The sequence below is a fragment of the Aquarana catesbeiana genome, linkage group LG02, assembly GCF_042186555.1.
Source record: "Aquarana catesbeiana isolate 2022-GZ linkage group LG02, ASM4218655v1, whole genome shotgun sequence".
In the NCBI taxonomy this organism is placed as follows: Eukaryota; Metazoa; Chordata; class Amphibia; order Anura; family Ranidae; genus Aquarana; species Aquarana catesbeiana.
The window spans coordinates 64,361,566-64,649,923 of NC_133325.1; the positions used below are offsets into that span (position 1 = coordinate 64,361,566).

Sequence of the window (288,358 nt, forward strand, 5' to 3'; positions counted from 1 at the left end):
TATGCAGCTTCTGTGCCCACCATGTACAGCTTCTGTGCCCATCATATGCAGCCACTGTGCCCATCGTATGCAGCCATTGTGCCCATCATATGCAACCTCTGTGCCCATCATATGCAGCCTCTGTGCCCATCATATGCAGCTTCTGTGCTCACCATATGCAGCTTCTGTGCCCACCATATGCAGCTTCTGTGCCCATTATATGCAGCTTCTGTGCCCACCATGTACAGCTTCTGTGCCCATCATATGCAGCTTCTGTGCCCATCATATGCAGCTTCTGTGCCCACCATATGCAGCTTCTGTGCCCACCATATGCAGCTTCTGTGCCAATCATATGCAGCCACTGTGACCCCCCTGCTCGCCCGCCATCAGACTGGCACTTACCCCATCCGGGGGACGACAGCGAGATGTGGGATGGGCAGGTGACGGCTCCTGCATCCTCCATGGTTCCCGTGCATCTCCTCCTCCATGGTGCGGGGCACGCACACTGGCAGTACCTAGCGGGAGGATGTCCGGCACTCACCGGACTGTTGGGTTCTCTCCGCTCCTGTGTCAGCAGCGGCGGCGGAGGAGTCCGATCCTCCAGCTTCCTCTCCTGTGTGTCTCTTCCGCCAAAGTGCCAGCATCCAATAGGATGCCAGCGCTTTGGCCAATTGAAAAACAGGTCTTACTGACCCGCCTTGGTGGGGAGGCACTGTGGTTTAAAAATAGTGAAAATTAATTTGCTATGGTCAAACAGCAGGGTGGGATCAGGGCGCACTCTCTGCGCCCCGAGCCCACCTTTTTTTGAAGCCTATTAGAGCCTCAGGCTCTAATCAGGTGCTTAAAAAAAAAAAAACCCCTCCCACGCTGCCATAGGAGTCCATGCATCCGGCGTCCTGAAAGAGGCCGGGCTCATGGATAGGGAGGTGGCAGCAAGGATGGGGGGGGGCGGCGCCCGTGCGCCCACAATGCACGGACCACCCCTGTCCAGAAGGTAATCAATGCAACAACCCTAAAAGGCCTTATCTCGAGCTTATATCTGCTTATAACCAAGGGGCACCTGGAAGGGATAGGGGCCCCACCAGGTAGGAGCAGATGGGAACAAGACGTAGGAACTATAACTGAAGAACAGTGGAGTAGAGTCCTTGAATTGAGCCCCTTGGTCTCACTTTCCCCCTCCCAAAGGATTTCACATCTGTTTTTGCAATATAGAGCCCATTATACCCCCCCCCCAGGCTTTATTTGTTTGGCTGCAGAGTGGACGCAAGCTGTCCAAGGTGCGGGAAAGGTGATTTAATCCACATGTTTTGGAGGTGCCCGAAGTTATTTCGGTATTGGAGGTAGGTAGCTGGAGTTATAAGTCAGGTATTTGGAGGACCCCCAAACCTGGATGTTAGGCTCTGTGTATTGGGGCTTGTAGAGGGGGAGGAAAACCCCGGATGCACCCAGATAGCAATCCTTAGGTGCCTATTTCAGACAAGGAAATTGATAGCACAAAGGTGGCAATCGGTCTTATCTCCATCTTGTACAGAATGGGAGCGAGGCATGAATCAGACAATTTGGAAGGAAAAATCTATATATATGTCAGACAAGGTTGTATAAAGAAATATGAAGAGTTCTGGAAACCCTGGTGGGAGGCAGAATGAGGTGGAAGATATTAGTAGCCAGGAACCATTTGTACAGAGGGAGAAGGAAAAGAAGGCTTGGAAGAGAGGATAGGTATAAATGATATTCATGGCAAAGGAAAAAGAAAAGGGACAGAGAACAAGCGCAACAAAGACAAGTGGTAACATATTGTAATGAGAGGGAATGGTGTCTGAGGGCGAAAGATGTGGAATTAGGAAAAGAGGATGGTTGAGAGTGGGTACTGGGATTGTGAGGTAGGGGATGGAAGGGAAGGGGATTGAATGGTTTGAGAGTGGGTGACGGGAGGGTAGGTATGGAGGAACCGAATGGAATGTGAAAGGGAGGTAGATGGACACGATATAGAATAAACAACTGAGAAACTTATTGTGAATATGATATACAATCATTATTTTGTATCTTTGCATATAAAGGGATGTTGTGGGGGGGGGGGGATAATGGTTCTATGTATGTTAATATGTTTAATGAAAACATTTCTCAATAAAGATTATAAAGTTTTGGAATTGTTATGAAACCTCTAAAGGGATTTTTAAGGCAATGAAATATAGATTAAGAATAAAAAATCTATTTTATTGAAATTAATCAAGGTTAAAAAATACAATTGTTACAACAATAACACATAAGTAAATATTGACAATTCGGAATTTTCAAGAAAAGAATTTTCTGTAATCAAGATAAATAGTTATACCAAGTAACAATTATTACATAAAAAGAGTATGGGTGATGTATCTCACTACCCAATGAAGTCACCACAGATGACAGCCGTGGCGTGGAGTAGTGGAATTCCATTTGCCTATAATGTAGTGGAAGTGCTCATTTGCCTATAATGTCTTTGCATATTGTAACATTAAAGTATAACTAAAGGCAACACAGTTTTGGATAAAGTGGTGAGGAGCTAGAATCCCATTAGGCTTTTTATTGCTGGCTGTGTCCCTGCTGGGGAGATTCACCCTCTCTATTTGTCATGGTGATCATTATCACTGAGACTGAAAATGAGGGAGAATCTAAAATATTGAATTCCCTCCAGATCAAAAATAGAGGTGAAATCTTCCAATGGTGATACTTGTTCCAGTGGCAACTGTTTAAGAGAAGATTTACCTCACTTTGCTAGAGATTTCCTCACTTCCTATTGTGTCTACAGTACAGGAAGCAAAGGGAAATGTCTTGAATGTGACACTGATGGGGCGGGTCAAGGTGACAGGGTGCTAGTCACATTCTCCATGTTTCCCTCCTCGTTGGGTGCCAAGCAAGTGTCACATGAGAGGTCTACCTCTCTTCTGGCTACGCTAGGCACCTTGTACAGGGTAACTTTGTTACACAATGGCTACTTTTGCTTTAAGCCATTTTCATCAATGCCCTAGAACAAGGCTGAGGTTGCCGTGAGGGAATGCTCGACCATAAGGCGGGCCTCTACTTTCAGAGATGAACGTACACCGTGTACACCTGCACTGTAATGGTTCTCCAGTTAACTCTCGGGTCCCCATGACATTGTACACCTTTATAGTAACTTGCATTTAAGAGGGACATGCTAAGCTTTGTCCACATCCACTTGTCCATCGTTTACACTATCATTCCCCAGTAGCGGAGTGGGCCCTCCGTGCACTTTGCGCGGGTTCCACATGTGCACTTAACTCTTAAACTCCTGTACCTCTGTACAGGATGTGGACCTCTGTGACTTCTGAAAGAGACCAGTGTCAACAATATCTCTCTCGCTACTAGAGGTCATTACACCTATAACAGGTACAAGCTACCGACAGGCTGCTCACCTTGGGTAACCACTTGTGTCTTTACACTCACCACTCCACACCAATGTCTGTGTACCCCAATGTATTTAAGACCCACTTGGTAGACTATATGTGCCAGTTACTTGCATTCAGGGGCGGATCCAGAGTCTAGTTTCGGGAGGAGCACTGCCAGAAAGTACTTTTTTTGGAGGCAAATTTTCGGGGAAATGGGTGTTGGTGCTTCAATCATCCCTTGCACCATGGTTGTTATGGTGTCAGGATGATTGTAGCAAATTATTTCTATTATTACATTGTTATATAAAATGAAATAGTTCAACTCACCATAATGCAGAATCAGTGGGAGCCCTGAATGTGTCACTTGCCACGTCGCCTGCCACCAGATGCGGATTGTCACTTTCCACGTCGCCTGCCACTAGATGCAGATTGTCACTTGCCACATCGCCTGCCACCAGATGCAGATTGTCACTTGCCACGTTGCCTGCCACCAGATGTGAATTGTCATTTGCCACGTCGCCTGCCACATGTTGCAGATTGTCACTTGCCACGTCACCTGCCACCAGATGCAGATTGTCACTTGCCACGTCACCTGCCACCAGATTCAGATTGTCACTTGCCACGTCGCCTGCCACATGTTGCGGATTGTCACTTGCCACGTCACCTGCCACCAGATGCAGATTGTCACTTGCCACGTCGCCTGCCACACGTTGCAGATTGTCACTTGCCACGTCGCCTGCCACCAGATGCAGATTGTCACTTGCCACGTCATCTGCCACATGTTGCGAATTGTCACTTGCCACGTCGCCTGCCACCAGATGCGGATTGTCACTTGCCACGTCACCTGCCACACGTTGTGGATTGTCACCTGACACACGTTGCGGATTGTCACTTGCTGTGTCACTTTCCTGCTAAGGTGGCCCCAGAGTCAGGCAGCAAATTACCAGTCAAGCAGCAGAGAGATGATGTAATCTCTCTGCTCCCCGCGGCTGCCTGCACAGTGAGGGTGGAACTGCAGGGATGCAGGGCGGGCAGTGAGAGATGATGTCATCTCTCTGCCCCCCCGCCCGCCGACTCCCTGATTGGCCAGCAGCCCGCAAACACTGAGCCACCCAGGCTGCTCGCCCGCTCTCTCACCCGCCCGCTCACCGACCAAGCCGCCTGGCCCGCCCACTCTCTCACCCATGCTCTCACCTGTGGAGCTGCCCACCTGCTCTCATTCGCCCTCTCCCTCACCCGCATTCTCGGTGGGGGCAATTGCCCCGTTGCCCCCTCTGGATCCGCCCCTGCTTGCATTACATCCCTTTCAGTAACTTCAGACCAAGTAAGGACAATGTTTCAAAAGCTTTACTTAGAAAAGGGCAAAAGGGCAATTTAAGAGTCCAAAATTCAAAGGCATAATCTTTACCTAATTTACCTAACCCTAAATACAGGCTCAAAAGGTAGAAATCTTGCGAGCCACAATAATCCAATGCTCAGTGTATAAACAGTTAAAAAAATAATAGTAGAGGTAAATATCTAGCAGCAAACACAGTTCACGTAAGCATAACCGTGCAAAGAATATAAATAAAAAATTGCGCTGCGCTTGATTATATACCATAAAAGGTAATACCCAAAATCACTTGAAAAATAAAAAATAAAACATCAAAAACATATTTATATGCACTCCTTCTCACGTGCAATGTGCATACAATATACATATATATGAACAATTTTAAGTGCAATGTGCATACATGTAACTATAACAGTGTTAAAACATATATACTTGTGCATATACTATCTTAATCCAGTGACAAACTGAAAACATGCAATAACTCATATAAAGTGCAACATGCAAGTATCTGTTTAAATATTAAACCAAATTGTATATTAGTGCACAGTGCGTCTTAAAAACACAATTGATGAGATCTCTATTGGTGAAATCCTTATAGTAGTGTCCAAAATATCCAAATTAAATGTGCATCCGTATCCGTAGAAACCAATAAATGTCCAAATCCTCCAGTGTGCTAAATTCCAGTGTCACAGACAACCGTGATGTGCCTCAGTGCCCCCCCAAAGTGATTGCGCTCACCTGAGAGCGTGTGACACAGTGATTAACTTGTGTCAAATCACGCTGTATAGCCACCCCCTGGGCTCTGCATGGTAAGCTAGATACGATCTCCACTCTAGGTTAATATGGCTCCATAGGCATCCACATTTTTAGAGGCCCCAGAGCAACAGGACAGTTGAAACACCTTCGTTAGGCAGGTGCTGGCACTCTCTCCTTCTGTGTTTTTGTGTGTTCAGGCTCGCTAGGACTTGTAGTTCACTGCCTCCACATGAGGAGATCGTATCTAGCTTACCATGCAGAGCCCAGGGGGTGGCTACACAGCATGATTTGACACAAGTTAATCACTGTGTCACACGCTCTAAGGTGAGCGCAATCACTTTGGGGGGGCACTGAGGCACATCACGGTTGTCTGTGACACCAGCTGATAGTGGGCAATAGACCTCTATAAGCTGACTCTGGGTCACAGGAGTGCAAAAGTAAGTGCATTCCTGTGACCCAGAAAAAAGTATGGTCAAAAATAGTTTAAAAAAAATAAATACCATCATTCTGCACAACAATACTAACATTTCATTTTATCGGCAGTGAAACTAGCGATCCCAAATCTATGCCTGCTTCTAAGAAAGCTACTGAGTTACTTGCAGAGAGCAAATCTCAACCCTAGTTATTTCTATCTTTAATGGAACTGTACCTAACTACTGCAAAACAACAACATGACCTTCATTCGCAAAATCCATAAAAGAACTCTAACAACTTTGACTCTTTAGTTTTAAGGTCTTCCTTATAAGGAAGTAATGACCTTACCTGAAACTCAGGTACAGATTTGTCTCTCAAGATCCAACTTGACAGAGCTGACAGCTCAAGCAACACTCCAGGATTCTTGTTAGCAATAAGCAACTTAAGAAACTCATCATAGCCTTCTACACCGGAGATTGTGTTCTTTTCTTCACAAGTTGGAAGCAAAGCCTGAGAATAGACTTGTCATAAAGTTCTTTGGACTGACCAGAGAGATTATTTTACTTCCACCTCGAAAGGACTTTGCAAGTTTTGCAACTGTCGAAGAAGTGGCATGATATCATCAGGAATTGTATCAGCTGTGTTCAAGTTACATAAAATGCAGTTTGTCACAAGGCATGATGCCACACATATGCAATTTGAAATGTCATACAATCTGTAGACTGTTACAGGTCATATCATTCCACCCCTGATATAACATTATCAATTAAGCAGAGTCCATTGATGGAAAGTAATTTTCATCATGTGAATAATGCATCTTCATTAAAGAGCAGCAATGCTTAATAATGTTATAAATTAACTTCATTATTAGGAAGTCAACAAAATTGTTATTAAACCTGCTGGTGACCTATGGAATGTTTCTCCGCAAACACAGTTCATAATAATGTAATTCAAGGAGAGGCGGTGAATATGACAAACATGGTAAGTGCTCATTAGCGTCGGGTTTGCATCACATTATCTGTAAGGTCTTCCATCGTACTACAGTATATTAATTATGTGATATTAAGTTTATTCAGCTTCATGATTAATGAAGAGAAGGTTTGCAGAAACTTGACACCCAGTGATCTTAAAATCAATAATATTCTCAGTCAACCCATAATTCCCTCTTTGGGAAATATACTGCTAAGTGAGCAATACCCTGCTGGGTTTACCAACAGAATTTATTGTAGAAAAGCAATAGAGTGGAGTAGGAGTGCTTTAGTTAAAAAGGAGCAATAAGCCTTGAAATTCAAAGCACAGCAACATACCTGCTGCTTAGGAATGAGTGGTGGTATTTTGGCAAAATGAATTTTGCCATTAAATTATTGATTTAGTGATCAGTAATATTTCATTGAAATTCCCAATTTCCCTTAATGAGCTGCTTAGGTAATATATGCTTAATCAACAATTTTTACTTTGTTTAAATTTTTTTTTTTTTTGTGAGGGGAAGGAACAGGGAGGTTTTATTTTTTTTTCTTTGTACTTGTTTTCATGGATTTGATCCTTATTTGTGTATTGTCAGTTTAATTTTTTTATTTTATTTTTTCCACTCTCTTTTCTGCATTAAAAACCCCACAAAAAACCTTAAAATTTTGAGGTTATTGAGGGACTAATAAAATAGGCCCAGAATTGTTAAGAGCATTGCATCCTTAAAGGAAAATTCCACTTTTGTTAAAAAAAAAATAGTATGGGATAAAAAAATGACTACATAACCCATTTGGTAATTTAATGTTAATAAAAATAAACTTTATTTCATTTTGCAGCATTGTAATTTGATCAAATTAAAAAAAAAAAAAAAACGCAATGCAATATGGCACCCTAGAGGCAAAGAGGTGTCTGGAATAACCCTAGAAATGTATTACTTTGGTGATAAACTCACTACTTTTCTAAAGTCTGAACTAAGAAACAAGTAAAAGTTTTAGCAGAAAATTGTGATGTTATCAGCCCCTTCTCTCCACTTCGTCCAAGTGGAATATGCCTTAAAATCACTGAGAAAAATACTTGACATTCTCTGAAGGTGCCAAGTAAACAACTCCCTGTGTTCACTATATAGATGGCAAGTTGGTCGAGCAGCACCCAGAAGAGACTAGCACTGACTATATGTAGCACAGGCTATTACAGTGAATTTCTGTGTCCCCAGCAGCTCCCTGGGTGTGAGATATAAAGAATTAGATGTAACCAAGCTGGACCAATGAAATGGTATTATTGTTGGATGGAGCGGTTGACCTGTCCCTGCTGGAGGAAGTGAATACTGACAGGTAGGTGTGCCATATTGGTCAAGTGTAAGGTAGAACTTTGAGCAGGCCAATTTTTTATCATCCCTACTGCTAAATAATGCAATTTTTTACCCTGCCATAACTGCAGTACCCAAGATCGTGCTAAGCATTAAAATGTTATTCTTACTGGTACTCTGGTGTTCCAGGAACCCAGTTTCTCAGAGATGAGAAATAAAAGGCCAGGTGTTCTCGACTATATATTTTGCATAAAACAGGACCATGTAACCTGATGCCGCATACATACAAGCAGACTTCTCGTCGGACTGAACTCCGACAGTCTTTCCGACGGAGTTCCAACGGAGTTCCAACAAACTGACTTGCCTACACACAATCACACCAAAGTCCGATTGTTTCGAACGTGATGACATACGATTGGACTAGAATAAGGAAGTTCATAGCCAGTAGCCAATAGCTGCCCTTGCGTCGTTTTTGGTCCATCGGACTAGCATACAGACGAACGGATTTTTCGATAGGAATCAAGTCCGTCGGAAAGATTTGAAACTTGTTCTATTTCTAAGGTCCGTCAGATTTTTAGACAGAAAAGGTCCAATGAAGCCCACACATGATCCGTAGGACCTTTGATGCCGAAAAGTCCGGTCGTGTGTACACGGCATGAGAAGACAGGACCACCCAGAAGCACATGTGGTTGCATCCCAGAATCTAGCTTGGGTTAAATAAAACTCAAATGAAAGCTGAAATATTTCTGACTGTAGCACAGTAGAAGTGTTCCTGGATAGCAATCTACTTTCTGCCAGAAGCAGCTTTTTAAACAAGGTAATATAAATATCCATAAATATTTGATGAAGTTTTCACACTGAAATCGGATGAATAACCTAGTCAACAGAACATATGACTGAGCTGAAGCTTTTATAATTCAATGTTTCTTAAAGGAAACCTTTACTAAAACAAAAATAGGGCTGCCAGGGCTGAATTCTTTCTCTTAATGCTCCTTTCCTTGCTTCCTTCGGAATCAAAACCTCCTGGGTCACTACTCTGAAAAAAACATGCAGCTAGTGAAGTCAAAGGAAAGTCAGAACAAGCATTTTCTTTTTGTGAGGGACAAAGATTTTGCCTCAGTATACTGTTGACCCTTTTTTATCGAATGCTTAATGATTGGGGGCTTTGTCCTTTTCCAGTAAGCTGGCATCGGGCTTTTAGCTTTAAGTAGGTAGGGCAATATACTATTTTTGTAAGATTTTATAGGTTGGGTGGTGATGAAAAAAAATGGAAGGATCATCCATCCAGTAAAGGAGAATCACTCAAGGTGCCTATTGGCTTCTTAATGTCCTCCCAAAGGTGATCAAAATAGAAGTGTTGGTTTACAAAAAAAATTGAGCATTCATACTCACCTAGATGACTATAGCATTGGTCTAATGCTACAGCTGTCCCCTGCCAGCTGTGCACTGAGAACTGTGCAATCAAAGACAGTTGATTGGGTTCTGCCCCTCCAGCGGAGCAGTTGGCTCAGGCTCTCCATGGTGCTTTGAGAGGCTGAGCCAGATGCCAGTTAGGCATCTGGGCAGATCCTGACATTATTTTAGGGATCCCTGCAGAGTCTGGACCAGCTCTGTGATGTCAGCCGACAACGGGCTTTAGTCCGTTGTCAGCTAAATCTGGGTCAGACGAGTGCAGAACTAAGTGCACTCCTGTTACTCACAGGAAAAGTATCACCAAAAGAGCTTTGGTCCTACTTCTCCTTTAAAATTGGGACAATTCCACCAAATTTGTAGAAATCTGCTCCATATCCAAAATATCCAAGGCATGGTTACGGATTACTGGGTTGCAGCAACCTATTCTAAAGATTTTTATAGACTCTTGAGATGAGCTGTCCTCTCTGATGTTCCCAGATCTGTTATATGTATTATGAAAAGTCTCTCCTTCTGCAGCAAATGAAGGAGTATTATTTTTCCTGTTTTTTTTTTTTTAATCTTACATAATTGAAAAGACTAACAGAAAGTAGACACATGTAATTAGTTTCGGTCCGAATGTAAATTCGTACAAATTTTGGGTTATTCGGAGATTCAGATTTATCCGAATCTAGAATGAAAGGGTAACAAATTTCGTTGAAATTTGTTTAATTTATTTGTTTTATAACAAATTCCACATTTTCAGGAACTATTCAAATTTGAGTCGGTCGAAAAATGTTCGACCGAATCGAATTCTTTTTGAAGAATAGCTGGCTGTTAAGCAGTGGGCCGGGAAGCTGGCCGGCCCAACTCTTTAACAACCGATGACTTATCAGCTGTCAGTGGGCAAAGCAGAAATATTGGTTTTAGGTGGACTGACCCTTTAACAATACTATATACTATACTGGTAAAATGACGTGGAGATTTTTTTATTATTTTGGGAAATTAGAACGGTTTTTCCATAAGTTACCTTAACCACTTGCCGTCCAGCCATAGTACATATACTGCGGCAGGTCGGCTCTTTTGCTCAAAATGACATAATTGTACGTTATTTCATGCAATCAACAGTGGGGGTGCGCGCAGCTAGATTGGCCAGAAGGGGAGACAATTAGAGGGTCCCGCTGATCGGCCAGAGGGGGAGCCAATCAGAGGGTCCCGCCAATCGGTCAGAGGGTTCTGCCTCTCTGGGGACCCACCGATCGTTCCCCAGAGAGGCAAAATGGCGATCTGCCTATTTAAACAAGGCAGATCGCCATTCTGACAGGGGAAAATATGGAGATATTGTGTTCCTGCTAAGCAGGAACACGGATCTCTATGTTCTCCCAGTCAGTCCATCCCCCACACAGTCAGAAAGCATCCACTAGGGACACACTTAACCCTTTGGTTGCCCCTGGTGTTAACCCCTTCCCTGCCTGTGTCATTACCGTAACAGTGCCTATTTTTAGTACTGATCACTGTACTAATGTCACTGGTTCCCAAAAAAGTGTCAAAAATGTCAGTTAGTGTCCGCCACAATGTTGCAGTCCCCCTAAAAATCACTGATCATTGCCATTACTAGTAAAAAAAATGTAAATAAATAAAAATGCCATAAATATATTCCATAGTTTGTAGACACGATAACTTTTGTGCAGACCAATCACTACACGCTTATTGGGATTTTTTTTTTTACCAAAAATATGTAGCAGAATACATATTGGCTTAAATTGATGAAGAAATTTGATTTTCAAAATTTTTTTTTATTGAATATGTTTTATAGCAGAAAGAAAAAAAAATATTGTTTTTTTATTTAAATTGTCGGTCTTATTTTTTGTTTCTAGCACAAAAAATAAAAAATGCAGAGGTGATCAAATACCACCAAATGAAAGCTCTATTTGTGAGAAAAAAATATTATTATTATTTGTGTACAGTGCCGAACGACCGCGCAATCGTCAGTTAAAGTAGCGCAGTGTCGTATCGCAACAAATGGCCTTGTCATTAAGGAGGTAAAATCTTCCGGAGCTGAAGTGGTTAAAAAGTGTGGGGCACTCTCCCTGCATTTCAGTTTTCCCCATGTTCACACCTGTAAGCTTTTTTATTGATTTAGGTGCCTTGTGTGCTCTAACTGTGTGAACTACCTTAGAAAGGAACTCTAAGGCAAGCCATATATTATGCAACCTGTGGTTGATGAAAAGAAAATCGATTCCTTCCCTCTGCACTATTGTATTCTGACAATGGGAGGTTTCCCCACCATCAGAATACAATAATCACTGCTGGCAGCTTTAGCCTTGGGCAGTGATCGAATGAGAAAAAAAACTTTGCTGAACCAGCCGAATTTCAATCCATCTATGGCTGGCTTAAGGCTTGCGTTAATAAGAGAATTTTAGGCATATACAGAAGCATCTCTTAAAATTTGAATATCATCAGAAAGTTAATTTATTTCAGTAATTCAATTCAAAAAGTGAAACTCATATATTTTATATAGATGGGTTACACACAGAGTGAAATATTTCAAGCATTTCTTCCTTTTAATTTTGATGATTTTGGCTTACAGCTAGTAAAAAGCTGAAATTCAGTATCTCAGAAAATGTATATATTACATAAGACCAATTGTTATTAAAAGGATTTTTAATACAGAAATGTTGGCTTACTGAAAAGTATATCCCTGTACAGTATAGTATGCACTCAGTACTTGGTCGCAGCTCTTTTTGCATGAATTACTGCATCAATGCGGCATGGAATGGAGGCGATTAGCCTCTGGCACTGCTGAGGTGTTATGGAAGCCCAGGTTGCTTTGATAGCTGCCTTCAGCTCATCTGCATTGTTGGGTTTGGTGTCTCATCTTCCTCTTGACAATACCCAACAGATTCTCTATGGGGTTTGCTGACCAATCAAGCAAAGTGATACCATGATCATTAAACCAGGTATTGGTACTTTTGGCAGTGTGAGCAGGTTCCAAGTCCTGCTGGAAAATGAAATCAGCATCTCCATTAAGCTGGTCAGCAGTGGGAAGCATAAAGTGCTCTAGAATTTTCTGGTAGAGGGCTGCGCTGACTTTGGACTTGATAAAGCACAGTGGACCAACACCAGCAGATAACAAGGCTCTCCAAATCATCACGGACTATGGAAAATTGTGTATTTCATTTGGTAATCAAGGCTCCAGTGCCTGGAGGAAGAATGGTGAGTAGGGATGAGCTTTGAGTTCGAGTCAAACCCATGTTGAATTACGAACGATATGGGCCGTTCGCGCCAAATTCGAGTGGCGCGTCACGGTACATAATTCACTGCGGCATCGTAGTGCATTGCTGGCTGATGATTGGCCAAGCATGCACTATGACCCGCATGCTTGGTCAATCACAGCGCTGTCTGTACAGAGAGCCGTCATTTTGGCCAATTATGGCTCAGGGGGTTTAGTACACGCCCCACACTATATAATGCTGCTTGCATGTCGGCCCTGTGTAGTATGTTCCGGTATTGAGAGAGAGATAGAGAGAGAGAGAGACAGTGTCATTTGATTTAAGTTAGATAGTGTAGGCAGGCGAGCCAGTTAGCTGCGCTTACAATGTATTATGTATATATATATGTATCCTAGGTGTTGTATATAGCTAGATCGGTTCCTGTTATTCTCTTCCTACTGACAGGCAGGCAGGTGTTTTTACAGTATTTACAGCTACCTGAAGAAAATTGCTGGTGTTCTTCTGATCCTATTAGTCCTATTAGCTACAGTATTTACAGTTAGTGTAGTGCGTCCTATGCACAGTGTGCACCTAAAGCTACCTGAAGAAAATCGGTGGTGTTCTTCTGATCCTATTAGTACCGCAGGCAGCTGCAGTATTTACAAGTTAGTGTACTGCGTCCTCTGCACAGTGTGCACCTAAAGCTACCTGAAGAAAATTGGTGGTGTTCTTCTGATCCTATTAGAACCGCAGGCAGCTGCAGTATTTACAAGTTAGTGTACTGCGTCCTCTGCACAGTGTGCACCTAAAGCTACCTGAAGAAAATTGGTGGTGTTCTTCTGATCCTATTAGTACCGCGGGCAGCTTCAATATAGTTAGTGTAGTGCGTCTTCTGCACAGTGTGCACTCAAAGCTACCTGAAGAAAATTGGTGGTGTTCTTCTGATCCTATTAATACCACAGGCAGACAGCTACAGTATTTACAGTTAGTGTACTGTGTCCTCTGCACAGTGTGCACTTAAAGCTACCTGAAGACAATTGCTGTTGTTCTGCTCTTATTAATACCACAGGCAGGCAGCTACAGTATTTAGAGTTAGTGTACTGTGTCCTCTGCACAGTGTGCACCTAAAGCTCCCTGAATAAAATCGGCGGTGTTCTTCTGATCCTATTAGTACCGCAGGCAGCTTCAATATAGTTAGTGTAGTGCGTCTTCTGCACAGTGTGCACCTAAAGCTACCTGAAGAAAATTGGTGGTGTTCTTCTGATCCTATTAATACCACAGGCAGACAGCTACAGTATTTACAGTTAGTGTACTGTGTCCTCTGCACAGTGTGCACTTAAAGCTACCTGAAGACAATTGCTGTTGTTCTGCTCTTATTAATACCACAGGCAGGCAGCTACAGTATTTAGAGTTAGTGTACTGTGTCCTCTGCACAGTGTGCACCTAAAGCTCCCTGAATAAAATCGGCGGTGTTCTTCTGATCCTATTAGTACCGCAGGCAGCTGCAGTATAGTTAGTGTAGTGCGTCTTCTGCACAGTGTGCACCTAAAGCTACCTGAAGAAAATTGGTGGTGTTCTTCTGATCCTATTAATACCACAGGCAGACAGCTACAGTATTTACAGTTAGTGTACTGTGTCCTCTGCACAGTGTGCACCTAAAGCTGCCTGAAGACAATTGCTGGTGTTCTCATACTAATAATACTACAGGCAGGCAGTTGATTCTGCTAGCTGCAGTATCAGTGTATATATACATCCCAGCTTTGTGCAGCTACATCTCACTGCAGGCCATTAGTATGTCTGGAAGGCCAAAAAGGAGAGGCAGACAGTCACGAGACAATAAAAGAGGGCAAGCAGGTTCTGTGTCTAGAGGCAACAGTGCTGGTTGTGGAGATGGTGCATCCTCATCAGCATGTGGCCGTGGGACACGTTTGTCCTTTTTTTCGGCAGTTGGCCGTGTTGAGCCACAACATGCGGAAGACTTGGTAGAGTGGATGACCAAGCCGTCCTCATTCTCCTCATCCTCTCTCACCCAGGCTCAGAGTACTTTGGCAAAGCAGCTGCCAATGCGGCCTCTTCCCTCGGCTCAATGGCATCAGTCACTCCTTCCCTAGCCCCACCATGTCCTCCTGAGGAGTCCCCCGAACTGTTTGACCACTTTGTTGGGTACATGCTTCAGGAGGATGCCCAGCATTTTGAAGGCTCTGATGATGGTACCCAGCTAGAGGAAGGCAGTAACGTGAGCCCAGAGATAGGGGGTGCCCAAGAAGGACAGCAATCTGGCAGTCATGTTCCTCCAGCTGCAGCATCCTGCCAGGTTTGCTCCAGTGATGAGGAGGGAGGGGATGATGAGGTCACTGACTCCACGTGGGTGCCTGATAGGAGAGAGGAGGAGGAGGCACATCACCAACGAGGCAGGATGCCTTCCAGGGGCCAGCTTAAGGGCAGCACACCAACTGCATCACACCTCAGAGCTCCGCATGTGCTGGGCGCTGCTGTCTCTACGTGTTATTCCAAAAGTTCTTTGGTGTGGGCCTTTTTTGAGATGAGTGCATCAGATCCCACCGCTGCTATTTGCAACATATGTCTCAAGTGTATCTCGCGTGGCCAAAACATCACCCGCTTGGGCACCACATGCTTGACCAGACATATGTCGACCTGCCATGCAGTTCGTTGGCAAGCGTACCTAAAAGACCCACACCAAAGAACAAAGAGGACCTTTACTTGCGCCCCAATCAGCTGGGATCTCCAAACCCACTATACCTTCAGTCCTCTCTGAGACCCGCACTGAGAGGAATGAAGGTGTAGAATTAGGTGTGTCACAACCAAGTACTTGGGGGCAATCTGCTATCGGTACACCGACGTCAGATTGTACCAGGCAAATTTCCCTGCCCCAGCTGCTGCACCGCTGAAAGAAGTTCGCTCCCAGTCATCCACATGCCCAGTGGTTGAATGCTAGCTTGGCTAAATTGCTAGCACTTCAACTGCTGCCTTTTCAGTTGTTAGACTCTGCCCCCTTCCGTGAGTTTGTGGAATGTCCGGTTCCTCAGTGGCAGCTTCCCAAATGCCACTTTTTCTCACGGAAGGCGATTCCGGCTCTCTATGTGCATGTGGAAGGCAATGTCTTGGCCTCGCTGACTCATGGTCCAGCAGGCATGGACAGGGATGTTACCTATCTTTCGCCGCGAACTGGGTGACTCTTCTGGCAGCTGGGAAGGATGCAGGACAGGGTGCAGTAGTGTTGGAGGTTGTTCCGCCACCACGCCTCCAAAATTCTACTAGTGGTGATTCTGCCACACCTCTCTCCTCCACCCCCTCCTCTTCTTCTTCCTCCATGGCCTCTTCCTGTGCTGATTTGTCCTCGGAACCAGCAGTGCTCCGTAGGCGTTCAAGGGTCTACGCAAGCACGCAGGCAAAAAGATGCCATGCGGTGCTTGAGCTGGTGTGCTTGGGGGACAGGTGCCACACTGGGGAAGAGATTCTGTCAGCTCTGCAGGGGCAGGTTCAGAGGTGGTTGACGCCACGCCAGTTTAAGGCAGGTATGGTGGTTTGCGACAATGGCACTAACCTCCTCTCCGCCCTCCGACAGGGACAACTGACCCATGTGCCCTGTTTGGCTCACATCCTTAAAGCGGGGTTCCACTCAAATTTTTAACTTAATCTTACCTCCTTAAGTTAATTTCATAGATGTTCAAATGCCGCACGAAAATTTTTTTTATCGCTGTAATTACCTTTTTATTGTACTTTATTGTGGCACTTCCTGTCTCTCCTCTCATGGGAGTAGGCGTGTTTATTGCCTTTCCCCGGTGCCGCACTGTCTCCTGGGAGCTTAGTGTCAGGCTTCCCAAGATTCAGTGCGGAAACAATGATCATGCACGTGAACAAGCTGTGAATGAACAGGATTCACTGCATCCCGGAAATCAATGTTTGTGGGCTTCACATGCCCACAAGCAAGATGGAAACAGCCAGCATCACATTTTTAAAGTTATTCTTCAGTACGAAAACAGACAGAGGCGGAAATATTACACCCAAACTGTGAGTATTATTTTGGGATTAGCAAAGTGTCTCAATGACCTAAAAAAAAAAGATTGGTCGCCGGACTCCCGCTTTACCTTAGTGGTGCAGCGGTTCTTGGTCAGGCTTACAGGATGTCCTGAGTCAGGCCAGAAAAGTCTATGTGCATTTCCGCAGGTCATATAATGCCAGTGCTCAGGCGGCTGACCTCCAAAAGGAATTCAACCTGCCCAAGAACCGCCTAATCTGTGACATGCCCACCAGGTGGAACTCAACGTTGGCCATGCTGCAGTGGCTACACGTGCAGCAGAGGGCCATCAATGAGTACCTATGCAACTATGGCACCAGGACAGGGTCAGGGGACCTTGTTTTTTTTCCCCACGCCAGTGGGCTATGATCAGGGATGCATGCACTGTCCTGTCACCATTTGAGGAGGTCACGAGGATGGTGAGCAGTGACAGTGCATGCATCAGTGACACTGTACCTCTTGTCCACCTGTTGGAGCACACGCTGCGTGGAATAATGGACAGGGCACTTGAGTCAGAACAGAGGGAAGAAGAGGAGGACTTCCTTACCTCTCAAGGCCCCCTTTATCCAGACAGTGTTCCTGTGTGCCCACCGATCACACAGGAAGAGGAGGAGGAGGATTGTGTCAGCATGGAGGTGGAGCCTGGCACTCAGCATCAGCAGCAGTCTTCAAGGGATCATTTACAGTTCCAAGAAACCCATGGACTTGTACGTGGCTGGGAGGAGGTGGCTGCAGATCATGTCGTCCTTAGTGACCCAGAGGACTCCGGACTGAATGCCTCAGCAAACCTACGCTGCATGGCCTCCCTGATCCTGCAAAGCCTGCGGAAGGATCCTCGTATTTGTGGTATCAAGCAGAGGGATCAATACTGTCTGGCAACCCTCCTTGATCCACGTTACAAGGGTAAGGTTGCGGACCTTATCTTGCCGTCGCAGAGGGAGCAAAGGATGAAACATCTTCGGGAGGCCTTGCAGAAAGGTCTGTGCAACGCGTTCCCAGAGACTGGGAGGTTACAAACTCCTGTTCCTGGACAACGTGTTGTTGAGGCTTCGGTCAGTCAAAGAAGGAGCGGTGGAGAAGGTGGCCGTCTGACCGATGCGTTCAGACAATTTTTTAGTTCGCAGCCCCAAGGTATGATCTGTTCCAGCAACCATCGCCAGCATCTGTTTTACATGGTACAGGAATACCTAGGGCCAAGATCTGACTTGGACACCTTTCCCACTGAAAATCTTCTGGGTTACTGGGTCTTGAGGATGGATCACTGGCCAGAGCTTGCACAGTATGCAATTGAGCTACTGGCCTGTCCTGCATCCAGCGTTCTTTCGGAACGCACATTCAGTGCTGCTGGAGGCTTTGTAACCGATCACAGGGTGTGCCTGTCCACCGACTAGGTCGATCGACTGACCTTCATAAAAATGAATCAGTCTTGGATCACCACCAGCTACCAGGCACCTGATGCTGATGTAACCGAATAATTTTTTTTGAAATGTCAGATCCCTTCAAGACTGCCTATGCTGATGCTGAGTGATTATCCTGTTATGCTGAGTGATTATCCTCTTCCTCCTCAATGATCATGCTGATAGCTTGTAAGAACATTTTTGGTTCTGGGCGCCTCCACCAGTGGCTATGGCCCAATTTTTCAGACCCTGTTTAACAGGGGCATGTAATTACAATTTTTGAATATTTTTTCAGGAGAGTTCGTAGCTGTGCTCAACTAGAGTATCTGTGAGGGGTTGCAGTGTTGTGGCACCAGCACCAGTGTCTAATGCACTGTACACATGGTTGGATTTTCCTACGGAAAAAGTGTGATCGGATTGTGTTGTTGGAAATTCCGATCGTGTGTGGGCTCCATTGGACTTTTTCCATCTGAATTTTCGACACACAAAGTTTGAGAGCAGGCTATAAAATTTTTCAACAACAAAATCAGATCGGTTAAACTCCGATCGTGTGTACACAAATCCGGCGCACAAAGTGCCACGCATGCTCAGAATAAATTAAGAGACGAAAGCTATTGGCTACTGCCCCATTTGAAGTCCCGACGTACGTGTTTTACGTCACCGCGTTCAGACCGATCGGATTTTCTGACAACTTTGTGCGACTGTGTGTATGCAAGACAAGTTTAAGCCAACATCCGTCGGAAAAAATCCACCGGGGGTTGTTCGGCTCATCCCTAGTGGAGAGGCACAGAATCCAAGTTGGTCATGAAGTCCAGTGTGAAGTTTCCACAATCAGTGATGATGTGAGGAGCCATGTCATCTGCTGGTGTTGCTCCACTGTGTTTCAAAGTCAAAGTTCAAAGTCAGCGCAGCTCTCTACCAGGAAATTCTAGAGCACTTCATACTTCCCTCTGCTGACTAGCTGCCCACTCTGCAAAAAGTACCAATACCTGGTTTAATGATCATGGTATCACTGTGCTTGATTGGCCAGAACACTCACCTGACCTAAACCCCATAGATAATCTGTGGGGTATTATCAGGAGGAAAATGAGAGACACCAGACCAAACAAGGCAGATGAGCTGAAGGCAGCTATCAAAGCAACCTGGGCTTCCATAACACCTCAGCAGTGCCAGAGGCTGATCGCCTCCATGCCACGCCGCATTGATGCAGTAATTCATGCAAAAAGAGCCACGACCAAGTATTGAGTGCATACTATACTGTAAATCAGTGGCGACCCATCCATTAGGGGCGCCTGGGCGCCGCCCCCTTCCCTATACAGTGGATATATTTATGCATGGCAACGCATTGCCAATGTTCACATTGGGCTCATTTGACATGTCAAATTGCATGCTAAATTGGCTGCTATTGCTGCGCCACACCAATTCAAAAAGTAGCTCCTGTACTACTTTTGACGACTTGGGGGGGTGGTTTGAATAGACATCTTTGCATGAACCCACACAGATTTCTGTCAAACGCCCCCGAAGTCAGACTGCGCTGCCGGTTTGAAATCATGTGAGTTGAGCTGAACTCGCGTGATTTCAAGCCCGCATCATTGTGAACATGGGCGAACACTTGGAGTCAGCATTAGCTGTCAGAAATTACTCATGTGGATTGGAGAGCAGGAAGGCAGCAGACAGAAATCACACAAAGTGCTTTGAGTTGAGGCATGTACACGATATAGAGGGATATGTCTTGTTAATTTTCAATGTCAGCCGTTTGCAATCCCTTAAAGGGGGCACTGAACTCAAATTCATAATGGGGCACTTACACTTCACAAGTAGTTCTAGCTAAGCTAATCATAGCAATGTCTATGGCCCTATATTCTTCACATCAGATCATCAGATATCTTATAGTGTGATATTGGACATCTAATATCCTTAAATTATCTACTTTATTTTTTTTACTTAAAGTGATTGTAAAGTCAATTTTTTTCCCTAACAAACATGTTACCTGCTCTGCAGTGGATTTGCACAGGGCAGCCCGGATCCTCCTCTGCTCGGGTCCCTCTTCTGTGATCCTGGCTCCTCCCTCCTGTTGAGTTCCCCCATAGCAAGCAGCTTGCTATGGGGGCACCCGAGCTGAGTCACAGCTCTCTGTGCCCATTCAGACACGGAGTCCTAACCAGCCCTGCCCCCTCTCTCCCCAGATTGGCTAGCTGACTTTGACTGACAGCAGCAGGAGCCAATGGCACCACTACTGTGTCTCAGCCAATCATAAAAAAGAAGGAGAATCTTGGATGGCTGAGACACTTGTGGACATCGCTGGACTGTAGGGATGGGCTTTATGTTCGACTCGAACATTGGCTGTTCATCCGAATAGTGAACAATTTGGGGTGTTCGCGGCAAATTTGAAAGCCGCGGAACACCCTTTTAAAGGTTAATATGCAAGTTATTGTCATAAAAAGTGTTTGGGGACCTGGGTCCTTCCCCAGGGGACATGTATCAATGCAAAAGTTTTAAAAATGGCCATTTTTTCGGGAGCAGTGATTTTAATAATGCTTAAAGTGAAATAATAAAAGTGTAATATTTCTTTAAATTTCGTACCTGGGGGTTGTCTATACTATGCCTGTAAAGGGGCGCATGTTTCACATGTTTAGAACAGTCTGACAGCAAAATGACATTTCTAAAGGAAAAAATGTCATTTAAAACTACTCGCGGCTATAATGAATTGTCGGGCCGGCAATACTCATAAAAGTTAATTAACCCCGAACCAAATTTTAAAAAAATGGCGTGGGGGTCCCCCTCAAAATCCATACCAGACCCTTCAGGACAGGACGGCATACTCTAGGTGCGACCGGACCAGAGTCTTGTAGAGCAGGAGAATTATCGCTTTATCTCTGGAATTAATCTCCTTTTAATGCATGCCAACATTCTGTTTGCTTTGTTAGCAGCAGCTTGGCATTGCATGCCATTGCTGAGCCTATCATCTACTAGGACCTAAAGGTCCTTTTCCATCCTAGATTCCCCCAGAGGTTCTCCCCCCAGTGTATAGATTGCATTCAAATTTTTGCCACCCAAATGCATTATTTTACATTTTTCTACATTGAACCTCATTTGCCATGTAGTTGCCCACCCCATTAATTTGTTCAGATCTTTTTGCATGGTTTCCACATCCTGCGGAGAAGTTATTGCCCTGCTTAGCTTAGTATCGTCCGCAAATACAGAGATTGAACTGTTTACCCCATCCTCCAGGTCGTTTATGAACAAATTAAACAGGATTGGTCCCAGCACAGAACCCTGGGGGACCCCACTACCCACCCCTGACCATTCCAAATACTCCCCATTTATCACCACCCTCTGAACTCGCCCTTGCAGCCAGTTTTCAATCCAGGTACTCACTCTATGGTCCATGCCAATGGACCTTATTTTGTAAAGTAAACCTTTATGGTGAACTGTGTCAATTGCTTTTGCAAAATCCAGATACACCACGTCTATGGGCCTTCCTTTATCTAGATGGCAACTCACCTCCTCATAGAAGGTTAATAGATTGGTTTGGCAAGAACGATTCTTCATGAATCCATGCTGATTACTGCTAATGATACCATTGTCATTACTGAAATCTTGCATATAGTCCCTTATCATCCCCTCCAAGAGTTTACATACTATTGATGTTAGGCTAACTGCTCTGTAATTCCCATGGATATATTTTGGGCCCTTTTTAAATATTGTTGCTACATTGGCTTTGCTCAAATCAGCTGGTACCATTCCAGTCAGTAGACTATCAGTAAAAATTAGGAACAATGGTCTGGCAATTACTTGACTGAGTTCCCTAAGTACTCTCGGGCGCAAGCCATCTAGTTCCAGTTATTTATTAATGTTAAGTTTCCCAAGTCTAATTTGAATTCTGTCCTCTGTTAACCATGGAGGTGCTTCCTGTGATGTGTCATGAGGATAAACACTGCAGTTTTGGTTACTGAAGCCCCCCGAATCCTTCGTGAAGACTGAGGAAAATAATAAATTCAATACCTTTGTCATCTCCCCATCCTTTGTAACCAGATGTCCTTCCTCATTCTTTATGGGGCCAATATGGTCTGTCCTCCCTTTTTTATTGTTTACATACTTAAAGAATTTCTTGGGATTTTTTTTGCTCTCCTCCGCTATGTGTCTTTCATGTTCTATCTTAGCCATCCTTATTGCACCCTTACTTTTCTTGTTGCATTCTTTATAAAGTCTGAATGCCGATGATGATTCCAAAAGGCCAAGACCCCATTAGGCACTGGCATCTTCAATTTAAGTGGTACCCTTCTTACTACTGATGAGACATTAGTGTTAGATCGTGGTTTGAAGTTTGCCTCGATTTGTAATCTAAACAAATTTCAAGCATATATCAGCATACAAAAATATATTCGCAATTTGAATATCAAGAAATATTTTCTTTCCAATCCAGTTCAACGGACTATTCCTCAGGTTGATACTGTCTCCAGACATTCCAATCTTCGGAATCGATCCGTTTTTAATCCTCTCTGTGGTGATAATAAACATTTGGAGGTGTTTAAAAACATGGTCTGTCAAGATCTTGACAAACTTAAGATCAAGAAGGCCAGGGATTCTCAGGCCATTAAAAGAGGTATATCCTCCCTTGAGCAAAGGAAGGATATTGTGATTCGGCCAGCGGACAAAGGGGGTGGATTAGTGGTGCTTAGTAAAGCTTACTATCAGGCTGAGATGGAGAAATTATTGAATGACAGGAACACATACTTACCTTTAAGGGGAGACCCTATGCTAACTTTTAAGAATAATTTACATTCACTAGTAGAAAAAGGTAAAAGCAAGGGCATTTTGAATTCTAAGGAGGCGGCTTATTTAGATCCATTTTACTGTCGGACTCCCATTATATATATTCTGCCTAAATTGCATAAAAATGCCGAACATCCACCTGGTCGCCCGATCGTGAACGGAATCGATTCCATCACTTCAAGACTAGGCCAGTACCTTGATTTCTTCCTCCAGCCACTTGTCACCCAAACTAAAGCTTTTTTGCGTGATACTAAACAGATTTTGCAAATCCTGTCCACTCTCCCGTGTACTCCGTCTTGCTTTTTGATTACTGCAGATGTCGGGTCTTTATATACAATCATTGATCACAAACAGGCCTTGGATTCTGTGAGGTGGGCTCTGACCACCACTGAGCTCTCAAAAGACCATATTTCCTTTTTATTGGAAGGTTTGGAATTTTGTTTACTGAGTAATTATTTTTGGTTTAATGGTGACTACTTCCTGCAGGCACGAGGAGTTGCCATGGGGGCTAGGTTCGCTCCCAGTGTGGCTAACCTTTTTATGGCCCACTGGGAGGAAGATACCATTTTTTATGATCCCCCACCGGAATTACTGTGCTATAGAAGGTACATCGATGATGTAATCATGGTATGGGAAGGTGACCTAGCTAGTTTGCATATTTTCATGGATAAGCTGAATGAAAATAATAAAAACATTGAGCTGACATGGACCATAGACAAACAACAGATTACATTTCTAGACCTGGAAATATTCAAAGGATAGGGAGGTTTCCAAACTAGGAATCATTTTAAAGCTACGGACAGGAATGCGTACATTCCACTGACTAGTTGTCACCATAAATCGTGGCTCTGTAACATTCCACGAGGCCAATTCATCCGCTTACGTCGCAATTGCACCTCTGATGATGACTTCCTAACACAATCTCAAATCTTGGCAACTAGGTTTAAAGAAAAAGGTTACACACAGACCATGGTTGACTCCGAAATCTCTAAAGTACTTTCTACTGACAGGAATTCTATCGTGGCAGATAGGATAAAACCCCCCGTAAGTGAAGAGGCTATCACTAGCTACCGTATTATACTGGACTACAATATCCAGTATAAAAAACTCGAACAAATTATAGCTAAACACTGGCCTATCCTTAAAGGTGATCGCACCCTGGGGTCTGTACTTCCGGAGCGCCCACGGTTTATATATCGTAAAGCCCCCTCCTTACGTGACCGACTAGCTCCGGGAGTTATTGACCCACCTAAAATAGGAACCAATAGGCTGTTTGGTTTTCTGTCTGGCTTTTACGCTTGTGGTAAGTGTGCCACTTGCAGGAAAGCCAGCAAGAATATTAAAAGGCGCAAAGAGTTTGTTTCAAACAGCACGCATAGAAAATACCAAATTGAAGGTCTTATTACTTGTTCGTCGGTGGGGGTGGTCTACATGCTGGAGTGCGATTGTGGACTCCAGTATGTGGGCCGCACCTCAAGGGCTTTACACGTTAGGGTTGGCGAACATATTAGTAACATCAAACGGGGGGTAAAAACCCACAGTGTGTCCAGGCATTTTCGCCTCTGCCACAATAGAGACCCTAAATGTCTCAAATTCTGGGGGATTGAAAAGGTCCCTCGCCACTGGAGAGGTGGTCACTATATCCGACAACTTAGCCGTAGAGAATCCTTTTGGATCTATGAGACCAAGGTCTTATCTCCGGCAGGTATGAACGTTGATTTTGATTTAAATTGCTTTATTTCTAATAGATGATTTTTTATTACATTTAATTTGTGCATTTTTTGATTGTGTTTATGTTTTTAATGGGATATGTAAGTGTGATCGTATCCAGGTGATACCCGCGGTTTGATTGTCATATCTTTTATTAGTTGTTCTTTTTAATCTGTGTATGCGATTTCTAGCGACTTTGAGTAATCGAATTGCTTAACTTTTCCCTTTAAGTAAGGGATGTTTAACCAGCTCTGGTTCCCTCTCTAGTCTGTGGGGGGTTTTTCTTTCCAGAGATATCCTTAGGCTCTAATCCCTTCATAGCCATATGAGAGTTTTTTATCTGGGATGTGAAAAACTATTTGTTTTATTATTCATTGCCCCTTTATTCTTTGAGAGGTTGAGCGGTTTAATCCTTTTATTTTATTTAATTGTATCAGTCACTAGCAGTAGGTGTAGCTGGAGTGACGTGCGGGCTCGCGTCCTCTGGATAATTGTACCAGCGCTGTGATTGGGGCATTGGTCACCATGACACTACTTATGAACAATGCGGGCCGTCGTTGCGTATCCCGCCCCACGCTGATGAAGTCCCGCCCACAGGACGTAACGCGTACGGGGGCCAGGAGCGCATGACGTCACCCGCGGCTGTCAGCCTGCTTACGATCACACGCTATCCAGCCGGCACTCAGTTCTGAGTGCTCGGATTTGTGAGTGCAACAGTTTTATTCCTATTTTAGCAATAAAGTATATGCGGAGAGCACTATATTGTTTATGCTTTATTTACATATTACATCTATGCCATCTGATGAGAGTGGTAGTACTGAATGAGAAGTCACTATCGCCTGTTTCAGCTTACCCTGTTTATGGTTTATATGCTGTGTGACCTGTTTCAGGTCGAAGATTACAGGTGAGGGGCCATCCTTATATGGTGAAGGGATTATAGTCACCTCTGATCCTACCCTAGGCGTTTGACTATCCACTGGTGATCTCATCTCTTACCTTCATTTATTTAACGGACAATTCATTTGCGCAGCACTCTTTTATTATCCATATTACACTGTTTATTTATGTTTTTTTATAACAAATTTATTTGTGCACCTAGTGTGTTTTATTTATTATTTGTCACTTAATTTATTAATTGACAAATTAATAAATTTATTAATTTATTAATCAATTTCACATATGATTGTATATTGATTTTGTATCACATTCATTATTAACCGCACATTTTTTGGTTAGTTATTTATGGGTAGAGCGATTTTTTATTTTTTCCACTATATCTTTTGTATTGATGTTGTACATAATTATTGCGGCTCCCAATCTTGTGGATGGTTGGTAATTATCTTGCCACCACTTTTTTGGTTTCCCTAGCGCGGTTTCTATATATATTTTTCTAGGGATGGTCTTAGGCTGTCTGTAGACATTAGAAATTCATCACCAGAAATAGGCCAGTAACTTTTAAACCGGGAAATGACCATATGTATTTTGATTCATTGGTCTGCTCAGAACTGGACAGCATACTCTAGGTGCGGCCGGACCAGAGTCTTTTAGAGCGGGAGAATTAGTCCATGTACAACCTCTCCCATTGTCCCTGGTGTAGTCTTGCAATACTAGGCTGGTTGAACAATAAGCTCATCCATTAAATACATAGCATTACAATTTGGTGCCCATACAGCCATACATAGCCCAATTTTTAAGACTACGTTCCTATGTCATTTTGTGTGATTATCTCCTTTGATGCTGATCAATGCACTGTTTTTTATCTTTACTAAGTAAAAAAAAGACCAAACTTCAGAAATGCCATAACTGGTATTCACACAGCAAGAGCACTTCTTGTAATCTTGATACCAGCCTTTATGTTCTTCAGGACTGAGCAGATTCTTTGTGAGAGGAGCAACAAGTAGGACCCATTACAATGTTTCCTAACAATAAATCAACCATTCACATGGGATCTTAGGAAATTCTCTAGTATCTCACACACCAGTAATGACTTATTGAGTTTAGAAAAAAAATGAGTACTGTCTGTGATACTTTTTTATTTGTACTAACATACACTTTTTCAGGACGTGTTTTCGGGGTATTTTCCCTTCTTCAAAGTCCAAGCAGTAGGAATACACAAAGTTTTAGCTGAGTGTTAAAGTAGCACAATCTCTAAGGGGAAAAAAACAAAAAAAAACCCACACAATCATACACATCAATGATAATTAAACTAGGATAGTTAGTGGGATAAGACAGAGAGAGAGCTATAGACTGGAACTAAAAATGTTGGATAATGTTTAAAAAAAAACAGGTCTAAATTCAGCCCATTATTTTTGTGTCAAATAGAATTATCATTCTTAGTTCAAATGCTTTCCTTTCCTGAGTGGTTTTGAAATTCCCTTTAAGAACTAATACATTCATGTCTTCTATAGTGTGGTCTGGTTTTGAGAAATGATGTTCCACAGGTGTGCAGAAATCATCTTTCTCATGTTCCTTGATGGTGCAGGTTTACCCTTGTTTGTAACTTCTGTCCTGTTTCGCTAACATAAAATCCTTTGCTACATTTTTTGCATTGGATGAGGTATACAACATTACTGGATGTGCAGTTGTATGATCGTGTGATATTGAAGGTCCCTTTTGCGTGTGTGAAACTTTTTCATAGACTAATTTGGTTGCACAGTTTTTTTTTTGTAGGGCCTAGTTCCTTTTTCTGTGACGTCATAATCAGAATGAAGTTTCCTTATTGAGTTTAGAAAATGATAGGCTAGATTAGACCACATTTCTTCATAGGGATCTTTTGGAACTTGTTTACCGATGCAGCTGACTTCACCCAAATCTAAGGCAAGGGTCTTTCAGTCTTCTTTATACCCTTTTGTCTATCCTCCCTGGCAAATGTCTACTTGTAACCAGTAGGTATACATGGGCATTACCAGGAGAGAAATGAAACACAATTAAATTTTTTTTTTTTTTTTACAAGAAGCCTTTTATCAAAACAACGAAAACTGTGAAAAATATCCAGTATTATTCCAGCTTTGTATCTTTTAATAAAGGAGTTTAAGATTTTATTACCAGTTAAAGGAATAATTCATCAGTACACACTCAAGTTTTGAAATACCAGTGTTCAGAATCAAGGACAAAGGCTGATTCCATTAGGCTCCAAGTTCCTATAACTATCAATTTCTGTTCATTCTCAGTTTCCCTCTTACTACTTCCACCAATGTTACATTTTCACATAATGTTGGACTACGCCCAGAAGAAAGATCTTCCCAACAGACTGGACACCATGCAGATAGGCCATGGAAATACTTGGAATCTCCCGTCCCTCAGCCCATTATAGATGGGCCATTAACTATTTGATAAGCAACCGAACAACCACAACCACAACATACAGGGATGTACAATGTAATACTGACAGAAAATCCCACACATAGGTTGGACTTGATGGACTTGTGTCTTTTTTTCAACCTCTCCTACTATGTAACTGTCATGAAGATCCTGCCAGTAACCAGCGATCCAGGCACACGGGAACACGGCCACGGGTTCCACTGCGCATGCGCGCGCATTCTTGGGTGCGGCCACGCACGGGCACGCGCGCGCGCACTCCCGCTGTTGTCAGGCGGGCTATTTAAGCCAGTCTGTCACACTTCATCCCCGCTGTCTGCTCTACAGCGTTCTGTGTGTGTTACCTGATCTGACCTGTGTATCCTGTTATCTGACCCGGCTTCCTGTTTGACCATCCTGCTATCCGCCTGCACCAGACCCTCTTGGCTTGCCTGACCATTCCTCTGCATTTCCCTTGGTACCTCTGCTGTCCGACTGATACCGACCACCGGCTTGTTGACCCTCCGCTGTGTATACCAGCTTCCAGTCTGCTACCTACTGCTTGTTCCTGATTCCAGTCCAGCATTCCAGTCTGCTACTTACTGCTTGTTCCTGGTTCCAGTCCAGCGTTCCAGTCTGCTACCTACTGCTTGTTCCTGATTCCAGTCCAGCGTTCCAGTCTGCTACCTACTGCTTGTTCCTGGTTCCAGTTCAGCGTTCCAGTCTGCTACCTACTGCTTGTTCCTGGTTCCAGTTCAGCGTTCCAGTCTGTTACCTACTGCTTGTTCCTGGTTCCAGCCCAGCGTTCCAGGCTCCTACCTGCTGTTGTTCCTGGTTCCAGTCCAGTGTTCTAGGCTCCTACCTGCTGTTGTTCCTGCTTCCAGCCCAGCGTTCCAGGCTACTACCTGCTGTTGTTCCTGGTTCCAGTCCAGTGTTCCAGGCTCCTACCTGCTGTTGTTCCTGGTTCCAGCCCAGCGTTCCAGACTCCTACCTGCTGTTGTTCCTGGTTCCAGTCCAGTGCTCCACTATCCGGCTCGCTTACCTGTTGGGCTTCTAGTCCTACCTGCATTCCAGTCTCTGTCTTCAGTCTTCTCTTCAGGTTCCTGATTCCAGAGGGTGCCACCACTACTGAACTTTCAGCAACTGTTGATCCTGCCAGGCACCCATACCACTCTTCACTCCTGGCCCTCTGTTTCCATTCCAGGGGAACGGGAGTGGGAGCTGTAAGGGAGGCCTTTCCCTGCACTTCAGGCTCACAACCTACCAGGTACGTGACAGTAACTATGTAACTATGATGGGGCAGGATCATCTGCAGCACTTATCTTTTCCTGCTCAGTGTGGGTTTCTGTCCCTGACTAAATTTCCCACTTATGAACCCCCAGATGATGCAGATTGTGATATATATGACACACCTGCATCCAAAGATGGCTAATGAAATCTCTCAGGAACTCTGTGTTCCATCAGATCCAACCTTTCCCAAGGCCAGTGCCCAACACCCATTTAAATACATACACTTTAAAAACACAATGGAACTTTTGTAGAAAAATTGAAATGAAAAGGGGAAACCATAACACTTTAGTGCCGTGACTTGGTAAAAGTCTGTGTAGCCATGCCCCCGTAGGGGTTGCTGAATGTAGTGGCTCGGCTTTCACCCTGCCCAGCCAGACATCTGTCTCACTGACACTGAGAGACACAGAACAGTCAATAGCTTTGTTTTTTGTTTTTTTATTGAGGGGATTGAGCTTGGATGGGAAATAGAAAATTATGGGATGCCCAGGAAATTCAGTGCAACTTGCTTGGGACATCTATATACACTCCAGCATATACACTCCAGTCTTCTCTCTAGCACAAACTCTTGCTTAAGACCTCTTATCCTTCACACCTCCAGCACTTCACTTTCTGCAGACTGTTACTCCACCAGCACTTCCCTTGCAGCAGACTATTACTCCACCAGCACTTTCCTTGCTGCAGACTGTTACTTCTCCAGACTAGCTAGCACCGCATGGTTAGGCCTGACACTACTTCAGCCAGGCCTCAGTGAACTGCCTTTTGCGGGCAGGGAACTCGGGCCCCTGTGGTGTAGAAATAGTTCAAGTGCTAGCTGTCCTCTATTCAGCTACCACTCCCAGATAGCTCTCTTCAGGCCCTGCCAACCAGCCTGGCTGCAAAGACCTCTTACCATTGCCCTCCCCACAGTCCTCCCTTCTGGTTCTGCACCCCTATCAAACTGCAATCTCCCAGTTCTTTCAGGCATGCCTCCCCAGTCCCCCCGACTGTGCTCACTCACAAGCCCTGCTGGCTGCGACCAGTTGTCTTCCCTGGAGACTCTTGGCAGTGTTCTCTACCACTGTCCTCTGCTTGCTCTCTCAAGTGCCTCTCTTCCAGGATCTCCCGTCCCCTCCTGGATAAACTCGAGCCCCGGCCCAGGGTCACCCCACCCCCCCCAGACTGGGGAGCTCCCCGTGGGCCCCGACAACCTCCACACTCTCTCACTTCAGCTCTTCCTCCCAACAACTCCTCCTAGGCTGGGCTGACCCCAGGTATTTGAGGAGGGCTGCCCCCTGCCAGTCCAAGTTGGGGATTGGTCAAGGTTCCTCAAGGTACCCCAGGCAGTCCCACCCCTCCTCCCTTACTTCCAGCATCTTCTAGAAAGAAGAGGGAGGCGACAGTGATGCTACCTGTGAATCACCCAGCCCTGCGCTAGGCCACTCCCAGCCAGGAATGAAAACAACCAGGCCTAGCCACTAGCTAGGCCTGGCCAAATTTTCCTACTCTCCAGAAAAAAACCTCACTCTAGCACCTACCTAACTAGAGGGTAATGCATCTGATTTAGACCAAACCATCATGTGGTGGAATAGAAATCTAAAGAAAATTTTTGCTGCCCTTCCTTGCATACCTAGCAATTGAAGTCTGAGGTCTACGGTGCACTTTTTCTGAAGCACAACAATAACTTTGTTAGCATAGGTTTACAATTGTAAGGTTGGAGGAACTGGAAGCCAGTTGCAGCTTTGACCATCTTGGCCCTCAAGTAACCTATGCTACTGTATGATAAATATTATGAACTGACTATAACTGAAAGCAATTGTAGCGTCTGCTGATATTTTCAGAGTGATATAACGTTGTTCTCTTTTCAAATGACATTTACAATAATCTTTGTTTAGAGAAGTATTCTTGAATATGCTGGGAGAACAGTGCCTGACTTGAATACAGTAATTATGGAACCATTGATCACTTTTAACTACTAATTGCTTTGAACAATGGGTTTTTAAAGTGGATTTGTCTGCTGGAATGTGCATGCCATTCTGTTTTGCTCCCTATAAGCAGTTGGGTTTCATGAATTTATAAGGCAGTACAAAGCTGCATGTAGGCTATGTACTGTGCTAGTGCAGCACAGAGTACAATGAAAATAAATATACAGCTAAAGGTTACAAATACAAAGCACTGATAAAGTTTCAAGAGATACATGATCTAAATTCATATATCCCTTTTATTTTTTTAGGTCTACGTTTACCTAATGTAGGAAAAAAAAGTCAGCACAAGGAACATCACTTACCTTCAGTGATATCTGTTCTTTGTGCTGCTGTTTCCTCCTTTGGTCGAAATCTTCCTCCTCTGATGCCCCCATTTACTACCGCAGTAGTCTTGCGGTGTGACAGAAGTCAATAGAACTAAGGGGCTGTCACAGGCTCTCATCAGGAGAGCCCAACTATGCCACCCTTTTTGCCCAGCTCCTTCATTCATAGAATGATAAATAGAGAATGTGATGAATGGATGCTAAGAAATCAAATGATTTAAAGTTCCACATCCTCCATTCATAGATCATCCTTAAAGGAGTTGTAAAGGCAGAAGGTTTTTTTTATCTTAATGCATTCTATGCATTAGGATAAAAAAACCTTCTATGTGTAGAAGCCTCCCCAGCACCCCCTAATACTTACATGAGCCCCATCTCTCTCCAGCGATGTCAACAAATGTCTAAGCCATCCAGGACACCCTTTGAAAGGGTGTTCCGCGGCTTTTGAATTTGCAGCGAACACCCCAAATTGTTCGATATTCGGCGAACGGGCGAACACCCAATGTTCGAGTCGAACTCATGTTCGACCCGAACATAAAGCCCATCCCTACTGTCCAGCGATGTCCACAAGTGTCTCAGCCATCCGAGATTCTCCTTCTTTTTTGATTGGCTGAGACACAGCAGCGGTGCCATTGGCTCCCACAACTGTCAATCAAAGTCAGTCAGCCAATCAGGGGAGAGAAGGGGCGGGGCCTGGGTCAGGGCTCCGGGTCTGAATGGACACACGGAGCTCTGTCTTGGCTCCAGTGCCTCCATAGCAAGCAGCTGGCTTTGGGGGCACTCCATAGGAGGGAGGGGCCAGGAGCAACAAAGAGGGACCTAAGAAGAGAAGGATCCGGGCTGCTCTGTGCAAAATCAACCACACAGAGGAGGTAGGTATGACATGTTTCTTATTTAAAAAAAACAAAAAACACCTTTACAATCACTTTAATTAATAGAAGCTTTAGTACTGGCTTCTGTGAATGGAGCAAATGGGAGGAAAGTGCGGGCATAGTTGGGCACTCATGATGAGAGCCTGTGACAGCCCCCCTATTAGAAATTCTGTATATAGTCCTACAAAATAGACAGGCCGTGCACAGTCCACATGGGCTTTGCTGCTTAACTGCAAACAGGAACGGGAACTTTATTATACAGATAAAAAAAAGTTTTATCACAGAGATCAGCTATAAACTTATAAACACTGCCATCTACTGGCTAATGTAGTTGTTGCACAAAATACATGATCAATAAATTCCAACACCCCCACTGCACCAGAGGGGTGGAGCATTGGAGGAGGAAGATTTCAACAAAAAAAGGACACAGCAGCACAAGGGATAGGTCTCACTGTAGGTAAGTAATGTCCCTTGTGTTGTTTTCTTCTTTTTTTTTTTTAAGGTAAACCTTTAGCCACTCTTCATATGATGGCATCCTGTGATCACGCCCGCCGCTCCCACTGCAGGGTGCGAGCAGTGCACTCTGTGATTGCAGTGTCCTCTGGACACTGCTGATCACAGATTGAAGTAAAGAGCCAATCAGCAGGTCTTTACCAAGTGATCAGCTGTGTCCAATCACAGCTGATCACAGATGTAAACAGAAGCTGGTTATTGACAAACCTTTCCTCACGCTGACACGAGGAAGGAAGAAGAGAGCCAATAACCGGCTTCTGTTAAAGGGACATGTACACTGATAATCAGGGCACTGATTATTAGTGTCCTGATTATCAATGCAGTCCCAACAGTGCTGCCAATCAGTGCCCACCAGAGCGGTCAATCAGTGCTGCCTCCTCATCTGTATCACCTCTCAGTGCCACCTACCACTGCCCATCAGTGCTACCTATCAGTGCCCATAAGGGGCCAACTATCAGTGCGCATCAGTGCTGTCTATCAGTGTAGCCTCATCAGTGCCTCCTCATCAGTGCCCACTAGTGCCGCCTCCTCAGTGCAGCCATCAGTGCCCATCAGTGCAGCCTCATCAGCGCACATCAGTGAAGGAGAAAAATGACCTATTTACAAAATTTTATAACAAACTATGAAAACATATATATATTTTTAATTGTTGGTATTTATTTGTTTAGCAAAAAATAAAAAAAAGTAATGATTAAATACCACCAAAAAGAAAGCTCTATTTGTGTGAAAAAAGTGATACAAATTTAGTTTGGGTACAGTGTTGCATGACCGCGCAAATGTCATTCAAATTGTTACAGCGCTGAAAGCTGAAAATTGGCCTGGGCAAGAAGTGCCCAGTGGGCAAGTGGTTAATGAGCAGCTCTAGTGACTTTCTGTGCCCCTACTGAAGTCCACTGACTGTGAAGGCAGTACACATGCAGAAAGTAAGGCTATTGGATGTGAAGGAGCTTCTAACCTAGAGCCCTTCTCTAACATGCTCACATGCTGGGGCCAATTTAGACAGAAGTCAAAAAACCTACCAGCACGATTTTGGAGTTTAGGAAGAAACTTGAGTATTCAAAGGACAACAATGCAAGCAAAGGGAGAACATGCAAACTCCAGGCAGGTAGTGTGCTAATTGGGATTCAAACCAAGGACCCCAGTGCTGCACGGCAGAAGCGCTATTTGTTCAACAAGGGCAAAAAGAAAAGCTGTTGATCCTGTCAAAAATCTAATGAGATGATAACTTCCCATTCTCTCTCTGTGATGCAACTCACAGTTATAATGTTTCCAGCTCTCTATGTGAACTTCAGAATACCTTCCCCCTGTCAGGGCTGGCTCAGCCCTTCCTTCTCTGAGCTGGCCGCTCAGATGTCGGCTAATTGCCAGCTCTCATCTCTCTCCACAGTTAACCAACTGTTGTGGATCTGCTCGTCAGTCCCGCCTACTTAAAGATCTCCAGCTCACTTCATTCCTGCCCTCGCCTTGGTCACATCACAAGAAACCATCTCCTGCGTTCCTGTTTAAAGACTGGCTTTGCTGACATCCCTTCTGGCTCCTTATCCTGCTTGCTGTTCCTCTACTTGGATCCCTGACTTCTGGCCTGGCTGATTACCCGATCTGGTTACTGAACTCTGGCTTGGCTGACTACCCGATCCAGTTACTGGACTCTAAATTGGCTGACTACCCGATCCAGTTACTGGACTCTGGCTATGCTTTGACTACGCTTACTCTATTTACCTTTTTATTTTTATTAATAAACAAGTGTGATTTTACTGTACTTCTGTCTCGGTCTGGTTCATGGTTTCTGACACCCCCTATGGTATAGAGATGAGAAGAGGATGAGGAGGTGGGGTTGTTATGTGGTCCCAACACACTTCCTGTTCTAGCGTGATGCTGTTCTTCCATAGATAAAGTACAGTGAGTGAGTGTTGTCACCCAAGGACAGGAAGTGTGTTGCTGGCAGGACCATCAAGTAAAAATAAAAGAAACAAAAAAGCCTAAAAAAGAAGACTAATGAAGTCAGCCACATCTGAGGACTGAAGAGCTGCAATATATTACATTTTTGTTCTTAGGTTGAAGTCTGACTATACTGTATATATCAGGGACATGCGGTGAGGTCAGTAGCTGGTGAGGCACTGGCTAGTATCAGAGCCAGAAACACATAGGTTACATACGCCGTGATCTTTAGAGTGAGATCAATAATTTTAGCACTAGACCTCCTCTGTAACTCTAAACATGTAACCTGTAAAACATTTAAAGCGTCTCCTATGGAGATTTATAAGTACTGAAGTTTGGCAGCATTCCACAAGTGTGCGCAAATTTAAAGTGTGACATGTTAGGTATCTATTTACTCAGCGTAACATCATCTTTCACACTATACAAAAAATCTGGCTAATGTTAGTGTTGTTTTATTTTTTTCATGAAACAGTTTTTTTCCCCAAAAAATTGCTGCGCAAATACTGTGTGACATAAAAAGTTGCAATGACCACCATTTTATTCCATAGGGTGTCTGCTAAAACAATATATATAATGTTTGGGGGTTCTGAGTAATTTTCTAGCAAAAAATGATGATTTTTACATGTAGGAGAGAAGTGTCAGAATTGGCCTGCGTGGCAAGGAGTTACTTACCATAAGTAATATACAAATAATTATTATATATTGTTTTTAAGGTAATTTACTATATTTTCAAAATCTGTACTCAAGCAGGTGGCTTAATGGACAAATTACTGAAGTTCGAAGTTTTAACTTCCAACCAGTAATTTCACAGTAAATAGATAAATAATAAAAGTTATTATGTTATAACATATAGCATATAAATATATGATTTAGCTTGAATATAACAATACCTTTTCAGCAGGCAGCAGATTCTCATTCTCTCCTAACTGTGTGAGAAAAACATGGGATTGTGGGTAAATCTTATACACATAAACATATGTTTTTTCCTTGTAGTTAAGAGGGCTGGGCTGGAAGGGAGCCTTTGTCTTTTAGACACATTCCCCTTTCTATGACACTGCAGTGAGAGGCGTGCCTCCACTGCAGCATTTTTATTGGACAGCTAGGACCAATGGTACTTAACCATTGGTCCAAGACTCCAAGCTGTTTATTGAGCTCAGTGCCTCTGACAAGAAGTGAGGAGAGGCACTGTGAGCTCATCCTCTCAGTCTGCTGCAAACAGAGTGTGCCAACTTTAAAGTGGCCCTCTGTATTTCGTTTCTGATAGGCCGCGCAAGGAGCCCAGTATCTCTGGAACCATAGGCCGTAGGAGCCCCACATTTTTATCAGTGGTGGGGTAGGACTTAGGCTACATACCTCCCAAATTTGTCTCTTTAGTTTTCTATCTTGTTTTCTTTGAGTGTCCATGTTTGCATAGTCTCAAGCCATGTTATGTCAGCATGAGCTGGCTGTTACAAACTTTTATTATTAGTGCATCTATGAAATCATGCCGTGCACGCTGCTCATTGGAAACATCCTTGCTTGCTGTCTTTTAACTTGTTTCCTGTTGGTATTTGATGAATAATTCCAGCAACCTCTGTATTCCAATGAGATGGAGACTTGCGCTTCATTCTCACTTCTCAGTGCAATGGAAGATAGCTTCCTACCTTGTGTTCTGAATTCACTAATTAGAAGATTGTATTTTAAATTAACAGTGGGTGATGGATCCAAAATATTTCCTTTTGGGTTTTGAAATATTAATATTTGTTCTTTTTACTTATTCCATTTCCTGTGCGATTTGCTTTTTTTACTCAGTTTACGTTATTACACAGAACTTTAACATAATATTGCTTTAGGAATAATTATAAATGTACATACAGAGAAAACACATCTATGCAGAGTGGCAAATAATTGCATAATTAGAGCTGCATTTCACTTTCAACATGTTTATATTATTGGGCATATGGCACGGAGTCAATTGTGATTATTAATTTCAGTTCATTAAACGTTTATTGTAAAAGCACACAGACTAGATTATTTACTGCAAACAAGCGTATTACATTGTTAATTGAATCTAAGTCCTCCATGTGCAGGAATAATTTGTCCTTGGGGATTGTCTTTCTCTAAAGCGTAATTCATAAAAGGCATTCCCTTTTCACTCCTAATTGAGGATATTTTCTGCTGTTATTGCGGTTGTAGCTCTAAGGTGTGTCTGTCAGGCAGGCCATACATGGTCCAATTCCAAACAAATTTTCTTTTCAAAATCAGAAATTTTGTGCGTTTTTTGATCCAATGGTGCCACCCCTGATTTTAGAAATTCGACCAACCAAGCCTTCAATTTCACTTCATGTTGCCACTGAAAAGAATTTTCATGGGCAGGAATCTTTCTTTTCTTGCACTCATGTGCATCCCTTTTTCTATTACATTAGTTTTTCAAAAAATTTCCAACATGCCCGATTACTCAAATTTGATTGCCGCACAAAAATCAGCTGTTGCTGCAGCCCATTAATGGTGCGAAATTTGAACGAAAATTCTTAGATAAGATTTTGGAAAGAAAATTATTTCGAAATTCGACCCATGGATGGCCAGCCTAAGTTGTTGGAAAGTTCTGAAAAGAGTCCATCTATATTAATATAAAACCATCTCTTGTCTCATCTTCCCTTCGAGTCCTGAACTGAAAGCCAGTTTTTTTTTAAGTTTTCCATATTTATATAGTGTGAAAGTTTTACACAGTTATAAAGAAAATACTCACAATCCAATGGACCTACTAAACTATGAGTCCCTAACCAGGGGTAGACATAACTCTTGGGGGTATGAGAATTAAGTAATGAGGTATTACACTGAATTATAATAAAGTATAATTCTGTATAATTAATAATTCTTGTACTTGTAACCAGGTACAGGCTACCATAATATGAATGCAGTGGACATTACCTTCATTGCTGCAGACTGTACCAGTTTCCCCCTAGTGCTACACTCAGACTGTCTGCATCACATTTCTGAGCCGAGAAGCAAGGGAAGGTGGGACTTGTAGTCCTGTGTTCAGCCATATATCACAAAAAGGTACCCAGCAAAAGACACCGAGAAAGGGTTACATATGACAGCAGAAATCTGATCATACTAGAGTTATCTATGTTTAGCCATAACTGGACTCCTGAGTCTCACTTAGATTACATCTCCCAGCAAGCTTCTAATTTGAAAGGGGATTATGGGAAAGGCTATTTAAAGAGATATTTCAGCTGGCCCACGCTCTCTTCTCCCTGGGATCTATCAGTGAGCATCAGACTTGCTGACCGGCTGATAGGACCTTGGCCCACCAGAACCCTGTCAGTCATCATTGTCCCTGAATGAGAGGGGCTGCATCACCGTGGGACAGCAGAGGATCCTCTGTCCTTCCTGCTGGTGATTGGTGGACCACACTGCAGGTGCCAACCCAGACCACTGAGTTCACATCCAGCTGACCTATCGCATCTATCCTTACACTAGTTGGGGTACAGACCCTGGATCGCTTGCTGTGTGAGCTGACTACCTTCAGGATCTGGTGAGCGGGCTTATGCCTAAATCCCCTTCTTTTCAGTAACATTCAGCACATGGACACTGCATGCAGACATCATAACCTGGATTACAAAGGAACTTGCCACTTCTGCCATACCCATTATTTACTTGCCGACTGCTTGAACCTTCACTCTTCTTCTCTTACTGAGGATTTTCCCCTTTAAAATCTTTGAGCTCCAACATGGCAGCGAAGATTGTGTTCAAGCCTCACACTTGGACTACCCTTATCCCATCATCTACAGGGTGTAAGCTTACCCAAATACTGCTTAACCTCTTTCCCCAATAGGAGTAGAGTTTCCTGCAGTCCAGTCTCTTGATAGTCATGGTAACCCCCCCCCCCACCATTGAGTTATCTAGGCCCATTCAATTATTCATTGTCCGCTGTTTTTGCATATTCAAGTGTTATTATTCATTACAATCTGCTTTTGTCATTCTGAACATATCTAACTGCTGTGTGTCCAACTCCACCAGTCTTGGGTGTTGTCCCAGGGTTTGGCTGATTGACACACTTCTGCACACACTGTTTGTCTTGGTCAATACAGAAGCCTGATGATTTCAGTTTACATTGTGTCTGTGATTCATTTAAAGGGGTATACATCACGTCAGAACCTAGAGCGTCAGAAGGGCTGGGAAGTTCCCAGGGTCAGGGCAGCACAAGAGGGCAAGCAATATCCAGCGGCCCCTAAAGGGGTAGTGCTACATACTAAATAGATAATAATTAAAAATGAAACTATTGTTAGGGTAAAACCTAACTAATAATCCAATATTCCCGACTTATGGAACCTGAAATCATAGTGAAGAAATGTATTTGATATGTCAGAAGACTTGTTAGTAACAATGTTCATAACTGTTCTCAGTTCTTTTGGATTGCACAGCAACAAAAAAATCCCACTAGTTGTAGCTAGCTAGGTTGGCCACTGAGCTAAAAGTTCCTAGTCCTCCACTGGGGTGCATGGCCAATGATAAGGGTGCTCCTGAGAGTTCCCAATACGTGTGGTATAGGACCCCAGAGGGGACAGCAGGGCCCCCTGTCACTACAGCATGAAATAGAATCAAGGCAGATGTGATGGCCAACTTATGACAAAGACAGTGTGAACCCAGAAAAGCATCTCATTCAGATAGTAACCCACTTCTGACATCCCTTTTTTTAGTTCACAAACCTCCTAATGAACAATGAATGACTAATTATCTCCTAGCTAGATAATTTAGGACCCCGTCTCCAACCCCCAAAACTGATCATCCTGCAATCTGTAACCCCCCTCCCCTTTCCATACAGGACACCCTGTAGTCTACGACTCCACCACTCCCCATATGGTTTGGTTTGGTTCAGCCTTCAATCAGTGACACCCTTTCCATCCCCAAGACATGTTAATAACAATGTTCATAACTGTTCTCTGTTCTTTTGATTTTACAGCAACAACAAAGTCCCACTAGTTGTAGCTAGCTAGGTTGGCCACGTTCCTGTCCTCCACTGAAGTGCCTGGCCAATGATGAGGATGCTTCTGAAAGCTCTCCAATACATTTGGTATAGTACCCCAGAGGGGACAACAGGGCCTCCTGCTGTCATCACACCATGAAATGGGATCAAGGCAGATGTGATGGCCAACTCATGACAAGGACAGTGTGAACCCAGCAAAACACCTCATTCAGATAGTAACCCACCTCTTTCATCCCTTTTTTTAGTTCACAAATCTCCTAATGAACAATAAATGACTAATCCTCTCCTAGCTAGATAATTTAGGACTCCAAAGCCCTCCCCTCAAACTGATCATCCTGCAATCTGTAACCTCCCTCCCTTCTAGGACCCCTGGACTCCCTGTAGTCTAAGACTCTCCCTCTACGTCTCCCAATATGGTTCAGCCTTCAATCAGTGACACCCTTTCCATTCCCGTCATACCAGATAACCTCCAATCTGTGGCTTCTCTTCTGTCTTCCATTTAAACTGATTTCCCTGTAATCTGTTACTCATCTTCCACCATCCCATTCTTGACACCCTGCAATCTATGGCTCATTTAACAAGCCACACCAACTTTTATTAAACCACACTCACTTTTACCAAGACTTCTACATACAGTCCTTTGTTTTTGGAGTTTAGGAGTGTTTAGCTGTGCATCAAATTGTGCATAAAGGCCAGAGGGTAATGTAGTAAGAAGATTTCTCCTCACTTCTTGTCTTTGTGACAACAGAAGTACAAAGAGAAGGTCAGAGATGCAAAGATGGAAATGATTGCTTTACAAGCTAACATATTATTTATGAACTTCATTTGAAAATAAAGGCTGGATGAATGTCTGGTAAATACATTGGAAAGTTTTGATGAAGGTGTAAAATGTCCTTGAATGTATATGATCTATTGATATTGAAAAGACATATCTATATATTTTAACGATCTACACAAAACATTGTGATGGAAAAGTAAAGCTTGTCGTTAATGTGAAAGTTTCAAAGTTGCAATGATAAAGTCACCTAATTTATATTTCCAATATGTAAACATTGAAAGAAACATAATGGACCAAGGACAAAACAAGGTGAATAAATCCTACACAAACCATTGAGCATTAATAACATAGCCTCACTGCACAGCTAACATAACTCTTTATGGACTCCTATAATATACAATGAATTATTCAATTTTAATGAAATTGCAGAAGGTACAAGTACCTGCTACCAGGAATTATCATTTTATATACATGAATGTTGTATTCATTGTTGTAGTAAACACTTGGCAATAGTTGTCACTCAACAACTGATGTAAGGTGTTTTTATTATGTTCCATGTATTTTGTATAAAATAAATGTATACAATAGACTGTTCCCTGAAAAGAAGACATTCAATGCATATCTCTCCCTCTGCCCGTATGTTCAACAACTGCTGGAGTATAGAGAAGTGAGGATCCTTTGGATTTCTGATCTCTAGTCCCCCTCTGCATTCATGGGTGTGATCCACTGACCCCCTACATCACAACTGTGTCCTTTAGTTCAATGTGGTAAATGGCTATTGGTGTGCAAAGGGGATTGCAATGCAAAAACAAAACTTCTGCAGAACTTCTTGACACGACATACTGCTGCACAGGAAAAGGACCTTTAAGCCAGAACTGGCACTCCTGTTTTCTAGAAACTCCCAGGAGACCTTGTAGGCAGCATTAGTATTCTTCCCCAGGAGAGTCAACCAGCATCTCTGGTACTCCATTCTGTGTCCAGTCTTCTCCAGGAGAGTCAACCAGCCCTTGTGGGACTCCATCCTGTACCAAGACAAGGGCATCCACAGGCCTAATCTATAGGCCCAATTACATAAAGGCCTCCTCAGCCAGGCCTAAAAGAGACAGCTCAGCATCACATGCCCCTCCCCAAGCCGCAGCCTGGGGGGAAGAGACTTTGCTCCAACTCATTGGAATGTGAATCCTCCTTCTAATGCCTGAGGTGACATTGACACCTACTGGTAACAGAGAGAACTAACTGCCAGGCTAGACTTAGAGGAACAGAGCTAAAAAAAAGACTACAAATTAGTCCAGGCAGATTACTTTACAGCAGAACTAAATTTACTCATCACCTCTGCTTACTGCTGTGTGGCTACAAACACATAAGGTCCAGCTAATCGGTTCAGCTTTTATGACTTGTGGGTCTGAAAAAACATACTCCTTCTTACATTGCCGCCTCGGTCCCCAATCAAACTGCTTGCATGCTCTCCAGCTACTGTGTGAACATTTTTTGCTTTTGTCTCTAAAATTTTGCACTGTTATTTTTTTTTTCTTGTTCAGTATAACAACTGTCTCAGCTCTGCAATGTGAATTTGTGGTTTGTACACAATACAGTGTGTTACTGAATAGAATATAACAACAAGCTATGCTCTGTGAAGGATATATATATATATTTTTTTTTTTAATATATACCCTACAATAGTTTTTGTTATACTGCCTCTGCTGCTTCCAATACTCAATTGAAGCTGGCCCTAAATGGGTCAATTTTTTTTCGTCCTGCCGGGGCAAGCTAAAAAAAAAAAAAAGGAATCCCCCCACCCCTGATAAAACATTTTTTTCTGACAGCGGGGACCCTCAAGCAAAAGTTTGTCCTGAACGTTGCCTGTTCGCCCATTCGTGCATTCTACGGCCCTAATTGGATGAAGTCTTGCACCTGACCACTAGTCAGGTGCAAGGCTTTTCCAATTAGGACACAAAGCACAAAGTGATGATGACTTTGTCCAATCACGGCTTAGTACTTATAGTCCTACCACACACTATAAAAGGTTCCTTCCCATAGGAACTTTTTGAAGTGTTGTTGGAGTGGAGATGTATAGAGCAGGGTTCAGTTTGCTACTAGCGAGTTAGTGTGTGAACTTATTGTGACTGAGTGAAGAGTGTTAGTGTAGTGTGGGTATAGTGTGAGTATAGTGTGTCAGTATAGTGTAGTGTCAGTGTAGTGTGTTAGTGTAGTGCAGTGTTTAACACAGCATTACATAACATTTAGTGCTATATTCAGTGTCATATCCCCCCTTTTTTTTTGGTTGCTTCATGTTTTTTTTTTTTTGTCCCCTTTTTTAAAATGCCAGCTGCAGTTTTTCTGACTGCGATGCTGATGTTCCCCTTTTTTTGTTTTTTCATTTTTTTTTTTTTATATATTTTGCATTTCTGTTAGTGTCAGTCCTCAATTTAAAGCGCACCAAACACCACTTTTCATTAAATAAAGTGCATCCAACCACACATTTCTCAGTTTCTATTAAATTTGGATAATAATTCCCCCCCCCAACATCATGTCTGGGAGGCCAACATGGAGAGGCAGACGTTCCCATGCCACTATGAGGAGGCCAGCAGTGTATGTGTCCTCAGGCAAAAGTGGATGTGGTCCATCCTTAGGCAAGGCACATTTGTCTCTGTTTAGTGATGATGCTTGTGCTATCCAGCCACAACATGCAGAGGAGGTGGTGGACTGGCTTACTAAACCATCCTCATACTCTTCATCCTCTAAGACCCAAGCAGTCACTACTGCGCAGTCCACCGCAGCTGCCAGAGTGGCTTATTCTGCCTCCTTGTCCACAGCTACTCCTGCCATAGCCCCAGAATCATGCATGGAGGAGTCAGCTGATATATTTGAACACAGCACCAGCCACTTGCTTCTTGACAATGCACAGCCATTACTTGATTCTGATGTTGGTTTTGAGGTTGAGGAAGGGAGTAACATGAGCCTACAGAGGGGGAGAACACTGATAAACAACGAATTGGTATTCATGTTCCCCCAGAAGCAGCATATTGCCAAGTTGGCTCCTGTGATGATAAGAATGGAGGGGATGATGATGAGGTAACTGACTTTACCAAAAAAAAAATTGTTAATCTTGGCCTGAGTGTACTATAATTTGACTTCTTCACATAAGGCTTGCTCACTGTGGTGCAAACATTTGTTATTTCCATACAAAGTCTGTGAAAGAGACACCAGAGCCTGCCTTATTAAGCTGTTGTTTACAAAATAAAGAAAGCTTGCATGGAAAATCAATTTAAAATTTTAAATACATTGTTCTATAGTTTTGCTGCAGCAGGTTCTATACACAGTATAGACACGCCACTTTGCAGGCAGACAAAGGGCCCCCCCCCCCCCCAGGCACTGTACACTGTATTTAAAGGATTTTTTTATTTTAATTTGCATTGATAAATGTCCCCCAGTGCAGTATCTGGGCCTTTTAAGGCCAATAACTTGCATATAAGCCTTCAAAATGGGCACTTTTGATTTTACAAGTTCGGGTCCCATAGACTTCAATGGGCTTTGGATTTCAGGTCCAAACATTTGCAATGTTCGAGAGTTCTATCAAGAACCGAACCAGGGGGTGTTCGGCCCACCTCTAGCAGCTACTGATTGACAAAAGTTTTCCAACATTCCTGTTTGACAGACGTTGATCTAACAATTACTTCCTGTCCAATAGGGACAGCCACACCTGAATCAAAATTCGGCCAGTTCCTGCTGAAGCCAAATTTTGATCCACCTATGGCTAGCTTAAGATTTATTACTGCTATACAAATTTATTTTGAGGTGGAAATTAATCATATTGGGTTGCTGCTGCTGTATGTAAGCCAAGCAATTATGTAAACAGAAAGTAGATCTGCAATTTATGTGATACCACAATATATTTTGTCACTGACAGTTTCTGAGTGTCTTAACAGTCTGTAATTCCACGTACAGCTTTAAGGCATCCCCCAAGAATGTTATTTAAAGGATAAGTTCACCTTTTGTAACAAGTTACATGTTACACCATATTACAAGCATGTTCTCCCTCCCACTCGCTGCCACAATTTAAAAAATACCTGGTCGTGTAGAGCTCCGCCCACACGGCCGTGTCATTCATGGGGGAGGGAGATCAACCCACAGTAAAAAAGTTCACAAAAATATATCAAGCATGCTTGCTATCTCGAACCATTCCATTAATTGCTTGTTTTATAAAGCCTCATGGCTAGAAATGAGACAATTTTATTTGAGAGTTTTCCATCAGCGTTCAAGCAGAATTGCATGTAATAATAATAAAAAACAAAAACTCTTTCTAGCAGTTCTAGCTCAAATACATTGATCTGGTGATTTATTTTACAGATAGTCTTCTCCTCCAGTAGATGTTGGTCATCTTTCATGCTGAATGATGTCCAGCAAGCCCAAGCTGTCATGGACACAACATCATGCTGGTGTGGTCCTGCAATACTGCAGCACAAAATGGTACTAAGCCATTATGTTAGTGATGGACCCATCCTGTCACTGGACTGGTCAGAGGCCATAGTATATTTTTGGATAGAAAGGGGAAAGGCTTTGAAAAAAAAGGAAAGATCAGTTGAAACCCAATGGTCCAAATCAATCTGGCACACTCTTTTACAGTTTTTCTGTATAAACTGTTTCGCATACTGACTGAAACCACTATTGTGTCAGTCGAAAGACAATTTATTGTGTTTTTTCCCTAAGCGGAATGTTGAACATGATATGCGGATAACAAGCTTCCAGGTTTCAGAGTAGAGAGTCGTCAGAATGGAGCCACCAATTGTTACCAAAGAACCTTGTCAATTATAAGCTGGAGACTCTTTTGGCAGTCTTTTCATCTACAGATAACAATGAAGTGATTATGGATATATGATGTTGAAAAGACTGATTAGATATAGAAATAGAAAGACTAATGACAGTATTTTTATTTGAGACAATCCCCGGGTGAAAGTGTGTTGGTTAGAGAGATCTTAATTGTCCTTGATCGACAGAAATAAAAAGAAATTACTATTCTGGAGGAAAATCTATATTGGCAACTGGAAGACAATATTTTAAAAGCATATTACTTTCCTGTATTATCTAAGCTTCTAATTATATAATGTGCACAGTATTTGTAATATACAGTACATTCTGCAGGTATTCGTATTGAAGGTTAAATACCAGTGACAAATATAATAAAGCATGGTTACATTTGCTACAACTAAGAGTGCTGCGAGGTGCCATGGAACCCAAGGTAGAAATCATTCCTGTCCCCTCTTCTATCAAAAAAATCCACTTTTGGATAGCAAAGCATCTATAATTGCATGTGTGAGCAGTGCTGTGTCTTGGCCTAGGCCAACAAGGCCCAGGCCTAGGGCGGCACTGTGCGGGGGGGCGGCAAAAAGCCGCCCCCCCCCCCCCCGAAAATGGCAGCGGCGCCCTCTTCCCGCACAGCAGGGCCACCATCTGGGGAGTACAGCTTAGCAGTGCGGGTGCGGAGGGGGCTAGAAAGTAGTTAAAGTAAGAACTGTCAAGCCGCCCCTCCGTAAAGCTGTAAATCTGTCTCTGATTGGCCCTCTGCTGGGGCCAATCATGGGGAGGAAAACAGCGATCAGGAAGCTGGGCGGCGGCACAGCGAAATCAATTAGAGCCGTTCTCTCTCTCTTCTCCCTTCAGCTGACAGAAAGGGGAGGGGGGGCGAGCGGGGGGAGTTCTCTGGCAAATGGAGCAGCGCTGTGACAGGGAGAGGAGAGATGCGGGCTGTCTGTGTATCTCCCCCGCTCACCCCCCCTCCTCTTTCTGTCAGCTGAAGGGAGAAGAGAGAGAGAGCGGCTCTAATTGGTTTCACCATGCCGCCGCCCAGCGTCCTGACCGCTGTTTTCCTCCCCATGATTGGCCACAGCAGAGGGTCAATCAGAAGACTCTGGGGGGCATCATGGGAAAATAGTCCCTGAAGAATGGCAGCCCTGTGTGTCAACAGACATGCTACAGCCCCCAGCATGCATGCACTCTGCTGAGGGGGGGGTGTTAGAGGAGAAAAAGAGGGAGCCACGCTGTACCCGCACCACCAGAGAGCCACGCTGTACCCGCACCACCAGAGAGCCACGCTGTACCCGCACCACCAGAGAGCCACGCTGTACCCGCACCACCAGAGCCACGCTGTACCCGCACCACCAGAGAGCCACGCTGTACCCGCACCACCAGAGACACGCTGTACCCGCACCACCAGAGAGCCACGCTGTACCCGCACCACCAGAGCCACTCTGTACCCGCACCACCAGAGAGCCACGCTGTACCCGCACCACCAGAGACACGCTGTACTGAAGTAGGAACGGGGGTCAGTTTATATGGCCATGGTTATGTGTGCAGTAAGGCTGATTTAGAATTTCAGCTAAGAAGCCATTCCTGTATATACTATGCTAAGAACAGTTTATGAGCTCTGTAAAATATGTTACAGGCTGTGGTTAAAGACACTGAATTCACCCTCTCACCCCCCTTAACACAGACACCTGTGTTTAGCACACTGACGTACACTTTCCTATAAGTTAGCAAATGTCAAGCTGATTAGTAAGTAAGATAAGGAAACCGCAAGCACAAGAATCTGCAAACTGCAAGAGTACAAAAGGAATTTGCTTTGCTAACTGCTTTGCAACCATAAGAGTAGGTTAACTGCTTAGAAAGGTTAAGAGGTTAAAAATGTCTTATAACGGAAATGTATTGTCTGTACGCTTGTGACGTAATGTAATGGAAGTTATATGTACAACTGAATTTGTCTGTATGGGCACTTCTTGGCGTGATAGACACGAGTCGGGCCAGGAGTGTCCATTCTTACTAGCTAAAAGAATGGAATAAAAAAAATCTCGCATACCAGAAAGTTCATTGTCCAGCAGTCATTACCAATATCCATCCTACCTTACTTGCTACCTCATTTGGTGCATTGGCCGTAAGGGGGGAATATCGGTGTGACCTGTTGAGGCAGGTGGCACTGTTTTCCACCAGACCTACAAGGAATGGTCCGAGAGGCCAGCCCTGTGGGTTATATCGTAGTCTCAAAAGGCGCCTTCTAGAACTGTTATCTAGGAGACTGCGCTGTGTCCCATTTGGTGGCCTGCTGTGGACGACCTTCGTAGCGTCAAAAGGACCTGGGAATCCGAGCAGTAGATAGCTGGAGCTCCAACGGGAACAGGTGAGAGCTTTTTACTTTTGGTTTTGGGATAACTGTCAGACAGCCAGTCGGTCGGCCTCTCGACGGATCGAGAGAAGGGAAGCCTGATCACCTTCCGAGAAGAGACCTCCGTTTAGATGATTGTGCATCTTTCGGACGAATTCTCAGTCAGTCAGTAATTTTTGGGTGGGAGTGTCTGGTATGATTGCTGTGTGTATGAGACATCACTTTGTGGTGAAGTGACCGTGTCCTCTTTTAAGTGCGTTTTCTGGCTGGGAGACCACGTCCAGGCCACTGACCGAGGGAAGCGTTGTCTATTGTCCCTACCTGTGTCGAGGATTCAGACCCCTTACTGAATTCTCATCATTTACCCTACCCTCTGTGTCTGTCTTGGTGTCTGTTAGGTTATAAGAATGGGTGGGAAACATAGTGTTGAATCTCCCCTACAAACCATGATCTCCAACTTTAGGAAGGGATTTGCTAAGAACTGTAATTTAAAACTTAGCCCTGAGAAATTGATAACATTGTGTGAGAAAGATTGGCCCTGTTATGGAGCGCGGTGGCCCCCATAGGGAACCCTTGACTTAGAGACCATTGACTGATTATTTGAGAATATTATGTCAGACTCACAGAAACATGACCAAGACGCACCTACCAGGAGGACTGTTCGTTCGGGTGATTGTGCATCCCTCAAATAAATCCTCAGCCAGTCAGGAGGAATATCCGTCCAGATGATTGTGCATCTCTCGGATAACTCCTCAGCCAGTCAGTCAGGAGGAATGTTTGTCCAGATGATTGCGCATCTTTCGGACAAATCCTCAGCCAGTCAGTCAGTCAGTCAGCTAGGAGAAAACGTCCGTCTGGATGATTGTGCATCCTTTGGACAAATGGGAGATAAAGACCTGCAGTGGATAGAAGCCACAAAAAGAGGAACAGTGTAGAATTATGGTTATGACAAAGAGTAGTGCCACTGACAAAACAAACAAAACATATATATTCTCAACCAGAAGAGACAGATCAGCCTCCCCCGTATGTAGATGAACAGACCTCAGATAGAGATAGGTCAGAGCCATGTCCAAATGCCCCGTCCAGTGGACAAGAGGACTCAAGTTGTTGTCCACCTACATCAGATTCAGCAAGTTTGTCAATGCCAAATCTCAGTAAATATACTCCTGACCTTAACACTCTGGGTATAGGCAGGACAGAAATAGGGAACTCAGTAGTAGTCAATGGGCTCCCCAATCAAGTGTCCACTTCCACTCCGAGAAATCCTGATGCAAATAGCCGGACCCTTGCCCGTCTTTCAACATACCTCTGCAAATGCCCCTAAGAGAACAAGCGGTGGAGGAATATCAGACTCTAGTTTACACCCCTTTTTAACACAACAGATTTACTGAACTGGAAGATTCATAACCCTGCCTACTCTGAGAAGCCCCAAGCCATCACAGATTTGCTCTGGTCAATAACCCCACTTGGTCGGACTGCCAGCAACTTTTATTGACCCTTTTTAATACTGAAGAAAGACACAGAATTAACCAAGCAGTGCAGAAGTATAAAGGCAAAAGACCCTTCCTATTAGAAAGACTTTGTAGTTTTTGGGGGGGGCATCAAGTCCAACATCAGTTCCTGTACATGTCGGATTCCCCTTTTCCCTCGCTGGGCAGAGACTTACTTGCTAAACTCAGAGCACACATATACTTCCAATCTGACGGATAGGGATAGGCTATCCTAAAATTGCCCCATCCCTTTGAAGCCCGCATACTGCAAGACATCCCGGGACTATGGGCAGAAGACAACCTACCAGGATTAGCCAGACATGTTCCCCCAATCCTTATCGAATTAAAATCAGGAGCCACTCCAGTCAGCCTGAAACAGTACCCAGTCCCTCGAAAAGCCCTAGTAGGAATACAAAAGTACTTAAACAAATTCCTACACTATGGAATTCTAAAACCCTGTCAGTCTCCCTGGAATACACCTCTACTTCCAGCGCAGAAACCCGAAACAGCTCACTGTTGTCCTGTTCAAGACCTCAGAGCGGTCAATCAGGCTGTAATGACCATGCACCCAGCGGTCACTAATGAACTGTTACAATTACTGTGGGAGGCAGGTTATAAGGTGTCCCGGAGAAAGGTGCAATTTTGACAAGAGACTGTAAAGTACCTGGGATTCAGAGTATCACAAGGGCAGAGACAATTGGGAGAAGGCAGGAAAGAAGCTGTTTGTCAGATTTCCACCCTGACTACCAGACGGCAAGTACGTGAATTCCTGGGAGTGGCAGGATTCTGCTGAATCTGGATACCGGACTTTGCCATAAAAGCCAGACCCCTCTATGAATCCACAAAGGGGGGAGAAAAGGAACCCTTCCAATGGGGAGAACAGCAAAACAGAGCATTAGGACATTAAGGTCTCCCTAATGCAGACTCTTGCGCTAGGCTTGCCAGATAGCCAAAAAGGTCTTCTATTTGTATGCCAGTGAAAAACAAGGAATAGCAGTAAGAGTCCTGACACAATACTCTGGGTCTTGGCAGCGCCCTGTAGCATACCTCTCAAAACAACTGGACACCGTAGCTCAGGGATGGCCATCCTGCCTGCGGGCTATCGCAGCAACAGCCCTCCTTGTGGCGGAAGCTGACAAGTTGTCATTAGGTCAGGAGACTTATGTCCGAGTACCTCACCAGGTACAGGCACTAATGGATTACAAGGGAAATCACTGGTTCACGAACAGTCGAATGGTTAAATATCAAGCTATGCTGTGTGAAAATCCCCGTATCCACTTAGAGACTGTAAACACTTTAAACCCAGCCACTCTGCTCCCCACCTCACAGGAACCCCTAACTCATGACAGTCTCCGGGTAATGGATATGCAAGCCGACCAGACTTGAAAGACAGCCCCTTGGAAAATCCAAACGTTGCGTACTTTACTGACGGAAGCAGTTTTGTAAAAGATGTTTATCCCCAGATATAGGCCCAGACAATGGCCCTGACTTTGTCCACAAGTGCCTCCAGGAATTAGCAACAGCACTTAAGATTACTTGGAAATTACACACCGCATATAGGCCCCAAAGCTCTGGAAAAGTTGAACGAATGAACCGCACGCTCAAGTCACAACTGGCCAAGCTCTGTCAGGAAACCCGAATGAAATGGACCTTGATGTTGCCCATTGCTTTACTGAGAATTCGGAGTACCCCAACAAAGAGGACAAATCTGTCTCTTTTTGAGGTACTGTATGGTAGGCCCCCACCCATCATTAGAGGGATAAGAGGAGACTTGCATCAGATAGGAGGGGTAGCTAACTGTTAACTGATACAGAAACTTGGGGAAAGTATGCAGTGTTGTATAACATAGGGAAATGGGTTCAAGAGAAACTTCCCATAAGCTTGTCGAACCCAGTACACCCCTTTAAACCAGGAGATACAGTGTGGGTAAAGGAGTGGAACATAACCCCACTAGGGCCAAAATGGAGAGGTCCTTACACTGTTCTGCTATCTACCCCAACAGCCATTAGGGTAGCTGAGGTGACACCCTGGATACACCACTCCAGGGTAAAGCGAGCTGCTGACCTCACAGACTCCGGGCACAGTACATTAGACCCCCAAGATCCTTTGAGACTGAGATTGACCAGAGAAATCAGAAGGAAGAACTCCAGCCCTGTGTTCAGCACACCCCTGGAAGCTGCTGAATTTACGCACGGCAGAAGATAGACAGACTGCAGCCCTGCGGCCAACACACTCCTGGAAGCTGCTGGCTCAACGCACGGCGGAAGATAAAGGATATCTACTAAGCTCTGCTCCAACCACAGCCCGGACGCTGGTTGGTCTACGCACAAGCTGAAGCTTGAGGATATTCATCAGTGTAATGTTTACTAAAACCGTTATAATGAGACTGTTGATAGTCATAATAGTGATACTGACCGGGTTAAAAGAGGGGGAGAGTAATTCATGTGACCCTTGTATAAAGACTACCAGAGTAGGATCCGTAACTACCAAGATGTTACTGTGGCACTCCCATTATCAATGCAAGGGTACAGACACTGGTACCTGCATACATAATGGGACTACCTATTCAATGTGCTCTGTGGAAGATCAGATAACCTGCTATGATCCCACTTATGCACCTTACAAAACCTGGCTAACCGTCCGGAGCTTTAGTTCCACCGGGAAGCTTATAAACCGTACACTGATCACTGACCCCAGCACTGCAGCAAGCCTAATTTTTGATGCGTGTGCTGCGATCAACCTCAACCCCTTCCCAAGAGGAGGGTGTGGGGGACTGGAATGGGAGAGAGAGTATTTGAGAAATGATAGGTACATCTGTTCAGGGAAACTGGGACCTAGCTGTGCAAATGAGGAATGGAACTACTGCCCCACCTGGGGGTGTGCTGCTTGGGGAACATGGGGGATGAAAAATCAGGATGCAATCCTACAATCCTTAGCTAGTTCATCCAGCTGCACAGTGGGAAGTTGCACCCCTGTGAATTTTACCATACATAACCCTGTCCGGTTTTTAGCACAATGGGGAAATAAGTTTGGAGTTCATATTTATGGTAAAGGATCAGACCCCGGTACAATTGTGTATGTCTCACTAGAAACTGAACTAACAAAGAGTGTTAATCATCAGCTATTTCATTCCCTTTATGAAGAACTGGCCACTGGTATGGAGATGCCTCCTAGCACAAAGAACCTGTTCATTGAACTGGCAGAAAGTGTGGCTGACAATTTACAAGTGACAGATTGCTATGTGTGCGGAGGAACTACCATGGGAGACCAATGGCCTTGGGAAGCCAGGGAAAAAGATTATGATGTGCCATTCAGTGCCACCTCTGAGCAGCCTCCTGAACGAATAAGGTCAGAATGGCACCTGAAAACATCAATAATTGGGAAATATTGTATAGCCAGGTCGGGTCCCCAGTATAGAACACATGTAGGAGAAATGGCCTGTTTAGGACAACAGTTTTATAACAACACTTCTAAAAGTACATCCTGGTGGAGTGATACAAACATACCCCTGCCTGACCCACACCCCTTTAGGAAACTGGAAAGACAATGAATGGCCCCCAGAACGTATTGTCCAGTATTATGGTCCAGCTACTTGGGCCGAGGATGGCAGTTACGGTTATAGAACACCAATCTATATGCTTAATCGAATTATAAGGTTACAGGCTGTATTAGAAATAATTACTAACGAAACTGCTACTGCCTTAAATTTGCTTGCTAAACAAGGAACAAATTTACGTGCTCATGTGTATCAGAATAGACTTGCCTTAGACTATCTGTTAGCTACTGAGGGTGGTGTCTGTGGAAAATTTAATCTGAGTAATTGTTGTTTAGAAGTGGACAACACAGGAAAAGTAGTTGAGGAAATCACGGGTAGAATGAAAAAGTTAGCTCATGTGCCAGTCCAAACATGGAATGGTTTCAACGCTGGTAGCTGGTTCGGGGATTGGGGTTTCCCCAGTGCATATGGGGTGAAGGCTATATTGGGGATCGTTGTAGTAATACTTGTAGCATGTCTGCTGCTACCCTGTCTGATTCTCCTTGGGACTAGAATGATCCAGAGTTTCATTGAGGCCACCGTTGAAAGAAAGTCTGCAACCCATATTATGGCTATGTGGAAATACCAGCCATTAACCCCCCAAGACTAAAAAAATCTCAGTAACATTGGGCTCTGATCCATTAGAAAGCAGAACTGTATGCTATTTAATGATGCTTAATCTCGCTCATATTAATCGCTATGATTATGATCAAAGGGGGGAATGAAGTAGGAACGGGGGTCAGTTTATATGGCCATGGTTATGTGTGCAGTAAGGCTGATTTAGAATTTCAGCTAAGAAGCCATTCCTGTATATACTATGCTAAGAACAGTTTATGAGCTCTGTAAAATATGTTACAGGCTGTGGTTAAAGACACTGAATTCACCCTCTCACCCCCCTTAACACAGACACCTGTGTTTAGCACACTGACGTACACTTTCCTATAAGTTAGCAAATGTCAAGCTGATTAGTAAGTAAGATAAGGAAACCGCAAGCACAAGAATCTGCAAACTGCAAGAGTACAAAAGGAATTTGCTTTGCTAACTGCTTTGCAACCATAAGAGTAGGTTAACTGCTTAGAAAGGTTAAGAGGTTAAAAATGTCTTATAACGGAAATGTATTGTCTGTACGCTTGTGACGTAATGTAATGGAAGTTATATGTACAACTGAATTTGTCTGTATGGGCACTTCTTGGCGTGATAGACACGAGTCGGGCCAGGAGTGTCCATTCTTACTAGCTAAAAGAATGGAATAAAAAAAATCTCGCATACCAGAAAGTTCATTGTCCAGCAGTCATTACCAATATCCATCCTACCTTACTTGCTACCTCAGTACCCGCACCACCAGAGAGCCACGCTGTACCCGCACCACCAGAGCCACGCTGTACCCGCACCACCAGAGCCACGCTGTACCCGCACCACCAGAGAGCCACGCTGTACCCGGATCACCAGAGAGCCACGCTGTACCCGCACCACCAGAGCCACGCTGTACCCGCACCACCAGAGAGCCACGCTGTACCCGCACCACCAGAGAGCCACGCTGTACCCACACCACCAGAGAGCCACGCTGTACCCACACCACCAGAGAGCCACGCTGTACCTGCACCACCAGAGAGGGAGCCACACTGTTCCCGCACCACCAAAGAGAGAGCCACGCTGTACCCGCACCACCAGAGGGGGAGAAAGATAAAGCCACTGCCAGGGTACAGACATGCTACACTACTGACCAGAGTCCGCCTGGGCAACCCAGAGTGAGCGAACGTCCAGCTGGAGGGATCACTGTTGCGGTTTCATTGGGTCTGGTAAGAGAGCCTGTTGGCCATTATCCATTACTGTTCCCAGGGACTGAGCCATTAGGAAGTGCCTAACCTGATATCCTCTAGGCCTTGTTGACCGCCACAATGAGCTCCAACGCTGGGCCTCCAGTCCAAAAATTAAGGGGGGGGGGACACAATTTTTACAGCTCCAGGTGACACCAAACCTAGTGACGCCACTGTCCCGGAGCCCACAACAAGTTCCGGCACTGAGCTTCGGTAACTGGCAGCCAGAGTGTGCTAGCGTGGGCACCCAGGAAATCTGCCACCTGGGGTCCCACAAGCGGCGATCGGCTTTCCGTAGCAGCCGCCACCTCTCTCCCCACTGTCAGCCACACACACTCCTCGGCTCCTCCTCCTTCTCAGCTCCAATGTTCTAGTGTACACAGCCAGGAGGAGAAGGAGCCACAGAGGAGGGACACGACTTCAGTGCAAGAGCCGCGCTGCCGGTCTGTGTATAGTTTACAGTGGAGGGGGACACAGTAACCGGGAAGGGGGGCAGATAACAGATGCACACATGGATGAGGGGAAGGGGGGTAAGGGGATATGTGCTGGGTGCTTTGGGAGGGGAGAGGATATGTGCTAGTGAGGGGGGTCTGATCCTCCCCTCCCAAAGCAACTAGCACATATCCCCTTACCCCCCAAATGAAAAGATGCCACATGCCTCTCTGTCCTCTTCCCGTGGCGTCCCTCTGTCCTCCTCCAATGAAGATGACAGGGCGGATCTTTAAAAGAAAGGGGTGTGGCCTTGACAGGAAGGGGTGGGGCATATTTAAATTAGGGGGTGCGCAAGCTCAGTCAGGCCTAGGGCAGCACAAAACCTAAATACACCACTGTGTGTGAGACACCATTTTGGGGAAGTCTAAGGACAGCTGTCTGTGGAGCAGACTATACAAGACCTGAGCCTCAAGCTGGCCATATACTGAATTAATTTTGGACAGTTCTAATGAACTAGCCAAAATTTGATCACTAGGACCAGGGCATCCCAGGAGACAATGGGGGCACCACGTAATTCTCATCTAGGCGTGAAAGCTTGAAGTGCTGTGGTGCATCACAAGAAAGGTCCAAAAATTAGGAAACATTTCTCAATTTAGTAAAAGTAAGAAAGAAGGAACAAGGAGAGACAACATTAGTTTAATGGGTAAAGGTCTGCTATTTTTAACCTTTCCTTGTGGAACTACTGACTGTCATGCATTTTCTCGCAGTATTATGAAAAACTGGCCTCGAACACATCCACAGATAAAGAATTCTGAATGCTCTTTGACTTTACCAACTGCAGGCCTGTTCAAGATCAGTGTCTTTTAAGCTATTAAAGGCAGAAAATCAGAATGACCGCCAGGCAGCTAGCATATTTAGAATGAGAACATCATTCTTTGACCCTCCCTCCTAGATTGTAAGCTCTAACGAGCAGGGCCCTCTGATTCCTCCTGTATTGAATTATATTGTACTTGTACTGTCTGCCCTAATGTTGTAAAGCGCTGCGTAAACTGTCGGCGCTATATAAATCCTGTATAATAATAATAATAATAATTCTTTGATGACACATATCCTTTAAATATAACTTGGTTACCCTACTATGTGACAACACAAACAGTCCCTTTTTCAGACAGGTACAGTCAGGTCCACAAATATTGGGACATCGACACAATTCTAATCTTTTTGGCTCTATACACCACCACAATGGATTTGAAATGAAACAATAAGATGTGCTTTAACTGCAGACTTTCAGCTTTAATTTGAGGGTATTTACATCCAAATCAGGTGAACGGTGTAGGAATTACAACAGTTTGTATATGTGCCTCCCACTTTTTAAGGGACCAAAAGTAATGGGACAGATTAGCAATCATCCAAACTTTCACTTTTTAATACTTGGTTGCAAATCCTTTGCAGTCAATTACAGCCTGAAGTCTGGAATGCATTGACATCACCAGACGCTGGGTTTCATCCCTGGTGATGCTCTGCCAGGCCTCTACTGCAACTGTCTTCAGTTCCTGCTTGTTCTTGGGGCATTTTCCCTTCAGTTTTGTCTTCAGCAAGTGAAATGCATGCTTAATCGGATTCAGGTCAGGTGATTGACTTGGCCATTGCATAACATTGCATAACATTCCACTTCTTTCCCTTAAAAAAGTCTTTGGTTGCTTTCGCAGTATGCTTCGGGTCATTGTCCATCTGCACTGTGAAGCTCTGTCCAATGAGTTCTGAAGCATTTTGCTGAATATGAGCAGATAATATTGCCCGAAACACTTCCGAATTCATCCTGCTGCTTTTGTCAGCAGTCACATCATCAATAAATACAAGAGAACCAGTTCCATTGGCAGCCATACATGCCCACGCCATGACACTACCACCACCATGCTTCACTGATGAGGTGGTATGCTTTGGATCATGAGCAGTTCCTTTCCTTCTCCATACTCTTCTTCTCCCATCACTCTGGTACAAGTTGATCTTGGTCTCATCTGTCCATAGGATGTTATTCCAGAACTGTGAAGGCTTTTTTAGATGTTGTTTGGCAAACTCTAATCCGGCCTTCCTGTTTTTGAGGCTCACCAATGGTTTACATCTTGTGGTGAACCCTCTGTATTCACTCTGGTGAAGTTTTCTCATGATTGTTGACTTTGACACACATACACCTACCTTCTGGAGAGTGTTCTTGATCTGGCCAACTGTTGTGAAGGGTGTTATCTTCACCAGGGAAAGAATTCTTCGGTCATCCACCACAGTTATTTTCCGTGGTCTTCCGTCTTTTGGTGTTGCTGAGCTCATCAGTGCGTTCTTTCTTTTTAAGCATGTTCCAAACAGTTGTTTTGGCCACACCTAATGTTTTTGCTATCTTTCTGATGGGTTTGTTTTGTTTTTTTAGCCTGATGGCTTGCTTCACTGATAGTGACAGCTCTTTGGATCTCATATTGAGAGTTGACAGCAACAGATCCCAAATGCAAATAGCACACTTGAAATTAACTCTGGACCTTTTATCTGCTCCTTGTAAATGGGCTAATGAGGGAATAACACACACCTGGCCATGGAACAGCTGAGCAGCCAATTGTCCCATTACTTTTGGTCCATTAAAAAGTGGGAGGCACATATACAAACTGTTGTAATTCCTACACCGTTCACCTGATTTGAATGTAAATACCATCAAATTAAAGCTGAAAGTCTGCAGTTAAAGCACATCTTGTCCATTTCATTTCAGATCCATTGTGGTGGTGTATAGAGTCAAAAAGATTAGAATTGTGTCAATGTCCCAATATTTATGGACCTGACTGTAGATAGTTGACGGCCATTGTAAACAAATGGAAGCGTTATTTATGTATTTGTAACAAGGTCCCAGGCCTCCTTCGGTCTAATGAGAACCTCCGGGGCCAGAGGTAGATGACATCCTTCTATATATGGTGGGTTTTGAGTCATGGTGGGTGCAAGGTAGTTAACGTTATTGGGCGCCAGACACTTCTTGAATGCAAAATAGAGTTTATTTCTCTTAACAAACTTTTTGTGGGAGAGAGGGTTAGGTCCAGGACACTCTTAGGTAGTTGCAAGATCAATTGGCAGACTCTGAGACTTCAACAGGAGAGCAGCCATGCAGGGAAAGGCTTCCAGCCAGACGCCACAGCTGCATGTGCAGGAATGCTGTCTCCTATGGCAACAGTCTTTAACAGTTCCTAACACAAAGTGTAACAGTTCTTTCACTTCCACTACAATCACTCCTTGTAGTTCTTCAGCCCAATGAGCTCCCAGTCTCTCACTCTCTGCCACTGAATCCCTTGAGCTCCTCCAATCTTCATGGTGGTATCTTCCTCAAGCATCACCTCTCTGCTGGGTACCTAGCTTGGCACTCAGGATACCTCTCAAGCTTCACCCTACTGGCCTGCTCGGTCCCTGGCTTGACACACAAGGCTGCTCTGCAAGCTTCACCTCCGCTGGTTGGGTCCCTGGCTTGATACCCACTGCAGTTTCCCAATTCTTCACCATCTTCGGTTGGTGAGAATGCTGCTCCAGTACTTGCTTCAGTTACTCACTGTGGTCCCTGGTAAAAAGGTGGATGGTCCCTTACTGGCGACAGCTTCCCCTCTACCTCCAACCACGATAAGTTTTCCTACGGGCAGAACCGTCACTTCTGGTAGGACTGCAAGCCGCAATCCCAACCTTGCGCTGATCTCTCTTGCTTCTGGATAGGCCCTCAGACAGCCTAGCAGCCAGATGTGCCCGGGATAGGCCCAAACTCCGGCCTAGCAGCCCGGGCAATACAACACATGTCCATCCAGACAGCCGTTCAGGTGGCACAGAACACAGATCACCTGACTCAACCCAAATATATAGGCTCTCCCAGCAGGCCAAGGGATTTAAGAAAGCCCCTGCCCATTGTCTGGGATACCCCATATAGCCATAATCTGACATTGCATTGCCCTTCAGGTATCTAATACCACCAGGTACCTAGCCACCTAGCGGCAAAAGAGAGAAGTGCAACAATTACAGACTTATGCCCTGTACACACGGTCGGACATTGATCGGACATTCCGACAACAAAATCCTAGGATTTTTTCAGACTGATGTTGGCTCAAACTTGTCTTGCATACACATGGTCACACAAAGTTGTCGGAAAATCTGATCATTCTGAACCCGGTGACGTAAAACACGTACGTCGGGACTATAAACAGGGCAGTAGCCAATAGCTTTCATCTCTTTATTTATTCTGAGCATGCATGGCACTTTGTGCGTCGGATTTGTGTACACATGATCGGAAATTCCGACAATGGATTTTGTTGTCGGAAAATTTTATAGCAAGCTCTCAAACTTTGTGTGTCGGAAAATCCGATGGAAAATGTCCGATGGAGCCCACACACGGTCGGAATGTCCGATAAAACGCTCCGATCGGACATTTTCCATCGGAAAATCCGACCGTGTGTACGGGGCATTAGAGTGAAATCAATTGATCACTAACAATAGGCCAAGGTAGCTATACCTGGCAGGTAAATTTAGGAGCAACCCTGCCTAAACACCAGGGTGCTACATCATTATGTGTCATGAGACAAACTACTAAAAGGCTATATACACAGAAGTGATGTGTTGTGACATCTGAAATGAATATTACATCTTCAGAGCAGTCATAGAGGAGGCTGTGTGTGTCTTCCAAACAGCTGAGCCTGACAGTTACATATGCAGCTAATTAGCCTAATTAGGTAACGGCTCAGGGATGACTGGAAGCTCAAGATTAGCCTGCTTGCCAGAAAATCTGTAAAGCAAATGCATTTAGGCTTGCGCCACTCTCTTTGACCAGATGTCTGAAGAAAAAAGATTGTCCTACCGCTTCTGAATTTGACAAAACTTAAAAGGGAATTCCATCTCTAACTGTTTACAAATGAATGCAAAAACATTGAAAACAACTGCTTATATTCATGTACCAATACAAAAATTCCCAATCCAACTAGTCAGCACAAAAAGACAAATTAAACCGTTTGAACAGTTTGGTAAAAAAAAAACAGTTTTTTGGTTGCGTACATTTGCAAATACATGTGAAGGCACACTGCCGCATCAAGGCACCTTTGCACAGTCTAAAGTCTGTTCAAGTGGGTGTACTGCAGTGCACACCTGTGTGATGGCCATGTGTTGCCTGCATGGGATGAATAGTGTATCCATGTGCGGGCAGTCCCATTCATGTCAGTTGGAAACCAGCTTCTGCATGGACACAGCCACTGCTTCCAATTTGACATCTGTGTGGGTCCCCGAAAGCACACTGTCTGTGTTCGGAGACCCGCACCCATAAAGATGTCAAATTGGGAGCTGCGGCTTGAAAGGTATTTTCTGATGTATACGCTAACCTTAGTGTTCCTATGCAGCGTACACACGGTCGGACTTTTCGACCGGACTTGTCTGACGGACACCGACGGACCAAATCCAGCGAACAATCCGATCGTGTGGGGGCTTCACCGGACCTTCAGCGTACTTTTCCAGTCGCAACTGAAAAAGTTCTGACGGACTTTAGATTTGGAACTTGCTTCAAATCTTTACGTCGTAACTCCACTGGCCGCAAAAATCCGCTCGTCTGTATGCTAGTCTGACGGACAAAAACACACGCTAGGGCAGCTATTGGCTACTGGCTATCAACTTCCTTATTTTAGTCCGGTGTACGTCATCACGTACGAATCCGTCGGACTTTGGTGTGATCGTGTGTAGGCAAGTCCGGTCGTTAGAAAGTCCATTGAAAGTCCGGGAAAAGTCTGTCGAAAGTCTGTCGGACAGGCTGTCGGACTTTTGTAGCTGAAAAGTCCGACTGTGTGTACGCGGCATTACTCCTGTTTTTTTTTTTCTGCATAGAATGTCATAAGTATTGGCAGTTCAGGAATTCTGCCTCCTAGAAATGTGGATAGCTGAGAAACAGCAGACAAAAGAGTAAATTAGAGCTACGCAGATCAGGTCCCAAACCAGCAAATAGCAGCAATTAGCAGTTTATGGTATTTGATGTGAATTGGTACATCTTTGCTTAAACAGTGAATGCAATCATGAGGGGGCTTGAAGGACAGCAGAAGCTAGAGGAGGATGAGACATACAGTGGGGTGCTGGAGGGAGTCGCATAGATACAAACGAGGGATCCATACGAGGGATGAAAAAACACAGCTTCTTCTTTTACGAACACAGAAGCCCTTCATGTCATCTTACTTGACACTGTAGTAAATCAAACCCGTGATGCGTCTATACAATATTTCTTATTGTTTACATTAGGTAAATTCGAAGACAAAACAAACCTATGGTTTACAGACCCGTTTTATGTGGAATAATAAATATTTATGTGGTATTAGAACCTATAACATCTCTATATACTGTATATTGGGATGAAGTGCAGATTGTGTGTATTTATTTTCTGGTATATGCCGCATAGCTGGTATATTTTAATAGTATGAAGATGCAATTATTTGGTCAGATTATCACTCAGAATGTGTATACTGTCCCTAGAGACTATATTATTTTGTGGTTCTACAAAAAGGAATATTAAATAAAAAATAAAGATTGAGAAACTGGGGAAGTGGAAGTGCGGGGGCAGTTGCTGGTGCTGACCCACGCACGTCCACACCTGAGAAGTTTTATTATGGACTATCTCGGTACTCGGTAATAGATAACAATTGATTGGTCATAAAATAAAGTTTAATAGTGGAGGTGAAGGAAAGGACTACGCTATAATGGGGTAAGTGAGCAAGTCCTTCTCCTTTCCTCTGTTTTATATGATTACTTCCTGGAGCCCTCACGGAACAGCTTCGGAGACGGCTATCAGGCTGGGGAGCACTTGGAGTCTGCACGGTTCAGGAGCCGAGGATATTACCTTGAACCAGGTCTCATTCATCTGTGTCCAACACCCGAGCAACCTCGGATGAATACAGCACAAGATCCCAAGCTTGTTTGACCCCTCTGTCGTATGACGTTCGGGGTCCATCACAGCTGGTAAGAGTACCCATTTACTTTTCGAGTTTCGTTGTTATTGACTACAGACAAGCCTTACACCATTTTTCCAAGATTGGGACTACCTCCGTCAGAGGGACATACCATTCAACACTCTTGTGGACACTTTTTTCACCTACTTACTGGGCTATATTTAGTCTAGCCAATATGTTTTGGTTTTACATTTAGTTTTATTTATACTTTTTAATAGCACTACACTGTCACTGTATTATAAAATAAAGTTTAATGCATACAAAAATATATATATATACAAATTATATAAACAAACAGTGTATTTTCTTATAAAAACAATTTGTATACGCCACAGTTAACAAGCTACTGACAGGTTCACCCGTAGAGTTTCTGTTGAGAGGGGGTATACATAAAAATCTCCTCAACCAGTTTCTCAACAAGAGACCGCTTCTTCAGGAGGGATGGTCTATGAAAACAAATAAGGCATTTACACAAAGCATAATAAACACAGCAAAAGAATTTAACAAAGAGTTACATTCAATATTAAAATAAGAAGACCAGCTCACCCACTCAAACGGGACCAGCAAACGACAGGGCTCAGCAATTCCCCCCGCGGCGGACACGGGGGATTGTAATTGACAGAATCTAATTGAAAAGTAATGTTGGAATTAAGAATTTAAAAGCTAAAAAAAGCTTGGTACACACAAGGGTGTGATGAAGTGACGGGTAGACCGAACCAGTGATTGCGGGAAAAAAAGGGGATAAGTGCTGAATAGGGGGGGAAGGGGGGAAAAAGCTGGGGGGGGGGGAGGGAGAGAAAAGGAAGGGAGGAGGGGAGGGTGGAAAAGGGGGGGGTGGGGAGGAGGGAAGGGGGGATGGGGGGAGGAAAAAAAAAAGAGAGGCAGGAAGGAATGAGGGGGTTAGTGTATGGGGCAGGGAAAGAAAACCAGAGCCGGGGGGGAGAAAAGTGCACCGAGGGTAAACAGATAGCCACCCTGATCATCAATAGATATGCATATTTGAAAAATAATAATAAATAAATAATAAATAAAAAAACTTTGAATAAAAGAAAGTTTGTTTTTTTTTTTCCAAAAAAAAGAAAGTTGTATCTGAACAGCTTCCATCAGTATGCAGAGAACAATTAATTATTTCTTCTTCCACAAAGCAGGAAGCTGTATACAGATCCTGATAGAACCCAATAAGTATGTTTTACAACAATTGGTCCATTGTAACACAGCAGATCTCGGCTTAGAGCTCAAGCTTAAAGTCTAGGTTCACATCTATGCGGGCTGTGCTTGATACGTTTTTCAGCCACGTTTTGTGTTGCATTTTGCATTTTTAAACCCTCGTTTTTGATGCGTTTTTGCATGCAGTTTTCATGCATTTTATGTTTTTTTTTTTCCTTTAAACACGTTGTAAACACACTGTATATAGCAGGTTGCTAAGGAGCAGGCCGAGAAGCCAGCCGTTGCGTCTTTAACCACTTCCCGCCTGGCCCATAGCAGATGACGGCCGGGCGGTGGTTCCGTTATCCTGGCTGGGCGTCATATGATGTCAAGCAGGATAACATGCCGCCGCGCGCCCTCGGGGGCGCGCATCGCGACGATCGGTGGAGCGGTGTGTCAGCCTGACGCACCGCTACACCGATCTTGGTAAAGAGCCTCCAGCGGAGGCTCTTTACCACGTGATCAGCCGTGTCCAATCACGGCTGATCACGATGTCAATAGGAAGAGCCGTTGATCGGCTTTCCTCACTCGCGTCTGACAGACACAAGTAGAGGAGAGCCGATCGGCGGTTCTCCTGACAGGGGGGGTCTGTGCTGATTGTTTATCAGCACAGCCCCCCCTCAGATCACCACACTGGACCACTAGGGATCGCCACTAGGACCACCAGGGAATGGGCAACATGTGGATGGCCAGGTATGTACCCCATGGCCATCCACATGTGCCCAATCTGTGCCAATCAGTGCCCACAAATGGGCACTGATTGGCACCATTATGTTTCCGTTATGCCCAGCAATGCCACCAATAAGTTTTATCAGTGCCACCAATCAGTGTCATCAGTGCCACCTGTCATTGCCCATCGGTGCCACCTGTCAGTGCCCATCTGTGCCCATCAGTGCCCACCTATCAGTGCCCATCAGTGCCACCCATAAGTTCCCATCAGTGCCACCCATATGTACCAATCAATGCCACCTACGAGTGCCCATCAGTGCCACCTATGAGTGCCCATCAGTGCCACCTATGAGTGTCCATCAGTGCCGCATACCAGTGCCACCTATCAGTGCCCATCAGTGCCACCTATCAGTGCCCATCAGTGCCGCCTATCAGTGTCCATCATCAGTGCCCGTCATTGCCACCTCATCAGTGCCACCTCATCGGTGCCCATCAGTGCCGCCGTATCAGTGCCCGTCAGTGCAGCCATATAAGTGCCCGTCATTGAAGAAGAAAACGTACTTATTTACAAAAAATTTTAACAGAAACAAAGAAAAACTTGTTTTTCGGTCTTTTTTTATTTGTTGCACAAAAAATAAAAACCGCAGAGATGATCAAATACCACCAAAAGAAAGCTCTATTTGTGGGAACAAAATGATAAAAAATTTGTTTGGGTATAGTGTAGCATGACCGCGCAATTGTCATTCAAATTGCGACAGCGCTGAAAGCTGAAAATTGGCCTGGGCGGGAAGGTGTCTAAGTGCCTGGTATTGAAGTGGTTAACAACCGATGAGTTATCAGCTGTCAGCGGGGTTCTATCTCCTGACTGCACGTATGCCTCAAATGGCACCGTGGTCCGTAAGCAGGATCTGGAGTTTTTTTAAAGAGCTTTGCTAGAGACAAAAGAAAAAGCCCAAATGGATTAAGGAGAAGTTCTATAAATCTTCTATTTATGTTTTTTTTGGTATTGATGTTTTTGACAAACTGTCTGTTTGCTCCCTGGGGGCATTCTTAAGGGGGAACTGTCACGGTCCCTACTGTGCCAAGCAGACAGCCTGGCGGGGTCGCATCCCAGGTGGCCCTGGCTGGTCTTGAGCTCATGGCCTTTCATTTGGTGCTCCTGTTTGCCTCTGAGCCACGCCTGCTTTCCAACCATGCCTAGTTCAGCATGAGGTACTGAGGGCGATACTCTGATTGCACCTGTCCCTCTTGGATCAGCTGAGACAGGTTACCTAATTTGCTGGGTATAAAAGACTGCCTCATTCTGAGGGCCTTGTCAGTTCATCATCTCTTGGTTGCCAATTGTGCCTGTTTTCTGTTACAGTGTTCCAAGACTGACCCCGGCTTCTGACTCCGGCTTCTGACCCTGGCTCCGTTTATCGTTTATCCTGTCTTCCGGAATCCTTGACTACGGCTTTACTTCGACTATCCCTTGGCAATTTCCTGTTAAAGCCCCCGTGCACAGATTCACAGCTCAGGTAGCTTCTTACCGAGTGCTGTGTGTATTTGCAAGGGTGAGCATACTTTTCCACAATATGGACTCCAACCAAGGTAAGCCCTTACACTTGGTCCTCCACTCACTCAGTGGTTCCTCTCACCACCACTAGAGAACAAAGTAGGGATGTATGGGCTGAGGGATCGAACCACTAAGTGCAGTGAGGGACTAAGCATCCAACATACTTGGAAGAGAAAGCAATCCCCTTTCTGGTAAGACCCTTTTTAAAGGGGGCTTCCAGATTCCGATAAGCCCCCTGCCTGCAGACCCCCACAACCACCGCCCAGGGTTGTCAGGAAAAGGCCTGTGTTGAGGGCATGTGGCCTTGCATGGTTGGGGGGGGGTGCTCGCTTGTCCCCTCACTTTTCTGACCTGCCAAGCTGCATGCTCAGGTAAGGATCTGGTGTGGATTTTGGGGGGGGAACCCACTACGTCATTTTTCCAAATGTATACCAAACCCGAAGGTTTTTCATGATTTTTTTTTTTTTTTTTGCCGCAATTCTTTTTTTCACATTCAGCTGTCAGGCTGTCTGCACCAGGAATACATACTGCTGAAAGTTTTGAATTCTAAAGGTTCTTCAAGTGGCGGTTTCTCACCCGCAGAGATCAGTGTGGGCAACTTAACATAGAACTAGAGTAAAAACCCCAGTCATTTTTTGTTTTTTGGGGGGGGGGTTTTGCCCATCTGTGTCCAATTGGGGAGACTTCTGTTCACTTACCCCCCCATTGCCAAAAGAGGAAGTGAGAGGAAATTTTCCAAAGTGAGAGAAGCCTGGGGTGGCGCCAGGGTCACCAGAACTAGTGTCCTCATTGGAAGATTTCCCCAATACTACTGTCCCGGAGTCACCCAAAAATTGGGATTTTCTTTTACTTGTGCTTTTAATGATAAGGGTACAGGTAGACATGGGGACAAGTAGAGATGATAAATCTTCCTAACGGGGGAACAAACAGTAATAGAAACAGACAGGTATTCCTATCCCTCTCCAATCTATCCAAAAGTTAAAAAAAAAAAAGAAAAAAGTTTTGCCTTTAGTTATACTTTAAGGATGAACATTAGGCTAGCAGCTAGATACACCACTGAATTACATATATGGAATCCATTTAACCTACCTTAAGATATGTAAGTCTGTTCAGGCAGTCTTTGGGTCCAGGTGTCCTTGCTAGACAACACAACTAGGTCTTGACCTGCACTGAATTAGCAGTACATCCTGTTCAAAACACATCCCCTGTCTATGATTTGGAATAATGAAGGAGTAGCGGCAGACTGATGAATCATCATTCTACTTTCTCCTTCTGTCAATACTCTTCATTAGCACATGTTCATTGCAGCAGAGCCTGATTGGCTTTTTAGCTGGACACGTGCCTGCCCCCAAGCTCAGGTGGCACATTTACTTTATTGGTGGGTGTGGAAGACAGATCTGAGGTTGCATTTGACCAGCTTTGGATTCAGCAATTCATATTTGGATACATTTGCATTGTAGGCAAAGCAAATTAAACAAAATCTTTTACTTTATTTTGCATTCAAATGCATGTGTTTGAGCACACATGGATGTTTGTATCTTACCGCAGCATACTTTTAGCAAAACATTGGGGGTCATTTACTAAAGGCAAATCCACTTTGCACTACAAGTGCAAAGTGCACTTGAAATTGCACTGAAAGTGCACTTGGAAGTGCAGCCGCTGTAGATCCGAGGGGGACATGCCAGGATAATAAAAAACAGCATTTTAGCTTGCACATGATTTGATAATAAAATCAGCAGAGCTTCCCCTAATTTCAGATCTACCCCTCAGATTTACAGCGACTGCACTTCCAAATGCACTTTCAGTGCAATTTCAAGTGCACTTTGCACTTGTAGTTTGCACTTGTAGTGCAAAGTGGATTTGCCTTTCGTAAATAACCCCCACTAAGTCTTGTTTTACTTCTCCATCGGGGGACTGGTTGGGGTTCAGGACATCCTTGAGCTGACTCTGACATCACACATGGGTTTATACCAGGACTATAATCCATTGATTGTTGGCTGATACAGATCTGGGACACCTGCTCACACCAGTGTATTGTGTTAATCACAGCTACCACCCTGTCTGCACAAGTTCAGATCTCAGCAGGATTTGCATCATAGCGCACAAGGAGGAATCGCCAGACGGCAGTCACAGGACAGTGAGTACATGACAGTCTGTACCTTGGTCATATCGGCACCACCATGTCAGTACCCAGAGCATAGCTCCCAACTGTCCCTGACTTGGAGCAATGTCTCTCTTTCCTCCTCATTTGTCCCTCATTTTGGTCTGATCTATATAGTTGTATATAAAATGCACTTTTTATCTTTCAAAAAGTGTTTCTCAGTGCTAAACCTTTCATCCAAATTCTAAATTACTGCATTTGTACATTTTAAAAGCCAATATAAAGGAATACAAATTAAACATAGGATAGTTGCGCGCTATTATGCAGGAAAATAATTTTTTGAGACCTGAAATTGCTGCTGCTGTCACTTATGTGCTCCCTCAGAAAAAACGTAAATAAAATATACAGTATCTCACAAAAGGGAGTACACACCTCACATTTTTGTAAATATTTTATTATATCTTTTCATGTGACAACACTGACAAAATGACACTTTGCTACAATGCAGTGGCGTCCCGTCCATAGGGGGCACCCAGGCACCCCCCCCCCCCCCCTCCTATGTAGTCATAAAAAAAAACATTTTTAAAACTGCCCCTTTAGAGAAGAAAAAAAAAAGTCCTTTAACTAAGTGCACTGTGTTCGAGCACCGGACACAGTGCACTATGGGAAGCGCCACGTCAATGCAATCACGAGAATGCAGACGCGGCGCTTCATTTGCGGGCTTTTGTCCTGCCTTGCGGCGCTTTCTGAAGCGCCGAGTAGCTTCCGCCTGGCACTCATAGTATCTATTACTATGGCCGGGCGGTTTTATTGACATCTGAGTTTGATGCCACTTCCTGTTTTCTCTCTCCCATTGCACCCGAGAGAGAAAACCGGAAGTATGAGGAGCGGACTCCTCCATCGCCGCTGGAAGGAGACACTGCAGGAGAGGACAACACAGTCAGCAAGGTAAGTGTCGCTGCTGTGCTCCCATGGAGAAGGTGGGGGGGGGGAGTATCTGTAACATTTTTTAAACCTGCTGGAGTTTTTGTGGTTTTCTCTCTGAGCGCTTGAGCCCGCCCCTGCCTGTGTTGCAAAACATCCGGAGTGAACACATAGAGAGAGCTCTGCTGGTCTGATCTGCAGCTTTCCCGGGCAGCTACACACTGGCTGCTAACTTTGCTCTCCCTCCCGCACTAACTTTGGGCATAACAGCAAGTAGAAGAGCCGTGCCGGTGAGTACACTTGATATCACACGGATCCAGCCTGTCCCTGACAAAACTCTAGCCCTGCAGCCGCAGAACAGATGCCTGATCCTTCCCACACGCTCCCCCCTCCTCTCCCTGTGCTTGATAATGGAGGTTAAGTCCACTCCAGAAAGCTACTGTCTCTGATGTTCTTCCAACCACTGCACGGTGCCTCTCTGGTCCTCCCTCGTGCTCTCCCCCTCCTCTACTTGGGCTTGATAACAGAGGTCACTGCAATGGCTCCTTTTCAGCCTCATAGACTGCACACCTCCCGTCCCTGCTTTCTCTGCATGCCTGGTTGCTGTGAACCTCCCTGAGATCCCTCAAACACCACAGTAGAAGAGGAGGCACATTTAGGGCTGGTTCACACTGCTGCGATGTCAGACATCACATGTGATTTACACCGCACTGCTGTCCAAATCTTATGTGATGTCTGTGTGATGCACTATCTGTATGGCTGAAATCGCATTTGGACCAAACTCACACAGGACCCAACTTTTGGTCCTCACCAGAAGCGGATCACATGGGTGTTCACACCCATGCGATCCGATTCCTGTCCTAATTCACAGTTCGCAAACTGGAGGTGTCATTAACATTGTATTGACACCCCCAGCAATTTGCAAAGGGCACTGTGAACTGCCTGCGAGTTGTATGCGATGCAGGAACCCATACTGGATTCGCAGGGTTCCCGCATCGCTGCAATGTGAACCGAGCCTAAGATTACCTGTCTTGCTCAGCAGTAACCTGGCCTGTCATCACAAATTCTGGCCCTGCTACCCGCACTCTGCTGCACCTGCAATTTCTGCGGGGAAGCAAGCAGCGAGTACTTCTGGCTCCCTTGCCAGCCTGGCCAACCACAGCTCACAGATGGCTGTCAGTAAAACACTTTGGGAAAAAAAAAATGTCTGTGATTCTGAACTGTGCGTGCGCAGTCTGGAGCCAGCCGTTTAGAGAACTGAATGAATGAGTGACTTGTATAGCGCTACCTATGCGAACTGAATCGCCTCAGGGCGCTTTTTGCTGCCGGTATCCATCTGCGGTATAGCGTGGTCCTTTACTCCATAGGGTCCCGACACGCTTGCAACACATACACATGTTTTGGCCAATTTTTTTTGACAGGGTCTAATTAACCTACCAGCATGTCTTTGGAGTGTGGGAGGAAACCGGAGTACCCAGAGGAAACCTACACAGGCACAGGGAGAACATGCAAACTCCAGGCAAATGGTGTCGTGGTCAGGATTTGAACCAGCGACCCTGTTGCTGCTAGGTGAAAGTGCTAACCACTACACCACTGTGCTGGGCTCAGCCTCAGATTAGGCAAGTAGAGACCGAGCCCAGCAGTTCACTAATCGGCTGGCTCCAGACTGCGCATGCACAGTTCAGAATCACAGACAAGGATTTTTTTTCTAAAGTATTTTATTGCCAGCCGCTCATGAGTTGTGACCAGGCTAGAAGGTATTTAGCCACCTGCAAACCACACTATAGCCGAATGACAGCTACAGCACAGAAGGCCAGTTCTGGGAGGCTGTCATGACATCCTCTCGTGATTGCACCTGCCGCGCTCTGTGACTACAGTGTCCTCCGGACACTGCTGATCACAGATTGAGGTAAAGAGCCAATCAGCGGCTCACTACCACGTGATCAGCTGTGTCAAATCACAGCTGATCACAATGTAAATGGAAGGCAGTTATGGGCTTTCCTTTCCTCACGCTAACAGTGTGAGGAAGGAGGAAGAGAGCCAATAACCGGCTTACGTAAAAGGGACATCTACACTGATAATCAGGGCATTCCCAACAGTAAATGTTTTAACAAACTTTGAAATGTTTCTTTTTTTTTTTTTTTTTTTTTTAATTTTTGATCTTTTTTTGTTCATTTAGCAAAAATAAAAAACCCAGCGGTGATTAAATATCACCAAAAGAAATCTCTATTTGTATGAAAAAAATTATAAAAATGTCATATGGGTACAGCATTGCATGGCTTAGCAAATGTCATTCCAAGTGTGACAGCGCTGAAAGCTGAAAATTGGCCTGGGCAGGAAGGGGGTGAAAGTGCCCAGTAGGCAAGTGGTTAAATAAGGGCACTCTGGAGGAGCAGAACATGAGGAAGCACTAAGGAGTATTCTACAGGAGGATATAACTAACTTGGTACCTCCAGGGTGCCCCTTATTGCTTCTAGAGTACCCCCTTAGTATAGTAAGTATTACTAAGGGGGCACATAGGAGGATGTAAGAGGGCACTCTGGAGCACATAAGGAGGATTCTGTGGGTAATAGCCTCCAGAGTGCCCCCTACTTTTCTCTCCCGCTGGCAGCAGCTGCAGGTATATTTGTGTTTACTATGCTTTTGTTCATGAATGGGCAGGAGCCTCTGTCTCCTGTTCATTCATCTGCAGTGCAGCTAAGGCTACAGAGAGGTACTGGGGATGTTCAAAAATTAGACTTCAGAGGTCTATTTAGAACCCTGCTGGAGTTGATTCTTATTGTACTAGTTCATCTAAAAAGTTATTAACTTTCTGGGACTCAGTTTATTTATATTTAATTGCACAGGAGCACTTTGTTGGAATCTGTTTATTACACTTTAGTGTGGATTTCTCACAGTATCTGTTAAATTTATGTTTTATGAAGCCAGTTGGAATATTTTTATTTATTTGGAATACACAAGAGTACTTTATTTTTTTGTTTAATGGTGTTTTAATGTGAAACAATTTGCACTGTAGCACTTTGATAATTTGATCATTTATGTATGAATTTTGAAGTTATTGCAGTAGAGCACTTTTATTGAGTGCAGTATGCAGCTTTTTGGTGTATAATTCAGCCTTGCGTCCAGCAGCATTTGCCTGTAATAGAAGACATATTTGTAGCAACTTTCAAGCAATGAAATGTCTATTAATATCGCAAAGGTAAAGCTGCACTATTATAACAGTTTAGGTATTGAGGTTTGGATTACTACAGATGCCCTTTGGTGACAATGACAGGTTTAATTAATAACCACTTGGTTATTGATGGTGTAATTGACAATGTAATAATAGAAATAATGTGCTTCAATCATCCTGACACCATAACAACAATGGTGCCGGGATGATTGAAGTGCTAACACCAGGTGTTTGGAGTATCTTTGTCTGCTGATTGTTAAACTTTCTAGAATACACATATTTCTATAGTTGTGTAGGATCTGGGCCTGCTGTCCCTCCATCCCTCTCTCCCTCCATCCCTCGTTCATCTCAGACGCTAAGCACACCATCTTAGAGCCACGCCCACTACTTCACCAGCCGCCACTGCTACAATGTAAAATAGTGAGTGTACAGCTTGTCAAGAGTTTAAATTTGGTTTCCCCTCAAAATAACTCAAAACACAGCCATTAATGTCTAAACCGTTGGCAACAAAAGCGAGTACACCCCTAAGGGAAAATGTTCAAACTGGGCCCAAAGTGTCAATATTTTGTGTGGCCACCATATTTTCCAGCACTGCCTTAACCCTCTTGGGCATGGAGTTCACCAGAGCTTCACAGGTTGCTACTGGAGTCGTCTTCCACTCCTCCATGACAACATCACGGAGCTGGTGGATGTTAGAGACCTTGCGCTCCTCCACCTTCCGTTTGAGGATGCCCCACAGATGCTCAATAGGGTTTAGGTCTGGAGACCTTGGCTTGGCCAGTCCATCACCTTTACCCTCAGCTTCTTTAGCAAGGCAGTGGTCGTCTTGGAGGTGTGTTTGGGGTTGTTATCATGTTGGAATATTGCCCTGCGGCCCAGTCTCCAAAGGGAGGGGGATCATGTTCTGCAACAGTATCTCACAGTACATGTTGGCATTCATGGTTCCCTCAATGAACTGTAGCTCCCCAGTGCCGGCAGCACTCATGCAGCTCCAGACCATGACACTCCCACACTTGTCTTTGTACTCCTCACCTGGTTGCCGCGCTTGACATCATCTGAACCAAATAGGTTTATCTTGGTCTCATCAGACCACAGGACATGGTTCCAGTAATCCATGTCCTTAGTCTGCTTGTCTTCAGAAAACTGCTGTCTTGTGCATAGTCTTTAGAAGAGGCTTCCTTCTGGGATGACAGCCATGCAGACCAGTGTGATGCAGTGTGTAGCGTATGGTCTGAGCACTGACAGGCTGACCCCAGCCCCCCCACCCCTTAAACTTCTGCAGCAATGCTGGCAGCACTCATATGTCTATTTCCCAAAGACAACATCTGGATATGACGCTGAGTATGTGCACTCGACTTCTTTGGTCAACCATGGTGAGGCCTGTTCTGAGTGGAACCTGTCCTGTTAAACCGCTGTATGGTCTTTGCCATTGTGCTGCAGCTCAGTTTCAGGGTCTTGGCAATCTTCTTATAGCCTAGGACATCTTTATGTAGAGCAACAATTCTTTTTTGTCAGATCCTCAGAGAGTTCTTTACCATGAGGTGCCATGTTGAACTTCCAGTGACCAGTATGAGAGAGTGAAAGCGTTAACACCAAATTTAACACACCTGCTCCCCATTCACAGATGAGACCTTGTAACAATAATGAATCATGTGACACCAGGGAGGGAAAATGGCTAATTGGGCCCAATTTGCTAATTTTCACTTAGGGGTGTACTTACTTTTGTTGCCAGTGGTTTAGGCATTAATGGCTGTGTGTTGAGTAATTTTGAGGGGACAGCAAATTTACACTGTTATTCAAGCCATACACTTACTACTTTACATTGTAGCAAAGTTTTATTGTCTTTTCAGTGTTGTCACATGAAAAGATATAATAAAATATTTACAAAACTGCGAGGGGTGTACTCACTTTTGTAAGATACTGTAAATGAGACAGCGCTGGATCAGTAAAAATCATAAAAATATACAAAAAAACAAAACTAATGTGCAATATAAGTGTTCAAAACAAAAGTCCAATATCAAAGTGATTATTTCTTCCGCTGACATGCAGAGAAATGTGAAGTGTTTCTTTACTTCAAACAGCCTCTGTATGCATAGTGCTACCGCCACCACATGCAATGCTCGCTCACCTCCTTACAAGACCCTACTAGGGGTCAAACACGCCTTGCACATTCCCTTCCGGAAATCCTTGCTGGTCCTTGGTAACCTCTATTGGACTCTCAGGACACAGGTAATGGTCTATATCTGATAAGGGTTCCTTCCACTGTGCTACTTCAGACTTGGATCCAGTATAATCCACATTAACTGTAGCCCGGGCTGTCTCATTTATATATATATATTTTTTTTAAATTAAGGAATAGTGGTGGTAACAAAAAAGCCCTTGCGGATTTACCTAATCATTTTTTTTTGGGGGTTAATTCTCCTTCAAGGGGGCGTGGTAGGGGGCGTGTCCTATGAATACATACTTTTGCTAGTAGGTGTCCCTCATTCCCATCTCAAAATGTTGGGAGGTATGCCAAGAGAGTTGGGACCTAGTGAGAGTACTGGCCGAACCACATGTAATATGAAAGACTTTTCTGTCACTATATATCCTTGGCTCACATAGACCCTGTATGCCCGTCTTTACCAGATCCTTGCTGTATCTCTGGGACCTTTCAGGTGTGGAGTCACTAGCTGTATACACAGCCCGTGGTGCAGTCTATCTATCTACACATAGCATTGGCCTCATGGAGTTTCCCTCATTGGTCCTACCAGTTTTTGTAGAGTCTCATTTGAAATTCATCATATCCCATATACACAGACTGTCAGTTGTTCTCTGCCAGCTCACTCATACTGACTCAGCTGACAGCATTGTCCCCCCCACTGGCTTTCAGGTTTCCTGTCTCTGATCCCATTGCATTTGCCCATTGTGGCACTAAGGTGCAGTGTCACCACATTCAGGACTCGGGTTTGCCAGGTTTTCCATACGGATCACGGTCAAACTCACATGCAGGTGCTTGTTAGGGGATCCATCTTGCAAGGGGGGTTGTTGTTGCATTGTCCTAGCTCTCCAGGAGGGCTGCCCTGGGTTTTTAGGGGAGTCAGGGTTGCGGCTACCTATTTAGTGGAAGGGTGTAGGTTTGTGGGAGGGAAGCGTGTGGGTTGGTTGGGGGGTCGCGACATTTTGTTGGGCATGCCATGTCTGTTTGATGCAGTGATTTTTTTTTTTTTTTTTTTTCCAAATAATAAACCTATATTTTTGAAGCAATAGCCTTTGGGTGTTAACATTCCTTTTTTATTTTTTCATTCTTTTCATGGTTTAGTTTGCTGTATACACACCCAGCCCCCACAGTGGGTGGCATCTTCACCTAGTCTTTCATTGATCAGGCTCCCTTAGGGCCTTTTTTTAACACTTTAAGTCTAATGCCCTGTACACACGATAGGATTTTCCGATGGAAAATGTGTGATAGGACCTTGTTGTTGGAAATTCCGACCGTGTGTAGGCTCCATCACACATTTTCCATAGGAATTTCCGACACACAAAGTTTGAGAGCTTGCTATAAAATTTTTCGACAACAAAATCCATTGTCGGAAATTCTGATCGTGTGTACACAAATCCGACGCACAAAGTGCCACGCATGCTCAGAATAAATTAAGAAACGAAAGCTATTGGCTACTGACCCGTTTATAGTCCCGACGTACGTGTTTTACATCACCGCGTTCAGAACGATCGGATTTTCCGACAACTTTGTGTGACCGTGTGTATGCAAGACAAGTTTGAGCCAACATACATCGGAAAAAATACGTGGATTTTGTTGTCGGAATGTCCAATCAATGTCCGACCGTGTGTACGGGGCATTAGAGCACACCCCTTAAAAATGTCTGGTGCCAGGATGAAACCTCCTTATGCAATTCGACAGCTATCGTTTTCTTTTTTTCTTTGACACTTTTGTACATTGAAGATTTGCCTATGGCTGATTCAATCCATTGACATGTCCTCATCAGTGGTCTCTGATTGGGAATCCTACAAGATCTCTTCCAACCAATCCACCTAAACAATACTGACCACCGCGGAGCTAAGTGCACTGCAGTCTTATAATGATTCTCCTTATGTGATCAGAGTGTTTTAACCGCTAGGTTACTTCAGAGCAAATCTGTGTGTAAATAAATGTACAAGTCTTTATCAAGAAAATACAATAATTATTATTATTATTAATGTTAAAAAAGAATAATATATGTATATATTGCTGCTGGCACCAAATAAGTGTTCACATTTTCACCTATGTGTACGAATTTATATATAGAAAATAGTGCCGCTCAAAACAATTATTAATCTATTATTTTCCGTGCCTTAGTGTATGGTTTTAAAACAAATGGCAGTGCTTTAATTAATATATCTACCATTTAGTGCATACTCAAATGAATATCAAAGAAAAATAACTAATGTGTATACAGATAAAGTGCTATTCATGTGCCATTAAACCACTCAGAAAGAAAATCAAAAGTAAATTATTGAATAAATAGTAGTGCTTTAATACATTTTTCTACTATTCAATGCATACTCAGGTGAATACAAGAAACACCCAAAAAATCCATATATGTACAATCCATAAGGTATTATTTGTGTGCCATTATTTTCACCGTATTAACCCATTTATATTCTACATTAGTGACTTTTCTTTTTCATGCATTTATCTTGCATCTCAGATTTCCCATCAGGCTCACTGCTTTTTTCCCTTCACATGGATTGTCCCAGTGTTGCCAACCAACCAGATTGAAATTTACTGACACGACACCCAAAATCTACTGGCACCGCCAAGTTTTTACTGGCAGTTCCAAAAGTTACAAAATTACAGTTTTAAGTGCAAATTCCACTATTTAGGCTACAAATAACTACAATATGCAATTAGCAATGTGATTTAGGGTAGATGTTAAGGCAAAAAGCATATTTCTTATTTTATTTTTAATATAGTAAGTAGTTCAGGGACAGGAGTCAGGAGGGCAATACATTAGAATGGGTGATGCACACATGAAATTGACTCTCACAGTGATACTGACAGCAGTGTGCAGCAGCACAGATCACCGACATGACATGCCCCCTCCTGAGTCACAGTGACATTCTCTCTCCATGCCAGGTGGTCCCTTCAGTCCACTCCAGTCCAAACAGCACTGACAGTCCTGCTCCTTACTTGCCTTAATCCCATCCTGCAGACCCGAACACGAGGCTCCAGCCGCTCCGCTCAGCTCCCTTGCACCATGAAATCACACAACACACTCAGACACCACCTCCACGTGACCCGCCCCCCGCCGGCACCGCCCGATCACACTGTAGCAGGCACTTGGATAGTCTTGGTTGGCTCAAGGCCCGAGCTGCGCATGCGCAGTTCTGAGCCCAGCGTCACAGCCATATTTTTTATTGGCAACCTTTTCCTCTTACTGGCATTTACTGGCAGGAGAAAAGTGCCCATTTTTTACTGGCTGCCAGTAAAAATACTGACGGTTGGCAAAACTGGGTTGTCCATTCACACACACTGCCTAAGAACTGTCTGTACTTGCTGCTATCGCCCCTTTGGTGACTGCGGTGCCCGGAGATGAGACCTTGTGATTTTTTGGCAATTTTCGATGCCGAACTGCCGCTGCACAGATGCAGATGTAAGTTTAATATGCAACCTGGTAACAAATCTTCATATACAATTTTTTCTTTTATTTGCCTAACTAAAATCAATTATCCTTTTGACCATTTAGAACGAATTATTTTTTGTTTTTAGATATTTTCCATGGTTTATGCTTCTGATGAGCGGCTATAAGGCTGCGATACGCATCAAGCCTTACACTTTACTATCATTCTACCATGGACCAATTTATATTCTTTATGGTTTTATTCATGTTTATTTTCTTTTCTTTATTTTTTCTCCCGTCTTCTTATATATATAATTTTTTTTTTATATATTTAGTTTTGTTTTTAACTTACCTATGTTTATAATACGTATCCATTGTCTGTTCTACAACTGATTGCGGACTACTATGTAGCCTATGTTGTAAATGATCAAATGCTTTTGGAGGTTATATACTCATTTAGTGTGTGTGTTATATATATATATATATATATATGAGTTATATATACTCATTTACATCAACAGTATTTCCCAGTCACTTGACTTCCTTTTGTGTTGCTGTGTGTTTCATACACAGTCCCACCACTTGCTCTCATGTTAGAATGTCCAAGTACGTCCCATGCGCAGCTTCGTGGCTGATGAATGCAAATGTTCCTCCAGTATTTTTTGATAACATACTGCATTCATCTTGCCATCAATTTTGACCTAATTTCCTGTGCCTTTGTAGCTCACACATCCCCAAAACATCAGCGATCCACCTCCGTGTTTCACAGTAGGAATGGTGTACCTTTCATCATAGGCCTTGTTGGAAACAGATAGGGGATGAGTACAGCGCTGCTACAAAGATGTTGAAAAATAATATTTACACAATAAGCAGCTAACACACCTCTAAGACAAAGAAGTAAAAAATCAACAAGTATATATATAGTGTAGCGCTATGTGTATGAGTAAATAGGAATGAAATGTTAGAATCGAGCCATCTTGCAATGGCCAGAAAACAAACAAAAAATTTGTTTAGAAAAAGTGACTTAATGAAAAAATTAATAGCACTAATACAAAATCATATAAAGCATAATAGAAATGCACCAGTGAAAAAGTGAAAACAGGATCAAAATATAAATCAACCATAAATAAAGTCCATATGGATAAGATGTGTCCTTGATGAAAATCAAAAACCACCACCAACAGTCTCTGAGGATTAGCTGATGAGGACAACAGGGTGTCACTGGTGGGTGAGATGGAGAAACACCAAATCCAATGTGACGTCTATGTGTGTGTCAAAACCACCACCATAACATCTGAGGAGGCTTACCAGACGCAAAGGACTTGAAAAGACATACGTCTAACAAGTCACAAAAAGCTTGTTTAACCACGAGGCTAGCAGGATGAAAACATCGGGTATCCAAAACTTCAATTAGAGGGGAGGAAGGGTCTGTCGACAGCAATCCAACAGGCATTTACTCGTACCATTTAATTTGGCTGCATGATACAGTTTGATCGGGTATCGGCAGGATCTGTGTGGCTGCTGTGCACACACCGGCATCTTATGCCGGTGCCGTGCACAGCAGCCGCACAGATCCTGCCGATACCCGATCATAGGCCTTGTTGACTCCTCTCCAAATGTAGCATTTATGGTTGTGGCCAAAAAGCTAAATTTTGGTCTTATCACTCCAAATGACTTTGTGCCAGAAGGTTTCAGACTTGTCTCTGTGCTGTTTGGCGTATTAAGTAAGCAGGATACTTTGTGGCATTTGCGTAGTAATGGCTTTCTTTTGGCGACTCGACCATGCAGCCCATCTTTCTTCCTCCTTATTGTGCATCTTGAAACATCCACACCACATGTTTTCAGAGAGTCATGTATTTCACCTGAAGTTATTTGTGGGTTTTTCTTTGCAACCCAAACAATTTTCCTGGCAGTTGTGGCTAAAAATTTTTTTTTTTTTATTGTCTACCTGGTTTGGTTTCAACAGAACCCCTCATTTACCACTTCTTTATTAGAGTTTGAACACTGCTGATTGGCATTCTCAATTCCTTGGATATCTTTGTATATCCCTTTCCTGTTTTATACAGTTCAACTACCTTTTCCCGCAGATCCTTGACCTTTTATACACACACTAATTAGAAGCACACAGATCGCAGGGGAGGATGGTTACCTTTTTTAATAGCAATTCAAACCCCTTTGTGTCAACTTGTGTGCATGTTATCAGGCCAAAATCACCAGGGTATGTAAACTTTTGATCAGGGTCATTTGGGTAGTTTCTGTTGTGATTATGATTTAAAAAGAGTAAACACAGTTGATTAATAAATGGCTTCAGCCAAACACTATCCATGAGTGAAAGAAAAGCTCTTGTGTTATCATTCATATTCTCATAAATTCTGTGGGGGAAGATCTGTCCATGGACAGATCTTCCCCCACAGGCTAACAACACCGGGTAGACACCACTACTATTACAGCTACAGCTCATCTTTATCACATATAATACCTGTCGCTTATGGGCATCGTATACTGAGGTTGTGGGGAGACCATTATATTCCCTGTGCCGTTTATGACTGCCGTTATAGCAGTCATTGGGATTCGGTAAGCGCATCTGATATTACACCTTGGGTGTGAAGACTTATTGGAGGATTCCCTATCTGCACCTTTACCTTTACAATTTATTCTGGCACTTTTTTTCTTTTTCCATCACGGACTTTCCCCTTTTTTTTTTGGTTATATATATATTATAAATATTTTTTTGGGACTTTTTTAATACTTTAGGAATATTTTTCACTGAATATGTTACCTCACTCACTTTGGGTAATTAATCACTACTAAATTCAGATTACTGTATGAATTTGTTTTCACCAATGTTTTTCTACCCCCTTTTTTATTTGATTTTTGGATAGCAGTGTTTTCATTTTGCCTCTATCCTCATGTCTATCCACCATATTATTTATTTATTTAGTGGTTTTTTTTCGCCCTTTTGTATTCAATTATGAATGTTTTTGTTTCATTATTTTAGCGCCGCATCTCTTTTTATTACCTTCTATGATGAGATTTGGAGACTAGATCTTGGTGCAGGCTGCTTTTGTGTCACAAAATATTTTTTTGATTATTACCCTGAGCGCAGCTTTCACTTGTTTTTGTTCTCTCATAAATTCTGCCAGGATATGAAAACCTATGAGCACAACTATAGTATATAGCATAGTGTATAGGATTACATTATACTATACACTATGGGTGGAAGCAAGTGGTATACAGGGGAGAAAATGGGTGGGGTCTATGAGGGGTGGGGGCTTATGATAAGTGGGAGGGGTCAAAAAGGAAAGGCAGGGTCTTGCACCACACCATCTTAAAACTTCACCAGCTGCCACTGGGTGCATCACTAGAGGGATCACCAGCAGGGAAAAGTAGGCTTGGATTCCACTATATACTGTAGAGCTTTATTTGGACCCTATTTTGAATACTGTGTCCAGTTCTGGAGACATCAATTACAAAAAGACGTTAATGAGATGAAGTGAGTCCAACAACAAAAGTGGTTCATTGTCTAGGAAAAAAAAACATATTAGGGAAGGCTACATGAACTTAAAGTGGAGTTCCACCCACTTTTACAACTCTTCAGCACCCCTCACTAAACTGTGCACTGTAAACGAAATGGATATTTTTTTATTTATTTTCTCAGCACCTACTGTATATCTGCTGTATTCATTTTTCACTTCTTCCTCCCTGGTCACGGCCCATCGCATCATTTCCTGTTTGCAATGCCTTCTGGGAAGGGGCGGCAACTTTCTCTGAAACTGCCGTTGCTATGGAAAGCTGACCTGAAACCTATTACACTGTTTGTGCTGCACTGAGCATGTGCGAGATCTGCAAGGCTGAGATCCAGGAAGAAATACAGTCTGGCTTCAGATGCCCACACTTAAGATGGCCGCGGCCTGCTGTAAGTTTATAAAATAACAAACTACTGCTATAAACTAACAAAACAGACCTTAGTTTACAGACTAACTTTACTAGAATACATTAAGCTTGTGTATTATAGGGGTAATTTTATTTAAAAAGTATAATTTGGGCCGGAACAACATTTTAATATGTACGGCCTTGAGGAAAAGATGAAAAGGGGAAAAGACTGAAACCTTAAAACACTTTAAGGGTTTGCCTAGTATTTTTATTGAATTTTGGTGGCCCATTTTAAAGCGGTAGTGAACTCTGACAATGTAACTACAAATCAGCAATATATAACTTAATTTTAGTGTTTTCAATCAAAGTGCTGCATGTAGTATGCCAAATAAATCTTCTTACTTGTTAAAATAAAGTTTTTGTGAACGCTCCAGCTTGTATTTCGCTGCCACCATTACAACTTATGTCTTCTGCATTTGTACAGTAATTTATTTCTGCTCCTCACTATGCATCCATGGTCATAATCCCGCTTGTGTGCATTATTCCCCGAAGCCAAGCCTTGTTTAAGTTTACGGTTACTATGGAAACCGTGTCCAGCGAATAGGAGCCGATCCTGCTGCTGCCCAGCTTCTCAGTGGGGAACGAGTGTCACGGGATCTCGGGGCTGACGCTGACATTAGGAAATGACGCAGCCAAGGCATGTCCACAGCATTTTTTCCTGGCAGCATAAGCTTGCCAGAAAAATAGGGCTAACGGCGCATGCTCCAGTGACTTCTTTGAAGTATCCAAGCACACAATTCTGATATACTCTTCAAACTCATTAACCAGTCTAGAGGTATGCTTTTTTGATGCTTTAATGAGAACTTGGATAGGTAGTGGGTAATGGTAGGATACTCAATTAACCCTTGGTAATGATTTGAGGACACTGAACTTTTTCTTCAGAACTGTGAGTCAAGTTCTTACACAAGCTGTTAATGGATTGAGCTTTGTAGTAACACTTTAAGGAGATTAATCTTCCTCCTTGGACATCCAAGCAAAGTCCTTTCACTAGGAATTAAATATCTCTTCAGGATACCAGATACAATGCTCCCTTTAAACCTGCTGACTGTAGCATAAAAGGGAAGGCAACAGCACTAGTCTCCAGGATCTCTCTCACCAGTCTCTGCCCACTAACATCCTTGGAAAATTGGTTGCCTCCAGACACTTTCACCCCATGGTACCAGGCTAGACACTCAGTCAGCTTCAGCAATTCTCAGTGTATGAGGCCTTCAGCTATACTGAGGCCTTGATAACCCACAGGCACATGGCAGAATTGCCTAGGGACCCTCTAGGCTGTGATCTCCTTCTCAATGAAAAAGACCAGGATGCTCCAAGTATTTTACAGACTTTCAGTCACCATCTTGGCACCTCAACCCAAGGATTGGCCAGATCAGAACAATCAAACATAGCTACACTGATTACAGTAGGCCAGATCTAAGTTTGCCTAGCAATGAAATGCAGGTCCACTGGTTACAGTGAGCCAGAACTAAATTTACCTAATCCTAGCACTTATCTAGAAGGGTTCTGCATTCAGATACGCCAATCTGCCTATATTTGCTTCAGTCTTTGTCTTGCTGAGACTGTCATAAGGACCCTATTTCTTCTACGCGTTTCGCAGGATATCCCAGTTCTTTGGGAGGATGGGGGAGAACAAGAATCTGCGTAAGTATGACAGTCTCAGCAAGACAAATACATAGCTCCCAACTGTCCCTGATTTCGAGGGACTGTTCCTGATTTGGAGCAATGTCCCTCTGTCCCTCATTCCTCCTCATTTGTCCCTCATTTTGGTCTGATCTATATAGATGTATATAAAATGCACTTTTTATCTATAAAAAAGTGTTTTCCAGCGCTAAACCTTTCATCTGATTCCTAAATTGCTGCATTTGTACATTCCAAAAGCCAATATAAAGGTATATTAGTGGTAAAAAAAGCACTTGTGGGTTTAACCAATCTTGTTTTTTTGTACAATTCTCCTTTAAGGGGGCGTGGCAATGGGGTGTGCCCTATGCCTGCATACTTTTTGCTGATAGGTGTCCCTCATTCCCATCTCAAAAAGTTGGGAGGTATGCAAATATTAGTGCTAATATAGGTTGCTGGATCTGAATATATGCCTTAACCACTTGTATAATGTGAAAGATGCGTGAAAAAAAACCCAGTAAAGTTAGGCCAATTTTTTTTGTATAATGTGAAAGATGATGTTATGCCGAGTAAATAAATACCTAACATTTAATGCTTTAAAATTACCCACGCTGGTGGAATGGCGACAAACTACGGTACTTAAAAACCTCCATATGCGTCGCTTTAAAAATTGTTAACGTTTACCTGTTTAGAGTTACAGAGGAGGTCTTGCATGAGAATTATTGCTCTCGCTCTAACAATCGCAGCAATACCTCAACCTGTGTGGTTTGAGGTTTGAATATTGTTTACATTTGCGGGTGCAACTTACGTATGTGTTCGCTTCTGCGCGTGAGCACGAAGGTCTGGTGCGCTTTTAATTTTTTTTATTTTACTTTTTATTTTTACACTGTCCCTTTTAATTACTATTTTTTTTTGCCCCTTTTATTGCTGTCACAAGGAATGCAAACATCCCTTGTGACAGTAATAGGCAGTGACAATTACTCTTTATGTTGGGATCTGGGGTCTATAAGACCCCAAGTCCCTCCTCTGAGCTTAAAAGCATCCAAAATGAGAAGATCAGCGTTTTTTAATACTTTTGATTTTTGAAAACTGGCGCATTTGGTTCCCGAGTAAACCGGAAGTGATGTCATGATGTTTCTTTCGGGTTACCAAAGCCGGGACTCGATCAAAGCCGATTCCGGCTTTGTTCGGTCTCCAGCCATCCGGCGCACATGCGGTGGGACTGGAGAGCCTGGGTGAGCGGCAGAAGGTGGCGGGAGGGGGGGGGGGCATCCCATCCCACCCCACTGCTTGTAATAACAATCAATTGTTATTGCAAGAGAGCCGTCCGTCAGCTCTAAAAAAAAAAAACGGTACCAAGGTGATGCCTGCAGGCATCACTCCGGTACAACCACTTGAAGCCAAATCACATTCATGATTTTGCGGCAAGTGGTTAAGATATAGTATATAACAGGCATATGCAATTAGTGGACCTCCAGCTGTTGCAGAACTACAAGTCCCATGAGGATTAGCAAGACTCTGACAGCCACAAGCATGACACCCAGAGGCAGAGGCATGATGGGACTTGTAGTTTTGCAACAGCTGGAGGTCCACTGATTGCATATCCCTGGTGTATAAGATCCCCCTAAAGGGAGCTAAATTTATCATGGTGTTTTTAAAGAGTATATAAATTGTATGTCCTTCAGTGCTGTGTTTTGGCCTAGGCCGACAAGGCCCAGGCCTAGGGCGGCACTTTGCGGGGGGGGGCTGGGAAACACAAAAAAAAAACGCTGCACCCTCCTTCCTCCTCCCGCACGCAGGGGAGTACAGCTGAATCCCAGAGCAGTGGCGTCGCTATGGGGGTGCGGGGGGGGGCACGGATTGCATCAGGGTGACACCGGCCAGAGGGGTGACACCAGGAAGCAGTTTTAGTGGTTGCCATCCAGCCGCCCCTCTGCCACCATCGGTAAAGTGGCTCTCTCCATTTGCCAGAGAACTCGGCAGTGGCGCTGTGACAGGGGAGAGGAGAGCTGTGGACTGTCTGTGTATCTCCCTCGCTCTCCCCTTTCTCCTGTCAACCGAAGGGAGAAGAGAGAGCGGCTCTAATTGGGTTCGCTGCGACGACGCCCGCTCAGAGAAGAGTGCATGCTCTGACCTCCCTCCACTCTCCAGTTCCTGCTGTCACCCATCAGGGCTTGTATGTGTGTCAGCGGACTACCATGTCCTAGGAGGAGAGGTGAGTGATCCGTGGACACTGAGCCAAATCAACACTGTGTGCACAGCCACCCGACATCATTGTCACCCTCCTCCTCAGACTGGGCTCTCCACTACACTTTCCCTCACTTGAAGAGTTAACTGTTATCTGTGCCTGCCCCATGCAGAGTGTGTCAACTACCTGTGTGTGTGGGATGCCCCCACCCCCCCTCCACTGTGCTTACTTCTCCAACCCAGACCCTGCACAACCACCAAGGACCCCATACAGCCACCAGGGACCCCGCACAACCACCAGGGACCCCGCACAACCACCAGGGACCCCGCACAACCACCAGAGGCCCCACACAGCCTTCAGAGGCCCCACACAGCCTTCAGAGGCCCCACACAGCCTTCAGAGGCCCCACACAGCCACCAAAGGCCCCTGCACAGCCACCAGAGGCCCCTGCACAGCCACCAGGGGCCCGGAATAGCCACTTGAGAAGGAAGGGGTGGGACAAATTTAGACAGGGGGTGTGCCCAATTTTAGTGTTGCCTAGGGCAGCACAAAACCAAAATACACCACTGATGTCCTGTTAATATAATAAGTGTATATATACAGTATATATGTGGGTTTTTTTTAATAATCTTGTGTAGTCCTTGCGTATGAAGCCAAGATGAAGAACACAAAGACATGACCTCAAACTAGCAGAAAGAAAGTTCAAAATGAAAGTATTATTTTACTGAAAGAACATTGAATACTTGGAACAGAACTCCAGCAGAGGTAGTGCATCAGTCAACAGTAAGTGAATGTAAACATGCTTGGGATAGACATAGATCTATAATCAGACAAAAAGAAAAAGGAATAAAAAAAAAGTAGAAAACTCAATGGACCACTTTTTCTGCTGCCATTCTTCTGTGTTTCTATGGGGGATCAAATTGATCACCATAAAGTTACTTTATCAAAGAATAAAAAAGAAGTTTAGGCTTTAGCTGAGCATTACCTCTAACATCTTTTATGATTTAAATTTGGCTTTTAAAGGTCCTTTTTTTTTTATCATAGAGCCTTTTGAAGAGTTCATCAAATCAAACAGATTATGACCACTAGTTCATGTTGGCCACTATTTATTTTTCACTAGGGAGAGAATCAGCCATAATAACAACCAATTCACTTCATAGCTAAAAACAAGGTCACGCTGGGACAGGCCATGGTGGATTCATCATGATAACTTTTTACACATGAGATTCTGGATAAACCTAAAAAGACAGATGACTGGGTGTCTGTAAAATGTTTGAAGCTCATTTCTCTATTCTTCTGTGTGGTGAACCACAGAGCATTTCTCCACTGAAAGGAAGCCTTTTATGTTTATACACCAACAGTTGAATTATTGTAAGACAGATCAGTAATTTGGGGAACTTTACACCCCAGCATATCCTAATAGCTAGTAGCTAATTTCAACGAATATGCCCACCTAAAAGTAATTTTTAATTAGTGATGAAACAAGGTGGGTCAATCCAGGCTTCCTGGCTTCTTAGATGTGTTGGATACCCCAAAAATGAGATGTTTCTGCCTTCACTTTTGGCCTTGTTCCTGTCCAGCTTCTGCTTAAAATATCAGTTTAAGTGGACTGAGCAGTTCAGTGTATGATCCACCTCATTTGCTGTCACAATTGCACAATTGCTGCCCACATCACAGTTGCTAACGTGTAAGGATGAAGCTGTCATTCCCACCCACCGCCATGTAAACAACTGTGCCCTGCATCTGCATGTACTGTACACAAAGGTGAAATCAGGTCAGTGATGTCAGAAATATCCCTGCCCCTTTGTGTACACGCAGCTGCAGTGTGGGGAAAGCCCTGACTGCAGTTAATTGGGCGGGAGTGACAGCCTCCTTCCAGGTTTGGTCCCAACCCAAGTTCAAACCTGTGCTCCGAGGGCCGTTGTTTGGAGACCACTGATCTATATCCTGCACCCAGCACACATTCCTGACCTCTCAGTGTCAGCAACGAGATGATCCCTTGTCAGACTTGTACGTAGCAGACAGGTGAGCCCGATGTAGCAGGGGGAGGCCTCCCTTACGTATCTGGTTACTGGCCCCTGGTAGTATGGACAGGAGGCACGGGAGCACAGAGTGGTATGAGAGCCTGGCGGGTAGCTGCAGGAAGATCCCGGTTAAGATGGTTATGGAGAACACCAGTCAACTGGAGCACAGGCAGTGGGTGCAGAGCAGGAGTGGAGTGGGTTGGTCAGGTCACAGGCAGAGGTCGGCAGCAGGCGGGCAACGCAGTACAGAGGAGCAGGCAGATTCGTAGTCAGGACGGTCCGGGATCAGTGGCAGGCAGCAAACAAGGAGGAACAGAGACAGGCCGGTGGTCAGGAGATCGGAAACAACAGGAAACAGGAAGCAGGAAGCAGGAAGCAGGAACACAGGAAGCTGAAGATGGGACAGCACCGAGCCCCCTGTGCAGATGGCCTAAATAGGCAGGTTGGCGCCAAACACCGGGCGTGCGCCCCCTGCCGACGCGCGCCGACGCGCCGCGATGCCCACCAACAGCACATCTGCCCAAGGGAACTCTCTGACAGTGCCCCCCCTCAAGGGCAGCCTCCGGATGTCCAACTGTGCCAATTTGGAAGCGTGGGTACTCCTAAAAGACCTCAGAAGCTCTTCGGCATGTGAGTTGCCCTCTGGCTCCCAGGAGTTATCCTCTGGTCCGTACCCCCTCCATTTGATCAAGTACTGCAACTGGTTGCGTCTTTTCCTGCAATCCAAAATAGCCTCCACCTCGAATTCTTCCTTGCTATCAACAATTATGGGTTCTGGTGGGTCAGTACTTCGACCAGCAAAAGTGTTGGGTACAACAGGTTTCAACAATGAAATGTGAAAGACTGGATGAATCTTCAGAGTACTAGGTAGATTGAGTTCGTAGGCCACATTGTTAATCCTCTTCTTGACTGCGAACGGACCCAAGAATTTGGGGCCCAATTTCCTTGAAGGGCAGGCCATTCTTATATTGGTCGTGGATAACCAAACCTGGTTGCCAGGTTCCAGGATGAGCTCTCCCCGCCTCTTCCTGTCAAACATCTTTTTATTATACTCTTGGGTCTTAGCCATGGTGTCCTGCAAGAGTTTGTTGTTACAAAGAAAGAAGTCCATGGTCTCAGAGACCGCAGGGATCGCACATTCAGGTAAAGACCTGGGCAGAAAGGACGGGTGGAATTCGTAATTGGCAAAAAACGGTGTTTGCTTAATGGCCGAATGTAGAAAGTTGTTATAGGAGAACTCAGCGATTGGCAGCAGAGAGACCCAGTTGTCCTGAGAGAAAGATGAAAAACAACGGAGGTATTGCTCCAAAGTTTGATTAGTTCTCTCCGTCTGCCCATTAGTCTGGGGATGATAAGCGGAGGAGAGTGCCAGCTCGATTTCCAGGGAGTTACAGAGAGCCTTCCAGAACCGTGAGGTGAACTGAACACCACGATCAGATATGATGTTCGATGGGACTCCGTGCAACCTGACAATCTCTTTAATGAAGACCCTTGCTGTCTCCATGGCCGAAGGTGTGCCCTTCATCGGCAGGAAGTGAGCCATCTTGGTTAACCTGTCTACGACGACAAAGATGGTAGAGAAGCCCTCTGACTGGGGAAGCTCTACAATGAAATCCATTGATATCATCTTCCACGGTCTTTCCGGGACGGGTAATGGCTTTAACAGACCCCAGGCTCTAGTCTGGCTATTCTTGTTCCGGGCACAGGTGGTACAAGATTCTACATAGCTCTTGCAGTCGTTCACTAACAAAGGCCACCAAAATGTGCGCTGCACTAACTCCGTTGTCTTCAGCACACCGAAATGTCCAGCCATCTTATGATTATGGCAGAGCTCCAGCACTGCCACCCTCAAATCTTCAGGGACTACGATTTTACCCTTGTGCCAAAAAAGACCATCCTGGGCCCTCACCACCTCTCCGGAACTTGGGGTCCAATTTAAAGAAGCATGTTTTATGCGGGATAACAGATCCACTTGAAGCAAAAGAAAATTTCCGGATGAAAGAATGTTGTCCGGATGCTCAGGTTTGCCAGAATCAGGGAACATACGAGAAAGAGCATCCGGCTTGGTATTCTTGGAACCAGGTCTGTACGTTATATGAAACTGAAATCTGGAGAAGAATAGAGCCCATCTTGCTTGTCGAGGTTTCAGTCTTTTGGCAGTTCGGAGATACTCCAGATTTTTGTGGTCCGTATAGACCAGGATAGGGTGTGCTGCACCCTCCAGTAGATAACGCCACTCCTCCAAAGCGGATTTAATGGCCAGAAGCTCCCGATCCCCAACATCATAATTTCTCTCCGCTGAAGAGAGTTTGCGGGAGAAAAAGGCCACTGGGTAGAGAAGGGCCTTTGGGCCTTGCCGTTGGGACAGAACAGCTCCGACTGCGACCTCCGAAGCGTCCACTTCAAGGACGAATGGTAGAGCAGGATCCGGGTGTTTTAAGATTGAGGCGGAGGTGAACAGCTCCTTGAGTTTTTCGAAGGCAGATTGTGCCTCAGGGGACCACTGGAATCGATTCCCTTGTCTGGTTATTTCGGTGATGGGGGCAATTATTGTAGAGAAGCCCCTAATGAACTTCCTGTAAAAGTTCGAAAAGCCGATGAACCTTTGAACCCCTTTTTTATCGGAGGGAGCGGGCCACTCCAGAATGGCAGATACTGTCTGCGGATCCATTTTTATACCATCAACAGAAATGATTAGGCCTAAAAACTGGATGCTTTGAAGTTCGAATTGGCATTTTTCTGGTTTAGCATAAAGTCCATGCTGCCTGAGACGAGCTAACACATTTCTGACATGCCTGCGATGATCTGAGACTGAGGAGGAAAAGATCAGGATATCATCTAGGTAGACAATAACATAAAGATCCAGGAAGTCACGGAAGATGTCGTTGACAAAATGTTGGAACGTAGCAGGTGCGTTGCACAGACCGAAGGGCATGACAAGGTATTCATAATGTCCAAATCTGGTGCGAAAAGCTGTCTTCCACTCATCTCCTTCTCGAATGCGGATCAGGTTGTAGGCACCATGGAGATCTAGCTTGGTAAAGATTACTGCGGATCCTAATCTCTGGAAGAGTTCGGGCACTAAGGGTAGAGGGTAACGGTTCTTGATTGTTACTTTGTTCAATTCCCGATAATCGATACAAGGACGCAAGGAATGGTCCTTTTTCTCCACAAAGAATATGCCAGCCCCGGCCGGAGAGGTAGATGGGCGGATAAACCCTTTCTTCAGGTTCTCGTCGATGTATATTTTTAGAGTATCCAGCTCCTGCTCTGTCAGTGGGAAAATCCTTCCAAAGGGAACTTCTGCAGGTAATAGCTCGATTGGGCAATCGTAAGGCCTGTGAGGAGGTAAGGCCTCTGCTACTTTTTTGCTAAAGACGTCCAGAAAGTCCCAATAGGGTGCAGGGACCACCTGTTGAAGCTCGGATTCGGTGTCTAAACAGAGTAATTGGGTAGACTCAGCAGAATTTGTATGTAAGCAGTGTTGTCGGCAGTAATGAGAAAAGAACTTGACTTCTCCACTGGACCAGTCAATGCTGGGGTTATGGGCCTGTAACCATGGCATCCCCAATATGATGGGAAAAAGGGGAGAGGAGATGGCATCCAGGCGCAGAAGTTCTTGATGGTTAAGGCCCATGGTGGCCAACAAAGGAATGGTTTCCTGCGTGACAGGGCCGGAGCGAAGAGAGGAGCCATCTGCGAGATGTACCGAGAGTCCCCGGACTTTGGACTGGAGAGGAATGTGATGGTTGGCAGCGAAGGTCAGATCAATAAAACAGCTGCAGGCTCCTGAATCAATGATGACTGTAGCTGGAATAATCTTTCCTGGAAGTTGTAGGGTGATAGACAGAGCAAGATGATTAACAGGTTTAGAGAAAGCAGGTGCACAAATTGAAGAGATGGGCAGCGACTTAAGCGACTTACGTGTCTTATTTGGGCAAGACCTCACGTAGTGTCCAGGCTCCCCACAGTATATGCAGAGATTGTTAACTCTTCGGCGTTGGCGTTCTTCTGGATCGAGAGAAGGGCGGAATAGCCCGAGTTGCATTGGTTCGGAGGTGTCAGGAACTGATGTGGCCGGTGCCGGGAAGGACTGGCTGGGAGAGCTTGGAACCTTGGGTAGCATCCAGGTAGGGCGGAATTGGCTGGTAGACCTCTCGGAGCGACGCTCTCTGAGGCGTCGGTCGATCTGAATAGCCAGATTGATGAGTTCATCCAAGGTTTGGGGTACACCGACCCGTGCTAACTCATCCTTCAGGGGATCAGACAACCCCATGCGGAATTGATAACGTAAAGCCGCATCATTCCAACCAGTGTCGGAACTCCACCGCCTAAATTCCACCACATAGTCCTCTGCGGCTCTACGCCCCTGTTGAAGGGCGTGCAGGGCGGCTTCGGCAGTCGCTGTTACCTGAGGATCCTCATACAACTGGGACATGACGGTGAAAAAGGCATCAAGGTCGTCCAGTGCTCCAGACTTCTGTTCCAGGAGGCGGTGAGCCCAGGTCTGTGGTTCACCAGACAAGAGGGAGATCACAAAGCCCACCTTGGTCGCCTCCAAGGAAAAAGTGCGAGGTTGCAGGGCAAAGTATAGCTCGCAGGCATTGCGGAAGGCACGAAATTTACTGCGGTCCCCAGCAAATCTTTCGGGTACGGGTACCTTAGGCTCTGGAGGTAGCATAACTACTGAGGGCGCAGATGGCGCTCCGGCCGATGAAGCAGCTTGTGGACGGGTTGGAGCTGACAGGACCTGGACTTGTTCTTCCAGCCTTGTGTAGCCTTCCTGGAGGCTCTTCACAGCTTGCGTGAGACCCGCCAGGTGTCTACACAGTTCCTCCATGGGGGAGATTCCCTGCTCGGGCTCGGACATGGCTGTCCGATACTGTCAGACTTGTACGTAGCAGACAGGTGAGCCCGATGTAGCAGGGGGAGGCCTCCCTTACGTATCTGGTTACCGGCCCCTGGTAGTATGGACAGGAGGCACGGGAGCACAGAGTGGTATGAGAGCCTGGCGGGTAGCTGCAGGAAGATCCCGGTTAAGATGGTTATGGAGAACACCAGTCAACTGGAGCACAGGCAGTGGGTGCAAAGCAGGAGTGGAGTGGGTTGGTCAGGTCACAGGCAGAGGTCGGCAGCAGGCGGGCAACGCAGTACAGAGGAGCAGGCAGATTCGTAGTCAGGACGGTCCGGGATCAGTGGCAGGCAGCAAACAAGGAGGAACAGAGACAGGCCGGTGGTCAGGAGATCGGAAACAACAGGAAACAGGAAGCAGGAAGCAGGAACACAGGAAGCTGAAGATCGGACAGCACCGAGCCCCCTGTGCAGATGGCCTAAATAGGCAGGTTGGCGCCAAACACCGGGCGCGCGCGCCCGCCGACGCGTGCCGACGCGCCGCGATGCCCACCAACAGCGCATCTGCCCAAGGGAACTCTCTGACATCCCTACAGTGCACAGATCTATTCTATATCCTTAACCTGTCCTCCCGGTTTTGGAAAAAACAAAAGAACACTTAAGGCCTTCGTAAAAATGGGCTGTTGAGCTGTGGTTTTATTGTTCTCCAAAGGCCAAGCCACAAGTTAACACAGTCAGCATGTAGGCAGGTGCAGTCTACTTTCGCCATGGCAGGTGGTGCTCAACCACAACAGTGTTGCAGGGAAGAGGAAGTCAAGAGGAACATGGTTCCTCAATGGTTTCCAGGGTCACTAGGGAAGCTATCTGACTGGATGCTGCCACAACATGTGACTCTAGCAGCCATCTTGGGTCAGGCAGAGCCTATTTAAGGCCCTGGCTCCCAGGCTTGGCACACATTTTGTGTGTGGTTAGTGTAGGTAGAACAAAATATTACAGCACATACATGCAAAAAAGACATTTACCTCCTGCAAGGCTATTTAAAACACCTAAACATTTTCAAAAAAATATGGGGATTTGGTCACACCATATTGCTATATGGTGCTTAAGCTCACTTACTGCGACAAAGTACCCCATGATTTGCGGGTCCTACGCTATCCAAAGAATGGGAGATACTGCTTTTCTGATCCATGGGAGACATACACTCCTCTATATGGGAGAACTAAACGACTCCACCTATGGACACTAATGAGAGGCAATGATGAGGGAGTCTTATGGCTGCACGATCTTTAATGCATCTTTTAGGGTGTGCCCCCCAAATATCTTGTTTGGTTAGTATAGGTACACACCCGTCTGACAGGGACAGTGATTTGCATCAGGGAGAGGTTCCTGATGAGCAGGTAAAAGATAGGGACACGCCATCTTACCTAGTGACCTCCCTCTGACAGGGACAGTGATTTGCATCAGGGAGAGGTTCCTGATGAGCAGGTAAAAGATAGGGACACACCATCTTACCTAGTGACCTCCCCATTTGGGACCTGACTGGCCAGGCTGCATTCCGCCCTTCAAGACAGACACTGTTGGCATATCTGAGACCTGCTCTGCTATATGTTACTGTTAGTGAGTGTTCCTGGTCAGGTGCCGTCCCACCAAGTCAGTTGTGAAACTGGATTCTGCATTAATACAATTTATGTTATCTGCACCCGGAGTCTGTGCAATTACTGCCACCGCATCACGCTGCACCTCCCCACAAGCAGCCATGTTAGTACAAACTGCCATGGTTTCAGCATAGTGCATCACATTTATAAACTGGTCGCATAGGCATGCTGAATCAACTGTCCAGTGAAGGAGGCTGCAAATGCTTGGCTCATGGTTTAGGTGCAGTGTTTCAATAGGAAACCTCCCTTTAGTTGAAAAAAATGGCATTCAGAAGGCAGCAGTATCACATATACTTTCTGCCATCTTACCCTCTGCATTGCTCTTTTGCACATACTGCCCACTTTTAAAGCCTCCACACCGCTCTCCTGCACATACTGGCCACTGCTATACCACTTCTATGCGTCTATGGGAATGTTTGACTCTTCTTCCAGAAGCACATTTGTGAGGTCAGGCTCTGATGTTGGACGAGAAAGCCTGGCTTGCAGTCTCCGCTACAATTTATCCCAAAGGTGTTTTATCGGGTTGACGTCAGGACTCTGTGCAGGCCAGTCATGATCCTCCACCCCAAACTTGCTCATCCATTTATTTATGGACCTTGCTTTGTGCACTGGTGCGCAGTCATGTTGGAACAGGAGGAGGCCATCACCAAACTGTTCCCACAAAGTTGGGAGCATGAAAATTGTCCAAAACGTCTTGGTATGCTGATGCCTTAAGAGTTCCCTTCACTGGAACTAGGGGGCCAAGCCCAATCCCTGAAAACAACCCCACATCATAACCCCCCTATACCAAATGATTTGGACCAGTGCACAAAGACATGGATGAGCAAGTTTGGGGATGGAGAAATTTGACTGGCCTGCCAGTCCTGACCTCAAACCAATAGAACACCTCAGGGGTGAATTAGAGCGCAAACTGCAAGCCAGGCCTTCTTGTCCACATCAGTGCCTGACTTCACAAATGCACTTCTGGAAGAATGGGCAAACATTCCCATAGACACACTCCTAAACCTTGTGGACAGCCTTCCCAGAAGAGTTGAAGCTGTTACAGCTGCAAAGGGTGGGCCAACTTAATATTGAACCCTACGGACTAAGACTGGGATGTCAATACAGTTCATGTGTCGTGTAAAGGCAGGCGTCCCGATACTTTTGTTAAAATAGTGTGTGTGTGTGTAAAAATATATATATATATATATATATATATATACACATACACACAATGGATATAAAAAGTTCACACGCCCCTGTTAAAATGTCAGGTTTCTGTGATGTAAAAAAATGAGACAAAGATAAATCATTTCAGAACTTTTTCCACCTTTAACTGTAAAACTCAATTGAAAAACAAACTGAAATCTTTTTTTTTTTTGGGGGGGGGGGGGGGGGGTAAAGATAAAAAACTTAAATAATGTGGTTGCATAAGTGTGCACACATCTTATAACTGGGGATGTAGGTGTGTTCAGAATTAAGCAATCACATTCAAACTCATGTTAAATAGGAGTCAGTCCACACCTGCTATCATTTAAAGTGCTTCTAACCCCAAATAAAGTTCAGCTGTTCTAGTAGGTCTTTACTGACATTTTCTTAGTCACATCCTACAGCAAAAGCGATGGTCTCCATGGTTCCAAAGCATCAGAGGGATCTCGTTTGTTAAAAGGTATCAGGAGATATACCATGGAACACATTGAAGACAGTTATCACCAAGTGGAGAAAATATGGCACAACAGTGACATTACCAAGAACTGGACGTCCCTCCAAAATTGATGAAAAGGAGAGAAGAAAAATGGTCAGGGAGGCTGCCAAGAGGCCTACAGCAACATTAAAGGAGCAGCAGGAATATCTGTCAACTACTGGCTGTGTGTTACATGTGATAACAATCTCCCGTATTCTTCATATGTCTGAGCTATTGAGTAGAGTGGTAAGATGGAAGCCTTTACTTACAAAGAAAAACATCCAAGCCTGGCTAAATTTTGCAAAAAACACATCTGAAGTCTCCCAAAAGCACGTGGGAAAATGTGTTCTGGTCTGATGAAACCAAGGTTCAGCTTTTTGGCCATAATTCCAAAAGATATGTTTGGCACAAAAACAACACTGAGCTTCACCAAAAGAACACCATACCCACAGTGAAGCATGGTGATGGCAGCATCATGCATTGGGGCTGTTTTTCTTCAGCTGGAAGAGGGGCCTTAGTCAAGGTACAGTTCAAAATACCAGTCAATATTGGCACAAAACCTTCAGGCTTCTGCTAGAAAGCTGAACATGAAGAGGAACGTCATCTTTCAGCATGACAACGACCCAAAGCATACAGCCAAATCAACAAAGTAATGGCTTCACCAGAAGCAGATTAAAGTTTTGGAATGGCCCAGCCAGAACCCAGACCTGAATCTGATTGAAAATCTGTGGGGTGATCTGAAGAGGGCAGTGCACAGGAGATGCCCTCGCAATCTGACAGATTTGGAGTGTTTTTGCAAAGAAGAGTGGGCAAACATTTCCAAGTCAAGAAGTGCCATGCTGACTCATACCCAAAAAGACTGAGTGTTGTAATAAAATCAAAAGGTGCTTCAACAAAGTATTATGCCGCGTACACATGGGCGGACGTTTCGACCAGACTGGTCTGACGTACTTCCTGACGGACTTTCGACGGACTTTCGACGGACTTCTGACGGACTTTTGAACGAACGGACTTGCCTACACACGATCACGCCAAAGTCCGATGGATTCGTATGTGGTGACTAAAATAAGGAAGTTGATAGCTGGTAGCCAATAGCTCCCCTAGCGTGGGTTTTTGTCCATTGGACTAGCATACAGACAAGCAGATTTTTCGATCGGACTCGAGTCCGTTGGACATATTTGAAACATGTTCCAAATCTAAAGTCCGTCAGATTTCTGACCGAAAAAGTCAGCTGCAGGTCCGATGGAGCCCACACACGGTCGGATTGTCCGCCGGATTTGGTCCGTCGGACCAGTCCGGTTGAAAAGTCTGCCTTAGTTTGAGGTTGTGCACACTTATGCAACCATATTATTATTATTATTATTATTATTATTATTATTATTATTATTATTATTATTATTTTATTATTATTATTATTATTATTATTATTATTATTATTATTTTCTTCCCTCCACCTAAACAATTTCAGTTTGTTGTTCAATTGAGTTGTACAGTTTATAGGTCACATTAAAGGTGGAAAAAGTTCTGAAATGATTTATCTTTTTCTCATTTTTTTACATCACAGAAACCTGAAATTTGAACAGGGGTGTGTAGACTTTTTATATCCCCTGTGCATCTGTATGTATATATATATATATATATATATATATATATATATATATATATATATATATATATAGCTGTGTGTGTGTGTGTATGTGTATATATGTGTATATATGTATATATGTGTGTGTGTATATATATATATATATATATATATATATATATATATAATATATATATATAATATATACTGTGTGTATATATATTTAGTCAACCCTGGCTTTTAAATTTATGTTTCTTGTATTTGAGCACAAATTCATTTTTGCTCTAGTCTGCTCAGTAGTCTGATAATGCAGTAGACATATTCATATCAACTACAAATCTCTCTGTAGTGATTCGTGGATGGCTATGAAGTTGCTGTTGCAGCCTGATATATTTGTATGCAGCTACAAATTACTGGTGTGACTTGGGCATGAGCAGCTGCATTAGGTTATGTAAGTAATTACTGATGCACCTGGGCCTAATGTAAAAGTTCCAACATCACAGTCCAGACTTCATTACTGGTAAGTTTCTTGACACTGGTGAGCACTGATTGGAATCTTTCAAAGGCAGTCATACCAGTTGCCTGAATACAATATTGCAATATTAGCCCTTAGGACCTATAACTTATAATAAATTGCAAGAAAATCACCCTGTTTAATAGAAATTAGGCTTACTGGTTTATAGTTATTTGGTTCTAAAAATCTACCTTTGCGGCATCTCCCATTGTTCAGTGCTGTGCCCCTTGGCGTACTGTGCACACACCCAAAACTTGTTACCAACCTGCAGCATGAAAGATCACGTGCAGCTCCTCATTCCCCAGTGTTCATCTGGCAAATGGCCTGAGCAAGCAACCCACCATTTGTATGTGTTCCATCTTTTACATCATCTGTCTTGGACAACACAGAGCACAAGCATCACTGGTTGGCAAGGAAAAACTTTGCCAACCAACTTGTGCGTGTTCAGTAGAGAGAGTGTGTGTTTTAGCATCTCTGTCTCCTAGGCCACTTATGCAATAACTACTCCGAAGTACTTGAGTTGGATTCCTTTTTTGGAGGTTTTAAATGATATGCTTCATCCAATCTAAATTTGCTTGGTGCAGTATTTTATTAAAACCCAACATGGAACTTCATGACCACTAGCCATAAGCAAATGTTCATAGATGGCAGGACAAAACAATGCCTTAGTTGTGCATAACTGAAATATTGCTTTACTAGATGGCAACACTGCAGCACTACAAAGCAGACATGTTTATTCCAAAATCCTTATGGGAACTGAAAGCAAAACCACTATCCATAATCCCTCATGAAATCTTCTGAGAGTACTCTGAAGTACTTGGGTTAGATTTACTTTTTTGAGATTTTTAAATGATATGCTTCACCCAATCGATATCAGATGATGGACATGTGGTCTTGCCTTGAGCAGATTCATTAAATTCCTATACTTTCTGATCTTTTTCATGCTGAAATAACATGAGAGTTTCGCTTCTCCTGGGCAGTGCTGGCTATCATACTTATCTACCAGCTTAGTCACGTAGTTTGTAAACTTTTCACTGAAGTTGTCTTTTCCAAACGTATCCAATAATTGGATCTCCAATATGAATTGTGTATTGTTGTCAAGGCCAATATGAAACACAAAGCACAACGGTTGATAGTAAAATTACACTCCTGTGTGAAGAAATTATTTATAAAGAGCTGTTTCCAGTGTCTCAAAGTGAGCTGACTTCAGCCCTTGGAACATTTCTATATTTTAAATGTTGTTAGTTTTTTTGCATATCTACTGTAAATCTTCAAGGTGAACAATTATGAGTGTATGTAACAGAAGTTCGAAAGTCAGGACAGAAGCATTAAAACAGGTCCACCTGTTAGTAAAAAAAAGTTTAAATGAGTACCTGTCTAAATGCAAGTACCTTCAACATGTGTTCAAGGGTGAGTACCCCTTTTGGTAAAGGCCCTCCACTTGATGGGAATGGTGGGTAAAGTTAGCTTGTCATATACAATTTTTGGAAGAGCCTGGGGCAGAGGAGAGAAGGCAGAGGGTAATTGGAAAGGGCTACCCCTGGTGGTATACCAATATGTAAGCCTGTAGCCTGAGGAAGTGGACCCTTTGGAATAGGCCTGTGAGAGACTCTGTAGGAGAACCCACCTATGGGGGACCTGTATTTAGAGAGATGGAAGAGTTAGGAGGAAAAATAATATTGGATATGAACTGTGGTGAATTATTGCTGTTGATCCTGAAGCTATGGAGGTAGAGAGCATGATGTACAGAACTGTTATTATGTTTCTGCTGAAGCGCGACCCCTAAAGAAGCCGTTGGGTAAGATGGTCTTCTGTTTTTTGCCTCAACCTTCTCAAGGACTTCAGCCCGTCTGACACACTAGGTTAAAGTGGAACTGCACTGCATCTGAGCAACACAAACAAAAAATGCTATATAATTCATTCTTAATATTCAAAACAAACTCATCCATCCATTCATGCCTCCATGCTTTCTTTTGCTGAGAAATCATTTTGAAAGACACCCCCAGGCATTTCTGGCAATGGCCATCTTGAATAAGGGCAGATGATTCATGTAGCAGCTACTTCCTGGAATCCATCTGCCCTTAGCTCAGGCATTGGCTAAGCTGAGAACCCTCCCTCCCCTCCTGAAGACTCCTGAGATGTATGACATAATTTGCCTAGGCATGGAAACCAGGAAGTAAATAAAGAAATGCAAAAAAAAACAAAAAAAAACAACTTACTAATGCTAGCAGCAATGTGAGAGTGAAGTTCCACTTAAAGTGTACAAAGCCTGCAATATCACAAAAACCACTAAAAGCAATACCAGGTACACCATAATGATGCTGTATCAGAAAGCAGACAACACGACCTGGAAGTTGAGTTTTCAGCTGAACAAAGGTCGCACGTGTTTAGACTCACACACTCCAGCTCCATAGACTCCAAGACACAGGATACTAACTACAAACTTCTGACCCATTGGTACCGGGTACCTGCGGCCCTATCACGTATCTACTCCTCAGTTACGGACCATTGCTGGTGTGGCTGTGGCCAGAAAGGCACACTCCTCCCCATCTGGTGAGATTGCCCAGTGATCAGCCCATTTTGGCTACAAGTCCGCACCCGCATAAAGGATGCCTTTCAGATCGATATCCCGCTTGCCCCAGCTCGCTTTCTCCTGCATCTCCCTGCCCTCCCACTAAGCCATTATAAGAAAAGCACACTTCCTCATCTCTTAAATGCTGCTAAAAGGCTTATACCTCTCTATTGGAAACACCCACAGGTTCCTACTATAACGGAGTGGCTTAAGAAGGTGGACGAAATTAGAGAGGCAGAGGAGTGGGTAGCAAGGTGCAAGGACAAAAGTGAACAGTTTACCAGTATCTGGGCACAGTGGCAGAAATATACTGCTGTGTCATCTAGCCTGGAAGTTGCACTGTTGGAGTTAGAAGAGCCATCACTGAAAGTGCCTGTTAATGGTGATGTGCATGCCTGAACCTGACCTTCAACAATCCTTCCTGAAGTTGAGACTCTTATTCCCATCCTTCCCCCTCTCTGTTTTATATAGTAGAGAATGGAGATCAAATCTAAAGTTCGCCATATCCTATGCAATTTCTTGTTATGCTTTTTCCTAGCTAATGCTCTTACAGTACTTTGATGGTTGCACCTGATGGAAAAATTTACGTGACAACCCTGGTACCTTGGTGGGACCCGCACCTGGGAAGGCTGCCCGGAGGGGGCCCGGGGGGTATTTCCCTTAGATGGAGGCATGATGGAGGCTTTTTAGCCCCTCTCCTCTGGGGACGATGCCCCCGGTGGCCGCTGGGCTGAGATACGTCCCAGAGTATAAAACGAGATCTATAAAATGGACGGTGCTCCCGCCGAGATTAGCAAGATAAAACCCCGCTTATGCACTGCAATGATGCAACTTCCTAACCCCCTACCCCCCAGTTTTTATACTCAGATGTTGTGCAACGTTATGCTCCACGACTAAACCTGTCACCCTATACATCCTCAATAATGAGACGTTGTTGATTTTGTTGTATTTTTGTGTTTAATAAAAATAAAGATTATAAAAAAAAAGAACGCAGACAACAAACAGATTTACGACTTCCCACCAGGAGGCCATCATTTGACGTATTTTTAAGTGGAGATATCTGAATGATGTCTGCAGCTGCAGGCATCATTTAGATATCTTTTTTTTCCCCTGCAAAGTAAAAGCCCTCATAGCGGCTGTTCAGCTACTTGATTGCTTTTACAGGCGGCGGGAAGGGATGTCCCCCCCGCCACCCTCCGGTGCTTCTTCGGCTTGCCCGTGCAAACGGCGAGCCGAAGAATGAAACCACCGATGGCGGCAATTTACCATAGAGCTGATTGTGGACCAGGTGGTCCCCGGCCATCTCTATGAGCATCGGAGCGAAGCGACGTCCGCGCCAGCAGATGTAAACACTGACATTTTTGTTTTGCTAGGAAGCTTGAGATCTTTTTTTTTTTTTGGATCTCAAGCTTTCCAGCATAGAGGAGAGATCTGGGGACTTAAGCTGGGTACACACTACAGTTTTTTTTCGTGCAAACCATGCAAGGTTACAAAAAACAGGAAATCGCCCCGGGACTTTAAATGAGGTGAATGCGGTTAGCCAAAAATTGACAGAGTAAATGCAGTCTCAAAATTTATTAAAATTGTCATGCAAACATAAACATGAATTTGGTTCAATAATGGTATGGGCTTAGAATCTAGGGGACAACAGAACCAGATTGGTTCATGCACATACATACTTATATCATATACGACTTTACTTCTATGCTGTTATGACAGCATCTATTGATACATATGCATTTATGTTTCAGTTGACATTATTATTGGATACTGGGAGATCTTTGGTGATACACACCCCCATCCCCCCAGTATACGTATCAAGTGAAAGTGGAACTGCACTGCATCTCAAAGGGGGGGCTTCCAGATTTCGATCACCCCCCCCGCCCGCAGACCCCGACAACCACCAGCCAGGATTGTTGGGAAGAGGCTCTTGTCCCCATTAACATGGGGGAAAGGTGCTTGGGGGGGGGCGGAGCCCCCCAAGCACCCATCCCCCCATGTTGAGGGCATGCGGCCTGGTATGGTTCGGGAGTGGGGCGCTCGCTTGTCCTCTCCCTTTCCTGACCTGCTGGGCTGCATGCTCGGATAAGGGTTTGGTATGGATTTTGCGGGGGGCCCCACAGCATTTAAAAAAAAAAATTGGCGTGAGGAGATCCCCTCCGAATCCATACTAGACCCGAAGGGCCTGGTATGGACTGGGGGGGGGGGGGCACCCCCACGCCATTTTTTTCATGATTTTTTTTTTTTTTTGTTTTGGCCCGGCAATTTTTTTGTTTACATTCAGCTGTCAGCTGTTGACTCATCGGTTGTTAACGACACGGCAGCTGGCTTCCTAGCCCCCTGCTTAGCAACCAGCTATATACAGTGTGTTTACAATGTGTTTAAAGGGAAAAAAAACGTAAAATGTATGAAAACTGCATGCAAAAACGCATAGAAGACGAGGGTTTAAAAACACAAAATTCACTGCAAAATGTGCCTAAAAACGCATCAAGCACAGCTGCATAGATGTGAACCTAGACTTACATCAGAGTCAACTTTGCATTAGAGTCTTTTTACATTAGGTTCCCCCCTTACATCAGATTGCACCCTTACATTGGGGTCAGCATCAGAGACTCCCTTACATCAGGGCCCTTATCAGATTTTTATTTTTGTTTCCTGGAGTTCTACTTCAAATAGTACATTTTTAAAAAGAGGGACAACTGAGAGGTGTGTCTTCTTGAAATAGGATCACAAAAACATTGGATGAAAAACACACAGAAATCACATAAAAATATACTTTATAGAAAACTTTATGTTATATATCTAAATAAATATTCAGTGGAAAGACATGACCATTCTTCTTTAATGAACTAAAGTGACTAAAGTTTGATGGTCCTTTTTGTACTACTAATGACTGTACTGATGAAATTACAGTACAGTTAGGAACATCGTGTTATGATATCTAAAAGGTTAACCCATATCCTAATGTATCTTATTTCCTTTAATGGTGTTACATAAAGTACTTTAATTTCAAGTCATAAGCACACTGCAGCCTAATTGGTTCAAAATGCAGCTTTTTTTTGTTGGCTAATTGACATCAAGTAAAGAGTTTTGAGCTTGCCTAGAAAAATCTTCCCACAGTTCAGCAATGATCTGAAATTCTATTGTTGGGCTTTGAAGAATTAAAAATGCAATTAGTGAAGGGGAATTTGGGTTGCTACCAAAAAAATACATAAAGTAGCAACAAATCCACATGACCAGGGCTGCTACACATAATTGTGGCTGCTAGTTCCCAGTCAGGGGGATTTGGGGCCTAGTCACATCTTCACATTTTAGTAAAGTTTAGTAAAACATGTGTTTTCTGCACAGTACAGTACAACAATGCGCAATATTGCAGAAAATGTGTTGTGGTGATATTCATTTTCAATGGTACCCTTAAGTACTATTACAGTAGCAGGCAAGGTGCCCACACTAGGCTGGACACTTCACCTGTGCCTCCTGGGCACACCAAAACCTCGGGATTGGAACCACATGGGCTAAACACCTAGTGTGCAGGTAGGATTAAAGTGAACCTGTGCTTTGCCCATAATGGGCATCAGTGCTTTTTTCTCAGAGAATAGGTGCATAAACTCCAGTGGTGGCTGGTGCTCCAGCCGGGGGGGGGGGGGTGTCAAACAAGCCAAAAGACCCACCCCCCCCACCCCTAGGTGGGTGGTACTTACCAGAGGTGGGGGACTCGAGTCACATGACTTGACTCGAGTCAGACTCGAGTCACCTGTTTGAGGACTTGCGACTTGCTTGACAAAACTAAATAAATGACTCGACTTGACTTTGACTTGTCACTAATGACTTGTGACTTGACTTTGACTTGGGCTATTTGACTTGCAATGACTTGGCACCACCAGTGCTGTGTCTTGGCCTAGGCAAAAGCCGCCCCCCCCACCACAAAAGAAAGCTCCCCCCGAGTCCTGGCTTCGGGGTAGATCAGTATTTTGACTTAATTTGTGACTTGACCAAAATAAATGACTTGACTTGACTTGCTTGACTTCTAGCAGGGACTCGACTTGACTTGCTTTCTTTTCGCCACAGTAACTTGGGACTTGCTTGTGACTTGAAGGTTAAGACTTGAGACTTGCTTGTGACTTGCACATGTGTGACCTACTCCCATCACTGGTACTTACGTGGTTGGGCAGCGATGCAGAACAAAGAGATCGCTCCGGGTGGCGATGCAGAACAGAGAGATGACGGCGGCCATCTTCCGGATCTCCCCGCCATCCAATGGCCAATATGGTCGCTTCTACTCTTAGCCAATCGCGCTCCTCCCGCTTCCGAGGAGAAGCAGAAAGACAATAGTGAATATTAATTCTCTATTGTCACACAACTGGGTGGGCTCGGGGCGCAGTGATCTGCACCCGAGCCCATCCTTTTTTTAAGCCAATTAGAGCCTCAGGCTCTAATCATGTGCTTTAAAAAAAAATCCCATTGGAATCCATGTGTCTGGCGCCCTGCATGTAGATTAGGGGCAGGGCGGAAAGAACCTCATATGGAGCGACCGCCACTGATAAACTCCCCTCTTCTGAGTCACCCCTTGTCTCTGCCCCCTACCCATCTCCCAGTACCATCCCTTTTAAAGAATACAGAACCAAGTACAATTTTGTGGTGCTAAATAATTTGCATGGAATTTAGTAATGATAAAAAGAAAAGTAGTCAAATAGATTCCCTGCAGCCAGCAACAATAGATCCCCCACACAACAATAGATTCCCCTAGCAACAATGGACTCCACTCCAGCAACAATAGATCCCACCCTGGCAACAATAGACCCCACCCCAGCAACATTAGACTCCAAAGAACAATAGACCCCACACCACCAAAAATAGCTCCACCACACAACAATAGACCCCTATATAGAAACAAATTGAGACCCCCAGCAGCAATAACAGATCTCACAGCAGCCAGGATCAATAGATCCTCTATCAGCCAGGAACAATAGACCTCTCCCTCAACAGTAGATCCCTACCAGCAACATAAGACTCCCCAGCAACAATAGATCTCCCACCAGCAACAATTGACCCTCAAACAAAAACATATCCCCACCAGGGAGAATAGATTCCTCAGAAGCCAAGATCAATAGACAATCCAGCGCACCCCACACCCATTGCTATAACATACATTCAGTGCTGGTGGTGCCGGAACTGCATTTCCCCCACGTTCCCACGGAAAAAAAGCCTTGCTGGGCATAGAAGAAGGTCATGTTACTGTAAGGACTATAAGTAACATGTTATTATCATCCCCATGCACTGTTCACTCCTCCCCTTCTCCAATGTAACAGTACTCGACTGGCTGCCAGGTACCACATGTTAGACCTTTTGAGAAGAAGAAATAATATCTTTTAAAAATTTTATATCATGAGCTCCAAGAGTGGAAGGTGAAGTAAGGGTCACCATGACTTCATCTGTTTCCCAACTTTTAATGAATCACCTATGCTTAAATACTATAAACAAACTAATTGCAAAGCAGAAACCAAAGATATTTACAGGTTCTGGGCTGATTAAATAGAAGGACCTGATACCGCAAGATGAGTCAACTATACAAACACTTGACTGATTATTCTCCAGATGAGACCCCTGTCTGTGGACAGAGACCTTTGTGAAGACTTCAAGACTTGTTTATCCAGCTGCACTGACTAACTAGTTAGTTAGCCTGGCCAAATGTCCATGTTTTACAACTCAAAGAAATATCAGATTTTTTTTTCCCTTACTCAGAAATATTATAAAAGTATACCAATCATGGTTGTGAATGGCATATATATATATATATATATATATATATATATATAAAATCATGACCACTAATATATACATATAGCAGTTTTCACTAAGTACTCATAGTGGGGTTATTTACTAAAGGAAAATCCACTTTGCACTGCAAGTGCACTTGAAAGTAAAGTCGCTGTAGATCCGAGGTGGACATGCAAGGAAAATAAAAAACAGCATTTTAGCTCGCACATGATTGGATGATAAAATCAGCAGAGCTTCCACTCATTTCAGATCGACCCCTTAGATTTAGAGCAACTTTGCAGTGCAAAGTGGATTTTCCTTTCGTAAATAACCCCCATTGCATCTAAAAGAATAAAACATTTATCCATATTTAAAAATTGTATGTGATATTGATGAGTAAAATTATACCCTCACATTGTATTGGTTACCAGAATTCCCAAATATTATATATATATATATATATATATATATATATATATATATATATATATATATATATATATATATATATATATAAAATCAGCACTACTATATAAGCAGATATACATTATGAAAATTTAATATATTACTATTAATATTTCAATATTAATATTATTAATATTTCAGAACAAATATTTCTACCTTTGGACACACCTGATGTTTGAAAGAGATATTGCCTCAATCTACAATAAGGTACTCAATAGATCTTTCAACCATTGGAAAAAAGCTACATCTTCTGGGTTAGGCTTATTATAATTTTTATGAGCCTATTGTCCAGATTGGTATATAGGATCAAGATAGATGCCATGGAAGGCACTCAATCAGACATGCAGACACACACACATTCATCAATTCATATCTCCGCATTCATTAAGATTCCTTGATACCTTATTCTTTGAAACTTTGAAAGCTTGCAAGAAGTAATTCCTCTTCAATCACATCAATATAAGGCACTTACACCCCACTTCCTGCCCAGGCCTTTTTTCAGCTTTCAGCGCTGTCACACTTTGAATGACAATTGCGCGGTCATGCTACACTGTAACCATGTGAAATTGTTATCATTTTCTTCACACAAATAGAGCTTTCTGTTGGTGGTATTTAATCACTCCTAGGTTTTTTATTTTTTCCTAAAAAAAAACAAAAAAACAAAAAAAAAAAGACCAAAAAAAAAAGTTTTTCTTAGTTTCTGTCAGTAAATTTTGTAAATAAGTAATTTTTCTCCTTCACTGATGGGCGCTGATGAGGCAGCACTGATGGGCACTGATGAGGTGGCACTGATGAGGCATGAATGTGCCGCACTTATGGGCACTGATAGGTGGCACTGATATGTGGCACTGATGAGCACTGATAGGCGGCACTGATGGGTGGCACTGGTGGGCACTTGAAGGGCACAGATAGGCGGCACTGGAGGGCACAGATAGGTGGCACTGGTCGGCACAGATAGGCTGCTCTGGTGGGCACAGATAGGCGGCACGGATAGGCGGCACTTATGGGCGGCACTGATGCGCACTGATGGGCATTGATGGGTGGCATTGATGGGCAGCATTGATGGGCAGCACTAATAGCCAGCACTGGCTGGCATCACTGATGGCCACTGATTGCTGGCACTTGTGGGCACTGATTGCTGGCACTTGTGGGCACTGATTGGTGGCAATTGTGGGCACTGATTGGCACTGATTGCTGGCACTGGTGGGCACTAAATTGTAATCAGGGCACTGAAGATCAGTGCCCTGATTTCATCCCTGGATGTCCTCTGTGAGGAGATGCCGCTGATCGGCTCTCCTCTCCTCACACTCTGTCAGTGTGGGGCTAGGAGCGCCGATTACCGGCATCTCCATGTTTACATGTGATCAGCTGTGATTGGACACAGCCAATCACATGGTTAAAAAGCAGCGGCTATTTACACAGATCGGGGTCGCGCCATGTCCTAGCAAGCGGTCGTTCTGGGAGGCCGCATATGACGTCCACCCAGAACGAGAGCCACACCGCCCAGGGTGGGCAGCAAGTGGTTAAGCAGAAGCCATCTTGAAAGCCACGCCAGTCATTTTAAAAACTCTGGTAACCAGCATTTCTGACAAGTAGCCATTTTGGAAAGGATAATTATGTCGTCTTGATTTTTTACCTTATATTAATTTGGGCCAGGTACATTGACGACATCCTCCTCCTATGGAGGGGCACCATGGAATCGCTTAATAGTTTCATGTCGGTCCTCAATGAGAATGAAGTGGGCATCCATTTATCATATGAAGCCAGTACTTCCACGATACATTTCCTGGACCTGGAAATCACAGCTGCTAACGGTCAATTGGAGACGAAAACCTTTTTCAAGGTCACCGACCGTAACGGCTACATCCCGATTGACAGCTGCCACCATACAGCTTGGCTGAAATCAGTCCCTCTGAGCCAACTGATGAGAATCAGACGCAACTGCTCTCTTGTATCTGATTATTATGCGCAGGCGGAGACCATCAAATCCAGGTTCAGAGAAAAAGGATATGATGGAGGACAAATTGACCATGAAATCCAAAAAGTGGCCCATATCGACCGGTTATCGCTGTTAGTAGAACAACCCAAGAGATCTCCTGATAATAGACACAGATGGGCTTTCCTTACTAACTATTCCATCCAACATAAACAGATAAAGAGTATTATCTCTAGGCACTGGAAAGTACTAAAAAGCGATCGAATATTGGGTCCACTTCTCCCCGAACAAGCTGGAGTGATATATAAAGGAGCACCAGCAATAGGAGGACAGATTGCACCAGGTGTAATAGACCCTCCAAAAACACCATCTTTTTTTCATGATCTGAAAGGTTTCTACCCCTGTAGGAAATGTACAGTATGTAAACTTAATGCCTGCAAATCTCGTAAAATTTGTAAACTTTCACGTCATCCTCAACTGGGAGGGAATATAGGATGAAACATTTTGACACATGTACTACGAAGTTCATCGTATACCTTATCACCTGTCCCTGTGGAAAACAATACATAGGACGCACTATACGCAACTTCTCCATACGAGTGAACGAACACATTACAGCTATAATTAAAGGACGCACAAACCATAGTGTACCTAAACACTATCTACATCATCATAACCAAAATCCATCCGGAACAAAATTCCAAATCATAAACAAATTCGTTCCACATTGGAGGGGGGAACCGAATGTGAGGGGCGTGTCCAAACTAGAAACTTTTTGGATACACCTTATGAAATGCTATGTACCATACGGACTCAATGTAATTGGGATAGCAATGCTTTTATCAACCAGTCTTAGGGGTGGGTATCCCTCTCATGGTTGGCCCGAGATTGTTTGGACCACATAGATTTATGTTTTTTGCTTTTTTCAAATCCCTTTTTTTTTACATTTTTAATGATATTTCTACTATATTTGTTGTTACTCTTTTCTGTGAATTCCCTTGATTCCACCCTGATTGGGGCCTTTGAGCGTTTTTTATCAAGCCTCTGGCGAGGTCTTGTTGATATCCTATTCTAGCTCCGAGGAGTTAATTACTTTTTCAGAATATCCCCTAATATAATTTTCTTCTCCATACAGTAGTACAATACTAGTCACTGAGCTTTATATATAAAGATAAACAAATCTCTGCATTTTTCTCCAATATATACATTTTCCTTACATAATATTATTACAACTTCCTTTTCTTTTTCTTTTTTTTTCTTTACTTATACTATTTTTTCAATATTTTTCAGTGGTCCCATCTTGGCTGTGATATAGATTTATATATCTCCGCTCCTTCCACTCTCTTTAAGGGCTGCATTGAATTTTACCCGGTTATCCAACTTTTTCCATGAATGGCTCATATATGTTTCATGAATACAGCCCTACACAGGCTGTGTGTTATGGCTTTTTTCATGAATACACATGCTGTGTATTATGGTCTGTTTTTATAAACTTTTAACGTTTTGATTTCTTATTTTCTATCCATCATTTTTTTGGCATGTGCTAATTATTGTTTGATAGGAGTGTCGGATCAGGATCTATTTATATATGCCCCTGTATGAGTAGATTATTTACAGACCATTTTTGATTACAAATCATTTTTGTCACATGTATTTTATATAAATCTGTAATAGAACACTGTTTAATGATTTGACTTCCGTGATGCGGACTGGGTCACATATATTTAGATGCTAATAGACTTCTTTGTCCCGGACCGCCGCAACATTTGCGCTCCAGGTCTCGGACTGGCAAGCCCCCACTTCTTATCTCTTGTGATACGCAAGCTACGAGCGGCCCTCCGTCACTCCATACAGAACAAGATCACATGATCGGCATGTAACTACAGGGGCGAATAGGAATGATGCATTGTTGATTGGAGAACAGAAGTGAGGTCTGGTTCTTGACCAGCTCCGTGGGGTTATGATTGGCCATTGAAACACCACATGACTGTTTGTCATCTGTGGCGCCGCCAGACCCAGAAGTCACGCCGCAATAGCGCTAATCAGCTGTTCCACTTGATTTGAGTTTAGAATATATAAAGCGCAGTGGATGGGGGGTCAATCCATACCCCAGCAGAAGTATTTGAGGACGAAACGCGTTGGGTTCTTATGGTTATACCCTACCATCACACACTGCGCTGAATTTTATATTTTTATATTGTTTTGCCGTTTTTGAGCTGAGTTTTTACTGCCCATTTTTGTAAATCTTTGGAAAATAATTTTGATACCAATAAAACGCTACAACGTTTTTTAAAAAAAGGATTCACACTATGTGGAAGTCTTTTTTCCCTTTGTTTGCTTGTCTATGTGATGGGTCGTTGAGGAAGTGATTGCCTGATGACCGAAGCGGAACATTGGAGGCACCGGATTCTGGTTTGGCACCCCCAGAGATATACCATCTGACAACATCTGACGAGACTCTGCACAAGACCACCACACGGATTGCCGTACCATACCGCTTGACGGTACAAGCAAGTTTGACTCACCGCCAAGGGCCTGTGAGTCCACCTTGTCTGGTATCGGCATTTTTTTGCTTATCCCTTTGGGTTGATACCATCGTAATGAGTGAAGAATCCATCTCCATTTAAGGATCCCTTCAAACGGCTCATATTTACCCTATATAAAGACTGCTTGTTTTTAGACTGTCATGGGGTTAATTGTGAGCACCCCAATTACTTATTAATGGATTTCCAGTATTCACATATACTCACCTTTTTATGGACTTACGTGCCCACATCCTGGCTTTGCCCTGATGAACACAATTTGTGTTAAGTCATACACACAGTACACTTTGATATTTTGTATATCTATTATATTGTACTTTTGAGTCACTCCAGAATGTGTTATCCTATATATACTATTCATACCTAATTGATACATAGGTTCAGGATATACCATTCATCACCTACACATGTTTTTGTACACCTACTCTTCATTGTTTTTAGAGCTTTCATATTTTATTTATTTCTGTGTTTTGTTTTTTGATGGTGCTTTACAAAGATAGTATATCTTCCCACAAAATCTATCACTAACACAATAGGTACACACTTCAGGACGTGATACCTCCCTTTTAGATATCACGGTTATTTGACCAATAACACGTATTCTGTCACTTGTTAGCGCCACACTTTATTATCACCTCTATACACTTACAACAGTCAGATTGTTGTGTTGGCTGCTTCACTACACATATTTTTGAGTTGGCGCAATTTCTACACTTTATATTAATTTGCGTTATTTTAAATAATTTACTTATTGATTATTATACAGTTGGATAATTATTTCCCCCGAATCAGTAACCACCTTGTAGATTTTTCTCTAAGCTTCAATTTTATTTTTTTCCATAATATTGTTATAGTTCCCATTCTATTTGACATAGCAATCGTCTAATTTTATTTCACGTTATTAATCACTTACTTATCCGCAGTATAGTAACGGTTGAATTAGTGAAATACAGACGTTCTGTTTAATTGTCATATTTGCATTGTTAATGATTCTACATGAAGTTTTATCATTTCTTTGCCATTTAAAAAGTACAACACTTCCATTAGCGGTAGCACAATCAGTATTTTTAATTTTATGTAACATTTGTTTCTGTCAACCAATATATATATATATATATATATATATATATATATATATATATATATATATATATATATATATATATATATATATATATATATATATATGTATATGTATATATATATATATATATATATATATATATATATATGTATATGTATGTATATGTATATGTATGTATATATATATATTGTTTGAATACATTTCTGGTAAATAAATCTCCTATTTTTAGTCTGTGTTCATATTGATTGATCCTGTATCCTAAAAATATTGTTTAAAAATTACTCTTTCATATATACCATGCAGGAAAATGATCCTCATAAGCACGACACACATTACGGGAAGGCAGGTGGGTGTCATGTTTCCCCATACTCATGCTGCCAGGGGGCCCCACTTTGGTGTCCTTAGAGTAAAGTACAAGTTTCAAAGTACAAGTTCACTAAAAAAAAAATAAAAAAATCTTTCAATACGATTGGAATAAGACAGAATATAATGACAATGTGGGGAAGATTCCCCCATCCACCTCGAATGTGTGGATGGGAGAATCAGAACATTTTATTTTTTTCATTTAACTTGCTGGTTGAACAAAAGAAACTGACCCATTTATGGCCAGCTTTAAAGTGGTTGCCAAGGCTTAAAGTTTTTAAGCTTAATGCATTCTCTGCATTAAGGTAAAAAACCTTCTATAATCACCTCTCTGCCAGCCCCCCCCCCCCCCCCAAATACTTACCTGAGCCAGATCTCGATCTGGCGCTGAGCCCAAGAACAGCGGTGATTCTCTCTCACTCGTAATTGGACATCAAAGGGCAGCAGTGTGAGTGATTGGCTCCTGCTGCTGATAATCAATTCCAGTGAGGAGGGAGCAGGAACAGACACACACAGCCTGGCTTGGGATCAAGCCCGCATGAGTGCCCCTATAGAAAGCAGCTTCCAATGGAGGCACTCAGAGAAGAGGAAGAGGCAGGAGCGCTAGCTGGAAACCCTAGAAGAGGTGGTTACCACTGCACATAGCAGGTATTAAAATAAAACGGAAATCACTTTAAGGAATGCCACTAGGGCTGTGCACCCTAATGAACTTTGTTTGCCCAACTGGGGATTTTAAGAATCAGTCTCGTGAAAAGTGCTATTTTAGATGGAACCAGATGCGCTTAATCAGTCAGTTACAACTATGAAACAGCAGAGCAGGAATTCTTATCTAGATGCATCTTCACAAGCACTTCTCCTTGCAGTTCCTCTAATGGGTCTCACAAACTCCTGAGCCATACTTCTCTTTTGGTGTGGGGACTCAATGGATAGGCGGTACCCGAGCTGCTTCACACATGGCCCTCCTGTTCAGCCGGTCACATCTAGCTAAGTAGATTCCATAGCACTCCAGTTCCTCAGCCCAACCCAATACTGTCCTGTTCACAGATGGTGGCCTGAGGCCTAACTTCCCATCTTCCTGGCCCTTGTAGGATTAACCCCTCTTTCCTGGGAGTAATTACACAGTTGGCCCATACATTAGCTTTCAGGGCTCAGAGGACCAAGGTTGCTCCAGCACCGTGCATCTCTCGCTTCATTTCCCAGCCATTGGTTGTAATAGTTACTTCTCTAGATATTTACATGGAGGCACACAGTGTAGTTAATCTTATTTTTTTAGTGCAGTAAAGAAATGTAACGGTCCAGATACTGGCAGGAACATAGTCCAAATAATGTCTTGGAATCAATAGTTTCTCCCAACTCCACCTTACTTCTCTTCTATTGGCAGTCTTTTCTTCCTTTCAATCTTGGAATAGTTTCATACCTGGGACCCCATAGCAGTCCCTCCCCTAAAAGGAAGAACACGAATACCCTCCTAAAACCTTCCTTTCCTTAAACTTTCCAGGAAGAAGAGAGCTAAACCCCCAGCTCTACCCACCTTGAAGATAGCTCCCAACTGTCCCTGATTTTGAGGGACTGTCCCTGATTTGGAGCAATGTCCCTCTGTCCGTCTTTGCCTCTCATTTGTCCCTCATTTTGGTCTGATCTATATAGTTATATATATATAAATTGCACTTTTTATCTTTCAAAAAGTGTTTCCCAGTGCTAAATCTTTCATCCAAATTCTAAATGGCTGCATTTGTACATTTAAACGTCAATATAAAGAAATAGTAGTGGTAAAAAAGCCCTTGTGGATTTAATTAACCTTTTTTGGGGTTAATTCTCCTTTAAGGTGTGTGGCATGGGGAGTATTCTATACAAACAAATTTTTTGGAGTGTTCTATACCTACATACATTTGCTTGTAGGTGTCCCTCATTCCCATCTCAAAATGTTGGGAGGTATGCTTAAATAGGGCTACCCAGCAATCCCCACCAAAAACTGGGGCAAACCTTGAAGGGGAACTACTGCTTACTTTCACCTGAAAACATAAATGCTTTCCTTCACCATGGACAGGAATTTACTAGGCCTTGAGTTGTTACCTCTAGGCTAGTGCCTCTCCAGCTTGTCATGGACAGGACCTCACTAGGACATGAATTGCCAGATCTCCACTACCTAATCAAATATGGGAACAGCTGTTCACTTTGCCCCCACACTGAGCTTCCATGGGAGAGCCTACTGTTTTGCAATCCTGATGTCTAGTCGACTTGCACTCAGGTTTTCTGGTTTTTGCTGCTTGTTTAGTTGCTTTAACCATTTCTGCACTTAAAAAACCTCTGTGTTACATCTCACCCTATACCAGTACTGAAGTATGTTCATTGTCTTCACAACAGATGCTCTATTATGGTCTGCGATGAGTGATCAATATCTACATAACTGTAATAATTTTTTTTTTCTATACTGAATGTTATAACCAAGGTTTCCACAGGAGCGCTATCTTCTAGGCTTCTTCCTCCTTGCCTCAATGACTCTTCCTCCTTGTCTCAAATCCACAGAGGAGGCAAACTTGACATGTTTAGCACACAACTACATGGTGCCTTCTCATCCACCCACTACTTAACCTTCCATCCTCTAGGCACCCAAGACCCCAAGCACCAAATGTGCTATCTTGGTAGGCAAAATTTCCCAATCAAGGAATAGGAAGGCCACATGGGGAACTCCTTAAAGCCCAACTGGAATTTCATTTTAAATTAGCTACATTTAAGGTGCCTCAAAAGAAAAGGTGCTCAATGTCTTACAGTTTGATTTCCTTACAAAGCAGCTACAGCCTGAGCGGAGAAACCTATCCCTGCCAACAACTGCAAAGCGGGACCCTTGCCCTCTATGCGTAAGCAGTGGTTTCTCTGCAGAGGTCCAACACCCCCTGCTGAGTCAAGCCAATAGCCTTGCAATCAACAAAGCTCATGCACCCATCTGGTTGAAAACCTCTGGCTCTGGGGGGGTGCTGGACCTTTGTAAAGAGACCACAGCTTCAACTGAGAGAAGTCTCTTCTCTATTCAGGAAAAGTGGAAATTGAACTGTAATGCCCCGTACACACGGTCGGACATTGATCGGACATTCCGACAACAAAATCCCAGGATTGTGTTGCATACAAAGTTGTCGGAAAATCCGATCATTCTGAACGCGGTGACGTAAAACACGTACGTCGGGACTATAAACGGGGCAGTGGCCAATAGCCAATAGCCTCTTTATTTATTCTGAGCATGCGTGGCACTTTGTGCGTCGGATTTGTGTACACACGATCGGAAATTCCGACAACGGATTTTGGTGTCGGAAAATTTTATAGCTTGCTCTCCAACTTTGTGTGTCGGAAAATCCGAAGGAAAATGTGTGATGGAGCCTATACACGGTCGGAATTTCCGACAACAAGGTCCTATCACACATTTTCCGTCGGAAAATCCGACCGTGTGTACGGGGCATTAGATTTTGAACATAATTTGCTCTGATGCATCTGAAACATATATAGATAATTTATGCTAGACTTTAACCTCCCTGGAGGTCTGATTATGTCAGTATTTATGAATGTCAAAGCGGTACATTGTTTTACATTGAAATTTGATGTTTTATATTGTAGGCCTGTAATTCTTAGGAATAACTCACTTAAATCTGTCCAAACAAGGGTCTAGTAGACATACCGGGTACGATAAAGTTTGAAACACGAAATCATATATTATAATATAATAAATATTTATACATAATTCTAAAAAATATTAATATAATAATAAGGGTGCAATATTGCTAGTCACTGTAATACTAGACACTGCATACAGGTTTAGTAAACATCTTGGTTATGAAAATTTTTGAAACATGGGACTGCACAAAGTCCGACGTCACAATCAGGACAATGGAACCTGGTTTCCTTTTTTTTTTTTCCCACTGTCATCTCGCTTCAAGCAACAAACCACGCACATCCTTGTAGGTGCTGACTTTTTCTCAGTTGGTGGGATGTAGTCCATGATGTGGCGACCAGTCAGGCGTTCCGGGTTGACAACGCTAATAGCAGAACGTCCAGCTCTATTCACAGCCATTGATGGTGTTTGGTGGTTCACAAATATATGTCTGCCAACTTTCCAAATGAAGTCAGATGAATCGCAGGCTTGTGACTCTTTCTTTTTTAGCAGAATGTAGGCCTTCTACAAGCATTGCTCAAGAAGATGCCTAAAGATCTTCTTGTAGTACTTCTATTGCTGTTTCCTCATTGCTGGGTGGAATGTCATTGCTTGGTCGGCTCTTTCGACACCTCCCATGATGTTATTGCAGTCTATCACTATTTGTGGCTTCATGATTTCTTTCCCACCTTTCGTGCGTAACATAACAGTGCAGGTGTCATGAACTGTACTCATTAGGCACACATCTTTCTTGTGACGCAACCATTTCTCCAATCTTCAGCTTCTTATTGCCAAACATTGGCGGCATGTCGCGCCGGTTAGCCCTAGGCATCTGTTTTGTTTTGCAGAAGAAATTCATAAAGTTCAGAAGACTTATAAAAGTTGACATTTGTTACGCAATAGCCCTGATTTAGCAATTGCTCACTGAGTGAAAGAATGGCAGATGTTGCCATTCCATAGTTGCTGTATTTTGGATTGATTTTTGTTCCTTTTCCAGTGTATATGACTGAATTCCAAATGTAGCCAGTTGACGATTCGCATAGCATGTAGGATTTTTACAGCAAATCGTGCTCTCTTTGATGCAATGTATTGTACCCAGCTAAGCCCTCCCTTGTAGGCCATTAGACTTTCATCTAGGCTAATATCTCTTTCTGGCACATACAGTAGCTTTGTTGAAAATTCTTTAGAATCATTTGATATACTTCCCAAATTTTCTTTAGTTTTGGTGCAAGATGAGTAGTTTCATCAAATTCTTTGTTGTTTCTGAAGTGTAAAAATTTAATGATCAGGGAAAATCTGTACTCTGAAATGACTGTGCTAAACAATGGAGTGGCAAGTAATTTATTAGTTGTCCAATACCACTTCTGCAGGGGTTTCCCCACCACTCCCTCAAGTATTATTAGGCCCAGAAATTTCCAAATGTCATCTTTGGTCACTAGTTCCCACTTTCTGCTTCTTTTAAACTTCCGATGCAGAGCAGCTAATTGTTGTTCTTTGTACCAGTTTGTCTCAGTAACTATTTTTTCAATAACCTCATCGGTCATAAATATTTGTAAGTATACCAAGGGGTTGTCGTGTTCAACGTCTACTTTCATACTAGATGCTCCAGTAAATGAGAATCTCATCTTTGGCTTTGCAGGCAGGGCACTGGACAAAGCACTAGGGACAAAACTGAGGTGAAATGGTTTGATACAGTAATGTAATCCAGATTACAATGTATTGTGTGTATGTCATGTTTTGTTTACTTTTTCGAATTTCATGCCCGGCTCTGCCCCCCTGCGTCACGGTGCTCGCAGAGAAGGGAACCCCGAAGATGGATGCCGGCATTGGCTGAAGGTCACAATGGTAGGACATCAGGCATAGGCGTGCGCACAGTGTGTGTCGGGTGTGCCTGGGCACACTCTAATCAACTCATGCACATTAGCATTAATGCTCTGTGTGCCAGTGGGAAAACAGGAAAGAGATCCCTCTTACTGGCTCTGCCATAAGAGAAGTGCTTATGAACTTCTCTTTCACTGTGCCGGCAGGGAGATGAATGTGCCAGGGCCATATATATGTAGACACACACACATACGTGTTTTTTGAGCTTTAGGGTACACATCCTAATTCAATAAGCTGCGCACACCTATGACATCAGGGGGTTGTAGGGACAAGGTAAGTAACACTACAGAGATACTATAGTGTAACCCTGAGTGTGGCTCGGGGTTACCGCTTTTGGTACTGAAAATTAACCCTTAGCTAACACAGGTTAACCGGTTCCCGACCGGCTCCTGTACATTTACGTTGGCAGAATGGCACGGCTGTGCAAAATTTGCCGCCGTGGGCGCGCGCGCGCGCCTGCCGCGATCTCCGTGAGTCAGGTCGTGGGTCCCGCGGACTCGATCGCCGCGGGCATACCTGCAATCGTCTCACGGAGAGGACGAACGGGGAGATGCCGTTGTAAACAGCATCTCCCTGTTCTGCCTAGTGACAGGGTCACTTGATCTCTGCTCCCTGTCATCGGGAGCAGAGATCAGTGACGTCACACACACACAGCCCATCCCCCTGACAGTTAGAATCACTCCCCTAGGACACACTTAACCCCTCCCCACCCCCTAGTGGTTAACCCCTTCACTGCCAGTGTCATTTACACAGGAATCAGTGCATTTTTATAGCACTGATTGCTGTATAAATGACAATGGTCCCAAAAATGTGTCAAAAATGTCCGATGTGTCCGCCATAATGTCGCAGTCACAATAAAAATCGCTGATCGCCGCCAAAACTAGTAAAAAAAAAATTATTAATAAATATGCCATAAAACTATCCCCTATTTTGTAAACGCTATAACTTGCGCAAACCAATCAATAATTGTTTATTGCGATTTTTCTTTACCAAAAATATGTAGAAGAATACGTATTGGCCTAAACTGAGGAAAAAAAATGTTTTTTAATATATTTTTTGGGGATATTTATTATAGCAAAAAGTTAAAAAAAAATGCGTTTTTTTTCAAAATTGTCGCTCTTATTTTGTTTATAGCGCAAAAAATAAATATCGCAGAGGTGATCAAATACCACCAAAAGAAAAATCTATTTGTGGGAAAAAAAGGGCGTCAATTTTGTTTCAGAGCCAAGTCGCACGACCACGCAATTGTCAGTTAAAGCGACGCAGTGCCGAATTGCATAAAGTGCTTTGGTCAGGAAGGGAGTAAATCCTTCCGGGGCTGAAGTGGTTAAGGGAGAGCAACAACATTCATTGTTATGCCCCTAAGGGCTCCTTACATGCATATGGACAGTTTATTCAAGTGTATATAGAGAAAATAAAGTTTTATTTGTTTATTTGTTGTTGTTCTTCACTCCTTATTTTGAAACTATACTTGAAATTGACATTGAGTCTTTATTCTAATTATATTGATTATGATACAGTGTGCTTTATTAGAGTAAATGTTATTTACTGTTCACATATACTTCATGACTTTATCATGTGTTCATGGGTCCCTGTAGTGCATGTTATCGCAACAAGAATACAGTAGTGTAGTATGGTAATATCAAAGCCTATGTGAATACATTTTTGCTTATCCCTATGTTAACCTGCAGCAAATCAAACCCAATACACCACATGTTGTTTGGTGAGTACTAGATAATTGCACTTGAACAAGGTCAGTACGGCTAGAAATCGTATTTTTCCCAGGCACATTTGCTTGTAACACACGGCTATTGAAAATTTGCCTCTATCTGATACTCATTTGTTTACTGGTTTTGAGAGAGAAAATAATATCACAATGATGCCTTGGTTAAATTGCATTTTTTTAAAATATGATCCCTTGTATATAAAGTAATTTTCATGAACAGGCCTTGTGGGATTCCAAAGCATTGCATTTCGTGACATTCATACAAGCCAATAAATACTTGTATATCAAAGTCCTCCATTTTTTTATCTTTGTTTTAAAAAGTGTGTGAACGAGTTAAAATTTTCATCAGGTTGTTAGTTCTCTCTGAAATCCCATTGTGGAAATAGTCCCTCGTCTACTGTCCCTGTAACATCCATAGAAAAAAGGGATACAGGTGTCACAAAGACAGAAAAACACAGATAGACATATATTATTATTATTATACAGGATTTAAAAAGCGCCAACAGTTTGTGCAGCACTTTACAATATAAAGGGAGACAATACAGCAATAGGGATGGCCGAACTTTGGCTGTTCGGACGTTCTCTGAACAACCGAATTATAGGGTTGTTCGACCTTTTGTTCAGCTTGCCGAGCGACCACAATGCACCGCGCCGCAGCACAGTGCATTGAAAGCCCTGATTGGCTAAAGCAATGAAAGCTTCACCCAATCAGGGCACAGAGCACTGTCAGAGCCATGATTGGACGCTGTCATGATGACTGTATCCAGTCAAGGGTCATTGTTCTTAATCCCAGACCGCACTATAAAAGTATTCTTTCCATAGCGGCCATTTGTAGTGTAATAGAGGCGTGGAGAGAGATAGAACAGGGCTTTGTTCAGTGCTATTAGACAGTTATGCCCCGTACACACGGTCGGATTTTCAGGCGGAAAATGTTCGATAGGAGCTTGTTGTCGGAAATTCCGACCATGTGTAGGCTCCATTGGACATTTTCCATCGGAATTTCCGTCACACAAAATTTGAGAACTAGATCTCAAATTTTCCGACAAAATCCGTTGACGTAAATTCTGATCATGTGTACACAATCCCGACGTTTCACGCATGCTCAGAATCAAGCAGAAGAGTCGCACTGTCTATTGAACTTCATTTTCCTGGCTTGTCGTATGTGTTGTACGTCACAGCGTTCTTGACGTTCGGAATTTCTGAAAAGATTTGTGTGACCGTGTGTATCCAAGACAATTTTGAGCCAACATGGATTTTGCTGTTGGAATGTCCGATCGTGTATACGGGGTATTAGTGCGCTATAGTGTGCTATTCTGATTCTGTTGTCAGTGTAGAATATCAGTTTAGTGTGCATCTAGTGAATCTAGTGAATGTAGGAATAGTTCACTCATTGTGAGTGTGGAGCAACCATTCATGTTTATATTAGTGTGAATGTAGGGATAATTCAGTCATTGTGAGTGTAGTGCGACCATTCATCTTTACATTAGTGTGAATGTAGGGATAGTTCAGTCAATGTGAATGTAGTGACCATTTAACACAGTATATTTTATTGTGTTACTGCAAGTTTAATGCCATATAGTTCTGTGCGTTACTGCAAGTTTAATGCGTATAATTCTGTGCGTTACTCCAAGTTTAACGCCATATAGTTCGTGCCTTACTGCAAGTTTAACGCTGTATATTTCATTGAGTTACTGTGAGTTTAACACCATATATTTCTGTGCATTACTGCAAATTTAACGCGTACATTTCATTGCGTTACTGCAAGTTTAACGCCATATAGTTCTGTGCGTTACTGCAAGTTTAACGCTATATATTTCATTGCATTACTGTAAGTTTAACGTCATATAGTTCTGTGCGTTACTGCAAGTTTAACACCGTATATTTCATTGCGTTACTGCAAGTCATATTTCTGTGCATTACTGCACATTTGACGCAGTATATTGCAGTACTCAATACTGCAATACTCAAGCTAAAGTGCAGCAAACATCTCTTTCTATTAATTAAAGTGCATCCATGTACACAATCACACATCTTTATTACATTTTGTTAATAAGCAACCCCCCCCCCCCGCATTCCTCCCATCATGTCTAGGAGGACAGCAAGGAGAGGCAGACGTTTCCATGGCACTGTAAGGGGGCCAGCAGCGTATGTGTCCACAGGCAAAGGTGGACGTGGTCAGTCCTCAGGCAGGGCATCAATTCCTCTGTTTAGTAATGTTGCTCATGCTATCCAGCCACAGCATGCAGAGGAGGTGGTGGACTGGCTTACTAAAGCGTCCTCATCCTCCTCATCCTCCATCACTCAAGCAGAGACTAGTGCACAGTCCCCTGTAGCTGCCAGAGTGACAAAGTCTGCCTCCTTGTCCACGGCTATTCCTGCCATACCTCCAGCATCAGACATGGAGGAGTCAGCTGAGTTATTTGAACACAGCATCAGCCACTTGCTCCCTGATAATGCACAGCCAATATTCAATTCAGATGTTGGTTCTGAGGTTGAGGAAGGCAGGAACATGAGCCTACAGAGACCAGAGAACACTGGTACACAATTTGGCATTCATGTTCCTCCAGCCGCAGCGTATTGCCAAGTAGAGACAACACAGAGGTAATGAGGAAGGAGAGTGTGATGATAAAGTCACTGACTCGACTTGGGTACCGGATAGAGCAGAGGAGGAAAGTGAGGGTGAGGCACAATCCCAATGAGGAAGCCATCATGGAAGAGTAGAGCGCAGCCATCTTATTCCATCACATTGTGGAGCTGTTATCTCCTGGCCCACTTCCCACAGCTCAGCTGTCTGGGCTTTTTTAGTACATGTGCAGCCGATCGCACTGTTGCTATTTGCCTCAAGCACATCAAGCGTGGCAAAAACACCAACCATTTGGGTACCACATGTTTGACAAGGCATTTAACCTCACACCACTCAGCCCCTTGGCATAAGCTCCTAAAAGCCACGCAAAAGGGGCACAAATCTTTCCCTCCTCCTTACTCATCTCAGTCTGTCCCTGCTATACCTCATGACCTCTCAGCAGCCTCCACTGACAGGGATGATAGTATAGCGCAGGGTTTCCCAGGTTCTTGCAGCACATCTGCCAGCAGCAGACCACCAGCTGTAGACTATAGCTGGCAAATTTATCTGCCCCATCTGCTGCAGTGGAAAAAAATGCAGTCCCCGCCACCCATATGCCCAGCTTCTAAATGCAAACTTGTCAAAGCTGCTGACTCTACAACTTCTGTCTTTCCGCCTGGTGGATTCTGCCCCCTTCCGTGAATTTGCAGAATGTGCCGTACCACATTGGCAGGTTCCCAGACGCTTTTCTTTTCATGTAAGACCATTCCATCTCTCTACCATTACGTGGAAGACAATGTTGTGGCATCGTTGGGCAAGGCAGTCATCCGCAAAGTTCACGTTTCTGCTGACAAGTGGTCCAGCAAGCATGAGCTGGGACGATATATTTTGTTCACAGCACACTGGGTAACTCTGCTTGCAACTCGGAAGGATGCAGGACAGGTCCCAGTGCTGCAGCTTGTTGTGCCCCCACATCTCCATACAGCTGGTGATGATGCCAGATTTGTCAAATCTAACCCCTCCTCCACCTCCTCCTCCTACTCCATGCCCTCCTCTGTCGAATTGTCCTATGAATGAACAGCCATTCACGTGGGCAAAAAAAGCCGAGCCGGCCTGAGCCTGTCGTTGTGCCATACTCACACAGGTACTTGTTGACGGCCCTCTGCTGCATGTTCAGCCGCTGAAGCATTGCCAAAGTCGAGTACCCCCTAAGCGTTAAAAGGGCTAATCAATGAGTCAGGTTAAAAGGTGCCATACAGTGCTTTAGCTGGTGTGTCTAGGGAACAGTAACCACACCTGATCAGAGATTCTTGCAGATCTGTAGGGACAGACCCAGAGGTGGTTCACACCACGCCAGCTGGAGCCAGGAATGGTGGTGTGCGATAATGGCTCCCAAGGTTTGAAGATCTACTAAAGCAGGCCAGAAGAGTGTGTAGCCATTTTAGATGCTCATACACAGCCAGTGCTTAATTGGCTGAAATTCAGCGGGAATTCCACCTGCCTGTAAACCGCCTGATTTGTGATTTTGTGGAACTCGACTTTGGCAATGCAGCAGCAGCTGCACATGCAGCAGAGGGCCGTCAATGAGTACCTGTGTGAGTATGGCACAACGACAGGCTCAGGCCGGCTTGGCTTTTTTTCCCCACGTGAATGGCTGCTCATAAGGATGCATGCACTGTACTGTCACCATTTGGGGAGGCCACAAGGATGGCGAGCCGTGTCAAGGCATGCATCAGTGACACAATCCCTGTTGTGTTCCTGCTGGAGAAGTCTCTGCGTGGCATTGTGTACAGGGCACTCGAGGCAGAGCAGCGGGACAAAGAGGAGGACATCCTTTCCTCTCAAGGCCCACTTTATGCAGACACCATTGTTCCTATGTAGGGATGAGCCGAACACCCCCCGGTTCGGTTCGCACCAGAACCTGCGAACGGACCGAAAATTTGCACGAATGTTAGAACCCCATTGACGTCTATGGGACTCAAACGTTCTAAATCAAAAGTGCTCATTTTAAAGGCTTATTTGCATGGTATTGTCCTAAAAAGGGTTTAGGGACCCGGGTCCTACCACAGGGGACATGTATCAATGCAAAAAAAAACTTTTAAAAACGGCCGTTTTTTCGGGAGCAGTGATTTTAATGATGCTTAAAGTAAAAAAAAAAAAAGTGAAATATTCCTTTAAATATCGTACCTGGGGTGTGTCTATAGTATGCCTGTAAAGTGGCGCGTGTTTCCTGTGTTTAGAACAGTCCCTGCACAAAATGTCATTTTTAAAGGAAAAAATCTCATTTAAAACTGCTTGCGGGTTTAAATGAGTCCTGGCAATATGGATGAAAATCAGTGAGACAAACGGCATGGGTACCCCCCAGTCCATTACCAGGCCCTTTGGGTCTTGTATGGATATTAAGGGGAACCCCGCACCCAAATTAAAATAAGGAAAGGTGTGGGGCCACGAGGCCCTATAAACTCTGAACAGCAGTATACAGGCGGTGCAAACAAGACAGGGACTGTAGGTTTGTTGTTAAGTAGAATCTGTTTGTAATTTTGAACGGGTACATTTTTAACATGTTTAGCTCCAGCCAAAAAATCTTTTTTAAGCTTTTTGGAAAACATAGGGAAGGGTTATCACCCCTGTGACATTTGTTTTGCTGTCTGTCCTCCTCTTCAGAAGATTTCACTTCACTTTTTGTCCCAATGACAAATGTTTTTTGAAAATTTGGGGTTTTTTGTGGAACAAGGATTGGAAAGCATCAGTGGAAAGGAGAAATGTTTTTCCCATATTAACTCTTATGCCGCGTACACACGGTCGGACTTTCCGGCATACTTGGTCCGGCGGACCAGAGTGTGCCGGACAATCCGCCCGTGTGTGGGCGGCGGCGGACTTTTCCGGCGGACTTCTTCCCAAAAGCCCGCCGGACCTAGATTTGAAGAAAGTTTCAAATCTTTCCGTCGGACTCAGTTTCGGGCGGAAAGTCCGCTCGTGTGTGTGCTGGTCCGACGGAAAGCCCGCTCGTGTGTAGGCTGGTCCGACAGACCAAATACGACACGAGGGGATGGTATTGCATCTCGCGCTCGCTGCAATAGGAAAAACAAATCTTCCTATTGCGGCGAGCGCGGGGCATACCAGGCCCTTAGGTCTGGTATGGATTATAAAGGGGAACCCCGCTACCCCGAAAAAACGGCGTGGGGTCCCCCTAAAATCCATACCAGACCCCGATCCGAGCACGCAGCCTGGCCGGTCAGGAAAGGGGGTGGGGACGAGCGAGCGCCCCCCCCCTCCTGAACCGTACCAGGCCGCATGCCCTCAACATGGGGGTGGGTGCTTTGGGGGAGGGGGCGCCCTGCGCCCCCCCCCCCAAAGCACCTTGTCCCCATGTTGATGAGGACAAGGGCCTCTTCCCGACAACCCTGGCCGTTGGTTGTCGGGGTCTGCGGGCGGGGGCTTATCGGAATCTGGGAGCCCCCTTTAATAAGGGGGCCCCCAGATCCCGGCCCCCCACCCTATGTAAATGAGTATGGGGTACATGGTACCCCTACCCATTTACCTAGGAAAAAAGTGTAAGTAATAAAACACACTACACAGGTTTTTAAAATATTTTATTAAACAGCTCCGGGGGGGGGGGGATCTTCCTCCGGCTTCGGGGGTCTTCTTCCGGCTTCGGGGGTCCCTCCGCTTCATCTTCTCCCGGCGTCCGGTTGGTTCTTCTCCGCTCTCCGGCCTCTTCTCCCGGTGTCGCAGGTCTTCGGCCGGCCCCTCCGCTGTCTTCATGTAGCTCTATTGCGAGCGGAGGTCTGGGCTTCTTGGCTTCTTGGCTTCTTGGCTTCTCTTCTCTTCTCCCAGATGTTGACACGACGCTCTCTCCGGCTGGACTGGTCTCTGAGGGCTGCGTTGTGACTTATATAGGCGGAGACCCCGCCCCCATATGATGTCACAGTCCCTGGGCATGCTGGGACTGTGACGTTTTAGGGGGCGTGGTCGACCACGCCCCCTAAAACGTCACAGTCCCAGCATGCCCAGGGACTGTGACATCATATGGGGGCGGGGTCTCCGCCTATATAAGTCACAACGCAGCCCTCAGAGACCAGTCCAGCCGGAGAGAGCGTCGTGTCAACATCTGGGAGAAGAGAAGAGAAGAGAAGCCAAGAAGCCAAGAAGCCAAGAAGCCCAGAAGTCCGGAGCTCCGCTCGCAATAGAGCTACATGAAGACAGCGGAGGGGCCGGCCGAAGACCTGCGACACCGGGAGAAGAGGCCGGAGAGCGGAGAAGAACCAACCGGACGCCGGGAGAAGATGAAGCGGAGGGACCCCCGAAGCCGGAAGAAGACCCCCGAAGCCGGAGGAAGATCCCCCCCCCCGGAGCTGTTTAATAAAATATTTTAAAAACCTGTGTAGTGTGTTTTATTACTTACACTTTTTTCCTAGGTAAATGGGTAGGGGTACCATGTACCCCATACTCATTTACATAGGGTGGGGGGCCGGGATCTGGGGGCCCCCTTATTAAAGGGGGCTCCCAGATTCCGATAAGCCCCCGCCCGCAGACCCCGACAACCAACGGCCAGGGTTGCCGGGAAGAGGCCCTTGTCCTCATCAACATGGGGACAAGGTGCTTTGGGGGGGGGGGCGCAGGGCGCCCCCCTCCCCCAAAGCACCCACCCCCATGTTGAGGGCATGCGGCCTGGTACGGTTCAGGAGGGGGGGGGCGCTCGCTCGTCCCCACCCCCTTTCCTGACCGGCCAGGCTGCGTGCTCGGATCGGGGTCTGGTATGGATTTTAGGGGGACCCCACGCCGTTTTTTCGGGGTAGCGGGGTTCCCCTTTATAATCCATACCAGACCTAAGGGCCTGGTATGCCCCGCGACGGGGCTAGTAAGGTGTCAATCTCGCCGATAAAAGCGGCAAGATTGACATCCTTTTCTAGTCCCGTCGCACCTGAGTCACGTTCAAAATGAACGGACTTGTCCGTGTGTGGGCAAGTCCGTTCATTCTGAAAGTCCGCCGGAACTCCGGCGAAAGTCCGTCGGAAAGACGGGCGGACTTAGCCCGCCAGAAAGTCCCGGCGTGTGTGGGCAAGTCCGTCTGTTTTAAAGTCCGGCGCACCTGGCGGACAAAGTCCGTCGGAAAGTGTGCCGGACCAAGTAGGATAGAAAGTCCGCTCGTGTGTACGCGGCATTACAGGAGAGAATTTCCCTTCCTAGGGGTAGATTTCATCTCACTTCCTGTTGTCTCCTTCTGTTTGCAAGTAGGAGTCATTTGTAAGTTGGATGTTTGAAAGTAGGGGCCTGCCCTATATACTCTGCAGAAATTGTGGCCTTAGGTGTTGGTGTTACCACAACACTGTAAGCCCTCACAGGGCCCTGCTGTGAAATATTAGATCAAGAATTGTAATTACATGCCCCTGTTGAACAAGGGCAGAAAAATTGGGCCTTTGGTGGTGGTGGTGCTGGTGCCACAACACTGTAAGTCCCCACTCGCTCTTGGTGCGTGCAGAAATGGGCCCTGCTGTGAAATATTAGATCAAGAATTGTAATTACATGCCCCTGTTGAACAAGGGCGGAAAAATTGGGCCTTTGGTGGTGGTGGTGCTGGTGCTGGTGCCACAACACTGTAAGTCCTCACTCGCTCTTGGTGGGTGTAGAAATGGGCCCTGCTGTGAAATATTAGATCAAGAATTGTAATTACATACCCTGTTGAACAAAGGCAGAAAAATTGGGCCTTTGGTGGTGGTGGTGCTGGTGCCACAACACTGCATACCTCCCAACTTTTGAACTTCAGAATGAGGGACACTTTAGGGAGGAAGCGACCGACAGCGCATTACGTGCACTGTGGCAAAAGTGGGTGTGGTCAAACTCTTAACAGTGGGAGGGGTTTAATGGGTGTGGTTAAACAAAATCCAGGTTTCCTTGTACCTCTAAAATATGCTTTGATTGCTGTGCCACAGGATAGAGTCTCACGGACACATGCAAACCCCAGTACTGTTATTTAAATAGCAAGACAGACAGATGGCTGTAGTACTTACCTTCCACTTTGATCTGAATGGATGATGACAGGTTCTCTTTACTGCCAGACACCCCTAGGTGACTAAACCTCCTCTCAGATCTCCTGTAGAGGGCCCCGGAGCCCACACACTAGACAGATGCAATCTGCAGAGAGACAATATCTGCAACGAGAGAACTCACCAATACATACAGAGAGCTGAGGGGGAGACCAGCCTGACACATCATTTCCCCCACCAGCACAGTGAGTAGATGGAACCTCACACAGCATGTAATACCCAGGAAGTGATATCCTCAGCACTGCACATAGTGATGGCACAATAACAAACATCAGGACTGCAGACACACAAACCTCCTCAGAAAGCAGCTGACATGCTGGGACCTGTATTGCCTCCTGTGAATGGCTCAGATACCCCACCAACCAATCAGAGTTTAGCCTCCTCTCACCTCACATTCACCTCCAGTGTTCTCCCTGTGCATAGTACTACCAGAAGCTGCTGATGCTGGAAAGGACTTAGGGGGAGGGGTGGGGCTTAGATAAAATGTGCTAGAGGGGAGGGGCCGCTGTGTTCTGTCTAAGCCATGAATGGGGAAGTGTAGTGTGTCGATGTGATAAGGAGGGGGAGGAGCACTCCATGTTATGATGTACAATGGGAGCCGCTCTTTCATTACACTGGTTATTTGAGAGAGGGGGGCGGGTCTGAGTTGCAGTCCTGCCCATACCCGACATCACATCTTGGATCTGACAGGTGAAGTCTGTCATCGGAACTGCACACTGCACATCCAGCTGGTTTCCCAATCCCTGGCTATTTACACTGCTGCAGGTCCTATCTTGCCACAAGTTGATATACAATATAAGCAACATAATTATGCGGGACAAACAACCCTTACAGCGGGATAGCGGGACAAACATCTGCATGCAGGAAAGTCCCGCCCAGTCCGGGACGGTTGGGAGGTATGACACTGTAAGTCCTCACTCGCTCTTGGTGGGTGCAGAAATGGGCCCTGCTGTGAAATATTAGATCAAGAATTGTAATTACATGCCCCTGTTGAACAAGGGCAGAAAAATTGGGCCTTAGGCACTGGTGCTGGTGCCACAACACTGCAACCCCTCACAGATACTCTAGTAGATACTCTACTGTGAGCAGGACACACCACACTAACTTGTAGTTTTAGCCGAACACTGTGAGCAGGACGCACAGCACTAACTTGTAGTTTTAGCTGAACACTGTGAGCAGGACGCACCGCACTAACTTGTAGGTTTAGCTGAACACTGTGAGGTGGACACACCACACTAACTTGTAGCTTTAGCTGAACACTGATGAGCAGGACGCACCGCACTAACTTGTAGGTTTAGCTGAACACTGTGAGGTGGACGCACAGCACTAACTTGTAGGTTTAGCTGAACACTGTGAGGTGGACACACCGCACTAACTTGTAGTTTTAGCTGAACACTGTGAGCAGGACGCACCGCACTAACTTGTAGGTTTAGCTGAACACTGTGAGGTGGACGCACAGCACTAACTTGTAGTTTTAGCTGAACACTGTGAGCAGGACGGACAGCACTAACTTGTAGTTTTAGCTGAACACTGTGAGCAGGACGCACAGCACTAACTTGTAGTTTTAGCTGAACACCGTGAGCAGGACGCACCACACTAACTTATAGGTTTAGCTGAACACTGTGAGGTGGACACACCACACTAACTTGTAGGTTTAGCTGAACACTGTGAGGTGGACGCACCGCACTAACTTGTAGTTTTAGTTGAACACTGTGAGCAGGACGCACCACACTAACTTGTAGGTTTAGCTGAATACTGTGAGGTGGACGCACAGCACTAACTTGTAGTTTTAGCTGAACACTGTGAGCAGGACGGACAGCACTAACTTGTAGTTTTAGCTGAACACTGTGAGCAGGACGCACAGCACTAACTTGTAGTTTTAGCTGAACACTGTGAGCAGGACGCACTGCACTAACTTGTAGCTTTAGATGAACACTGTGCAGAGGTCTCACTACACTAACTTGTAGGTTTAACTGAACACTGTGTGGTGGACGCACCACACTAACTTGTAGTTTTAGCTGAACACTGTGAGCAGGACGCACCCCACTAACTTGTAGTTTTAGCTGAACACTGTGAGCAGGATGCACAGCACTAACTTGTAGTTTTAGCTGAACACTGTGAGCAGGACGCACCGCACTAACTTGTAGGTTTAGCTGAACACTGTGAGGTGGACGCACCGCACTAGACATGTGCAGGATGAAAAAATTCGTTTAGTTTAGTTTCGTTTCGATTCGTTATTTAACTTAATTAGTTTAGTTAAATTCGTTGCATTCATTACATTCGTTTTCGGAATTCGTTTCGTTTCGTATTCGAATTCGAAAAAATTCGACCGCATTCGAAAAAATTCGACCGCATTCGAAAAAATTCGACCGTATTCGAAAAAATTCTAACACATTCGAAAAAAACTGTCAAATTCGAAAAAATTCTACCACATTCGAAAAAAACTATCAAATTCGAAAAAATTCTACCACATTCGAAAAAAACTGTCAAATTCGAAAAAATTCTACCACATTCAAAAAAAACTATCAAATTCGAAAAAATTCTACCACATTCGAAAAAACTGTCAAATTCGAAAAAATTCTACCACATTCGAAAAAAACTATCAAATTAAAAAAAAAATGTTACTACATTTGAAAAAAATATTAAATTCGAAAAAATTCTACCACATTCGAAAAAAACTGTCAAATTCGAAAAATTTCTACCACATTCGAAAAAAACTATAAAATTCGAAAAAAACAATAACTGAATTTGAAAAAGTAAACTATATATAACCATTTTGCGAAATTTGGAATTCGTATAGAATGAAATCGAATTCCAATAGAAAAGATTAGGATAGAATAGAAAGTATAAAAGAATAGCATAGAAAAACAATAGATCAGAATAGAAAAAAATATAATATATTGTATTCTAAGCTTTTCTATTTGAATTCGAATTCATTCTGTACCAAATTCCAATTTTGGAAGATGGTTAAATATATATATTATATTTTTTTTCTATTCTGTTCCATTGTTTTTCTATGCTATTCTTTTCTATTCTATTCTAAACTTTTCTATTCGAATTTGAATTAATTCTATGCGAAATTCGAATTTCGGAAGATGGCTTCTAAAATTAGAATTTCGTACAGAATGAATTTGAATTTGAATAGAAAAGATTAGAATAGAAATAGAATAGACTAGAAAAACAATAGAACAGAAGAGAATAAAATATAATATATATATTTTTTTCTATTCTGTTTCATTGTTTTTCTATGCTATTCTTTTTTATTCTATTCTAAACTTTTCTATTCGAATTTGAATTCATTCTATACGAAATTCGAATTTCGGAAGATGGCTTCTGAAACTCGAATTTCGTATAGAATGAATTTGAATTTGAATAGAAAAGAATAGACTAGAAAAACAATAGAACAGAACAGAATAAAATATAATATATATATTATATCTTATTCTATTCTGTTCTATTGTTTTTCTAGTCTATTCTTTCTACTCTATTTTAATCTTTTCTATTCAAATTAATTTTATACGAAATTCGAATTTTGGAAGATGGTTTTATATATATATATATATATATATATATAAAATATTTTTTCTATTCTGTTCTATTGTTTTTCTATTATTTTCTATTATATTCTGATCTTTTCTATTTGAATTCAAATTCATTCTATACAAAATTCGAATTTCAGAAAATAGTTATATAGAAATAGAATGAAATCAAATTCTAATAGAAAAGAATAGAATAGAAAAACAATAGAACAGAATAGAAAGAAATATTTTATATATATATAAAAATAAATAAAACCATCTTCCGAAATTGGAATTTGGTACAGAATGAATTCGAATAGAAAAGATTAGAATAGAATATTTTATATTTTTTTCTATTCTGTTCTATTGTTTTTCTATGCTATTCTTTTATATTATTTTCTGTTCTATTCTAATCTTTTCTATTTGAATTCATTCTGTACCAAATTCCAATTTCAGAAGATGTGTGTGTGTGTGTATATATATATATATATATATATATATATATATATATTTTTTTTTTTTTTTTCTATTCTGTTCTATTGTTTTTCTGTTCTAGTCTTTTCTATTAGAATTCGATTTCATTCTATTTCATTCTGTTTCTGTATAACCATTTTCGGAAATTCAAATTTCGTATAGAATGATTTCGCATTCAAATAGAAAAGATTAGAATAAAATAGAAAAGAATAGAAAAGAATAGAAAAACAATAGACCAGCATAGAAAAAAAATAAAAATAAAAAAAATATATATAAATATATATACCGTATTTATCAGCATATAACACGCACTTTTTTCCCCTTAAAATCAGGGGAAAATTATGGGTGCGTGTTATACGCCGATCCCTTGCGATCCTGAGCTGACAGATCTTCAAAATCGCCAACCACGATTTGAAAATGGCGCCGAAATACACAGAGCCGGTCCTCGGCTCTTCTCAGCCACTTTCGGCTTCACTCGAGCGCCGCCCGAACCTAGCCGAGTGTACTCGGCTAGGTTCGGATAGCTCCGCTCACAGTCATGCCCATCCCGGACGGGACTACGAGTGGAGCCGAAAGTGAACGAGAGCCGCCGAGAAGAGCCGAGGACCGGCTCTGTGTATTTTGGCGCCAGCGGCACCATTTTCAAATCGCGGTCGGCGATTTTGAAGCTCAGGATCGCAGGGGATCACAGGATTTTCAAACTGCGAGCTGCAAGGCTGCACTGGGGCAAGGCTGCACTGGGGCAAGGCTGCACTGGGATAAGGCTGCAATGGACACTGGGAAGGCTGCACTGACAAGGCTGCACTGACAAGGCTGCACTGACATGGCTGCACTGAGAAGGCTGCAATGATGGGCATTTAAATGTAAGTTTTTTTCCCTTAAACTTCCCTCCTAAGAGTTTTTTTTTCCTTAAAATTCCCTCCTAAACTTGGGGTGCGTGTTATACGCGGTGCGTGTTATACGCCGATAAATACGGTCATTTTTTTGTATTATTCTCTTCTATTGTTTTTTTATGCTTTTCTTTTCTATTATTTTATATTCTATAATAGTCTTTTCAATTCAAATTCATTCTATACGAAATTCGAATTTCGGAACATGGCTTCTGAAGTTTGAATTTCGTATAGAATGAATTCGAATTTGAATAGAAAAGATTAGAACAGAAAATAATAGAAAAGAATAGACTAGAAAAACAATAGAACAGAATAGAAGAAAATATAATATATATATATATATATTATATTTTCTTCTATTCTGTTCTATTGTTTTTCTAGTCTATTCTTTTCTATTATTTTCTATTCTATTCTAATCTTTTATATTCAAATTTGATTTCGGTCTATATGAAATTCGAATTTCGGAAGATGTTTTATATATATATATATATATATATATATATATATATATATATATATATATATATATATAATTTTCTATTCTGTTTCATTGTTTTTCTATGCTATTCTTTTCTATTCTATTCTAAACTTTTCTATTCGAATTTGAATTCATTAAATATATATATATAGTGTAGCGCTATGTGTATGAGTAGATAAGAATGAAATGTTATAATCGAGCCATCCTGCAATGGCCAGAAAACAAACAAAAAATTTGTTTAAAAAAAGTGACTTAATGAAAAAAATTTGGTAACACTAATACAAAATCACATATAAAGCATAATAGAAATACACCAGTGAAAAAGTGAAAACAGGATCAAAATATAAATCAACCATAAATAAAGTCCATATGAATAAGATGTGTCCTTGATAAAAATCAAAAACCACCACCAACAGTCTCTGAGGATTAGCTGATGAGGACAACAACAGGGTGTCACTGGTGGGTGAGATGGAGAAACACCAAATCCAATGTGACGTCTATGTGTGTGTCAAAACCACCACCATAACATCTGAGGAGGCTTACCAGACGCAAAGAACTTGAAAAGACATACGTCTTACAAGTCACAAAAAGCTTGTTTAACCACCGAGGCTAGCAGGATGAAAACATCGGGTATCCAAAACTTCAATTAGAGGGGAGGGAGGGTCTGTCGACAGCTCTATGATCTTCCTCCTTCCTACAGTCAGCCTGTACTGCTCACCTTTTCTTCTGCTTGATGGTGTCCTTCAGTGCAGCCCAGGATACAGCATCCCCCCTCCTCCTGGGCACAGTGCTGAATTGTTATATATATATAACATCTTCCAAAATTCGAATTTCATATAGACTGAAATCAAATTTGAATGTAAAAGATTAGAATAGAATAGAAAATAATAGAAAAGAATAGACTAGAAAAACAATAGAACAGAATAGAAGAAAATATAATATATATATTATATTTTCTTCTATTCTGTTCTATTGTTTTTATAGTCTATACTTTTCTATTATTTTCTGTTCTAATCTTTTCTATTCAAATTCGAATTCATTCTATGCAAAATTCAAACTTCAGAAGCCATGTTCCGAAATTCGAATTTCGTATAGAATGAATTTGAATTGAAAATACTATTATAGAATATAAAATAATAGAAAAGAAAAGCATAAAAAAACAATAGAAGAGAATAATAAAAAAAAAATTATATATATATATATATATATATATATATATATATATATATATATATATATATATATATATATATATATATATATATATATATATATATATATATATATATATACATATTCTATTGCTTTATTATTTTATATTCTACCTTATTGTTTTTTTTAGAAAAACATTTTCTATTTTTTTTTAATTTAATTTTTCGATTTGAATATGTTTTCGAATATGTTTTCGAATTCGATTCGAATATGTTTTCGAATTCGATTCGAATATGTTTTCGAATTCGATTCGAATATGTTTTCGAATTCGATTCGAATATGTTTTCGAATTCGTTCGTTTTTTTTCGGATTCGTTTAAATTCTTTACTTTTGTCATTCAGAAATTCGGATGCATCCGAATTTCCGAATAATGAAAAATTCGTCCGAATTTCGATTCGGAACGAAACGAAATGCACATGCCTACACCGCACTAACTTGTAGTTTTAGCTGAACATTGTGAGCAGGACGCACCGCACTAACTTGTAGGTTTAGCTGAACACTGTGAGCAGGACGCACCGCACTAACTTGTAGGTTTAGCTGAACACTGTAAGGTGGACGCACAGCACTAACTTGTAGTTTTAGCTGAACATTGTGAGCAGGACGCACCGCACTAACTTGTAGTTTTAGCTGAACACTGTGAGCAGGACGCACCGCACTAACTTGTAGGTTTAGCTGAACACTGTGCAGAGGTCTCACTACACTAACTTGTAGGTTTTGCTGAACACTGTGAGGTGGACGCACCGCACTAACTTGTAGGTTTAGCTGAACACTGTAAGGTGGACACACCACACTAACTTGTAGGTTTAGCTGAACACTGTGAGGTGGACGCACCGCACTAACTTGTAGTTTTAGCTGAACATTGTGAGCAGGACGCACAGCACTAACTTGTAGGTTTAGCTGAACACTGTGAGCAGGATGCACCGCACTAACTTGTAGGTTTAGCTGAACACTGTGAGGTGGACGCACAGCACTAACTTGTAGTTTTAGCTGAACATTGTGAGCAGGACGCACCGCACTAACTTGTAGTTTTAGCTGAACACTGTGAGCAGGACGCACCGCACTAACTTGTAGGTTTAGCTGAACACTGTGCAGAGGTCTCACTACACTAACTTGTAGGTTTTGCTGAACACTGTGAGGTGGACGCACCACACTAACTTGTAGTTTTAGCTGAACACTGTGAGCAGGACGCACCCCACTAAATTGTAGGTTTAGCTGAACACTGTGAGCAGGACGCACCCCACTAACTTGTAGTTTTAGCTGAACACTGTGAGCAGGACGCACCCCACTAACTTGTAGGTTTAGCTGAACACTGTGAGCAGGACGCACCGCACTAACTTGTAGTTTTAGCTGAACACTGTGAGCAGGACGCACAGCACTAACTTGTAGTTTTAGCTGAACACTGTGAGCAGGACGCACCACACTAACTTGTAGTTTTAGCTGAACACTGTGAGCAGGACGCACCCCACTAACTTGTAGGTTTAGCTGAACACTGTGAGCAGGACGCACCCCACTAACTTGTAGTTTTAGCTGAACACTGTGAGCAGGACACACAGCACTAACTTGTAGTTTTAGCTGAACACTGTGAGCAGGACGCACCGCACTAACTTGTAGGTTTAGCTGAACATTGTGAGGTGGACGCACCGCACTAACTTGTAGGTTTAGCTGAACACTGTGAGCAGGACGCACCCCACTAACTTGTAGTTTTAGCTGAACAAATTGCAGTATCGGCGAATAACACGCACACACTATTTGCACCAGATTTTCAGGGTGAAAAAGTGCACGTTATACGCTAATAAATACAGTATGTTATACTTACCTGCTCTGTGTAATGGTTTTGCCTGATCCTCCTCTTCTGGGTTCCCCTGTCAATGTCCTGGACCCCCCCCCCGCAGAGTGCAGCACCCCCCCTGCTACTTGCTATGGGGGCACTCTTGCTTTCTCACTCCCGAGCCCTGTTCTGACACTCAGAGAGGCGCTTGGACTTGCTCCCGACTTTCTCATCACTGGCAGTGATTGACAGCAGCTGTATCTGAGCCAAAAAGGAGAGAGGAGAGCTGAGAGAGTCTTTGCTCTCATGCACATTGCTGGATTGAGATTGGGCTCAGGACAGTATGCATTGTATGTAGGAGGAGTTGCATGCAGAAGGCTTTTTACCTTACTGCATACAATGCAGCAAGGTTAAAAAAACCTTTAAAACCACTTTAACCACTTCAGCCCCGGAAGATTTGGCTGCTCAATGACCTGGCCATTTTTTGCGATATGGCACTGCTTCGCTTTAACTGACAATTGCGCAGCCAACAAAATTTATATCCTTTTTTTTCCCCACAAATAGAGCTTTCTTTTAGTGGTATTTGATGACCTCTGCATTTTTTTATTTTTTGCTCTATAAACAAAAGAAGAGCGACAATTTAAAAAAAAAAAACACATCATGCTTGCACGTGATTGAATGATAAAATCAGCAGAGCTGCCCGTCATTTCAGATCTTCCCCTCAGAACTACAGTGACTGCACTTCCAAGTGCACTTATAGTGCAAAGTGGAGTTGCCTTTAGTAAATAACCCCTAATATCTTTTACTTTTTGCAATAATAAATATCCCAACTCTTAAAAAAAAAAAATGTCCTCAGTTTTTTGTATTCTTCTACATATTTTTGGTAAAAAAAATCGCAATAAGCGTATATTGATTGGTTTGGGCAAAAGTTATAGCATCTACAAAATAGGGGATAGATTTATGGCATTTTTATTATTATTTTTTTTTTTTTTACTAGTAATAGCGGCGATCAGTGATTTCTATCAGGACTGCGATATTGCGGCAGACAAATCGGACACTTTTGACACATTTTTGGGATCAGTGACAATTATACAGCGATCAGTGCTATAAAAATGCACTGATTACTGTATAAATGACACTGGCAGGGAAGGGGTTAACACTAGGGGGCAATCAAGGGGTTAACTGTGTTCCCTAGGTGTGTTCTAACTGTAGGGGGATGGGACTGACTAGGGGAGGAGAGAGATCGGTGTTCATACTTAGTATGAACACACGATCTCTCTCCTCTCCCCTGAGAGAACCGGGATTTGTGTGTTTACACACATACATCCCTGTTCTCATTCTGCCATGACCGATCGCGAGTGCCTGGCGGTCATCGCATCGGCTCCGGGAACACGTTTCGGGCAGAGGAGCCAACCTACCGCAGTAGAACTGCGGCGGCTGGTCTGGAAGCAGTTACTACTCTAAGTATACATGCTTTCCATGTCAGGATCATCTTCAGAAGAGATGAGCTTAGACGTCCTCATTTCTATTCATACTTTGAACTTCATTAGAGTCAAATATATTTTTATTAAGTTTGCAAGGTTATACAGAGCCATTAAACATTGGCAAAACATAATATACAACGATATTAGCATGGTAGAAATCAGTTCGCCTGTGCACAAACTATACATATAAAAGAGCAGAGTATATAAAAGTGAATGAGCATTAGTTTGGTTTCGTTTCGATCCCATGAATAATATATAAACCATGTAACAGAGCAACTACAGTTCGTTAATTTCAACGCTTTGAACTTCATTAGACGCATCTGTACTCACACAAGGCCCAAGGACAGCTGGTTGCCTCCTTCCAAATTCCAAGGGACACCTTTGTCTGCTAAAACTAGATTTAGGCCGCCCACCTGAGGCCTCACAATAGCAGACTTAGCAGCACTGCCTGGAAGGGCAGCATGCCCTCCAGGCTGGACTAATGTTCTCAAGGAAAAGACCCAGAGCCCAGTGTGCTCACAGATAATATATTGTTTCCCAGCATGCCTTCACAGCCTGCCTCTCTAGGACTGGCCAGGGTTGTATCAATAGTCATGCTTCCATCTGCATGACTCCACACCTATGATTCAGAAGCTTATCAAGCTCTCTGGAGAATGAGGGAGCTATCAGGCTGGCAGCAGCTGAGCATACTGAGCAGACCTAACTAGTGGAACATAGCTACACTGAGTACAGTGAGCAAATGATGTTTTTACCTAACAAGCAATCACAGCCACACTGACTACAGGGTGGCACCTCAATCTACCTGTCAAATACATACTAATTCTATCTATCTAATCCTAGCACCTACCTAGGAGGGTGCTACATTCATACCAACTACTTAGTGCATACTGTATATATCAAATATATTTTAACTGTACTGTTACCTTATGTTAGGATCAATTCCAGTGTTGTCCCAACTGACACTGTCAGGTGTCACAGAGAAAGCTCTCCAGGGCCCTATGATCTGTAGTCATGCCCCTGCCTTACCTAGACAGCAGCCCAGATAGCAAGGGTAACTTGCCACAAATGTTATGGCAGTGTTGCATTGTTAGTCTGTTAACTTGCTGCACATTTTCACTGGCAAGTTGTACACTTGCAGAGCACTTGAAGCATAAATTCTAGTTGACACTTTTCCAATTTGTAGCAAATTTGAGTGGCACATCTCTAGCCAGAGCAAAGTTGCAGTGGTGAGTCTACAACAAGAGCTCTGCAAGTCTACAGCATGAAAACTCAGACACAGTGCCCCCTGTGGTGGGATGATTATTGTACAACATAACTGAACCAGAACTTGCAGCAGACTTGCAGAATTTTTGCAAAGAAAGTTAATCTGGAGTCATGCAAAGCGGACGTGCTGCAATTGTGCAACAAACTTTTGAAGCCTGGCAAGTCTAGCATAGTTTAGCAAGTCATTTTCAAACTTTCAGCTCAATTGCTTGCTATCTGGGAGTAAATAAACAAAAATAAAGTTTGACTAGAATTTCACTTTAAGGTGGACTTTGCATGCAAGAGTCTAGCAATGTTGGCTTAGCTTGTTAAAGCCTGTCAGACCTTGTTAAGCACAATGCTATTAAAAGCAACTTCTGCATTAACCGTGTCTTTATTTCAGTGGATGTGAATCCAATAATATATATTGTCACACCAGAGACCCAGACAAAAGCCATTAGCTACAGCGATTATGTTCATATGGCCTTGAATTGAAAGCTGGTTATGAGCTGAAACAGCAGGTATTCGTCAAACACAATCAGAATGTGTCTGATAAAATGAAGCTTGTATGCACCAACGTGTGGAACGAGGGCAAGATCAAACATAAAAGCCATGAAATAAAAAAAGAAAAAAATTCCAGGCACAGAAAAGCATTTGGATATGATTGTACTTACATGTACTCATACCGCGCTATAGGATGTATGAATTGCTTTCCAGGAAATATATGCAAAGGTGTTAAATAAATACAATACAATAGATGGACTGGAACTAGACTTAAAAAAACTCAGTGTAGGAATAGAACAATGCAGATCAAAGCCATTAGGTACAGTGATTATGTTCCAATGCCTTGAATCTAAAGCTAGCGAAGAGCTGAAAGAGCAGGTACTAGTCAAACACAATCAGAATATGTCTGTTAAAATAAAGCTTGTATGCACCAGCGCGTGGAACCGGGGCAAAATCAAACATAAAAGTCACAAAATAAAATTTCCAGGCACATAAAGGTATTCTGATATAATTGTACTTGTAGAGTGCCAAAGGATAAAGTCTATGAATTGCTTTCCAGGAAATATATGCAAAAGTGTTAAATAAATACAATACAACAGTTAGAATAGAATGAGAATTAAGAAACTCAGTGTACCTGATCAGAGTTCTTAACAGAAACAGGAAAAGAGTGTTCCAATAAGTCTGGTAGAATCATGCTACGTGGGAGCAAACTAGACTGTAGGCACAATTGATAGACTCCTAGAAAGAAAATAACACCTTTTGTCTGCTAAGAGTGGGCTGCGTAGGCGTTAACAGATTAAGTTGGATGCGAAAAACTTAGCCCAACTGTTTCCTTTGCCAGTGTTTATTGACAGGTGAACTGTTCAGATTATAGACAATTCGCTATTGCATAATCAGTGAACAAAAACGGTTCCAATCTGTCCCCAGAGACTCCCCCAATGAATGCTGTCTTATTACCTTGCACAGACTATAGAGGTAAAGCCAGGCTGCCGATAACAGTTTGCACGTCAAAGACTTCTCTGCACTTAGTCACTGGACACTGCTTTTCTCAGAGAATAGGTACAGGTATTCCCCTTCTGAGCCACCCCTTGTTTCCTCCCCCCACCCACCTGCAAACACCATCCCTCAGTTTTACACCCTAACCACCTACCAGTATCTTTTAGAGAATTCTGAACCAAGTATCATTTTGTGGTGTGAAGTAATATGTATGCAATCTGTTAATGATTACAGCCAGCACAATAGCCCCCTGAAAACAATAGCTCCCCCCAGCAACAATTGCTTCCTACAGCAAAAATAGACCTCCCAATAAGTTAAAAAGGCTAAAAATAAAACCTATGTGACTCACGGACAAATTTTAAAAAAGCTATAAATAATAAGAAAAGAGCTTTGAAAAAATGGAGGAACACTATCATCGTTTGAATGTTACGAAGAATGTAACAGAATATGTAAAAAGGAAATCAAGGACGCAAAAATTCAAAACGAATGACAGATTGCAAAAGATAGTAGTACAAACCCCAAAAAATTCTTAAAATATATTAATAGTAAAAAGGTCAGGTCTGAGCATGTAGGCACTTTACAAAATAATCTAGAGTGGGTGACTAGGGACAAAGAGAAGGCAAATTTAATAAATACTTTCTTCAGCTCTGTGTATACAAAGGAGTATGGGGGAGCTCATGTCCATAATGGGGATGGCATTGACACAGCCCCAAATGATCCACAATGGCTCAAAAGTGATATGGTCCAGAAATATTTAAACAGAATAAAGGTGGATAAAGCACCTGGACCAAATGGCATCCACCCATTGATGCTAAAAGAATTGAGCTCTGTCTTTTTAAAGCCATTGTTTCTGATTTTTAGGGACTCTTTAATGACTGGAATGGTACCACTGGATGTGGTGCCCATATTTGAAAAGGGATCAAAGTCTTTACCAAGTAACTATAGACCTGTTAGTTTAACTAGTCGGGAAGATACTGGAAAGTTTAATAAAATACCACATAGATGAGTTCTTGATGGAAAAACATATTTTAAGTAACTGACAGCATGGATTCATGAAAGACAGAAGTTGTCAGACAAATCTGATTTCTTTTTATGAGGAGGTAAGTAAAACCTTGGACAGAGGGGTAGCTGTGGATGTGGTATACTTGGTTTTTGCAAAAGCGTTGACACAGTTCCCCACACACGGCTCATGTGTAAGGTAAAGTCTACAGCCTTGAAAAGATCAGTTTGTAAATGGATAGATAAAAGACAGAATTCAGAGAGTAGTGGTTAATAACTCTTATGCCCTGTACACACGGTCGGACATTGATCGGACATTCCGACAACAAAATCCTAGGTTTTTTTCCGACGGATGTTGGCTCAAACTTGTCTTGCATACACACGGTCACACAAAGTTGTCAGAAAATCCGATTGTTCTGAATGCAGTGACGTAAAACACGTATGTCGGGACTATAAACGGGGCAGTAGCCAATAGCTTTCGTCTCTTAATTTATTCTGAGCATGCGTGGCACTTTGTGCGTTGGATTTGTGTACACACAATCGGAATTTCCGACAACGGATTTTGTTGTCGGAAAATTTTATAGCAAGCTCTCAAACTTTGTGTGTCGGAAATTCCTATGGAAAATGTGTGATGGAGCCTACACACGGTCGGAATTTCCGACAACAAGGTCCTATCACACATTTTCCATCGGAAAATCCTATCGTGTGTACAGGGCATTACTCTGAATGGTCTAAGGTTATCAGTGGTGTACACCAAGGTTCAGTGTTGGGCCCCTTACTTTTTGTTTTCAATCTCTTTTTATTAATTTTCTTTAAAAAAAAAAAAAACAATTATACAAATACATATAAATTATTCTCATTACAAAATTGAATATTACATTGCATCTTCTCCAAAGGATTTCATTATTCAGTAATAATTTCTAATATCCAGTTCTGTGTTGTGCCATTTAACATATCATTTTATGCATTGTCCATCCACCCTTCATTCCTTTCATTCATCATTGAACTTTATTTCCATCCATTTCCACACATATAATATATACAGATACACCTACACTCACACCTCCCACCTTTCAACTTTTAACAATATCCTGTGTCAATACTTCCCTATATTGGGGCCTATCTTCCCCCTTACCACCACCCACAGGAACCCATGCACCATCCCCCACTCTCACAAAAAAAAAAAAAAGTTAATCCCATCTCCATGGGATAATCCATTCCTTTTCATAACTATTGCATCATTTTTATCGAGAACCGATTCTCTTCCCATTGATTCCATATTTTGGACATTCGATTGCTTTTAATCCCCTCACTCCTTATCTGTTTCTCCATGTATTGTATTTCATTAATTTCACAGATCCATTCCACTATTGTAGGGCTTTTTGTTTTTCGCTATTTTGGGCTATTATTGTCTTGGTAGCAGTTATCATATGGTGAAGAATATCCTTCTTTATAAATTTCAATGATCCTGGTATTATTGACAATATTGAGATATTAACACTTGGTTGTATCTCAAGTCCAGACAATATTTGATATATCTCAAATATTCTACTCCAGAAATCCTTCACCATATGACACTCATACCATATATGTGTCATTGTTCCGCTATCCTTAGGACATCTCCAGCAAGTCACTGTATTATCTTTATTTATGTTATTTAAATCCACTGGACTCCAGTACCACCTCATCATGATTTTATAATTATGCTCTTGATGTTTAGTTGCTAGCGATAATTTATGTATTAATGAAAATGCCTTGTCCCATTCTTTTAATAGGATAGGACTCTCTATTTCGGTTTCCAATTTTCTCATATTTGCTAGTTCATTAATGGGTCCAGAAGGAAGTAAAAGTTTTCATATTATGGATAGTTTATGGGTTGGTCTTTGTTCCTCTATTAACAGTTGTTCAAACTTTGTTAATGGTCTATCAATCAAGGTCATCTGTGTCAGAGATTCAATATATGTATTTAATTGGGGTCCCTTACTTTTTACTATATTTTTAAATGATGATAGGGTCTGGGATTAAAAGTACCATTTCAGTCTTTGCAGATGAAACCAAGCTATGCAATGAAATAACATCCTTACATGATTTCTCCAATTTACAAGCCAACCTCAATGCACTGTTTAATTGGGCAACTATGTGGAAAATGAGGTTTAATGTTGATAAATGTAAAGTTATGCACTTGGGGACTAAGAATATGCATGTATCATACATACTAGGGGGAGTACAACTGGGAGGATCCATAGTGCAGAAGGATATGTGGGATTTCGTAGATAAGCTCAATAATAGCATGCAATGCCAAGCTGTGGCAAATTCGCAGCGAGATCACTTTTATCGGTGGCGGGAGAGGGGCCCCCCCTCCCACCGCGATCCAGTGCCCTCCGCTGCTTACCAGAGCCGTCGGCAGCGGCAGAGGTGATCGCGTCTGTCTCCTTCCTTGGTATGGAGACGAGTGAGGGGAAGATGGCCCCCACCCGTCTCCATAGCACAGCAGGGTGGAAGCGACGTCAAAACGTCACTTCCGCCCATACGTCTTAAAGGCACATTTTTTCAGTGTAATTTTTTCAAATGACAATTTTTTTTTTTTTTTTATTGCATTTAAGTCCAAATATGAGATCTGAGGACATTTGACCCCACATCTCATATTTAAGAGGACCTGTCATGCTTTTTTCTATTACAAGGGATGTTTACATTACTTTTAATAGGAATAAAAGTGACCCAAATAGTTTTTTAAAAAAACAATGTAAAAATAAATAAAATCAAGTAAAATAAATAAGAAAAAAATGATAATTTTTTTAAAACGCAACGTTTCGCGCAGAAGCGAACGCATATGTGAGTAGCTCCCGCATATGAAAACTCTGTTCAAACCAAACATAGGTATCGCCGTGATCGGTAGAGCGAGTGCAATAATTCTAGACCTCCTCTGTAACTCAAAACATGCAACCTGTAGAATGTTTTAAACGTCGCCTATGGAGATTTTTGAGGGTAAAAGTTTGACGCCATTCCACGAGCAGGCGCAATTTTGAAGCGTGACATGTTGGGTATCAGTTTACTCGGCGTAACATTATCTTTCACAATATAAAAAAAAATTGGGCTAGCTTTACTGTTGTCTTATATTTTTATTCAAAAAAGTGAATTTTTTCCAAAAAAAGTGCGCTTGTAAGACCGTTGCGCAAACACGGTGTGAAAAAAGTATTGCAATGACCGCCATTTTATTCTCTAGGGTGTTAGAAAAAAATATATATAAAGTTTGGGGGTTCTAAGTAATTTTCTAGCAAAAAAACTGTTTTAAACATGTAAACACCAAAATCTCAAAACAAGGCTGGTCTTTAAGTGGTTAAACTGTATGTAGCCTTAGGCTATATACAGTATACAGCATTATGTTTCAGCTGTGGGACACAAACTTCCCATCCCACACCTAGAACAAAATTTAAGTCAGGCTGAGTGTCACTTGGTCATTCTAGGCAGCTTTGTATTCTATGAATACAAAGCTTCCTCTAATTGGCTGATGTGGAGACCATGACGTCATCCGCTCGCCTCTCCACCTACAGAATGGGAAGTTTGTATCTCACAGCCGGAGCATAGTACTACATACAGTTTATACACCTGGTAGCAGGGGCGTTGCTAGGACTACAAAAGATCTGGGGCTAAAGCCCATAACAGCGTAGTAAAGAAAGTCATACGCTTGGGCGGGCATACACATGTATAAACAGTAATATGTATGTGTGTGTATATATCCCCAGAGAGCCCCCCACTTACATCAGGGTCCCCAGAGAGCCCCCCTTACATCAGGGTCCACAGAGAGCCTCCTCCTTACATCAGCGTCCCCAGAGAGCCTCCTCCTTACATCAGAGTCCCCAGAGAGCCTCCCCCTTGCATCAGGGTCCCTAGAGAGCCCCCACTTACATCAGGGTTCCCAGAGAGCCCCCCTTACATTAGGGTCCCCAGAGAGCCTCCCCCTTAAAATCAGGGTCCCCAGAGAGCCTCCCCCTTGCATCAGGGTCCCCAGAGAGCCCCTCACTTACATCAAGGTCCCCAGAGAACCTTCCTTCCCCTTGGGGACCCCTGCAGATACTCGGGGCTATGGGCCTCAGATTTGGGGCTATAGCCCCAAAAGCCACCCCCTAGCGATGCCACTGCCTGGTAGTGTAGGGAATAGTTTATTTTGGCCAGCTTGGTCCAAATGGACTAGATAAAGTGAAACTAAAGCTGGAGTTCCGCCTTAAGGAAAAATCCCTCCTTCTCACTTGCATTATAGAAACTTGCCATTAAAATATTTCTAACTTAAAAGGAGCTCCACCCAAAAGGGGAAGCTCTCCTCGTTTGCAGCCCCCCCTCCACTGCCACATTTGGCACTTTTTTGGGGGGAGTGGGTACCTGGTTTTGATATCTATTTTGATCTACAACAATGTTCAGCCCCTCCCCCTTTCCCCCCGCAGCCCTCTGGGACACACACAGGTCCCAGAAGACTGTTGGACCATTCACAAACTTGCACATGTGCAGTAGGAAACTGGCTGTGAAACCTGAAGCCTTCACTGCCGGTTTCCCTTACCTAAGATGCTCAAAGCCAATTGAAGAATCGGCTCGGGTGCTGACACTGCTGGATCCCTGGACAGGTAAATGTCCATATATTAAAAGTCATCAGCTAGGTCTGCCGAAGTCTGGGAGCCATACAACCCTCTACAGCACCTCTTCTGTGAGTGACAACCAGTGATCCCACATTGGAGTCTGGGCCTACTGCCAACTGATCTTGATGACGCCCCATTGTGTGACATCATTGCACTGTTCCCGTTTTTAAGGACTACCCTCACTTAGACATCAAAGTGGGCACTAGAAGGATCCTCCACTTCTAACATTCAGAAAATAAAAGACACAGGAGGTGGTGTGTCACCTGACCATGGATTTCTTTTTTATGTGATTCGTTAAAAATTAGTTAGAGGGGGTAGTTGATAAATGATGGGTGGGGATCCCCTGCTGGACATCTAAAAATTATTTTTTTTTAATACATTTAGGCCTCCTTCACCCATGCAATTACATGCCAACAATGGATTCTAACTGAAAGAATTGTTGCAGCTAGGATCACAATGACCATTTATTTGTGTGTGTGTGTGTGTGTGTGTGTGTGTGTGTGTGTGTGTGTGTGTGTGTGTGCGTGCGTGTGTGTGTGTGTGTGTGTAGGTTGAAATGGTTAGTTAGGTGATGTCCTGGCTGGAAGGGTAGGAGTTAAGGCCTATCCCAGTTCTTTGTTTTTTTTGGTGGGTTCTTCTCTGGGTCTGGCCCACTGGTCCTACAGTATCTCACAAAAGTGAGTACACCCCTCACATTTTTGTAAATATTTTATTATATCTTTTCATGTGACACACTGAAGAAAGGACACTTTGCTACAATGTAAAGTAGTGAGTATACAACTTGTATAACAGTGTAAATTTGCTGCCCCCATAAAAAATAACACAACACACAGCCATTAATGTCTAAACCACCGGCAACAAATGTGTTTACACCCCTATGTGAAAATGTCCAATTTGGGCCCAAAGTGTCAATATTTTGTGTGGCCACCATTATTTTCCAGCACCGCCTTAACCCTCTTGGGCATGGAGTTCACCAGAACTTCACAGGCTGCCACTGGAATCCTCTTCCACTCCTCCATGACGACATCACAGAGCTGGTGGATGTTAGAGACCTTGTGCTCCTCCACCTTCCGTTTGAGGATGCCCCACAGATGCTCAATAGGGTTTAGGTCTGGAGACATGCTTGGCCAGTCCATCACCTTTACCCTCAGCTTTTTTAGCAAGGCAGGGGTCATCTTGAAGGTGTGTTTGGGGTCGTTATCATGTTGGAATACTGCCCTAGAGCCCAGTATCAGAAGGGAGGGGATCATGCTCTCCTTCAGTATGTCACAGTATGTGTTGGCATTCATGGTTTCCTCAGTGAACTGTAGCTCTCCAGTGCCAGCAGCACTCATGCAGCCCCAGACTATGACACTCCAACCACCATGCTTGACTGTAGGCAAGACACACTTGTCTTTGTACTTTTCACCAGGTTGCCGCCACACGCTTGGCACCATCTTTTATCTTGGTCTCATCAGACCACAGGACATGGTTCCAGTAATCCATGTCCTTAGTCTGCTTGTCTTCAGCAAACTGTTTGCAGGCTTTCTTCTTGTGCATCATCTTTAGAAGAGGCTTCCTTCTGGGACGACAGCCATGCAGACTAATTTGATGCGGTGTGCAGCGTATGGTTTCTGTGGTTTCTGCACTGACAGGCTGACCCCCCACCCCTTCAACCTCTGCAGCAATGCTGGCAGCACTCATACATCTATTTCCCAAAGACAACCTCTGGATATGACGCTGAGCACGTGCACTTAACTTCTTTGGTTGACCATGGCGAGGCCTGTTCTGAGTGGAACCTGTCCTGTTAAACTGCTATACGGTCTTGGCCACCGTGCTGCAGCTCAGTTTCAGGGTCTTGGCAATCTTCTTATAGCCTAGGCCATCTTTATGTAGAGCAGGGATATGCAATTAGTGGACCTCCAGCTGTTGCAGAACTACAAGTCCCATGAGGCATAGCAAGACTCTGACAGCCACAAGCAGAGGCATGATGGGACTTGTAGTTTGCAACAGCTGGAGGTCCACTAATTGCATATCCCTGATATAGAGCAACAATTCTTTTTTTCAGATCCTCGGAGAGTTCTTTACTATGAGGTGCCATGTTGTACTTCCAGTGACCAGTATGAGAGAGTTAGAGCGATAACACCAAATTTAACACACCTGCTCCCCATTCACCCCTGAGTCCTTGTAACACTAACGAGTCACATGACACCGGGGAGGGAAAATAGCTAATTGGGCCTAATTTGGACATTTTCACTTAGGGGTGTAATTACTTTTGTTGCCAGCGGTTTAGACATTAATGACTGTGTGTTGAGTTATTTTGAGGGCACAGCAAATTTACACTGTTATACAAGCTGTACACTCACTACTTTATAGTGTAGCAAAGTGTCATTTCTTCAGTGTTGTCACATGAAAAGATATAATAAAACATTTTCAAAAAAAGTATGGGGTGTATTCACTTTGGTGAGATACTGTATGTGCTATAAAAATTAAATGGTCCGGTACAGGAGAGTTCCACTTGAGGACAGTTTCCCCTTGCAAAAGAGAAAGATTGAGCACCCTTAAGGGAGGAAGAAGAGAATGACACCTGTGAAGAGCAGAACGGAGCCATCCATCAACACCAGAATGTAAAGTCATCTGAACCTGGGGTTCCCCCTGAAGACACCAGCACTGGAGTATGACTCAGAATGACTTGAACCTACATGGAGATGCCTATAAAGGACTTATCTATGCTTGGACTACACTTTAGCAGGTATGCCGGGGCAGCACTCAAGCCTGTAGTTAGAGTTAGGAAACTGGGAAAAAATAATGCAGTTATCTATTGTACTGTGAGATGTCTATTTAGCACTTTCCTAAGTACAGTATTGAAATTTTGTCCTTTGCCTGATCTGAAGTTATTTAAAGGGGTGTAATGTAAGTAAGCGGGACACATGGTTCACCAAGCGTATCTTGAACACATTAGGGTATGAAGACATCCGTGTAGAGTGAAGTAGTGTGAATAAATCAATGGATACCTGGGATAATAGAAGTTTAACAAGCAGCCTGTTGATAGCATGTACCTGTTACAGGTGGAACGGCCTCTAGGAGCGAGGGAGATGTTGTCGGCACTGCTTCCCAGAGCAACGGGAATGGATTACACCACAGGGGTTCCCATCCTGTACAAAGGTACAGAAGTTCACGAGTCAAGTTAAGTACACGTGTGGAATCCATGCAAGAGTGCATGGCTGGGCCCACTCTGCTACTGGGGAATGGTAGTGGAAATAGCTGGACAGGTGGATGTGGACAAGGCTCAGCATGTCCCTCCTAAATGCAGATCACAGAGAAGATGTACTGTACATTGTCATGGGGACCCAAGAGTTAAATGGAGAACGGTTGCAGTGCACTTGTACATGGTGTATGTTTATTTCTAATAGTAGAGATCCGCCTTAAGGTCGAATATTCCCCCGTGGCAGCCTTAGCCTTGTCTCAGGGCATTGATGAAGATGGTGCAAAACAAAGGTATCCCATGTGTAGTAAAGTGACTCTGTAACAAAGTGCCCAACATAGCCCAGAAGAACCCATGCGGGGTAGGCCTTCCTACTTCGTGCCCAACGAGTTAGTGGGCAAGCATGGAGGACATGACAAGCCACCCCTGTAGGCCCCACCTGCTCACCCGAGGCTTACATGTGTCACAGTTTTGGATATTCACTCTCTCTATAGTCCTGGTAGCCATTGTCACTGGGACAGAAAATTATGGCAAAAGGGAGAGGCAAAATCTTCTAATGGGGACACCTGTTCCAGTGAAAACTGTGTAAGAACAGATTCCTCCTCACTATGGAGAGATTTTCTCTTACCTCCAGATGCATCTCTGAAACAGAAAGGGAAATGGACAAAGAAAAAAGTGCATCAAAAATAAGCCACGTCCATAAATTATTAAAGCTACAGAATGGGGTAGTACTAAGTATTACCAGGGATGCAGACTTTCTAGGCTAAAAAACAATGGAGAGAATATAACGGTATAAAAATATAAATTTATTGAGAAATTACAAATACATAAAAATAGGAATGAACATTGTAACATATATGCATCTATGAATATTGTGCAGTGAGCACAATGTTACAATGATCATTCCTATTTTTATGTATTTGTAATTTCTCAATAAATTTATATTTTTATATCTTCTCCATTGATTTTTAGCCTAGAAAGTCTGCTTCCCTGGTAATACTTAGTACTACCCCATTCTGTAACAGGAAGGGAAATCTCTCTCTTTTAACAAACTTTCTTGCAGTTTCCTACCTTTTGTTATTCTGAATAAAGTGATGTTTGTCTGTGTCCATGTGCTAAGCATCTGTATGGAAGTGATTTTATATATATCAATAAGCACCTGAATGGGTCTAATGAGAAAAGCTGCAGGGTCTGCATCCCTTTAGACATGATTTCCCTTTGGGAGTATAACACCAAGAATGAAATTTATGTTGCAGGGGATGCTTAAAATCTGAATTGTATCTTAAAGGGGTTGTAAAGGTAAAAATTTTTTCACCTTAATGCATTCTATGCATTAAGGTGAAAAAACTTCTGACAATACCGCCGCCCCCAGCCCCCCCGTTTTACTTACCTGACGCCTCGAAAGTCAGCTTCTCGTTCCCGACATCTATTCCTCCGCTCACACTGGCCGCTGATTGGCTACAGTGGATGGATTGGAAGCAGCGCAGCCATTGGCTCGCGCTGCTGTCAATCACATCCAATGACGCGGCGCGCTGTGGGGCGGGGCCGAGTGATACAGTGAGCGGCTATAGCCGCCGGCTGTATCACGGGAGCGCGCCCGCAAGCACTAACCACCATGCGAGGGAGCTCGCATTAAGGTGGTTAATGCTTGCGGGGAGGAGCTGAAACAGCCGCCGAAGGACCCCAGAAGACCAGGTTCGGGGCCACTCTGTGCAGAACGAGCTGCACAGTGAAGGTAAGTATTGTAGGCAATTTCGGCTTCTAAGACCACCCAGATAGGTTCAGGTAATGCAGGAAGACCTCCGTTGACCCCCAGGCCTGGAGATATCAATAAAGTGACACAGGAGACAGGTTTGCTTAGCCACTTTATGACATCTAATTTGAGTCTCAGAAATACAGCATTTATATCTTTTGAGGGATGGGAGGAGTTTTACTAACCTTATACATGTCATTGAAATTAAAATAGGTTCAGTTAATATTTAACTATTAGCTGGTGTTATAAGACAAAATCTTGCATCATTTCTGCTATTAGAATATTCTTTAACAGGTGAAGGACACACTAATCTTATCAAGAACAAACATGAGCTAGGCCAAACTCCACATTCTAGCTAAAATGTATAGGCAACCTTGAGAAGGTTTTCTATAGATAACAGCTTAAAGATAATGTGGGTTTCAGTTAAAACTCATATTTGAGTTTTCTCAATTTTCCTGTAAAACTAAGATGGTGTCTTAGAACTAAAATGGAGTCCCTCATGATATGTGCTATGTTCTTTACAATCCCCTCTTTGAGACATTATTTATATGGGTCACTATCTTTCACAGTTATGTAAATTTTCTTCTATCATAATACATACTCAGATAAATTCTATTCGCAGCAGCAGGATCAGGGGTTCGGGATGCCTTAACAATTATGCACATTATAAGCTTATAACAGGCATATAGGAACAAAACAAAAAGAGCAATCATAATTATAGTTATGGCAGCACTCTTTATCCATGTCAAAATTCCTATCCCAGAACTTAGGTTTGCAAAAGGATCCCATGTCTTAGCAATGTTTCTAGCTTCATCTTGTAATTTGCTTACTTCTTTCCGGTGTTGTGCAATTATATCATAATAATCTGGTACCTCCATACTTGTGTTATGAAACCAGGTACAACACTCATAATCTTCTGTGTTTTCACATAACCCAGTTAAAGCAGCACTCATGCTTTCTATGGCTAACTCGTGTAGTTCTAATTGTTTTCTAATTGCCCTAGTTTCTATATTTAATTTAGTAATATCATCAGAATTCTTTTCCATTATTTCATCAATGATTCCAGTGTAATTATTCAACCTTTTCATTAAGTCTATTCCCCACCCAGTCCAGGAGGGGAACCAAGCCCATGCCATATCTTTTGTAAGAAATAACTCCCTTGTATTACGGTGTTTGAGAGGGTACCTAGGATGTATGCTAGCTTCAAGGAGGTGTCTTCCCTTGCTATCTCCTACTACGCCCATGATGGGGACTAGGGATGCAAGATAACACCATCCTTGGGGTTCGGTGGGGATCCAAGGGTGACAGATTTTTCCACAACAAATATAAATACTGTTTCCTAGAGCTAAGGATCGTTTGTTGAATATTGTCATCATTTCATCAGAAAAACTGGAAAAAGTTAAACTCGACAATAATTGTCCTACTGTGGAAGTGGAACTGGAGTTAAGAAAGTTTATTAGAGTGGTGTTTAGGGCAGGTTCTGAAGTATGAAAGAAAGGGCTTTCAATTGAAGTCATTGAAAAATTAATATTAGCTTGTTGGCAAACTTCAGCTCCATTTGTGGAGTTTCCCAGCCTAAAACACCAGTCTGGGGAATGACTTCTACCAGTGATTTGGAAAGTAAGGGTATTATTTGAAAGTGTTCTTATGACTTCTGTAAGGACGACAGGAGGTGTGCCATTAAGGAGTGGGGTGAAGTTTAGAGGTACTGCCATTAAGGGGATTCTAGCAGTGCTAGGATGGAGTTTACTACATATCCAACATTTTTCAAATCCAGATTTCTGGGCGTAGCTATATTTAAACTTCAATAATAACATTTTATCTGTAAAACTTTCTGAGTTTTCATTTCTCTTGTGTCTGTCATGTGTATTATTCTGTTGTAGAGTGTTAGAGGCCCCACAAATACCCTTTATGAGTCCCAAATCTTCAGAATAATAAATACAGTTAGTTATCAGCCAAGTTGGCAGGAACACAATCAGGGCAGCCCAGCATAGGAGGCACAAGGCCTTCCCAGAAGTCCGTGATGAAATAAGCGACGTCATCTTGTTCAGAGTCTTGACCACCTGCTTCACTCAGTGTTCGAGGATTTATATCACCTGCTTCACCTCTCTGTGTTTTATCTTTACCTTGCTTCTTAGGGTCCTGGTTGACCTTCTTTACGCGACTTGCATGAATCCAGGCCTGTTGTCCTTCTACCAAAATAGCTGTGCGGGTGACTGCGATCACTGTGGTTGGGGGTCCGAAGGGAAACTCTTGTTTCTTGGTGCGGTTCAATCTCTGGACCACCACGGTGTCACCCACCTGGAAAGGGTGTGTAGGTTCCTGTGAAGAAGAAGGAGAGGTGCGAGCAACATTCCTTTCAACTTTATCCAAAGTTTCAATAAGTTTTTTTACATATTCTTCCTGAATAAGATCTAGGTCCCCTCTTTCTAACATAAGTGGCTGTCTGGCCCATGGGGTGGGGAATGGCCTACCCATTAAGACTTCAAAAGGAGAGTATCCTGTCTTTTTAGAGGGTGTCATTCTTACCTCGGCTAGTACAGCTGGTAGGACCTTCTTCCAATTTGCATACGTACCTCCAGTGGCCTTCCTGATCTTATCTTTAATGGTTCTGTTCATCCTTTCCACTATACCTGAACTCTGGGGGTGGTAAGGAATATGAAACTTCCATTCTATTTTCAGTGTTTTTACCAGGTCTTGACAAACTTTGGCCACAAATGCAGGACCATTGTCAGAGTTGATCTGCAGTGGGCAACCCCACCTTGGGATAATTTCTTGTATCAGAATCCTCACTACTGTTTGTGCATCTTCCTTTGTAGTTACAAACAATTCTATCCATCTTGAAAACATGTCCACTATTATTAGCAAATATTCCTGTCTTTTACCTAGTTTGGGCATGTGTGTAAAATCTATCTGCAGATGAGTGAATGGTGTAGATGGATATATCAGATGTTCGTGTTTTGCTTTGTGAGGGTTGCTAGGGTTATTCCGAATGCATGTGATGCATCTGGAAACATATGCCTTAACGAGAGAGGGAAGACCTGGAATGTAAAAATCCTTATCCAAAAGTTCACATGTGACTTTCCACCCTCTGTGACCTATCCCATGGTATTGTGAAATAAAAATGGGTGCACTGGCTACAGGGATACATGGTCTCCCCTCTTGGCAGACAAGGTCAGTTTCTGGGTTTGTCTGCACACCTATTGAGTTCCATTGCTGGATGTCTTGGTCTGTGGCATATGCTTGGAGATCACGCAATGTTTGATCCAAAAGAGGAATTTCTGGTGAGAGTAATGGCATTTGTATGTTTGCAGGCTGTGTGGATGCTGCTTCTCTTGCTGCTTTGTCAGCTAAGGCGTTGCCTTTGGCTATGTCATCCTGTTGCCCTGTATGTGCCCTACAGTGTAGTATAGCTATGGACCTTGGTAATTGTATAGCTTCTAACAGACTTGTGACAAGCGTGGAATGAGAGATGGATTTACCGTCTGCTGCTATGTAGCCCCGCCTTTTCCATATGACTCCAAAATCATGCGCGACACCGTACGCGTACTTGGAGTCTGTGTAAATGTTTACATCCTGCCCTTCAAAAAGCTGACAAGCTCGAGTAAGGGCTATAAGTTCTGCAGCTTGTGCTGATTGGAATGGGACAGGGTTTGCTTCCAGTATTTTATCAGGCAGCTGTACAACAGCATACCCTGCATGGTATGTGTTATCATTTGGTCTTGAACAAGACCCATCCACAAAGACATTCTGTGCTCCAGGGAGAGCAGTTGAAGACATGTCTGGTCTTGGGGATGTGTCTTGGTGGATGAGGTCCATGCATTCATGTTGAGGCACTACCTCATCTTCTTCACCTTTCAAGCCTAGCAAGGCATTCAGGATTGGAGCTGGGCCAGAAGTGGGAGAGGCATATTTGATCTCAAGTTTTGGGTTAGAAAGTAAAATTACTTCATAACCGCTCAGCCTCTGGGCTGACATGTGCTGGGTATGGATGTTCTTTAGTAGAATGGATACATTGTGAGTGGTGTGTAGTGTGGTGGCATGCCCTAGAGTGAATGATGTAGCCATTTCCACCACCATCGCACAGGATGCCAGAGCTCTGAGACACGCCGGCATGCCCTGTACTGGCATCGGCACAACTTTTGAAAAAAACGCAATTGGGCGGAGTTTCCCCCCATGCTCCTGAGCCAGGACCCCCGCCATTGTTTTACAGTTGTCCCTTGCAAACAAGTGAAACATTTTACCATATTCAGGTAGTCCAAGTCCAGGAGATGTGACCATTGCAGTTTTAAGATACACAAAAGCATTGTACATTTCATCATTCCATTTCACACAATCTGGCATGTCAGTACCTGTGGCTTGCCTCAGGAGATTATCATAGTAGGAACAATCAGGTATCCATTGGCGGCAGTAACCAATCATTCCAAGAAAGGATAGCATGTCCTTCTTAGTAAGTGGGCGGGGCAGACCCACGAGAGCCGCAGCTCTCTTGTGACTGATTTTCCTTTCTCCTTTGGAGAGTACAAAACCAAGGTATTCAACAGTTTCCTGACACCATTGTAGCTTTTTCTTAGAAACCTTGTGACCATTGTCTGCTAACCAATGTAACAGATCTAAACCATCATTTTTACATGCTTTCTGGCTTGGACTACACAACAACAAATCATCAACATATTGGAGTAGGACAGAACCATGGCGGGGTGTCCAAGACCGCAGGGTTGCCTGGAGGGCCACTGTGTACACTACAGGGGAGTCTACATAGCCCTGAGGTAGTCTACACCACGTCATCTGTCGGTTTCTGAAATTGAATGCAAAGATAGGCTGTGTCTCTTCGTCAACAGAAACTGAAAAAAATGCATTACAAAGGTCAATGACCGAAAAATACTCTGCATCGGATGGTATGGAAGTTAAGAGTGATGGCACATCAGGCACTATGGGAGCAATGGGTATTACTAGGTTGTTTATAGCTCTGAGGTCTTGTACAAACCTGTAAGAGCCGTCTGGCTTCATTACTGGGTTAATGGGGGTGTTGTAGGGTGACAGTGTCTCTTTAAGAATTCCTAGCTGCAGGAACCTTTCCACCATTGGGGCCACTCCTTCCTCTTTTTCTTTTGAAATGGGGTATTGTTTGTGATAAACCGGCTGTGCCCATGATTTTAAAGCTGCCTTGTATGGGGTACAAGAAATAAGACCTACATCCAAGGAGCTTTTTGACCATACCGGATCATCTGGTGGAGGGAGATCACTATCCTCAGTGTAATATATTGGTATTACTTTGGAGTGTACGAAGACCCCTCCTTCAGTAGTCATTTTCAGTGTTATACCCAATTTTCCCATCAAATCTCTACCCAAGAGATTCACAGGACAATTTGGTATAATCCTGAAACAATGATGCAAGACTGTTGCACCTCCCCTTTCAACATCACTTACTGGTAAAGGTGGTGTTTTGTATGTTTTGGTAAGTATCCCATTAATTCCCATAGAAGGTTCAGCAATTTTAGTCTCACCTCTGTAGTAGTCCTCACTGAGGGTGCTCCGAGTTGCCCCTGAATCGGTTAAAAATGGAAGAGGCCTATTTTTGATATATAGGGTCACAATTGGTTGTTCATTGTAAGAGTGTGAGATCAAAGGAAATGCTGGGATACTACCTTCCGGGCAGCTTCATTTCAGTTGCTGTTGATTCCACTGTATAGGGAATCGGGGACCCTGTTGCTTTGGGGCAACTTGATTCGGTTGGCTAGATTGGGGTCCCTGTGTACGCATTTGATCTTGATCTTGAGTATTTGGGTTATTCCATTCATAAGGACATTGATTTCTCCAGTGACCCTCTTGTCCACAGTTAAAACAACATGTGCGGGACTGCTGGGGTGGTCTGGAAAAACCATGCCCTCTCCCTTTTGTTCTTCCTCTTCCTCTGCCTCTGTTTCCACTGCTCCATTGTCCACCATTATCTTGGGGAGGCTGAGTTCGCACTCCACCCTGATAAAGGCTACTCACTGCTTTCTCTTTTATTACATCAAAACACCCTGCTGCTTCTTTCTGTATTAAAGTTTCCTGAAATTGGTCAATCGTCTGTGTGGTCCATTCAGATATCATCTGTTTCACCACCAAGGCGAACTGGGGTTTTAGATTATTCATAAAAGTTTGAATAAACAAAGCTCCCACATCAGTAGTTGTAGCTAATCCAGCTTCTGTTGTCCAATTTTCATGAAACCTTTTCCAGAATTCAACTACAGTTTCTCCTGACTTTTGTTTGCATGCTATGGCAGTAGGGAGGGAACTTTTATTTTTAAATACTCTCATCATTTCAGTCTCTAATTCTGTCCACATGGCGTCCCTACCTGGTACTGTGTTTAGCCCATATGCTCCCGCGTTTCCAGTGTCAATAGTGTTTATACTTGGAACATTTGCCCAGCTCCAGGAACTGGTGTGTCCTATGATACCATCAATGATAAGACGCATGTCTTCCTGTGTGTAATTTCTACCCTTACAGGCCTTTTTTAAGTAAGTTAAAGTGCCACCTGCAGAGGCGGTGGGTTTGGGGCAATGTTTTACTATCCTGTCAATGTCCTCAATGTCTATTACCTTTTTTAATAATTCATTTCCAATGGTCATGAAAGGTGCTTGAAGGTTAGTGTTACTATATACAGTTCCACTCTTTGTTTTAGGGGGACTAAGTATTCTATCCCCTTTAACGTCTTCTTCCTCCTCTTGGCCAGGTGGTGAAACTACCCCTCCTATAGCTCCCTGATCATCTTCTGGTTCACCTACCTCGACTCGGGCCCTCTGTGGGTGCTGTCTATCTTGTTGTGGAGCGGGAGGCATCTGCTGTTGTGGTTGTGGAGCGAGGGGGACCTGCCGTTGTCTGGTTGCATAATGTCCAGCCAGAAGATCAATATCTTCTTTTCTTAAACTCGGATAGACATGTACATATGCAGGTGGAGGATGACTGACTATTGGCAGGGGTGGGGCTATTGGGTCAGGGACAAATCTCTTTTTATCGGCTTCTTCTCTATGTTTCTGGTCATAATCTTCCTTACTTAAACATTTGGTGGGCTTTTTCTGTTTCTTATTATCCCTCTGAAACCAATATGGGGCGTATTTTAACCAGTTCTCTCCTCCCTTTTCCATATAATCCATATCCCATTGAGGATCCCCGGGGTACCAAGGGAAAGCTCTCTTATCTCCTAAACACAATCCTTTTATCATATCTATGTGAAATTCATCATTAGCGCCATCCCGGGGAAAAGGATCTACACTGTGTATGGCTTCGGTCCATCCCGCTAAATTTGAAACCCATGGGACTATGAATTCATAATTAGTACCACAAATTCTGGCTACAAAATCCTTACACGTTTCTCCTGGATTGGGAAGAGGGGGAGGATCTTCTTTACCTTGTTTCTGACCCATATTGACAGTGGGAGCCGACTGTTCTTACCACCCAGTCTTCTGACCCACACACACACAACAGATTATCTTATAACTTCTAATGCGATAGATAAGAAAAAGCAAAGGATTTTGGGGTCACCGGAGTCTATTTCCTCATTAACCACTTCATATCCCTTCCCAAAAGGAATGTCTCTATATATGTGTATGCAGTACTGCTTATCTTTCTGGGTTTCCCAAAAACCCTCTAATATTAACCTCTGGCGTGGTTCTTATCCCCTACTAATTTACGGGTCTAAAAAGCTTTAATCAGAGCTGAGGCAAGAAATATTTCGTCAATAAAGACAAAATGAAGACTTACCTTCAGATATGATTTTATTTGGCTTTTTTTCCCGGCGAGCCCCCAGATTGTAGGCAATTTCGGCTTCTAAGACCACCCAGATAGGTTCAGGTAATGCAGGAAGACCTCCGTTGACCCCCAGGCCTGGAGATATCAATAAAGTGACACAGGAGACAGGTTTGCTTAGCCACTTTATGACATCTAATTTGAGTCTCAGAAATACAGCATTTATATCTTTTGAGGGATGGGAGGAGTTTTACTAACCTTATACATGTCATTGAAATTAAAATAGGTTCAGTTAATATTTAACTATTAGCTGGTGTTATAAGACAAAATCTTGCATCATTTCTGCTATTAGAATATTCTTTAACAGGTGAAGGACACACTAATCTTATCAAGAACAAACATGAGCTAGGCCAAACTCCACATTCTAGCTAAAATGTATAGGCAACCTTGAGAAGGTTTTCTATAGATAACAGCTTAAAGATAATGTGGGTTTCAGTTAAAACTCATATTTGAGTTTTCTCAATTTTCCTGTAAAACTAAGATGGTGTCTTAGAACTAAAATGGAGTCCCTCATGATATGTGCTATGTTCTTTACAAGTATAACATGTTTGTTATTTTTAAAAAATAAAAATTTTACCTTTACAACCCCTTTAATGCAGACTTCTGGGAAAATTAGTAAACCGATCAACACAAGCAGGAAATTACATTTCTGGGGGGGGGGCCGCTCTGTACACCATCTGTGTACTATACAGCACACCTCGAGGTAGCCATATTGAATTGCATTTTACAGAAAAATACAGCTTTGCAGATTGAAAAGGAAAGGTAGTTTTTAATAACATTCAATTAATATATGACTTGTGTTGCAATATGCTATACTATGTTTTTTTATTTGCCATTTTTTTCCCATGAAAGCAGAGTTACCTTTTAAACTATTTCATATTCTTTCAAAAAAACATTTTGCCTAGTTATACAAAACCCTTTTTAAAGAAGAACTCAAATTCTCTCAATCAACATTAACTATTTTTTTTCTGTATCCTGCTAGCATTAGTAAATACTGTAGGTAGGAAAGTGTTGTGGCATGCATTGTTCATGTATGTTTGTGCAACAACCACAGATATATTCTTCAGCCAGTAGATGGCAGTGTTTATATTTGTAGCTGCATCTATGGTACTGTATACTCTATTGTCTTTTCTATGATAATAAATATCCTGTTTTCTGTCTGCAGGGAAGTGGCAGATAAAGCACATGTGGACTGTGCAGTGTCTGTTTTGTAGAGCTATATACAGAATCTTGAATAGGTTATGGGCCTAGACATAGCCAAGACACCCAACCAGACACCAACAAAAGGTAAATTATATTTACTTATTTTAAACTTTTACATGTTTGCAGTTGCTTGCTGGTTTCTGGCCCAGGCTAATATGATGTCATGAATCCCAGATGGCCTCATTGGCATCTGAAGGATAGGGGGACCTAAGGGTAGATGGAATCCAGAAAGTACAGTGCCTTGCAAAAGTATTCACCCCCTTGGCATTTTTCGTGTTTTGTTGCCTCACAACCTGGAATTAACATGGATTGTTTGAGGATTTGAGGATTTGCATCATTTAATTTACAGAACATGCCTACAAACTTTGAAGATGTTTTTTTTTTTTTTTTTTAATTGTGAAGCAAACAACAAATAGGGCAAAATAACAGAAAAAAGTCAATGTGCATAACTATTCACCCCCTAAAGTCAATACTTTGTAGAGCCACCTTTTGCGGCTATCACAGCTCCAAGTCGCTTTGGATAAGTCTCTATGAGCTTGCCACATCTTACCACTGGGATTTTTGCCCATTCCTCCTTGCAAAACTGCTCCAGCTCCTTCAAGTTGGATGGTTTGCGCTTGTGAACTGTTCATAATAATCTGCTGCTATTGTGTTAATGTTGTGAACGTGAAAGTGATACTAGTGTTGCTAGTTTTGTGATGGCCTCAGAGGCTGCCCGTGTTGTGGGGGGGGGGATTTATTATTATAGATTCTATATTATAATGCCATTTCTATATCTGACACAACGTCGGATGCTGCGCCCGCCATTGCACTTGGAGATTGAAAAACGAATGTGAAAGTTGGCTGACTGTTGCGGTAGAGTAGACCATTCAACATGAACGACGAAGATTCGACAAAGCAACGAAAAACATACAAACATTGAATCTTTGGCTTAGATTCGACGGAGCAGCTAAACTGTACGACGCTGCAATTGTACATTTCCAGTCAAATGCATCCGCCCATAGGCTATAGAGACATTCTAATGTTGGTTGACTAGTAAAATAATTAATAAATATAATTATTACTAGTCATACAACATTAGAATTCTACTAGACGGAAAATTCGACCAGAAATGTACACATTCAGTTTAGCTGCTCCGTCGAATCTTCTTTGAACATTCGACAGACACCACAAGCCTTCAATGACAGATTCGACCTTAATTAATTTGTATTTTCGGACTAATGCAATTTTTAACGAAAATCGAAATAAATAAAAACTAATTTCGGGAATAACTAAATTCCTAAACGAAATATTTCAGTGTGCATATGTCTAGTTTGTGCAGACATAGCGTTTTCTTTGATGGCCAAAAAGTTCAATTTTAGTCTCATCAGACCAGAGCACCTTCCTCCATACATTTTGGAAGTCTCCCACATGCCTTTTCGCAAGTTCAAAACGTGCCATTTTGTTTTTTGCTGAAAATAATGGCTTTCTTCTGGCCACTCTGCCATAAAGCCCAACTCTATGGAGCGTACGGCTTATTGTCGTCCTATGTACAGATACTCCAGTCTCTGCTGTGGAATTCTGCAGCTCCTCCATGGTTACCTTAGGTCTCTGTGCTGCCTCTCTACTTAATGCCCTCCTTGCCCGGTCCGTGAGTTTTGGTGTGCGGTCGTCTCATGGCAGGTTTGCTGTTGTGTCATGTTCTTTCCATTTGTTTATGATAGATTTGATGGTGCTCCTAGGGATCATCAAAGATTTGGATATTTTTTTATAACCTAACCCTGACTTGTACTTCTCAACAACATTGTCCCTTACTTGTTTGGAGAGTTCCTTGGTCTTCATGGCAGTGTTTGGTTAGTGGTGCCTCTTGCTGAGGTGTTGCAGGCTCTGGGGCTGTAATGTAACAAAATAGGTTAAAAGCCAAGGGGGGTGAATATTTTTGCAAAGCACTGTAAATGCTACATGATTTATCTGCCCTATTGAGCAATGGCTAGAAATGATTGGGGGGGACAAGGTGATTTTTCAACAATATAAATCATGGAGATATGCATGGATGGGGAATTTGCTTTAAAAATAAAAATAAATGACAGCGTTTTGAGATTGTGGTGCTCAGATTAGTTCTGCATTAAACAATAACCCTTGTACATGTTGCAGTGTTATTGCAAAGCTCTGTAAGTCTGTAGGCATTCCAAGGCTCCTGGGGATGCATAAATGAATAATAATTAATGCTTGTAAAGAGATGCATACAGATCCTTGTAGAAGGATAGGGAGCAAATGCACCCAATTTTCCAGTTCACAAGGCAACGCTGATGAAACATTGATAAATTCTTGTTTTCCTGAGGACACACCTGCACTGACAGATTATTGACAACGTGTATGAATTTGCGATTTGTGGTTTTTATAGCGAGTGTCCTGAGTTGCCCTGATCTCCCCGCAGTCTCTTCATTTCATGCAGTTAGTCATGCACATGATTGTTCACTTCCAGTCTACAAGTGTTACAGGTGCCAGCGCCAGCACAGACAGTGATCACATAGGAGAGGTCTCAGAGGGCCACTGTGCATTTCGGTGCAAGAAAATAATTAGTGTTGTATGCAAGGGTATCATCAGCTGGATGGTATCCTTACTCTATGTAATAGTCGTGCATAGAGCTGCAAGATTTTGGATAAAATGAAAATCACAATTTTTGGAATAAAGGTCACGTATCTTTCACAATCCTCGGCACAACAATCATCTTTCAAATTGGGCTAACTTTACTGTTTAGTTTTTTTCTTAACTCATTGAAGTGTATTTTTTGCCAAAAAAATGCTTTTAACAGACCGCTGCACAAATACAATGTTACATAAAATATTGTAAAGACTGCCATTTTATTCAATAGGGTCTCTGCTAAAAAATATATATATATATTTATACATGGGCGGAGCATAAGGGGTTGCAGGGGTCGTCGTAATCGCAACCCTGCCCCTAGTTCCAGAGGGCCCCTGCAGCCTCCCTGTCAAATTATCATATTCTCCACAAAATCCAGCTTCGATCTGCTCTAGGGTCCCACAGCCACGCTCCAGTACTGGGCTTCTACTTAGCCTTCCACAGTCCACACCCCACTGTTCCCATTGGCTGGGGAGAAGCTGTGAGCCATTTCCTGAATGGAGAGGAGCATGGGGTGAGAACAGCTCAAAATGGGGAAGTGTCTGTGCTGTGTGCTGGCAACATGGAATGGTAACCGAGCTCAGCGAGGCAAGAGGAGGAGAGTGCCTTCCTGTAGCCACAATGGGACCGATGTCACTGGTGAGGTATGACACTGCTCAGTATCTCCTAGTCACCAGCTGGAATTCTCTATACCCCCTCACCCGGGGATGTCTACTTACCACACTTCCCTGACAACTGGGGAAAAGACATATGCTTTAGGCTTTATATACACTACGCATGCGTGAAACTCCGCCCCTGTCCAGTGTATTCCCTGCCTCTTCTTTTTCCAGGCAGTGGGAGAGCACATGGCGGAGACCCAGCAGGTGTGTGCTGTTATAAGCAACAACGAAAGCCCGGAGCAAGGCAGTTCCAGATCCAGGAGGAGCTATAAGGCCTCAAATATGTCCTTTGAAGAAATGGTGGAGATGGTGGACATCTTAAAGAGGACAGACTATGATGGGAATCATGGGCCGTACAGAAACCCTAATGTGAGAAAGGCCAAGATCATGGCTAAAGTTGTCAGAAGTCTGCACAGGAATTTTGGGGTACGACGATCCAAGGATCAATTGAGGAAACGCTGGTCAGACCTGAAATTGAGGGAGCAAGATCAGTATAGAAAGATCAGAAAGTGCTGCAAAAAAGTAAGTATTTGTCCTGTGTTCCTATTATTATTATTATTACTTTCGTGCTGGTCCATGTGCTTTTCTTTACTGCTGTACAGTTTAAAATGACAAGTTTGAGGTTCGTGGACACAAGAATCGTTCGTATTAAGCATTGTTCGTTTGACCACTAATACAAAGTTTTTGGCAGATGCAGGTTAACTACATTTGTTCATGCCTATTTTAATTAAAATAAGTTTATTACATTGTTGTCTAGATGTGTTTGAAACTATAATGAAATGACAACTTTATTCAGTGTCAGGAGAGGACACTCAGCAGCTGTTTACACATCTGGACGCAGGAGCACTAGGGTGGAATACCATAACACCCTTGCTATAGTGTCCCACGCAGGTGCTCCAGTGGATACTAGGGGTCTCTCCATGTGTGAAACTTGCACAAAACAGGTAAGTATTCCAGCTTTTGAAAGTGAAAAAAATCATGTATTCAGCTTGGAACTCTGCCAAAACAGACAATTGGAAGACACTTCCAAACAATGTTTCATATTACTATTTCTAGCCTAACATATCTGTCTGGAAGGGGCGTGGCCTGACCTGGCATGGAGACAGTCGCATAATCCCTGAGCTCCGTCCGCCACAGGAGAAAGCCGCTAATATTGTGAGGTACTTTCGCACCGCACTCACGACAGAACATGGGGACAGCTTCCAGGACCTCATCGGCATCCCGCTCGAGGTCCCCGAGAGACCTGGTCGGTACACAGGGGCAGAATATCCCCGAGATGTTCCGGACGGGTAGAGGCAATATGGCGCCCTCCCGCCACACACAGGGACACTCCTCACAACCATCCCCTCAGCCGCAACAGCTGCCCACTATACCACCTCAGGGGATGCCTCCCTTAGCTGGGGAAGAAGGGATAGAACTCAGGCCCCACCCGCCCTTAACCATTCTGGACCTATGCTCCGTGGCGGAGGACATCAAAGAGACCCTAGCAACGGCCATTTCAGAACTCAGATTAGACCTGAAGTCTTTGAATGAAAGGGTTCGGGTGGTTGAAAACGTGACAGAACACCAAGAAACTGTCATACAGTCAGTAACGGAAGAAGTTGACTCTCACACCCGACAGCTACGTGACATGCAGAGGCACCTGGAAGACCTTGACAACAGGGGCAGAAGGCACAACCTGCGTATCAGAGGCCTACCGGAGTCCTTTGAAGGGGACCAGATCTCTCCGGCCATAATTTCCATTTTTAATTCCCTGCTTAACCGTCCTGCACACACCCCGGTGGAAATGGAGCGCATACATCGCGCACTTCGCCCCAAGGGCAGAGAAACAGACCCACCGAGGGACATTATATGCTGCATAGTGGATTACAGATTGAAAGAGGAAATACTCAAAATGGCGCGGGGCAGACCACAGATACTACACAATGGCGCGCAAGTGCAAATCTACCAGGACCTGTCCGGTATCACACTCAAGCATAGGCGAGACCTGAAACCCCTGCTGGAAGCCTTAAGGGATCGACACATATTGTACAAATGGAAGTTCCCCTTCTGCCTCTCCGCTTCCGCACAGGGACGCACAGCATTTCTCAAGGTCCCTGAAGATCTCCCACATTTCTGCGCCACCCTCGGTATCCCCATGATACCAGTCCCCAATTGGTACGCTGCATTTCGCCCCCGCAACTACACAAGAGGGATGGATGGAGATGACCGCATGGAAACGCAAACACCTCTTCCCAGCCGGAGACGCTCCCCATCCGTGAGCAGAAGCCACACGGCTCATCGCTCCAATTACCGCGCCAACAGCCCAGATGTCTCCCTTAGATCTCGGGGCCCGCGTAGAGGCCGGAACAGGCATGTGTAACCAGTTTCCGTGACTGTTGGAAAGCTCTGGCTAACTTGCCAGTCAGTTCACATTGTGCGCAGTTCTAGTTCCAATGAACTTTTAATGTTGTTTTTCTATTTTTTACACCTTCTTTCGGTATGCTGGACTTATATCAGAAGGTCACACTAACCCACCATCGGGCCAGATAAGCCGGATCCATGGGCTAGAGGACACCTTCCTCTTCAAGGCAGCATCAGTGATATATCACTGCTTCGGACCTCGCCCAGTTGACACTCACTTACTTCAAGCCTCAGCTTCGATATCCGTTGCCCCCGCCCACTACTGCTTGCTATCAGCTTAAAGCGCGGACTCACAACTACATTAACCACACTGCACCGCGATGACAAATCCCGCCCATAACAGAGGCCGCACGCCCGAACACCGGTATGAGGAGCCGCAAGCATTGACGGAGCACAGCATCCCGGTGGAAACGACAGGCTTCCTCACCGGCAAGTACAGCTGTTTCACGACCGAGGACTCCAACATCACTGCGGTGTTCACCCAGATACCCGCCCACCGGCTGACCCAGAGGCGCCATACAGGGAGAAACTCCACCCGCCACCTGCACGTCAACAGACTACCGACCTTGCCAGACTGCCGTGATCTACAACACCACATACAGGAGTATGAACTGGCCGGTACACCCATCCCATGGTTTTGTTGTTTTTGATTTAATTATCCTTTTATCGTTTTGTTTCTGATTATAACGGATTTTATATTGCGGTGCTTTCAATACCGCCAAGGTCCTTTTGCTACCGTTCCAGCCTCCCTCATCTAGTTAGCCTATGTTTACTTTATGCTTCAAAAGTGGCACATTGTTACGGTTAAGTTTTCTATTGATTCAGAAGATGACAGCCCTCGGGGGGGTAGCTTCCAGCAGCTGCCTCTGGCCTCTACTCCCTCACCACCGCTCCCCTCCCCCACAGGAGGGGACTGGCACAATACTCGATTGGCTATAAAATCCGGCAGTTTCTTCTCTGCCAGGCCTGAACCTTACTACACCCATCACCTAGCTCTGGAAGCTGCCTCTCCTAAAGGCCTCTCTCAGTTACATAGACCTAATGTTTTACTGTCTAACTGGAGCCGTTTAACGCTGTCTGTACTAGACTTTACGGTAGACTGCTGAACATACTATACAACCCCACAGTTGGTAACTCACGACTCTGGCTAACACACTCACTACTCGCACCTCAGTATCCAGCCACAATTTATCCTGTGGCGGAGGGCTTTACTCTTATCCTCACTACTTCTTCTCCTCATCCTCTCCGTTGCCTGGTTTTGGTCAACCCCCATACGGGCCTGCCTGGAGTTGCGGTTTCCCTCAAGGGATACGGCGCCCCAAGCAAGACCTGTACACGACCGATCTATAAATTAGGAGGTAAGTGGACACTCAGCTCCACACCTCTTCGGTTTTCCTCCACCTAACCCACGTTTGCTAAGCAAACTTGCTTTACTTCCTAGACTTACCCCTCTTAACACCAACCCCTCCTTTCCCCTCCCCCCCCACCCCACGACGAAGGCCATGACGGACTGTAACTCCACCCGAGGAGTCACGCCACAACTATCACAATCGCTCAAGCTGTATTCGATCAACATAAGAGGTCTGAATACCCCTGAAAAAAGGTCTCAATTATTAACATCACTCAAACACTCCAAAGCTCACATAGTGCTAATTCAGGAAACACACTTCCGCACGGATTCCATCCCTAAATTGCAAAGCCGTTATTTCCCCACGATACTCCACGCCTCCAATATAGAGGCGAAATCGAAAGGGGTTACAATCCTCATCTCCAACCAGTGTCCATTCCTGATCACAGACACGCTAAAAGACCCCCATGGACGATACCTCTTTATAAGAGGCACTCTCCATCAACTACCCTACACTATCGCTAACATCTACGCCCCCAACACGGGCCAGGTTGCCTTCCTCACGAAGACTCTGCAACTGCTAGCTAGCTTCCAGGCCGGTACCCTCATCGTCGGCGGGGATTTCAATGTCCCAATGACCCCAGCGATAGATACCTCCAACGGGTCTTCCTTTCTCACCTACAGGGCTCTAAGGGCTATCAAAATACAGCTCAATAACCTCCTACTCCACGATACGTGGTGCACCATGCACCCCAAGGAAAGGGACTACACGTATTTCTCACTGTCGCATGAAAAATACTCCAGATTGGACCACTTTTTTCTCTCTCAGAATAACCTGACCAACCTCATGAAAGCTACCATAGAACCGTCCATACTATCTGATCACAACCCTATCTCTATGACCTTACAATTAACGACTACGAACACAAAAATGCGTATTTGGCGTCTCGACAGTTCCCTACTGACGGATGAACTTAACACAAATAGACTGTCCAAATGACTAACTGACTTCTTTGCTAACAACGACACCCCTGACGTCACACCTCTGATCGCATGGAATGCGCATAAATGTGTCATCAGGGGCGAGCTCCTCTCCATATCCGCTAATCGCAACAAACTTAACCGCACACATATAGCTGAACTAACCGCGCGTATACACACACTCGAACGGGCACACAAAGCCTCTATCGCTGCTGCTTCACTAGCCGAATTGACACAGGCGAGAGAGGAGCTTTTAGAAGTTCTAAGCAAATCATTGAAACGAAAATTCATGCTGACACAAAAACTATATTATGAATTTGGGAACAAATCCAGCAAATTATTAGCGAGGGCACTGCAAACCAAAAAGGCCTCACATACTATTCATAAAATCCACAACTCGGCTGGTGATCCATTTTCTAGAAACGAAGACATATCCACACAATTTGTGCAATTTTTCACGAAACTGTATAATTTAACACCCTCCCACCACGCAGACGATTCACTTAACCGGAAAACCGCTCTCCTGACTTTTCTTACACAATATGGACCGCGACCTCTCTCCACAGAAGACGCTGACTCCCTTGACACCCCACTCTCGACGGAAGAACTCCTTGCAGCACTGCGACAAATGAAGACAGGGAAAAGCCCCGGCCCCGACGGCCTTTCGACTTGCTACTATAAAACCTTCCCTTCCATTCTTCTTCCACGCCTTGCGAAAGCTCTCAACGCTTTATCCCCCTCAACACCCTCACACAATGAAATGCTCACGGCACACATTACACTCATCCCCAAAAAAGATAAGGATCCCACCCAAGTAACAAACTACCGCCCCATATCCTTACTTAATGTGGACCTTAAGCTATACGCGAAAGCATTAGCTAACCGACTCCTCCCTTTTATACCGTCTCTGATCTCGCTAGAACAGGTTGGCTTTGTCCCCGGCCGTGAAGCTAGGGACAACACCACTAAGGCGCTGAACATACATCATTGGCTCAGGAAATCGTCCACCAAAGGGTTCTTTCTATCACTGGATGCAGAGAAGGCGTTCGACAGGGTAGCATGGGACTATATGGAAGCCACCCTTCAGGCAATAGGCTTGCCTTTGCGCATGCTCTCGATGATCCTAGCCCTTTATGCCTCTCCCACAGCCAGGTTAAGAATCAACGGCACGCTGTCGGACGCCTTCTCTGTCTCCAATGGAACCCGTCAAGGGTGTCCACTGTCACCGCTCATATTCATACTGACCCTTGAACCCATGCTCCGCAAATTAAGAGACAACCCCACTATTAAAGGAGTTACCATACACCACAAATCATACAAACTAGCGGCATATGCGGACGACATATTACTGTTCCTGACTGATCCCGTTACAACCATCCCCAACCTTCTAGCAGACTTCGAATTTTTCCAAACTCTCTCGAACTTGAGAATCAACTTTGACAAATCTAAAGCCCTTAATGTTACCCTACCCTCTGACACGGTGAATCTCTGTAAACTTAATTTCCCCTTCGGCTGGGAGCCATTGGCCATTTCCTACCTCAGAATCAAAATCACCTCAGACCTGAAAAACTTATACGCCAGTAACTTCACACCTATGATCCTATCCATCCAAGGAGATCTTCAGAAGTGGCGTCTGGGATCCTTCTCTTGGTTGGGTAGGATCGCTATACTGAAAATGAACGTTCTGCCCAGACTCCTCTACCTTCTTCAAGCCATACCAATCAGATTGCCTCCCGCATTTTTCGCGTCCTACAAACGCATTTGCAGGTCCTTCATATGGGCCTCGAAACAACCGAGACTCAGTTGGGACAGATTGGTCCTCCCCAAACGGATAGGAGGCCTGGGACTTCCGGATCTCCGAAAATACTATTGGGCCTGCCACTTGACTAGACTGGTAGACTGGCACAAACACCGTCAGGCCAAAGACTGGGTAGAACTGGAAGACTCATTTGCAAATCTTCCGATAGTTAACGCCCCATGGGTTGATGGCAGACACATACCAGAAACCTTCTCTTCTCACCCCTCCATTGGCGCCACCCTTGCAATCTTCAAAACGGTCTGCAAAACGCTTCATTTGCTCCCAGCACCGGGCCCCATGACTCCACTAACTAACAACCCAGAATTCCCCCCAGGCCTAATGCTTAAAGATCCTACACAGGAAGCGACCATCACTCCAGTAAGGGCCTTAAGCTGCTTTCGCAATGGCTCGTTACTCCCTTACACGGAACTTGACTCGACACTTTCCAGTTACCATCAACCCTTTTTTAAGTACCTGCAATTGAGACATTTTTTTCAATCACATACCAAGGACTCCTCCTATTGCAGAGACCTCACCCCTTTCGAACTAATTTGCCTAGACAATGAACCCCAGGGACATCTCATTTCCGCCACATATTCTTTCTTGTTCGCACAGCACGTAGTCAAAAATGACAAACTTGTGAGACAATGGGAATCAGACCTTTCCCTGGACCTATCCCCGCAGGAATGGGACTCCATCTTCACTCTTATGCACAAGGGGTCTATTAATGTCTCCACACAGGAAAACAGATTTAAAGTGTTCTCAAAATGGTACAGAACACCAGACAAAATTCACCACTTCCACCCCGCCATCCCCTCAACCTGTTGGAGGTGTGGCTCTGCCAAGGGCACTCTACTGCACATCTGGTGGAGCTGTAGCCTCATCCAGCCATTCTGGCAGGCAATCCACCGGTTAATCACCCAAATTACCACCTACACACCGACGTTCACACCCGAAAGATACCTTCTACACCACCTCCCTGTCTCCCCAAGTACCTACAGAAAATCGCTTACCATACATCTAATCAACGCAGCTAACCTTTGCATCCCCGCCTTTTGGAGGAATACGTCACCCCCCACGGTCCAAGATTGGATCAGGAGGGTAGATAGAATAGCGGAGATGGAGAAGCTTATCTGCCAGGCCAACGACAACCCCACCAAATTTAACACCACCTGGGCAAGCTGGTCACACTTCCGTCAATCACCCACACAAATAACCTTATCTACACCCTCCCCACTCACCAATCTTTGAGCACATATATAGCACTATCCAGACTCCCTGAATCCACAGAGCCGCCTTCCCCCCTGACCCCTCCCTCTTCCCCCCCCGTCTCAGTTAGACCCTTACCCCCGCTCTTCACACAGACACAATGGGCATTCTCTCTCTTGAACATACCCTCCCACCTTACACACCAGCAAGTTAGGCATTTAATTACCTCTGACATACCGTCTTTCCCATCATTCGTCTGCAACGATTTCGGTCACTCAGCGGTACTGATTCACAACCCACTATGATCACTAGTCACCGGTACCACTGATATACCTACTTCTGACCCCAACCCATTCACAGCACTGATCCCCTAGGGGGTGAATGGACTCGGGGTAGCTCCACCTATCATTTCCGGATGTGACCGTAGACCCCTTGCAGACCTCCCCTTTAAGCAGTAACCTCTCAGCGCAAGTACAATGCTCTAGGTCTGAGATTTATAAGTTTTAATCCTGAAAGACATGTTCACCTGATAACATTGTCAGACTAACGTTCGTCTGTATTCACACTTTATTGAACACTGCATAATTGCTTTAAACCTGTAATCCCACGGTTTGAGATGTATGTTACATATACTCTGTAAAGCTGTAAAACTCAATAAAATTTTCTTGAATAACATATCTGTCTGTTAAGTATATCTTTTTTGTATTTACATAGGGGAAAAAAGAATAGGGACATCTGAAGACACCAGTAACCCCACACCAAATGAAGAAAGGCAACTCACCACACACCCAGAAGATGTGGATGCAGATGTTCAGGAAGTGCTGGGTAAAGTGGTAGAATGGTGTCGACAACAGGTCAGACCACAGCTTCAGGTAATAGATGGATGCCTGCATATTTATAATACATGGTGTGTTTTTTTATTTTTAGATGATGTGGATGTTGTGGAAGAAGAAACTCATTTCAGCAGTGCAAGTGCACAAATCCTGATCAGTGATCATGGTGTGCAATTGTGATTTGAAAAAGATGAAACAAAACATCCATGATGTTCAAAAAAGACTGAGCAACATCATGGATATTTTAGGCAAAATCTAAACAAAAAAAAAAAACATTTTAAAGCTGTCGTTATGTTGTACATGTTTTTACAGTTTTAAATGAATTGCAAAGCCAAATTTTGAAGATGCACACGGTGTGTTAACATGTGCATTCTCCCATCATGGGATATCAATGTACGTGTTTTGTGGGTGCAATCCCTTCCTCCAAACTAAAGTAGGTGAGAGGAAGGGGTTGCACCCCCGAAACACATCCATTGATCCCCCATGATGGGAGCTAGCACATGTTGACACACTGGGGCTTATTTCAAAAAGGCAAAACCACTTTGCACTACAAGTGCAATGCAAGTGCACTTGTAATGCAAAGTGGATTGTCCTTTCTGAAATAAGCCCCAGTGTGTCAACATGTGCTAGCTCCCAACATGGGGGATCAAAGGACGTGTTTCGGGGGTGCAACCCCTTCCTCTCACCTACTTTAATTTGGAGGAAGGGGTTGCACCCACAAAATGCATACATTGATATCCCATGATGGGAGATAGCACATGTTGACACACTTTGTGTTTTGTGGCTTTAGCAAAATTATAGATAATTTAAAAAATAGATGTAGGGAAAAGACACTGATAAGGTTAGGGATTTGATTCAGAGTTCTTACTTAATCTAATGCCTACGTGTAAAATCTGTTATGAAATATAGTCTGTTATGAAATGCCTGCGTTGCAGTCTCTTATGAAATTAACCTTTGTCTGCTGACACATTATTCTTTCAATGAAACTGCTTTTATTGTAACCTTTGGCTGCTGATACACCATTATCTGTCGAAGCTGCTTTTATTATCTGATATCTATGTTGTACTTTGATATTTGCGTTTATGTAACCAATCCTATAAAAAGATTCAATAAACCAAGACAGTTCAGATCAATACGGGACATCAGGGCTCGTAGATTGATATACAGATACTCTGTTTCTGTGTCTATTTATTTAAGAGCTAAGATTTGACAAAACAATATAAACTTAAAGCAACTTATTTAAAAGTTGCCCCTAACATTTTGGCGCCCGAAACAACAGGGACCCACCGATGATACTACAAGAGGTGGCTGAGCTACGCTGACGGAACGAAAGGACAGGTATTCCGGGAACCACAGATCAAAAACCTGGCCAGGTAAGAAAAAGCTTTATTTTTCTTATATTCTGTGCTCCCCTGATTTGTGCCTATCCGTTCTGTCAGTTACGGTTCTCCTGGTTTTAAAACACCAGCCTCTGTAGTGGTGAGTCTAGAATTACTGCATATTGTGGTTTATATTGCTGGAATTATTTGTTGTTTGTTGTCTGTCTGTCTGTTGAGAAGGTGAATGAGCCTTGCCTAGGTTGGTATGAATTAAAAGAATATCATCCCAATGAGCGACGGAATGCGCCCTTACCTCGCAAGAGGACTTTGGGGGTTTGCCGCTTAAGTTTGATATTCAATTCAATTCATAAACCATAGGCGGGTTGCGAGTGTAAGCCCTGTCTGCTCCAAAAAGCAGGGATAAGAGTGTATGAGAGGGATCCCAGATACGGGGGGGGAATAAGGTCTCCATAAAGTCCGGAGATCTAGTCGGATACCTGGTCACTTCAAGGAATGCTTGTATATGTTGTAGTCGTCAGTCTGGTCATAATATTTGTCAGTTGACTAGCATATAAAGTAATTCGGTTTCAAGAATCTCATTCAGGAGAGGTTTTTAGTATTCTGGCATCCTAGGAGGAAAAGGCAACGAGGAACTAGTGTAACTTGGTTAAGTGTTTTATATTGTACACTAAGTGTCCCAAAACGCTACCTAGTCAGGACTGTCAGAATGGGCCAGAGGAACACAAAACCCCGTCAGGGAATTGTGGCACATTACACAGTGCCACAGATAATTAAAAACATCTGTGGGGAAGATGAAGCGCGGGACTTAAAGGATGTCCTTCGTAAATTTAAGGTGAAAGGAGCAGCGGGTTTAGACCCGGATGTATGGAGTGAAATAAAAAGGGACAGACAAGGAGAGGTGTTAGAGAAGCAATGGATGCGTCAGGTTCAATGCTTAATTAAGGTTTCAAATAGAGCAAAAGAAGAGGGGTGGAAATATAATCCAGATTGTGATGGTTGGGATATGAAAGATAGAAGAACAAAAAATGTTGAAACCTTAAATAATATTACTTCAACCATCCCACCCCCATACACTGATATAGAGAAAAATTCACATAAATCAGGGTTATATCCTGTACTTGAGGGTAGAGGATGGGTTTGCCAGGTTTGTGGATCACAAAACCCCGAATGGGCACAAGAATGTGTACGTTGTGGGGCGCAAAAACCTCACCCGGAACCTGTAGCCCCAGTACACGTCACCACACGAACGGTAACATTACCAAATCTCCAACACGTGGACCCACTGCATCCCAACGCGCCAGCCGTGGTTAATCGCAGCGTGGCCATACATACCTGGAAACCATGGTCGGCAGACACACTCATGGCTCTAATTCAGAATGCCCCAGACCCAGTAGCCAAGCCGGCTGCTTTTAATAGATTTGTGACTCAGCTAATGAATACACATAGAGCAACTTGGCAGGACGGGGAAGATTTGTGCAGACATAAAATGACCCTAACTATGTTTAATCAGTTTATGACAGAGATAGGCCGCATAGACCTGTGGAAGTAGCAGATGCAGACGGCAATCTGGCAGACGGACATGTCAGGCAAATCGGCTCAAGGGAGCCTTTTCTTGCTAGATTAGAAGCTTTTTGTCAGGCAAAACAGCAAGAGAGGGGATCCACTTCACCCATGAAACAACTGCCAGGGCAGACGGTATCAGACTTTTACTTATCAATGGAAAGTATGATGGCAGATGAGGGAATGGATTTAGCACTGCCAATTACGATCCAAACCTTCAACAGACAGTTTATGGAAGGATTAATTCCACAGATAAGTGAAAGACTGAAAGCCTGCACACCAGAGTGGAGGGCAATTAGAGATAGAGGGTCGTTGTTACAGAAGGCACAAGGTATAGAAGCAGACTTAGCAGAAAACAGAAGTCGAAAACATCCGGCAATCAATACGGTTGTAGATACCCAAGAACCAAGCAGAGGTTCCTATCACAAACCCCTTACTTGTTATTACTGTAACAAGACTGGCCACATCAGACGCCACTGCAGAAAGAGAATAAGAGATGAAGGAAAGGAGGGTGTTGATTACCCAGTAAATCAGAGGAGGAACTGGTCTAGGGACAACAATAATGGTGATGTTAGGCGGCAGGGAGATGGTCCACGAGCATGACTCGCCCCGGTTTTAGAAAGATCCAAAACTAAGATGCTTAAGACTACTATAACGGTTGGTAATAAGAAAATCTCTTGTCTAGTTGATACAGGCGCTTCACGCTCGTTACTTTCTGATTCTGAACTACTCCCTGAAGAAGAATCACCTGACACTTTATTAATAACTGGATATGATGGCATTTTAGCAGACGCCCCGCTCACAAAACCCTTAAAAGTTAAAGTAGGGAACCATATGTTCCTTTCACGTTTTCTGGTATCTAGAGGAGCCCCCACTAATTTGCTAGGAGCTGACATTTTACAGAAAATAGGAGCTAATATTACCTATCACCCCGATGGCACTGTCACCTTAGCTATAAGGGATGATCAAGAACACATGGAGATGTGTAACCTGATACAATACCTGGAGGAGGAATCTGAACTGTCCGGTCCACCACCTCCAGATTTGGATCAGGTCTTGTCATCCCTTCCGGAAGAACTATGGGAAAAGCATCCAGCTGATGTTGGACTTTTGCCCATACCTCCGGTTACCCTACAGCTGATCCCAGGAGCAGTGCTACCCCAACAAAAACAGTATCCACTCAGTGCACCCCAAGAGGCGGCCATTGAAATGCAGGTCCAATCCTTCTTAAAAAGTGGAGTTTTAAAAGAAGTAAAATCACCGGCAAATACTCCTTTGTACCCGGTTAAAAAGAAAACGATAGCCGGTAGTCCGGTTAAGTATAGGATGGTCCAAGACCTCAGAGCAATCAACAAAATACTAGCCCCGATGACACCTTTAGTACCCAATCCACATACGTTACTGTCACAAATACCCTCAACTAGTATGTACTTTACGGTTATAGATTTAGCGAATGCTTTCTTCTCTGTCGCACTTGCTGAAGAATGCCAACTATGGTTCGCATTTTCAATAAAAAATCGTCAACTAACCTGGACACACCTACCGCAGGGTATGGTGCATTCACCTACCTTATATTCGCAAGCATTGCAAACGGTGTTGGGAGAATGGGTACCACCAGATTCTTGTGTATTGCTACAATATGTGGACGATTTATTGTTATGTTGCCCGGACAAGGAAACTTGTTTGGATACCACCCTTAATTTGTTGCGATTTCTAGCAGAAAAGGGTTGCAAGGTTAATAGGAACAAATTACAAATGTGTCAGGAAAAAGTTATCTTTCTGGGACATTGTATATCACAGGGTACAAGACATCTCACTGAGGAGAGGGTTCAAGTGATAAAGGGAATGTTACCCCCACGGAATTTCAAACAATTGCGTATGTTTTTAGGTATTGTGTCATATTGTAGACAATGGATACCACATGCTAGCGCTTTGATGCAGCCATTATACGATTGTTTGAAAATTGTACCGTATGTGCTTACAGAAGTAGCTTATGAGTCGTTTATCACTTTGAAAAAGTTGTTGATTTCTGCCCCGGCCATTGGTATTCCAGATTACACTAAGAAATTCAATCTATACGTTGCTGAGATCACTGGACACGCCACAGGTGTTCTGACACAGGCACATGTAAAACAAAGACCAATCGCTTACTTTTCAGCAGCATTAGATCCAGTATCTAGAGGTTCATCGTCCTGTGTACGGGCGGTAGCTGCAGTGTCAATTATCATAGATAAGTCATCAGAGATTGTTCTAGACAATCCAGTTGTAGTGCATACCACACATGACATACATGCAATCTTGTCTCAGGTACAGCCCAAACACATTTCCATGGCTAGGCAATTAAGGTTACAGTGTACTTTACTCTTACCTCCAAATGTCACTTTTCAGCGCTGTACAACCTTAAATTTGGCCACCTTTTTGCCTCTTCAGTCACCAGATTTGGCAAGGGGGAATGATAGTGCTAATAGTACTAGTGAGAAAGGAAATGAGGAACCTGACACTCTTTTGTTTAAAGAAGTAGATGAACACGATTGTTTTCAGCTCATGGAACAGGAGACAATGGGATTCCCACATGTTACAGATACACCGATTTTAAACGCTGAGCACACTTTGTACATAGATGGCAGTAGGTTTGCTGATGACAAGGGTAAATATCACACAGGGTATGCTGTAGTGACTGATACACAGGTAATTGACGCACAGCCCTTACCAGCCCACATGTCAGCACAAGAAGCAGAATTAAAAGCTTTAGAACAAGCCCTAGAATACTTAAAAGGACGAGAAGGGAATATTTACACTGACTCCGCCTACGTTTATGGTGTATAGTGTATGATTATGGTCACATATGGAGGGCTAGAGGTTATCTGACAGCAGCAGGTACACCTGTAAAACATGGAGAAGGGATTAAGAGAGTCCTGAACAATCTTCAAAAGGTTAAACGAGTGGCCATCATGAAGATAGCGGCACACACGAGCGCAAAAACAATTGAGGCAAAAGGAAATGCATTTGCAGATTTGACTGCAAAACAGGCAGCTCTAGGGGAAGGAAGCCCTGAGACCTTAGCAGCGGTAGAGGTGAGTATCCCAGAACCAACATGGCAGCAGCTGAGTAAATTACAGGAGCAAGCAGGGGAGAGCGAGAAAGATAAGTGGGTCAGGATGGGAGCAGCACTAGACCTTGACAATGTATGGAGGGAAGGAGGCAAAATATGCCTGCCTGCCTCTCTGTACCCAGCAATGGCAGCGGCAGTTCACCTACCCACACATGTTAGTTCCAATTCCATGTATAGGATTGTGAACCAAGGATGGCTCGCCCCTGGATTCAGTAGTACTGCGAGAAACTACTGTGCAGCCTGCCAAATCTGTCTCCTGAATAACCCAGGACAGAGAGTAAAAACCCCACGAAAACACCAGGTCCGGGCCCAATACCCCTTCCAGAGACTGCAAATTGACTACATACAAATGCCCAAGAGCGGCCCCTTTGAGTTTGTCCTCGTGTGTATCGATTTATTCTCAGGTTGGCCTGAAAGTTATCCAGTAAAATCAGCTACAGCAAAAGCCACAGCTAAGAAACTGATCACTGAGTTAATACCTAGGTTTGGTCTTCCTGAAACCATAGAATCAGATAGGGGAACACACTTTACAGGAGAAATCATGCAGAATGTAATGACCATGTTAGGGGTTCAACAAAGTTTTCACACCCCTTACCACCCACAGAGTTCGGGATCAGTGGAGAGAGTAAATGGGACAATAAAGTTAAAAATACAAAAAGCCATGCAAGAGTTAAACAAGCCATGGCCTGAATGTCTGCCTTTGGCTTTATTCTCTATAAGGTATACTGCAACAGGAAAAACAGGATTATCCCCATATGAAATACTTTTTGGGAATGCACCTAGATTAGGTTTATACTTTCCACAGAGTATGCAATTGCAATGTGATAGTTTGACTGCATATGTAATACAATTACAACAACGTCTAACTAAGATCCACAAAAGTGTGTATTCTTCTCTTCCAGACCCTAATTCAATAGCAGGTACACATACTCTGCTACCAGGGGATTATGTATATGTAAAGAAACACACCAGAAAGACATTGGAGCCAAGGTTTGAAGGTCCTTATCAAGTGCTTCTGACCACGGCCACTTCAGTAAAGCTGGAAGGAAAACCTACCTGGATACACGCATCACACTGCAAGAAACAACCCGAGAAAACAACATGATGAAATATCTACTTACATATTTTCTGTTGAAGATTGTTGTTTTACAAATACATGCATGGACTCCTGGTATTAATGTAATTGAGGTAGAGGAAACAGCAAATTTTCAATGGGTTATAGATGATCCTAAAGTAGCAAATGATTCAGGATATGAGATGAATAAATATTATGATGTAGGTAATTACACTGTTAAAGGACACAGGCGACCATTTCATATAGATGTAGGTATTGCATGGATACAGGCGGACCCACTCTCAGAAGTAACTATAACCTTCCAGTGGAATGACAATATGAGCTTTCCTTTCAATAACAGTAAAAATCATAGGTGCCATAAAATATCCCTTTCGCAGACGTGGAAACAAGCCCGGGAACGGGTGGTAGGACAAATGTACCAAATATTAGTCCATAAAGCAGGGGGAGAAAATATATCAGAAGGGATGTTCAATCTAGCAGATATTACCGTTAATCAATCAAGTACTTTCCTCTGTGCCTCTTGGTGGAGGGAAGAGAGAAATGATGGGTGGTATTGGAATGCAGAGGCCTATGGATTTCACATACAAATGGAGGAAAAAGTAACGCCAATAATGAATGTTCCATATTAACACCCGTACCAAACACTTGCATAAATGTATCAACATCACAACAGAAAACAAAAATAAAATTCAATATCACCTTTCCCCCAATACCGGAGTGTAGGTATAAGCGGGAATGGTATGATACTCTATTGGGATTAACAGGTACAGGGATGGGAATTTTAAACTCGGTCGAAATAGAAGAAATGAACAACAGATGGAAGCATGCAGGGGGACACATAGCTGACAGCTTAACTATCACAACAAATGGTTACCCACCGCTTTTGAAACCCAACTGCAAGAAATACCCCTATTACAATTTTTGGGAGGGTTAATAAATCACACTATAGGAGCAGAGCTCCAGCTGTGGAATCAAAGTCAACAGTTTGTAAATTTCACACAGTGCTCTTTTAACCTCTTATCCTATCATATACAAATAAATAGGGCCAGGACTGAACTACAGTTGGGAAATTATCATACCTGGATGAAATATTTTAAAGGTCTAACTGACGATGGTGTATGGTTCCAAGTAAAAGGGGATAAGGTAGAATGTGAGGATAAATGGTGTGTAGGAAGGTTTGAAGCATACCGGGTAGCAGACGTAACGGAAATGTGTAAAATAGTGGTCATACCACTAGTAATTAAAAACGAGTTTTGGTATCCAGAAATATATGGGAAATATGTAGATAAAGGAAACAGAACCCATGATTTAAATCTATGTGAAGGAACTAATAAGGGAATGGTATGTGGCAGAAGTTCCCCAGTATATGAACCTTGCTTGTTAAAATACCAAACTAGCATATGCAAAATGCAAAGAACACCCATAAATGTGAACAATAGATTCATAGAAATAGGACCCCAGCATATTTGTATCATTACTAATGACAACCGCACCATGTTAGCGTTAAATAAATTGGCGCCGTTTGCGGGATGTATAAAAAAGATTAAAATATTACAATGGGGTAACGACACCTATCTTTTTGAACCAGACGCCGATAAAGTATTCTCTTCAGTTTATGAGTTACATAATCTCACTGACACTACACCCTTTATAATTTCTTTAGACCCACTAAAACAGGTTTTGGAACAATCAGAGTTGTTAAGATGACACATAGAAACACTAGAACATACCCTACAGAATAACCTTGTATCTGCAATAATTGACAAAGGTAGACTAGTGCATCTTTCCTCACAGATACAACAGGATACTGCACCACATTGGTGGGATATATTTAGTGGAATGTCTTCTACAGCAACCAATACCTTTCACTGGTTGTTAAGTCCAATGGTTATTATTATTTTAATATTAATTTCACTTACAATCACAAATATATGTGTATACAGGAAAATAAATAGGAAAATTAGGAGAATAGACAGGACATACTGATAAATGTGTATTGACATCACCCTACTCCTACAAAACTCCTCTTCTTGAATTTAAGATGTTGGTAATACCTAGGGGGATGGGTTTTACCCCTCTGACAACTCGCGGTCAGGGAAAGGACTCTGGGGAAAAACTGACTAGAACTTATTCATGAGGACCCAGGGGGAAGGAGAGGATGATGTCAAAGGGGGAAATTGCTAAGGTTAGGGATTTGATTCAGAGTTCTTACTTAATCTAATGCCTACGTGTAAAATCTGTTATGAAATATAGTCTGTTATGAAATGCCTGCGTTGCAGTCTCTTATGAAATTAACCTTTGTCTGCTGACACATTATTCTTTCAATGAAACTGCTTTTATTGTAACCTTTGGCTGCTGATACACCATTATCTGTCGAAGCTGCTTTTATTATCTGATATCTATGTTGTACTTTGATATTTGCGTTTATGTAACCAATCCTATAAAAAGATTCAATAAACCAAGACAGTTCAGATCAATACGGGACATCAGGGCTCGTAGATTGATATACAGATACTCTGTTTCTGTGTCTATTTCTTTAAGAGCTAAGATTTGACAAAGCAATATAAACTTAAAGCAACTTATTTAAAAGTTGCCCCTAACAACACACAATTTAGGCATGGGATCATGAGGGAAATCCAAATTTTGAGTCCCAATTTGTGTGCATCTTCAAAATTTGTCTTTTAGAGGGGTGAGATCACCCCATCTGATGAAGGCAAAATCAACACAGTTTTGACATATTAATGTCTCATATGGCCTTCACTTTAGCAAAGTCTAACTGTAAGTTCCTGAGTTGGGGATGTGTATGTTATGTTTTTAAACATGCCTGTTTAACCCAAAAAAGGCAAATTTATGTTGAACATACATTATACATCAAGATGTTGGTTTGTTCCAAAACGCACATGTGAATATGCTTGGAGTAAAATGTTTTATACTCAACAATGTGTGGCTTCTTATTTCAATGCTCAATACCAGTTCATTTTTTAAGTTGGTGTAGTTACAGTGACAATGGGGGTTATTTACTAAAGGCAAATCCACAAGTGCACTCTTGTAGTGCAAAGTGTATTTGCCTTTAGTAAATAACCCCCACTATGCTGTAAAATGTGCCAAAATCAGGCCATTTTAGCGACTCCAAGCAATTAATTCATGGAGTTGAAAAGGATGAATATTTTTATCATTAATGCATTACATACATTAACAGCAATAACAATGTGTGTGTATAGCAGACCCCCAGCACAACATAATAGTTAGCTGAAGAAGAGATTATCACCTCATGTATCAAATAAGTTACGTTTGCACTATTGAAGAAAATGGCCAAAATTAAAAGGCTGTTAAAAGGCTAGGATGTTATAGTCGCATTATATCAAAAGATTGTATGTTAAAACACATGAGGATTTCTGAATACTCCATATTGTTTGTTTTTTGCACTGTTGCACAATGTCACTTTATGTAGTATATGTTTATTATACATTCTGAGTCACTTTAGATTGCATTATGCACTTTATTATTAATTGACACTTTTTATACTATTGATAATTTGCTTATGGATATGATGAGAGATATGTACTGATTTATTATTTAATGTTTAGTGACACTTTTTATAATATTGATATTGGTTTATGGGCATGATGGGATACATTTATTGATTATTGTCATCACATAAGATTACCATTTCACCACTCAGAGCTGTTGCCATACGAGTGGAGAGTGTGATGCCGCGTACACACGGTCGGACTTTTCATCTACAAAAGTCCAACGGATGCCGACGGACTAAAGCTGGCTGGTAATCCGATCGTGTGTGGGCTTCTCCGGACTTTCAGCAGACTTTTTCAGCCTCAAATCCGACGGACTTTAGATTTGAAACATGCTTCAAATCTTTACGTCGTAACTACGACGGACCCCGAAATCCGCTCGTCTGTGTGCTAGTCCGACGGACAAAAACCCATGCTAGGGCAGCTATTGGCTACTGGCTATGAACTTCCTTATTTTAGTCCGGTGTACGTCATCACGTACGAATCCGTCGGACTTTTGTGTGGTCGTGTGTAGGCAAGTCCGTTCGTTAGAAAGTCTGCTGCAAGTCCGCCGAAAGTCCGCCGGAAGTCCGCCGGAAGTCTGTCGGACAGGCTGTCGGACTTTTGTAGACGAAAAGTCCGACCGTGTGTACGCGGCATTACACGGCTGTTGCCATCACTCCTACACTGTTACTATATTTTAAATATTACAGTTTTTATGTATATCACACCACTTTAAGTTATTATAGCGATTTTATTTAGGATTAGCGCGGCACCACCTAGTTATAGTATTCTTTACCCGCAGGGTTTGGTGCAGGCAGCTTTTCCCAGTTAAGTCCAGTTCATTTTTCACCTGATAGCGCGGGAATAACGATATATTTCTAACCCACAAAGTAACATAGTTTTGCCTGACTTCGCGGGTGCAAACCAGGATGGCCACTTTCGAGGTCATCATTGCTGCAGGTTCTGCTGAAAAGTCGGCCTCATTCGCAACTGAGGCCAAATAGCTGGCTGCATTCTTTCGAAGGTAGTTGTGCAGAATGCCTCAGCTCAACACAACGTGATTAAGTTTGTATTCAGCCAGGTTGATGGACGTAAGGAAAAGCCTGAACTGACTGGCTATTATACCAAAGGCATTCCCAACCACTCTTCTGGCACATGCCAGCCGGTAATTAAAAACCCTCTGCTCTGGGGTCATGTTCCTCACGGGGAACGGCCTCATCAGATGTTCCCCCAGAGCAAAGGTTTCATCTGCCACAAACACGAAATTGAGGCCCGCAACATTCTCCTCCGGAGGTGGCAACCCCAAGGTGCCATTTTGTAGACGCCGGTAAAACTCCGTCTGGGCGATCACTCCTCCATCAGAGTTACGGCCGTTCTTCCCAATGTCCAGGTAGATGAATTCATAATTGTCCGTCACCACCGCCAACATCACTATACTACTAAATCCCTTATAATTATAGTAGTACGACCCTGAGTTGGGTGGTGGGATGATCCTGACATGCTTCCCATCGATAGCACCACCACAATTGGGAAAGTCCCACTGGTGGAGAAACTGGGAAGCCACAGTCTGCCATTCCCGTGGGTTGGAAGGAAACTGTGGAGTCAAACAAGAAAAAAAAATACTACTTTTGCACATAAGAAGGCAGGAAGAGAGTAAAGAGAGTATATAAATATAAAAGGCACCAGTAGTGCCAACTTTATTAATGTACAAAAAATTAATAAAAATGTCTAGAAAGACAAGACAGACATATACAATCGGTATTTGATATCTGTACAAAAAATTGTGTCAAAGACATATAGAGCATAAATGAATAATATCACTCAATGCCAGCAACCCCAAACCATCAACCCGCATGGGGTGGATCTGGTGGGGGTAGGTGGCTAATGCATATTTCCCAACATGTTTCGGAGAAGACCGTAGTCACACTTGTATATTCCTTCTTCAGGGAAATAATTTTACATACAGATGGGTGGAGGAAAATTATTTCTTGTCTCTAGAACATAGATATGAACATTAATGAGTAACATAGCAAAAAACTGGACCATATAAATAGTCTATTTTATAGCCATTCTTATGTAACAAAAAATCATAGTACTTACATAATGAAGCTCATGTCATAAAGAAAAAACAGATGAAAGTATCAACATGCTGGTTGTGAGGGTCCACAGGTGACAGAGGGAGCGCCAGTGATAACACGCTGGGTCGCATGGGCACCTTCACAAGGGACGCCACATCCACCCTGTAGCAAACAATGTCAGCATTAGGGGGAAGATTGCACAAAAAAGAGAGGCCAAAAAGGTATGTATTTTAGAGAGATCCATAAGTGTGTAAGGACTGTCCCTATATGGTGCCAGTTCCATAAAAGACATGGTTCTTACCTAAGTCAAGATTGTAACTCAGGGGCATCTGCTGCTGACAGTCCAGTGTCTGCCAAGTCAGGATGGAAAATTAGGGGCATCGGCTGCTGACAGTCCGGTGTCTGCCACTGTGTTGGCATGAGACATCCGGATGTGAGCAAAAGGAGTAGCCTATATATAGGGGCAATAGATCACTGAACAGGATTGCTAAAAACGAAACAGCTGTGTTTAAACTCAGCTGAGGAGAATTAGGATCGAGGGTGTGTGAACGATGGCCAATCAGAGGCAAGCCGAGAGACCGTCCCGGCCGCCACGTCAGCACGCACTGCGGGCGGGGACGTGCCTCAGGGGGTGTACCTCAGGCACAGGGGCACGCGGCGCAGCCGCTCCCATAACTGGCGCGATGGCGTCACACGTCAATGTGCCACCGGCGGGAAGGCTTCACCATCGTCATGGAGACGGCGGCGAAGGCATGTGAACGCTCCACCCCTCACAGCCAGTCCAAGACGGGAAGGAGAAGCCGTCACCGTCCTCGGCTGCAGCAGGGGGAGCCCACCCACCGGGTGCAGGCGCACAAGCAGCACCACGGGACCACAGACGCCCAGTCATGCCACCCTGTGGATGGATGAGAAAAAGACAACCAGCCTATTAAACAGAAGAGGCAATCACAATGTATCATGGAGAATAAAAAATGAGTGATGGAATATTGGCACAAAATAAATAATAAATAATAAAAATATATTGTGTAAAGGGAAGAGGAAGAGCAGGGAGAACAAAAAACAATAACAATGCAAAACAAGGAGGCAATGATGGTAGAACACCAAGCATAGAACAACAACAGGCAAAAGTCGCACCAGCACTATATATCAGAGTGTGTTGTTGTATATAGTTGAAATGATAGGGAGGGATCTGGACCGGATTGATAACCTACATATTAAGTTCGCACACCCCTGACAAGAAGCCTGGGAGGAAAGGTCTGAAGTTATAAGCCTCATTCAATCCTGGTGGCAAGGTGGCTCGTAAACTATGAATCCACTTGAGTTCACATTGAAGGAGGCTTTTGTTGAAATCACCACCTCGTGAGCTAAAGTGGATGTGATCCAGTCCCAAAAAGTAAATTTTGGGGATCGAGGTAGGATGTGCTAGGGCTATATGTCGGCCGATAGTTACACCAGGATCACGTTTTGAAATGGTTGAGACATGTTGATATATTCTCTTCCATAGGGGATTAATGGTCTTTCCAATATAGTAGCATCCACACTCACATGTGAGTAAATAAACTACACCTGGGGTCTTACAGTTAATAAAGTGTCTTGGGTGGAATACCTGTCCATTGGGTAGGTGAATGTCCCTACGCCTGTCCATGTACTGGCAGTAGGGACATCCACCACACAAAAAGGTGCCCAGGGTTTTACAAGTGTCCCCCCTGTGTGACCTGTACTCACTTTTAACTAATCGGTCACCAACAGATGGAGCCCTTCTGTAATACAGCTGGTGTATCTGGGACAAAAGGGGATAGAAGCGGGTCCATTTTTAGTAGGTGCCAGTACCTGTTCAGAATTTGTTTTAGTCATCGATGCTGTGTGGTATATGTGGTAATAATTCTGATGGTATTGTCAGTAGGAGATTGTGTTGGTGTATCCAATAAATCGTGTCGTGACGAGGCTAGTGTTCTTTTGTAGGCTTTTTTGAGGGAAGATCGAGAGTAACCTCTTTCGAGTAGTCTAGTCCTTAGTTTATCAGCCTCTACTTTAAATGTAGAGTCCTAAGGTACTGTGTGTAAGGTATGGAAGACAGCAGGGGTTTGGGATGGAAACTAGTTGCGTGTAGCAGGGAATTTCCCGCTGTGGGCTTACGGTACAACTGACTTGAAAGACTGCCGTCAGGTTATTTTTTGACCAACACATCCAAAAAAGTAATCTCAGTCTCACTATATACCATAGTGAAAGCTAGATTGAATTCATTACAGTTAATTGCAGCCAAGAATTTGTGCAAAAGTTTGTCTGGGCCTTCCCATATAAGAAAAACGTCGTCTATATACCTGCGCCACGTTAAGACGTGGCACATGTAGACAGACGGTGAGTCATTTATGATCAGGGAGTGTTCCCACTCCACCAGGTACAGATTGGCATACGATGGGGCACAACAAGTCCCCATAGCAACACCCTGTACCTGGAGGTAGTGGGAACCGTCAAAGCAAAACACGTTGTGAGATAGTATGAATTCGAGAGAGTTCAAGATGAACTCGTCGTATTCTGGCTTGGATTCACTGAATTGAGAAAGTGCGCGACTTTTGCACAAAACATTGCAAGCAGATTAGACACAAACATTCTTGGCCAACAAAAATATAACAATTATTGAAATGAGTATTTAAAGTCAAAAGTATAGGTCAACTTATCAGATTCCTCACCCCCTCTGGTGGCCCATTGGAAAAATTTTATGGTGGGGGGGTAGATGTTTTGGACAGGTAACCCTCTCCACTTCATTGAGAGCTGAATGCATAAATAATGTGTGTTACTTTGGCCAGCTCGTCCTTACTTACACTATTGGCAGCCCACTAGACAGGTAAGAAGTGTCACATGAATATGCACTGTCCAAATTGAAGCACATTTTTACATTCTGCAATTACCTATCAAGATAATAGGAGAACAACATTTTAAACAGTACCATTTGAAAGTATTCAGGTAGGTGCTTGTAATACATGCTTTGGCGAATTCATCCATAAATATGAACACAAAAGAGGTAGGTATAGTTTGTATGGGTTTGGCAAAGTCAACAGATAGAGTATTGGTATCAGTTGACAGTTGGGGTGGAGGGAGGGTTCCAAATGAGTTTGGGCCCCCCCCCCCCAAAAAAGTCCCTTGCGCTCTGCCTGAATTTAAGGACAACAATAACATTTGGACACATTTTAGGGGGTGTTTAGTGTAAGCACTACAATGCAGCCGACAAAATAAATTATTAAGTTACTAGGCTGAGGTTTATGGGCCCAGGATAGCATGCTGGGGAGGTTAGTGAAGGCAAATATGCATCAAGGACAAAAAAGGAACATTAAAAGCTTACAGCATGCATGAGGACAAAGAGGACATTCACAGCATATTACAATCATGGTAATTATGGAATGAAGAAATGAATACAATACATTAGCAAACATTAAATACATAGAATGTGATGTTAAATGATAAAACTTACCCTAAAATAGTCCTTCTGCAGGACTTGAATTATGGCAGAACAGGTCTCTGGAATAATGATTCCCAGAGCTTGGGGGGAGATCCCAGTCGTGAACTTCAGGTCCTGGAGACTTCTCCCATTCGCCAAATACCGCAAGGTGGAGACGAGCTTTTGCTCGGGAGAGATGGCTTGCTAGCATGCAGGTGTCCTGCTTCATAATATAAGGGGACAGCAAAGCCAATAGACGGTGAAAGACGGGGTCCATCATCCAGAGATAATTCCTGAAATCTTCAGGATTATTCTCCTGGAGCTCCCACAGCAAAGGCATATGACAGAATTGGTCATGATTAAGCAACCAATTCTTGGTCCAAGAACGCCTCCTCCTCCTGTTCATGGACTGAACTTGGGTCAAAGCAATAACACAAAGCCCAACAACAGCACGATCTCTCCGATGAGAATGCAACATGGCTAGTTAAAGAATGGCTGCTCAGAACGAACTGACAGAACGCACTGAAAATCAGAAAGGACCTGACAAGCACGACCTGAAAATCAGAAACGACCGGACAAGCACGCACTGAAAATCAGAAACAAATTATAAATAGAAAGCACTGAAAAACAGAAACGACCTGACAAGCATGCACTGAAGAACAGATACGAACCGACAAACACAACCTGAAAAGCAGAAATGAACTGAAAAGCACAAGGCTGAAAATCGCAAATGGTCACTCACCAAACTTCTAACACGAGATAAACACGAGATTAGCAGAAGGAGCCCAAAGGGTGGCGCGCCACTATTGAACTTCCTTTTTATCGGCTCGTCATACGTCTTGTATGTCACTACGTTCGTAATTGTTGGCCAACATTTGTGTGACCGTGTCTATGCGAGACAAGTTGGAGCCAACACCCTTCGTACAAAATGCCACGGTTTTGTTGTCGGAAAGTCCGATCATGTGTACGAGGCTTTAGCCTTTAAGTGGTTAAACTGACCTCATCCCTTTGATCTAAAAGAACCAAATGATACAATGTTTCTGTTTATCTCAGCGCTGTGCAATGTTGTGATAAACTTGGCAGGCTGCTTTTTTTTTTTTTGACAGGTGTCAGCTGTGAGCAGAGAACAGCGCTGCACTAAATCGTGGAAATGCCGGATTAAGATCGTGAGGGGGGTTGAATCGATTAATCATGCAGCTCTAGTCGTGCACTTTTGAATATAAGGATTAGTGATTACATTTACTTTTAAAGTGGTTGTAAAGCTAGAATTGTAAAGCTTGTAAAGCTTTTTGCCTTAAAGGGGTTGTAAAGGTTAGTTTTTTTTTTTAAATAACAAACATGTTATACTTACCTCCTCTGTGAAAGGGTTTTGCACAGAGCAGCCATCCTCCTCTTCTGGGGTCCCCCACTGGCGCTCCTGGCTCCTCCTCTTCTTGAGTGCCCCCACGGAGAGCCGCATTCCATGGGGGCACTAGTGCGGGCGCGCTCCCAAGTCCTACTACTGCATCCATTGACACAGACAGCAGGCCCCACCCTCCGGTTCCCGTGTCACTGGATTTGATTGACAGCAGCGGGAGCCAATGGCTCCCGCTGCTGTCAATCTATCCAATGAGGACCCAAGACAATGGCTGGAGCTGCTGTGCTTGTCCCCTTTGCTGGAACGATCGGGTTCAGGTAAGTAAAAGGGGGGCTCTGGGGGGCTGCTGCACTACAGAAGGTTTTTCATGAATGCATTAAGGTGAAAAACCTTGAGGGTTTACAACCCTTTTAATGCATTCTGTTCATTAAGGTAAAAAAACCTTCTGTGTTCTGCTCTACCCCCAGCCCCCCCCTCCCTTACATTGACCTCAGCCCAATCTTGATTCAGCGCTGTGTTTGAGAGGAGTGGCTTTCTCTGCTCTCTCTGTTCTCATAGGCTTAGAGACAGCAATGTGAGTCATTGGTTCCTCTTGCTATCAATCACAGACAGTGAGATGAGAGTGGGGGGGGGGGACAGCTGTGCTTAGTGTGTCAATGGACATACAGGGTTGCCCCTGTATGTCAATTGACAAGAGGGTTAGGGCAGTCCTGGAAAATAATGGTGGCCACACAAAATATTGACACTTTGGGCCCAATTTGGACGTTTTCACTTAGGGGTGTACTCACTTTTGTTGCCAGCGGTTTAAATGTTAATGGCTGTGTGTTGAGTTATTTTGAGGGGACAGCAAAGTAGTAGTGTACACTCACTACTTTACATTGTAGCAAAGTGTCATTTCTTCAGTGTTGTCACATGAAAAGATATATAATAAAATATTTACAAAAATGTGAGGGGTGTACTCACTTTTGTGAGATACTGTAAGTATTCACAGCCTTTGCCATGACACTCAAATCCTTTTCCACCAATCATCCTTGAGATGTTTATACAACTTGATTGGAGTCCACCTGTGGTAAATTCTGTTGATTAGACATGATTTGGAAAGACACACACCTATCAATGTAAGGTCCCATAGTTAACAGTGCATGCATAGGCGTGCCCACGGGGTGTGCCTGGGCACACCCTAATCCCCCAAGCAGTGTTTAGCCCCATGCCATCTGTATCCGATGTGCAGTGTGTACCCTGCACTTCCTGTGAGTCAGTATAACATTGTGCTGATATTGGGGCTTGAAAGATCCGCTCAGTGTGACACTGTCCTGTATGGTAACTGCATGCAGAGAGAAAGAGGAGCTGTCAGATTTCATGTATGATGTCGGGGTGGGCGGGACCAAGCAGGTATCTGAACACCAGCCAATGGAATGGGTCTGCTACGTGTATGTAGCCCCGCCCCCTTTCTCAAGCTGCTCAATTATTGGCTGATGTTCAATAGCTGCTCGGTCCTGCTAGGATATTACACAGGCACAGCGAGCAGAGTGAAGCCGCCTCCCCCTCCAATGTTTATGTGTACACAGGGGGAGGGGCCCTGCTGTGCCTGTGCCACGCTGATCTGAGGTACTGAATGGGATGGGGGTCCGTCTGTGCTGAATGGGGGGGATCTGTCTGTGCTGAAGGGGAGGGTCCATCTGTGCTGAAGGGGAGGGTCCATCTGTGCTGAGGGGGGGTATGTGCTGAAGAGGGGGGTTCATCTGTGCTGAAGGGGTGGTCTGTGTTGAATGAGGGGTCTGTGCTGAAGGGGGGTCTGTGCTGAGGGGTGCTGTGTAATGTAAAGGGGTGCAGTGATACAGGGTCCTGTGTAATGTAAATGGGTCCAGTGGTGCAGGGTGCTATGTAATGTAAAGGGGTGCAGTGATACAGGGTCCTGTGTCATGTAAAGGGGTCCAATGGTGCAGGGTGCTGTGTAATGTAAAGGGGTCCATTGGTGCAGGGTGCTGTGTAATGTAAAGGGGTCCAGTGGTGCAGGGTGCTGTGTAATGTAAAGGGGTGCAGTGATACAGGGTCCTGTGTAATGTAAAGGGGTCCAGTGGTGCAGGGTGCTGTGTAATGTAAAGGGGTCCAGTGGTGCAGGGTGCTGTGTAATGTAAAGGGGTGCAGTGATACAGGGACCTGTGTTCAGAGGGTGGTGATAAATGGGGAGTACTCAGAATGGTCAGGGGTGGGTAGTGGGGTTCCCCAGGGTTCTGTGCTGGGACCAATCCTATTTAATTTGTTCATAAACGACCTGGAGGATGGGATAAACAGTTCAATCTCTGTATTTGCAGACGATACTAAGCTAAGCAGGGCAATAACTTCTCCGCAGGATGTGGAAATCTTGCAAAAAGACCTGAACAAATTAATGGGGTGGGCGACTACATGGCAAATGAGGTTCAATGTAGAAAAATGTAAAATAATGCATTTGGGTGGCAAAAATATGAATGCAATCTATACACTGGGGGGAGAACCTCTGGGGGAATCTAGGATGGAAAAGGACCTGGGGGTCCTAGTAGACGATAGGCTCAGCAATGGCATGCAATGCCAAGCTGCTGCTAATAAAGCAAACAGAATATTGGCATGCATTAAAAGGGGGATCAACTGCAGAGATAAAACGATAATTCTCCTGCTCTACAAGACTCTGGTCCGGCCGCACCTGGAGTATGCTGTCCAGTTCTGGGCACCAGTCCTCAGGAGGGACGTACTGGAAATGGAGCGAGTACAAAGAAGGGCAACAAAGCTAATAAAGGGTCTGGAGGATCTTAGTTATGAGGAAAGGTTGTGAGCACTGAACTTATTCTCTCTGGAGAAGAGACGCTTGAGAGGGGATATGATTTCAATTTACAAATACTGTACTGGTGACCCCACAATAGGGATAAAACTTTTTCGCAGAAGAGAGTTTAATAAGACTCGTGGCCACTCATTACAATTAGAAGAAAAGAGGTTTAACCTTAAACTACGTAGAGGGTTCTTTACTGTAAGAGTGGCAAGGATGTGGAATTCCCTTCCACAGATGGTGGTCTCAGCGGGGAGCATTGATAGCTTCAAGAAACTATTAGATAATCACCTGAATGACCGCAATATACAGGGATATGTAATGTAATACTGACACATAATCACACACATAGGTTGGACTTGATGGACTTGTGTCTTTTTTCAACCTCACCTACTATGTAACTATGTAACTATGTAATGTAAAGGGGTCCAGTGGTGCAGGGTGCTGTGTGATGTAAAGGGGTCCAGTGGTGCAGGGTGCTGTGTGATGTAAAGGGGTCCAGAGGTGCAGTTGTGGAGAGGGGGGTACGCAGTAGTGACAAAGAGTTATTGAAGGATGCAGAGGTATGCAGGGGGCACAGTGGGGTGTTTTTACATTTTAATGTGGGGTGCTGGGTGCCAGATATAGGACCCGTCCCGGGTGCCAAATGCTCTAGGTACTCCCCTGGAAACCTCCCCTCTCCTCTGTCAGTGCTTCCAACTAATGCCACCTGTCTGTGCCAATCAGTGCCCCCTGTCAGTGCTAGTGCCGCCTGTCAGTTTGTCAGTGTCAATTAGTGCTTCCAATCAGTGCCACCTATCAGTGCTTCCAATCAGTGCCACCTGTCAGTGCCAATCAGTGCCAGCGCCGCCTGTCAGTGCCAATTAGTGCTTCCAATCAGTGCCACCTGTCAGTGCCAATGAGTCCCAATCAGTGCTTCCAATCAGTGCCACCTGTCAGTGCCAATCAGTGCCAGTGCCGCCTGTCAGTGCCAATTAGTGCTTCCAGTCAGTGCAACCTGTTAGTGCTAATGAGTGCCAAGTGCTTCCAATCAGTGTCACTTGTCAGTGCCAATGAGTGCCACCTATCAGTGCTTCCAATCAGTGCCACCTGTCAGTGCCAATCAATGCCAGTGCCACCTGTCAGTGGCAATTGGTGCTTCCAATCAGTGCCACCTGTCATTGCCAATCATTATCAGTGCCAATCAGTGCTTCCAATCAGTGCCACCGAGTGCCAATGCCAGTGTTTCCAATCAGTGCTATCTGGCAGTGCCAATCATTACTTCCAATCAGTGTTACCTGTCAGTGCCAATCAGTGCCAGTGCTGCCTGTCAGTGCCAATGCCGCCTGTCAGTGCCAATCGGTGCTTCCAATCAGTGCCACCTGTCAGTGCCAGTCAGTTCCACACCAGTACAAATGAGTGCCACCTGTCAGTGCCAATCAGTGCTGCCAATCAGTGCTGTTAATCAGTGCCCATCAGTGCACTGAGTGCAGGGATCGGGGTGATGAACTCACCCGCCAGGCACATTGTCCAAGGGGGTGCCGGCCTGGTGGGGCACAACTGAAATCTGTTGTTTATTAATGCCACATCCCGATTGTAGTATAACAGGTAATCACCACACCACTATTTACAATAAACTACTGGAGGTAAAATAAAAAAGTGTAATTGAAAGGCCGGCCACTAAGCACTGTTATGTGTTCCCACACCACACACAAAAAAAAAAAGTGCAGCGCTAACTTACTGATCAATAACTTAACAACAATGGTGGAATCCTCTAATGTATGGAAATCTCAATAAACTTCAATATTATCACAATACCGATCTCTGTGATATGCAACTTCACATAATACACATCAAGCTGAAAATAAGACATATTGTATAAAAATAAGCTTAGCAGGGATGGTGGAAACCTCTCCTATAGATATTTACCATACAGATTAATCTCAAGTGAAACAACCTTTTAGTTGGTTTAGTTACTATTATAATGTGAATTTTTGCACTTGAAGGTAATTTTCCACCACCCATGTCTTTATGGACCTTGCTTTGTGCACTGGTGCATAGTCATGATGGAACAGGAAGGAGCCATCCCCAAACTGTTCCCACAAAGTTGTTAGCATGAAATTGTCCAAAATGTCTTGGTATACTGACACCTTAATGCCCCGTACACAGGGTCGGACATTCCGTCAACAAAATCCTAGGATTTTTTCCGACGGATGTTGGCTCAAACTTGTCTTGCATACACACGGTCACACAAAGTTGTCGGAAAATCTGATCATTCTGAACGCGGTGACGTAAAACACGTACGTCGGGACTATAAACGGGGCAGTAGCCAATAGCTTTCATCTCTTTATTAATTCTGAGCATGCGTGGCACTTTGTGCGTCGGATTTGGGTACACACGATCGGAAATTCCAACAACGAATTTTGTTGTCGGAAAATTTTATAGCCTGCTCTCAAACTTTGTGTGTCGGAAAATCTGATGGAAAATGTGTGATGGAGCCTACACACAGTCGGAATTTCCGACAACAAGGTCCTATCACACATTTTCCGTCGGAAAATGCGACCGTGTGTATGGGGCATAAGAGTTCCCTTCACTGGAACTAAGGGGCCAAGCCCAACCCCTGAAAAACAACCCCACACCATAATCCCCCCTCCCCCCCACACCATAATTCCCCCTCCACCAAATGATTTGGACCAGTGCACAAAGCAAGGTCCATAAAGACATGGATGAGTGAGTTTGGGGTGGAGGAACTTGAATGTCCTGCCCAGAGTCCTGACCTCGACCTGATAGAATACCTTTGGGATGAATTAGAGCGGAGACGGTGAGCCAGGCCTTCTCATCCAACATCAGTGCCTGACCTCACAAATGCACTTCTGGAAGAATGGTCAAACATCCCCATAGACACACTCCTAAACCTTGTGGACAACCTTCCCAGAAGAGTTGAATCTGTTATAGCTGCAAAGGGTGGGCCAACTCAACATTGAACACTACGGACTAAGACTGGGATGTCATTAAAGTTCCTGTGTGTGTAAAGGCAGGCGTCCCAATACTTTTGTCTGTTTGAGCTTTGGGGTGCACACCCTAATGCAATAGGCTGTGCATGCCTGTGAGTGCATGTCAGAGCACAAATCAAGCCATGAAGCCCAAGGAATTGTCTGTAGACCTCCGAGGCAGGATTGTATAAAGGCACAGATCTGGGGAAGGGTACAGAAAAATTTCTGCAGCATTGAAGGTCCCAATGAGCTCAGTGGTCACCATCATCAGTAAATGGAAGAAGTTTGGAACCACCAGGACTCTTCCTAGAGCAGAGTTCCTGGCCAACTGAGAGATTGGGGGAGAAGGACCTTAGTCAGGGAGGTGACCAAGAACTCGATGGCCACTCTGACAGAGCTCCAGCATTTCTCTCTGGAGAGAGGAGAACCTTCCAGAAGAACAACCATCTCTGCAGAACTCCGCCAATCAGGCCTGTATGGTAGAGTGGCCAGACGGAAGCCACTCCTCAGTAAAAGACTCATGACAGCCCACCTGGAGTTTGTCAAAAGGTACCTGAAGGACTCTCGGACCATGAGAAACAAAATTCTCCGGCCTGATGGAACAAACATTGAACTCTTTGGCCTGAATGGCAAGCATCATGTCTGGAGGAAACCAGGCACAGCTCATCACCTGGCCAATATTATCCCTCCAGTGAAGCATGGTGGTGGCAGCATCATGCTGTGGGGATGTTTTTCAGTGGCAGGAACTCGGAGACTAGTCAGGATCGAGGAAAAGATTAATGCAGCAATGTACAGAGACATCCTTGATGAAAACCTGCTCCAGAGTGCTCTGGACCTTCGATTGGGGAAAATGTTCATCTTCCAACAGGACAACTACCCTAAGCACACAGCCAAGATAACAAAGGAGTGGATATGGGACAACTCTGTGAATGTCCTTGAGTGGCCCAGCCAGAGCCCAGACTTGAACCCGATTGAACATCTCTGGAGAGATCTGAAAATGGCTGTACCAAACGCTCCCCATCCAACCTGATGGAGCTTGGGAGGTCCTGCAAAGAAGAATGGGAGAAACTGCCCAATAATAGGTGTGCCAAGCTTGTAGCATCATACTCAAAAAAACTTGAGGCTGTAATTGGTGCCAAAGGTGCTTCAACAAAGTATTGAGCAAAGGCTGTGAATACTTACAGTATGCACATGGGATTTATTCCCTTTTTTATTTTTAATAAATTTGCAAAGATTTCAAACAAACTTTCATGTTGTCATTATGGGGTATTGTTTGTAGATTTTTGAGGAAAATTTAATATATTTTGGAAAAAGGCTGTAACAGAAACAAAATGTGGAAAAAAGTGAAGCGCTGTGAATACTTTCCCGGATGCACAGTAGATAATGCCATACACAGAGGCTTCCAAAAATGACTGTTTACTTAAAGACAACCATAAATACAGATACATAATACTTCCACATCACTTTCCCGGAGGTGCTATAAAGCACTGCATTCCACATTAATAATCAAAAATACTGCCTATAATTTGTACTGCAAATAAAGATGTAGAAACATCAAACAACTCCAGATAAATCAACTAAAGCTAACCCTCAGGCAAACAGCCACATACACAGATAAAATTCATTTATTGGACCTCCCAAAAAAAAATTTCATTCTTTTCTGCCAGCCTTGTAATACAAACACCCCTGCTGGGCAGCACAAAAAAGGTCTTTTCTTCTTTGCATTTGAAAAATACGAGAAGCTAAAATAAATACGAATTCAACTTACTGTAATATAATATACAGATCAAATACTGCTCCTGAAAACTCAATTTACCTTATGTCAAAAAGGTCAGGTACATCAGCATTCACATTGAGAGAAATACTCTCTGGTGCCTACACTAGTCTAGTAGGTGCTTAGTGCATCAATAGTTAGAAATATGATATCACCTTCAGGAAGTTTGGACACTGGTAAACAAAAAGTTGTAGGCCAGCATGCCTCAGGTTTTTGTAGCAAAAGAGTACCAAGAGGGGTGGAACTCATGTCCTTCAATGCACTCTAAGAAAGAGGATTTTATAGTGATTAAAAAAAATATATTTTCTTTCTTGTCTTTTGAGGAACACAGGAAGTCTCAAACATTCAGGACATCCAAAAGCAGTCCAAATGAGTGATGGATAATGCAACAAACAACCACTAACAGGCCTTACATAAGCAACGTAAACTGTGGCTGCCTGCAGCTTAAAGTGCTTTCTAAAGGACCTTATACTCAAAGCTGGTATTAGATCAGACAGAATCATCTACTAGGTAGAGCTTAGAGAATGTATGAAGATAAGATCAGGTGGCACCTTGCAAATCTGGGAAGTAGAGGCCTGATGCAGAAAGCCCAACCAGCACTTGCTGTCCTAGTGGAGTTAAGCTTAGATGCAAAAGAAGAACCCATTTCTTAAGACTATATGCCTAAACTATGGTCTGTCGGAACCATCTAGAGATCATGAAATGGGAAGCCAGTGCTTCCTTCCTGGGCCCATCCGAATTTACAAATAGGGAATCGGTCTTCCTGAAAGATAGACTTAAGATAAAAGTGTGTACAAGGGCGCTCTGAAACAGACTAAGCAGATATCAGTCTATGTAGAAATAGAAGAGGGTCTTCATGCACTTCTGGCAGCACTTGAAGAGAGAAGCAAACTCTGGAAGTAAAAGAAAAAGAAAAAAAGGTGCCTCTACGTGCAGAAGTAAAACTTTATATTTCCCAAAAGGGTTAAAAACACTTGCAAAAGGGTGGATGAATAGGAGCACATCATATTAGTTATATGGCAGGTGGTCCGGCGTTCTGGTAGTCCCAAGGAGCCTCAGGGATATCCGGAGGTGTAATTCTATGGTAGCATATTCTGAAGTGGCCGGCAGATGGAAGCCACGACTCTCCTGGATACTGGGAAGACAGCTAGGCTGTCTGAGACAGCATGGAAGCCGAATCCAGGAAGTGACCTGTCATGGTTATGCAGTAATCTTTCTCTGTCAGCTTACCTTCTCCTCATGTGTTCAGACTAAGAGGCCAGCCACTCACACCTGGCTGGTTTTATAACCTCTCCTCTAAGCATGGCCCTACCCCAGGCCCTATCAGGGAACCCTATATTAACCTGTGCACTGCAAGCCAGCAGTGCTGATCAACCATTGTGTGTTAGCTTTCATGTGTACTTGCTGTGTTGCCTACGTCTGATTCCAGTTACCGACTTTGGCCTGTTCTCGACTTTCCCTGTCTGCTTGTGACCCTGACCTTTGGCGTGTTATGTTTATCCTTGTCTGCTAGTCGCCCTGACATTTGGCTTATCCCTTACTTTCCTTGTTGTTCCAGCCTGCTGCCTCCTTCCTCTTATCCTGTAGTCTACCATGAGCGTGAGCTGTGAGACCCTGGGGGCCACGACCTGGAGCTAGACTGCAGCTCAGTCCATCCTCACCACTAGAGGCTCTGGTGAACACCTGCTGGCTCTTAGACTCCACACCCTGGGGAATCTATGCTCTAGCTCCCATTGGGATCTGTGTTAGTAATCCAGTAGACCTGCTTCCTGAACCTCCCAGGGTTCAATCCGCAGTAGTCAGTCCTAGGGTCCACTACCTAGCGGTGCACTTCCAACTCCTACAATGTGCATCTGTCACCTAGCCTCCAGGTGACCTGACAGTTTGATCAGCCCTGGACCCAGCTGATGTGCCGCAACCCGCAGATGATCCATTGCAGGGCTTAGTTAGCAAACTTGAGACCCAGGAATCGCATCAGACCCAGGTGATGCGATTCCTTCAGGATTTGGCATCCCGTTTTGAACTGGTTCAGGCCTCATTAGGACCCCCGGTTTAACAACCTCAACCGCTATCTGCTGCTGCACCTATCACACCAGTCGCAGCCACACATTCATTACAACTGCCAGCTCTGGCCCGTTTCTTTGGGGACTCCAAGGCTTGCAGGGGGTTCCTTAACCAGTGCACAATTCAATTTAAACTTCAGCCCCAAAACATCCTGTCCGATCGGGCGAAAGTAGCCTATATTATATCCCTCCTGTCCGACGAGGCGCTAGCTTGGGCTGCCCCTCTGTGGGAACTGAATGATCCAGTGGTTTCTAGCCTGTCTGATTTCTTGAAACTTTTTCGGAATATCTTCGAGGAACCGGGTCGTGTCTCCTCAGTGGCTAGCGCTCTTTTACGTCTCCGTCAAGAGTCCGCTTCTGTGGGACAGTAGGCTCTTCAGTTCCGTATCCTCACAGCTGAATAGAACTGGAAAAATAAGACCCGAGTTGCAGCCTTTTTACATGGCCTCTCTGTTAGAGTGAATGATGAATTAGCAGGAAGATCCCTTCCTGCTGATCTGGACGGTGTCATCACCTTACATAGTTACATAGTTACATAGCTAGTAAGGTTGAATAAAGACACCAGTCCATCCAGTTCAACCTGAGTGAGTGTGGGTGTGTCTCTACAATTATCCCTATTTATTTAAAGTACCCATATAGTGCTGTCAATTTACGCAGCACTCCACACACACATTGCACACTCACATTGGTCCCTATCCCATCCCACGTTGTGTAACCAGATCCATATTCACTTTCAGGAGAGGACCCTGGAAAAAAGACGCCAGCACTCCCCGTTCCTTAGGCAGCCTGAGCTCCCAGTCCCTTCTTTTCGATCCGAGGAGCACCCCCTGTCCTCTGAGGAACCTATGCAGCTGGGCTGGACCAAGGTGTCTCCTGAAGAACGAGCTAAGTGCAGAACTCTGGGTCTGTGCCTCTATTGTGGGGCCAAAGGTCATTTTCGTGACACTTGTTCTCTTCGTCCGGAAAAACGCTCAGGGCTAATACATCTGGAAGGTGGCGTATTAGACCCTGAAATATCACCTTCACTTTCTCGTCTTCTTCTTTCTGTGTTCCTTCATGTCGGCGCTTCCTCTCGTTTGGTCTCGGCACATCTGGATTCCGGAGCCGCTGGCAATTTCATGGATTGGGAAACTGCATCTTCCATGAGACTTACTCTTTTGCCCCTTTCAACGCCATTGTTGGTCTTGGTGATTGATGGCACTGTTCTCCCAGGGGGCCCTATCCGCTTCCAGACCCTCCCTGTTAAGATGTTGGTAGGGACACTCCATCAGGAGTGGATATCCTTCCTTGTCTTACCTAAGGCTTCATCTCCTATCATATTAGGTCTTCCTTGGTTACAGTTCCATTCTCCACACATTGACTGGACTGCTGGATGGATCCTGGCTTGGGGTTCCTCCTGTTCCTCTTCCTGGCTACTCAAGGTTACCCCAAAAGAGAAACTTCCTGTTGCCACCATCCCAGTATCTTCTGCTCTTCCCGCTGCATATAGCGATTTCTGGAATTTCTCCTGCAATAGTCGGGCTGAGGCACTCTCTGGGTCATGTGGCACTCTGGATGAGGAGCCCACCTGTGAACTTGAGCCAATCATTCACTCCAGTTTGCATGGTCATTTACCTTTGCCTGTTCCTGGACCCCCTTGGACGCACACCCAGGCTGACTCATCCACCAGTTCCACAGTCGCTTGCGATTCTGGTGGTCACTGCACCTGGCAATGCTGTTCAGTCGGCCTCTGCACCAGTTCAGCCTATGCCCAGTGAAGCTATCCAGCTTAACTTCTGTGACACATCACTTTCTAACCAACCTGGTCTCAGGGATCCACTGACTTCTGCCCAGTCTGATGATCCTGTGCTGGATGTCCAGCTCATCTTTAATGGTCTGGGGGACCCTGCTCAGACTCCTGATGGTCTTCTTATGCCTTTACCCATTCCTAAGAAGCCTTTAGCCCTCAATAAGTCCTCTCGCCCTCTCCCTACCTCGGTTTCGGTCTCTGAGGATAATCTTAAGTATGAGGTTAGTCAAGTTCTGGATTCCCGGCGCCGTAGAGGCTTTCTTCAGTACCTCGTACATTGGGAAGGGTTTGTTCCTGAGGAGAGGTCTTGGATCACTGCATCTGAGATCTTTGTGCCTTGTCTGTTGAGGAGGTTTCATCTGGAGTTTCCCTTTAAGTCAGGGCCCAGGCGGAGGAGGGGGGAGGCCTCATAAGAGGGGGGGTACTGTCTTGGTTATGCAGTAATCTTTCTCTGTCAGCTTACCTTCTCCTCATGTGTTCAGACTAAGAGGCCAGCCACTCACACCTGGCTGGTTTTATACCCCTCTCCTCTAAGCATGGTCCCACCCCAGGCCCTATCAGGGAACTCTATATTAACCTGTGCACTGCAAGCCAGCAGTGCTGATCAACCATTGCGTGTTAGCTTTCGTGTGTGCTTGCTGTGTTTCCTACGTCTGATTCCAGTTACCGACTTTGGCCTGTTCTCGACTTTCCCTGTCTGCTCTTGACCCTGACCTTTGGCGTGTTATGTTTATCCTTGTCTGCTAGTCGCCCTGACATTTGGCTTATCCCTTACTTTCCTTGTTGTTCCAGCCTGCTGTCTCCTTCCTCTTCTCCTGTAGTCTCCTGTGAGCGTGAGCTGTGAGACCCTGGGGGCCGCGACCTGGAGCCAGACTGCAGCTCAGTCCATCCTCACTACTAGAGGCTCTGGTGAACACCTGCTGGCTCTTAAACTCTGCGCCCTGGGGAATCTATGCTCTAGCTCCCAGTGGGATCTGTGTTAGTGATCCAGTAGACCTGATTCCTGAACTTCCCAGGTTTCAATCCGCAGCAGTCAGTCCTAGGGTCCACTACCTAGCGGTGCACTTCCGACTCCTACAGAGTGCATCTGTCACCTAGCCTCCAGGTGACCTGACATGACCTCTGTGGAAAGAGACGAACAACCAGCGTAGACAACAAACCGGAAGTGATGTCATTAACATGCAACACATTTTGGAACAGCTAATTGGTTCCTTCTTAAGCAATGAGGTCACTTCCTGGATTTGGCTTCCATGCTGTCTCAGACAGCCTAGCTGACCCTCTGCCTGGAAAGTGCTGATTGGTCCTGTGCTGATCACATGCACCCCCCAAGAAAAGAAAAAACCTCCCTAGCAATACACACCAAACTGAGCATATGCAGAGTGACTCCAAAGGCCATCTTACCAACAGATAGATTGGGACAGTGGAAGAAAGGGAGGATCAGAGAAGACAGGATCAAACAGCCTTTTTACACAATGCAGAGGATTACTCCTTAGGTTCCACAGTTAGTATAACGCACATGCTTTACTGCATATACAGACTGATTTTACAGTTGTGGGTCTAGTAACACTTTAAGTTTGAAGTCTAGTATACTGAACAAGGAGATTGAAGCACTACTGAGGAACTTCAACCCAACTGGGAAGCCTGAGAAACTTATTGAAGCTTGGTCCCTAACTGAAGTATGGTAGTCTCTCCCCAAGAAGTCAGTAGCTGAACCAGTTTGATGTTGCAGTCAGGAACTGATTTCATAGTATGTTGGGTTGGCTTGATAGTCCTCTATCTGTGAAGAATGCAAGTACTTTTTTGTCCTCTATCTGGAGTGTGCCAAATTCATAGGTGTCCTGTGCCTTAGCCCTCTCTTCCAGGAATGCTGAGTGTGAGTTGCATCAAAAAGTGACTGGTGTCCTTCTGTTTACAATGTTCCACTATTGTCGAGGACGAGACCCTGAAGTGAAATGCTAGCCCTCCCTGCCTCTGGGGCTCATCATGTGCTTTGGGGGTAAGAGGGTGCTATAGTTGTTTCTGTCTTCTGTCCCAAGGTGCCCCAGGTCTTTCATGATTCTAGTCATGTCCACATTTTGGCCTTATTCACACAGACATATAGACCCCTACATGCAGAGGGATGTGTTTATATGTCCAGGGAGTGACAGGTGTTGAATGAGACCAAAAAGTCTAAATACAAGAGTCATGTGTATTTTTTGAATCTTGGTGTGTATTGTACTGTATATTTAATCTAGATTTGTGCAATAATTCCATGTGAAAATTTGCCTCTGGGCAGGAACTTCCTGTAATAAAGACCGGCCACTGCTGCTTTTTCTCTTTGTGCAGGGTGACAGGTCTTGTCTCCACCCCCTCCTATAGTTTTCTGTAGGTAGCTTGTAGTGGATGGAGCCTGCTAGGCCCCTCCCACAGCTCTGCTCTCTGTACAGTCTATGTACAATGTCACTGCTACTTCTTCAAAATAATATATATGTTTACAAAAGAATTTGGTGCAAGCAGAATGGATTTATTTATTTCGTAGCTATTAAAGAAAATATTTAAAGCTGACTTCCAGTGAAAAAAAATTAAAAAAATTTGGGCACACAGCATCAGTGACATTATTTGACTCTAATAATAAATGGATCCCATATCCTACTCACTACAGGTTAGTGTAAAAACCCTCCTTCCTGTGATGCCCGAAAACTCCCCAAAGCAGTGATCTACTGGTAAAAAACCTTCAGTGTACGCTGGGCTTTTTTTCTCCAACAATAGGTGCTGGAACTTAACCACGGCCCCACAAAACCCCTCCCCCTACACACACCCTCCAAATAACATCAAATAGTGGGTGTGTTCAGTCAAATTTCACAAAAACAGTAGGAGGGTCTTAAAGGGACATTAAATACCAGGACTGCATTGCATACAGAGTGCAGAGCTGTCACTTGTAAACACAGAAACCAGACTTCTGTGTTTACAAGTGATTGTGGTGAGCAGGCACCAAAGGGTCTGAGCCAGAGGTGGTGGAACTGAGTTCCACCAAGTTCCCCCTGAAAAAATGCCCTGAGTGTACACCCTCCCCCAATACTTACCTAAGCTCGATCTCGATCCAGCAATGTCCACAAGACCAGAGGCTCTACTGGGTCTTTCCCTGCTGATTGGCTGAAATGCAGCAGCAGGAGCAATTGGCACCCGCTGCTGTCAACTGCAGTCAGGGAGGCGGGAGCAGGGGGCGGAGAGAGCAGAGAGCCAGCTCAGAAGCGAGCACACATGAGTGCCCCACAGCAACTGGCTTGCTATGGGGGCACTCAGCAAAGGAGAGGGACCCAGACCTGGCGGGGGACCCGAGAAGAGGAGGGTCGGGACTGCACTGTGCAAAACCACTGCACAAAGCAGGTGTGTATGACATGTTTGTTATTTGCTGACAGAGTCCCAAAGGATCATGGGACATATAGTATCAAGATCGGTAAAGAAAGAAAACAGGAAGTCAGAGAATTTTTAAATTCGGCCACGAGGAGGAGTGACATCACAGACACAGAAACCTGCCTTAGTCAGCTAAAGGAGAGGTTTAATCCTTACCTGCTTTGAAGACTCAAACTGAGCCCTGAAGATTGGGTTTCCATATCTGGAGCCATACTTATTTTTTTATATTTTATGTATTTGGACATTATTTGTTTTAGCAGTAGCAGCTTTTTATATTCAATTTATTTTCACTTAGTGGTTTAGTGCAGCAATTTCCATATTTTTACTGTTATTTGAATAAAATGTACTCCTTTACAATCACAGTAGTTGAAACTGTGAAGGACTTGTGCTGTTGCTCCTTCCTTTTCCTGTCCCCTCATTCATTCACAAAACTCTTGGAATTCATCTCCCAGAATGCATGGCAATATGTAAATGGAGGATTTGCCCTGTCCAGTCACAGAACATCTTGCTGTTTTGTTCCCTTCTGTTCTATTGACAACCAATCCCTTTATTTTTTGTATGAGCTTTCCAGGGACAAGACGTAAAGGAAATTCTCCCCAAAGGTTTAGAGTTCAAAAACTGAAAAGAAAAAACTATTTGGCTGTAGTTAGGTGTTAAATGTTTTAAATAAAATAAATTGACTCTACCTGTCATAGACAACAATAAAACCCTGATAAATGTTCTAACTCCTTACCATAAAATTGGCTGGAGTTCCACTTTAAAAATGTCAGCATAATTATTTCTCTGCGAATGCTTGGTAAAGCTGATCCAGTCTGAGTGCAATCTCTTGTCCCGTCAGTTATTTCCACCGCATTACATATGCAGCTTGCTACTAGCATTTTACTGACTAGTTAAACTGACAGTTGTTGCTTCAGTGAGGTGTATTAATATCTTTGTAGTGCAATTAAGAGCATAACCCATAAAAGATGTTTTCAGCTTGCAGCAGGGCCCTTTTGTTATGCTGAGAGATGTGGGTCACTGCCTTGGATCTCTGCTTCTCAGTGCTTTCAGAGTCCCATTGAGAGCAGTTCCAAAGCTACTTGGCAGTTTTCCTTCAAAGCAGCTCTAACCTCTGAAAAATTCATTGAAATCGAAGTCCTGCTTAGCAGCCTGTTTATATAACAGTTCTGGATGGTCAGGTATTAGAAAAGCCACTGGTGTTTTGCACAGCAGAGTGGTGTATGGAAAAATTGTTACTTTATAACACATTTTTCAGCCAGTCATAGGCCTGGTTTACACGGGCAGCAAGGATCAACTGTCAATTTTTAGCACCCCTTTGCTGCCCATGTAAATTAGGTCTACGGTGGCTAGAGACACTGCCAAGCCGCAAGCTAACACAGGCAGTGGCCATGTTAGCACACATTGCCATGGGCAACATGTTATGTTTGGCAGGCAAAACCATTGCCAACTGAATAAGAGTGCTCTGTAACCATGTGTAAGGCATATGGTAGTGGCGCAGTGCGATGAGCTTTCAGTGGTGTTCAAGAGGTGACATATCACCTCTAAGCGACCGGTCAACTGGTTCTAAAAAGTGTTGCACCACAGTCTGCTTTTCAGAGAGGTGGTAAACTCTACTGCATGTGCTAACAAGACAATGCTCAAGTTGTGGAAAGAAAGACTCAAACATTGTACACAAAGACAAGTACACATTGCTTGCATTTGTCTGGGTCTAATTTCCCAATGCCAGTTCAGGCATTGAGAAATGATACCATTGGGGTTGATTTACTAAAGGTAAATCCACTTTGCACTGCAAGTTCACTGAAAGTGCACTTGGAAGTGCAGTCGCTGTAGATCTGAGAGTAAGATCTGAAATGAGGGGAAGCTCTGCTGATTTTATCATCCAATCATATGCAAGCTAAAATGCTGTTTTTTATTTTCCCTGCATGTCCCCCTCAGATCGAAAGCGACTGCACTTCCAAGTGTACTTGCAGTGTACTTGCAGTGCACTTGCAGTGTAAAGTGGATTTGCCTTTAGTAAATCAACCCCATTGCTTCCATTTTGGTATTGCTGTAATTATCCTCTCCACTTGGCTTGTTCATAACCCTGTCTCAATCCCAATGACGTTTGGAAATTTACAAGGTATACAAATGATGGAGTGAAGTGTGACGAACCTCCAAGATACAGCTTCCTTCACTCTGGAACCAGGAACCAGATATTATAGCTGAGCATTGCACCCAAGAACTAGATGACACTAGCTTAGGTGCAAACAACAACTGACTTTACTGTAAATTCACACAGAATATATACCGCACAAAACCAGGTAAGAGCTTAATCACATTATCCTAAACAATGCAAACTTTAAACAGTAATATCAGTACATCTAACGAACAGCTAACAAACATAAACATTAAGCTAATCAACAGCTAGCAACTCATAGCCAACAGTGATCTAATCAAACAGTAATCTAATTAACATCTACATATAAACATCCCACAATAGTTTGGTAACGAGGTGAAGTGGACACACTACTAGCAGACAGACAGAAACAAAAGGTGACTAAATTAAGAATGTGGATTCACACCTAGGAGACACACAATGTGGAATTATACAATGAGAGAAGGACACCTTAAAGTGGATGTAAACCCTCACATATACCCAGTGAAGTGAACAGCCTCAGATGATACACAGAGATGAAAAAAATCTCCCTACATACGTTTTTCATGTATATCTGCTGTCTTCAGCTGTATATATCCTTTAGAAAGTGCACATCGTGTTACAGATTTTTCTCTTCCTGTTCAGCACTGGGAGTGGATTATTGGCATACAGCCAAGACAGCTGTATGTCACACCCCCCTCCACATTGGCAAAGGCAGGAAGGAATGTGCAGAGCTACAGTGGGGACGGAAAGTATTCAGACCCCCTTAAATTTTTCACTCTTTGTTATATTGCAGCCATTTGCTAAAATCATTTAAGTTCATTTTTTTCCTCATTAATGTACACACAGCACTCCATATTGACAGAAAAACACAGAATTGTTGACATTTTTGCAGATTTATTAAAAAAGAAAAACTGAAATATCACATGGTCCTAAGTATTCAGACCCTTTGCTGTGACACTCATATATTTAACTCAGCTGCTGTCCATTTCTTTTGATCATCCTTGAGATGGTTCTACACCTTCATTTGAGTCCAGATGTGTTTGATTATAATGATTGGACTTGATTAGGAAAGCCACACACCTGTCTATATAAGACCTTACAGCTCACAGTGCATGTCATAGCAAATGAGAATCATGAGGTCAGAGGAACTGCCTGAAGAGTTCAGAGACAGAATTGTGGCAAGGCACAGATCTGGCCAAGGTTACAAAAACATTTCTGCTGCACTTAAGGTTCCTAAAAGCACAGTGGCCTCCCATAATCCTTAAATGAAAGACGTTTGGGACGACCAGAACCCTTCCTAGAGCTGGCCGTCCGGCCAAACTGAGCTATCGGGGGAGAAAAGCCTTGGTGAGAGAGGTAAAGAAGAACCCAAAGATCACTGTGGCTGAGCTCCAGAGATGCAGTCGGGAGATAGGAGAAAGTTGTAGAAGGTCAACCATCACTGCAGCCCTCCACCAGTCGGGGCTTTATGGCAGAGTGGCCCGACGGAAGTCTCTCCTCAGTGCAAGACACATGAAAGCCCGCATGGAGTTTGCTATAAAACACCTGAAGGACTCCAAGATGGTGAGAAATAAGATTCTCTGGTCTGATGAGACCAAGATAGAACTTTTTGGCCTTAATTGTAAGCGGTATGTGTGGAGAAAACCAGGCACTGCTCATCACCTTAAAAGCGGTCAACAAGTTCCGCGCACCCCAACTTGCTGTTCCCCCACTGCGCTCCTGTGTATACTACAAAAAAGTCCCTAAAGCTGCCAGCTTAAATAAAGTTAAACTGAAAACAAGGTCTTTTATCAGAAAAAATAGTGGCGCTGTGTTCACCTCAATATAGTGACATCCAATCTATTATATTAATAGTAGGCAAATACGTGTATCCATAATGAATCCAAATAAATGGGCATTATACCTTAAGTGAATAAAATAAAATAGTGGTATGAAAAAATAGGATAAATTTATAAACAAACATGAAAATCATAAAAGTCTATGCAGGGTGAAATATTCCACAAAGTGTTCAGTGAATAATCTCCTTATGCACTTAAAATTTCCTTCCACCACACCGATTGTGACTGTGAATCACTCCTTTGAAACCGCACTCATCACAAAAATTTGCCTTGCACTCTCATGCTCGGCATGTAAGCTGTTTTAACAACCCACCAGGGTTAATCAGGGTAAGTTAAATTCCTCGATCTCCAGCAGTGTTCAACAAAAGGATGCGTTTCCAATTTTAGACATGAAATGATAAAAGTGCCTCCAATAGCGTGATATCGTAAAATCATTTATTAAAACAAATGCACACAATCATCAACCATTGCACTCACATGATTCCAATATAAAAAAGCATTTCAGGGTAACTCCTGTAACTGAGCATTAGGCCCCTTTCACACTGGGGCGGTAGGGGGCGTCGGTGGTAAAACAGCGCTATTTTTAGCGCTGTTTTACCGCGGTATTCGGCCGCTAGCGGTGCGGTTTTAATCCCCCGCTGGCGGCCGAAAAGGGTTAAAACCACTCGTATAGCGCGGCTATAGCTGCAGTATTGCCGCGGTATAGCCGCGCTGTCCCATTGATTTCAATAGACAGGAGCGGTTTAGGAGCGGTGAATACACCGCTCCTTCACCGCTCCAAAGATGCGGCTGACAGGAGATTTTTTCTTCCCCTTCACACTGAACAAACAGCGGAGGCTGTTTTGGGGCGGTTTGCAGGCGGTATTTTTAGCGTCTGCAAACCGCCCCAGTGTGAAAGGAGCCTTAGTGGTATATTATGGTCACGGCGGACCAAGGATGCAGCTAATTACCTCACCCTCCACTCGTTAGCCAGTCAGCAGCACAGACCCGTCACAGCCGAACACCGCAGAGCGTCACACGTCGGACTAGGTTGCCGTATAGCCACGCCCCTCCATGTTTCGTCACATCGACTTCTTCATGGGATCCAGTTAGTGGCAGGCCTGGAATCCAGCAGTGACTGCTTGGGACATAATATACTTGGGTGGGTGAAAACCAAGGTTTGGTTGTTTTTCTATTTAACCCTTGTAAATGGGAGCAGGCAGGTGCTTTGTGGATTTTGTGGGGTTAAGGATTTTTTTTTTCACTTTGCCAGGAAGGGCTTTAAAAGACAAACAGATTTCAGATGCCAACAGAGGCTCTTATATATATATAATTTTTTTAAAAAAGCTCCTCTTGGCTGCCCTTACGCCTTCTTTTCACTATGTTGTCAGTTTTTTTCTTCACTTTCCCTCATTATAGTGTCAGTTATTTCTTTCACCTCCCCTCTCTATAGTATCACTTATCTCCTCCACCTCCCCTCACCATAGTGTTGCTCATCTCTGTCTCTACTGTCCACTGAGTCACTCATCTCCCCCTCCTCCTTCCCTCACCATAGTGTCACTTATCGCCTTCACCTTCCCTCACCTTAATTGCTCATTTCTGCCGCTACTCTATATTGAATCCCTCATCCCTTCCTCCTTCTATCTCCGTAGCTTCACAGATCTCCTCCACCTCCCCTTTTTATAGCATCACCAATCTCTGATTTGATTCTTGCTCAGAGCCCCAATGTATCGAAAACTTGCCCTGTGTATGACATGGCCCTTAGTGCTCTACTGAAGAGTTTATTAGGTTCACTGCAAAGAGGAAGGGTAGCAATATCTGGTTCTGGTCATGAGAGAGCTAATGCAGTGTGCGTGTTTTAGCTATTTGTCATAATATATTTAATTTAGCTATTTCTATTTGTTTTGTGTTCTCTATTTTTTGTACTTTTACATTTTTTTTTTTATTTTCATTTTTTTCTTTTCTTTCTGTAAACAACATGTAAAATGTTGAGGTTAATAAAGAGAAATAGATCCAGGAAAACTGAAAAAAATTATTGTAACCCTTGTTAGCCATTTAGGCTCGTTGACATATAGGCATCCCGGATCGTGCAAACAGAATCGCGAGTCGCCTGTCACCCAAAAGAAGTTCTTGAACTTCTTTTGGGCGACAGGCTTACCACGATTCTGTTTGCGCAATTTCATCACGATTCATGGGGCGACAATCGTGGCAAAATTGCGCCGCAAACGGGGTGCCATTGGAAGTGACGGCAATCACACACGCCCGTCAGGCGATTTGACATGATTCAGGATCACCAGCAGAATTGTGGCGATTCTGCCTGCAATCCAGGACACCTAGATGTGAGCGGAGCCTTAGGGCCAATTCCATCTTTTAAAAACACCAAAAATAATCTTAATTTCACCTTTTTCTTTTGACTCCAATACTTTTCACCTAAATTATGAACTTTTACCATAATCTTCAGTTTCGTGTCAAAATTTCAGGGACATTATCATTTTCAATTTTACTCCTTAAGCAGGTTTTGTTCTTGTGTCAATGACATCAGTTTGAGATGCTTCTAAGATCACTCAGAATTAATTGACAGGTGTCTTTGCCACCTTTGACCTCTTTTTAAACTGTTTTTGACCCACGTCCATAGGATTTGCATTCCTATAAACTTTTATAGGTATTCAAAACCCATTTGATGTGAAAAAAAAGGCCCATCACCACAGGCCCTAAATTAAAGTGGTTGTAAACCCCATTCATGAAAGTTAAACTAAGCACATATATCTGTAGTGATATCTCGCTACAAAGCTCTAAGTGTGGTTTCTCTTTGGTGCTCCATTCCTCTGTTATCAGCATAAGTCATTTCTGATAAGTTCCCTGACACATGAGATAACAGTAGCTGAAAATTTATGTCAGGGAGGGTGCTTAGAGTAAGCAAGTAAAGGCGCAAAAAACTGGATATCTCTATATTACCATCTAGTTAATAACAAAGGGTAACTATGACTATTGAAGTCCATAAAAAGTCTATCTGAGCAAAGCCAGTTCAATAAAGAGTTAAAAGTCCACACAGATGGCTGCCTTCCAAAAAGAGCTGAAAACAAGCCCCAAAGATCTGCAGAAAAAAACGAGGAAGAGAGGCGCCTCTAAGTGCAGTATGTAAACTGAATTTAATAAAAACACTGTAGAAAAACACTCACATTTAGTGGATTAAAATAAAGCATATCATGTAGTTGATTTCCTGGAGGAGGGGAGTCCGTCAGATCAGTCACTGCATCGCTGTCTCCTGCTGTGCGTACGGCTGTGCTTGAGCCACCGCTGAAGCCGGCCGCGGTGATGAGATACTCCAAAGCGAGGCCAGGAACGCTGGTGGAAAGCAGGCGCGGGGCTGTGACGTCACTGGGATGCGACGCGTTTCACGAGCGTACGGGCTACAATGTCACGGTAGCCGCGCTCCTTCATCAAGCTGCCAGTAAATCATGAGGATGGTTTAAAAAGAACATAGGGGCGGGAATAAGTGGACAAGGAGGAGGAAGGGGGATGGGGGAGGGGAGGGGGGGGGGAGGACGGAATGGGAAACGAAAAGAGATGGAGAAAGGGAGGGGGGGGACGAAGCAACAGGAGGGGAAGGGTGGCCATGTGTATATATTACAAATTGCAAATTGCGAACAAACTCTTAGCAGGTGATAAGGTGCATATCAAAACTTAGTCTCAATAAATAATAAGAAAAAAAAGGGAAAGAAAGGGAAGAATTTCATAATGATAATGGTAAATATATGTTAGTAAAAAAGAAAAGAAAATTAATAATGGTAATATAGGTAAATGGATGATTAAATAATAAATAAATGAATAATGAGAAGTGGATAATAAATAAATGGATAAAAAAAAAAAAATGGATAAAAAAATATGTAAAAAATAATAAATAATAATAAATAATAAATAATAAATGATAAATAATAAATAATAATTAATCGTATAAATATAAGTGTATACATACATAGGAATTATGCCTGATTAAGGGGGCAAAATAAGAGAGGTATACGTGAGGACACGTCAAAATGGTAATTAAATAGAATGATTAGATTGGAGAGTAGTTGGATGGTATAAAGGTTGAGCCTTACTAGAGTGATCAAAACTATTACTTACATTACATATATGTGCACAAATATGCCTCTGGTCATGAGCATACGCACACATGGAAGAATGGAAAAACCTCTGCTACATGGCCCCTGTGCATGTATATGACTCATAAGGTTAAAATAAGTAAAAATAAAAATACAGGTAAAAATAAGAATAATAGAAATAATGAATAATAAATAACAATAACAGTCGAGGAAAATTAGATATAATATATGTTTTTTAAAAATAAAACATATAGGGCCATAAGCTTTTTATACCTTTGAAGGTCAATATGTATCATTAGAACAGCTCATTCATTTAGTTATAAAAAAGGGGGGGGGGGGGATGATGGTAAACAGATATGAAAGGGTATATTAAAATAAATACAATGTATTTTACAGGATAGTTGCAATCTCAATACTTTCATTGATTCCACCTGGCGAGAGTGCGTCTAGAGTATAAATCCAAAAGGTCTCACGTGCACAGAGCCTCTTAAATCTTTCGGCCGCTGGGACGGACCTTGGGATCTGTTCGATAACCCACACCTTTAGGCCCTCCGTAGAACCTTGATGGACTGAGGCAAAATGTCTTGGAACACTATGGGGATCTGTTCCGCCCTCTATAAGCCTTCTGTGTTCCCCAAATCTTCGTCTTAATGCTCTAATTGTCCGGCCCACGTACATTAGGCCACATGGACACCTTAGGCCATAGATGACGAAGTCGGACGAACAATTAAAGAATTCTTTTAGCACATAGGTCTTGCCTTTGGTGGTGAAGGATTTTTGTCCATGCTGGACGAAATTGCAGGTTTTGCATAAGGCCTAAGGTTTTGCATAGAGGTAGATAAGTAGAGAGCTTGTCTATTCAGACTGCAGCTTTGCATGCTCCTTCGTTCCTCTGCCTATGTGGAGGGGAGGGGGAGAGGGGTCTCTTTCCTCCAATCAGTTCTTACACAGTGTAAATCCAGTATCCCTACCCACCCCTATGTAATGCTGAAACAGGAAGAAAGATTTTTAACATGATCTGCACTTTCCAAAGAGTGTAGAAAAGGGAAGACAGCAGATATACAAGTAAAACTTATGTAGGGGGATTTGTTACATCTCTGTGTATCATCTGAGGCTTTTCACGTCACTGGGTATATGTGAGGGTTTACATCCACTTTTAACATGAAATGGGAGCGTTCTTTTTTTATTTCAAGACAGGGTGATATTGAAGCTGGTTGTTTTAAATTCAAATAAAAATATGTTATACTTATCTGCTCTGTGCCATGGTATGGTATTGCAACCAGATATTCCCTACTTGTATAGGGGCTGCCACGTCTGGATCCGAGGTTCCTTGGCTGTTCAGCGCTTAGAAGTCGGAGCCCCGCTGGACTCCCGCTGTGTGTTCTCAAAGAGCTTCCTCGTGGATGCCAGGCACAACAGCCGTGCAGCGTAAGAGGGCTCAGCTCTGACAGCTCACAGTTGGGACGGAGCGCTCCACAGTCCAGCTCGATTTGACGTGCTGGTAAGGAGAGTGATCAATGGCTAATGAGATCCCAGCTGTGGAAGGCTTGTAGGATCAGAAAAGGCAGTAGTTTTGTTGTGTGTGTGTCCATCCAACAGGTATCCTTACAGCAGCGTTAACTTGAGAGGATAAGAGGGAAAAATCATGAATTAATGAGGGGGTGAAAAAGTCATTCCAGGTGGTGGCTGTGAAAAATAGGGGCGTCCAACTGACGCGTTTCAATCGGTTTACCTGATTTTCTTCAGAGCTTATCTATTTATGTAATAAATTGTTCCAGTTCTTATTTATAGCCAGTGTGTTCCTCTTTTATTGATCCTGTCCCTTGACCTTCTGGTCCATTTTTCTTATAGAAACAACAAATAAACACAACCAGGAAATTATTCCAAAATAAATGCACAATCTGTCCCATCCTCTCTACACACTGCTCCCCTGTATACAATGATCCTCTTTTCCCTCTATACACTGCTTCCACTTCCTTTTTATACTACCTTCCCCCCCCTGTAGACACTGTCCCCCTTCATAAATGCCTCTCCCAGCTTGTCAGCTGCCTGAATTTATGCCTCTTTGTACGATACTGTTAGGCCTTGTTCACACAGGCATATTTAAAGTTTTACTAAAGGCACAATTTAAAAAAACAAAAACAAACATGTTATACTTACCTGCTCTGTGCAATGGTTTTGCACAGAGTGGCCCTGAACCTCCTCTTCTGGTGTCTCCCTCCAGCGATCTTGGTTCATCCTCTTCACCGTGTGTCCCCATAGCAAGCCAGTTGCTATGGGGGCACACAGTGCATGCTTGTTCCCGAGCTGTGTATATGTCTATTTAGTCACGCTCCATAGACACACACAAAAGGCCATTGACTCCTGCTGCTACCCGAGTCCCTGTGTGACGAGGAAGAGTGGGAAGAAAAGAGATGCAGCTGTGCACAGCGCTGGATCAATTGAGGACTCAGGTAAGTGTTTAGGGAGGCGGGGGAAGGACAGAAAGCTGTAAAACATATTTAACCTTAGGGCCTGGTTCACACTGGTGCAACAATTGCTATGACTTGTGAGAGCATGACATGTAAAAACAATGTTTCCCTACGAGAGCTGTCTTAAATGGTCCGACTTGTGTCGGGCTGACTTTGAAAAGATACCTGCATTACTTTGGTCCGACTTGGGTCCGATTTCAGTGGAAGTCCTATCCAAGTCAGATCAGCATCTTAACTGAGTTGACTTGTGACATGCGACATGGGCTCAGGGCCAATGTTAGCAATGCAAAATTTATTGAAAAAAAAATGGCGTGGGGTCCCCCCCCAAAATCCATACCAGACCCTTATCTGAGCATGCAGCCTGGCAGGCCAGCAAAGAGGGGGACAAGTGAGTGCCTCCCCTCTTGAACCATACGAGGCCACATGCCCTTAAGATGGGGGGTCCTTTGGTGCAGGGGGCTCTGCACCCCCTCTTCCCCGCAACCCCAGGCTCTGGTTGTGGGGGCTGTGTGGGCAGGGGGTTTTAAGAAAGGGGGCCCCCAGATCCTGGCCCCCTATGTGAATGAGTATGGGGTACATAGTACCCCTATCCATTCACCCCCCAAAAAACTGTGTACTGTAAGAAAAACAGGAGGCAGTTTTGGACAAGTCCTTTATTAAAAATGAATAATGTCCCCAGTGACACCAACCCGACGAAGACGCCCACTGTTCTGTCAGCTCCGGTGTCTGACAGTTCTTATATTACCATGGGGCGTGGCTATGTGGTGACATCACATGGAGACTCTGCCCCTTGTGACGTCACGGACCCATCATGCCTGGTGCGGTGTAGATTAGACCTTAATGAGGTGAAAAAATATAAATACAGCTATGTGAAATGAAGAAAATAATTCCTGTTCTGAATGATATCATTACATACAATAACCACATACAGTTATTAGATTTCAATATTTTTTCCTGACAGTGGTCCTTCAAATGTCCTTTTCTTGATTTACATGCTTTACAATAATTATAGAACAATTTACTGTGTATATAATTGCAAATAATAAATGAAAATAGTTTGCCTGAATGCATCATGTTGTACAGTTACGTCGCTATATTGAATAATGAACACATCAAAGCCTTGCCTATCGACAGAGAATTATCCATGCTGGAGGGTGACTCTATAAGCTTCTTATGGATAGAGAATTAAATCCTGGTTCATAGAGAAACTGTAATATATTTATACAACCCTCTCCTGACATATGCGCCAGTCCCATGGGAGGTTTGTGGAAATGGCAGAAGAGCCAACGCTGTGCACTGCTAAAAAATATAGACAGGTCTCTGCATTAGTGGACTTTTATTACATTGTTTGAATAGCTAAAATCCATGTGCTTATTGTGAAAACTGTAAACTCTTTGCATAGAAACAGTTTATTTAAATCCCAACTTTGGGATTTTTTAAATCTCCCAGCAGGATTTAAAACAAAATTGTCCTTAGGCTAGGTTCACTCTATTGCGGGTACGGGAAAGCATGTAAATTGCACGCGTTCCAACACCCACAGGAAAAATGTGCTGCTAAATTCTTAATGCCACCCCTACGCATTGGAAAATGTGGTACTGTTTCCCGTGAGCAGCTTTGGCAAAATGCGGTTTCCTTGCGGCCGTGTTTTTACGAAAAGGTCAGGGACTTTTTCCCTGTATTTCCCGCAGGTACAGGAGTCCATTTAAATGAATAAGCTGCTGTGCCCATGCAAACATAGATGCAAGGAAACACATAAATGTGAACCTAGCCTTAGGCAGGCCATAGATTATGCAATTTTCTTTGCTTTGGGTGAAAAGAAAGAAAATTGCTTGATTCCCCCATCACCATAGCCATTGTTGATGAGGGAATCCCTCCTGCAGCATTCTGCTGGTGGCACCAATCATTTGGGAAAACCTGACAGGCTGGTGTACAACCAGGGTGCCCATAATAGGATCAAAATTCAGCTAGTTCCTGCTAAACCATTCAAATTTCAAAACATGTATGGCCGGCTTTAGTCTTTCAAATTGAATGACTAGGAATAGATGCCTTGGACTCAGGATCAGTGGAGAAGATCTGAAGGAAGGAGGATCATACTTATAATGTGAAAACATCTGGAAAAGGTAAGCATAAAATAATAAAGCATAAAACTAGCATATTGTAGTGCTCTCCAGAGACAAGGATTCTTTCATTTCCATTTTAGTGCATTAGAGACAATATTAATGATTTTGAAATGTCGTTTACCTAGGTTTAGCTAGGAACCACGATCCGTCACTTCTTCTAGTTAGTTCCCTCCCCCAGGGAACACAGTTAACCCCTCGATCGCCCCCTAGTGTTAACCCCTTCCCTGTCAGTGACCTTTTATAGTAATCAATGCATTTGTATAGCACTGATCGCTGTATTAATGCCAATGGTCCCAAAAATGTGTCAAAATTGTCCGATGTGTCCACCATAATGTCGCAGTCATGATAAAAATCGCAGATCGCCACCATTACTAGTAAAAAAATAAATAAATAAAAATGCTATAAATCTATCCCCTATTTTGTAGACGCTATAACTTTTGCTCAAACCAATCAATATGCGCTTGTTGCAATTTTTTTTACCAAAAATATGTAGAAGAATACATATCGGCCTAAACTGAGCAAAAAAATATATTTTTTTTATATATTTTTGGGGGTATTTTTTATAGCAAAAAGTAAAAAATAATGCGTTTTTTTTTTTTTCAAAATTGTCGCTATTCTTTTGTTTATAGTACAAAAAATAAAAACAGCAGAGGTGATCAAATACCACCAAAAGAAAGCTCTATTTGTGGGAAAAAAAGGACGTAAATTTTGTTTGGGTACAGCGTCGCACGACCGCGCAATTGTCAGTTAAAGCGACGCAGTGCCGTATCGCAAAAAAATGCTCTGGTCAGGAAGGAGGTAAAATCTTCCGGTTCTGAAGTGGTTAAAGGGTCAGTTTATTTGAAAGTGATAGTTTAGTAATAGGTAGGCTGTGCTGGGCTGAAGCAGCTACTGTCTTCTTATAGAGAAGAAAGATAAGATAATAGCTGCTGATTTCTTTGCGATTTTATGTACTTTTTTTTTACCATAGTCTGCTGAAAGTAAAAAAAAAAAAATCTCTTGACTAATCAAGCGCAATGTAGCTATATCCACTTAACCTTCATTAATGGGCAATAAAGCCACTTAAAAACATGTGACATCTCCTCAATACTTTCTTGGAGAACATTAAATAGTTCCTGGCAGTAGTCATATTTTTGTAATACACATAAAATATATATACACACTAAGTAAATGTTTAATCAATTAGTCGGCTGTTTGTCAGTTATGAGGACATCTGGGATTGCACCTGTGGTCAGAAAAATTACTCAACCATGTCTTGTTCTTTAGTCCATTTAGTTGTTGACAAGCAATGGTAATATTTTAACCACTTCAGCCCCAGAAGGTTTTACCCCCTTACAGTGCCTTGAATAAGTATTCATACCCCTTGAAATGTTCCACATTTAGTCTTGTTACAACCACAATCATAAATATATTTTATTGGGATCTTATGTGTTAGACCAACACAAAGTGGCACATAATTGTGAAGTGGAAGGAAAATAATAAATGGTTTTCAATTTTTTTTGCAAATAAATATGTGAAAAGTGTGGCGTACATTTCTATTCAGCCCCCTTTACTCTGATACCCCTAACTAAAATCTAGTGAAACCAATTGCCTTCATCTAGTCAACCATTGCCTTCAATTAGTCATCAATCAGTAATTACAGTCCACCAGACAGGTCAGGGATAAAGTTGTGGAGAAATTTAAAGTAGGGTTAGATTATAAAAAAAATACCGCAAGCTTTGCACATCTCACGGAGCACTGATCATTCCATCATCTGAAAATGTAAAGAGTATGACACAACTGCAAACCTACCAAGACCTGCCGATCGTTCCCGAGAGAAGCAGAACGGCAGTCTGCCTATGTAAACAAGGCAGATCGCCAATCTGTGAGAAGGGAAGGCTGTGATCCTGTGTTTCTGCTATGCAGGAACAGGGATCTCTGCCTTCTCATAGTAGAAGCACCTCCCACACAGTTAGCAAGCACTCCCTAGGAACACTTTTAACCCTTTGATCACCCCTGATGTTATCACCTTCCCTGCCAGTGTCATTAGTACAGTGACAGTGCATTTTTTTTACCACTGATCACTGTAATAGTGTTACTGGTTCCCAAATGTGTCACTTAGTGTCCGATTGTTCCACCGCAATGTCACAGTCCCGCTATAAGTCGCTGATCACCAACATTACTAGTAAAAAAAATTAAAAATTCCATAAATCTATCTCATAGTTTGTAGCCTCTATAACTTTTGCACAAACCAATCAGTATACACGCATTGGGATTTTTTTTTTTTTTTTTACCAAAAACATGTAGCAGAACACATATTGGCCTAAATTGATGAAGAAATTATATTTTTTCCATTTTTTTATTGGATATGTTTTATAGCAGAAAGTAAAAAAAAAAGTTTTTTTTTCAAAATTTTTTTTTGTTTATAGCGCAAACATAAAACCGCAGAGGTGATCAAATATCATCTATTTTGGGGGCGTGGCTTGGCGTGCGGTGGGGATGGCAGCTTAGCTGAGGAGCTCCGTCAGACACGCGGCCCTAGCCCGTCTTTCTGCACCAAAATCATCGGAGGATGAACAAACAGAGCAGACACTCTCATCACACTCGCTCCCGTCGCTCTATGGCTGCAAGCGCTGGGAGAAACATATCCGACATATTCAAGAACCAGGCTGCTGTTCTGAAAGTCTCGGCGGGAGGCAAGATGGCGCCGGCTCGTCCGGACGAGGACTTTAGTGAAGACTCACAGTCGGCAGCAGAGGAGAACGGTAGGAGAGGTGCACGCTCTGATCACCCCTTCACATACGAGGATATGTCAAGCTTTGCAGCCGACATTAAGGCCTCGTTCTCCACGGCCATCACGGACCTCAAAACCAGCTTCCTGTTATTACAGAAAAAGATTGCCACTGCTGAGGTAGCAGGGAAGCAAAGAGACATTACAATTAGCAGACTGGACAGAGTTGTCTCCACTCATGCCCTTCATTTTATCGAACTGAACAGGCATCTGGAGGATCTTGACAACAAGGGGAGACGCAATAACATTAGAGTCCGAGGTATCCCAGAGTCTGTCACTGCTGACCAAATCCCCTCAGTCTTGAAGAGAGTCTTCAACAGCCTTTTAGAAAAGCCGGAAGACACAGACATTGAGTTTGTCAGGGCACACAGAGCTCTGAGAGCTAGGGGTCCAGACACTCTGCCCCCCAGGGACATTATTTGCTGTTTGCAAAACTTTGCTCTCAAAGAGGAGATAATGTTCAAGGCTCGCAGGAATGAACAAATAATGTTCAACGGAGAGTGCATCAGACTGTTTCAGGATCTCTCCCAGATCACCCTGAAAAATCGCAGGGCCCTGCGACCTCTCCTAGACAAACTGCAGGAGAGGGACATACGATACACGTGGCGCTTCCCTTTTGCCTTGCTAGTCACTCACAACGGCAGACAGCACACGCTCCGCACACCTGACCACCTCCCTGAATGCTGCAGTGGCCTCCAAATTGCCCTGATTGAACTACCGGAGTGATACCAGGAGTTTACCTTGCCACCCAAGGAACGGAGCCCACCTCATTCCCCTTTAAAGACACTGGAGAAACATCACTCCAAAAAGCAGATACAACACCGCCATGATGCCCAGTCGGCGGGTACACCCCGCAACCGATCACTTTCTTCCAGGAGCATAATGGAGGACTGAAGGTATTAGCCTTCCATGCATTCAAGCTTGTTTTGTTGATAAACTGGAGACAACTTTAGATATCATATAAATAAATAAATAAATATGATGCGCTAGAGTGTGCTAACCGTGCCCTAACCCTGGCACACAGAGATACAGTGCATATACAACAGAGTATAAAATAATTTAACCCCAATATGTGCTATATCCTCCAAGATAAACAAACTTAATGTGCACAAATAAACAGTGCAGTGAGCATGTGAAATGGTAATATCAACAAAATGCTCCAAACTGAATCAGTGCAAACCAGGTGCTAAAAGTGCAATAAACAAATAAATAATAAAATAAATAACGTTTATTCATAAATGATTCAAATATGCAAACAAAAGCTGAAAAATGTTGTGTGCCAGCCAAAAAGTGCAGAGTGTCACACAATACATATACTTAATCGTCCATCATAAAATAGACATATATTAAACACAAAAGTCCTTAATGAAAGTGATGACAACTGTGCTTCAGTGATGATGTTTTCAAACGTGCTGCGATTCCATGTGCCACATATCATGCGATGGTGAAACAAAAGGTGACCCCCCCAAGGTAAAGCGCTCACCTTAGGGAATGTGACTAAGTCGCTAGACAGGGTCAGGAAATGCTTATGAGCCACCCAGGGCTCAGTGTGGATCACAGGAAAACAGGCTCCAGCATAGGCTCAAATCATAGGTAAAAAGAGAAAGGAACCATATGGTGTGATAATGTTTAAAAAGGGTTTATTAACAAGGACAGATAAAAAACTCTCCCCCAGAAGGGGGTACTCACATTTTGAGGGTGCGTCACCACTCAGAAGAGGCATATAACCTGAATAAAACAATAGGTAATGGATGTAGCAGTGAGGTTATGGAGACCGTCCCAGCACAGACAGCTGCTGCTGCCTAACACTCTGTCCTGGCCCCTCGAGGTTATATGCCTCTTCTGAGTGGTGCACTGACGCACCCTCAAAATGTGAGTACCCCCTTCTGGGGGAGAGTTTTTTATCTTTGGGGATATAGCACATATTGGGGTTAAATTATTTTAAACTCTGTTGTATATGCACTGTATCTCTGTGTGCCAGGATTAGGGCACGGTTAGCGCATCATATTTATTTATTTATTTAATATTTTACACGCATTACAAGGCGTGATTCATGTATGCGGCTGTGTAGTGCTTACTTTTAGCACTAGGTTCATTTTGGCTCATAGGAATTTTTCTTTGTTCAACTTTAGATATCATACCAGGTTGGTGATGAACTTATATGACCATTACAGGGTCCTGGTCGTGCACAAATGCTCACAATAAGATGCGCAACGCTTGCTGCTAAACACAGAGACCTATTCATTGTTGGTCCGAGGTAGGTGGCAGGTTCAGTTGATTATAATGGAGACTTATTGATCATTGGTACCCATACTTCCTGCTATAACTATACTCTGCCTGGATCTTTGATGGACTCTACCTCTAGATGCCTTAAGATGACACAGCATCTGCACTACCAGGCATTATACTGTTTCTGGACTTTCGCAGAATCCTGGCGGGTTTGAATGACCAACCTGACATGCTACAGGTTCCCAAATTAGGCCTCTTCTAGGAGCAGTCCATTTGATAGGTCGTACTTAGTTACTCCAAACTGCACACTAGGTCATAGGTCTCCTGTCCTGGTATAGCTACTTAGCAACTACTTAGCAAAAGTTTTGTAGATTTTGTTGATGGCATGTTACAATAAATGTTTCTGAGTGATCGCACTGGTCCAGGGCTGTCTGGAATGAGGGAGTTAGTTTCATGTCCCTCCTCAGACTTGCCCTGGGGAAGTTAAAGTAACATATATTCGGTATGACTTTAATTATAGTTTCAGATGATTGTTCATCGTTAACCAACCTTCAGTTTTGGTGCAGATTAGACCATTATGCATGTTACATAAGATTTAGCTGGGCCGCGGTCTGGCAGTTTCCATGTTATTTGCTGACTATTTTTTCTGTATATCTTGCATGTGTATATATACACGTGCGTGTACCTGACAAAGTAGTAGCTGTTTTTTCTCTCATCGGGTGTCTCCCTCGACCCCGCAATAGTGTCTTGGGTGAGGCTTCCCTGGGCCCACCCATGCACACTAAATTGGACCCCCTGGGACGTGATATACGTCTAAAGCAGGAGTGCCCTTCTCTCTCCATCCCTACTTCGTTTCTTATTCTTTGTCTATACTCTCTCAGAATCCATTCTATTTCTACTCAGGTGTTTAAAGCGTTAAGTATTTCCAGTTGTGATTGCGTTTAATCAATATTTTCTGAGCTGTATTTGCAGGCACATACTTCCATCTCTCTCTGAGCTCTCGCCATGGCCTACTCTGACCTAGGACGTAATCCCACAGTAATCTCACATAGTGTCAAGGGATTGAACATCCCAGAGAAATAAGCTACTCTCCTTAGAGAACTAAAAAATATAGGCCTAGCTTTGTTTTTCTCCAAGAAACACATTTTAAGACAAATCATATAGCCAGGCTTACTGACCTTTATTTTACTGAGGCACACCATGCCACCTATGACACCTCCAAGTCAAAGGGAGTCTCAATCTTGGTGAGTAAAGATGCTAAGTTTGAATTGTCTGATAAACTAGTTGAACTGGGGAGTAGATTTATCTTTCTCAAAGGGGTGTGTCATGGGGTTACCCTCACCTTAGCCAATGTTTATTTTCCTAACACTGCACAACTTACATTTTGCCAAAAAATGATCAAAGAACTAACGAGCTTTAGTACAGGTCGTCTGATCCTGGGTGGGGACTTCGACATCCCTCTTAACCCATCAGATGACATTTCCTCGGGGAAGACACATATCACTTACAGAATTCTAAAGAAAATCAAAACCCTCTTACATTCACTAAACCTGATCGATACGTGGCGATTCTTACATCCAGAAGACAAAGACTACACTTTTTATTCAATTCCACAAGATCGCCACGCGAGAATAGACTACTTATTCATTTCACAGAGGGATCTCCAAATACTCTCCGGGGCAAACATAGGGCTACAGACTTTCTCAGATCACAGCCGCAATTTCCATTGCCCTGAATCTTCTAGAACCCCCAGCCAAATCTAATATCTGGAGATTGAATTCTTTCCTACTAACAGACCCAACTCTGTTACCCAAACTGACCACCTCGTTGACTGACTTTTTCAAACATAACATCACCTCCGACGTGGATCCGTTGACGGTTTGGGACGCACATAAGTGCTATATTAGAGGGGTACTAATTCAAATGGGAACGCAAAGAAAGAAAGAACAAGACAAAGAAATTACCAAATTGACAAATAAAATTTGCGTACTAGAATCCCTACATAAACAATCCCTCACAATCCGATCGGCGGCATTACTATTAGAATCCTGGAGAACCCTTAAACAAATGTTCGATACCAAGTCCAAGAGATTTCTTTTTTTTAAGAAAAAGATATATTATGAGCATGGCAACAAAACTGGTAAGATACTAGCCAGGGCCTTAAGAGGTCGGGTAGGCCAATACAATATCTTGGGCATCCAAAACAAAGGGGGTAAAATAGATAGAGCCACAGACAAAATAGCACAACATTTCCAAGAGTATTACACTGCTCTATATAATCTCCGGCTTCAACATAAACTGACAGGCGTTTCAAAAGATAGATCAAAAGAAAGATCACAGACTATAAAAGACTATCTGAAGGACTCCAATCTCCCCTCCCTTGCTGAGGATGACATCTCCCAACTAGAAAGTCCTATTGATGTCTCAGAAATTAAAATGGCTATCAAAGACTTGAAAAACTTGGCCCTGATGGCTTTAGCGCCATCTACTACAAGACATTTATCGACCTACTATCTATTCCCCTCCAGGATGCACTAAACTCTTTGTCCAAACAGAGACTGGTGCCGACTAACTTCTTGTCGGCATACATCACAGTGATACCCAAGTATGGCAAGGACCCATTACATTGCGCTAGTTATAGGCCGATCTCTTTGCTGAACTTGGATGTCAAACTCATGGCTAAGATCATTGCCAACAGGTTGAAACCTTTACTTTGTGACTTGATTGGCCCAGACCAGGCAGGCATTGTGCCTGGTATCGAGGCCAGGGACAATGTCAAGAAATCCTTAGACCTGATCTATCGGCTCACCAGCGAAAGATCGAGGGCTTTCTCTTGTCAACAGATGCGGAGAAGGCCTTTGATTGAGTAGCTTGGGATTATATGTTGGAGACTTGCAAACATTTGGGTTTGGGTCCACATATGCTGACTTGGATCTCAGCACTATATCAAAACCCCTCAGCTAAGCTTAAGATAAATGGTTCGCTGTCGGATGATGTCAACATAAAAAATGGTACGAGACAGGGTTGCCCACTGTCCCCCTTACTCTTCATCATATCGCTTGAACCGTTTATCAGGCGCAAACTAATCTATCAGGGGATTTCCGATGACAGAGAAGGAATTCAAGGTTGCTGCATATGCAGACGATCTCTTATTTTTTCTGACCGACCTACATGTTTCCATTCCCCCTCTCATGAAAGAGTTCTCCCTCTATGGATACATATCCAATCTCAAAATAAATTTTTCTAAGTCCGAAGCAATGAACGTCAGCACAGAACAATAGTCCTTTCTCATGGGAAAAATCAGCCATTAAATACCTTGGGGTCTGGTTGACCCCAAGACTCTTGTCGATCTTTGACCGCAACTTCCCCCCTCTTCTCTAATCTATCAAGAAAGACCTACAGGACTGGCACCCAGCACACTTTTCATGGTTTGACAGGGCGGCTATATGCAAAATGACTGTCCTGCCAAAAATTCTATACCTTCTCAGCACTTTACCTATCAAAATACCCCAGTGCTTTTTTAAAAACCTACATTCATTACAGATGAAATTCATTTGGGCTCACAAACCACCTTGTATAAAATCTTCCCTTCTAACTAGACCCAAGGTGGTGGGCAGTATGGGTATTCCTGATCTCAAAGCATACTACTATGCCACACCCATTGCTCGTATTATTGACTGGCACTGCCACCCAAAGCTCAAAGAATGGGTCTCCATAGAAAATGACATGTGTGCTGTCCCACTTCAATTTTCACCGTGGATATCCAAAACAAAATATCCCCACTCTATGAAGGCGCATCCTCTCATAGGTACTTCTTTGGACATTTTCCACACTCTAACCAAACATTCCAAATTCTCCACACCCCTAAGCCCTCTCACTCCATTACAGAACAACCCGGACTTTCCACCAGGAGCAGAATACCATCTATTGAGCCCAGTAGATTCAAAGATGCCCCTTCTTGCATTGCACTGTTTCACCAACCGGATAATGAAAGAATTTAACCATTTCAAAACAGACAACAAGATGCCCCACATGCCTATGTGGTCGTACTTTCAAGTACGCAGTTATGTCAATAATACCACTCGCAGAAGTTACTTTATGAGAGACCTCACGGAATTTGAGAGGGGGTGCTTTGATGGAGAACAGGTAGCGAAAACCACTTCCATCCCATATAAATGGCTGCAAAATTTGAATACGTTGGGCATGGACAGGTTCAGAGAGAGATGGTCAGAGGAACTGGGAGTTCAGATCACCGATCACCAGTGGGCGAAGGCATGTATATTGTCCCATAAATGCTGACTTAGCACACGAATGCAGGAAACTTCATATAAGGTACTGACCAGCTGGTATGCCACCCCAGAGAAAATACACAAATGGTATCCCCAGACGCCTGACACATGCTGGAGATGCAACAAAGAAAAAGGTACTCTGCTCCACATTTGGTGGAACTGTGACATGATAACACCATTTTGGTCCAAAGTCAGAAAGGCTATTTTTCAAATCACGGAGACCAAACCTAAGCTTGACGCTGCCCGTTGTTTGCTGCACATCTCAAATTTCTCCTTCAAGAATTACAAATCCTCTCTCTCCAGACATTTGATAAATGCAGCCAACTCACTTATCCCGCTTTTCTGGAAATCAACAATTATTCCCACACTGAAAGACTGGTTGCATAAGGTCTCCTACATCTGTGAGATGGAGAACACTGCAGCCCAATCTAATGAGATTGTAGAGCGCTACCACAAGACTTGGTCTCCCTGGTTTGTCTTCAGATATTCCCAGGCCTATGCTGATTTGTTAAGCCAAGTATGACTTTCAGAAACCTCTGGAAGTGCCCTGCTTCTGAAGGTTCTTTTACGTTTCTTTCTCACGATTTAATTCATATGATGATACACTGGATTTTCTCGATTAATTGTGTCAAATATCGCATATTCTTGACTGGAAAATGTATGTAATATATAACATTGGCTCAGAAGCTCTGTTATATCCTGATAGTGCAAACACACTCTCTCTCCTCCCTTAACTTTTCTCTTTATCTTTCTCATCCCAACTTTGTTCCCTCTCTCCTCTGAACACAACGACTGGAACAGTCTCATTACATAGGTGGTGGCCCACGCTCCAACCAGAGGCCTCAGGCAATGCCTCTGGTCCATCTGGCGATCTCTGGTGTAGCTCCTCACCACCTACTGATCTAGAGGATATTGTTTTTTATGATTATATGCTTCTTCATATCACATGTTTGTAAGTGAATTATTTTCCATGTTTGTCTGCTACCTTTTTTTTCCTTCAATAAACTTTAATGTTAAAAAAGAAAGCTCTATTTGTGGGAAAAAAGGATATAAATTTGATTTGGGTACACGACCGCGCCATTGCTAGTTACAGTAACTTAGTGTCGTATCACAAAAAATGGCCTGGTCATGATGGCTGAAGTGGTTAATAATGAGCCATATTTTCCTTTACTTTTGTCTATTATAGACAGAGAACCACCACTTAGCCAATAACTCTAGTGAAAAAAGTATGCAGGTGTCATTGGATACCCAAACAATTCACCAACCGCAAAAATTGTACCGTAAATCCAAATTTATGTCGGCCAATCATTTGCTATACAGCACTCTGGAAGTCGGAAACACTGTCTGTAATACTGATATGTCTATTATCTATGAGCGTTCATTTACTAAAGGCAAACAGGCTGTTCATTTTGCCAGGGAAAATGTACTTTGCATGGGAATTTTCCCCAGAGCTTAGTGAATACGGTGACGCTCAGCTCACTTCCATCATCCAATCATGTGCAAGGAAAAAAAAACCCAGCAATTTGGTTTGCACGTGATTGGATGATGGAAGTCAGCAGAGTTTCACCTCATTCATTTTCAAGTTCTGGGGCAAATTCCCTTGCAAAGTACAATTTCCCTTGCAAAGTGAACAGCCTATTTGTCTTTAGTAAATCAACTCCATGGGGTTCCTGATGTCTTTGGCATATGCTCCCCAAGCCATACACCAGGGGTCTCAAAGTACCGGCCCGCGGGCCATTTGCGGCCCGCGGACCGGTTAAAAATGGCCCGCAGGCAGGGCTGATAAAGGACTAGAGGTCGACCGATATTTGGCCATTAGGTCGATATATAGCACTGGCCGCTGCTCTTCCTTCCTTCTCCACACTCAGCGCTTGATGCTTGTGTGAAACTGACACGTAACAGGAGGAGAGAGACAGAGGGATCTGTCAGATTTGAGGTTGATGTCGGGGGTGGGCGGGACCCGGCCGGGGTGGGCGGGACCCGGCCAATATCAAACACCAGCCAATGGGATCTGGGCGGGCAGCTACGTGTATGTGGCCCGCCCCTTTTCTTAAGCAGCCCAATCATTGGCTGGTGTTTGACAGCTGCTGGCCCCGCCCACCTCGGCCGGGTCCCGCCCACCCCGACATCAACCTCAATTCTGACAGATCCCTCTGTCTCTCTCCTCTGTGCTACGTGTCAGCTTCACACAAGCATCAAGCGCTGAGTGTGGACAGCTCCTTGTCAGTTTCACACACTGTTACACTCCGCTCAGTGTGAAACCTGCCAGTGGCACCTGCCTGTGCCAATCAGTGCCATCTGTCAGTGCCATCTGTCAGTGCCAGCTGCCAGTGCCACTGCCAATCAGTGCCACCTGCCAGTGCCAACCAGTCTGCCATTGCCACCTGCCACCTCCAACCAGTACCACCTGCCAGTGCCACCTGCCACCGCCAATCAGTGCCACCACCAACCAGTGCCTGCCAGTGCCACCGCCAACCAGTGCCCCTGCCAATCAAAGCCACCTGCCAGTGCCACCTTCCGCCACCTGCAAGTGCCACGCCAATCAGTGCCACCTGCCAGTGCCAACCAGTGCTTGCCAGTGCCACCTGCCACCACCTGCCAGTGCCACGCCAATCAGTGCCACCTGCCAGTGCCACGCCAATCAGTGCCACCTGCCAGTGCCACGCCAATCAGTGCCACCTGTCAGTGCCAATAGTGCCACCTGCCAGTTCCAAACCAGTGCCACCTGCCAGTTTCAAACCAGTGCCACTTGCCAATGCCTGCCAGTGCCACCTTCCAGTGCCAACCAGTGCCACTGCCAATAAGTGCCACCTGCCAGTGCCATTGCCAATCAGTGCCACCTGCCAGTGCCATCTGTCAGTGCCAATCAGTGCACCCTCCAAACAGTGCAACGTGCCACCTGCCAGTGCCACCTGCCAGTGACAGACAGTGCCACCTGCCAGTGCCACCTGCCTAAGCCAACCAGTGCCATCTGTACTGAGGACATCAAGTGTTTGGTAGAGTGACAGGAGCAAGCAGGGAGGAGTGGAGTGGGTGAGGTTTTTTTTTTTTCAAATTGGCCTAAAATATCGGCCACAAAAATCGTCATCATATATCGGCCATCGGCTTTACCTCTCCATCTCTTCTGTCCTCTCCGCTGCACGCTGCTGCAGCCCAGAGAGAGAACAGAGCTGAGAATGGAGCGGAGGAAGGATCCGCTCATCGATCCGCCCACCTAGGCATTGACGATCGACCAGAGCTCCAAACCAGGGTCCTGCTGCCACCTCAGGGCGGGAGATTGTGTTCTCTGGGTCCCCTGTCACTAGGCCTGTATGGAAGCCAGGAGGAGAGGATTTGGGAGGCAGATGATCCTGACTGCCAGGAGAGGTGAGTGAGCCATCACACTGAGGCAAAGTCCTTAGTGGGGTGACTGGGGTAGAAATTTGTGCAGTGTGGGGGGTATTTTATGCAGTGTGGAGGGTGATTGTGCAGTGTGGGGGGTAATTGTGTAGTGTGGGGGTATTTTATGGAGTGTGGGGGGTATTTTATGGAGTGTGGGGGGTATTTTATGGAGTGTGGGGCTATTTGTGCAGTGTGTGGCTATTTGTGCAGTGTGGGAGGGGTAATGCTGGGTAGTTAATAATGCGTTTGCTGACACCAATGCTGGGTTAATAATGCGCTTACGGACACCAGTACTGGGTATAATGCGTTTGCTGACACCAGTGCTGGGTATAGTATAGTATATTATTGCTGGTATAGTTCATTGCTTTTGAAGTTTTAAAAGTTTGCATGCGGCCCCCCATGGGATATGAAAACTTGTCATGTGGCCCTCAGGCAATTTGAGTTTGAGACCCCTGCCATACACTCTTATGTGCTCAGTCAAACATACCAGAATTCACATAATGGAGGGGAGGTAATAGAAAATATAGAAAGTATGCAGTTATTTTTTCTTATAAGAGAATACTCAATTTTGTGAAAAACTGTCAAAGTAGGCGTGTGTCAATTGTTTTAAAGGCGGAGTTCCACCCGAAAAAAATGTACTTTAACCACTTCCCGACCAGTCGCCGTAGTTTCTCTGCGGCAGGTTGGCTCAGCTGAGCAAATCGATACCTTACGTCGCTTTTCCTTTTGGCCACTAGGGGCACGCGCGTGCCACTGGAGGCACCCGCGCATGCCCGCAGCGTGTGCCCGAAGGCGACGTGAGAGCCCGGCGGACGAGATTATTGCCAGGTACCCACGAGACAGAGCGAGAACCGAGATCTGTGTGTGTAAACACACAAATCCCGGTTCTTTCAGGGAAGCAGAGAGAGATTGTGTGTTCATCCTAAGTATGAACACCGATCTCTCTCTCCTCCTAGACAGTCCCATCCCCCCTACAGTTAAAAACACACACAGGGAACACAGTTAACCCCATTGATCGCCCCCTAGTGTTAACCCCTTCCCTGCCAGTGACATTTATACAGTAATCAGTGTATTTTTATAGCACTGCTTGCTGTATAATTGTCAATGGTCCCAAAAATGTGTCAAAAGTGTCCAATTTGTCCACTGCAATGTCTCAGTCCCACTAAAAATCGCAGATCGCCGCCATTACTAGTAAAAAAAAAAAAAAAGTAATAAAAATGCCATAAATCTATCCCCTATTTTGTAGACGCTATAACTTTTGAGCAAACCAATCAATATACCCTTATTGCGATTTTTTTTACCAAAAATATGTAGAATACATATTGGCCTAAACTGAGGAAAAAATTTGCTTTTTTTAAAAAAAAATTGTGGGATATTTATTATAGCAAAAAGTAAAAGATAGTGTGTTTTTTTCACAATTGTAGCTCTTCTTTTGTTTATAGTGCAAAAAATAAAAACTGCAGAGGTGATCAAATACCACCAAAAGAAAGCTCTATTTGTGGGAAAAAAAGGACACCAATTTTGTTTGGGTACAGTGTCGCACAACCGCGCAATTGTCAGTTAAAGCAACGCAGTGCCGTATCGCAAAAAATGGCCGGGTCATTGAGCAGCCAAATCTGAAGTAGTTAAAGATATCAACAGCATTATCCATCAGCATCAACATTTGGAAAAAAATAAAAAGTTTTACCCCCTACTTTAGCGCTGTTGCTATGGGGTCCCTTGTATTCTGCCACTTCCTCTCCGTGGCGCTTAACATAATTTCCCTCGGTGCCTGTGTTTGCTAGATTTGTGTCATCCTTTCCCAGGAGTCAGTGGGCAGCGCCGAGGGCTAGGTTGCCATAACAACGGGACGGGCACTTCCGACGACGACGCTCCTTGTGATGGCTACCAGAGAATTTTCCCCCGCTATGTGTGCATAATGCGCATGTGCGAGATCGGGCAGTGCATGCTGGTTAGTTCAGCAGCACCATATCCCGGAAGATCATCCTTGTGGGCTTCCCCTGCCCACAAGCAAGATGGGAACGCAGAAGAAGAAGAAATATAAGGTTTGTTTTTATATAAAATACAAACTATAGCAGCGTAATATAGAAGAGTAATGTGTCTCACATTATAATAGTATGCTTATAACAGATAGATTTAAAAAAAAAATTGCTAGATGATGGGTAGATCGCGTCCCTGTCTTGCCAGCCCCGGACTGCTCCTCCTACATATGCAGAGCAGCAGAAGGAAGGAGCATCCTAGTATGCTTCATTGATCCTGGCCAGCCCTTCTCTCATGTCCATCCCAGGAGCTTGTGTATGACATCATATGGGATGGTCAAGAGAGAAGGGCTGGTCATGATCAGCGCACTGGAAAAATGAGGAGTAGTGTGTAGCCGGCACTTTCCTTCTCTGCATGTGAAAGAAGATTGTACCCTCCTGTGACCCCCTATACACACACAAATCATTGCCCTACTTACTGATCCCATCCTCTGCCCTACTAACTGTCACCATCCACTGCCCTACTAACTGTCACCATCCACTGCCCTACTAACTGACACCATCCAGTGCCCTTCTAACTGATACTGCCCACTGCCTTAATGACTGGTGCTATCCACTGTCCTACAGACACTGTCCACTGCCCTAATGATACTTTCCATTCCCCTACTGACATTGTCCACTGCTCTATTGACCAGGGGCAGTCTGTCCATTAGGGGCGCCCGGGTGCCGCCCCCTCTCTCTTCCCTTATTTGGTAATGGATAGATTCATGCATAGCATGAATCTATCCATAGCCACCCCCTATTCATGCGTCCGTCCCCTTTCGGCTCACCGGGAGCATGAATTACAGCGGCCAGGTTTTTTTTTTTTAAGTACCTTAATAGAGCCATAGACTCTAATAGGCTTCAAAATAGGGTGGGTTCAGGACACTGAGGATGCGTCTGGGGCCCACCCAGATGTGTTGCAACAGGGAATGAATATTCCCTGTTGCAATATTGATCCTCCTCCTGGCCAATCGGGAAGCGGGACTGATACCCGTCACCTGATTGACTGAAAGGACAGGCGATCCTATTGGATGCCTAGGAGAAAGGGAGGTGATGCACAGCAGAAACGAGGAGGAGAAGAGCTGCCCGGTCCCCGCTGATGTCTGCGGATGCTGGATGCCCAGTCCCCGCCACCGCTGCATGAATGTCCAGTCTCCACCGCCGCTGCATGAATGCCCAGTCCCCACCGCCGCTGCATGGATGCCTGGTCCCCGCCGCCTAGATGGGGTAAGTGCCGGTGGGCCAACCGGTGGACAGCGGGGTGGTGGTGGAGGGTTTAAGTTCCCTCGGGGGGGTCAGTTGTTCACCGCCCCCCAAACAAAAAACCACCAGCCGCCACTGCTATTGACTGACACTATCCACTGTCCTACTGACACCATCCATCGCCCTACTGAGTGACAATATTCACTGTCCTACTGACACCATCCACTGCCCCACTGATAGTGTCTACTACTCTATTGACTGCCACTGTCCACTGCCCTACAGAATGACAATATCCACTGTCCCACTGACACCGTCCACTGCCCTACTGACACCTTCCACTGCCCCACTGATACCATCCATTGCCCTACTGACACTGTCTACTGCTCTACTGACTGCCACTTTCTACTGCCCTACTGACTGACACTATCTTCTGTTCAACTGAAACTGTCCACTGCCCTGCTGATACTGTCCATTGCCCTACTGACACTGTCCATTACTCTATCCACTGACACTGTCCATAGCTCTACTGACACCTACCACTTCCCTACCGACACCTTCCACTTCCCTACTGACCGCTGTACACAGTTATGCTGACCCAATCCTCTTCCATACAGAACCCTTATAATCTCCCTTACAAACTGCTGACTCCTGTACATTGCCCTACCTATTACTGACCTGTGTACACTGCCTTACATCCTACTGACCTCTGTACATTGCTCTACATACTACTGACCTCTGTACACTGTCTTACATCCTACTGACCTCTGTGCCCTATTTACTACTGACATTTGTGCACTGCCCAACATCCTACAGACCTCTGTACATTGCCCTACATCCCACTGCCCTATAAATGACTAAACTCTGTACACCGCACTACTTACTATTGACCTCTGTATACTGCCCTACATACTACTGACATCCTACTGGCCTCTATTCACCTCCTTACCTACTACTGACTTACTACACTGCCCTACAGGGCCTGAAACTAGTTGAGCAAATCAGTCTGCCTTCAAGATGAACTCCTGTGTCAGACTTATGGGGATGACCAATTACTAATTACTCTCCAAATATTAAAAAATTGTCAATGAAAGAGAATCAGTTTCTCACTGAAGCTAACTTTTAAAGTAGGCTAAGTTTACGTTTTTACAGTGACATTTCTATTAACATGTTTTTCCTTGTTTCATCCTTACTATTGACCTGGTCATTTTATAGATAGGCCACTCCTATCCTCATATTGATTAGTGGTTCCAAATTAATAATAACTACTACAGTAGGGAACAGACACAAAAGATACGCTCAGCATCTTTTCAAATAACTGTTTTGCTTTATTATGACGCAATTGAAGGTTTTTATACACATGATTACGTAGGTATCACATTAATATTACAATTGTATGTTTATGATAACAAGGGGCGTTACATAGGCAGGCTAATTCTAATCAGGACTAGAAAGAATGCAAACATGTACTGAAAACATTATTAGTGCCGTGTGCACAGTGAGGGCAGTGTGCAATACATACAAAATAGAATACAATTATATATACAATTTCCTTAACAGTCTCCTCTCTTGTGATCAATATTTTGATCACTAACCATACCTGCTATCACCTTTAACCTGGAACCTCTAGTGGAGGTAGTGGAGGTAGTCCTGGCCAAAGAGGCAAAAACTCTATTGTGGATAAAATAATAGCTGAGCAGCTTTTTCATTACAAATGACTTTTCATTGTGAAAAACAAATGTTTGATAAGACATATTTACAGAGTACTGGCTGTACACTGCTGTGGCCAGAATGGCCTTCTAGCTTAATCGTTGGCATGCTGACTTATCAGCATATGTAAACACAGACAATTCTACATATATATATATATATATATATATATATATATATATATATATATATATATATATATATATATATATATATATATATCCCTTACAATTAAAGTATTTGAATAAACAGTACCCTAGACTGTGATCGCAACAAGGAAACAAATCAAACACAGAGATTTCTTTAGTTTAGTCATTTTTGCAGTGTCTGGTGTGGATCCAGATGACTTTTCCTTCAAGTTTTACACAACTGTACTTGAAATAGATGCTGTATTGAGTGTCCAAATATTTCTTTATATATAAATGTCTCTTAATAATCAACAAGTCACCTGGCTTTAGTTTTAGATCCTTCCAAACTTTTAGGATCTGGAATTGGGGAGAAAACACATAAATGAGTTTATCAAAAACCTTAAAAGATCAGCAAAATTCTCTCTGTGAGATCCGAATGGAGGACTTCAACTGCTGAGACAAAATATAAGCAAGTGAGTAACACACTCCCAAACCAAATCCCATAGGAAGAAAGTCCAAATCCCCTTAGGGGCTTCATAAAATATAAGAAAACATTCAGGCAAAAGTTTTCTAGTTTCTTACTCTACTTTTTCCACTACATTGTAGACAGTAGGGGGTGTAAAAATAAAACCTCAAAACTTCTAGTAAGGACTCTCCTATAAAAATGATTTCCTCTGTTACTCTCTGTACTTTCTGGCACTCTGTACTTAGAAACTACTTCTGATAACACGTTTTACTGTGGCCTTTGCAGTAGCATTTTCCACTGGACATCCAGAAAACGTGCCCATACAGACAAAATGCATACTCGTAAGATCCTGACTTGGGCATCTGGATATATCTTTTTGTAATCTCTGGGAGGGATGTTCAGCTTTTGGTAACACCTTTGGTAACAGGTAAAACAAGAAGTGGTATGTTATAAAAACAACTGTGGAGAAGCCTGGCTCTATCCCACGCTCATTTACTAAGGCAGCCATAACTGCTTGTGACTGATGACACGGTCAATCTGTCAAGCTGGAGGGAAAAGAGTGTCTGGCAGACATAAAAGATCACATTTTTCCAAAGTCCTATTTCATAAGACATCTATCAGAACTGGAAAGCGGCCAGGAATGATGTGACCGGCCTAAAGACAGCTGATATTCAATATTTACACTGCTCGTTTTTAAATACAACTTACACAGTGTGCTATGCCAGCCTGTAATAGAGGGGCTGGCATAGACTTATAATAATGCCTTAGCAAACACTTTAACCTTTTTATTTCTAGAAGATCCTTGCTGGCCTGGTGGCTGGACATGATTAACTATTTCTTTGTCGTTAGACCCCTGATGAAAGCACATGATTAACCCTTTCTTTGATAGCAGATCCCTGGTGGAAATGCATGATTAACCCTTTAATCTAGCTATTAAAGTGGTAAATGTGCATTTCTACCAGGGATCTGCTAGCAATAAAATTGTTAATAATTATGACTTCCAACACATATATCTTCTAGCAAACAAAGGGTTAATCACACATTTCCAACTGATCTGCCAGTAATAAAAGGGTGAATTGAATGTCCAGTCACCAGGGATCATCTTCTAGGAATGAATGGACACAGCACTGCCTCCAATGCCCCCCCCCCCCCCCCATCAAAAACTGCTTGAAATGAGCCCCCCTTCCCTCATCACAACTCTGTGGCCAAACACCTCATCTCTATTATTTGTGCAGTCACCTTCACACCATTTTCTTCCACATTCTCTTATGCTGGCACGAGTACTGTACGTGCTGAGGGCAGATCGAGACCTGGAGTGTTTCAGCTGCCCACATGTGCATAGGCACTGCTTCTATTCAAAACTTGAAGCCCATGCCTGCTTAGTAGAAATGCCCCCCTTTTATATAGCGGCTACTATTGGAGAGAAGAGGTACTGCAAGCCTATATCAAGAGGATGTCAAGCTGAGCTGCTGTGTACTCGGCTGGGATCGGCTCACACATAAGCGAGGCTGTATTTCCAGGACAACGGCCAGGGCAAAGATGAGGTGGAACATTGAGCTAATTTTCAGGACTGTCCCGGCAAATTCGTGAGTGTTGGCAAGTATGAGAGGAGCCAATGTCAAACACAGGCTGTCACACCTCAGATAAGCCCCATCTCATGTACCTGCACTCCTGAGATGAGCCCCAATTCTACTACTTTAGACCTCAAATTAGCTCCAATTCCTGCACCTTCAGACCTCAGATCAGCCTCAATTCCTGCACCTTCACACCTCAGATCACCCCCAATTCTCTGACCTTTACAACTCAGACCAACTCCAATTCCTGCACTTTCACATTGGAGATCAGCCACAATTCCTGCATCTTCACACCTCACCTCAGCCTTAATTCCTGCTCCTTCAGAACTCAGATCATCCCCAATTCCTGCACCTTCACACCCAAGATCAGCCCCAATTTCTGCACTTTCAGATCTCAGATCAGCCTAATTTCCTGCACTTTTTTCAGATCTTAGGTCAGCCTCATACCCTTTACCTTCAGAAATGCAGGGGTTTTACATACCTGCTGCAGGTTCAAACACGAGGAGGAAGTGTGCGGACAGGCTTTTTCTACACATTGATTTCTGGCAGGCCTAGGCCAATGGTGATTTGGCACCAGACAGATAGGCAGAGGAAGAGCGAGCATGAGTCTGGTCCAAGGACTAGAAAGTTGCAAATAATGAGATTTCTTGTCCTTCTCCACTCAGAGAACACTTCCAAAATATTTGAGCTATTATTACATTTATATTGGGTTAAGGTTCATAGAATATTAGGGAGGTTAGTTGCTGTGAAGTAGAAATGTTGTACAGATAGTCTGTCGCTCCTAGATTTGGAAATGCATTTTTTTCTAAATATACTCATTAGCCCACTCACTGCAGGTCTTTCTGCTTTCTTATATACTGTATAAAACTTTTTTTTAAGTTACAAATAGTTTACATTTCAAGTGTAAGCATATTATGTTAAAACATTACACAGTTGGTAATCATAGCAGATTGTAATCTGTTTTATTCATGCACAAACATGTCTCAGATTGGTTTGCCAAAGGAACTTGTATATAAATTACACATTAATAGAACATTTGTTTCAATTTTCCAGATAATTCAAGCTTTTCAGAGGCCTATCATTTTGTCTGCTTCTCGCTGTGGTGATTTCTTGCATTTTATTCAGCATAATTCATTTTCAGGTGCTCCACAGTGGCAGAGGTTTACTACGAATGCACTTTTTTGCCAGATGGGAGCAGAAAATCGTTAAGAGGCAGAATTGAATATTTATATTTTACGGAAAAGCAATGCAAGCCCTGTGGGCTATTTTTAACACAAAGCAATTACTCTTCCCCATTTTTATCATTTTATCATTCTTCTGGACAACTGTGGATCCAGTTCATGTTTGGGTAATTCAACACCAGTAACCTTAAAGCACAAATGTTCTGCTCTCAGTGCTCCACCTGACTGGGTGACCCCTTGCTGTATTTTTTTTTAAATAATTACCCCTTTTCCAGATGTCTTTAGACTGGTCACATGATGTCATTTTCTTTTGTTCAATCTTCTCCAGAGGTGGGCAATGCTTGTATGTGTGTGTATTTGATGAGGAATGAGTGTCCCCGAAGAGTCGAGGCTCTCGTGCACATCACTGGATCGAGATGGGGCTCAGGTGATTATTAGGGTGGCTGCTGCACACAGAAGGTTTCTTACCTTCATGCATAGAATGCATGAAGGTAAAAAACCCTGAGCATTTAGAACCCCTTGAAGGGGAACGACAAGACACAGTTGGTATACTCAGGGATTTTCACCCATGCAGGGTAAGGGGTTCTGTTGTGATCCAATAAAAGGGGGCAAACATTTATTTTAGTTTTCCCAGGACTACTAAGTCCTCATATGGGTCCCAAAATTCCAGAGGCTCTGTGACTTTCAGGTGAGAACCAACAACCCTGGCTACTGGTACTTTGGTCCTGAGTTGGTTAGCCCACCTGCAAGAGAGGGCTGAAAAAAACAGGAAGCACCCAGGTGTGATGTGGAACAGCACACAGTTGTGAGAGGACTATGGGTTGTTTATTGTGTGAGACACTGATGGGCTCATTTGACTTTTTTCTGGACTCCTGGGACTTTAAACCCTGTAGCGGGCCAGGTTTATGCTGGCGGTGAGCCGTATCTTTGTGTTATACCATAAGTTTATGGACTGTTTTTGCTCAATAAGCTGAAGAAAAGCTATTTTTGTGTGAATATATATCTATATATATAGATATATCTATATATCTACATATATAGATATATCTATATATATATATATATATTTCAGGGAAGGTAAATAAGGTTTTTCTTTACTTTATGAGGTTTGTGCATCACATAGTAAAATAGTGACTGGTTTTGGTACTTGTTTAGACTTTAGAGATAAATTTCAGGTATGAATATTTTATACATAGTTACATTGGTCCAGCTTTGACCAACGTAACTATGTATATACCATACTGTACCTGGTTTATGTCCCTGTAAGCTGGATATCACAGAAGTAGGCACCGTTACTCCAGGGATCTCCACTTGATTCTCTGTGCCATGCTGTGCAGCTGCCTGCTGCATTTTGAACACAAGTGGTTGACCGCTCAGCAAGGACATCATTCAGAGAAAGCTTTGCTCTGATTTGCACAAGGGACATCAGCCAGGTATGATATATACATAGTTACATTGGTCCAAGCTGGGTCAATGTAACTATGTATAAAATATCTATACCTGGTATTGATGTTTAAATAGTATTAATTTAACATCAAGTTATCCCCAGAAGCAAGTGTTGTGCAATGCCTACGGGTGCCACCACGGCTTGCCTACGGGAACCCTCCAAGTACATCAGCATCTTTCTCTTAAAGGCTGGCTGACAGCATAGTGTCTCTCCAAATTCTGGCTTATGAGCATCATGTAATAATTGCAACCTCCTCCTAGGCCGGACCTTTTAAAAAGTGAAGATATTTAATACAAATTTCATTGGTTTCTTTTTATTGAGTGATGCATTCATTCATGTGCCTTGTGATTTAGTTGTAACCCTTTCCAATCTCTACATATGTTCCTATAGTGAAAATAGATTATAAAAATTCATCCTGCACAGGCTGGAAAGTGTAACAGAATTATTATGCAACTATGCTATACGATAGACAATAAATAATGAAACAAGGGTTTGTTTAAGAAGACCGATTAACAAAAAAATCAATCCAAAGGATTGTTTGATGTTTAGATTAATACAATTTAATGCATTATAAATGTTTGAAGATTATGCCTATTAGATTATCCCTAGATCTTCCTTGATTGGTAATAACGATAACATGAACTATGCCATGCTATATAATTGGATGGCTAGTATATGTGATTAGTAGGGTTGGGCGAACAATTCGGCCCTAGCATAAGTTTGAGCCGAACTTTGGCTATTCGGATGTTCTGCGAACACCGAACAATTTGCGGTGTTCGGGGAAAATTCAGAACACCGTTAAAGTCTATGGGACACTAACATGAAAAATCAAAAGTGTTCATTTTAAAGGCTTATATGCAAGTTATTGTCAAAAAAAGTGTTTGGGGACCCGGGTCCTGCCCCAGGGGACATGTATCAATGTGAACATTTTTTTAAAAATGGCCGTTATTTCGGGAGCAGTGATTTTTTTAATGCTTAAAGTGAAACAATAAAAATTAAATATTCCTTTAAATATCATGCCTGGGTGGTGTCTATAGTATGCCTGTAAAGTGGCGCATTTTTCCCGTGTTTAGAACATTACCATAGCAAAATGACATTTCTAAAGGAAAAAATTGTCATTAAGGCTGGGTTCACACTGCTGCGGTGCAGGAACGCAGCGAATTTACTGCGGGTTCCCGCATCGCACCAACTCGCACAGCAGTTCACACTGCCATATGCGAACTGCTGGGGAGTGTCATACAATGTTAATGACACCCCCAGTTCAGCCCGCATATCGCACTGCGAACTGACAATTCGGACATGTATCGGATCGCATAGGTGTGAACACCCATGCGATCCGATTCTGGTCCGAACAAAAAAAAGGGTCCTGTGCGAGTTTGGACCGAATGCGGTGCAATATCAGCCATACTATCTGTATGGCTGATATCGCACAGCACAGACATCGCATGTGATGTGAACAGCAGTGCGCTGCGAATCACATACGATGTCTGCCACCGCAGCAGTGTGAACCCAGCCTTAAAACTGATCGTGGCTGTAATGAATTGTTGGGTCTCGGCAATATAGATAAAACTAATTGAAAAAAGTGCATGGGGTCCCCCCCAGTCCATTACCAGGCCCTTTGGTTCTGGTATGAATATTAGGGGGAACCCCCGAACCAAAATTAAAAAAAAAATTGCATGGGGGTCCCCCTAAAATCCATATAAGGGCCTTCGGGTCTGATATGGAAATTAAGGGGAACCCTGCGCCCAATTTTTTAAAAAAATTGCGTAGGGGTCCCCCCCAAAATCCATACCAGACCTGAATGGTGTGGATTTTAAGGGGAACCCTGTGCCAAAATTAAAAAAAATGACGTAGGGGTCCACCCAAAATCCATACCAGACCCTTATCCGAGCATGCAACCTGGCAGACCGCAGGAAAAGAGGGGGGACGAGAGAGCGCCCCCCCCCGAACTGTACCAGACCACATGCCCTCAACATGGGGAGGGTGCTTTGGGGTAGCCCCCCAAAGCACCTTGCCCCCATGTTGATGGGGACAAGGGCCTCATCCTCACAACTCTTGCCTGATGCTTGTGGGGGACTGCGGGTGGGGGGGCTTATCGGAATCTGGAAGCCCCCTTTAACAAGGGGACCCCCAGATCCCAGCCTCCCCCCCCTACCATTTCACAAAAAAGTGTCAAAATATTAAAAACGACAAGACACAGCTTGGGGACAAGTCCTTTATTAAAAAATAAAAAAGTCCCACAATGTCTATTCATCTTCTTCTTCATGCCGCGACGGACCAAAAAAGAAAAAAAATCCACAACCGACCCACCTCTATGGTGATAGGCTTCCATCCCAGTATATACATAAGTATGCAAAGAACAGTGATCATGGGACTTTGAGTGAGGCGAGTCACTAAATCAGGTAAAGGTACAATAAGAATATATGAAGTAGAAATTGATTTATTATACAGACAAGAAAAAATATTCTCAAAATACATTATTCGATCATAAAAAACAAATTCCATAGAAAGCTGACATACATAAATTTAAAAAATGATTTCATATCATATAGATACATGATGGCATAAATAAGCAGGTACATAGTAGATCTAGGTAAAAAATCAAACTGTGGTGACGTAAAAACACTCGCGTTTTGAGGATCCATCTTATCATCAGGAGTGTGATGTCAATGATATATATAAATATGAATTTGAATGGTAAAGAATAATGTACTAATAGGAATTCCCTATGTAGGGGGAAAAAAAGAATATATAAAAATGTTGTAAAGCAAAAAATCTAGACTCTTACATGTCCGCTAATGGAACAGGTGTAATAGCACAGCTGCTGGAAGAGGGATGGGGGATGTCCAATTAAATGTCAGCCCCGGGGCTGAGGCGAGGGCATGCATAATAAGCCTAGGGAACAGCCGATGAGCAGGACTGGATGTCGTGTTTAAATAATGAAGAAGGTGAAAAATGGAAAACATGTAAGAATCCACACCACTCTGAAAATATATAATAATAATAATAATAATAATATAATAATAATGATAATAATATCAAATAATAATTTTCAGAGTGGTGCGGATTCTTACATGTTTTCCATCTAGTGTATCTGGATTTTGCAAAGGCATTTGACACAGTTCCCCACAAATGTTTACTGTACAAAGTAAGGTCTGTTGGCGTGGACCATAGGGTGAGTACATGGATTGAAAACTGGCTACAGGGGCGTGTTCAGAGGGTGATGATAAATGGGGAATACTCGGAATGGTCCACTGTAGAAATTGGGGTCCCCCAGGGTTCTGTCCTGGGACCAATCCTATTTAATTTATTCATAAATGATCTGGAGGATGGGATAAACAGCTCAATCTCTGTATTTGCGGACGATACCAAGCTAAGCAGGGCAATAATTTCTTCATAGGATGTGTAAACCTTGCAAGAAGATCTGAAGAAATTAATGGGGTGGGCAAACATTTGGCAAATTAGGTTTAATGTAGAAAAATGTAAAATAATGAATTTGGGTGGCAAAAATATGAATGCAATCTATACACAGGGGGAGAACCTTTGGGGGAACCTAGGATGGAAAAGGACCTGGGGGTCCTAGTAGATGATAGGCTCAGCAATGGCATGCAATGCCAAGCTGCTGCAAACAAAGCCAATAGAATATTGGCATGCATTAAAAAGGGTATTCACTCCTGAGAGAAAACAATAATTCTCCTGCTCTACAAGACTCTGGTCCGGTCGCACCTGGAGTATGCCATCCAGTTCTGGGCACCAGTCCTCAGGAAAGATGTGCTGGAAATGGAGAGAGTCCAGAGAAGGGGAACAAAGCTAATAAAGGGTCTGGAGGATCTTAGTTATGAGGAAAGGTTGCAAGCACTGAACTTATTCTCTCTGGAGAAGAGACGCTTGAGAGGGGATATGATTTCAACGTACAAATACTGTACTGGTGACCCCACAATAGGGATTAGACATTTGCAATTTGTTTAGTTCCAAATTCATTTTTTAACAAATTTATACAAATTTGTAAATATCCGAATTTCTGAATTATCGAATTTCCGAATATTCGGATATTCGAAATCTCGAAAATTCGAAATTCAAAAATTCCAAATTTGAAAATTCTAAATTCGGAAATTAGGAAACTCGAAAATACGAAATTTCGGAAATTCAGAAATTTGAAATTCAAAAATTCGGACATTTGAAATTTTGGGAATTCAAAATTTCGGAAATTCGAAAATTCAAAATTCCGAAGATCCGAAAATTTGTTAACCTGAAAATTCAAACATCTGAAATAACTTAACTATTACAAACTATTAAATTATAGGTATTGGAATTTCCTTTCAAATGTGGCTGTTAGAGAACGTAATGAATACAAATGTACAGTTACAAATTATCTGTAATAACGAATGCCGTATCTAAATGAATGGAGCGTAACTAATTAATAATAATAAATAATAATAATAAAAACATATTATTAATATTATTTATTATTATTTTGTTCCATTCCATTTGTTTAGATGTGGCATTCTTTATTTCGGATAATTCATAACTTCAGTGCACATGTCTACTTTCCACTGATCTCAAATTTGAAGCAGACCTTAGGGGCTCTTTCACAGAGGCATTAAAAGTAGGCGATTGGGTTGTGTTTTTAACTCTTCCTAAATACTTATCAATGCCACTCAAAATAGTTAAAATAGGGAGCAGATGAAGGTGTTCACACTGTAGCGTTAGCATTGCCACGCATTGCGGTGAGAAATTTGCAGAGTTTGGCAGGTGTTGATGCTCTGTAATTTGTAACCTCCATACACTTCTATTGAAATGCACCACAAGCACACTGTAAATGAAATGTAAGTGCGCCTATGGCATTATTAGTGCATTTATCAAAAATTCTTTATGTGTTTGTTGGATGTATGTAGGGGAGGTTCCAACTATGAAGATGTGCCAGTGGAGGGTATCATCCTTATAATCAATATATTGCAACAAAGGGTAAAGAGTAGGATATTAAATACCACTCCAGTGATCACACAAATACACTTATGTAAGAAAAAATATATACAAAATCTTTATTTTTAACGATAAAATATTTAAAAGCACATATCAAATTGTCATAGCTTGCATACTGATACCAACAAGTCATTGTTCACTACAAACATGCACAGCTGTTGGTCGAGATGAGGAACTAGGGTCGACGTGTTTTGCAGAAATAACCGCTTCTTCAGGACCTCCTAAATGCACATGATCACAAAAATAGTTTCTATAAACAAAATATATATATATATACAGTTGTGCAGTTTACATACCCTGGCAGAATTTATGATTTCTTGGCCAGTTTTCAGAGAATATGAACACAAAAACTTTTCTTTCACTCATGGTTAATGTTCGGCTGTAGCATTTATGGTCGTGGCCAAAAACCTCAATTTTGGTCTCATCACTCCAAAAGACTTTTTGCCAAAAGGTTTGAGGCTTGTTTCTGTGTTGTTTGGCGTATTGTAAGCGGGATACTTTGTGGCATTTGTGTAGTAATGTCTTTCTTCTGGCGACTCAACCATGCAGCCCATCTTTCTTCAAGTGCCTCCTTATTGTGCATCTTGAAACAGCCACACCACATGTTTTCAGAGAGTCCTGCATTTCACCTGAAGTTATTTGTGGGTTTTTCTTTGCATCCCGAAGAATTTTCCTGGCAGTTGTGGCTGAAATTTTAGTTGGTCTACCTGATCGTGGTTTGGTTTCAACAGAACCCCTCATTTTCCACTTCTTGATTAGAGTTTGAACACTGCTGATTGGCATTCTTAATTCCTTGGATATTGTTTTATATCCCTTTCCTGTTTTATACAGTTCACCTACCTTTTCCTGCAGATCCTTTGACAATTCTTTTGCTTTCCCCATGACTCAGAATCCAGAACCGTCAGTGCAGCACTGAATGAAAGATGCAAGGGTCTGTCAGGAGTCCAAAAACTCATTGACCTTTTATACACAAACACACTAATTACAAGCAAACAGATCACAGGTGAGGATGGATACCTTTAATAGCCATTCAAACCTCTTTGTGTCAACTTGTGTGCATGTTATAAGGCCAAAATCACCAGGGTATGTAAACTTTTGATCAGGATCATTTGGGTAGTTTCTGTTGTCATTATGATTTAAAAAGAGTAAACACAGTTGATTGATAATAAATGGCTTCAGCCAAACACTAACCATGAGTGAGAGAAACGTTTTTGTGTTATCATTTATATTCTCTGAAAAATGGCCAAGAAATCCTAAATGCTACCAGGATATGTAAACTCATGAGCACAACTGTATATATATATATATATATATATATATATATATATATATTTATATATATATATATATATATATATATATATATATATATATATATATATATACAAGGCTTTTTTTCAGGGGAACTTGGTGGAACTCAGTTCCACCACCTTTGGCTCAGACCCTTTGGTGCCTGCTCACCACAATCACTTGTAAACACAGAAGTCTGGTTTCTGTGTTTACAAGTGACAGCTCTGCACTCTGTATGTAATGCAATCCTGGTGTTTAATGCCCCTTTGAGACTTTCCTACTGTTCGTGAAATTTGACTAACCACACCCACTATTTGATGTGATTTGGAGGGTGTGTGTAGGGGGAGGGGTTTTGTGGGGTCGTGGTTAAGTTCCAGCGCCTATTGTTTGAGAAAAAAAGCACTGTGTATATATATATAATTTTGTTTGTAATAGTCGCTAAGTCAAAAGAAAAACATAATAACTAGGCTAGGGGCGGGGGAAGAGAAAACAATGTAAATATGACACTCTGTTCTAGCAGATCTTGATTTAGGTATTTTTCAACTAGCTCACACAGTATATAAAATTGTACTGGTGGAAAATCCATTGAGGTATAGTCTCGAAATTTTCCAGAAAAAGGTATCATATTTACATACCGTATTTATCAGCGTATAACACGCACATTTTTCCCCTTAAAGTCAGGGGAAAATCACGGGTGCGTGTTATACGCCGATCCCCGCTGATCCCCTTCTGATTGTGAGCGGAGCGAGCCGGCCGTCGATATACATACATAGCTGAGTGTACTCGGCTAGGCTTGGCTAGCTCCGCTCACAGTCACGCCCAGTCCCGCCCTATGATGGACATAACACAGGGACTGAGAGTGACTGTGAGCGGAGCTAGCCGAGCCTAGCCGAGTACACTCGGCTATGTATGTATATCGGCTTTTCTCAGCTTCGCTCACAGTCACGCCCAGTTCTGCCATTGGACCTGTGTTATGTCCATCATAGGGCGGGACTGGGCAGGACTGCGAGCGGAGCCGAGAAGAGCGGGGATACACAGGACCGGCTCTGTGTATCTTGGCAGCGGCGCCATATTTAAACTGCAAATGATCTGACAAGGCTGCAGATGGACAATGGCAAGGCTGCAAAGGCTGCAAATGATCTGACAAGGCTGCAGATGGACAATGGCAAGGCTGCAAAGGCTGCAAATGATCTGACAAGGCTGCAGATGGACAATGACAAGGCTGCAAATGATCTGACAAGGCTGCAAATGATCTGACAAGGCTGCAGATGACACTGACAAAGCTGCAGACGGACACTGATAAGGCTGCATTGATGGGCATTTAAATGTAAGTTTTTTTCCTTTAAAAGTTTTTTTTCCTTAAAATTCCCTCCTAAACTTGGGGTGCATGTTATACGCCGGCGCGTGTTTTACGCCGATAAATACGGGTATATTGTTTTCCCTTCCCCTTCCCCCTATATATTTATATATATATTTTGTTCTTAGAACCTATTTTTGTGATCATGTGCTTTTAAGAGGTCCTGAAGAAGCGGTTATTTCCGTGAAACACGTCAACCCTAGTTCCTCATCTCGACCAATGGCCATGTATGTTTGTTGTGGACAATGATTTGTTGGTATCAGTATGCAAGCTATGACCATTTGATATGTGCTTTGAAATTATTTATTGTTAACAATAAAGATTTTGTATATATTTTTTCTTGCATACAGTAAGTGTATTTGTGTGATCACTATAGGGGTATTTAAAATCCTACTCTTTACCCTTTGATGCAATACAGTGCATTTAAGGTGCGGTTGCAAAGCATCTTTGATAAGAAGCACTTTTTGAAGAAGGGACCTTTAAATTAACTACTGATATAGTAAATAAGGATTTTTCCTTAAGTTCTTCCCAGTGACCACCAATTTAAAGAGGTTTACAGAGGAGGTCCTTTCCACTGATAACTGAGTTAAAGCAAGCTTTTTTTTTTTTTGGCGGGTGGGGGAAAGGTCCAGTTATCATCAATGAAACTGGGGTTAAAATAAAATAGGAGTGTAGTATTCACGGTTAATGTATATTTGTTTAGCAGCGCCATTTTTCCTCTTTATTTCTCCATCTTGAATAATACTGTTTTCTCTAACTGTTATGCCCCGTACACACGGTCGGATTTTCCGACGGAAAATGTGTAATAGGACCTTGTTGTCGGAAATTCCGACCGTGTGTAGGCTCCATCACACATTTTCCATTGGAATTTCCGACACACAAAGTTTGAGAGCTTGCTATAAAATTGTCGGAAATTCCGATCGTGTGTACACAAATCCGTCAGGCAAAGTGCCACGCATGCTCAGAATAAATAAAGAGATGAAAGCTATTGGCTACTGCCCCGTTTATAGTCCCGACGTACGTGTTTTACGTCACCGCGTTCAGAATGATCGGATTTTCCGACAACTTTGTGTGACCGTGTGTATGCAAGACAAGTTTGAACCAACATCCGTTGGAAAAAATCCATGGATTTTGTTGTCGGAATGTCCGATCAATGTCCGACCGTGTGTACAGGGCATTAGAGTGATATAGTATATACTATTCTATTTTAGGGATGAGCTGAACACCCCCCAGGCTCGGTTCGCATCCAGAACATGCGAACGGACCAAAAGTACGTGCGAACATTCGAACACCATCAAAGTTTATGGGACTCGAATGTGAGAAATCAAAAGTGTGAATTTTAAAGGCTAATATGCAAGTTATTGTCCTAAAAAGGGTTTGGGGACCCGGGTCCTACCCCAGGGGACGTGGATTAATGCAAAAGAAAGTTTTAAAAACGGACGTTTTTTCGGGAGCAGTGATTTTAATGATGCTTAAAGTGAAAAAATAAAAGTGAAATATTCCTTTAAATATCGTACCTGGGGGACGTCTATAGTATTTAGAACAGTGTTTAGAACAGTCCCTGCACAAAATGACATTTCTAAAGGAATAAAAGTAATTTAAAACTGCTTGTGGCTGTAATGTAATGTAATGTCGAAATTTATTGACAAAAACGGCATTGGTACCCCCCCCAGTCCATTACCAGGCCCTTTGGGTCTTGAATGGATATTAGGGGTAACCCCGCACCCAAATTAAATAAAAGAAAAAGAGTGGGGCCCCCAGGCCCAATATACTCTGAACAGCAGCAGTATACAGGCGGTCCCCAGGTTACAAACAAGATAGGGACTGTAGGTTTGTTCTGTTTGTAATTTGGAACAGGTACATTTTTTAAGTGTAGCTCCAGTCAAAAAATCTATTTTTAAGCTTTTTGGATAACATAGGGAAGGGTCATCATCACCCCTGTAACATTTGTTTTGCTGTATGTGCCCCTGTTCAGAAGATTTCACCTCACTTTTTGTCCCAATGACAATTGGATTTTGAAAATGTGTTTTTTTTAGGGAAACAAGGATTGGTGATAAAGCATCAGTGGATACACCTTTTTCCCATATTAACTCTTACAGGAGAGAATTTCCCTTCCTAGGGGTAGATTTCCGCTCACTTCCTGTTGTCTCCCTCCGTTTGTAAGTAGGAGTCATTTGTAAGTCGGATGTTTGAAAGTAGGGGACCGCCTGTATATACTATATGGCCTGCCGTATATACTCTGCATAAATTTGGGCTTAAGGTGTTGGTGGTATCAGAACACTGTAAGCCCTCACAGTCACTCTTGGGGCCCTGCTGTGAAATATTATATCAAGAATTGTAATTACATGCCCCTGTTGAACAAGATCAGAAAAATTGGTCCTTTGGTGGTGGTGTGGTGGTGTTGCCACAACACTGTAAGCCCTCACAGTTACTCTTGGTGGGCGCAGGAATGGGCCCTGCTGTGAAATATTAGATCAAAAATTGTAATTACACACCCCTGTTAAACAGGGGCAGAAAAATTGGGTCTTAGGCCACAACACTGTAACCCCTCACAGATTCAAAGACACTTTCAGACAGGCAGGTGATTCAGTGATCTGCAGTGCAGACTAGTCTAGCCAAGCCTATACCTGACTGCAGGCCATTCCTGGTGTAATTTTTCTAGTAAACTTCAGGCGGTGTTTTGCTAATCCAATTTTATAGCATGTCTGGAAGGCCACCAAGGAAAGGCAGACGCTCACAGGCCACTAAAAGAGGGCAAGCAGGCTCTGTGTCTACAGCCAACAGTGCTGGTCGTAGACAAAGTGCATCCGTTTATTCGTTTTCAAACTAATTCCAAATTTTTGGAACTATTCAAATTCGGATCAGTCAAAAAATAATCAAAAAATTCAAATTCTGTGTGAAAAATAGGGGGTTGTTAAGAAGCGGGCCGGGAAGCCGGCCGCAAGGTCCTTAACAACCGATGACTCATCAGTTGTCAGCGGACTTCCCTTCTGAGAGCTGAAATGTAAGCAAAAGAATTCCGGCAATAGAAAATGTAAATGAAAAACAGCGTGGGGTCTCCCCTAAAATTCATACCAGACTCTTATCCGAGCATGTAGCCAAGCAGGGCAGGAAAGGGGGGGGCACTCATTCCTGAACCATACTAGGCCACATGCCCTGAACATGTTGATGGGGACAAGGACCCCTTCCTTCTTTTGTTTACATTTCAGCTGTCAGTGGGGAAGCCCGCTGACAGCTGATGAGTCATTGGTTGCTAAAGACGTGACGGCTGACTTCCCAGCCTATTCCTTAATAACCAGCTACAGGTATTCTTCACACAGAATCATCATTTTTCGGCCAATCCAAATTCGAATCGTTTTGAAAATTTGGAATTCATTAGAAAATGAATAAACAAAATGAAATTCAACTAAACTAAACTAAACAAATTCTGAAACGAATCAACAAAACAAAATTAGTAACATAACGAATCTATCCGAAACTAAACAAATTCTTCCGTTCTGCACATGTCTGCTCTATGTCATATTATCAGTTGGGAGTTTATCTTCATCTGTGTCTTGATTATATTCTCTTTGCTCTTAACCATCATATCTGCTTAATTGTCTATAAAAAATAATAAATATTATACTTAAAAAAATAATTTTAATTAAATAGGAGTGGTTCATAAGCTGTCACAAAGCTGCAGTGCAGCAAAAGAGGGCATAGAGCTTGATGTCTGTCATAGTTACATAGTCAGGTTGAAAAAACACAGAAGTCCATCCAGTTCATCCATCAAAGTCCATAAAAAAAACCTAAAAACTAACAGAAAACCTCCATGTACACAATTCTACACCCATAGTTACACCTTTGCACAAGCCTATGCAGCCAATAAGACACACTTAATAGTATAAGCACCTTTAGATGAAGACAAAGGCAACAAACATGGTTTTAATGACATTTCCCTTTTACTATGATTGATTGGGACTCTACACACACATTGCTGTCCTAAAGTTTGCCAGTCAATTATTTATGTGCATACTTTATCTGAGCACAATAGCTGTCCGCTAATTAGACAGACTTCAATTCTTCTCTATATAGAGTCACACGCTAAAACTTTTCATCTTCACTCTATGTAAATTCCATCTTCAATCAAGTCACATATTTCCTTATCAATCGATATACAACACAGGCTTCCTACTAAATTATTCATCCTCATTATAACTATTATAAACTGAAGATGCTAACTCCCATAATGCAATTCTCCCTCTAGGTCTGCCAGAAAATATTCCTCTGCTGGGTCCCAGAAATATAGCAGCATTGCTCCGTCTATACTCTAATGCCGCGTACACACGGTACGATTTTCCGACGGTGAGCTTGTTGTCGGAAAGTCCAATCGTGTGTATGCGGCATAAGGCTCTATGCACACTGGGCTTAAAAAAGTGTCTGTTCTCTTGGGAGTAAAAAAAAACGCTCATATAGAGCATTTTTTGTACAAAGCCTAGATGAGTTTAGGAGAGTTTTAAGTTTTTTTCTGAAAAAACCAGAAAGGTTTTTTTTTCCTGCTTCTAAACCAGGGGTCTCAAAGTACCGGCCCGCGGGCCATTTGCGGCCCGCGGACCGGTTAAAAATGGCCCGCAGGCAGGGCTGATAAAGGACTAGAGGTCGACCGATATTTGGCCATTAGGTCGATATATAGCACTGGCCGCTGCTCTTCCTTCCTTCTCCACACTCAGCGCTTGATGCTTGTGTGAAACTGACACGTAACAGGAGGAGAGAGACAGAGGGATCTGTCAGATTTGAGGTTGATGTCGGGGGTGGGCGGGACCCGGCCGGGGTGGGCGGGACCCGGCCAATATCAAACACCAGCCAATGGGATCTGGGCGGGCAGCTACGTGTATGTGGCCCGCCCCTTTTCTTAAGCAGCCCAATCATTGGCTGGTGTTTGACAGCTGCTGGCCCCGCCCACCTCGGCCGGGTCCCGCCCACCCCGACATCAACCTCAATTCTGACAGATCCCTCTGTCTCTCTCCTCTGTGCTACGTGTCAGCTTCACACAAGCATCAAGCGCTGAGTGTGGACAGCTCCTTGTCAGTTTCACACACTGTTACACTCCGCTCAGTGTGAAACCTGCCAGTGGCACCTGCCTGTGCCAATCAGTGCCATCTGTCAGTGCCATCTGTCAGTGCCAGCTGCCAGTGCCACTGCCAATCAGTGCCACCTGCCAGTGCCAACCAGTCTGCCATTGCCACCTGCCACCTCCAACCAGTACCACCTGCCAGTGCCACCTGCCACCGCCAATCAGTGCCACCACCAACCAGTGCCTGCCAGTGCCACCGCCAACCAGTGCCCCTGCCAATCAAAGCCACCTGCCAGTGCCACCTTCCGCCACCTGCAAGTGCCACGCCAATCAGTGCCACCTGCCAGTGCCAACCAGTGCTTGCCAGTGCCACCTGCCACCACCTGCCAGTGCCACGCCAATCAGTGCCACCTGCCAGTGCCACGCCAATCAGTGCCACCTGCCAGTGCCACGCCAATCAGTGCCACCTGTCAGTGCCAATAGTGCCACCTGCCAGTTCCAAACCAGTGCCACCTGCCAGTTTCAAACCAGTGCCACTTGCCAATGCCTGCCAGTGCCACCTTCCAGTGCCAACCAGTGCCACTGCCAATAAGTGCCACCTGCCAGTGCCATTGCCAATCAGTGCCACCTGCCAGTGCCATCTGTCAGTGCCAATCAGTGCACCCTCCAAACAGTGCAACGTGCCACCTGCCAGTGCCACCTGCCAGTGACAGACAGTGCCACCTGCCAGTGCCACCTGCCTAAGCCAACCAGTGCCATCTGTACTGAGGACATCAAGTGTTTGGTAGAGTGACAGGAGCAAGCAGGGAGGAGTGGAGTGGGTGAGGTTTTTTTTTTTTCAAATTGGCCTAAAATATCGGCCACAAAAATCGTCATCATATATCGGCCATCGGCTTTACCTCTCCATCTCTTCTGTCCTCTCCGCTGCACGCTGCTGCAGCCCAGAGAGAGAACAGAGCTGAGAATGGAGCGGAGGAAGGATCCGCTCATCGATCCGCCCACCTAGGCATTGACGATCGACCAGAGCTCCAAACCAGGGTCCTGCTGCCACCTCAGGGCGGGAGATTGTGTTCTCTGGGTCCCCTGTCACTAGGCCTGTATGGAAGCCAGGAGGAGAGGATTTGGGAGGCAGATGATCCTGACTGCCAGGAGAGGTGAGTGAGCCATCACACTGAGGCAAAGTCCTTAGTGGGGTGACTGGGGTAGAAATTTGTGCAGTGTGGGGGGTATTTTATGCAGTGTGGAGGGTGATTGTGCAGTGTGGGGGGTAATTGTGTAGTGTGGGGGTATTTTATGGAGTGTGGGGGGTATTTTATGGAGTGTGGGGGGTATTTTATGGAGTGTGGGGCTATTTGTGCAGTGTGTGGCTATTTGTGCAGTGTGGGAGGGGTAATGCTGGGTAGTTAATAATGCGTTTGCTGACACCAATGCTGGGTTAATAATGCGCTTACGGACACCAGTACTGGGTATAATGCGTTTGCTGACACCAGTGCTGGGTATAGTATAGTATATTATTGCTGGTATAGTTCATTGCTTTTGAAGTTTTAAAAGTTTGCATGCGGCCCCCCATGGGATATGAAAACTTGTCATGTGGCCCTCAGGCAATTTGAGTTTGAGACCCCTGTTCTAAACGTTGGGCTCAAAATATGCCTCTAATTGTCCTAATTTGCACGGACACATAGGATAAAATTGAGCTGCTTCTACAGGCAGAACACACAACTCCTGTAGAAGCAGCGTTTTTTATGCCAGTATGCATGGAGCCTTATTGTTCTTCATTTTAACAATGTTATATCTGGTTGAATATGAAGTAAGGTTACCTGAAAGTTTGCCCTTTTCACACCTTCTACCTGGAATGCCGCGTACACACAAGCGGTTTTGCCGTCGGAATAAGCCCTGAAGGTTTCTCCAACAGAATTCCGACGGAATTCCGCTCAAGCTGTCTTGCATACACACAGTCACACCAAAGTCCGACCGTCAAGAACGCGGTGACGTACAACACGTACGATGGGACTAGAAAAAGGAAGTTCAATAGCCAGTGCGCCGCCCTTTGGGCTCCTTCTGCTAATCTCGTGTTAGTAGAAGTTTGGTGAGAGACGATTTGCACTTTTCAGCTTTCGTGCTTTTCAGTTTGTTACTGCTCTTCAGTTTGTGCTTGTGGGTTTGTATCTGCTTTTTAGTGCATGTAGGCAGTTCGCATCTGTTTTTCAGTGTGTTCTTGTCTGCTCGTTTCTGATTTTCAGATCGCTCTTCACAAGCCTTGCTGTTCTTCAGAGTGTTCTGTTAGTTAGTTCTGACCAGCCGACCGTTTTGAAGCCATGTTGCGGGTATGTATTGGTCGTAGAGTTCGTGCTATGCGGGGGCTTGGTGTTGGGGTTCATAGTTGGACCCAAGCCCAGTCCATGAACAGGGTGGGGAGGAGTTCATGGACCAAGAATTGGTTGCTCCAGCGTGACCAATTCTCTCATATGCCTTTGCTTCGTGAGATCCAGGAGAATAATCCTGATGATTTCAGGAACTTTCTCAGAATGACGGACCCCGTTTTTCACTGTCTGTTGGCTTTGCTGACCCCTTATATTAGCAGGCAGGATACCTGCATGAGGCAAGCCATCACTCCGGAGCAGAGGCTAGTCGCCACGTTACAGTACTTGGCGGGGAGAAGTCTGCAGGACCTCGAGTTCTCGACAGGCATCTCCCCCCAGGCTCTGGAGATCATTATCACAGAGACCTGTTCTGCTATTGTTCAGGTCCTGCAGAAGGACTATATTAAGGTAAGTTTTCTCCTTTAACATCACATTCTATGTATTTAATGTTTGCTAATGTATTGTATTTCTTTCATCATTCCCTAATTAACATGATTGTAATATGCTGTGAATGTCCCCTTTGTCCTCATGTATGTTGTAATCTTTTAATGCTCCTTTTTCGGCCTACATGCATATTTGCCTTCACTAACTTCCCCAGCATGGTATCCTGGGCCCATATACACCTAGCCTAATCACTTAATGTATTTTGTCAGCTCTATTGTAGTGCTTTACCCTAAACACCCCCTATAATGTGTCCAAATGTTATTGTTGTCCTTAAATTCAGGCAGCGTGCCATAGGCTTTTTTTTGGGTCCCAAACTCAGCTCGAACCCTCCCCCACCTAAAATTTTTACAATGGGCCATCAGAGGGGAGAAGGAATCTGATAAGTCGACCTTATATTTTTGTCTTGAAATACTCCTTAAAATAAATGTTATACTGATGTCGGCCAAGAATGTTTGTTTCTAATCTGCTTGCAATGTTATGTGCAAAAGTACTAATATTTTTTTTCTGTTTTGACTCCACAGTTTCCTTCAACGCCACAGGAATGGCAGACTGTGGCATCCCATTTTGCCGACCATTGGGACTTTCCCAACTGTGGAGGGGCTATAGATGGTAAGCACGTCCACATTGTGCCACCACCCCATTTGGGGTCTTACTATTATAACTATAAGGGGTTTAATAGTATAGTGTTAATGGCGGTGGTGTCGGCACAATATGAGTTCCTCTATGTGGACGTGGGGAGGAATTGCCAGATGTCAGATGGAGGAGTCTTCGCACAGACGGAGTTTTACCAACGTCTCCAGACTGGTGGCCTGGCATTGCCACCTGATGCGGACAACGTTGAAGGACTTCTGTTCATCTTTATTGCTGATGAAGCGTTCGGTCTGGGCGAGCACCTGATGAGGCCATTCCCCCAGAGGACCCTCACCCCGGAGAGGAGGGTTTTTAACTACCGGCTGGCCAGAGCCAGAAGAGTCGTTGAGAATGCCTTCGGGATAATGGCCAGCTGGTTCCGCCTGTTTCTGACAGCAGTACACATGGCGGACTACAAAATTAACCACATCATCTTATCTTGCTGCATATTGCACAATTTTTTAAGGAAAAATGCCCCAAATTATATTGCCTCAGTTGGGCCTGAGGCCGGACTTTCTGAGAATCCCCTGACGGGCCTGGATACTGGCCGTCCTGGTTTGGCATCCCAAAGCGCCCATGAAGTTCGGTAGAAGTATGTAAATTATTTTACGAGTAGGGGGGGCCATTGCTATGCCAGACAATGTGTATATATTTTTTTAATAAAAAAATATATATATCTGATAAAATCTTGAATTTTCTTTATTGCTTGTGTTTGTTTTTGGCTGTCTCCTAGGTTCTGCTAGTGCACTTGTAGTGTCAAGTGGATTTTCCTTTAATAAATAAGCCCCATTGTCACTGTAAACACAAAATTACTTCAAAAACTGGTATTGAGCATTGAGCATTGAAAGAAGAAGCCATTGTTGATTATCAAGCTTTTTACTCAGTGCGCATGTGCGTTATAAAATTTTGATGTAAATTTTTTTTTTTCTCAAGTTTTTTACAATAGTTTTTTTTTTTTTTTTTTTTGGTATCAACACGCATGTTTCTAAACATAACATACACAACTCTGGAACTTACAAAGTTCAATGTAGAAAAACTGAAGGCAATATCAGACATTATAGTGTCAAAAATGTTTTGATATTGCCTTCATCAGATGGGGTGATATCACCCCTGTAAAAGCCAAATTTTGAAGATGCACACAATTTGGGAGTCCTGATCCCATGCCTAATGTCAACATGTACTATCTCCCATCATGGGGGGATAAATGGACGTGTTTTGGGGGTGCAACCCCTTCCTCTCACCTACTAGAGTTAAGAGGAAGAGGTTGCACCCACAAAAGGCGTACATTGATATCCCCTGATGGCAGATAGCACATGTTGACACACCGTGTGCATCTTCAAAATTTGGCTTTTAAAATGTCAAAAAAAAGTTTTTGTAAAGTCCAACAAATGTTAAAATGGTGGCATTTGGAAGAAGTTCAGATTCTCCCCAACATATCAGTCATGTTCTTCATTTGTTGTTCCATAACATTGAGTTTCTTCCTTATGATGTCAAGTTCACCATTCCACACCATGATGTTGTTGATTAGCCTTTGTGCACTGTCACTTGTGAAATGTTCAGCTTGCTCTTCAGCAACCAGCACATCACCTAAAAATTTGAGTAAAAACATGTATTAGAAATGTGCAGGCATACATATATTACCTGAAGCTGGGGTGTCAAACACTCACCTGTTGTGGTGACAATCTCACCGACTTCCTCCACCTCTCCTTCCTCCAGATCCTCGGGGTGTGTTGTTATTCTGAGTTCCCCTTCTTTCTCAGGTGGGGAGTTCCTGGTGTCCTCTGAGAGGTGTCCTCCGAGTCTTTTCTCCCCTATGAGAATGAAACAAAAGATATACTTAGCACACAGATATTTGAGTCCAGAAATAGGAATATGAAACATTGCTGGGAAGTGGGCTACAATTGTCTGTTTTGGGCAGAGTTCCAAGCTGAAGACATGATTTTTTACCTTACCAAAGCTGGAATACTTACCTTTTTCTGACATTTTTCACACATGGTGACACCCCTAGTATCCACTGGAGGACCTGTGTGGGACACCTTTAATAGTTTGTTCTTGTGTCCCACACTAGTGCTCCTGAGTCCAGATGTGTAAACAGCTGCTGAGTGTCCTCTCCTTACATTACACGGAATCAAGCTTGTATTTCATTCTAGTTACAAACACATCTAGACAGCAATGTACAAAACGTATTTTTATACAAATAGGCATGACCAAATGTATTTACCTGTATCTGCCCAAAACATCGTATTTAATGAGCAAACAATGTTTCCTACAACTGATTAATGTGCCCACGAACATGAAAGTCGCCATTTTAAACTGTACAACAGTAAAGAAAAGCACATGGAGCAGCATGCAAGTAATAATAATATTCGGAACACACGACAACTACTTACTTTTTAGAAGCACTCTTGATTCTTCTATACTGATCCTGCTCCCTCAGTTTCAGGTCTGACCAGTGTTTCCTCAATTGCTCCTTGGATCGTCGTACCCCAAAATTCCTGTACAGACTTTTCACAACTTTAGTCATGATCTTGGCCTTTCTCACATTTTGGTTTAGGTACGGTCCATGCTTCCCATCATAATCGGTCCTCCTCAAGATGTCCATCATCTCCACCATCTCTACAAAGGCCATATTTGAGGCCTTAAATCTTCTCCTCCAGGATCGGAACGTTTCTGGCTCTGGGCTTTCCTCCTCCTCATTACTAGAATTAACACACACCTGCTGTGTCTCCGCCATGTCACTCCTACTGCACGCTGAATGAGAAGGAGCGGGGAATATTCTAGAAAGAACGTCAGGGGTGGTGGACGCGGGTGGAGTTTTACGCATGCGCAGTGTATATTAAGCTAACACGCATGTGTCGTATGTACGATCTGTGTGCGGAGGAAGGAGGAACGGAAGTGGCGAGCGTCCTGAACGAAGGTAAAATTTGAACTTGGGCCATCAGTGGCCTATACTGCTTCAAGATTGAGGCCTATATTGGGATAAGATTATGAGAGTTTAGGCTGACATTAGTGTTTTTGTCTTGTGTATTGTCTTACAGGAAGTATGAATCACTTTAAGGACCCAGAATTCATGGCCAGTTTCATAGACAGGTACAGGGAGATGAGGAATTTGTGGGAGGTGAAACACAGTTTATATTATAAAAAAACAAGCTAGGAGGTCAACGCTGGAGAAACTTCTGGAATTTGTGAAGACTCGGGTCCCCGATGCAACCATCGTGTTCTCGGAAAAGAAAATTGGGATCTTGAGGAACATGTATAAGAAGGAGCATAATAAGATCCACAAATCACTAAGATCAGGAGCAGCGCAAGTATATGTATCCAGGCTGTGGTACTTCAACAAACTGTGGTTTCTGGACGACCAGACTGAAGCCAGGGAATCACTTTCTACCCTTCCCTGCAGCCTCTCCTCCACCCTTCCCTCAACCCCAGCAGAGGCTGACGAGGAACAACCTGGGCCTTCCATCTTGGAAGAAGTGGATGCGCCCAGCTGGAGCCAGGTGTATTATTTTTAGAAATATTTATTGTCCTAATATTAATGATGTTAACTAGATGTTATAATTGATAACAAATTAATGATTTACAACAAATAGATTTACATATCAATAGACAGTAGTGGCCAAAAATGTTTGGGACAAAAATGAAAAATGCTGGGGTCAGAATGATAGTCTTTTCTATTTAGTAACATTCAATTTGCAAGTCATGAGTTAAAAATTGTGTGTGATTGATGAAGCAAAAACTGAAAGTATGTCCCTTTTTTATACACATCATGAGCTCAGCCAGGAGGAGGGTCTGGAAAGTGGCAGGCAGGAGGAGGCTGTGCCCAGTGTCAGCCAGGAGGTGGGCGGGCCCAGTGTCACCCAGGAGGTGGCTGGGCCCAGTAGGAGCCTCACCCAATCCCAGGTGCCTCCCCTCCGCCTTACAACAAAAAGGCCCAGGAAGGGGACAAGGACAGAGGAGGCAGCACTGGTCCTCATTAGGAAAGCAACTGATGTCCTCAGAACCCCTAAAGCTGAAGAGGCCTAGGCTGCTATTTAGCCACTAGATTGATGAAATTGGAGGAGGGACAACGCTTCTTCTGTGAGGGAATTTTTGGTGAGGCCCTTCAGAAGGGGTTGAGGGGCCAGCTGAATTGAGAACAGCCACGTATATGAGCTCGCCCATCCTCCTCCTCCTCCTCCTCCTCCTCCAGCCACAAGTCCACCACCAGAGCCACAGCCTCCAAGGAAGGGTGGAGGGAAGTGAAGAGAAGAAAGTGATGGCCTGGGTTCAGTCTGGTCTGACAGAAGAGGCAGGCTGGTGTAGTACCACAGCCTGGGGACATATATGTCATCTGCTGCTGGTCCTGATCTCTGGGAGTCCTGGACAAGATTGGGCTCCAAATTATATGGAGTCCTCAAGCTAACAATTTTATTTTCCACAGACTTGATGTCTGCCCTGGGGGCCAAAAGGCTTTGCAAATTCCAAAAGTTTCTCCAGCATTGGCTTCCTCTTTATTTTGTTACCCAGAATAAATGGAGATTTTATTTTCTGAAAACACTTGCCTATGTGTTTTTCTAAAAATAGGACAGTTTGTGAGTAGACAGGTACATTTCAAAAATACAATGTCAAATTAACAAGGGACACCAACCTCCTTGAGGTTAATAAAAAATACAAGATGATAATGTTATTGTGGAAACTTCACACACACACAAAAAAAAAAAATTATGGAGATCACTAGAAATTTTTTTTTTGAATAATCCAAAAAAAAAGGAGATCTTGATGAAATAAAAAATAATAAAAAAAGATGACTGTAAAAAATAATTCAAAACATTATTCTGGAGATCTGGTTTTAAAAAATAAAAGAATATTCATTAGATCACGAGAAATAATAAAAAAATAAGTTTGTCAGAACTCTGTGTGAATATCAGCAGCAAAACAAGTTCATTATTCTAGCATTATAAAGCACAAAAGAATGCGCTGCATTAAAAGATCACAGAATTTGCAGCGTGAGGAATGTGCTATCTCCATTCCGAACGCTAGTTTTACCAGACCAAGCGCTTCCATCTCGTACTTGCTTCAGAGCATGCGTCGTTTTTGGTGCATCGGAACAGCATACAGATGAGCGTTTTTCCGATAGTAATTAGTTCCATCGTAAAAATATAGAACATCCTCTATCTAAGTCCATCGGAATTTTCGACAGATAAAGTCCGATGGGGCATACACACGGTCGGAATATACGATAAAAAGCTCCCATCTGATTTTTTCAGACGGACATTCCGCTCGTGTGTACGCGGCAGAACAGGTTTGCTTTTTTTACGCAAAAAATTACCTTTGTTTAGTACATACAACATGGTGCACAGAATACTATATTCCATTTGGTGCTGCTATCATGTCAGTCTACCTAAAGCCTAACTTTCAGGTTTTTGCAAATGGTGAAAATTAAAAGCACAACTGCAGTATGACCACCCTCCACCCCCAAACACATACACACATGTAGGTAAGGAAAATGACTATATTCCATTTGGTGCTGTTATAGGGTCAGTCTACTCTAAGCATAGCTTTCAGGTGTTTGCAAATGCTGAAAATTCAAAGCACAACTGCAGTAAACCAACCACCACCTCCCACCCGCACACACATGTAGGTAACGAATCTTTGCTTTTTTAAATACTGGTAATACTTATCTAAAAGCATATCTGAACCAAAAGATGAAAATGTAATATATTTTAGCTTATCAGTCCTTCGGTTAGATAGCTGCACTGAATTTCTGTTAACAGATGTAACTAGTTTTGTGAAAGAATTGGGGCACCTCTGAGTACCCTAGGGAAAGTAATGATGTGGGGCATGTAGCATACTGCCACAAAATGGTAGATGTGGCCTAATTGCACTACAAAAATAGGTAAGCATAAGGGAAATTACTTACCTTCCGTGTGATGTGTCCCTTGTGCTACTGTCTGCTAGTTCGGTAGAAATCTTACCCCCCCCCCCAGGAGTTAAAGTGAAACAAAACCCTCCTATCCATTTTAACCAAGGAAGCTGCCATCTTAGCCTCTGTTTGATCTGCAACTTCCGTGGTGCTGCACATTTGATCAGTTATTAAACCAGCCATTTGATGGTTTGACAGTTTGGTGGAGAGCACAAACAAATATGAAAGTTAGCATTCCCAGCATGCCTGGAATGTAACTGTTTTTTGAAACTGTTAAATTGATGGGTTTAGTTCTGCTTTAATAGATCTAAGAGAGCTGTCATAGGGTTTCTTTAGGCTCTGTTCACATCTCCGCGCTCCGAATTGCAGGCTGAATCACCGCAATTCTGCTCACGATTCGCAATAGTGGTAAAACGCCCAAAAGAAATACAGAAGCTTCTTACGGGCGACGGCCATCCCGCAATTCTATTTCCGCATATTTACCGAGATTATCGCCTCCATACACGGAGATGTGAATGGAGCCTTAAGAGTGCTGGACTATGCCCATACAAGTATTGCATTTTTTTTAAAATGCTGTAAATACCTCGTGTAAGAGCCAAGATTCGCATTCACTTGACCGTCTGGGTTTATCCTTTCCTCCTCTGCCAGATGCAACGGTAGGGGCTGAGATTCACCCACTGACATCACTTGGGAGGGGAGGAGGAGAGGAGGAGAGACCTTAGCGGATGGGGCGGCACTGTCATGAGCTGACAGGCAGGTAGGGGTGGGGGAAGGAGGACACAGGAGACAGAGGAGACACAGGTCAGCAGGCTGCAGATGACGGAGGCATGCAAACTGACCACGGTGTCAGGGCTCAACAGCCATGATTACCATGGTCAGTTTTCAGAGGAGAGGGGAGAAACTGGCAGGATCAACCAGGTTTTTTAGGTATTACAGGCGGCCAAATGACACAGAACAAGCACTGTCCTATAACATGCTTTAAAGGAGCAGGATCTATTTTTTTTTTTTTTTTTGGGGTTAACAAACGCTTTAACAATAAAACACATACATAGTATGGATATACCCAAATGCGACTTTTATAATAAGCAAAGAGATTTCGCAACCAATAATTAGGGTTCGGAAAGTCTCTCCATTCCTCAGTGACGGGATACTGTCAGTGTACATAATAATGTAGATCGCCCCCTCCAGGAATGCACCACTTTGTTCATGCAGAGGTGCCTGCCATCGTTCCACTCTATGAAGTACCGGTGAAACACATGGATCAGCACAGAATCTCGGGGGAACGTCTATAATTTGGCACCTGCAAATGTTCTTATACCCCAATCTCAGAAATGTCCTGCTGTTTAGCATCAGTAAGTTGGAAAGGGGCCTCTGGAACACATGGGAAGTCTAGCCATACAGGTCCCGCAGATACTGTAGAGGACCAGATAATAATGGAGCCATAACAGCCTCTCCCAGGAGGCAGATAAGAACTAGGCACCCATCTCATTGCTGTGGCTACCTCTGGCTCCTTAATACTCTTGGGCTGCTCCTCCACTGTTACTAATTCACACATTCCCACCAGCAGATTAGGAACCCTGAGGTAAAAAATTTTTTTTTTCGCACTTCTGGGGCAACGGAGTGCCCCACAATTACCATGCCCTAATCCAAATAGCTTTAATTCCCAGTATCTAAGTTCTTTTGATACACCCTAGTTACACTTGTACTCTCAACACTTGTTTCCCAGTAAGTGACAAAAATCTATTTTTTCGTTAATAAAAGTCCTTTTACTTCTAGACTTGGAAGTGAACAAAAACCAATTACGTTATTCTTCTGAATATCTCTCCCATATATGTGCAATTGATAAACATTTGGCTGTGTGATATCTTTTGAGCTGGATTGGCTGTGCCTATATGAAATAGTTTAGGTACCTGCACCCACACCAAGCAGGTTAGGTGTTTACTCCTTGCTGCTCCAGAAGGGGGATACGCATTTAGGGCATGTTGGCAGTTTCTGGTTGAATACTGCCGCTCTTCTGCAGACATGAAGGACTCTGAACAAGCTGAAGATGTAGGTGACTCTTTTGTATTGACAGAAACTTGTCTGGGTGGAATCTCTGCCAGCTTTTATGTCCAGCAGTATTTCATCACTGCTGGACATGGAAGATAGTCGGTTGTCCTAATCCCTATGAGATGTGTCATTAGCAGAATCTGGAACATTAGGAATTGAACTGGTCACAGAAACAGTGGTGGAAGCCAAAGACTCGGAAGCTACCAGGAGAGCAACCTCATCATGCCAGGTGTACTCTGGTTTCGCAAGTGAACTGAAATTGAGTCAGGATAGGTTCCTGTTCCATACATTTTCTAGCAGCGAGGGATGGTTTGGACACCTCCATCAAAGAGATAGTAGAGTTGGAGCTGCTGCATTCTATAGTGATAACTTTAGGAAGAGCTCTGGTGCCTCTGGTGGGAACTTTTCGCAGGTCTGAAGACATTCTGCTCCGAAGAGGCAATGTTGGGTCAAAATCTGAGGGGAGGGTTCAGGGGTAGAGATAGTCAGTGCGGAACATATTCCAGAGGGTAGTAGTGGGGGCATTAGTGGTAGGTTGATCAAAGCACACAAACCCAAGGTAAGTATAGTAACAAATCCTATTTGCAATCTCGGAACACCCAATAAGAGGACAGTATGTGACCGGTCTAAACTATGTGGCATATTCACCAATGCCAGGAGCCTGGTGGACAAGATGGGAGAACTAGAGATACTGTTGTACGAGGAGGATTTCGATTTTGTGGAAATTTCAGAGACTTGGTTCAACAGCTCTCATGATTGGCTGGCAACCATTCAAGGGTATTCCTTTTATGGCAGGGATAGAGAGGGTAAAAAAGGGGGAGGGGTATGCCTGTATATCAAGAATAATGTACAAGTGAATGTGAGAGATGACATTACTAATGGAACTAGGGAGGAGGTGGAATCCTTATGGGTAGAGCTCCAAAGGGATGAAACTAGGGGGAAAATAATACTGGGAGTATGCTATAGGCCCCCTAACCTGAGGGGGGAGGGGGAGACAGACCTTTTATTGCAATTTGGATTAGCAGCAAGGATGGGAAGTGTCATCATAATGGGGGATTTTATTTATCCAGACATAGACTGGGCGGAAGGAACCGCGCATTCGTCTAAGGCTCGCCAGTTCCTAAATGTCTTGCAGGACCATTTAATGGGTCAAATGTAGACGCACCAACTAGAAACAAAGTGTTACTAGACCTACTTATTACCAACAATACAGACCTCATCACGGATGTGGAAATAAGGGGCAATTTTAGGAAACAGCGATCACAGGTCAATTGGCTTCAGTATAAATCACACAAATAGGAAAAATAAGGGGAATACAAAGACACTGAATTTCAAAGGAGTTCCCTAAACTATGAACCTTGCTATAAGATATAAATTGGGATAAAATCTTAGGAACAAAAAACATGGAGGAGAGATGGGTTCGCTTTAACCACTTCAGCCCCGGAAGGATTTACCCCCTTCCTGACCAGATGTCAGGGAAGACCAGCCAGTACTCAAGATGGCCGAAGGAGAAGTCGACCTGTGACCTCAGCCTGTCAGGGAAGACTAGCCAGTACTCAAGATGGCCGAAGGAGAGGTCGACCTGTGACCTCAGCCTGTCAGGGAAGACTAGCCAGTACTCAAGATGGCCAAAGGAGAAGTCGACCTGTGACCTCAGCCTCTGTCAGAACACCTTCGGTTCACCTGTGTGCACATTACCAAGGGGCTATTTAAACCTGGTCTGTGCTTGCATCCAGTGCTGTCCGATCTACAGCGTTCCCGTGTGTTCCTGCCTGCTTTACCCATGATATCTGCACCTGTTTACCGACCCGGCTTGCCTCTGACTCTGCTACCTGCTGCCTGCATCTGACCCGGCTTGCTCTGACTCCGCATCTGCCTGCTCCTTCTACTACCACGCTGCCAGCCCGTTGCGGACCCTACCTGCATCCAGACTACGCACCTGCCTCCGCTTCTGTTCCTGACGTTCCTGCCAGTGTTTGACCCGGCTTGCCCGACCTGCATCTTCCGCTCATTGGAGAACCCTGCTCCAGCACCGTGCCACCTGCCGCTGTTCCACATTACAGTGAAGACGAACTGTTTGGCACTTGTGCGACTCTGCACTTCTGCTCCTCCTGTCTACTCTATCAGGGGGCCAGAATCAGAGGAGCAAGAGAGGCCGTTCCCTGCACATCATTCTCTACCGTCAGGTACGTGACACCAGAGCACTTTTTGCAATTTGGCACTGTGTTGTTTTAACTGACATTTGCGCGGTCGTGCAACGTTGCACCCAAACAAACTTGACATCCTTTTTTCCCCACAAATAAAGTTTTCTTTTGGTGGTATTTGATCACCTCTGCAGTTTTTATTTTTTGCGCTATAAACAAAAAAAGAGCAACAATTTTTAAAAAAAATCAATATTTTTTACTTTTTGCTATAATAAATATCCCCAAAAATATATTAAAAACTATTTTTTGTTTTTGGCATGTGGTTAAGAGCATATTAAATAAGGGCATGAGCCAGTGCATCCCATTGGGAAATAAATTTAAAAGAGCGAACAAAAATCCTGGATGGCCTAACTCCAATGTAAAAATGCAAATAAAAGCAAAGGAGAAGGCCTTCAAAAAATACAAGGCTGAGGAATCATCATCAGCATTCAGACTTTACAAAGAATGCAACAAGAAATGTAAGGGTGCAATTAGGGTGGCTAAGATAGAACACGACAGACACATAGCGGAGGAGAGCAAAAAAAATCCCAAGAAATTCTTTAGGTGTATAAACAGTAAAAAAGGGAGGACAGACCATATTGGGACAAGTATATGCACAAAGAATTGAACACAATTTATCCCATAAGTAATGAGTCAAATAAATGAAGAAGGGGAGGAAGAGGGGGGAGGGGAGTGGGGAAGGAATGCAATAATATATGTATATGTGTATATATATATATATATATATATATATATATATATATATATATATATAGACAAACGTCCAACAGGTATGGGAAAAAAAGTCCACAGACCATAGGGATGATGTAGAGATCCACCGCACAGGCGCAGCCGTCATATGGGAACAGAAACCATGTTCCAGTACACTGTAAATAAACAAAGGGAGAGGCGCCTCTGGGTGCAGAAGTATAATAAGTTTTAATAGTACTAAAGCTGAACAAATCACATTTAGGAGGTAAAAAGCAGGCATACGATTAGTCCCACAGTGGAGAGTAGAAGAAAGTGGCCTCAGTTGATGGTCCTATCCCGGATGGGAAGCGATGTATGCTCTTGTTCGCCTCTCACTGCTGCTCCACTGTAGTGGGGGCTGGCCAAGGTGGAGAGGAGCTCAAAACAAGGCCTGGAACGTTTCCCGAGCATGCGCACTGCGAGTGACACAAAAAAAAAGTTTAAAAAACATTGATGATGATAATAAAATAATATAATAACAGGGCAATATATACTTATTGGGGCATGATTGGCAGCAATATATGTATATGTATATATCTCCTCTTCTGAAGATTTACACATATACATACATATATTGCTGCCAATCATGCCCCAATAAGTATATATTGTCATTAGGGAGCTCAGTCAAGTAATTGCCAGACCATTGTTCCTAATGTTTAATTACAGTCTACTAACGAGAATGGTACCAGCTGATTGGATAAAAGCCAATGTAGCACCAATATTTAAAAAAGGGGCAAAATACATCCCTGGGAATTACAGACCAGTTAGCCTAACATCAATAGTATGCAAGCTCCTGTAGGGGATGATAAGGGACTATATACAAGATTTTATTAAAGAAAACTGTATCATTAGCAGTAATCAGCTTGGATTCATGAAGAATCATTCTTGCCAAACCATCTATCTATTAACCTTCTATGAGGAGGTTGACCATAGGGTGAGTACATGGATTAAAAACTTGCTACAAGGGCGAATTCAGAGGGTAGTGATAAATGGGGAGTACTCAGAATGGTCAGGGGTGGAAAGTGGGGTCCCCCAGGGTTCTGTGCTGGGACCAATCCTATTTAATATGTTCATAAATGACCTGGAGGATGGGAGAAACAGTTCAATCTCTGTATTTGTGGATGATACTAAGCTAAGCAGGGCAATAACTTCTCCACAGGATGAAACCTTGCAAGAAGATCTGAACAAATTAATGGGGCGGGCAACTACATGGCAAATGAGGTTCAATGTAGAAAAATGTAAAATAATGCATTTGGGTGGCAAAAATATTAATGCAATCTATACACTGGGGGGAGAACCTCTGGGGGAAGCTAGGATGGAAAAAGACCTGGGGGTCCTAGTAGATGATAAGCTCAGCAATGGCATGCAATGCCAAGCTGCTGCTAACAAAGCAAACAGAATATTGGCATGCATTAAAAAGGGGATCAACTCCAGAGATAAAATGATAATTCTCCCACTCTACAAGACTCTGGTTCGGCCTCACCTGGAGTATGCTGTCCAGTTCTGGGCACCAGTCCTCAGGAAGGATGTACTGGAAATGGAGCGAGTACAAAGAAGGGCAACAAAGCTAATAAAGGGTCTGGAGGATCTTAGTTATGAGGAAAGGTTGCGAGCACTGAACTTATTCTCTCTGGAGAAGAGACGCTTGAGAGGGGATATGATTTCAATATACAAATACCGTACTGGTGACCCCACAATAGGAATAAAACTTTTTCGCAGAGGAGAGTTTAACAAGACTCATGGTCACTCATTAAAATGAGAAGAAATTAGATTTAACCTTAAACTGCGTAGAGGGTTCTTTACTGTAAGAGCGGTAAGGATGTTACATAGTTACATAGTAGGTGAGGTTGAAAAAAGACACAAGTCCATCAAGTCCAACCTATGTGTGATTATGTGTCAGTATTACATTGTATATCCCTGTATGTTGCGGTCATTCAGGTGCTTATCTAATAGTTTCTTGAAGCTATCAATGCTCCCTGCTGAGACCACTGCCTGTGGAAGGGAATTCCACATCCTTGCCGATGTGGAATTCCCTTACACAGGCGGTGGTTTCAGCGGGGGAGCATTGATAGTTTAAAAAAACTTTTTTGATAAGCACCTGAACGACCACAACATACAGGGATATACAATGTAAAACTGACATATAATCACACACATAGGTTGGACTTGATGGACTTGTGTCTTTTTTCAACCTCACCTACTATGTAACTATATGTAACTATGTAACACCGGCTGCACTGTGGGGATCAAGCCAACCAGATCAGGGCCAAGGGGACCTTTCATGGGCCCTGCAGGTGACTAAGAAACCCCATCCTCCGCTTTCGGTTGCTGGGGCTTGCCGGGAATAGGTTTGGTGATACGCATCTAGATCAATGTCTCCATGTTCCTTAAACTCTGGCATTCCTTTGAAGAGGAATTCTTTGCAATAGAAGCACCTTGCCCAGATCTAAAAGAACAGGGAAAAACATTGGCACTCCTTACAGATTGCATTCAGTATGTCGCTGTTCTCCACAGGGACATGTGGGGAACTAATAGAGTAAACCACTGGCAGTGCTCCCAGGATCTGCCTCCAGTTGAATACTTGGATACCTTTGTTGCAAATGAGCGCCGAGTCCTGTGCCTGTGGAAGGAGAAGTAACAGCATCTCCTGGGGCAACCTCTTTTTATGCAGAGGCATCTGTCTGCAGTCTCAACTTAGCTCAGCCATGTGTGCCACATACTGTGTTTTGTATAATCTTCCAGGTATGCCTGATCTCAGCTCATTTCACGTTTATCTATATATATATACACATCTCATTGTTGGTGCTCTCTTATGCCGCATACACACGATCAGAATTTTTGTCAGAAAAAACTTTTTCCGACGAAATTCCGCTCAAGCTTGCCTTGCATACACACGGTCACAGTTCTCTGAACTTTTGACCGTCAAGAACGCGGTAACGTACAACACTATGACGAGCCGAGAAAATTAAGTTCAGTGCTTCCAAGCATGCATCAAATTGTTTCCGAGCATGCGCGAATTGCATACAGACGAACACATTTTTGGATAGGAACTTTTCCCAACCGAAAAATAGAGAACATGCTCTCAATCTTTTGCTGGCTGGAATTCCGCCAGCAAAAGACCACTGGAGCATACACACAGTCGTATTTTCCAACAAAAAGCTCTCATTGGAGTTTTGCTGGTGGCATTACCGATCCTGTGTACGCGGCATAAGAGTAACACAATACAAAGGCTCCTTGACATGACCATGCTGCTTCTACATTAACAGTATTTGCAAATGTATGCAACAGAAAGCTCTGCATTAAAACTAAAGGCATAAAAAAGTATGGAACATTTTTTTTTTCTTTCCAAAGTTGCTTCTTCCACAACCTAATACTTTTCACTTTACATATCTATGTCAGAGTTTTATGTTTTGCTTAGCGTCCTCTTTTAATACAACGATAAAAGTGAAATTGGGCGGATTAAAAGAATGTGTGTCTGCAAGACTGGAAAGTGGAACTTTGGTATTAACGATGATACTTTGGCTCTAGTTATGAACCAATGCGCAGTTATTCAGGATAAATGATTTATACAAGAGCTTCAGCAGAAGTGAAGCATCATGGGAAACTGCAGCTACAATATACTGTACAGTGGATATAATCAAAGTCTTGAGGGTACGCGATAATTTTGCCATAAATAATTTATTAGGAAGATTGTGTCCCAAGCTGGTTGATAAAAAAAAGTTACATGATTTTAGAAGTGATTTAAATTGAGCGAAGATTGGAAATGTGGTGTGAAAGTATGATTGGGGTGAAAGCAGGGTATTAATAGTTTTTAATACTGTCAGGGAAACTGGCCTGTTTAATAAAGCAAAGGGACATGTATAAAGTATAATAGCCTGCAGCAACCAGGAAGAATCACACTTTGAATGACAATTGCGCGGTCATGCTACAATGTAACCATGTGAAATTTTTATCATTTTATTCACACAAATAGAGCTTTCTTTTGGTGGTATTTAATCACTCCTGGGTTTTTTTTTTTCCCTAAAAAGGTGCTGATGAGGCAGCACTGATGGGCATTAATGAGGTGGTACTTATGGGTACTGATTAGGTTGCACTGATGAGGAGGCACGAATATGCCGCACTCTTGGGCACTGATATGTGGCACTGATGAGCACTGATAGGCAGAACTGATGGGTGGCACTGGTGGGCACTGGGCACAGATAGGTGGCACTGGTGGGCATGGATAGGCGGCACTGATGGGTGGTGCTGATGGACACTGATGGGCATTGATGGGTGGCATTCATGGGCAGTAGTGATGAGCATTGATGGGCAACAGTGATGGTTATTGATGGGCATGGGCACTGACTGGCATCACTGATGGCCACTGATTTCTGCCACTTGTGGGCACTGATTGCTGGCACTTGTGGGCACAGATTGGTGCCAGTTGTGGGCACTGGTTGGCACTGATTGCTGGCAGTGGCATTGCTGGCACTTAATTGTAATCAGGACATTGATGATCAGTGCCCTGATTACATCCCTAGCTGTCCTCTGTGAGGAGATGCCGCTGAAAGGCTCTCCTCACACTCTGTCAGCTGTAGCCCGCGGCTCTTTACACAGATCGGGGTCGTGCTGTGTCCTAGCAACACGGCGCAGCCTGGGGGCGTGCGAGAGTGGTCATTCTGGAGGGCCTTCATATGACGTCCACCCAGAATGGGAGCCGCAGTGCCCAGCCATCATTTGACGGCCGGCGGGCAGGAAGAGGTTAAGCATCCATACATAATCATATGCTTTTACCCCCTATTCTGTACAGTGCACTTTACACATGCATAAGTCTAATCCAGACCGTCAATTGTAGAGGTTGTTTACAGATAGGGTAATCGGCAGAGCTGGACACATTTTTCAGACAAACTCTGCTTCTTCAAGCAGCAATGAACAATCTAGATCTGTATCTAGAAATATAATAACAATTAGTACACGTGTATTACACATACAAGGTGTGTTTAACAAAACAAACAAAACAGAAGATACAAACAAATTACCTTTATTGGCCTTCAAAATAATGGCCATCCTTCACAACACACTTTTGGCAACGTTCATAAAGCTTCTGGAAACTGTCAGCAAAGGCCTCTTTAGGAATTGATTGCAGAACTGCTGTCACCTCTGCCGGGTTAGCCCCCCCATATCAAAATTTTTGAAAAAATCTTATGCAGTTTGTTAGATCTTTGTTAGATCAGGTTAGATCAACCGTTGTTTGCGTTAGATCTCACACAGAAGAAGCGATATTAACAGTTATTTGCTGGGGGGGCTAACCCGTCATCAGCCCCCCCTTATCAAAAAATTGACCAAACAGTCAGCTATTTTGGAAGCAATTTGTTAGATCCGGTATGATCAAGTGTTTTTAACGTTAGATCTCACATAATTAGAGACTTATTAAGTGATTAATGAGGGGGGCTGGCCCCCCCTTATCAAATTTTCGGCCCAAAAATCATTCAGGCTAATAGATATTCGTTAGATCCAGTAAGATCAAGTGGTTTTAACGTTAGATCTCACATAACTTCAGAGATATTCCACATCAAAATAGAGATATTAGGTGGTACATATGGACGGGTTAGCCCGTTATTATCAAATTTTCAGGCCAAAAATCATTCAGGCTAATAGATATTCGTTAGATCCGGTAAGATCAAGTGGTTTTAACGTTAGCTCTCACATAATTAGAGACTTATTAAGTGATTAATGAGGGGGGGCTGGCCCCCCCTTATCAAATGCTGACTCGGTTGAATTGATGATAGGCAACTCCTATCCTCATATTGATTAGTGGTTCCAAATTAATAATATCTACTGCAGTAGGGAACAGACACAAAAGATACGCTCAGCATCTTTCCAAATTACTGTTCTGCTTTATTATGACGCAATTGAAGGTTTTTATGCACATGATTACGTAGGTATCACATTAATATTACAATTGTACGTTTATGGTAACAAGGGGCGTTACATAGGCAGGCTTATTCTAATCAGGACTCAAAAGAATGTAAACATTTACTGAAAACATTATTAGTGCCGTGTGCACAGTGAGGGCAGTGTGCAATACATACAAAATACAATACAATTATATACAGAACTTACAAATTTCCATTACAGCCCAAAAATCATTCAGGCTAATAGATATTCGTTAGTTCTGGTAAGATCAAGTGGTTTTAACGTTAGATCTCACATCATTTCAGAGATATTCCACATCAAAATAGAGATATTAGGTGGTACATATGGACGGGTTAGCCCCCCCTTATCAAATTTTCGGGCCAAAAATCATTCAGGCTAATAGATATTCGTTAGATCCGGTAAGATCAAGTGGTTTTAACGTTAGATCTCACATCATTTCAGAGATATTCCACATCAAAATAGAGATATTAGGTGGTACATATGGACGGGTTAGCCCCCCCTTATCAAATTTTCTGGCCAAAAATCATTCAGGCTAATAGATATTCATTAGATCCGGTAAGATCAAGAGGTTTTAACGTTAGATCTCACATCATTTCAGAGATTTCATATTCTTTGCCAATAACAACATCCAAGTTAGTAGGTAATTGTTAGATGAAGTTACTATTGCATTAAACCTAGCATGCACATGGCAGAAATCAGTAATAATCGCAATGTAAGTAGAGATAAAAGCTTGTTGCAGTTTGATCAGTGAGATGTTTTATTTAATCTATGATAAATACATAACAGTTCGTTATTTTATATGAGAAGTTAGGCCCCTGTGGCAGTAGCTTAAAATTAATAAATTTTGGCATTGCTGCTCTAAATTGTGGGCACAACTGGAACAGGCCCAGACTGACATTCTGCTGCCAGGGGCTCTGTGGTGCTATGACCAACTACCGCCTGTGCTGAAGTCACACCCCATAATGGGTACAACACTCCGCATATGCTCCCAGGTCAGCACACAGAACCGGCTTTCTTCCCTGATTCCCCATTGCTCCCTATCATAGAAAAACCGTGGTTCCTCCCTGGTCTGGAACCCCAAATGTTTCGGACCCTAAGCCAAACAGGTAGGGTCCAGGCATCCCACTTCCTAACGGGAGGCCAATGGCCTTCCACAGTAGTGCTAATGAGCCCTTCAAACTTTCCTTGTGGACAGTGCTACAATTACAACACTTTCTCAATACTTTGCCTAATCCACAGGGATTTAATCGTCCCCTGACATCCTTTTGAAGCATACTGTTCCAAAGAGGGTTCCCTTCCACAGGCTCTATCCAAAACATACGCCCTCTTGAACTGTCTGGCTGAACAACCACACTTACTGTTCTTGAACAAATGGGAAAGTAAGCTGGGGCGTACATTTACATCTGCTCAGATACAACATGTCCTCATATTTTCGTTGAAATCATCGGTTTGTACGAAAATTAAAGAGACCAACTATAAACTGTTAACAAGGTGGTACCTCACCCTGCAACTACTGACCAATGTTGGAGATGCCAGGGGGATGGAGGAACACTACTTCACATATTTTGGTCGTGCCCTAAATTGATCCACTTCTGGGAGACAGATAAACCACGCAAAAATTTACGGAATACAAGGTTCCTGGTGATCCAGCTTTTTCCTGCTACATGTCTCCTCCATCTGAGCCAAACTCTATAAAAACTCCATTCCAAATGAGATAGAAGATCTAGTACTCACTGCACAACACCAACAGGAAAAATACTCTAAAACTTGGGGACTATGGAAGCAGTTTGTTGTTTCCGCAGAGGGTACTGCCCTTCTTGGGACTTGATGTCACAGATAAGTTCCGGAGCCCGTTCACCATAGTTATCCTGAACCAATGCCATTTCACCCCCCCCCCCCTCCCCAGCCTTACTCCCCACCCCTTCTCTCCTCTTACCTTTTCTATCCTTTTTTCCTTACCTTCTTTGATTATTGAAAATGAGAAAATAGTTTTGGGCGACAGCGGGTCTTGCTTCACAGCCCATTTTCCATCTTTAATTATTATTATTATTATTATTATACAGTATTTATATAGCGCCAACAGTTTACGTAGCGCTTTACAACTTGAGGGTAGACAGTACAAATACAATACAATTTGATACAGTAGGAATCAGAGGGCCCTGCTCCTTAGAGCTTACAATCTAAGAGGGAAGGTCAAGAGATACAAGAGGTAATAACTATGGGTGATGTGCTGATTGAGAAGATAAATGTACAGTTGTTAGGTGGGGGCCAGATAGGCTTCTCTGAAGAGATGAGTTTTCAGGGATCGTCTGAAAGTGGATCTGAAACTGATAGGCCAGGAGGTAAGCAGCCTTTTGAGCAGTGTGCCAAAAAATGTTTTCAAAGAAATTGAGCGTGCTGATTTTAGTCAACTTCACAATCTCAATCACGAAAAGGATTTTTTATAAACTAAATGCTGTAAACTACTTTAGTAGTGAGAAATTAACATCCTGCACTCACGCCTCAGATCAGCCCCAATTCATACACCTTCACACCTCAGATCACTGTATCACCTGCAAATCTGCCCCACCACTGTACCCCCCTGCTCAACTGCCCCACCACTGTAACCCCCTGCACATCTGCCCCACCACTGTAACCCCCTGCACATCTGCCCCACCACCGTACCCCCATGCTCTTCTGTCTCACTGCTGAACCATCTTCTCATCTGTCCTAACACTGAACTTATCTGCTCATCTGTCCCACCTCTCTAACCCCCTTTCTCATCTGCCCCACCACTGTAAACCCCTTTCTCATCTGCCCCACCACTGTACCTCCCGCACATCTGTCCCACCTCTGTTCCCCCTGCTCATCTTCCCCACCTCTGTAACCCCCTTTCTCATCTGCCCCACCTCTGTAAACCCCTTTCTCATCTGCCCCACCACTGTACCTCCTGCACATCTGTCTCACCTCTGTTCCCCCTGCTCTTCTGCCCCACCGCTGTAACCCCCTGCTCATCTGTACCACTAATGTACCTCCTTTCTCCTCTGCCCTGCCACTGTACCCCCCTGTACATCTGCCCCACCTCTGTTCCCCCTGCCCTTCTGCCCAACCACTGTAACCCCCTGCTCATCTGTCCACCAATACACCTCCTTTCACATCTGCCCCACCGCTGTACCCCCTGCTCTTCTGTCCCACTGCTAAACCCCCTTCTCATCTGCCCCAACACTGAACCCCTCCTGCTCATTTTCCCACCACTGTAACCCCCTTCTCATCTGGCCCAACACTAAACCCCCCCCCCGCTCATCTGCCCCATCACTGTACCCCCCTGCTTTTCTGTCCCACTGCTGAACCACCTTCGCATCCCTCCCACCACTGCACCTTCTGCACATCTGCACCACCACTGTACCCCCTTGCTCTTCTGCCCCACCACTGTAACCCCCCTGCTCATCTACCCCATCAATGTACCATTTTTCTCATCTGCCCCACCACTGTACCTCTCTGCACATTTGCTCCACCGCCATATTCCCATGCTCTTCTGTCTACTACTGAATCACCTTCTCATCTGCCCTACCACTGTAACCCGCTTTTTCATCTGCCTTACTAATGTACCTCCTGCACATCTGTTTCACCTCTGTACCCCCTGCTCTTCTGCCCCACCTATGTTCCCTCTGTTCTCCTGCCCCACCACTGTAACCTCCTGCTCATCTGTCCCACCAATACACCTCCTTTCACATTTGCCCCACTGTTCTACCCCCCCGCTTTTCTGTCCCACCACTGAACCTCCTTCTCATCTGCACCAAAACTGAACCCCCCCTGCACATCTGCCCCACGGCTGTACCCTCCTGTTCTTATGTCCCACATCTAAACCCCTCCTGCTCATTTTTCCCACCACTGTACTCTCTTCTCATCTATGATATGTGTGATATGCAGAGTGGTAAAAGGAAGCAGAGATGAGACACATCTACTTGTCCTGGAACACTCATCCTGCTGATTCACCTCTCGCATCCAGCCCACGTGCTTGTATGTGATGTATGTGATGTATGTGATGTATGTGATGCGAGCATCTGGAATGGATGTGCAATGATGAGCTCAGGTCAGGGGCATTTTCTGAAAGCAGTGGGCCTGTGTGCAGGATCATAAGTTGGGCCCCCGCAGCTGAGGAAAAGTTTTTGCGCCGCAGCAAAAGTTGGGTGTGATTTTCATTGCGCTGAATATAAGGGGGGCCAGCCCGTCCATATGTACCACCTAATATCTCTATTTTGATGTGGAATATCTCAGAAATGATGTGAGATCTAACGTTAAAACCACTTGATCTTACCGGATCTAATGAATGTCTATTAGCCTGAATGATTTTTGGCCCGAAAATTTGATAAGGGGGGGGGGCTAACCCGTCCATATGTACCACCTAATATCTCTGTTTTGATGTGGAATATCTCTGAAATGATGTGAGATCTAATGTTAAAACCACTTTATCTTACTGGATCTAACGAATATCTATTAGCCTGAATGATTTTTGGGCTGAAAATTTGATAAGGGGGGGCCAGCCCCCCCTCATTAATCACTTAATAAGTCTCTAATTATGTGAGATCTAACGTTAAAAACACTTGATCATACCGGATCTAACAAATTGCTTCCAAAATAGCTAACTGTTTGGTCAATTTTTTGATAAGGGGGGGCTGATGACGGGTTAGCCCCCCCAGCAAATAACTGTTAATATCGCTTCTTCTGTGTGAGATCTAACGCAAACAACGGTTGATCTAACCTGATCTAACAAAGATCTAACAAACTGCATAAGATTTTTTCAAAAATTTTGATATGGGGGGGCTAACCCGGCAGAGGTACTGCTGTCACGCATTCTTGGATTGCCGCCACGTGTGAAAACATGCACCTTTCTCTTTTTGGGTCGCAGGGAAGATGGGGAACGCCATTCCATAGATTGCCACTTGGATTCCGAATCAAACTGGTAGGACCAGGTCTCCCTGTGACGATTGTTCGCAGAAAGTATGGATCCTGGTCACACATGGTAACAAAACCTCCAGAGGATTTCCATCTGTTTTGCTTTCTGTTCGTCTGTCAGCTTGTGTGTCACAAACTGGAAACAGATCTTCCGCTTACCCCAATCTTTGCGGATGATGGTGCGCACGTGTCCTTGCTAATGCCCAATTCGACCCATTTCACACTGGGGCGCTTTGCAGGCGCTACAGCGCTAAAAATAGCGCCTGCAAACCGACCTAAAACAGCCGCTACTGTGTCTCCAGTGTGAAAGCCCTCAGGCTTTCACACTGGAGCGGTGCTCTGCCGGGACGCTAAAAAAGTCCTGCTAGCAGCATCTTTGGAGCGGTGAAGGAGCGGTGTGTATACCGCTTCTCCACCGCTCCTGCCTATTGAAATCAATGGGCAGTGCGGCTATACTGCCAGCAAAGCGCTTTTCGGGTGGTTTTAACCTTTTCTCGGCCGCTGGTGGGGGGGGATGTGCCCCGCTAGCGGCTGAATAGCGCCGCAAAATTGACGGTAAAGTGCCGCTAAAAATAGCGGCGCTTTACCGCCGATGCACCCATCGCCCCAGTGTGAAAGGGACCTTCCTCCACCATCAATCGTAGAGCAGAAACAGAGGGACGCCAGACTGAATGCAGCATTAAAATCAGTGGTTTAATATGAATAAAAACAAATGGCAACCCATAAAATAGATGAGTAATACAGGCACAAAAGTGTATAGTCGTCAGTCTCTCCAAGCCCTCCTGGTGCCGGGCCAGCCTTGAGGACAGGCTGTGTTGCTTGATGGAAGCAGGAAGCGGCCCATCATCACCAGAACCAGCGTGGAACGCAAGATGGCGCCGAGCCGGACGTGATGTCACACGAAGGGCGTGCTTGGCATGCTGACGTAGGGTGGGCGGCAACGCGTTTTGAAGCAACAGCCTTCACTTACAGAGTTACCTGCTTCGCTCTTAGGCTTAATGTACACGGGACGTTTTAACCACTTGCCGACCGCCTAACGTATATATACGTCGGCAGAATGGCACGGGCAGGCAGAATCACGTACCTGTACGTGATCTGCCTCCCGCGGGCGGGGGGTCCGATCGGACCCCCCCCCCGGTGCCATCGGCGGTCGGCATCTGACTGGGAGCGTCGGGAGGCGAGGGGGAGACCATCCGATCGTGGCCCCCCCCTCGCGATCGCTCCCAGCCAATGGGAATCCTCCTCTGCCTGTGTGTAGTTTCACACAGGCAGAGGATGTGATGTCATCTCTCCTCGGTCTGGCAGTTTCCGTCCAGCGCCGAGGAGAGAAGACATGTAAGTCCACACAACACAAACACACACAGTAGAACATGCCAGGCATACTTTACACCCCCGATCCCCCCCCGATCGCCCCCCGATCCCCCCCCAATCACCCCCCCCCCTGTCACAAACTGACATTAGCAGTATTTTTTTTTTTTTTTCTGATTACTGCATAGTGTCAGTTTGTGACAGTTACAGTGTTAGGGCAGTGAATATTACCCCCCTTTAGGTCTAGGATACCCCCCTAACCCCCCCTAATAAAGTTTTAACCCCTTGATCACCCCCTGTCACCAGTGTCACTAAGCGATCCTTTTTCTGATCGCTGTATTAGTGTCACTGGTGACGCTAGTTAGAGACGTAAATATTTAGGTTCGCCGTCAGCGTTTTATAGCGACATGGACCCCCATATACTATCTAATAAAGGTTTTAACCCCTTGATTGCCCCCTAGTTAACCCTTTCACCACTGATCACCGTATAACTGTTACGGGTGACGCTGGTTAGTTCGTTTATTTTTTATAGTGTCAGGGCACCCGCCGTTTATTACCGAATAAAGGTTTAGCCCCCCGATCGCCTGGCGGTGATATGCGTCGCCCCAGGCAGCGTCAGATTAGCGCCAGTACCGCTAACACCCACGCACGCAGCATACGCCTCCCTTAGTGGTATAGTATCTGTACGGATCAATATCTGATCCAATCAGATCTATACTAGCGTCCCCAGCAGTTTAGGGTTCCCGAAAACGCAGTGTTAGCGGGATCAGCCCAGATACCCGCTAGCACCTGCGTTTTGCCCCTCTGCCCGGCCCACCCAAGTGCAGTATCGATCGATCACTGTCACTTACAAAACACTAAACGCATAACTGCAGCGTTCGCATAGTCAGGCCTGATCCCTGCGATCGCTAACAGTTTTTTTGGTAGCGTTTTGGTGAACTGGCAAGCACCAGCCCCAGGCAGCGTCAGATTAGCGCCAGTACCGCTAACACCCACGCACGCACCGTACACCTCCCTTAGTGGTATAGTATCTGATCGGATCAATATCTGATCCGATCAGATCTATACTAGCGTCCCCAGCAGTTTAGGGTTCCCACAAACGCAGTGTTAGCGGGATCAGCCCAGATACCTGCTAGCACCTGCGTTTTGCCCCTCCGCCCGGCCCGGCCCAGCCCACCCAAGTGCAGTATCGATCGATCACTGTCACTTACAAAACACTAAACGCATAACTGCAGCGTTCGCAGAGTCAGGCCTGATTCCTGCGATCGCTAACAGTTTTTCTGGTAGCGTTTTGGTGAACTGGCAAGCACCAGCCCCAGGCAGCGTCAGGTTAGCGCCAGTACCGCTAACACCCACGCACGCAGCATACGCCTCCCTTAGTGGTATAGTATCTGATCGGATCAATATCTGATCCGATCAGATCTATACTAGCGTCCCCAGCAGTTTAGGGTTCCCACAAACGCAGTGTTAGCTGGATCAGCCCAGATACCTGCTAGCACCTGCGTTTTGCCCCTCCGCCCGGCCCAGCCCAGCCCACCCAAGTGCAGTATCGATCGATCACTGACACTTACAAAACACTAAACGCATAACTGCAGCGTTCGCAGAGTCAGGCCTGATCCTTGCGATCGCTAACAGTTTTTTTTAGTAGCGTTTTGGTGAACTGGCAAGCACCAGCGGCCTAGTACACCCCGGTCGTAGTCAAACCAGCACTGCAGTAACACTTGGTGACGTGGCGAGTCCCATAAGTGCAGTTCAAGCTGGTGAGGTGGCAAGCACAAGTAGTGTCCCGCTGCCACCAAAAAGACAAACACAGGCCCGTCGTGCCCATAGTGCCCTTCCTGCTGCATTCGCCAATCCTAATTGGGAACCCACCAATTCTGCAGCGCCCGTACTTCCCCCATTCACATCCCCAACCAAATGCAGTCGGCTGCATGAGAGGCATTTTCTTTATGTCCTCCCGAGTACCCCTACCCAACGAACCCCCCCAAAAAAGATGTCGTGTCTGCAGCAAGCGCGGATATAGGCGTGACACCCGCTATTATTGTCCCTCCTGTCCTGACAATCCTGGTCTTTGCATTGGTGAATATTTTGAACACTACCATGCACTAGTTGAGTATTAGCGTAGGGTACAGCATTGCACAGACTAGGCACACTTTCACAGGGTCTCCCAAGATGCCATCGCATTTTGAGAGACCCGAACCTGGAACCGGTTACAGTTATAAAAGTTAGTTACAAAAAAAAGTGTAAAAAAAAAAAAAAAAAAAACACATACAAAAATATAAAATAAAAAAAAAATAGTTGTCGTTTTATTGTTCTTTCTCTCTCTATTCTCTCTCTCTATTGTTCTGTTCTTTTTTACTGTATTCTATTCTGCAATGTTTTATTGTTATTATGTTTTATCATGTTTGCTTTTCAGGTATGCAATTTTTTATACTTTACCGTTTACTGTGCTTTATTGTTAACCATTTTTTTGTCTTCAGGTACGCCATTCACGACTTTGAGTGGTTATACCAGAATGATGCCTGCAGGTTTAGGTATCATCTTGGTATCATTCTTTTCAGCCAGCGGTCGGCTTTCATGTAAAAGCAATCCTAGCGGCTAATTAGCCTCTAGACTGCTTTTACAAGCAGTGGGAGGGAATGCCCCTCCCCCCCCAACGTCTTCCGTGTTTTTCTCTGGCTCTCCTGTCTCAACAGGGAACCTGAAAATGCAGCCGGTGATTCAGCCAGCTGACCATAGAGCTGATCAGAGACCAGAGTGGCTCCAAACATCTCTATGGCCTAAGAAACCGGAAGCTACGAGCATTTTATGACTTAGATTTCGCCGGATGTAAACAGCGCCATTGGGAAATTGGGAAAGCATTTTATCACACCGATCTTGGTGTGGTCAGATGCTTTGAGGGCAGAGGAGAAATCTAGGGTCTAATAGACCCCAATTTTTGCAAAAAAGAGTACCTGTCACTACCTATTGCTATGATAGGGGATATTTACATTCCCTGAGATAACAATAAAAATGATTAAAAAAAAAAAAAAATGAAAGGAACAGTTTAAAAATAAGATAAAAAAATAATAATAATAAAGAAAAAAAAAAAAAAAATAAAAAGCACCCCTGTCCCCCCTGCTCTCGCGCTAAGGCGAACGCAAGCGTCGGTCTGGCGTCAAATGTAAACAGCAATTGCACCATGCATGTGAGGTATCGCCGTGAAGGTCAGATCGAGGGCAGTAATTTTAGCAGTAGACCTCCTCTGTAAATCTATAGTGGTAACCTGTAAAGGCTTTTAAAGGCTTTTAAAAATGTATTTAGTTTGTCGCCACTGCACGTTTGTGCGCAATTTTAAAGCATGTCATGTTTGGTATCCATGTACTCGGCCTAAGATCATCTTTTTTATTTCATCAAACATTTGGGCAATATAGTGTGTTTTAGTGCATTAAAATGTAAAAAAGTGTGTTTTTTCCCCAAAAAATGCGTTTGAAAAATCGCTGCGCAAATACTGTGTGAAAAAAAAAAATGAAACACCCACCATTTTAATCTGTAGGGCATTTGCTTTAAAAAAAATATATAATGTTTGGGGGTTCAAAGTAATTTTCTTGCAAAAAAAATTTATTTTTTTATGTAAACAATAAGTGTCAGAAAGGGCTTTGTCTTCAAGTGGTTAGAAGTGTGGGTGATGTGTGACATAAGCTTCTAGATGTTGTGCATAAAATGCCAGGACAGTTCAAAACCCCCCCAAATGACCCCATTTTGGAAAGTAGACACCCCAAGCTATTTGCTGAGAGTCATGTTGATTCCATGGAATAATTTATATTGTGACACAAGTTGCGGGAAAGAGACAATTTTTTATTTTTTTTATTTTTTTTTGCACAAAGTTGTCACTAAATGATATATTGCTCAAACATGCCATGGGAATATGTGAAATTACACCCCAAAATACATTCTGCTGCTTCTCCTGAGTACGGGGATACCACATGTGTGGGACTTTTTGGGAGCCTAGCCGCGTACGGGACCCCGAAAACCAAGCACCGCCTTCAGGCTTTCTAAGGCCGTAAATTTTTGATTTCACTCTTCACTGCCTATCACAGTTTCGGAGGCCATGGAATGCCCAGGTGGCAAAAAAACCCCCCAAATGACCCCATTTTGGAAAGTAGACACCCCAAGCTATTTGATGAGAGGTATAGTGAGTATTTTGCAGACCTCACTTTTTGTCACAAAGTTTTGAAAATTGAAAAAAGAAAAAAAAAATTTTTTTTTCTCGTCTTTCTTTATTTTCAAAAACAAATGAGAGCTGCAAAATACTCACCATGCCTCTCAGCAAATAGCTTGGGGTGTCTACTTTCCAAAATGGGGTCATTTGGGGGGGGGTTTGTGCCACCTGGGCATTCCATGGCCTCCGAAACTGTGATAGGCAGTGAGGAGTAAAATCAAAAATGTACGCCCTTAGAAATCCTGAAGGCAGTGATTGGTTTTCGGGGTCCCGTACGCGGCTAGGCTCCCAAAAAGTCCACACATGTGGTATCCCCATACTCAGGAGAAGCAGCTAAATGTATTTTGGGGTGCAATTCCACATATGCCCATGGCCTGTGTGAGCAATATATCATTTAGTGACAACTTTGTGCAAAAAAAAAAAAAAAAATTTGTCACTTTCCCGCAACTTGTGTCAAAATATAAAACATTCCATGGACTCAACATGCCTCAAAGCAAATAGCTTGGGGTGTCTACTTTCCAAAATGGGGTCATTTGGGGGGGTTTTATGTCATCTGGGCATTTTATGGCCTTCAAAACTGTGATAGGTAGTGAGGAGTAAAATCAAAAATGTACGCCCTTAGAAATCCTGAAGGCAGTGATTGGTTTTCGGGGCCCCGTACGCGGCTAGGCTCCCAAAAAGTCCCACACATGTGGTATCCCCATACTCAGGAGAAGCAGCTAAATGTATTTTGGGGTGCAATTCCACATATGCCCATGGCCTGTGTGAGCAATATATCATTTAGTGACAACTTTTTGTAATTTTTTTTTTTTTTTTTTTTTTTGTCATTGTTCAATCACTTGGGACAAAAAAAATGAATATTCAATGGGCTCAACATGCCTCTCAGCAAATTCCTTGGGGTGTCTACTTTCCAAAATGGGGTCATTTGTGGGGGTTTTGTACTGCCCTGCCATTTTAGCACCTCAAGAAACGACATAGGCAGTCATAAATTAAAGGCTGTGTAAATTCCAGAAAATGTACCCTAGTTTGTAGACGCTATAACTTTTGCGCAAACCAATAAATATACACTTATTGACATTTTTTTTACCAAAGACATGTGGCCGAATACATTTTGGCCTAAATGTATGACTAAAATTGAGTTTATTGGATTTTTTTTAGAACAAAAAGTAGAAAATATCATTTTTTTTCAAAATTTTCGGTCTTTTTCCGTGTATAGCGCAAAAAATAAAAACGGCAGAGGTGATCAAATACTATCAAAAGAAAGCTCTATTTGTGGGAAGAAAAGGACGCAAATTTCGTTTGGGTACAGCATTGCATGACCGCGCAATTAGCAGTTAAAGCGACGCAGTGCCGAATTGTAAAAAGTGCTCTGGTCAGGAAGGGGGTAAAACCTTCCGGGGCTGAAGTGGTTAAAACCTCTCATGAATGATTCAACTTGACAGATAGTAACCGACGTTTAAAAACGTCCGTTTTGCCGCTTTTACATCCCGCATTTGCATTTAGAAGCATTTTTTTTGTAGTAAAAAATGTAAAACGCCTGGAAACGAAATGCGGCTAAACGCGAGTTACCGTTTTACAAGCTGTTACAGGCATTTGACGTTTCAAATGCCTCTGAACATCTATCCCGAACGCATTTTTTTGCTTTCCAAAAAGAGCTTAACTCAACTGCCTGGAAAAGACTATAAACGACCCTGTGTACATGTACTGATAAGATGACATAAAGGAGAGTTCAGGGGCAGCTGAAAAAAGGCCCAACTGCTCCTAAACGTCCGTTTACCAGCAGCAGTGTACATGAGGCCTAAGGGTGCTGCCTTCAAGTGCTGTCTGAAAACCTATTGTTATGGACTCCTTCCTGATTCATTATACTATGATGTTCTAATAAATATGTGTTTACTATACACAAGAGTGTTACCGCCAGGCGCTGCCTGACCACCCTTCATTTATGGTTTTTACATTGGACTGATTTATTGTTCCTTAACCACTTCAGCCCCGGAAGATTTGGCTGCTGAATGACCAGCCCATTGTTTGCAATTTGGCACTGCGTCGCTTTAATTGACAAGTGCGCGGGCGTGCGACGCTGCACCCAAACAAATTTGACGTCCTTTTTTTCCCACAAATAGAGCTTTCTTTTGGTGGTATTTGATTGCCTCTGTGGTTTTTATTTTTTGTGCTATAAACAAAAAAAAAGCGACAATTTTGAAAAAAAAACACAATATTTGCTATAATAAATATCTCCCAAAAATATCTAAAAAAAATTATTTTCCGCAGTTTAGGCCGATATGTATTCTTCTACATATTTTTGGTAATAAAAATTGCAATAAGCCTATCTTGATTGGTTTGCGCAAAAGTTATAGCGTCTACAAAATAGGGGATAGATTTATAGCATTTTTATTATTATTTTTTTTTTTACTAGTAATGGCGGCGATCTGCGATTTTTATCGGGACTGCGACATTATGGCGGACACATCGGACACTTTTGACACATTTTTGGGACCACTGGCATTTACACAGCGATCAGTGCTATAAAAATGCATTGATTACTGTAAAAATGTCACTGGCAGGGAAGGGGTTAACACTAGGGGGCGATCAAGGGGTTAACTGTGTTCCCTCTCTGTGTTCTAACTGAAGGGGGAGGGGACTGTCTAGGGGAGATGACAGATCGCTGTTCATACTTTGTATGAGCACACGATCAGTCTCTTCTCCCCTCAGAGAACCGGGATCTGTGTGTTTACCGAGTTCTTGGTGTGTAACGAGTGATCACGGGAGCCCGGCGGTGATCGCGACCGCTGGGCACTCGCCTCCGACGGCACGCACGCACCCCTAGTGGCCACAGGGCGAAGCGATGCTGTTTCACCCAACCGTGCCATTCTCCCACAGTAAAACTGCGGCGGCTGGTCGCAAAGTGGTTAAAGTTGTATTGATATGTGCTTTTAATACACCCCTATAGCGCTACTGTACACTTTGTTCTTTCATCAATCGTAGAGTCAGTCGCTGATTTCGTGCCAGCATTTGTCTCACTCGCTCAATCATGTCTGAGGTTCTGCTTGTGGACGGCCGACCCAAACATGGCTCATCCTCAGTTGTTTCCTTCCCGGAATTGCGAATGCGTTTGAACCAGTCGTAAAAACACACTTTCTGCTCATGGCTTCCGCCCCGTACACTTGCACCAACATTTCATGCGTCTGTCTCCATTTTCGCAATTTGTAGCAGAGCTTGATGTTCCCTCTTTGCTCCATTGCATCGTAACTCTACCTCTCACACTGACTACATTTGACTGCCTGCAGCGGGTTAACCCTGAAGGTCACGTGTACTCCACGCTAGGTGGCGCTTCTCAACATGTCTCTGGATAGCCATGTGCATGCGCGCGCACCTGGCCCATGTTGCCATTGAGCTATCGGACCATTCACAGAACTTTTTAGACACCTCTCGTATATTACACTGTATTACCAATCAACATTGTGTAAAATAAGTTCAATTCAACAGATCTAATTTATACACCAAAGACATTTTTGTGACTCGCAATGCAAGCCTAGAAAATTCCCCGACTGCAGGGGAGACAGAAGCACACAAGCAGACACACACTATAATTCCTAAATCAGAAAAAGAATAGGGGTCTAATTATTATTTAAGGTTATTATATAACCTAGAAAATGATATCAACTGATCTATCAACTATTGTGATCAAACCCAGCAAATGAACTGTTCCCCAAAAGAAAGTTCTAGTTAGAAATATTCAATACGTTTTATTTAATCCCTAAACAAAAAACACAATTGTTGTTTTCTGCGGTTTAAATTTACGTCCTGACATGCGCAGTGTATGCAATTTTCAAGGCAATCCTCTGGTAATAATTGTCACAGTTGGCAGAATGCTTATGTCAGCTCATAACCAATCTTCCAAGCCCTTACATGGCTGGTGTTTTACCTGGTCACATGGCAAGGACCGTGACAACTGCAGTTCTAAAGAGAGGCTAAAATGATACCATACTCAGCTGATAGGAGGATTTATTTCTGCTTCAACATGACCTAAATGAGCCTTTAAAATGCATAAAAAACACAAACATTTTCAGTTTTGGATAGAGTCAGAAAGCCTTGAAACCTCTGTAAGGTTTTTATTGGTGCTGCTTCCTGAAGGGAAAATCTTCTAGTGGTGCTGGTTAGACAATTCATTTAGTTCTTTATTCGTTTTTTAACGAATTTCAACAAATTAGTTAATTGGGAAATATCCAAATTAACGAAAACCGTTTAACAAATTTTTCCGAATATTCGTAAATTTGAATAGTCGTAAATTCCTACATTCGTAAATTCATAAATTTGCACATTCGGAAATTCTTACATTCTTAAATTCGTACATTCGCACATTCGGAAATTTGTAAATTCGTAAATTAGAGAATTAGAAAATTATAAAATTTGGAGAACTGAAATAATAATTAACTCATACTAACTTAACTATTACTAACTATTAAATTATAGGTATTGGAATTTCCTTTCAAATTTGACTGTTAGTGAACGTAACAAATACAAATTTATATGAAGTTACGAATTATCCAAAATAACGAATGCTGTATCTAAATGAATGGAACATAATGAATTAATAATAATAAATAACAATAATAATAATAATACAAACTTTTTATTATTATTATTTATTATTATTAATTTGTTCCGTTCCATTTGTTTAGATGCGGCAATCGTTATTTTGGATAATTCGTAACTTCGGATAAATCCGTATTCGTTATGTTCACAAACAGCCAAATTTGAAAGGAAATTCCAATACCTATAATTTAATACAGTAGAACCTCGGATTGCCAGTAACGCAGTTAATGAGCGCTTCGCAATACGAGCACTGTATTTTTAAAAATCGTAACACGGTTTGCGAGTGTTGTCTCACAAAACGAGCACGATTCAGGCCAAAGCGGTGTGCAGTACCGCTTTTGGCCTGAGGTGGGGGGCGCTGGAGCCGAGCAGAGCCGATCGACCCCGTTGCACGGAAAGGCCCGAGGACACTTCGGCTGACCTCGGCAAATCTCGTGTAGGAAGTCTTTCCGAGGTTTGCCGAGGTCAGCCCGAAGTGTCCTCGGGCTTTTTCGGCCGTTTCCGAGGCTCTCCGGCGCCCCCCCGCCTCTGGCCACATGCGGTATTGCATCCCATTGAAGTCAATGCAGAACAAATTATTTTCGTTTCCATTGACTTCAATGGGAAAACTCACTTTGATATGCGAGTATTTCAGATTACGAGCATACTCCTGGAACGGATTATGCTCGTAATCCGAGGTTCCACTGTAGTTAGTTATTATTTCAGATTTTCAAATTTTCGGATTTTCGAATTTCAAATTTCCGAATTTTCAAATTTACGAATGTATGAATTTTCGAATTTACGAATGTACAAATGTAATAATGTACGAATGTACAAATGTACGAATTTACGAATTGCAATCATAACGAATGACCTGAAAAACAAAAAAAAAACAAAACGAATTAAACTAAAACAAACTAATCTTTTGGCAGTGCACATGTTTAGTGCCGGTGACTATCAATACCAGAATAGAAAGTGATATGTAAAAAAATGTAATATATAGAGTAAGCACACCACATAACAAAAATGCTTTTGCAATAAAATTATATCGGAGGTGTGAGAACCTCTTTTTTTACAGATGTCACCTGAACACGAATTGAGGGGAAATCTTTCACTGGGAACACGTGCTTCCATGACAGCTTACTAAGGGACGATTTTCCCTTAACCACCAAGACATAGACAGTGTTTTTAAACCTTCCCTATTTTATCAAACTTTGCTAATGCCTCATGCACACGAGGCATCAGACAGTGGCGGCTTGACCTGTTTCTGATTGGCCGGATTGAGGATCAGTGTTTCAATAGCGAA

The 288,358-nt window shown here is 43.6% G+C and overlaps 2 long non-coding RNA genes across 2 annotated transcripts; both read left to right on the forward strand.

Annotated features, from left to right (window-relative positions):
• The first annotated feature begins 46,909 nt into the window (after window positions 1-46,909).
• LOC141126920 (uncharacterized) lies at window positions 46,910-54,051 on the forward strand. Its single transcript, XR_012241459.1, has 2 exons — window positions 46,910-47,766; window positions 51,244-54,051. It is a non-coding gene; the product is annotated as an uncharacterized lncRNA (long non-coding RNA).
• A 14,558-nt stretch (window positions 54,052-68,609) lies between these two features.
• LOC141126921 (uncharacterized) lies at window positions 68,610-181,815 on the forward strand. Its single transcript, XR_012241460.1, has 4 exons — window positions 68,610-68,750; window positions 159,924-160,045; window positions 171,696-171,853; window positions 178,729-181,815. It is a non-coding gene; the product is annotated as an uncharacterized lncRNA (long non-coding RNA).
• The last annotated feature ends 106,543 nt before the right edge of the window (window positions 181,816-288,358 follow it).